This window comes from Trichosurus vulpecula, chromosome 2 (assembly GCF_011100635.1).
Source record: "Trichosurus vulpecula isolate mTriVul1 chromosome 2, mTriVul1.pri, whole genome shotgun sequence".
Lineage (NCBI taxonomy): Eukaryota > Metazoa > Chordata > Mammalia > Diprotodontia > Phalangeridae > Trichosurus > Trichosurus vulpecula.
In genome coordinates, this window is record NC_050574.1 from 96833649 (window position 1) to 97093671 (window position 260023).

General features: G+C 40.1%; 2 protein-coding genes across 2 annotated transcripts; both read left to right on the top strand.

Annotated features, from left to right (window-relative positions):
• The first annotated feature begins 70318 nt into the window (after positions 1-70318).
• On the top strand, positions 70319-93574 carry C2H13orf42 (chromosome 2 C13orf42 homolog). The gene is made up of 4 exons (XM_036743906.1): positions 70319-70735; positions 89711-89858; positions 92028-92268; positions 93400-93574. The coding sequence occupies exons 1-4, from the start codon at positions 70319-70321 to the stop codon at positions 93572-93574; spliced, it is 981 nt and encodes a 326-aa protein (XP_036599801.1).
• Positions 93575-111138: 17564 nt separating this feature from the next.
• Positions 111139-220643, top strand: LOC118836689 (guanylate cyclase soluble subunit beta-2-like). The gene is made up of 17 exons (XM_036743907.1): positions 111139-111239; positions 111492-111507; positions 116752-116825; positions 131277-131371; positions 154585-154745; positions 160931-161030; positions 163591-163787; positions 166833-166944; positions 170583-170686; positions 177098-177314; positions 181569-181889; positions 187627-187775; positions 191583-191729; positions 194662-194816; positions 195441-195589; positions 198526-198627; positions 220498-220643. Exons 1-17 carry the CDS (start codon positions 111139-111141, stop codon positions 220641-220643), a joined length of 2346 nt encoding a protein of 781 aa, XP_036599802.1.
• The last annotated feature ends 39380 nt before the right edge of the window (positions 220644-260023 follow it).

Consider the following 260023-nt stretch of genomic DNA (forward strand, 5'->3'; position numbering starts at 1 on the left):
CTAGCTTCCACTTACTACAATCTCATTTTTAAGGTAGTATTTTCTTCAATGGTCTTTTGGACCTCCTTTTCCATTTGGCTAATTCTGCCTTTCAAGGCATTCTTCTCCTCATTGGCTTTTTGGAGCTCTTTTGCCATTTCAGTTAGTCTATTTTTTAAAGTGTTGTTTTCTTCAATACTTTTTTCAGTATTATTTTGGGTCTCCTTTAGCAAGTCATTGACTTGTTTTTCATGGTTTTCTTGCATCATTCTCATTTCTCGTCCCAATTTTTCCTCTACTTCTCCAACTTGCTTTTCCAACTCCTTTTCGAGCTCTTCCATGGCCTGAGACCAGTTCATGTTTTTCTTGGAGGCTTTTGGTGTAGGCTCTTGCACTTTGTTGACTTCTTCAGGCTGTATGTTTTGGTCTTCTTTGTCAGCAAAGAAAGATTCCAAAGTCTGAGACTGAATCTGGGTGCATTTTCGCTGCCTGGCCATGTTCCCAGCCAACTTACTTGACCCTTGAGTTTTTCCTCGGGGTATGACTGCTTGTAGAGCAAATAGTACTTTGTTCCAAGATTGAGGGGATGTGCTGTTGATTTCAAAGCTATTTCTATATAGCCAGCTCTGCCACCCCAGCACTCCTCCTTCCTCAAGAACCACCAACCCAGACCTGATGCAAATCTTCAGCAGGCTCTGCACTCCTGCTCTGATCTGCCACTTAATTCCTCCCACCACGTGGGCCTGGGGCTGGAAGTAACTGCAGCTGTAGTTCTGTAGCTGCACCTCCCCCGATGCCCCTGGGGCGGTGGTCAAACTGCGAACTCTGTCCCCCGCAGCTTTTCCCACTAACCTTCTCTGTTGTCTTTGGTGTTTGTGGGTTGAGAAGTCTGGTAACTGCCACAGCTCACTGATTCAGGGTGCTAGGGCCTGTTCTGCCTGGCTCCTGGTCTGGCTGGTCCTGCTGCCTCCCACACTGACCTCCACTCCGTGCATGATAGACCTCATCCAGCGACCATCCAGGGTGTCCTGGCCTGGATCCCTGCTTCCCTCTGCTATTTTGTGGGTTCTGCAGCTCTAGAATTTTTTCAGAGCCATTTTTTATAGGTTTTTGGAGGGACGTGGTGGGGAGCTCATGCAAGACCTTGCTTTCCAGCCGCCATCTTCAGATCTTTTTGTTGTTAATGTCTTTTCTTAATTCTCATCCTTCTTGACCCTTTCATGATGTTTGACATGGTTGACCATCCTCTTCTCCTGAATATGCCCCCTCTCCTTTCTGGGAGCTAGGTTTGGAACTTACTTGTTGAAAATATAAAAATGTAACAACTTCTGATTAGTTTGTAAGAACAATCGATTGATATTAGAGAAGATGAAAATTTACTAGCCAAATTTCAGCAAAAATCTTTACACGACTGGTGGATGGGATTGAAGAATGAATACTACAATTTAGTAAGTGTAACCAAAGGTACACTTCTGCCATTTGAATCTATGTATCTTTGTGGAGTTTTTCTTTCAGCCATGACAACCAGAACACCATTAAAACTAAATTTTGAAATAAAATAGTTAGAATCAGACCTTTGAGTCACTGTATCACAACATCTTAGATCAAGACTTTTAAAAATAATGAACTATATTCAATCAAATCATTCTCATTAAAGATATTTGTAATTTTAGTGAGTTTATGGCATTGTTATTTTATATAAGCATTTATTATTGTATTATATATTACATTATATTTATATAATTAATACATATTTACAAATATTATTCAATCTTTATTTCATCCTTTTAAAATGTTTATCTTAGAGTAAATTTTATAATGTACACAATTTTTATCACAGCAACCAAGTAAACAATAGTCAATCAGTAAATACATACTAAGTACCTAAATATTTGTTGTGTGCCAGGCACTATGCTAAGTTCTAGGGATACAAATAAAGGCAAAAGCCGCTGTTGCCCTCTAAGGAGCTCACACTCTAATAGAAGGGAAAACATGCAAACAATGCATGTATGTGTGTGTATGCGTGTTTGTGTGTGTGTGTGTGTGTGTGTGTGTGTGTGTGTGTGAATAACTTGGAGATAATCTCAGAGAGAAGATGCTAGCATTAAAGGGGATCAGGGAGGAATTCTTGCAGAAGGTAGGATGTTAGAGAAAACATGAAGGAAGGCAGGGAAGCCCAGAGGTGGAGATGAGGAGGGAGAACATTGCAGGCACGGGGTTACAGCCAATTCATAGAGTCGGGAGATTAAAGTCCTGTGTGAAGAACTGCAAAGAGGCCACCGTGTCATCGGATCATACAGTATGCTGAAAGGGCTAAGATTTAAGCAGACTGGAGAAGTATGAAAGGACCGGGTTATGAAGGGATTTAAAAGCCAAATGAAGGATATCATCTGTGATCTGGGAGGCAATAGGTAGCAATGGGAAGTTATTAAATGGAAGAGTGGTATGGTCAGCTTTGTGCTTTAGGAAAATCATTTTGGTAGCAGAGTGGACAAAGGACTAGAGTAAGGAGAAATGAGGTAGAGAGAGCAATCGGAAGGCTGTTGCAATAATCCCGGTGTGAGGTGAGGAGCATATTAAGGGATTCAGAGTGATGAAAGTAGAACAAAAAATAACAGTAGACAAACTGATTGCAGTTATGTGAATAGCAACAGTAGTAATAAAATATTCAGAATGTATAGAAATCAGGAAAGTAGAGTGTAAACCAAGAGAACAAGTCTGATTAAGTTCATTTACATGTTTTTGTTAAACTATGGATGATGGAAGTTTATAATTTCATGACCTAATGTTTTGAAGTCATGGGAACAAAACTTTATTTAATGTATTTTTTCCTGTTTAATAGAAAACACATGAATCTCTGAAATCAAATACAATCATCCTAAATAGCATTTTGGGAAGCAGGGAAGGGCTGGAGCCCCAAGAATGAAGCATGAAGGAGGTTGGGAGTCAGCAGCTACTGTGGTGGGGAGGCGACCCAGAGACTTCCATAATAGTCATGCCGTCCCACTCATGAGGCTCCCTGGTGAGATGCTCCTATTGTGTTTTCACAATCTAAGAAGCAAACATAAACTCAGTGTAGCCTGTGGAGTGGATGCAGTTCAACTTGAAAACATGAAGCAGTCACCCTTGCCTGGGGGTCCAGGGCCATGATGCAAGTTGACTTTATCGTGCTTACAATGAGACACCCTCCAGCTCGATGTGTCATCTATTCTTAATAAGGCAAGATTGCTGTTCATCTGTTTCTTGGCCACAGTGAGGAGGCTTACTGAATAGAGCAGTAAGAAAACTCTACAGAGGAAATCTGTGCTTCAGGGAGCATGATGTTGGCGGTCTGGGACACCATATTGCTCAAGGCCAGCCAAATATTTGGGCAGAGAACATAGTGGGGCAAACTGCCACTGGGAGCAGTGTCTCAATGTCTAAATTGTTTCTACCATTTTCTTAACCTTCATTTGTAGCTTTGTTTTTGTTCTGGGGTTGTTTTGTTTTGTTTTTTGACTTAAAATTTTTATTGCATTTTTTAATTAATGAGAATTTATTTTTCCCTCCTCCAATTAAAAAAAAAAGAAAAGAAAAACAAAACACTTGTAATAATACACAGTCAGGCAAAACAAATTTCAACATTATCTGTGTCCAAAAATGTATGTCTCACTCTTTATCTTGAATCCATCACCTCTGTGAGGAGGTGGGTAAAATGCTTTATCTCCATTCTTCTGGAATCATGGTTGGTCATTGCACTGACCAGAACTCTTATGTCTTTCACAGTTGTTTGTTTTGACAGTGTTGTTGCTATTGTCTACACCTTTGTTTTCTATGATTTATTTCTGCCATTTTGAGGGGGTATTTTTCTAACAAAAGCTAATGGCTATCAGTGAGTTGTCCCTGTTGCAATTGTGGCCCCTTATTGGTTCTTAGGGAGCTGGGCCCATCTCTTGCCTTGTTTTTAGCATGTAACAAAGAAAGACAATATAGAGAAATTACCAGCGTAGTAACACCAACAATTCCTATTTATGGAGACTTTACGGCTTGAAAAATACTTATAAAGAGGAACCAATCAAGTGATAAAAAATACATACCTTGTGCAGAAAAGTTATGTCATACAGTGTTGAATATGCATCCCTTTAAGTGGGGGCAGTGAATGTGGCCTAGTGGAGAGAGAGCTGGCCTCAAAGTCAGGAAGAAATGTATTCAATTCCTTTCATTAACACACACTGACTGTGTGATCCTGGGCAAGTCACTCAATCTCCTCGGTGACCCAGGTGGCTCTTTAAGACAATAAGCCACAGCAAGGTTCTCACTCTGGAGTTCCCTATGCCAGTGAAAGAACAGGTCCCTATCTCTGCCCTTTAACTGGGATCCTTTATTTAAGCCTTATACATACGTTTATCCTCCACTAAAATTCTGATTCAGTGCCTTGGTGATGATATTAAAGTGACCCTGGTTAGTGGAAGGCTCTTCTAGCAGACAGTAAATTCTGGAAGGTCCCTCCAAGCTGAAGAGTGCTCTAGCATAGACCCAGAGATGATCCGAGGATGAATAGGAATTTGAGAATCAGCTTACCTTGTTTAGGATTGGGTCACCATGGGCAATATTGTTTTTTGTTTTCACACTACAGTGCCTGATGAAGATGGTTTACAAAAATCTGGAGAGGTTGGAGGAGGTAGAGCCTCCGCTGGTGATACCGTGGCTTTCCTGAAAACATGCAGCCCTGAATAAAAAGCACTGAGGCAGAATGCATGATGTAACACAGTGGATATGACTGTGGATCACTCATTGCATGGGAAAATCCCATTTGAAATCACAGTAACCCTGAGATGCTCGCAAAATGATTTGACAGCCATGACAGTATTAGCAGCAAGGGGGGAGAGAGAGGGAGACAGAGGGACAGAGAGAGAGAGAGAGAGAGAGATAGACAGAGACAGAGAGAGACAGAGCAACAGAGATAGAGACAGAGAGAGAGACAGAGAAAGAGAGGGAGACAGAGAGACAGAGACAGAGAGAGAGAGACAGAGAGCAACAGAGATAGACAGAGACAGACAGAGACCCATAGACAGAGATAGACAAAGAGACAGATTGAGAGAGAGGTACAGAGAAATTGAGAGAGACAAAGAGAGATTGAGAGAGATTATGAGAGAGACAAAGAGATTGAGAGAAAGAGACAGAGAGATTGAGAGAGAAACAGAGAATGAGAGGGAGACAGAGAGAAATTGAGAAAGAGAGCAATATGCTGGTTTCTGATTTCTGACAGCCAGTCACATCCTTGCAATCTATTTCCCAGATGAGGGTCATCTCAGTTTCACACTGCCACTATCAAAGGCCTGGGGGAGTTGAGCAAATAGAAGAATTCTGGAGTTCGCTCTGATGCATCTTTCCTTCCAGCCATCACTTAGTCACCCCTCCCTCTCACCCCACTCCTTTCTAGCCTTCCTTTTGATATCTATTTTATCAATGACTGTCAGTAAACACAAGCATGCTGGAAAGCTAATTCAGGGGAAGAAACCAGAGATCTTAGGAGAGCACATTAGCTTCCCAAGGGCTAACAGACAACTTGGACTTGACTGAAATTCTGTAGATCCATTAAAGACTAGAAATCAGCTTTTAATTTTCTTTAGAGGATGGCACAACTTTTCACATTAGAAAGGGGGGGGGGAATCTGAAAGTCAGTATCTGAAAACAGTGTTGAAGAGAAAGTGAAAGAGGAGCCCTCATGTAATCTGCAGAGCCATAGGAAAGTGAGTGTTGTGGGTTCATCAGTTTGCTTTTGCTCCTGTAAAAAACATTTTTTATCTATCCCTTTCCAAACATAGAGGAGCATTTAGGGATTTAGAAGGAAGTAGTCACCGTCTTAGGAATGAAAAAGGCACCCGAATATCCTTTTTTTTTTTTTTTTGCAAAAAGACTTGTTCCTTCTCCTGGAGGTGCTCTCACATTGTGTCCACATGATACCAAACCAACTAGATGATGTAGTTAATCCAGTGGAATAGCCATCAATTCAGTGAAACAACCAACAGAGAGGGGAAAAAATCAATAAAACCAGCTGTTTCATGGAGCTGACCGATTGTTTCAGGTCAATTTAGGCCACTTTGGTTGTCCTATTATTGCTCAAGAAATACAATCCCGCAAGACACAGAGAAAGTACACTGTGTAAGACAATCAATCAATCCATGTCCAATAAGAAGGTGAGATAGGTTGACCTCTAAGAGCCTTCCACGCCTACTGTGTACAAGACAATGACAAGGCAAGACAAAAGACAGCTTGCCAGTGATCAAAGATGGGTGCTTTAAGGCTAGGGAAAGGCCTTAGTATCATAGATTTAAAATTAGAAGGGACCTTAGAAATCATCTAGTTTTACAGATTAAAAAATTGAGACCTTGAAGAGTAAACTGGTCTGCCTAAGCATTCTGATTCTGGACTTCAACACCTCTTTCTCGACTTGGTCTCCCTGCCTCATATCTCTACCCACTTTAATCCATTCTCTACACAATTGTCAAAAAGATTTTCCTGAAGCATAGCTCTGACCATGTCACTCCCAACTCCCTCCACTCAATAAACTCTAATAACAACCTATATCATCAGAATCAAATATAAACTCTTCCGTTTGGCATTTAAAACCCTTTACAAGCTAGTCCCTCTTTATGTGCAATAGAGGCTGTCTAATGAAGGTCCAGATCTGAGAGCATGAACAGGGCTCTCTGCTTGAGTCTAATTCATGCAGAGGCTTGGGGAACTCACTTCTGGAAGCCTGGGGGAGACCAGATTTTCCACTCCATAGTATGCGCAGATAGTCTGTGACTGTTTCCCGTCCTCTGATGAATGAAGAAAAGCTTTTTGACTGGCCGTTGAACTGAAACTTATTATATATACAAAAGACAGTAGCCAGCCAAATCGATTTCTCTCTTTTTGGTGGTGATAAAAACAAGGATTGCTGTAAGCCTCTGGATAGGGAGAAAGAGTGAGCACCAGCGGCCTATTCTGCGTACCTGGGCTGAAGTGAAGCTACAAGCACATGTGACTATTTTTCTCTCTCTTTGGTCTCATTCTTTCATGCTTTTTGGTGAATGTGTGTTGGAAAGGGAATAGATTAAGCTATGACCCTGGGAGCACCAAAGAGTTGGAAGAAATCACCAGAGGTCCAGAAACTAGAGTTTGTAATAAAGTTTGCCAGCACCACAGCCCAGTGGGGAGCACAGCTCCAAGGAAGCCCCTGTGAAACCCAGCCTGGCCTCTGATTGGATCAGGTAGTTAAAACTCCAGGCTCTGGAAGCAGAGGAATGACTGATCCAACTGTATTTACTGTATTTAGAATACTGTAAAAATACTGTACTTACAAGTGAACTTGGTGGGGCTGAATTCTTTTAAAAAATGCTTTAAGTTTGATTTTTAAAATTTTTATCTTCTAAGATTTCTCACACATGATTTCCCTCTATGCACTCTACGTTCTTCACACACACCATTCCATCACCCATCTCCACACCTTCACACTGGCTGTCCCCAAGGCCTGGAATGCTCTTCCTCCTCAGCTCAGCTTCCCAGAATCCCTGGCTTTCCTCCAGACTCAACTGAAATATCACCTTCTGCAGGAGACCTTCCTCAATTCACTCAGCTACTAGAACTTTATTCTCTAAGGTTATCGTGTACATACCTTGTATTTATCTATTTACATATGTGTTGGTCACCCCAAGAGAATATAAATCCCCTGAGGATTTCTTTGTTTTTCTTTATATGTCCACTCTCTAGGGACTGAGGTGGTAGAGAGGAGAGTGTACTGTGGTTCAGGGAGATGTTTTTGTACTTTGATCCTTACTATAGCTTTTCAGTAAATACCCCTTTGTAAAAGCTAATAAATATTAATTGGCTATCTATATTAAGGTGATATCAATAGGTTAAATTGATAGCAGGCCACTAATTACTGGCATTGACATTGGCAAATGACATTGGAAAGAAAGTACAAGAATTAGGGAACTGTGTGACCCAGAGGCAAGATAAAATCTCTTCTTGACCAAGGAGAGAGTTATCTAGTCTGAGGAGTTCACTCTTAGTGGTCTATGGGGAATCAAGAGACATGTTGGAATGCCGGTGCCTTGTCACATGACTACAGTTCCAATCCAAATTCCATATCTTCTCTCCTTTTCCACCTCTCTCTCTCATCTGCTTTTCTCTCCCATAAATCTCTAAGACCTTTAGGATTCACATCTCCACATAGCCAGCATCATAAGACCATCCTTCAGTGGACTGCCTACCAGGGGTGGGGAACCTGAGGCCTCCACGATACCTGGAGGCCTCAGGTTCCCCATCCTTGGATCCCTTCTGGGCAGGAGTGCTACAGACTTTTTAAGGTTTCTCATACATTGTTTCCCTCTATGCACTCCTGCATTGGTAACTAAGGTGGGACTTTCTTACTGTTTTAGAATGATAAATTAATTGTCTCTTTGATTGAGTCTTAATAGGTGCTAAACCCCAGGCCCATACCCTTTTACTAGTAGGTGCAAAGCCCCAGGAACAAACCCCTATCTACTAGGTGCTAAGCCTATGTGGGCATGAAGCCCTCAGGGCCCTAAGATGAGTTGCTAAGACCAGAACCAATAGTAGGCGCCTAAGTTCTGGTCACTCAGATGATGTTTGATGACATCCAAAAACTGTATAAAAAGAGAGAACAGAGCTATTTGCTTGGGGCTCTCATCCTTGGAGGAGTGTTGATGTGGAGACTCTGGGTAGCTATAGTTAAGGGCCCTCTGGCCTGTGAACCCAGATGTTGATGCCTTCTTGGTAACTATGAATTGTATTTGGGCGGTTTATGATGTATCTTTGTAATTTGTTTGTATTTGCTCTGAAGTTCAGGGTGCTGGCTTTTTACCCTGAACTAAAGTGAATGATATTTGTATATGTTGGATTAAAGTAAGATTGTTAACCCCTTAATGTTACTTTCCTTAGTAAACCAGATCAAAGAACCTGTGTTGGCAGTGTTCTTGCTGTTGGGCTTGTGTTGGTCTTTCACCCCCACAACAGCTGCTAGCCAAATTGTTGAAACAACTCCATGGCCTCAATATATTGGCTTGCTTACTGTTCTTCACACCCACCATTCTGTCACCCATCTCCACACCTTCACATTGGCTATCCCCAAGGCCTGGAATGCACTCCCTCCTCAGCTCAGCGTGCTGGAATCCCTGGCTTCCTTCCAGACTCAGCTGAAATATCATCTCCTGTAGGAGAGCTTCTGCAATTCACTCAGCCACTACTACTTTCTCTAACCTAATAGCCTTCTGCCAAGTCTGGATGTATATGCCTATTTTCGTTATGTGCTGTCACCCCAAGAGAACGTAAACTTGCTGAGTAAGGGATTCTCTTGGTCTTGATTTGAGTCCCCAACAGGTAGCACAGTGTCTACCACAGAGTAAGGGCTTAATTAATATTTGTTAATTGATTGACTGGTTGAATGTGTAGCTAGTTAGTGACAGAGGTGGTACAAGAACCCCTATCTCTTGACTGAGATCACTTCTCTTCCCACTATGCTTTACTGCTATCCCCTGGCTTAAACACATTTAAAATTTAGCAAGGGCCACTGGATTGTGGATCAGGCAGCTGGAAGCCTGGAGTCTCTTCCTGACTTTATGCCAATTACTTATGATGCAGCTTTGGAGAAAACCCTTGGCTACTATATTAGGATGGCTGTGGTACTGACCCACGGCATGTAAGGTTTGAACAACTCAAACTACAGGTGAATTATCCTGTTCAAAAAACTGCTTTTAGGACTCATAAAACCTTGAGTGTTTTTGCCCTGAAATTTGTCTGATGCAACCAAGAGCAAAACCCCAACCTGGGAGATTTGTGCCCTATCCCTTTTTCTCTAAAAGTCAAAGAAATATGTGTGTATCATTAGGTGAAATACATCTTTAAAGATTTCACTTGCTTGGTGGTATTCTTGATGTATTCCTGAAAGGGCCTTGTCCTGGATAAAATAAAAAGTCTTGCCAAGGCCATGCAGGTCTAGGCTGTGTGCCAAGGGACAATCCCATAAACAAGGCCATGATTAATCAGAAGGCCAAAGCACTTTCAAGTGAAGGTTAAAAATATGGGAAGTAGAAACCACCCCAGTTCCCCACCAATTAAAATCCAGAAAAGCCCAAAACAGAAATCAAAAAACAGAAGGTCGGAGAGAACATTCCAGAAGGAAACATAAGAAAACAGAGATGGATAGTTCGATTGCATTAACTCTGTCCACGAAGAAAATGCTACCATATATCACTGCCTCACTGTTAGTATCTAATACAAAATTTATTAAATGTCTGCTTTATGTTAGGCACTATGCTAGGCCTCAGAAAAAAAAAACAGACAAAAATGAAATTTTACTTGCTTTCAAGGAGGATTTCTTTCTTCCAGAGGCTATAATACGTACATAGATTAGTAAATATAGAATATATACATAGCAACAGAAAGTAATCACAAGCTCTAGGAAGCACTAACAATTAGGGAATAATCAAGGAAGGCCCTCTGGAGGAGGCACACAAAGTACAGGTGATGAGCAGGGTGAACTGGAGTTCCTAATGCAAGAAGGCAAATTTGACCTCCCAGATGTCATTGAGACATGGTGGGATGAGCCCCATGGCTGGAATATGGCTTGGGAAGAGTATACCTGATTTGGAAGAGATAGGAGAGGTTGGTGGGGGTGGGGGGAGTGGTCAGCGGGGGAGATAGCTTGGAGGCAAAGGATGAGAAGGATGTATATTAAGAAGATTTACACTCAAGTGAGGGAATCCATAGTGGGTGAAAATGGTGGAGAATATTTGTATGAAGATTAACTGAGGCAGAAATGGACTCCAGCTATGGAACACATGTCCTTGCAGGTATCACTGAATCAAAGTTGAATGAAGCACCTGTGTATACAAGCATGATATTAATTCCAGGCTAAGAGGAACACAGTGCCTGTCTTCCTACTAAATAGATTTATAAGATGAGAGAGATTAATCAGCCTAATCATTTTGGAAGAGTAGGATATATTGATTGCCTGTTTCTCATTTTATCTTTTATCATCCTGAAAAAGCAAATTGTGCCTCAATTTCTTTTCAAAGACCAGATTTCTTTTTTTAATGTGGTCGTGCAAAACACATTTCCGTATCAGCCATGTTGTAAAAAAGAAGCTAGAAAAATTTTAAAAAGTGAAAAAAATGCTTTAATTTGCATCCAGAGTTCATCAATTTTCTTTCTGGATGTGAATAGCATTTTCATCATGAGTCCTTTAGAATTAGGACCAGAGATTCTTAATTTGCTGTCCACAGACTTGTTTTACTTTTTAAAAAATTGATAACTGTATATCAATATAATCATTCCATTTGTAATCCTATGCATTTTATTCTATGCATTTGAAAATATTATTCTGAGATAAGATCTGTAGGCTTCACTGGAATACCAAAGAGATCCATGACAGAAAGTTTAAGAATGCTTGCCCTAAATGGAGAATACAGCAGACGGATGATGGTACCTACCAGATAGAAAGCAATATTTTTGGTTTTTTTTTAAATCTTTCAGGTGAAAAATCAACAGTGCAATAAATATAAAGAATTCTCTTTGATTATGACAAAGCTTGGCACCATGATGGGCTGGGTTCTACAAACAAAATTAGATAATAAGAAAACCCTGCATTGGAAACCAGCTAGCTGCAGTATATACTCTAGTGGAAGAGATCCAGATTCTGTTATGAAACAAAGGAGACCCCAGCTTGGTAACCATGGCAGAATGACATGCCCCTCAAACTGTGAATGAGCCACAGAATAAATGAGATATTTGGCAGCCTCTTTCTCGCCATCAGTTAAAACGGCCACACACAAACTGTAGCCACACTTGTGGGAGAGGTCAATCACTGAAAAATGGTGCTGTTGGAAAAATCGTCAGGGGAGAACATTCCAGATTGCTTCCCTTCACCGACAACCTCCTCTCCTTCCTGGAGTGAGAGACACTAAGGAGTTCTCTGTGTAGCCTATACAGTTCAGAGGGTGGGCAAGATGCAGCTATTCTGAAGTCCTATGCAGAGAAGCCAGGGATGCCGAGTTTCAATAAATATGGATCTGCATTTACCTGAGCTTTCAGTTGTTTTCAGTCATGTCTGACTCTTCCTAACCCCATCTGGGGTTTTCTTGACAAAGATAGTGGAATGGTTTGCCATTTCCTTCTCCAGCTCATTTTACAGATGAGGAAACTGAGGTAAACAGCATTAAGTGACTTGCCCAGGGTTATACAGCTAGTAAGCATCTGAGGTCAGAATTGAACTCAGGAAAACAAATCTTCCTAACTCCTGGCCTGGCACTTTACCCACTGCGCCACCTAGCTACCCTGACTCATTTTTACTGCTGTCAGAAGAAAAAGATTAGAATTCATTGCTTTGAAGATTTGGCTCTTCAAGCAAATTGTAATAGGATTGAGATGCATCAATCTAGAGAGGAGTTAGTGTGATTAAAATTTTGTATTAGAATTCATATTATATAAGATACTGTTTGATGATCTTTAGTGACAAGGTTCAAGTGAATTAATCACTTAGGTAAAACTCACTTAGAGGGCTTCTGCTTTACCAGAAAGGATGTCTTTGCAAATGCTAAAAGGGGATGCGGACAGAAAGAGCACAGTTTTGAATGTTAAGAATCAGGGAACAAGAATCTTGTTCCTAACATAGGTATTGACTTTGTTGGATGAGTCATTAAACCTTGCTTTTATCTAGCTTTAGAAAGCTGAATATTTACAACCTGCCTGAAACAGATTTGGAAGCCATAGTGATATATTGGAGCCAACTGTCCACCTTCCAACCTCATCTTCACTTTCATCTCTGAACCCCACCCTCATTCTCACTGTGACATATAAAAGCTTCAAGAGACATCATTGCTGGGTAATGAATCATTATACTAATCGTGCTAACAGATAATTAATAAAAGGGGTGAGTGGCACTCCTGAATGCCAAAGACCCTTCATGGAACCCACCCGAAGCTTATATGCCCTTGAAAGAGTGGGTGCTCCTGAGGGTGGCAATCAACTCTGATTGGTTTAACAAAATTGATGAGAAGAATGAATCTTATGAGAGGTGGACTCATTCTAATGAGGGGCTAGAGGATGTGACTTTGATCACTCTCACTCCCAGACCACCCCCAGCCTTGAGCAATCTAGACAAGGCCCCACCCCCACCCAAACCTGGATAGAACACCATGGACCAGCATTCACCTTAGATTAAATTCTTGCTAAGGTTTTCTAGTTAGGTGGGGTGACAATTCCAAGATTTTGTCTCATCATCCACCTTGTCCTTCAGAGAATTGAGCTTTGGCCTAATTTCCAAATGAGGAAGGGAAAAATCCCAGATCTCCCCAATAGTAACAAATGGTTACTCAATAATCAGTCTTCTCATCTCCCTATCACCCTCACCTTCACTCTTACCACTCTCTCACCCTCTCTTTCAACCTGTTCTTTACACACACACACACACACACACACACACACACACACACACAGATGGGCAGAGCCAAAACTCTGCCAGGACAACTGGGTACTTGCCTCCAGTGTGCTGCAGTGAATAGGACACCAAAAGTAATATCCCAGGGTGAGTTTCTCCTTCCCCTCTTCATTTGCTGCAACCCAGCTGAATGCCTCTCTCCCTACCCTGGGCACAAAAATCTTTAGTTTTAGTTCTGAGATGGAGAAGGGAAGACAGTGTAGGAGAATGTGTGTGCCTGGAATGGAGAAAAAGCTAAATAGAGTAAGCTTGGGAAAGGTTAATAAGAGGAGCTGAAACCTTCCTGCTCCTGCCTTACATACAAAAATGAAACTGCTAGAAGAATGGCCTTTCTGCAACCCACGTTTTGAAAGACAGAAGAGGGGAGGAGAGGCAGCTAGGTGGCATAGTGGATAGAGTGCCAGACCTAGAATCAGGAAGACTCCTCTTCCTGTGTTCAAATCTGGCCCCTGACGCTTACCTCTCTGTGTGACCCAGAACAGGTTACTTAACCCTGTTTGCCTCAGCTTCCTCATCTGTAAAATGAGCTGGAGAAGGAAATAGCAAACCACTCCAATACCTTTGCCAAGAAAACCCCAAATGGGGCCACGGAGAGTCAGACACGACTGAAAAAATTCCTCAATGGCGGAGATGAATAATAATAATTACAAATAAGTACCTGTGATTTATTGGTTGATTGATGTGACTCATGGCTGTCTACACAGCTCACAACCAATGCTCAAAGGAGCTGGAGAACACTCTGCTCTAGACATTGGCTGGCTCTTTTGGTGTACTTTCTGACCACTATACATCAGGTAGGGAGGCGACAATATCTTGTGCATTATCTAGAGCCACATGTGGCCCATAAATTCTAGGGAAATGCCCTTATGATGCTAGAAATAAGCCTATAGGCTACGTCTACACGAAACCAAAGCAATGACTGGTTTTTAGAATGATGATGATGCAGTATGTGTAGGTGCCATTTAAAGAACCAATTTCTGTGCAGATGCGGGCTAAGCTGTTTTCCTCCTTCTGCTTTAGTTATAACTCTGTGCCAAATCAGTGAAATGACTCGGGTGGGGTTGGGGGGAGGGTGTAATGCTGTATAGAACTTGCAATTATATAGACATAACCTCAATAGAGGGGAAATGTTTTTGGCCCGTTGCTGAAATTTTACGTAATTTATTCAGATGTTTGTGTCACATCTGGGATGGTATATCTTTGTCAAGCTACTGCACAAGGGAAGCAGGCTGAGTGTTGGAATTGTACTTATAGAACCATATTCCTCAAGGGTGAAATGGTCCTAAAACCAATTTCATTTCCCACAGGGATATTTTAAATCCATACTGAAAGACAAAGGAGCCTTGTGTGGTAACATGTACCTGTAGTCCCTGATGTTGGGGGAGGCTGAGACGGATTGATTTTGTGCATTTGGGAGATTCGAGCCACAGTGTTTCAGTGCTGTCCGGCACTAATATGGTGGAGATCCCTTCAAAATGAAGGGCACCCAGGAGCAGAGGACTACCAAGTTGTCTAAGGAGGAGTGAACTGGTCCAGGTTGAAAATAGAATAGTTGTAGCTTTTATGCCAATCAATGGTGAGAGTTGTCCAATGGCAGATGGGTGAGATAGGAAGGCTCAGTCTCACAAAAAAAAGGAAGAAAGAAAGAAGGAAGAAAGAAAGAGGAGAGAGACAGAGAGACAGACAGACAAGGGAGAACAATGCCCATCCTTATCCCCTGTTCCATTGCTTCTTCTGGGATGGAGAATCATTTTTGTGTTACTGTCAACTCTGCAAACAGTGGAGCATGAAGAATAAAACTTTTCAGATAGCCTGTGGGAAAGAACACTGTTTTATGGAAATATAACTGGTCCCCATAAATAGGCTTTATGATAAATGAAAAATTGAAGAGTAATAGCCTTTCTGGTATGAGGACTAAAAACTGACCTATTAGATGTACTGTTAGAAGCAAAAGATATGAAACCTGGGTTTGAATCCCCTGCTTGCCATCTTCCCCACCCACACCACCCCAACCTACTATCTATGTGACCATATCGAGACTGTTCTACCATCTATAAAATGGAGACAATCACCTGTACCACCTATCTAGCAGGGCTGTTAATGGTCTTTGTTAACCTGAAAGCTCTCTATAAAATGTGAGTTATTACTGTTTGTAGCTTTTGTGAGGGCTGGCTATTTCTTCAGAACTGGAGAGAGGCATTCCAAGACTTCACACTGGACCCATAGGAATATGTGTGAGAATTGTTTTTTATATATTCAAAATCCCAAACTTACATGGTGTTATTTGTCTTTTTGTGTAGTGCCCTGTTTCAACAACTAGATTATAACCTCTTTGAGAGGGACCTAGGCATCTTTGTATTGCTAAGACTTACCATAGTGCCACTCCCCATCCCTATGCCCCACAATAATATTAGTTGTGGGTAGTAGCATTGAAAAAAGGTCTGATTGTTACCATGGCTCACCATAACCAAAGAATTCATAACCTATTGGCTTACCTGATGGTGATAAGCAGCTCCACTTATTGAGGCTTGTCCTTGGACAGCAGACATAGCTTGTCACTGGGACCATACTTGAAGTCTTTCTACTTTGATAGAATCTGCAGCATTGGTACTTTGTTGAAAGAGCTTTTGACAACTCATGGTTCCCTCCACACCATGGTAAACAGACTATGGCTTTGGGAGAGGTTCTCATGATCACCATACGTGTATCTCATTTAAATCTCTGATTTAATCAGCGTAGAGAACTCTTGGTGAGCAAACTCCTACCAATGCAGATTATCAAGTATTCTGCAACTTATAGTCACATAAGGTTGTCTGAGGCACTGTTAGGTTAATCGACTTGCGCAGAATAATTCACCCAGCCAGTATATGTCAGGGTGTCTGAGGTGTGTTTCTTTCAAACTCCAAGGGCTACTTTATATTCTTTCTTCCTTTCTTCCTTCCTTCCTTCCTTTCTTTCTTCCTTCCTTCCTTCCTTCCTTCCTTTCTTTCTTTCTTTCTTTCTTTCTTTCTTTCTTTCTTTCTTTCTTTCTTTCTTTCTTTCTTTACTTCATTCTTTCCTAATTTCTCCCTTCATTCTTTCTTTCTTTCTTTCTTCCTTCCTTTCTTTCTTCCTTTCTTTCTTTCTTCCTTTCTTCCTCTCTCTCTCTCTCTCTCTCTCTCCCTCCTTGCTATCTTGTGAACAAAATATTTATTATTTACTTACTAGTATTGTTGAACTTAGCTTTATGGGGCTACAAAACTGTCGAACCCCAAAGCTTATGTAGAGGTCTGGCTGGCCTCAAAGACACTCCAGGGAAGCATGATGGGTGTAACGAATGCTTAGATCCCACCCAGTGTTTGTTTTGAGTCTGCTCAGGTTTTGTTTTGGGTCCACTCAAAATTTTGGGTCTACCCCCAAATTAGATTGACTTACTTTCCCAATGTATCTCAAGCTGCCCTTCTCTTGGAGATGACTGCTTAAATAAGGCCAGTCAGGTAAATGTCCTTGTGCTCTTGTCTGAAATCTATATAATCTATATATAAATCTATATAATATTATATATCTATCTATATAATATATATATTATATAACCTCACAAAGATTCATGGAGGGAGCCAAACCATCTTTCCTTTCCTGTTCTCTCCATAGCAAACAACCTAATAAATTTCAGATTTTGGTGTTAATTCTTGTGACCAACAGTCTCTATCCTTTCTACGTGTGCATATGTGTATTATATGTCTATATGGCCATTGATTTGCATTGGTTAATCTTCTGTATAAAATCTCTATAATAGGTGCCAATGTTATTTCTCTTAAAGCCAAATTAAAGGATTCCCAGTAGTTAGTGAGATTCTCCAGATGTTCCTGTTTATGAATGGCATTGTACTGATTGCATCAACCCCTCAAGCACTGCAGAACTTCCTGGAAGAAATCTGCAATCATTCAAAAGAACTTGGCCAGACCATCCACACAAGAAAGATCAAATGGATGAAAAAATGCCAATTTCCCAGATTATGACATTTAATTGGATAGGCTTCTTATAGAGCCTTCCTACCAGTATCTGAGACAGATGTAATAAATGGACCCTGAGTTGGGCACTAAATTAAGCAGGAAAAAGACAGATTGGATTGCTTCTCTAAAACAGGAAAATTCCTCTAATGAACCCAAACCTCTCCTATATACAGAAGTCCATCTTGTTTTTTGAATACATTTTTATTGATATCTTTTGTTTTAAAATTATTCTTCTCTCCTTTACAGGAAATTAACCTTTATAACAGAAAAGAAAAAAATTTTAAACAGTTCAGCAAAACTAACCACATCCAGAAAGTCTGACATTCCATGCAGTGTTCTATGCTCTTAAAATGGAACCTACCACAAAGAGGAGGAAGGCTTTTTTTCAAATCTCTTCTTTGGAGTCAAGCTTGATTATTATTATTTCACAACATTCAGTTTTCTATTGTTTTTGTTATTGGTGGCCCTTCTTTTTACATTGTTGTAGTCATGTATATTGCTCTATAGGTTCTCCTTACTTTCCTTTGCATTACGCCATATTTCTTCCCATGCTTCTTTGTATTCATCATAATCATAATTTCTTACAGCTTAGTAGGAAGGAAGGAAATAAACATTTATTGAGCACATGCCGTGTGCCAAGCACTGTGCTATGTGATTTACAAGTGTTACCCCATTTGATCCTCACAACAACCCTGAGAAGTAGGAGGCGAAATTGTCTCCATTTAACACATGAAGAAACTGAGGTAGACAAAGGTTGTGACTTGCCCATGATCACACAAAAAGTCAGAGTCAGTGGCTAGATTTGAACTCAGGTCTTTCTACCTCCAGGCCCAATGCTCTATCCATTGTGGCACCTAACTGACTTATCGGAATATTCCATTCCATTCATTGTTTATGATTCCCCAGTCAATGAGCTTCTACTTTATTTTTAGTTCTTTTCTACTACAAAAAGTGCTCCTACAAGTATGTTTATGTATATGACTTCTTTCTTTTTATCATTTACCTCCTTGAGGATATACATCTAGAAATGAGATCTCTGGGTTAATGGTTACAGACATTCTTGTCACTTTCTTTGCAAAATTTCAAATTGCTTTCTTGAATAGTTGGATCAAGTCACGATTCCACCAACAATGCATTAGTGTGCTTATCTTTTCAACCCTCCTCCCACATTGAATATTCCCATTTCTTATCATCTTTGCCAATTTATGGTGTGTGATGTCAAACCTCAGAGTCTCTTTGATTCATAGTTCTCTTATTATTAATGATTTGGGGCATTCTTTCGTGTAGTTATTAATGGTTTGAAATTTGTCTTTTGAGAATTACCTATTCCTACCTTCTAATCATTTACCTATTGAGCATTAGAAAAGTGCATATCTTTAATACCAATATTTTACTGATGTTATTTGGCTATAAGACATCAGACACATCTGTCTCTATGGAATTGAAAATGAGTATCACCCAGCAATGGAGGGGCATATGGTGGCTGTGAGCAGGCTGTAACATATAACCAATGAAGAACCAAAAAAAATTGAGTAAAAGATTCCATTATGGAAATGTTTGATAGGAAGGACTTGTCCCATGGCAAAGGTGAGAGATGACAGGTGGACAGCCAAAGTGATTTACTGTATGCTCACAATATCAGACTATTAGGTTTTCAGTTGGATGGAATACCTTCTAAAAATTAAGGGGAAGACATGAACAAAAATGCTACTCAGAGTGGGCAGGCGTGGTACACAGTAGGAGCTTAATAAATGTTTATTGATCTGTCTTTTGAGCTGTATCACTGGAGAGAACATTCAACTTCATGAGCTCACAAATGAACTTTATTTTTTGAGTTCATGAGTGTGTGTGCATATATGCTTATAAGTATATGTAACAGTATTACATATGTATAAACATGCATAATATAATACGTGTCCATTTATATATGTGTGTTTAAGTACCAGATTAAAATGCTAGCTTATGAAAGGCAGGCTTGCCCTTTTTTTTCTCAGTTGCTTAATCAAATTTAAACTCCAAGTCTTTGAAATTCTGCTCCCTGTTTCACCTTGTTTTATGTCTGGAGGATATGTTTAACTAATTGGAGCCAGGTTGTCATTGGTCAAACAAAATGAAAATACAGACAATTATTAGAAAATTCAATAGTAACATTGGTTGTTATTTTCTCCTTAGTTGGAATTATTCAGAGAAGTGCCTCTGACCTCCCTTTTCAGGTGACAAAGTTTCCACCCAAAAAGAAAGTTCACTTAAGGCCTTTCTTCAAAGTGTGTCGATGGGAATGATTTTCTAGCTCCCTTCATTTGTATTTGCAGTTCAGATTTGCTGGCTTCCTGTGCAAACACATTCCTTCACTTTGCTAGATCTGCTGGTTAAAAAAGACCCACATACCAAAGGAACCTAATTTCTCAGGCCTCTTTTTTTTCTTGTCTTTGCATATCCAATCAATGGCCCATGCAATATTTTACTGATCTCGCTCAGACCTGTGGGCAATAACTCCTGTTGACAGTGTTTCTACATTCATCTTTAAAAAAATTCTCTGCAAAACCTTCATAGTCCAATTAAATCCCTGGAAATGATGAGCCCCAAACTTGAGAGAGCAAGAACCCCATCTAGTGGGAGAAAACAAAGTGGCTGCTTCAGCTCCTTGAAGCAACATCACTTTTAGTAACCTTTAGGAGGAAAGAAAGAGAAAAGAAACATCGTCCAACAAGCCCAGGACCAGAAGGAAACCTCGAGAGGCCTCGGTTCTTAATCCATGTGACAGAAAGGGTTGGCAAGGAATCAATCAATCTTTTCATGTCACCCTACCAGGAAGAAAAAAAGAGAAATCTAGAGCCTAAGCTTATCAAGCTCTCAGTAGGAAGGAAAACTGAATTTTGTGAGTGTGTGTGTGTATAAGGAGAAAGATATCTGATCTCTGACAAATAGACTTACGTGTTGTTTTTATAGCCAGAAGGGACCTTGAAGGTTGCCCAGATCAACCCGCTCCGTTTCACAGATGAGGACACTGAGGTCCAGCGGATGGAGGGGCAAAAGAAAAAAGGGACTTACTTGCCCAAGCTGGGACAGCCTGACCTAGAACGAACAGCAGGTAGTTCACAGAAAGATGCCATTTCATAAGAGTCTTCCACGTGAGAAAGCCTTGGGGAAATGTGCCCTGACCTTCTCTGGTGGCCCTTTGGTGTCATATCTGCACTGCCATTAATATTGCAAGAAGAGCTTAAGCTGGAGCCCTGGGCTGGGTGACATCTGCAAAACATATTTCTCTGAGGCTCACAAAGCTTTTGTGGATGAACAAACATAGAAGGGAAATGGGGATAAATTGGCAAGCTTCTCCCACCTCCAAGCCTTTGTAAAATGAGGGAGTTTGGAGCTGATGATCTCTGAGCCCCTTTCCCCCACAAGCAACCTATGAGTCTCTGCAGCCAAGTGCTCATGAACCAGCAGGCTTCTCCTCCCTGTGTGATGGAGTGACTTCATGTTAATGAGGACATGTTCGCAGGGATTGGGGCTTCTCTTCCCTGCACAGGACACTGAGATGGTGTGGAGGTAGGGAGGCAGCATTAATGAGCATGGGGATAGGCAGTGTGTGTATACCCACTAGTGTATGAGGCACAATTGTTTCTCACACCTGTTCACACTGTGGCCTTTTGTGTGGCCCTATAAAGGCTTGAGGTGGCACCAAGCACGACCAGTCAGCTTCGGTCCAATTGTTGTACGTGGACAAAGAGGTGAAATGGTGTGGTGCAAGACTGGGGAGTTTGGAGGCAAAAGGCTTGAGTACTGGTTCTAATTCTGTCGCTCACTAGCTGGGTGACCTTGGGGAAAATCCAGTTACTTCTTTGGGCTCAAGTCAGGAATTTGTAAAGTGAGAGGGTTTGACTAGAACTAGATGATTCTGAGACCCGCTTTTCTTACCTCACAGGATTTGTTGTGAGGCGCAGATGGAAGAAAGTATGGTACAAGTGGAATGTCTTAAGTGTACTTTAATTCCCTCATGTGATGTTCCGGTTGCTATAAATGCACTTTCATTTCCATTTTCCTCTAGGGAACATTATGTGACTCAAGGTGGGAGTAAGGGTGAGGGCAAAGAGGGTGAGTGAAGGCCAGAGAATCCACTGAGTCCAGAAATACCATGGGCTCCATCATACTCATGGAACATTAAAGCTTCAAGAAACCCTAGAAATCTGCTAGCTCAGGATGCTTATTTTACAGGATTGAAGTTCAGAGAGTTTAGATCACATAGATATATAGTAGCAGAGTCAGGATTAGAACCCAGGTGTCCTGATTTGTGGCGTAGTGTTCTTTCTATGCTTATATATGCTGGAGGATTACTGTGGTGTGGAAATATCTCTGGAGAGTTGGAAAGTATGTAAGGCAGGGTCCAGATTCTCTCCACAGAACTGAGCACACCAAATACTCTTTTGAAAAATTACAGATACTGGGGGGAAGCACCAAAATATTAGAGGCAGGCAAATGTTGTCCTGATTTTTCAAAAATGTAGAGTCTATAAAATATTTGTAGCTATTCTCTTTCTTATAGAAAAAGAAAGCCAAAGGGTGACCATTAATTGATGAATGGTTGAACAAACATGTTATATTAATGTAATAGAATATTTTTGCTCTGTAAAAAAATAGAGAAAGATGGTTTCAGAGAAACCTGGGAAGACTTGTATGAAATGATGCTGAGTGAAGTGAGCAGATCCAGAGGAACAATTTACATAATAACAACTTCATATTGTAAAGACAAGCAACCTGAAAAGACTAAAGAATTTTGATCAATGGAATAACTAACCCTGATTCCAGAGGACTAAAGATGAGGATTTTTTGTCACAATACGCATATTTTTTAATATGGCCAATGAAAGAACTTATTTTGTTTGGCTACATATGTTATGAAAGTTTTGTCTTTCTTTTGTGTGTATGTAGGCTGTCGTGAGGGGAGGTGACAGGAGAGAAAACGAAGCTAGAGTTAGGGCTACCAAAAAAAAGGAAATAAAGAATAAAAAGGAAAAAAAAGGTCATTGAAATGCACAGAAGAGAAGGGTTTATTATCTCCAGTGTGACAAAGGTCAAAAAAATAATAAATTGTCCTAGGACCCAAAAAGCAGTGATAAACTTTGGTTGGGGTACTTTATTTCCCCCCCGCCCCTTTTTGAATTTATTAAGTTTTTTCCCCAGTTACACAAAAAAGCAATTTTTAACATTTGTTTTTAAAACTTTGAGTTCCAAATTCTCTACTTTCCTCTCTCCCTCCCTCATGGAGAAGGCAAGCAATTCAATATAGGTTATACATGTGTAGTCATGCAAAACATTTCCATATTAGTCATGTTGTGAAAGAAAACATAGACCAAAAAAAATTTTAAAAACCTCAGGAAAATAAAGCAAAAAAAAAGTATGTTTCAATCTGTATTCAGATGCCATCAGATCTCTCTCTGGGGATAGATAGTATTTTTCATCCTAAGTCCTTCAGAGTTGTCTTGGATCATTGTAATGCTTAGATGGGGTACTTTAAACCGTGAAATTAGGGTAGGAAGGAAAGAGGCCTGTTGGGGCCTGTGCAGCCAGCACAGGCAATGGGACAGAATAGGGTGCTGGGCCTGGAGTCAGGAAGACTCAAGTTCAAATGTGGCCTCAGATATTCGTTAGCTGTGTGACCCTGGACAAAGTCACTTGCTTCTGTTTGCCTCAGTTTCCTCACCTGTAAAAGGGAGTGATAATTGCACCTCCCTCTCAAGGTTGTTGTGAGGATTACATGAGATATTTGTGCTTAGCACAGTGCCTGGCACATAGTAAGTGCTATATAAGTGTTTGCTATTAATATTCTCAGCTAAGCATCTGTACTTGATAAGCTTTAGTGGCCAAGGAGGATTTCAGCATCCTTGACGTGAAATGACTTAGTCTGATTTGAGGCGATGCTCGAGGCTCGTTTTGCAGCAAATGGAACAGAACCCATTGATGCTGAAATGAGATGAAGAGCCCCCTTGATACACAAATCCATTCCTAGTACTATGTCAGGTGAAGGCTATGTATGGTTCATAACCTTTTTAATTCTGAAGACCATTCCTAGAAGGTAAAGAGCCACCCACCCACACCACTTATTCCTATGCAATTCAGCCTTTATTAAAGACTATTTTATGCAAGGTATACTTCTAGCCAGGGAAACTAGAGACTCTGAAGAATTACTTCCCTTCTTTTCCTACTCATTATCCACCCTTTTCATACCATACTAACTCTGATATGCCCCTGAACTGACTAAGAGCTTCCATGGGGATAAAAGGCTGGCAAGACAACAGGCACATGGCAGAGCCAAGATGGTGGCTGGAAAGCAGGGACTTGCTTAAGCTCTCCCACAAATCCCTCCAAACACCTGTAAAAATGGCTCTGAACAAATTCTAGAACTGTAGAACCCACGAAATAGCAGAGGGATACAGGTCTCCAGCCCAGGAGAGCCTGGATGGTCTCCAGGAAGGGTCTAGCTCATGGTGCTGGGAGTGGAGTGCAGCCCAGCATGGGCCGTGCCGAGACAGACCAGACCTGAAGTCAGCCAGTTGAAACAGGCCATAGGGCCATGAATCAGTGAACTGTGGCAGTTACGAGACTTCTCAACCCACAAACGCCAAAAAGCAGGTTAGTAGGAAACTGCAGGATCAAGTTCAGAGTGGTCTGGCCACCAGCCCTAGGGGTGGCAGAGGTGGTGCAGCAGTGGCGGTGGCAGCAGGAGGAAGCTCCTTAGGCTGCTTCCAGAGCTCCAGCATCAGCTGCTTCCTGAGTCCCTGGCTCACACAGTGGGAGTAATCTAGCAGTGGATCAGAGCAGAAGTGCAAGGAGCTCTTTGTGGGCATAAAGGAAGGTTCTCTTGCTGTGCCCTGCTTGGATATGGACTGCAGTCCTATTTGGTGGTTCTTGGGAGAGGAGGAGTGCTGCTCTGACAGAGCCTGGGGTGATGGTGGAGTAGAAGTAACTCTGAAAACAGCAGTGTTTGGACCCTAAAGCTTGGGACAAAGTACTCTCTACTCTACAAGCAGTCATATGCTGACTTCACTGACAGGCAGTGAAAATGAACTCAGACTCAAACTCAAACTCTAGATTCCTTTTTTTGGTGACAAAGGACATCAAAACATATAGCCAGAAGAAGTCAACAAAGTCAAAGAGCCTACATCAAAAGCCTCCAAGAAAAACATGAATTGGTCTGAGGCCATGGAAGAGCTCAAAAAGGATTTGGAAAAGCAAGTAAGAGAAGTAGAGGAAAAATTGGGAAGAGAAATGAGGGAGATGCAGGAAAACCATGAAAAACAAGTCAATGACTTGCTAAAAGAGACCCAGAAAAATACTGAAGAAAATAACACCTTAAAAAATAGACTAACCCAAATGTCAAAAGAGCTCCAAAAAGTCAATGAGGAGAAGAATGCCTTGAAAGGCAGAATTAGCCAAATGGAAAAGGAGGTCCAAAAGACCACTGAAGAAAATACCACCTTAAAAATCAGATTGGAGCAAGGGGAAGCTAGTTACTTTATGAGAAATCAAGATATTATAAAACAACCAAAGGGAAGAAAAAATGGAAGACAATGTGAAATATCTCATTGGAAAAACTACCAACCTGGAGAAGAGATCCAGGAGAGATAATTTAAAAATTATGGGACTACCTGAAAGCCATGATCAAACAAAAGAGCCTAGATATCATCTTTCAAGAAATTATTAGGGAAAACTGCTCTGATATTCTAGAACCAGAGGGTAAGATAGAAATTGAAAGAATCCACCTATCACCTCCTGAAAAAGATCCCAAAAAGAAAACTCCTAGGAATATTGTTGCCAAATTCCAGAGCTCCTAGATCAAGGAGAAAATACTGCAAGCAGCCAGAAAGAAATGATTTGAATATTGTGGAAACACAATCAGGACAATACAAGATCTAGCAGCTTCTACATTAAGGGACTGAAGGGCTTGGAATATGATGTTCTGGAGGTCAAAGGAACTAGGATTAAAACCAAGAATCACCTACCCAGCAAAATTGAGTATAATGCTGTAAGGCAAAATATGGATTTTCAATAAAATAGAGGACTTTCAAGCATTCTCAATGAAAAGACCAGAGCTGAATAGAAAATTTGACTTTCAAATATAAGAATCAAGAGAATCATCAAAAGATAAACAAGAAAGATCATTCATAAGGAACTTACTAAAGTTGAACTGTTTTGTTTACATTCCTACATGGAAAGATGATGTCTGTAATTCATGAGACCTTTCTCAATATTAGGGGAGTTGAAGGGAATATACATACATACATACATACATATATATATCTATGAACAGAGGGCACAGGGTGAGTTGAATATGAAAGGATGCTATCTTTAAAAATGAAATAAATTTAAGGTGTGAAAGAGGAATATACTGAGAGAGGGAGAAAGGGAGAGATAGAATGGGGTAAATTATCTCACATAAAAGTGGCAAGAAAAAGAAGTTCTCTAGGAAGGGAAGAGGGGGCAGGTGAGGGGGAATGAGTGAATCTTGCTCTCGTCAGATTCAACTTGAGGAGGGAATAATATACACACTCAATTGGGTATCTTACTCCACAGGAAAGTAAGGGGAAGGGGATAAAAAGGGGGGGGATGATAGAAGGGAGGGCAGATAGGGAGAGGAGGTAAGCAAAAGCAAACACTTTTGAAAAGGGACAGGGTCAAGGGAGAAAATTGAATAAAGGGGGACAGGATAGGATGGATGGAAATATAGTTAGCTTTTCACAACATGAGTATTGTGGAAGTGTTTTGTATAATGATACATGTGTGACCTATGTTGAATTGCTTGCCTTCTTAGGGAGGGTGGGTGGTAAGGGAAGAGGGGAGAGAATTTGGAATCCAAAGTTTTAAAAGCAGATGCTCAAAAAAATGTTGTTTTTGCATGCAGCTGGGAAACAGGATATATAGGGAATGGGGCATAGAAATCTATCCTGCCCTACAAGAAAGTAAGGGGAAAGGGGATGGGGGGAGTAGGGTGACAGAAAGGGTGGCTGACTGGGGAATGAAGCAATCAGGATATATGTCATCTTGGAATGGGTGGAGGGTAGAAATGGGGAGAAAATTTGTAACTCAAAATCTTGTAAAAATCAATGTTGAAAACTAAAATATTAAATAAAAATTTTAAAAAAGACCTTCAACTGTTCCCATTGCAAAAAAAAAAAGACAACAGGCACATGAGAAGGGAGCTGAGAGGGGGCAACAGGCACATGAGAGGGGAGCTAAAAGAGTGTGGTGTTAATGTGATTAAAGATCTTCCCTGCTCATTCAATAGGGCCTTTGTGAGAAGCTTCAGGCCCACACACTTTCTCTAACTAGGTATGAGGCCCCGGGCCCATACCCTTTTCTAATTAGGTCATGAGAGTTGTGAAGCCTTCAGGGTCCTAAGGAGAGGTGCTAAGACCAGTGCCAATTTTATGTGCACTGAATTCTAGCCAATCAGATGTGCATGAATTCAGCCAATCAGAGACCTGAGTTCTAGCCAATCAGATGCCAGCTAGAACTGTATATAAGGAGAGCCCAGAGTATGAGCGCAGCAGAATTGAGAAGCAGACATTAAGAAGATATTGAGGCAGCTGACATCAAGAAGGCACTGAAGAGCAGACATTGAGAGAGCCAGAATTGAGAGAGACTGCAGAGAGGAGAATGCAGACCAGAGAGTTGTGGAGATCAAAGAACTGAGAATCTACAGCATTGAGAGATTGGAGAACTGAGAATCCAGAGAACCCAGGAGACTGCAAAGACTCTGAAAACTGCAAGGGCTTTTAGAACTGTGGGAGAGGACACAGACAAGCAGACAGGATTCGTGAGTGATTGTTTACGGGAAGGCACTAGCCAGGGGCAAGATTACAGGATGGCTTGGTTCCTTGCTATAATACTGTGTTATAATTTCTTTGTTGCTACATTGAGGTGGGCTTGCTGGTTTTGGAATATAATTACGGCTATATCGAATTGGAGTTATTGGTCTTGGGATTTGATACTCTGGTATCTAAATAAATGTTATACTTCCTCTGCCTTCTACCTAGAGAGTTTTTCATACTTTTTGATTCTGAACCATACAGGCATGTTCATGGTCATCTTCAAGGTCATGAATCTTGCCTTACTGATACAAAGTGGGCAACAGGCACATGAAAGGGGAGCTAAGAGAGGGAAGGGAGCAGCAGTAGGAAGGGAAGAAGAGAATTTGGGAATGGGAGAGGGAGAAAGTAAATGGACCTTCCTTTAAAGGGACCTTTGGATTTATCCTTAGATATTCCTGAGTATAAAGAAGTTGTCTGGTCCCAGAGAAAAGAGGCCATCTCTGCATAGCCTGAAGTAGACTGGGCCTGACTGGAGTTTGCTCCCAAGGTGAGACTGATGCCCACAGCCTGAGAACATGAAGCTTCAAGGTCCTAGGGCTTTTGAGTGATCAGACCACAGTGATGGCACAAAAAGATGTGTATATAGGCCCCCAAACCACAAACGATATAGACACATACACACTAGGACTCTAACCTCCAATGTTTCTACCCTCCACCCACTGTAGTTACTCTTCCCAAATTCTCTGTTCATTGACAAATGTAAAGAAGGGTGATTTGCTGTGATTTTGTTTTTTCTTTCTTTCTGGGATGTTTGGTGAGAGGAGGGGAGAAATAGGAGAGGAGATAAGGATTTGGAAAGGTTTTCAAAAATAAGTTCTAGGAGGAAAATGAAAGCAACCAAGACAATAATAAGGATGAGAAAGCTTGAGAGGAAGATCCTTCAGTGCCTTGCTTTATTTCGTCAGAGCTCCCCAACCTTGAAAGGAATCTTCCTTTTGCTCCCTCTCTCCTTGACAGGAGCAGCAGCAGGAGTGGCATTTGGCTCCTAATTTCTCATGATTGGGATGGCAACCCAGTAGGAATTGTGAACTCTCAGTGTCTATAAGAAAATGATGACCCAAGCATTGGGTCACAACCTTTTTTTTTGCATCTATCTGTGGCTAATCTAATACCCTATCCTTGTTAGCTGCTTGGAGCTGAGGGGCAGATGCTGGGTTGGAACTGGGGTGGGGTGGTACATTGGGAAGATGATATAATTTCATGCCACTTGTGTTTGATGCATTCTATTCTAGCTATCTGCCTAGTGGATATTACCTTCCTTTTCCTAATCTTGTAGAATTGTTTTTCATTTGGTCCTGACATGAAATAAAAGTAATAACTGGATTTCAGAAAAAAGAATTGCCCAAGAATGAGTATAAAATGGACAAAGGAGATAACAAGGAACAAGGGTAACAGTGTTAGGGAGATCAAAATCTCAACGATTATGTTAGAAGTATAATACCTTCTCCTGAATACTTAATATAACTCATGGGTTCAGTCCCCAGAGGGTGGATGTTACTTTGGGTTCCAGTGGTAACCGTGTAGATATAGCTTATGGGCCATTAGCTGTTAGCAAAGGCTTTTAGTAGGAAGGCATAGTGAAAATATTAGCTACAAAACACTCCCCTCCCAAGTTGCCTGGAAGCATATACTCCTACAAATATATACTGCATGCATGGGAAATGAGGTACATATGTAGGGAATACACATGGCCAAGGCAACTCACAACTCCTGGGGCTGTTGGGCCGGGAAGTTCTGATTCTCTTCCTAGGGTCTTTATGCAGCTCCCTTTAGGTACAATATTTCTTTTGTCCAGGTTGCTTGTTCCCAAGGTCTGCTCTTCTACTTAGATGGCTCTCTTCTCTGCTGCCAGGGATCCTAGTCCTCAAAGCTGTAAAGTTACTCTTGGGTAACTATTTTTTCATATCCATGTGTGTTTGGGTGTGAGTCTCTGCTCCTTAAGGGTCACAGGTAGTCTTCTACAAGGAGACTAACTCTACTTCAAAATGTCCGATGAAAGAGAAGAAAGAAAAGCCCCTTCCTCCCCTTCAAGAGTGATTATCAGAGAAGATAGAATCACTCAGGGAAGTGGAAGAGAAACAAGCATTTATTAAGCTTCTACTAAGTGCCGGGCACTGTACTAAGTGCCTTACAAATATTATCTCATTTATTGATAACAGCTAACATTTATGTAGGGCTTAATATGGTCCGGGCACTGCGCCCAGCATTTTACAATTATCTCATTTGATCCTTACAACAACTCCGGGAGGTGGGTGCTATCATTAGTCCTATTTTACAGGTGAGGAAACTGAGGCAAACAGAAGTGAACCAAGTTGCCCAGGGTCACATAGCTAATAAGTGTCTGAGGCCTGTGCTCCATCCATTGTACCACCCAGTTGCCTACTTCATTGTGTTTTGAACTTAAACTAATGAACTCTTAAATCATTTAAATAGTATGCCCTGCTACGTACCGTGGCTGATGGAGGCAGGGGGAAATAAATCCCCTCTTCTCCCTTCCCCCTACATGTGTTTTTTCCATAAAACTTTTTCAAGTCTGCTCCCCTTAAAATTATCCATAGTTGAACCGTTTAAAGCTTCCAGAGGGGTTGGTTCATTTGTTTACTCAATTGTGAGGCTCCCTTCTGAGTCACTCAAGGAACCGGCTCATAGCTCCTCATAAAGGTATGACCTCAATTTTAGAATCGCATACCTTGTTACCACCTTGACTAAACTCTGCGAGATAGCAGCAGAGCTGGGGGCAGGAATCGCATTCCCTCCAACCTCACCCAAGTAGAAGACCGTTTCCACATGTACTTGCCCCTTTCCTACCCTCTGACACTCTGTATTCCAGCAGAAATGCCCATGCCCCATTAGTTTAACTTACCTTGGCTGTTCCCTGCAGGAGTGGGGCTACATATCCAAGAGAAGCCTCTCCCACACACTGTACACTGTACCAACTGTACCTCCTTCAGTCTCCCAACTCACAGCATCCTTTTCTTCTTCCTGTACTGACCACAAACAGCACATATGGACCTTCCACCCAGGTATCAGCTGGATATTCTCATTGCCCACTTCACCAGGTGGTATCAGGGAACTTCTAAGTTTTGAGGTATTACTTATCCATCTACTGTCACTATTAACATATTAGTCTGCTGTCTTTCTGTTGCTATCCAGGGTCTGAAATGATACAGGGTGAAGTAGGGTACCATCTCACATTTTTCTTCAGAACCTAAAGCACATTTTTCTCTTTTAAATCTTTAAGCTGCCATTGAAATCTAATCACATGGCCAAATTACTGAAGTTACACTCAAGTCTTAGCAAAAACCTCACCTCCTACAGGAAACCTTTCCCAATCACACTTAATTCTGGTGCCTCCCCTCTGTTGATTATGTCTAGTTTATCCTCTATATATCTTGTTTGTTCGTATCTGTTTCCATATTTTCTCCCCCATTAGACTCAGCAAGGACTGTCTTTTGCCTTTGTGACATATAGTAGGTGCTTAAAAAATATTTGGGGCAGCTAGATGGTGCAGTGGATGGAGTGCCAGACATGGAGTCAGGAAGACTCTTCTTCCTGAGTTCAAATCCAGCCACAGATTTTGCTAGCTGTGTGACCCTGGGTAAATCATCTAACCCTGTTTGCTTCAGTTTCCTCATCTGTAAAATGAGCTGGAGAAGGAAATGGCAAACCACTCCAGTTTCTCTGCCAAGCAAACCCCAAACAGGGTCACAGAAAGTTGGACCCAACTGAAAACAACTGAACAACAAATAAATATTTATTGAAAAATGCACCTATAGATAAATCAATCAATTTGTATTACAGAATCAGACTTTTGAGCCAGAAAAGATCTTAGAGATGGCCTGATAACCTCTTCCCCTTATTGTACAGATGAAGAAACAGATTCAGAGACTTGCTCAAGATCCTACATCAAATTAGTGATCAGAGCTATAACCCAGATCTGATTCTCATGTCAGAACTCTCCAAGGTACAGATAAGCACACTTTTCCTAGTGTATTGATGTATCCTGAAGGCCTGTCCTATTCTAGCCTTGCCTCTTGAGCAGGGCAGCAACCAGAATGTCCCTTAGGGAGCTGGACACATCATATTCTCTTCACTCTCCTCCAAGTGTCCTTTTTACCACACTAGGCTGCCTCCTTATTTTTCCAGTATAAATTAGACACAACCCACTTCACTGCCTCTTCTCCTTCAATGCATGAACTGGCCTTAAAACATTTATCTGCAGTCATCAGTCAGTCAGCAAGCATTTATGAAGCATTCACTGTATTTGATCTGCAGATATTCTCACTCATTATAAGTGACGCTTCTGCAGGGCAGGGACTATGCCTATATGGTTTTCTTTGTCCAAAGCTAAGCATGGTACTGGGTGCACAGTTGAGAACCTAAGAGATGCTTTTTTTTTTTTGCAGATGTGGGTGACAATTTCAGATTAAAGGGATTTTTTGAGGAAGTAGGAAAAATGAAAAAGTTTATTTTAATAGCTGAAAAGATCTTTATTACTTTTATTTCAGTCATCTTTGAGTATAGGAAAGTTCAAAGCATGAGGAAGGCGGAGGTGTGGGTACACCGACATGCTTGGGTAACCATTTACTTGCCAAGGGCCCAGCTTTAGAACAGCCAATGGGAGTAACTGCATCGAGGAAAAGTAATTCCAAGGAAAGCTTTTTTTCTCTTCTCAAAGCTACCACTATAATTTAATCACATGGTCCATTAGCTACAATCTGTTTCCTGTTTTTAGGATCATTGATTCTCTCACGCAGAGCTCCCATGATGTTAAGATCACCTTTATGAGAGGCCAGTCTATCCGAAGGGCCTATATTATTTAGCCACCAATTAATTGTTGTCCCATTCCACTGTATGGTGCACAGTGAAATGAAGCTGGCAATGTTTGGGGCAAAACGACGAAACACTGGGGCAGTTAGGTGGCCCTTATAAGTGGGCTTGAAATCAAGAAGACTCATCTGCAGATCTGGCCTTACACACCTACTAGCTGTGTGACCCTGGGCAAATCACATAACCCTGTTTGCCTCAGCTTTCTAATCTGTAAAAGGCGCTAGAGAAGGAAATGGCAAACCATTCCAGTATCTTTGCCAAGAAAACCTCATATGGGGTCACGAAGAGTTGGATGCGAATAAAAAAAACAGAACAACACAAAAATGAAGCACCATTATGGGAGGCTTCTCAGATCCTAGGGCATAGGATGCAAAGAATCAGGACACCTGGGATGGAGATTCACATCTGCCACTTACTAGCTATTTGACCTTGGCCTTGGCCTAACCTCTCTGAGTTAGTTTCAGTTTACTTACTATAAAATGAGACTGCGTGGAAGAGTAGATGGGAAACTAACCTCAAAGCCAAGAAGGGCTGGGGACAAATCCTGCCTCTGACATATACTGTCTGTGTGACCCTATACAAGTTACTTAACCTCTCATTCGAGTGCCTCAGGTAGTTCTGTAAGATTCAGAGAAGGTACTGACCTAGATTGGTATAAGGAGTTCCATCACCCAGGATTTCCTGATACCAGTACAGTCCTTATCCCCTATCATCATTATAATAACAATGGTTCTCAGGAGTTAACCTATAAGAGTTTGGGGGATTTGTACCCTAATGTAATATCAATTAGGTTGGGACTTTTTTGCTGTTTTAGAATGATAAATTAATTAAATCTCTTTGATTGAGTCTTACTAGGTGCTAAACCCCAGGCCCAAACCCCTAATTACTAGGTGCTAAGCCTATGTGGGCATGAGGCCCCCAGGGCACTAAGGGGAGTTGCTGAGACCACAGCTCATAGTATGCACCTAAGTTCTGGCCCCTCAGATGATGTTTGATGACATTCAAAGACTATATAAAAAGAGAGAACAGGGCTATGTGCTTGAGGCTCTCACTCCTAAAGGAGTGTTGGGGTGGGACTCTGGGCAGCCACTCTAAGAGCCTCCTGGCTCATCAGCCCAGATGTTGATGGTTTCTTGGTAACTATGAATTGTATTTGGTCTGTTTATAATGTATGTTTGTAATTTGTTTGTATTTGCTCTGAAGTTCAGGGTGCTGGCTTTTTACCCTGAACTAAGCAAATAATATTTGTATGTTGGATTGAAGTAAGATAGTTAACCCCCTAATGTTACTTTCCTTAGTAAAGCAGATCAAAAGAACCTGTGCTGGAAGCATTCTTGTTGTTGGGCTTGTGCTGGTTTTTCACCCCCACAGCAGCTGCTAGCCGAATTGTTGAAACACCTAATCACCCTCCGGAAGCCATTGAATTGACTCAAGATATGCCTGCACTCACAGAGGTAATTCTTACCCATCTGGACAACCCTTATCATCTTTGGGGCCTATGTTTATTGAACCTAACCTAGGGATATCTGAAGCAAATTCAGACTCAATAAAGTGAACCTTCCCTCTGACCTTTATGCAGAATCCTCAGTGTCTCTGGTTTCTGGGCAAAGAAAGCAAGTGGTTGAGGAAGAATGATGGCATTTCAAGTGTTGGAAGTTGTTAAAATAAGACGTGAAATACCAGACTTTCCAAAATTCTCCTGCAAACAATGCAAAATATTGCCTCAAAGTGAACTTTAAGGGGCAGAAATAATTGAAAGTTGGGGTAAAACAGTTGACCTCCTAAGACAACTTGAGAGGAACTTAGGAAATTCTTGATCTGGGGGTAGAGGAGTGGGTAATGGCAGGGTGGGGAGGTAGGGGGGGAGGTTTGGGCCTATTAAAGTGCAAACACCTCGAGGCAGATTCCACTGAATCAATAAAAAATAAGCCCTGGAGGCAGTCTCAGTTTCAGGAACTTTCACCTCAGGACAGTGTGAGGGTCAGACAGCTGAGCCCAGGAAGACTGAGAGACCTCATCTTGGGATACCAGGCCTAGTTGTGCTGAGCACAGTCCTGGGCTGTGTCTGTGGGTGAGGAGGAGCCAGTATACAGCCAGTAAGTGTGGTAGCAAAAAGACAAGGACCAGCTGGCTGTGAGTACTTGCAGGAGAGCAGAGTCCTTGGTTTCAGTTCCAGGGCAAAGGGTGGAGCTTAAGTTTGTACCCATGGGAGGAACTACGGGGAGTAAGAGCATTTGTGTGACAGTGTGGCTGGGGGCCTTAGCCATGGCTCAAGGGGGAGAGGAGTACCTGAGGTCGGGCCCCCAGACAGAGCTCAGAAAACAAAAGTACAAAAAACCTGAAACTTAAGGCATCATCCCCCACACCTTGGGACTGGAACCTGACTATAGTAATAAGGTATTAAAAATAAAAAGAAATAATGAGTAAGCAAAGGAGAAAGAACCTGACCATAGGTGGCTACTATGGGGACAGAGAAAATCTGGGTTCATCCTCAGAAGAAGACAGTACAGTTGTTTTTTAAGCCACTCTTACTTCAAAGAAAAATGTCAAATTGTTACAAACCCAAAAAGAGTTTTTGGAAAAGCTTAAAAATGATTTTACAAATCAAATAAGAGAGGTTGAGGAAAAATTAGGAAAAAATAAGGGCAATCCAAGAAAATCAAGGAAATTATGAAAAGAAAGTCAATCAATTGAAAAAAGAGATCCAAAAACTTAAGGAAGAAAATAACTCCTTAAAAACTAGAATTGGGCAAGGGGAAGATAAAAACATTATGAGACATCAAGAAATAACAAAACAAAGTCAAAAGAATGAAAAAAGAAGAGAATGTGAAATATCTTATTAGAAGAACAGGTGATCTAGAGAACAGATCAAGGAAAAACAATATAAAAATTATTGGACTACCTGAAAATTATGATTTTTGAGAGTCTAGATATGAGATTATAAGAAATCATTAAGGAAAATTGCCCTGAAGTGCTAGAATGAAAGATAAAATAGAAATTGAGAAAATCCATTGATCACCACCTGAAAGAGATCCCAAGATGAAAACTCACAGGAACATCATAGCCAAGTTTGGAATCTTTCAGGTTAGGGAGAAGATACAATAAGCAACAGGAAAGGAAAAAAAATTAAATACAGCAGAGCTACAGTCAGGATAACACAAGATCTAGTAGCTTCTACATTAAAAGACAAAAGGGCTTAGAACATTATATTCTGAAGAACAAAGGAATTGGGTTTGCACTCAAGAATAACTTATCCAGCAAAACTGAGTATAATCCTGAGTGGAAAAAAACTAGACATTTGATCAATTGAAAGATTTTCAGGTATTTGTGACAAAAACCTCAGAACTCAATGGGAAATTTGACAGATAAGATGCAGGAGAAACATAAGGGAAATACTAAAGACCAATTGTAAGGGACTAAATAAGGTCAAATTGTTTACTTCTTATACAGGAAAGTGCCATTTGTACTTTTTTTTAATTTTTGGAGGGGGGAAGGCAGGGCAATGGGGGTTAAATGACTGGCCCAAGGTCACACAGCTGGTGAATGTGTCAGGTGTCTGAGGCCTGATTTGAACTCAGGTCCTCCTGACTTCAGGGCCAGTGCTCTACTCACTGTGCCACCTAACTGCCCCCTATTTGTACTCTTAAACATGTTGTCATAACTTGAGTAGTTTGAAAGAGCACATATAGAAATAGATAGAAGGCTTGGGGTTGAGTTGAGTATGATGGGATGATTCCAGAAAATGAAATTGAGTAGGGAGAGGTAAAATGGAGCAATTATTTCATACAAAGGAGGCATGAATGGAAGAATTGCTACAGTGGAAGCAGGTGTGGGTAGAGGACTGTTAGTGCCGAAACCTTATTCTCACCAAAACTGGAATAAAGAAGGAATAACACATATTTAGAATGGTATAAAAGTCTTCTAAATTTACATAGAAACAGGAAGGCAAGGGGTTAGGATTAGAGAGGGACTTTTTGAAGGGTAGGTTAGATAAAGAAGTAGGAGGGTGAGAGGAGAGGATAAGGGGAAGATTCCTAGAAGGGTTGGTAGATTAAGGAATAGGAGGGTAAGGGGAGAGGATCAGAGAGGGATTCTTTAAAAGGGTGTGGATTAGAGTGGTTAGAAGTAAAACTGAGGAGGGATACAGTAAAAAGATAGTGTGAGAAGGATAATAAGGAGGAAAAATAGGATGGAGTGAAATATACAGTTAGTAATTATAACTTTGAATGTGAATGGGATGAATGCACCCATAAATTGGAAATGGAAAGCATATTGGATTAAAAATCAGACTCTGACAATATGTTGTTTACAAGAAACACATTTTAAAATGAGAGACACGCAGAGTTAAAATAAAGGGCTGGAGTAGAATTTATTATACTTCAGCTGGGGCAAAAAAAGCAGGCGTAGCAATCATCATCTCAGACAAAGTTAAAGCTAAAATAGATTTAATTAAAAGAGATAAATAGAGAAATCAAATTATGATAAAAAGGTACCATAGAAAATGAAGCTATATCAATACTAAACCTATAAGCTCCAAATGATATAGCATCTAAATTTTTAAATGAAATGTTAAATGTATTACAGATGGAAATAGATAGTAATACTACAAAAGTGAAGGACTTTAAGTTTCCTCTCTCAAAATTAGATAAATCTAAATAAGAAAGAAATCCAGGAGATGAATAGAATCTTAGATAAGCTAGATATGATGGATAAATGGAAAGAATTGAACAGGGATAGAAAAGAATGCACCTTTTTTTTCCCTCAGCAGTACATGATACCTTTACAAAAATTGACTATATATTAAGGCATAAAAACTTTATGGTTAAATGCAAAAAAGCAGAAATAATAAATGCGTCCTCTTTAGATTACAATGCAATAAAAATTTTATTCAATAACACCATGGAAACACAGATTAAAAACTAGTTGGAGACTAACCAATCTAATCTTAAAGAATGAGTAGGTTAAAGAATAAATCATTGAAATAATCATTTCAACAAAGAGTTATAATAATTAAATAACATATTAAAACCAATGAGGTGCAGTACAAGCAATAATCAGAAGAAAATTTATATTCTAAATGCTTTTAACAATAAAATAGAGAAAGAACACACTAATGAATTGGATATGCAATTAAAAATGCTAGAAAAAGAACAAATTTAAATCCCCAATTAAGCACCAAATTGTAAATTTTAAAAATTAAAGGTGAGATTAATAAAATTGAGTGTAAGAAAACTATTGAATTAATAAATAAAATCAGTAGTTGGTTTTATGAAAAAAAACAATAAAATAGATAAACTGTTGGTTAATATGATTTTTAAAAAGAGAAGAAAAACAAATCACTAGCATTAAAAGTGAAAAAGGTGAATATGCTACTAATGAAGATGAAATCAAAGCAATTATAATGAGTTATTTTACCCAACTACATGCCAATAAATTTAGTAATTTAAGTGAAATGGAAGAATATCTACAAAAATATAAACTGCCTAGATTAACAAAAGAGGAAAGAGAATATCTAAATAAGCCTATTTTAGAAAAAGAAGTTGGAAGGCCATAAATGAGCTTCCTAAGAAAAAAGCATCAGGACTAGATGTATTTACAAGTGAATTCTACCAAACATTTAAAAATCAGCTAATTCCAATATTAAATAAATTATTTGGAGTAATAGGCAAAGAAAGAGTCCTACCAACCTCCTTTGATGAAACAACTATAATTCTGATACCTAAACCAGGAAAAGTAAAAACAGAGAAAGAAAATTATAAATTAATTTAATTAATGAACATGGATGCAAAGATCCTAAATAAAATACTATCTAGGAGACTACAACAATATATTACAAAGACTATATATTATGACCAATTGGGATTTATACCAGGAATTTAGGGATGGCTTAACATAAGGAAAACTATTAACATAATTGTTTATATAAAAAACAAATGTAACAAAAATCATATGATCATATCAAGTTGTGGTATATGATTGTGATAGAATACTATTGTGCTATAAGAAATGATGAGCTCAATGATTTTAGAAAAACATGGAAAGACTTGCACGAAATGATGAAGAGTGAAATGAGCAGAACCAAGAGAACATTGTATACAGGAATAGCAATATTGTTTTAAGAATGACTGAGTGAATAAGCTATTTGGACTATTATAAATACCCAAATTAACTATAAAGGACATATAAAGAAAGAGGCTATTTACATCCAGAGAAAGAACTGATAAATAGATGTATAGAATAATTTTACATATATGTGTATAAATATAGTCATATGAAAAAATGCTCTGAATCACTATTGATAAGAGAAGTTAAAAATAAAACAACTGTGAGTTATCATCTTACAGCTATAAGATTGGCTAAAATGATAAAAGAGGAAAGAGAAAAATGTTGGAAGGGATGTGAAAAAATTTGGATACTAATCCACTGTTTGTAGAATTGTGGACTAATCCACTCATTTTGGAGAGCAATCTGGAATTACAGCCAAAAAGTTACAAAATTTTGCATATCCTTTAACCCAGCAATACCACCATTAGGTCTGTTTCCCAAGGTGGTTAGGGAAAAAGGATAAAAACTTACATGTTCTAAAATATTTATAGCAGCTTTCTCTGTGGTGTCAAAGAACTGGAAATTGAGGGGATGCCCATCAATTGGGGGAATGACTAAACAAGTTGTGGTATATGATTGTGATGGTGTACTATTGTGCTATAAGAAACGATGAGCTGGTTGACTTTAAAAAAAACATGGAAAGACTTGCATGAAATAATGAAGAGTGAAATTGAGCAGAACCAAGAAAACGTTGTACACAGTAACAGCAATATTGTTCTAAGAATTACTTTGAATGACTAAGACATTTTAAGTATTCTTAAATTAATTACAAAGGACCTATGAAGAAAGATGCTATCCACCTCCAGATAAGGAATTGATAAACAGAAGTATATATAGCATGGTTTTATGTGTGTACATCTATATGGTATATCCTATATATACATATGTGGTATATATATGGTACATATGACATATATGTATATGTGCATATGTATATGTATACACACATATAGTCTAATGGTAGCCTTCTCTAGGGTTGGATGGGGAGGGAGGGAGAGAAAACAAAATAAAAATTGCACAACAGCTTTGACAATGATGTGTAGGGAGCCAAGATGGCAGCTGGAAAGCAGGGACTTGTCTAAAGTTCTCCCCCAAGACCCTCCAAACACCTATAAAAATGGCTCTGAACAAATTCTGGAACTTCAGAACCCACGAAATAGCAGAGGGAAGCAGGGCTGCAGCCCAGGACAGCCTGGATGGTCACTGGGTAAGGTCTATCACACCGCGCTGCAAACAGAGCAGAGCCCAGTGTGGGCCATGCCTGGAGCAACCAGACTAGGAGCTGGGTGGAACAGGCCCTAGCCCCCTGAATCAGTGAGCTGTGGCAGTTACCAGACTTCTCAACCCACAAACACCAAAGGCAACAGAGAAGGTTAGTGGGAAAAACTGCGGGGACAGAGTGAAAGAAGTTCGCAGTTCGGCCACCACCCCAGGGGCAGCAGAGGTGGTGCAGCTCTGAGGCTGCTTATAGAGATACAGCTGCAGTTGCTTCCAGGCCCAGGCCCACCTGATGTGAGGAATTAAGCGGCAGATCAGAGTGGGAGTACAAAGCCTGCTTGGATCTGAGTCGCGATCTGGGTTGGCGGTTCTTGGGGGAGGAGCAGTGCTGGTGTGGCAGAGCTTGCTGTGTAGAAATAGCTCTGAAAACAACAGCACAGCCCCTCAAGCTTGGAACAAAGTACTCTCTACTCTACAAGCAGTCATACCCCAACAAAAAGCACAAGGGTCAAGTAGTTGACTAGGAACGTGGTCAGGCAGCGAAAATGGACTCAGATTCAGAATCAGACTATAGAATCTTTTTTTGGTGACAAAGAAGACCAAAACATATAGCCAGAAGAAGTCAACAAAGTCAAAGAGCCTACATCAAAAGCCTCCAAGAAAAACATGTACTGGTCTCAGGCTGTGGAAGAGCTCAAAAAGGCTTTGGAAAAGCAAGTTAGAGAAATAGAGGAAAAATTGGGAAGAGAAATAAGAAGGATGTGAGAAAACCATGAAAAACAAGTCAACGACTTGCTAAAGGAGACCCCAAGAAATACTGAAGAAAATAACACCTTAAAAAATAGACTAACTCAAATGGCAAAAGAGCTCCAAAAAGCCAATGAAGAGAAGAATGCCTTGAAACGGAGAATTAGCCAAATGGAAAAGGAAGTCCAAAAGACCACTGAAGAAAATACTACCTTAAAAATGAGATTGGAGGAAGTGGAAGCTAGTGACTTGATGAGAAATCAAGATATTATAAAACAGAACCAAAGGAAAGAAAAAATGGAAGACAATGTGAACTATCTCATTGGAAAAACCACTGACCTGGAAAATAGTTCCAGGAGAGATAATTTAAAAATTATTGGACTACCTGAAAGCCATGATCAAAAAAAGAACCTAGATATCATCTTTCAAGAAATTATCAAGGAGAACTGCCCTGATATTCTAGAGCCACAGCGCAAAACAGAAATTGAAAGAATCCACCAATTGCCTCCTGAAAAAGATCCCCAAAAGAAAACTCCTAGGAATATTGTCACCAAATTCCAGAGCTCCCAGATCAAGGAGAAAATATTGTAAGCAGCCAGAAAGAAACAATTTGAGTATTGTGGAAACACAATCAGAATAACATAAGATCTAGCACCTTCTACATTAAGGGATCAAAGGGCTTGGAATATCATATTCTGGAGGTCAATGGAGCTAGGATTAAAACCAAGAATCACCTACCCACCAAAACTGAGTAAAATGCTGTAAGGCAAAATATGGATTTTCAATAAAATAGAGGACTTTCAAGCTTTCTCAGTGAAAAGACCAGAGCTGAATAGAAAATTTGACTTTCAAACACAAGAATCAAGAGAAGCATGAAAAGGTAAACAAGAAAGAGAAATCATAAGGGACTTACTAAAGTTGAAATGTTTTGTTTACATTCCTACATGGAAAGTTGATATGTATAATTCATGAGAATATTAGGGTAGCTGAAGGGAATACACACACACACACACACATATATATACACATATATATATATACATACATATACATATACATATATACACAGAGGGCACAGGTGAGTTGAATATGAAGGGATGATATCTAAAAAAAAATAAAATCAAATTAAGGGATGAGAGAGGAGTATATTGAGAGAGGGAGAAAAGAAGAGATAGAATGGGGTAAATTATCTCGCATAAAAGTGGCAAGAAAAAGCAGTTCTCTTGGAAGGGAAGAGGGGGCAGGTGAGGGGGAATAAGTGACTCTTGCTCTCATCAGAATTGATCTGAGGAGGGAATAACATACATACCCAATTGGGTATCTTACCCCACAGTAAAGAAGGAGGAAGGAGATAAAAAGCAGGGAAGACAGAAGGGAGGGCAGATGGGGGAGGAGGTAATCAAAAGCAGACACTTTCAAAAGGGACAGGGTCAAGGGAGAAAATTGAATAAAGGGGGATAGGATAGGAAGGAGCAAAATATAGTAAGTATTTCACAACATGAGTATTGTGGAAGGGTTTTGCATAATGATACACATGTGGCCTATGTTGAATCGCTTGCCTTCTCATGGAGGGTGGGTGGGGAGGGAAGAGGGGAGAAAATTTGGAACTCAAAGTTTTAAAAGCAAATGTTCAAAAAAAAGTTTTTGCACGCAACTAGGAAATAAGATATACAGGCAATGGGGCATAGAAATCTATCTTGCCCTACAAGAAAGTAAGGGAAAAGGTGATGGAGGGGAGTGGGTGACAGAAGGGAGGTTTGGCTTGGGAACAGGGCAATCAGAATATATACCGGTAGAAATGGGGAGAAAATTTGTAATTCAAACTCTTGTGGAAACCAATGCTGAAAACTAAAAATATGAAATAAATAAATAATAATTTTTTTAAAATGATGTGTAATGTTTATTATATAGTTTTTCCAAAAAGTAAATGGTGTGAAATGGAAATTCATGGTTTTATTGTGGATCCTCTTTTTATGTTGTGTCGTGTACCTGGAAATGTTCTTTTATTTTTGTGTTTTTGTTTTTAAGTTCAAAATGAATAAAAAAAAATTTAATTAAAAAATGGTGGAGTCTAAATTCTCCATAAGAGCATACCAGGGTAGAAGTTTGGGGATGGATTGGAATGAGAGTTATCCTGTTCTCCATTAACACTCATTCTTAGTCTGTGTGAGTGAAGGTTCTGAGGTGCTCACAACCTACCACAGTACATCTCCCCCACCCCCTTGCTGTCTGTATTCTTCCTCTCACAGGATTGTGAAAATGTTAGAATAGGGAGGGTCTCTGAGATCATCTAGTCCAACCCTCTTATTTTACAGATAAGGAAAGTGAATCCCACAGAACTTAAGTAATGCACCCAAGGTTACCTAACTAGGTAGTAGCAAAGACAAGGCTGAGGGGAGATTTCCTGACTCCTGATATAGTGAACTGCACTCCCAATGATTCCTATCTCTCCTCTTCCCCCAAATGAGATTTCCCATGCTTTCTGCTGCAATCTTTCCCTTCCTTTTCTCATCCTTTTAAAATTCTTCTGGTACTTGAGTCTACAGACCTGTCACTGCAGGAAAATGATAGGGGCTGCCCTTCATCCATCCCAGGGGACAAACATCCATCCCAGGGATATGATCTAAGGCTTAGGAACCTCACTACAGCTGACAGATGGCCATCAGGTACTGCTACTATGGTGTGTGTGTGTGTGTGTGTGTGTGTGTGTGTGTTTGGAGGGTGAGAGAACGGAGCTTTCAAAGAAGGGAAATTCAGTGTTTACCCTCTCAGTCATTATTGATTTTAAACAGTTAAAAAAAATTCTTAGAAGAGAGATGGACTAATCTTCCTGTCTCTGGACTTTGTTCACTCCTACCTTCATCCCTTGCCCCCTTAAATCTTGGATTCTAATTACATAGACTCATATAGAATCTCAGACTTAGAAAGGACCTCAGAGGGCATCCAGTTCAACTAGAACCTGACCTTGAAACCTCATCACAACATTCTTGACAAGTGCCTATCCAAATTCCACCTGAAGACTTTTAATGACAGGGTCCTCAATGCCTCCAGAGGTGGCCATCATTGGTCTCTCTTCCTTACCCCCTTTATCTCTGGAGATCGAAGCAACTATACCTTGTTAGAACAATTAGATCATTTCCTAACCAAAGGGCAACTTAATGATCCCCTTAGGTCGACACGGTTCCCTTCTCAACTGCTATATGGAGTTTCTATTAGACAAATAATACGAGTACAATCAATAGGTCAGAGCCCCCAGGTAGGAGAGGTTTGGCTTTCTGCCTAATTTAAGTTTATGTTTCCTTCTTAGCTTTGGTGCAAAATTCAGGTTACAGGAAATGCTTTACCAGAAATTAGTGCACAAACTATATTACAATGTCAGTTATTGGGCAGGCATGGGGAGGGGAAGCTGAGAAAAGAGTGTATAAACACACATACGTGTGTGTACACACACCCACATACATATGTATGTATATACATATTATATTTATGTGTATGTGTGTGTATATGTACACACACACACACATAATTTCCCTCAACCTTTGAAGAGGTGACTACAACTCGTAGCTTCATCCTGCTCCAAGATGCCTAGAGTGGGCCACTGGCCCTTCTTGATCTTTCATTTCTTTACCACAGTTAATGCCACTTTTGCTTTCTCCTTTCAGCCTCTGCTCTTGCCCCTAGGCTGCCTATCCTTTTCAGCTCATCTCATTAATTCCTTGGATGGCATCTGACCACCATTACTGCTAGAGTAAGTATATCAATCTCTGTCACAGGCTGTGCTTGTCCCTTTAAAAAATTCCGAGGAGTGATTTCAAGTCCTCCTTCTGGCTCAAAGATTCAATAGTCACCAGTCAATTTCTGGGCTGAGAGAGAATGTTTGTGTCTCTGAATTACAAATCCCAGTTAATTCTCAAATGTCTCTTACTCCTACAAGAGAAGTATATGACATGGTCCATCTATCCTATATTGTGCTACGTAGATAAGATCAGAAGAATACCAGGCAGAACATAATTAAGTCCCAGAGTATATGGTACAGAAGAGAAGTTATGTCATTCCCTAAATCAAAAACCAATGACAGTTGCCCATTACTTATGGGATAAAGTCCATATTCCTTTGCCTAAGAACCAAAACTTGAATATCTATCCCAAATTTCCTTTAAAAGTGTGCTTTTAACATCTACATCATGTAAAGATTGTATTCAAATATACTTAAAATAGAAGCCTACATATATAAAGGGGATCTATAACACAAATTAGATTTTAAACACTTTTATTTTCTCCCTTTAATGAGAAAGAATAGTTTGTAATTACCACATTCTTTTATGCAAATAATCCTAATGGTTCTTAAAGTGCTTAAAAATAGGAAGTCAAAAGAATGGAACCACCATGAAGGCAGGGACTGTTTCACTTTAATAATACCATTAGAATACAAGACTATCTTAATCAGAAACTATTCTTACTTGCTTATTAAGTTGAGGGGGGGGAATAAACGAATTATTGAAGAATGTTTATCTAGGCTTAAAAGAGAACTACTTTTCTTTAAAGGTAGTCTATAACTTAGACTTTTTACTGCTTTTGACAGAATTTTCTTCCTTCTTTTCTCTCTTCTGCTTTTATTCCATTGTAAGAGTTTTCCTATGCAGCCCTGAATGTCCAGCTGCCATCTAACTGGTGCTGAAAAACAAATTTGGAATTGATTGCATTAAGTTGGGGGCCCTCTGGTGGAGTTGTGGAGCCTTGCACTAAGCCAAATCAAATGAAAAAAAAACCAACTCTAAAACAGGTTTTACATTTTTCCAGCTTCACCACCCAATACCTTTTCCACAGAGCCCTGACTTTTATTTTGGTATCTGGGGCAATTGTTTCTCAAGGTAAGTGGCATTAAGTTGGGTAAGCAGCATGAAATTTGATTTCAAATCAACTTTGTAATTCATTATGTGAGAGTAATGCAGAAATTAGGACACATTCAGTTGAATGAAAAAGTTAGTTACTATAATGGCTGAGGGGGTAGAATATTTGAGGAGGAATGGACCTTTAAGGTCATCTAGTCCAACCATTGTGATTTAGGGGCTTACATTTTTTCCTTTTCCACCAGAGAGGTCTTGGGGAGCCTCCCTCCTACACCATATGCAATCAGGAAAGTAACATGGAGATTATTAATAGTCCTCCCTTGAAGGAAGTCTTGGCTGCTAGTGGGGGTAAGGTGGGGAGCACAGGAAAACAGGTGGGGAAGCCCTGGGAGTGGAGAAGAGAGGTTATATGGAGGATTTCTCTGTGGAAAACTGGAAGAAATTGAATAGGGAGCAGTCTACTGCCCTCACAGTTGGTGGAAACCCAAATCTCCAGCCCTTTTTTCCTCAGGTTACAACTGGTATTCCCTCCCTTCATAGTTTTCTATTCTGTTGAAAGAATAGCGTGCAAAACTTTTTTGATTTCGAAATTTCCCTCACTCTAAATTCCCTTACCCTGGGCCAAAGTCTTTGTGGCCTCAGACTAGCCATGACTCAGCTTTTCCATATCAATCAATCAACAAGCATTTATTATATGCCTGCTATGAGAGAGGGAGAGGGAAAGAGGGAGAAAGGGAGAGAGGGAGAGAGGGAAAGGGAGAGGGAAGGAAGGGAAGAGAGAGAGAGAGACAGAGACAGAGACAGAGACAGAGACAAAGACAGACAGAGACAGAGACAGATACAGGTAGACAGAGAGACAGAGACAGACAGAGACAGAAGGAGGAGGAGAAGGAGAGGAGAGGAGAGGAGGAAGAGGAAGAAGGAGGAGGAGGGGAAGGAAGGAAGAAAGGAAGGTAGGTAGAAAGGGTCCCTGATGTCAAGGAGTCTACATTCTACTGAGAGATAACACATATAGAATGAGAACAGGAACTGGACCTATGAATTTACAGGTGTAGGGAACTCCCTCTAGTAATCTGTCTCCTCACCTGCTCTGAAAGTTGTAGTTTTACTGAGCTTAAGTACCTTGCCCAGAGTCACTTAGACCTTATGTGTTCGGGGTGGAACTTGAACTCAGGTCTTTCTGCTTTGACTCCTGCTCCCCATCCATCAGACCACACTTTCTTTGTATATAAGCACATGCAAAAGAGAAACAAAGTTGTTTTTTTTAAAGAGTCGGGGGTGGGGAGGCGGGGGAGAAGAGCACCAATATCTGGAAATACAATCCTTTATGGTCATTGAGCTCAATTCTATGACTCACAGATCAGGCTGGAAGCAGGACTGAAGGAGAGAATCCTTCCACAGATTTAGAATTGAGTTGCCTTCTGAAAGGAACAGATGATGGAAAGTTTTCTCCCTTCTGAAGCTTCTGAAGGTTTAAGGTGTCCTGCGCAGATGGAATGGGAGCATCAGGGTTAAGCATCAGTAAGTGGTAGGATTGCTTCTGAGTGGTCAGAAAGGGATAGGTGTCATATATCCCAGGGGAACTCAAGACTTTAGAGGTTAACTAGGACAGTAGAGCCTGACAGAAGAAGGCTTTAGCAGCCAAACATGGGGGAGGGGAGAGCAAAGAATGGTGGAGGGAGGCAGGAAAGCAGTAGTAGACCAGCAAACAAGGACTGGTGGACAACTTCAATCTTTTCATCAGGGTACCATTTTGTACTGGGGAGAGGAGCAGGTTACCAGATGTTGGAAGAGCCAGACTGAATAAGGTCCTTGAGTCCATTTCCTTCACTTGCCAATCTATTTCATTCTATATTCATTCTTGTTCCACTTAGGCAGGAAACAGATAACCCTTTCAGTGCTGCACCTCAGCAGGCCAACTATGTCATCTCATTCTTCCCTCCTAGCACCATCTAGTAGTGATGGCTATCCTAAGTGACAATAGGAAAAAAATGATTATGGGGTGGGGGTGGGGGAGAAGTGGCCATTTCTTTTGGAAACTGGCATTTCAACCTACTAGAGCCAAGAGCCAAAGTCTAAGGAGAGATCCCTGGTCAGCAGTTCAGAAACTAGTGGGAAGCCAGTCGAACTGAATATGTTGGCATGTGAGGGTGGACAGAGGTCATTGACACTGAAAATGTCTCTGCCCACGCAGTGACATTTTAAGAGACCCTGAGCAGCGTTTGAAGCTTTGTGGCCCTGTCAGGCATAGCTCTGATGTCTTACTGATATGTCATTTGCTCTTACTCCTGTTTTCTGTATTTTCAGGTATTTTTACACAATCATTCCTGACATTACTAAAACTGTGAATTTAGTAATAATGCCTTTCAACTACTGCAAGCTGCTGTCATTAATACCATTCTTTGGAAGTTCTACAAGGTTACAAAAGGAAAGCAAAGGTGGGCATCTTTCCATGTTCTCAAATGAAGTTTGAACTACTACTACTACAGTCATTAATTACTATTCCAATGGCATCTCAACTCTGCCTTTCAGAATCCTTTCCCTCTTTTGAGTTATAGATCATGTTGTCTTCTACACAAGACTCATGGAGAACTCCTTGATTTTGTATCTGCCTTGTATCTATTTAATATCTCTTTGTATCCCCAGTGCTTAGCACAGTCTTCAACATAATAGGAATGTAATGTTTGTTGACTGAAGACAGTGTCAGTACTATAATACTTTGCATTGCAGTGATGTATATATTTGTTTTCTTTCTCCAATAAAATTTGTAAGATCTTTGGGGGGGGCAAGGACCGTTCTTTCCCTGGCCTTTCTTCTTCCACGTGCCTTCTAAAAGTAGGCACTCTTCAAGGCTGTCCACAGCCCTGTATTCCTCTCTTTCTGTGTTGTTTCCATTAGTGATCTCTTTGGCTCTCATTTGGCTACAATTAGCACCCTTATGTAGCTGATTTCCAAATGTCCTTCTCTAGCGCCAATGCCTTTCCTGCACTCCCATCCTATATTGCTGCTTGTCTGCTGGTCAGTTACACTTTGAAGTACTACTGTGTCCTCCAACTCAATCCCCCTAAAATCAAATTCATTATTCTGTGCCCTAAACCAGGTCCTTTACTAGACTTACTTATTTTTGTCAGTCATAGGACTAGAACCTCAGAATCATCTTTTGACTTTTCTCTCTCCATTGTCTGTCAAATTCAATCAATAATCAAATTCTGCCTGTCCTTCCTTCTTTCTCATCTTTTCCTTAGTTTTCTTCCTCAGGGTAACTGTCCCATTTCAACTTACTCCTTCACTCCTGGATCATTGTTTACTTTCAGATGAGTGTACCTGTGTCACCTTATGTACCACTGCCAGATTAATGATCCTAAAACAACACTTTGATCGTGTCCCCTGATCAACTCCCCTGTTCAAAACCTTCACTAAGTCCATTGCCTATCAGATACGTCCAAATTCAACATTCAAGGTCCTCTACAATCTTTCCCAACCTTCCTTTTACAGCCTTATCTTTCACTACTCCCCTCCCAGGACTCTCTACTCCAGGCAGATCTGCTTATTCACTGTCCCCTTAAAAATAGATTTGTGCATTTCCACTAGTTTCCCTTTGTGCGTGCTATCATTCTCATTTGGAAAGTCCTCTTCCTCCACCTATGTGAATCCTCCGAGACTCACCTCTCATCATGTCTTCTGGATCTGTGTTAACTCACAGTAATCTTTGAACTCCTAGAGTACTTTTCATCTCTATTATTAATTTAAGCACTTAGCATATCCTGCTTTGTATTGTTATTGCACACACAGATTTCATTGTATATACATATACATATATATGTGCATGTATAAATATATACACATACATGTTTTATTTTTACTGGCAGTTAAAATATTCTAAATTCTACATAGATTTTGATGGTTTTCTATTTTCAGCTGAATTCAAATGTTAAAGTAATATCCATGGGATAATGTAATATTGCTCCAGGGCACTTACTGAATCTCTGTGACATTGTAAAAACCAGGACAAACTAAGACTGATAATCAAACACCATATAATATAAAAATAACCTTTTGCTTACAATTTACAAAATGTATTATTAAAATAATTAGTCTCTGCTAACCTGTTGGCTGAGTAGATCTACTAACTTAAAAAAAACCCTAAAAACTATTTTCCAAGATATAATAGCAAATAATTTACAAATAAGGTAAACAAAGATTTAGACCAGGAAAGGATTCCTTCCATATTTTGTTAATTGCAGCTTTGTAGAATTATATGTCTACTTGCCCTGTAGATTGCTAGGTGACACAGCGAAGAGAGCACTGGATTGGAAGTTAGGAAGACCTGAGTTCAAATCCTGCCTAAGATATGTGCTAGCTGGGTGAGTCTCTTAACTTCTGTCTGCCTCAGATTCCTTATACATAAATGGGAATAATAATAACAGTTACCTCTCAGGGTAATTGTGAGGATAAAAAGATATTGGTAAAGCATTTTGCAAACCTTAAAGAGCTATATAAATGCTAGCTCTCATATGTGTGTGTATATGTGTGTGTGTGTGTGTGTGTGTATAAAATATTCATAGACCCAGGCAGACACGCATATATTTGTTCAGTCATTTCTTTGTGACTCATATTTGGAGATTTCTTAGCAAAGATACTGGAGCTTTTCCAGTTCATTTTACAGATGAGGAAACTGAGGCAAATTGAGTCAAGTAACTTGCCCTCAGGGTCACATAGCCGGTACGTGTTTGAGGCCAGATTTGAACTCAGGAAGGATGAGTCTTGCAGATGCATGTCTCTGTCTGTCTCTGTTACTCTGTCTGTCTCTCTGTCTCTGTCTGTCTGTCTGTCTGTCTGTCTGTCTGTCTGTCTGTCTCTCTCTCTCTTTCTCTCTCTCTCTCTCTCTCTCCCTCTCTCTCTCACACACACATACACACACACACACACACACACACACACCAATTTCCCAACCATACTATAAGTTCTTTGAAGGTAGAGGGGATGCTTAATATGTCTTTGCATCCTTTACAGTGCCTAGCACAGTTGCTGGAACCAAGCAGCTCTTCGATAGATAGTTACTAATTGATTGATTATGCAGAATAACCCTGCCCCTGACTCCATGGGTTTATTATAGACATTAGCTGCCCAGTGATGAGTGATGCTGGATGACGTGAACAATCCTGCGCCGAACCGCTGGGATGATCTAGGCTTTTTCCACTAGCTACTTTTTCCTATTGTCACTTAGGATAGCCATCACTACTAGACAGGTGTGAGGAGGGAAAATGAGATGACGCAGTTGACCTGCTGAGGTACAGCACTGAAAGGGTCATCTGTTTCCTACTTAAGGTAGCAGAAGAGTTTGGAGGCATGATATAGCTTGACAAGTGGAGGAAATGCTGCTAAAACTCAGATTCTTCAAGGTATTAACATTTCGTGTACAGTGGTGGCCTAACTCTGTATCATTTCAAGGTTTCCAAAGAAAAGGGAATCACATGTAAAGAGCAAGATGGAGAACAGATTTGTGTTAGAGAAAAGCAATTCAATTAGAGTTCAGAATGTACAGGTCTTTGGTTTATTCCAGCCTTCTCGGAAATTGAATTCATATGAAAAACTTACCACTTCTGGCTAAATCTACTAGTAATTTACTTGTCACAAATAAACTCAGTACCTTTGCCCATAAAAGATATTATCAGTGCATTGATTAGGGAACGAGCCTGGCAGGACCTTTTAAAAGTCCATAAAAATTCTTTAGGCATCTTTAGTACTCAACAGTTGAGATGGAACATAGCATGTTTGAGCTTTTTCCTACAAAAATGACAGCTTCTCCTTATTCTTTGAGTCCATAAACCAAAAAGTAATGACTGTTTCTTCCCCTTTCCTCCAGAGTTTTAATAAGAAGGAGGTAAAGAGCAAGACCCAAACTCCTAAATCCCTGCATTTGCCTCCTCACTGTGCAAGCCATGCTCAATAAACATACATTGGGTACCTAATAGATGCATAATACTGTAAAGATATAAATATAGGACAAGAGCTCTGATTTCCAGTAACTTATAATCTAGTTACCAGGGCAAGAGAAGATGCAGACACAGATCACTGGATCATAGACTTGGAGCTAGAAGAGAACTGCGGGGCCATCTTGTTCAACCTTATTTTATATATGAAAAACTAAAGCCAAGAGAAGTTTGAAAAACTGACATTCACTTTTTATAATTTTGAGTTCCAAAGTTTCTCCCTTCTTCCAGCCCCTTCCCCCACCCAATGAGGAAGCAATACAATACCCATTTTACATGTAAAACCATGCAAAACATATTTCCATATTAGCCATGTTGAAAAAAAATAAAGAAAAATAAAGTGAAAGATTATGCTTCAATCTGTGTTTAGGGTTCATCAGTTCTCTCTCTGGAGGTGGACAGCATTTTTTTTAATCATGAGTTCTTTGGAATTGTCATGGATCATTGCACCGATTAGTGGCTAAGTCGATCATCATACAATGTTGCTGTTAGTATGTACAATGTTCTCCTCTGCTCACTTCACTTTGCCTCCTATAAGTCTTCTCGGATGGTTCTTAAACCATCCACTTTGTCATTTCTTACAGTATAATAGTATTCCATCCCAATCATGTACCCCAACTTGTTCAGCCATTCCCCAATTGATGGGCATCCCCTCAAATTCCAGTTGTTTGCCAGCACAAAAAAGCCACTACAAATTTTTTTTGCACTTGGGTCCTTTTCGTTTTTCTTTGTTCTCTTTGGAATTCAGACCTAATTTGGTATTGCTCGATCAGTATGCATGATTTGATAGCCCTTTGGGTATAGTTCCAACTTGTTCATCAGAATGGTTGAATCAATTCACAGCTCTACCAACAGTAGTGCATTAACATTTGTTCTTTTTCTTTTTCTATCATGTTAGCCAATGTGATAGGTGTGAGGCCATACCTCAAAATTGTTTTAATTTACATTTGTCTAATTATAAGCGATTTAGAACATTTTTTCATAAATACATTGATGGCTTTGATTTCTTCTGAAAACTGCCTTCTCATATCTTTTGACCACTTATCAATTGGGGAATGTCTCTTGTTTTTATAAATTTGGCTCAGTTCCCTATATATGCCAAGGGAGATCGAGTGACTTGTCCACAATCACATAAGTAGTAGAGGGAGGAATTTAAACCCAAGACCTTTGATAGATAACTAGACCATGAAGTCATATGTAATAAGTAGTTCAGAAAATGAGTGTCATCATGGTTCAGAAAAGGACAGGACTGTTTCTCAATTGCCCAATATGCTCACCATTTGCCAGTGGCAATGCTTTGGTTGCAGGGCTAGAGAAAATGGATTTTCTGGAAGGAGAAGTAGGATGTATTTACAGCTCACGCTACATTGGCAGTCCTTTTCTCTTATCCTTGCATTCTGTTGGGGATAGAAAGGCAAAATTAAGCAACCCCTGCCCCCAAGGAATTGATATTTTACTAATGGGACACAGCATGTACACAGATATGTAAATACCAAATATTCAAAATAATTTTGCCCTGTGTGTAGGGGACACGAACAACTGGGAAGACCTGAAAAGGTTTCTTATAGGAGATAGTACCTGAGCTATACTTTGAAGGAAGTAAGGGATTATATTAGGCAGATGTGAGAAAGTAAAACATTCCAAGCATGGGGGGGCATAGGATGTCAGCCAAAGGCAGGGAAGTGGAAGCTGTATGTAGAATAGCAAGTAAGCCAATTTGGAACAGAGAATGTGTGGAGGGGAAAATTCTGAAATTATTCTGGAAAGATAGGTTAGAGCAAGGTATTGAAGGGCTTCAAATATCAAAGAGAGGAGTTTGTATTTTATCCTGGAGAAGCCACTGAAATTTCTTGAGCTTCAGTGAGGAGTGACACGGTCAGACTTGTACTTTAGGAATATAAATTTGGCATACGTGTGGAGGGCACATTGGAGAGAGAAGAGACCGGATATAGGGAAATCATTAGGAGAATATTACAGTAATCTAGGTAAGAGGCTATGAGGCCTGAAATATGGTGACAGATGAGTCTATATAGAGAAGGGAGTGGATAGGAATGATGTTGTTCCAATAGAATTGGCAAGCCTGGCAACTGATTAGCTATGGAGTGAGGTGAGGGAGAGTGAAAAGTTGACTACGACTTAGAAGTTTCAAATCTGGGTTACTGGTAGAATGATAGTATCCTGAAAAAAAACCAAAAGTTAAGAAAATGGGTGTATTTTAGGGGGATGATAATGAATTCTATGAAATATATATGGGGCATGCAGTTGACAATGTAGGACTGGAGTTCAGGAGATGAAGACTGGATTTATCTAGATTTGGGAGTTATCTGCAGAGAGATGGTAATTGAATTAATGGGAAATAATGACGTCATTAAAGAGACAATAGAGAGATGAAAAGGGATCCCAAAACAGAGCCCCAGGGTGCCTCCATGCAGATGGAGCAGGGCATGATTGGTAATCCAGCAAAGAGATCCAGAAGAGATTAGTGTCATGGAAATTTATAGAGGAGAGAGCATCCAAGAGAAGGAGGTGGCTAGCAGTGTCCAAAGGTTCAAGAAAGTTGAGGACTGGGGAAAGGCCACTAGATTTCAGGGTTAAGAGGTTATTGAAAACCTGGAGAAAAAAAATTTGGATTGATTGATAATGTAAGAAATCAGACTGTAGGGAGTTGAGAATTGAGTGAGATGAAAAAAGTGGAGACGATGAAAGTACAATTCCTTAGGAGTTTGAAATGACAGGAAGGAGAGATAGAGGTCTAGCGGATAGAGGGCTAGGGAGGATCAGGAAGGCCTGGGTTCAAATTTTGCTTCTTATGGGTTGTGTCTATGGAAGAATCACTAATTTCTGTGAACCTCAGTTTTATCATCTGCAAAATGAGGAAAATAACACTTGTTGAATCTACCTCACAGGACCACATCAGATGTCTGTGGAGTCCTTTGCCAACTTTAAAGTGCTATATAAAAGTCCCTTAGAGATAAGCTGCTCAGACTGTGGCTAATTCCCAGTTCAGAGAGGGAACCACTCACTCAAACAACCCCATCAGGTTCTGCCACCATTTCTCCAGAGCATCTTATGGAAATTGGTGGGAAGGTGGTTTAGTGAGAGTGGATTGAGAAGAAATAGAAGGAGTAGAGATTATTGCCCTTCACCTTCCCCTGGAAATTTTCTAGGGTAGCTTGTACTGAATTTATGTGGAAATCTCTTTTTTTCCAGCAGTCAGAGCTCAGCAAAATATTTCCATAGGAGCATAGTTTAAGATGGGCGAAAAAAGAACTCCAGAGTTTCTCTTATCCCCCTCCCTACTGTTATTTCCATCCCCAATAACTATAATGACACTTGAGCCATTCTCTAAATCCCTTATCCTGGAGAAGGGAAGAGAGAGAAAAGAAATGAGGAGATGAAAAGAAAAAGAGGAGGCCAGAGATAGATAATAGACAAACTGGAAAGAAGGCTAAGGAGAAGTTGGAAGGGGCAGGAGAAGTGGTAAGGGGCAACTCTCTAAGACTATAAATCACAGACAAGGTGCCATCCTACATTGAGAGGGGGCATTTCCTCACCTGAGAGATCCATATATCAACAAAATCACAGATCTAGTTCCTTTCTCTATGTGAAACGAATTGTAGGCATATCTCCCCTGCTCAGGAACTTGGAAGAGGCTCTCCATTACATCAGATCCAAACTCCATGGCCCAACCTTCAAGACCCTCTCTCAGTCACTTGCCTCTCCTTTCTCTCTTTCTCCTCCCCAAATCTCTAAGACACTTTCAGTTACTCTTCAAGATGACAACTTCCCCTAGTCAAGACAAGCCACAGATGTTCATCCTTTTCCCATACTTATTTCTGCCTCCATTTTATTTAGTAATCCCCAAATTGCAGGAACTAGGAGTAGGCAATAATATAGTGAGGGATATATATCATTCCCAACCATCTGAACCCATGGATCATAGGATCACAGAGCTAGAAGAGACTTTAGAGATCATTGAGTCTAAACACCTTAATTTGATAGATGAGGAAACTGAAGTCCAAAGAGGTTTTAGGATTTAGGTCCTAACACCTTCTTATTCCTCTCAATTTCCAAGGGTGAGAGGCTTGGGCTGATATTGATGTCTGTTTGCGGCCACATTTGTAACTATCTTTCCCAGAAGTTAAAGTAAGAAGAGATTGAAAGATCATAAATAATTCCCTTTCAGCTCTCTGTGGGTAGAAAAGAAGAGCACAGGTGGTTTTACAGAGTTGCTGAGGATTCCAGGAGGGTTTGCTCTTCAAAGAGTTGAGCTGGCATTGACTAGTGAACCCCCACCGGCACAGCTGGTCTGTAGGGAAAAAACCCACCAGGAAGAAATGAACCAAGGCTGAGAGGATCACTGCCCCAAGCCAGAGAAGCATGTGTTCAGAGGAAACCTCTTTTCCCTACAGTTCATAGAATAACCCTAAAGTAAAATGTTCCAACACACTTGTCCAAATGAACCAAGATGACATGGGATACATGTTGTCAATATCTGTAATCTCACACCCCTTTAAATATTTACAATGGACTATTTGATCTCTTCCTCTACTCAGGCTCCCTCGCTTCTTCCCCTTTCCTCCCTCTACTCTCCCCCTGCCCTTGGCCCTTTTTATGTTCTTTCTTTGGCAGCTCCATGTTCACAATTCACTAGTATCCAGGAAATCTGCTCCTTCCTCCTAGTCGATAAAATGTTAAACATACTCACATTCAGATGTGTGTATTTATAAAAATGTACAGGCAGTAAGTGATAGAACTACAGACTAAGATTTTCTGATTTTTGTTTGACATTGAATGGAGGGGATATAATTTTATCCCCATGAGATTAGAAAGATTCAACTCACTCCTCTAAGAGGCAAGTATTCCAGGTTCCCCAGATTAGTTAAATTGTACAAAAACTAAAATGTCAAATGAAACCTAAAATTATTACCCAAGATTATGACATCTTGGGCAAGAAATTGAAGACCATGGGGACATGGGCTCCATTTTCCTCCCTGCTGCTCATTGAAGGGAAGATTGCACAAGAGAAAAATTAATATGGGAAGCAAACAGCTGACTAAGGACGTGGTGACAGCGAATGAGAGTCGGGTTTTTTGAATGTGGCTTAAAATATGAGTGACAGATTCCTGGTAAGGGATAGAGCACATTTAAGAAGAATATATTTGGCTGATGTCTTGCAAATCTAATCAAAAAGGTTTTTAAAATAAAAAGGATAGGTGAGAGGGAAAATTGCTTATGTTTAGCCACCAAACTAGATACTATAAAGAGAGGCTATAATGGAGGAAGAATAAAATTTGTGATACTGAGAAGTTCACATGAGATAGAAGCCCAGAAAGGAGACAGTAGTAAAACCCTTGACCTGAATATCTATACACAAATGCCCAATGTTTAGGTAATGAGCAGAAAGAATTAGATTTCTAACATAGGAAAGAAAATTAAACCTCAAAAATATCACTGAGATTTACTGATATAAAAGCTACAATTAGAATATGATTCTGGTTGGATATAGCTTATTCAAAAGAAACAGAACAGGTAAAAGTTGAGGAGAAGGACAGCAGTTATATATTAATAATCTATCATATGAAAAAATGAACGAAGCATTTTTAAAACTCTTACTATGCACAAAACACTATATTAAATATTGAGGATACAAATAGAAAAGTTAGACCCTATTCTCAAGGAGCTCACATCCTTATGGGAATGCAGGAACCAGAATGAGAAAATGTGGTAAAGAGCATTGGGGTAAAGAGGCAAAGCAAAGGGAACAAGCATTTATTAAGCTCTTATTATGTTCCAGGTACTGTTTCAAGCACTTTACAAATACTATCTCAGTTTTTTCTTTTAAAATTTTTATTAATGTCTTTTGGTTTTTTACCACTTATTTTAGTCAATTTATCCTTCCCCACCCACTCCCAGAGAACTATACCTTATAATAAAGAACAAGACACACACACACACACACATACACACACACACACAGAGAGAGAGAGAGAGAGAGAGAGAGAGAGAGAGAGAGAGAGAGAGAGAGAGAGAGAAAGTTCAGCAAAATGAAATAACATATTAAAATGTCTAATATTAGATGCTATGTAGCCCATGGCCCCAACTTTTCAAAGAAGCGGGGGGATATGTCTTTTCACATCTCATCTTTGTTCTTTTAAAAAATAAAATTTTTAATTGTCTATATTTTATTTTTCAATTACATGCAAAAACAATTTTTAGCATTTGCTTTTTAAAATTTTGAGTTCCAAATTCTGTCCCTCCCTACCTCTCTCCCCTCTTGCCTCTCTGAGACAGCAAGCAGTTTTATAGCATTTATACATGTGCAATCATGCAAAATATATTTCCATATTAGTCATGTTATGAAAGAAAACAGACAAAAATGAGAAAAAAGCAGAAAAAATAGTATGCTCAATTTGCATTCAGACTCCACAAGTTCTTTCTTTGGAGGTGGATAGTATTTTTCATCATAAGTCCTTTGGAATTGTCTTGGAGCATTGCTTAGCTGAGAATGGTTAAGTCATTCATGGTTGATTATCATACAATATTGCCATTACTCTGTATGTTCTCCTGGTTCTACTCTTTTCACTTTGCATCAGTTCATGTAAATCTTTCCAAGATTTTCTGAATGTGTCCTGCTTGTCATTTCTTATAGCACAATAGCATTCTAGCAAAATCATACAACACAACTTGTTTTAGCCGTTCCCCAATTGATGGGCATCCCCTCAATTTCCAAGTCTTTCCCACTACAAGAGTTGCTATAAATATTTTTGTACATATAGATCCTTTTCCTTTTATATCCTTTTGGGATACAGACCTAGTAGTGGTATTGTTGGATCAAAGGGTATGCACAGTTTTATAGCCTTTTGGGTGTAGTGCCAAATTGCTCTCCAGAATGACTGAATCAGTTCACAACACCAGCAGTGCATTAGTATCCCAAGTTTCCCACATTCCCTCCAACATTTGTAATTTCCTTTTTCTGTCATATTAACCACTCTGACAGTATGAGGTGGTACCTCAGAGTTGTATTAATTTGCATTTCTCTACTCAATAGTGATTTAGGACACTTTTTTCATATGACTATAGATAGCTTTGATTACTTCACCTGAAAACTGCCTGTTCCTATCTTTTGGCCATTTATTAATTGGGTAATAACTGTATTCTTATAAATTTGACTCAGTTCTCTATATATTTCAGAAATGAAGCCTTTATCAGAGATCCTCACTATAAATCTTTTCCCCACTTTTCTGCCTTCCTACCCCAGGCCTTGGGGGCCTCCTGGGATTACAGGCAGGACAAATGGGACCTCATGAACAATTCTTCTTCCCTTTTCCAGTGGGCCACCTTCTAAGCAGTTCTGGAATGGAGGCTCAAACCCTAACACCAGGCTTCAGGCTCTAGATGGAAATGCTTTTATGGGGAGTGTGAGGACCTCCACCACCCTTTCATTGGTGTGTCCCCTTTTCCCAGATCTAAGATTAATTTCCTAATACCACTAAGTGCTTGGTTCCAGGCCTTTCCCCCTAGTCCTCAAGGGCTTCTCTCACTAGCTCTTCAGGGGAGGGGTCTCCAGGTTCCCCTCCGCAAGTACCCAGGACCCTGTAGGCTCCAAGGGCTTTCTGTCTTACTAGTGAATGGCTGGGTTTTGTTCTTTCAACTCATCATCAATGAGCTCTTGTTGTCATTACACAGTGGGACTGACTTGCCATTAATTACAAAGGGCTTGGGTTTTTTGGTTGTTGTTGTTTCCCCCCACTTTTGACTTTTTGGGTCTCCTTCAACTAAGCAGACCTCTCTAGCCTTTTTGAATTACAGATTCATTTGGAATTATGTGACTATGGCTATTGACTTTGGCAAGTTGTGCTAGATATCCATTGTTCTTCTTAACACGGGCTACCCTCTCCAGTTGTTCCTCTTAACACCTGAATTTCCATGGCTTGCCTGATTGAGAAGCTTGTAGGATATTGATAAGAATGTGGGCTAACTTAAAAAAACAAAAACAATAACAAAAAAACCTTGGCAACATTTGTTTTGTTTGTTCAAAACCTTTTTAATTTAATGAAATCTAAATTATCCAATCTACATCCTATAATGCTCTTTAGCTCTTGTTTAGTCATAAGTTTTTCCCTTCTCCAGAGATCCGATAGGTGAACTATTCTGTGCTCCCCTAATTTGCTAATGGTATCACCTTTTATTTCAAAATCTAAGCCCATTTTGACCTCATCTTGGTATATGGTGTGAGTTGTTGGTCTATACCTAGTTTCTGCCAAACTGCTTTCCATTTTTCCCAGCAGTTTTTGTCAAATAGTGAGTTCTTGTCCCAAAAGCCAAGATCTTTGCATTTATGAAACACTAAGTTACCATGGTCATGACCTGGTGCACTGTGAATCAAATCTATCCCACTGATCCACAACTTTACCTCTTAGCCAGTACTAGATTGTTTTGATTATTACTGCTTTATAATACAGTTTAAGATTTGGTATGGCTAGGCCACCTAACTTCACTTTTTTCATTAATTCCCATGATATTCTTTACCTTTTGGTCTTCCAAAAGAATTTTGTTATTATTTTTTCCTAGCTCTAGAAAACAATTTTTGGTAGTTTGGTATGACACTGAATAAGTAAATTAATATAGGTAGAATTGTCATTTTTATTATATTGGCTCAGCCTACTCATGACCAATTAATATTTTTTCCAACTGTTCAGATCTGAATTTATTGATGTGAAAAAGTTCTTAATAATTGTGTCCACATAGTTCCTGGGTTTGTCTTGGCAGGTAGACTCCCAAGTATTTTATGTTGTCTACAGTTATTTTAAATGGAATTTCTCTATCTCTTGCTCCTGGACTTTGTTGGTAATTTATAGAAATGCTGATGACTTATGTGGGTTTGTTTTATATCCTGAACCTTTACTAAAGTTGTTCACTATTTCTTTTTAGTTGATTCTCTAGGATTCTCTAAGTATACCATCATACCATCTGCAAAGAGTGAGTTTTGTTTCCTCATTGCCTATTCTAATTCCTTGAATTTCTTTTTCTTCTCTTATAGCTAATATTTCTAGTACAATATTGAATATTAATGGTGATAATGATATCCTTGTTTCATCTGAAGTTATTGGGAAGGCTTCTAGCTTAATGCCATTACAGACACTGCTTGCTGATGGTTTTCGGGAAATATTACTTACCATTTTAAGGTAAGCTCCATTTATTCCTATGCTTTCTATTGCTTTTAATAGGAATGGGTGTTGTATTTTGTCAAAAAGGTTTTTCTGCATCTACTGAGATAATCATATGATTTCTGTTGGTTTTGTTATTGCTATGGTTGATAATGCTGCTAGTTTTCCTAATATTGAACCCATCCTTCATTCCTGGTGTAAATCTCACCTGGTCATAGTCTATGATCCTTGTGATATATTGCTATAATCTTCTTGCAAGTATCTTATTTAAAATTTTTGCATCAATATTCACTAGGGAAATGGGTCTGTAGTTTTCTTTCTCTATTTTTGCTCTTCCAGGTTTAGGGATCAACATCATATTTGTATTGTAAAAGGAATTTTTTTGGACCCCTTCTTTGCCTATTTTCCCAAAAAGGTTACATAGTATTGGAATCAATTGTTCTTTAAATGTTTGGTAGAATTCATTTGTAAATCCATCTGGCCCCAGGGATTTTTTTTCTTAAGGAGCTCAATGATGATGGCTTGTTTAATTTCTTTTTCTAAGATGGGGTTAGGCTCTATTTCCTTTTCTGTTAATCTGGGCAGTTTATATTTTTATAAATATTCATTTATTTCACTTAGATTGTCAGATTAATGGACATATAATTAGGCAAAATAGTTCCTAATAATTGCTTTAATTTCCTCTTCATTGGTGATTAAATCACTCTTTTCATTTTTGATACTGGTAATTTGATTTTCTTCTTTCCTTTTTAAAAATCAAATTAACCAATGGTTTATCTTTTTATTGTTTTTTTCCCATTAAAGCAGCTCATAGTTTTATTTATTAGTTCAATAGTTTTCTTACTTTCAATTTTATTAACCATGCCTTTGATTTTCAGGATTTCCAATTTGGTGTTTAACTGAGGATTTGAAATTTTTTTTAGTTGCATGCCCAATTCATTGATAAGCTCTTTCTTTATTTTACTGATATAAGCATTTCAAGACATGAAATTTCCCCTAAGTAATGCTGCATCCCTGAAATTTTGGTATGTTGTGTCATTGTTGTTCTCTTTAATGAAATTATTGATTGTTTTTATGATTTGTTCTTTGACCCACTCATTCTTTAGGATTAGATTATTTAGTTTCCAAATAATTTTTAATTTATCTTTCCATAGCCTTTCATTAAATGTGATTTTTATTGCATCGTGATCCAAAAAGGGATAAATGTTTTTGCTTTTCTGCATTTGATTGTAAAGTTTTTGTGCCCTGATGCATGATCAGTTTTTTCTGTAGGTGCCATGTAGCACCGAGAAAAAAGGTATATTCCTTTCTACTCCCATTTAATTTTCTTCAGTGGTCTTTCATATCTAACTTCTCAAATTCTATTCATCACTTTAACGTCTTTCTTATTTATTTTTTGGTTAGATTTATCTAGTTCTGAGAGGGGAAGTTTAAGGTCCCCTACTAGTATAATTTTGCTTTCTTTTTCTTCTTGTAACTCATTTAACTTTTCCTTTAAGAATGTGTATGCTGTAACATTTGGTACATATATATTTAGTATTAGCAAGATGTAGTTTCCTTGATTATCCCTTTTAATTAGATCTATTTTTGCTTTTGCTTTATCTGACATCATGATTCCTACCTTGCCTTTTTTTTTACTTCGGCTGAAGCATAACAAATTCAGTTCTAGCCCCTTAACTTTACTCTGTGTGTGTCTCTGCTTCAAGCCTGTAGTTTGTGAACAACTTTTGTAGGATTCTGGTTTTTAACCCACTCTACTATCTGTTTCTGTTTTATGGGTGAGTTTATCCCATTCAGATTCACAATTATGATTATTAACTCGGTATTTCCTTCCATCCTATTTTTCCCATGTTTCTCTCTGTCTCTCTCTCTCTCTCCTTTTGCTCTGTCCCTCCTCAAAACTATTTTTACTTCTGTCCACTGCCTCTCCCAATCTGCCCTCCCTTCTATCAGGCACTTCTTTTCTCTTTTCTTCCTCTCTTCCTACTTTCCTGTAGGGTAAGATAGATTTCTATACCCAGCTGAGTGTGCATGTTATTTCCTCTTTCAGCCAATTCCAATGAGAGTAAGATTCAAGCATTGCCTGTCATCTTCCACTCCACTATAAAAGCTCTTTTATGCCTCTTTTATGTGAGGTAATTTATCCTATTCTAACCCTCCTTTCCCCTCTTCCAGTGAATTCCTCTTTCTTACCCCTTAATTTTTTTTTGTACATCATCCCATCATAATCTACTCACACCCATGCCTTCTATGCATACTCTTTCTGATTGCAGTAAAAATGATAAAGTTTTTAGAAGTTACAAGTATCATTGTCTCATGTAGCAGTATAAACAGTTTAACCTTCTTGAATCCTTTACAATTTCTCTTTCCTGTTTACCTTTTTATGCTTCTCTTGAGTCTTGTATTTGAAAATCAAATTTTCTGTTCAGCTCTGTTTTTTTAATCAGGAATGCTTGAAAGTCCTCTATTTCATTGAATTTCCAGTTTTTCCCCCTAATGGATTATACCCAATTTTTCTGGGTAGGTGATTCTTCATTATAATCCTAGCACCTTTGCTCTCCAGAATATCATGTTCCAAATATTCTGATCTTTTAATGTAGAAGCTGTTAAATCTTGTGTTATTCTGACTGTGGCTCCATGATATTTGAATTGTTTCTTTCTGGCTGCTTGAACCATTTTCTTCTTGACCTGGGAGATCTGGAATTTGACAATAATATGCCTAAGAGATTTTATTTTGGGATAGCTTTCAGGTGATTGATAGATTCTTTCAATTTCTACTTTACCCTGTGGTTCAGGGATATCAGGGCAGTTTTCTTTAACAATTTCTTGAAATATGATGTCTAGGCTCTTTTTTATTTATTTATTTTTCTTTTTTTTCTTTTCTTTTTTTCTTTTTTAAATTTTATTTATTTAATATATTTAGTTTTCAGCATTGATTCTCACAAGAGTTTGAATTACAAATTTTCTCCCCATTTCTACCCTCCTGCCCACTCCAAGATGGCATATATTCTGGTTGCCACCGTTCCCCAGTCAGCCCTCCCTTCTGTCACCCACTCCCCTCCCATCCCCTTTTCCCTTCTTCTCTTATAGGGCAAGATAAATTTCTACACCCCATTGCCTGTGTATCTTATTTCCTAGTTGCATTCAAAAACATTTTTTTTTGTTTTTGAACGTCTGTTTTTAAAACTTTGAGTTCCAAATTCTCTCCCCTCTTCCCTCCCCCCACCCCAACCCTCCCCAAGAGGGCAAACAATTCAAACTAGGCCACATGCGTATCATTATGTAAAATACTTCCACAAAACTCGTTGCAAAAGACTAACTATGTTTTGCTCCTTCCTATCCTATCGCCCTTTATTGAATTTTCTCCCTTGACCCTGTCCCTTTTTGAAAGTGTTAGTTTTTGCTTACCTCCTCCCCCTATCTGCCTTCCGTTCTAACATCCCCCCCTTTTTTATCTTCTTCCTCCTTCTTTCCTGTGGGGTAAGATACCCAGTTGAGTGTGTATGGTATTCCCTCCTCAGGTCAAATCCGATGAGAGCAAGATTTACTCATTCCCCCTCACCTGCCCCCTCTTCCCTTCCTACAGAACTGCTTTTTCTTGCCACTTTTATGTGAAATAATTTACCCCATTCTATCTCTCCCTTTCTCCCTCTCTCAATACATTCCTCACTCATCCCTTAATTTGTTTTTTTAGATATCATCCCTTCATATTCAACTCACCCTGTGCCCTCTGTCTATATACATATATATATATATATATATATATATATATATATACACATCTACATATATACATACATACACACACATATACATGTGTATGTGTATATATATATACACACACACACATATATATATATATATATATGCATGTTCCTTTCAGCTACTCTAATACTGATGTCCCATGAATCATACACATCATCTTTCCATGTAGGAATGTAAACAAAACAGTTCAACTTTAGTAAGTCCCTTGTGATTTCTCTTTCTTGTGTACCTTTTCATGCTTCTCTTGATTCTTGTGTTTGAAAGTCAAATTTTCTATTCAGCTCTGGTCTTTTCACTGAGGAAGCTTGAAAGTCCTCTATTTTATTGAAAATCCATATTTTGCCTTGGAGCATGATACTCAGTCTTGCTGGGTAGGTGATTCTTGGTTTTAATCCTACCTCCATTGATCTCCAAAATATCATATTATAAGCCCTTCAATCCCTTAATGTAGAAGCTGCTAGATCTTGTGTTATCCTGATTGTTTTTCCACAATACTCAAATTGTTTCTTTCTGGCTGCTTGCAGTATTTTCTCCTTGATCTGGGAGCTCTGGAATTTGGTGACAATATTGCTAGGAGTTTTCTTTTTGGGATCTTTTTGAGGAGGCGGTCTGTGGATTCTTTCAATTTCTGTTTTACCCTCTGGTTCTAGAATATCAGGGCAGTTTTCTTTGATAATTTCTTGAAGGATGATATTTGGGCTCTTTTTTTGATCATGGCTTTCAGGTAGTCTAAAAATTTTTTAATTATCTCTCCCGGATCTACTCTCCAGGGCAGTGATTTTTCCAATGAGACAGTTCACATTTTCTTCCATTTTTTTCTTTACTTTGTTTTTTTATATAACATCTTGATTTCTCATAAAGTAACTAGCTTCCCCTTGCTCCAATCTAATTTATAAGGTGGACCTCCTTTTCCATTTGGCTAATTCTGCATTTCAAGGCATTCTTCTCCTCATTGGCTTTTTGGAACTCTTTTGCCATTTGGGCTAGTCTATTGTTTCAAGTGTTATTTTCTTCAGTATTTTTTGGGTCTCCTTTAGCAAGTCATTGACTTGTGTTTCATGATTTTCTTGTATCACTCTCATTTCTCTTCCCAATTTTTCCTCTACTTATCTTACTTGCTTTTCCAAATCATTTTTGAGCCATTCCATGGCCTGAGACCAATTCATATTTTTCTTGGAGGCTTTCGATGTAGACTCTTTGACTTTGTTGACTTCTTCTGGCTGTATGTTTTGATCTTCACTGTCACCACAAAAGATTCTGTAGTCTGAGTCTGAGTCCTTTTTCATTGCCTGGTCATGTTCCCAGATAACTACTTGATCCTTAAGCTTTTTGTTAGGGTATGACTGCTTGTAGAGTAGAGAGTACTTTGTCCCAAGCTTTAGAGGCACTGTGCTGCTGTTTTCAGAGCTACTTTTACTCCACCATCACCGCAAGCTCTGCCATACCAGCGCTCCTCCTCCCCCAAGAACTGCCAGCCAGGACTGTGACCCAGATCCAAGCAGGGCAAAGCAAGAGAACCCTGCCTCTGTGCCAGCAAAGTGCTCCCTGCACTCCTGCTCTGATCTGCAGCTTGATTCCTCCCACTGGATGGGCCCAGTGCCCGGAAGTAACCACAGCTGGAGCTCTGGAAGCAGCTGCAGGAGCTTCCTGCTGTTGCCGCTGCACCACCTCTGCCACCCCCAGGGCTGGGGCCAGATCACTCTCACCCCAATCAAGTAGTTTTCTCACTAACCTGCTTTGTTGTCTTTGGCATTTATGGGTTGAGAGGTCTTGTAACTGCTACAACTCAGTGATTCATGGCCCTAAGGCCTGCTCCACCCACCTGACTCCTGGTCTGGTTGGTTCTGGCTTGGCCCACGATGGGCTGTGCTCTTCTCCCAGCACCATGTGATAGACCCTTCCCAGCAACCATTCAGGCTGTCCTGGGATGGAGACCTGCTTCCTTCTGCTAGTTCATGGGTTCTGCAACTCTAGAATTTGTTCGGAGCCATTTTTTACAGGTGTTTGGAGGGATTTGGGGGAGAGCTCAAGTGAGTCCCTGCTTTCCAGTCACCATCTTGGCCCTGCCCCCCCCCAGTAATTTTTTAAAAATTTTTTTATCATTTTTATTTAATATTTTAGTTTTCAACATTGGTTTCTACAAGATTTTGAGTTACAAATTTTCTCCCCATTTCTACCTTCACCCCAATTGCGAGATGGCATATATTCTGATTGCCTTGTTCCCCAGTCAGCCCTCCCTTCTGTCACCCCACTCACCCCCCTCCATCCCCTTTCCCCTTACTTTCCTATAGGGCAGGATAGATTTCTATGCCCCATTCCCTATATATCTTGTTTCCCAGATGCATGCAAAAAACAACATTTTTTTTAGTATCTGCTTTTAAAACTTTGAGTTCCAAATTCTCTCCCCTCTTCCCTTCCCACCCATCCTCCCTAGGAAGGCAAGCAACTCAACACAGATCACACATGTTTCATTATGTAAAACACTTCCACAATGCTCATGTTGTAAAAGGCTAACTATATTTCCTTCCATCCTATCCTGTACCCCTTTATTCAATTTTTTCCCTTGACCCTGTCCCTTTTCAAAAGTGTTTGCTTTTGATTACCTTGTCCCCCTATCTGCCCTCCCTTCTATCATGCCCCCTTTTTATCCTCTTCCCCTTACTTTCCTGTGGAGTAAGTAACCAATTCTTAACCACAGAGGAGCAGGAAGTGGGAATTTATGAGCCAAGTGACAAAAAGATTGTTGATTGGGGGAATCTTGTAGGAGAAATCAGTCCCAGGTTTTCATTAAAATAGTACTTTAACCATCCTCCCTTACAGACATAGGATACTATGAATGTTGAACATAATATACAAGGTCACAGGATTGATATTTTCATTGATTTTCTGGACTATTTTTTCCCTCTTTCTTTTTTTCCTCTTTCAACCAGTCAACAAACTGGAATGTATTCAGTACTTACTATGTGTCAGGCAGATGCTAGGTTTTGGAGATACAAAGACGAAAATGCCATGGTTCTTGTCCTGAAGAAGCTAGCACTCTAATGACAGTGAATAACATGAACATAAACAATTTTATGAAATACATAATTATATAAAGAATAAACACTAAATAAACAAGATGTGGTTTTGAGAGGAAAGGCATTAGCACTTTGGGAGATCAGCAAAGGCTTCACATAGAAGGTAGAAATTGAGCTGAATTCTGAAAGAAGTAAAGGTTTGTACCAGGCAGAGGGGAGAAGGGAGCACATTCAAGGTATGGAGAACTGCCTGTGCAAAGATGTGGAGATGGGAAATATAATGCCATGTATGAGAAATAACAAGAAAGCTAGTTTGGCTCAACTGTAGAGTGCAAGAAGAGGAGTAATGTATAGAGAGCTGAAAAAAGTAGGTAGGGGCCAGATTATTAAAAGATTTAGCAGTCAAAGATGGGAATTATACTTGATCCTGGAAGTAATAATGATCCACTGGAACTGACTGCATAGGATTATGTCTCAATTAGACCACACTGAGGAAAAGTCACATTGGTACCTATGTGAAGTATGGATTGGAGAGGAAAGAGACTGGAGGCAGAGAGACCAATTAGGAGGCTCTTGCAATAATTTAGACAAGATGTGATGAGGGTCCCAACTCTCACACAAGTAGCTGTGTGAGCATTGAGAAGAGGATGGAGTCAAGAGACATCATGCTAGTAAAAATTACAAGACTAGGTAGCTAATTGAATGTGTGGGTTGAGGGAGTATAAGAAGTTGAGAATAACACTGAGGTTACTAACATGGGAGACCAGAAAGATTGTGGTGCCCTCAAGAAAAATTCGGAACTTTGGGATAAGGTGAATTCTGGGAAAATATAATAAATGAGTTCTGTTTTAGACATGTTGAGTTTTAGATGCCTCCAGGATATCCTGTTCAAAAGATCCAATAATCATTTGGTGAGGTAAGACTGAAACTCAAGAGAGAGACTAGGGTTGAATGTGTAGATCTGGGAGTCATCTTTATAGAGAAAATAATTAAATCTATGGGAAATGATGGGATCACCAAGTGAGAAAATAAAGATGGAAAAAGGAGCATAGGATAGAAGCTTAGGGAACTACTGCAGTTAAGGGGCATGATAAGGATGGTGAACCAGCTAAGGAGGCTGAGGAATGATCAGAAATGTAGAAGGTGAACTAGGAGAGAATAGTATCATGAAAACCTGGAGATGACAAAGTATCCAGGAAGAGAGAGTGGTCGACAATGTTGAATGGTTCAGACAAGTCAGGAACGATGAGAACTGAGAAATGGCCATCAGGTTTGGCAATTCTAGATCACTGGTAACTTTGTAGGAAAGCAGTGTCATTTGAATGATAAGGTTGGAAACCAAATGGCAAAGGATTTAGAAGTGAATTAGAGGAGAAGAAGCAGAAGCAAAAAGATAGCCCACTGGGAGTAGTGGAGGGAGAAGATACATATTCAAAAATGAATGTGATCAAAAATCAAAAGGAATCAGTGGAAATAAATGAAAATGATTCTGTAAATTTTCATCTGCTGATGATGTCTGATAGGTAGATTTCTTTGTTGATTATAACAGGAGGAGCGATGGCCAAGGCTAAGTGTAATGGAAGCTGAAGGGTATTTAGGATAATGAGGTGTTTACAATTTTCACCTTCATGTGGAGTTCCTTCCACCATCCTTTCTAAATGGTTTAGACTTTCCCATTTCAAGAGGCTGGGGAATGGATGGGACTGTTTAAGGTCCTAATGCTGTAGATTTTATGTCATCATCGCATCAGATTTTAAATTTCTCCATGAGAAGACATGAATTGATGCAGAGTGAAATAAGCTGAACCAGGAAAACAATATATACATTTATTATAACAATGTAAAGGAATGAATAGCAGCAGCATCAAATCCCTGAAATTGAATGCTGCATGATTATAATGATCAAGCTTGAACTTGAAGGGGAAAAGAGAAAATGCACCTGTCTCCCCTCTTTGCAAAGTGGCTGTAGAACATTACATATATGCTTAGACTTGATTGATATGGTGACTAGCTTTGCTGAACTGTTTTTTCTTTTTTTCTTTGCTAGGTAGGGGATGCAAAAGCTAATTGGAAACTAAGGTGATAAAGGAAAAATATACCAATAATATTTAACATTTAAAAACTTTTAAATTTCTCTAGGGATAGTCTTTGGTTCATATAGTGTCCAGCATGATTCCATGGACACTGTGTAAGTGTAGTAAATATAGATAATATTATTAACAGCTCTATTAGGTAGAGTAGTTCTGGCCACTGCCTTGGAAATTAATAGGCTTAAATTCATAGGCTTATATCTGAAAGAGAAATAAGACATAGGAAATATATGGCTATCATTCATTACATAGACTATCTTTTTAAACCATTTATTTGAGAAATACTAGTGGAAAACAACTTTAAAACTCTAGTTGATTTATAAAATAGCTAAGAAAAATCATTTATTTTGGTTTTGAATTCACTCATCATCATACAAAGTAATACTTCTGTACAACACATTTTGCCACCTCTCTGGCTGATTGAAACTTTTGTGAAGAAAGTAACGGATCTAGATATCTGAATCCACCTAGTCCTTAACAATAGGGTAGTATCAGATAACTGCTACCATCTCTTGGTTACCGTAGCACATGACCAAGTCTCTTCTAATGACAGTCCAATGCTTGCTCAGAGTGGGGGACTTATCAACAGCAGCTAAGAGCTGCATATGCCAATCCTCACAATCCTAGCTTAGTGAGTGGCTTACACACCAAATAGATACTCCTTATGATCTGTCTTAGTGCTGTCTTTAATCCCTATGCAACTGGATTTCATTTTGGACCCAAGAATTATTTCTTCAGGACCATGGTCAGCACAGAATACGCAGCTCTGTAAAGCTGAAATAAAATCGATCCAGGCAACGTACTCAAATATATTACAGTGACTGAAATGAAAGGGAACAGTGGAGCGGAAATGAAGTCTCTGGCTTCAATTATCTGACTGGGGGCCCTTTTGATGGAAGATAACTAGAAGATATTTACACTAATAACTCCGAAGCCTCAAAAAATGCTTAGGTCTTCTTTGACACTCATTGGGCACTACTTTATGCTTTTAGATTATTTATGCTGTCATTAGTTATTAAACAGAAATGTTTCATATCTGACACATGCTCAAGACAACTACCTGACAGAGTTTTCATACTCTGAGACTCATGAGGCTTCCCACCTTCTAGTAAAAGGCAAGGGGTATGGAAGCAGCCCACCTTGCCCCAGTTTAGATCAAGTGGCTGAAGGGGAGACATTTAGGAGTCACCAAGAGAGGGAAGCAGCACACCATGTTTAGAAAGATTCATTCCATCTTTCAGTCCAATACCCAGAGAAAGTCCCTGACTGATGAAAGCTCTTACTATGATGGAACCAACCCAACTGTAAGGCTGATCCGCAGTAGCTCTGTGTACATTGTAGGAGGCAATGGGGAGAAATTCAGTGAGTCCTTAAAAAAATACAAAAGCACTACCAGCATCGACACCAGCATGTACTACCAGCAGAATGAAGAGGATCAAGCATGGACCTACTCCCGGACTCAGGACTGCTTGCAGTATTTACAGGACCTGTTAGCCTTGAGGAAAAAATATCTCAATAGCCTCAATGAATTGAAGGCCAGTCGCACCCATGGGATTTCTTCAACTTCTTCCAAATCTTCCAAGGGAGAAAAAAAACCTTTTGGCCCATTACCTCTTAAGGAACATAAGGTAAGCACATCTATATCATGGTAGGTAGATAAGATTCTTTCTGATTGCCTGGCATAATTTTTTCTAAGTATTGTCTATTTTCTCGCTTTCACTGTCCAGGTTATTTACTTAATTTCTAAATACTTGCCAATTATTCCTCAGAGCACTCTCTTTCCTCTTCCCCAACATGAGGAACGAGGGCTAGAATCATCTTTACTTTTTAATACAAGAGAAGCAGAGGCAGATAACTATATCTACACAATATCTGACATTCAGATAAAAAGAAAAAATTCAGATAAAATCAGATATTTCCAGGGATCCAAATTTATATGATATAAACCAAGCCAGAGAGTTAACTTCAGGCCTCCTCTTTAATCCAGGTGTTTTGAGGGTATTTCCACGGACACAAAGACAGTCAGTGACTCACATAGAAACCAAGTCAGTATACATGGAGGAGAGAGAACTCAAATTCAGGAGATACCTACGATTGTTGGAATGCCTTGAATTTATCCAATATTCTATATTTTTAAAGATGGCCTTCATAAACCTTGTTTCACTTGGCCCTTACAAAAGGCCTGGTAGGTACAGCAGGTGTTATTATCTCTATTTTATGAAGATGTGGAGACTAAAAGAGAGGGTAGATCACACACCTTCTATTGCATCCCTTCTTTCATCAGTTTTATGTTCAGCATTGTAGTCCTGAAACTGGTCATGTTCATGGGTTTGAATCTCTGTTATTGTGCGTTCTTTTGTATTTTCATTTCTCTTTACCCCGGTGATTAGTCGATAAACCACTCTGGGGCAGGTCTTGTATTTTCTACTTTGTCTATAATTCTCAACCGTGTTGTGCACACACAGTGCACACTCAATGAATGTTGAATGACTGATTGACTGCCTGCCAAATCTCGGGTGTCGTGGGTCAGTCTAATTTAAACCATCTGTATTTAGCTCCAAAGATGAGCAGTTCAAAGAATGATTTGAACACCCTGAAAATAGGCCAGTAGGTCCCTTGGCACTTGTACAAGAAGAGGAAGAATGACTTACAGTATCCTCCTGGGGTGCTCTGCTTGCTATACCATTCTAGATGTACCATGCTACAACGGAAAGAACCCTCTTTGGAGTCAGAGGATCTAGGTTTAAATCATACCTCTGATGCTAACTTTGTGACCTTGGGGAATTCACTCAATTTCATTGACAGTAGTTTCCTTCTCTGTAAAGGGAGGAGGTTGGACTATGTGGACTCTGAGGCCAATCATGGCTCTTGGGCTATGATACATTGATCTCCCTTCCAGAAAGAATTTATTGGTATCATCACTGATGATAAATATCAATATGTTGTGAAGAGTGAATCCCCTTCCTTTTCCTTTTTCTCTCACTCCTTTAACCCTCTGAATGGAAACAGGTAGATTAGGAGTAGGGGCCATGGTATGGGTATAGAATAGAGTTTACAGAAACATCTGGGGAATGGAGTAAAGATTATATAAAAACTTTGGAAATCCTTCAGAAATTATCCCCCTACCCTCCATGTCAGTCATCTGTTGGGAAGCAGTTGTTAGGGGCCAAAGACTGCAGAGAAGAGAGTTTGTGCTTCATGATCTTCCTTGCAGTTCCTTTTTAGATTATGAGCACCCTGAGGTCAGGAAAGATGCCATTTTTTATTTTTGTGTCCCCAGTCTGCATGTAGTAGTGGGTGTTTAATAAACGTTTGTTGAATTGGATTATGTTAATGGCTTAGATGTAGCTGCTTGTCTCATTGTCTTTTCTAGATCGTAAGCTCTTTGGTGTAGGGACCCTATCTTACTCATCATTATGTCATACATCACACCAAGCTTAGAGCTTTGCAAATAGTAGGGGGCCAATAAATATTGAATTGAGATTAACTCAGTTGACTGCATTATTTTATCACTGAAAAAGCTCCTCCCTGAGAGTCATGTGGGAAGTGTCCATCCTCCATGTTCTTTTCGAGATTCATTGGCAGCCTCTGGTCATTGGGGTTCTGTGGAGAAACTGTCAATGGCCTGAGGTCTGGGTCTATAAGCACTTTAGAAAGGACTCCAGAGTGGGAAAGTCAAGTCACAGATTCTGAGAAGGAATTTCCCTGTGGGTCTCAGATTCAACAACTATTTAAATAAAATATTTATTAAGAGTAAACTGGGTTTAGAACACTGGATGAGATAAAAAGCTCAATTAAGATGTAATCCTTTCCCTCTCTGAGCTTACAACCAACATACACAAATAATTACAATACAAAATGGTACATGATAAGCATATTGTAGAGGATACAGGAGTATGCTAATGGTTCTCTTGAAGAAACATTTGACACTGGCATCCCTCAGTGTTGCAGGGAAAATGATAACATGTAGTGGTTCTAGAAAATAAGGGCCTGCATATTTTATAAAAGGGCTGGTAATTTGTAACCAAATGGACAAGAACTACTTTGTGAACGATTCACGTCAAATGGCATGTCAGCTACTGTTGTTTTAGTTTTCTGCACCTGGTTGAAGATAAGGGACTTGTAGGGGTTCAATTTTATTCAATTCAACAAATATTTATCAAGTACTTACTATGTGCCAAGCACCAGACTAGGCAATAGAGATTAAACAGGCAAAAAATGAAATGTTTCTTGCCCTCAAAAAACTTATAGTTTACTGAGGGTATGTGACTTGCACACATAAAGGTTATCTTAAGATTCAAGCTGAGTCTGGAAGGAAGACAAGCATTCTGAATAAAGGAGATGAGAGAATGCTTTCTAGGCATAGGTAATTACGATTTTTGAGAATGTACAGATGCCAGGGATGGAGAAGAAGCTTTAGAGCTTGAGGAAGAACTGTTTTTAAGTGTAAAGTCACTTGTAAAAATATTGACATCATCTGGAAGTAATAATTCATTATTAATGAACTTCTAAAAGCTTAGCTCCAATTAATTTATCAAGCTTTCAAGGTTCCTGAGAGAATGGACCTCAGGATCAATACGGAATGAATTAGGACAGTTCTAAAACAAGAAGGAAGAAAGGAAGGGAGGGAGGGAGGGATAAGAAAGGGAGGAAGGGAGGAAGGGAAGAAGGGGAAGGAAGGAAACTGGGAGAGAGGGAGGAAGAAAGTGACAGAGGAAAGAAGGAAGGAAGGAAAGAGGAAGGGACAGAGGAAGGAAGGAAGGAAGGGAAGGAGGCAGGGAGGGAGAAAGGGAGAGAGGGAGGAAGGGACAGAAAGAGGAAAGAAGGGGGAGGGAGGAGGAGAGAGGAAAGGAGGGGAGGGGAGGAGGAAAGAAGGAAGGAAGGAGGAAGGGAAGGAGGAAGGTAAGAAATAAGTATTTGTTAGGCATCAACTATGTGCCAGGCACTTTGCTAAGAGCTGTACAAATATATCATTTGATCCTCACAACAACCCTGGGAGATAGGCACTATTATTATCTCTATTTTACAGTTGAAGAAACTGAGGCAAACAGGTAAAGTGACTCACTTAGGATCACAGAGCTAGTAAGTGTCTAAGGTGGGTTTAAACTTGGGACTTTCTAACTCCATGCCCTGTGCTCTATCCATTGTTCCACCTAGTCGCACTTGTCTAGAAGGGGACATTATTAAGATATCTGAGGGTCATGAGGTCATTGATCCCTTGAAAACACGGAGGTGGGGATTACCACAAAGGAGCTAAATTTTAAAGGGGGAGGGGGAGGAGCTAAATGAGAACTTGAGACAAAATTAATTTTACAATTTTCTTTAGATCTAGTACTTTAAATGATATAGACTAAGTGACCATCTGCCCTGGGTCATACCATATTGCGTATGCGAAATGAGGAAGAAAACGGCTTCATCCAGATTATTGTTGGATTAGAGTATTGATCCTTTTTGCTTTATATTATGGTAATTTCTAAACATTCCTCTCACCAAACTCCCACCAACAAACCAAAGAAAAATAAATTAAGGAAAACTAATCACCACAGTAACTCAGCTGACATCATATACAGTATGCCCACACCCTTCTTCAAGGAAAGAGAGAGATGCTCTTTCCCATCTCTTCTCTGGGAACAAGATGGACCATCATAATTACACACAGGGCTCATCTTTATTTTATTTCTCTTTACCTTTATATTATTGTTGTCATTGGGTATATTATTTTCTGGGTTCTGTTAACTTCATTCTGCATCAGTTCATACAGGTCTTCCCATATCTCATAGAATTTCTTATATTTGTCATCCCTTCTGGTGCAATAATAATCCAATACATTTATGTATCCCAAATTTTTTAGCCATTCACACAATCAATGGGTACCCACTTTATTACTATTTCTTTACTATCACAGGAAGTGCTGCCATGAATGTTTTGCTCCAGACTCTTTAAACTTGAATTGGTCAGCCAGTATCATCCCATTCTTTGCCTTTCTCTCATGTGATTGAGTTAGTCAATGAGCATTTTTTCTCTCTCAAAGTCTATTATTCCATACAAATCATAGAGATGGACATTGCGAGGTTTGTAGGGAGGCAACTCCACTTACCCATGGAATACACAACAGAATCATTAGCATTTACCTTGTGGTCGCTCCAACAGTCACTCCATTGTGCTGCTTCCTTCTCTTTATTTTTGCTTTTAGGGAGCCAGATTACAGCATTGGTGGCTGGCATCATCTCTCCTTTCTCTAGGAAAAAAATCTGGTTGAATTGGTGAGGGGGTAAAAGGAGGTTTTTTTCTCCTTCCTGTGCCCTGGGAGGTATGTGACAAGCAGCCTTCTCTCCACCAATTCATTACATCTTTCAAAACTCATCTTTTCCAGAAAGTTTTCCTTGATTATTTCTACCCCATTTTGATTAATTCTCCACTCTGACTCTTCACAGTCCTTATGTTTAAATTTATAATATCTGGTATTTGTTGATTTGGTGATTGGAAAATGTTTTAAAGTTACAATGGATTCCCAACTAGATCATTCAAAACCACCTGGTCACCACTCTGATGGGGAATATATGTACACAGGGTGTCCCAAAAGCCTTAGTGTAGTTTTAAGCTATTAAAGGTTTCAACTGCACTAAGACTTTTGGGACACCCTATATATGCTTCAATATCTAACAAATTCTTGATTTTATCATTGTGAGTTTTCCTTCTAGCCATAAAGATTATGATATCTCCTGGATTAAGCCTGCTAATTTTCCCCCTTCAAATTTCATAAATATATGTATGTATATATACACATGTATGTATATACATACATACATTTAGAGTATATATGGATATGCACACATGTTATAGATGTATATGCCATGTAGTTGAGTATATAGTATACATATATCCACACACTATACACACATATAATCTGTAGTATATATGTATATGCCACGTAGTCTACTATATCATAATATAGATACATATACATATATTATACACTCGTAGTTTATAAGTATATACATGTCTACTATGATATACTTTCAATATTTTACAATATACTGCCATAGATAGTATATGCCACCATTTTTGTTCAGTCATTTGAGTTGTGTTTAGTGACCTCATTTGGGGTTTTCTTGGCAAAGATACTAGACTTGTTTACCATTTCCTTCTCTAGCTCATTTTACAGATGAGGAAACTGAGGCAAACAGGATGAAGTGATTTACCCAGGGTCACCCAGCTAGTGAGTGTCTGAGGCCAGATTTGAACTGAGGAAGATGAGTCCCAGCACTCTATCTTCTGTACCATCTAGTTGCCCCTTATATACCATATATGATATATGCCATATCTAGTATGCTAAATGGTATATATGTGGATAGTAGATATACACACACATCCACATACATATATGTATATATATATGTATGTGTATATATGTACATATATGTACATATCTATTTATCTATGCGTGTGTGTGTGTGTTTGTTTTTGGTCCACATCTATGAGTTCATTGGAATAGAGAATTCTCGGTGTGGAAGTTCCCTCCCCTGATGCAACTCATCAATTTATCAATAACTCATTTTCTTAAAAGATCCCTTGGGAAGGTATTTAAGGGTTAATTGATTTGTCCAGACTATGACAAAGAGAAAAGCAGGACTTGAACCCAGATCTTTCTAATTTGACTCAGTGATTTTCTATGAAAGACAATTTGTAAATGATGAGAAAAACATGAAAATAAAGAGCATGAGGGGCAGCTGGGTGGCTCAGTGGATAGAGCCCTGACCCTGGAGTTAGGAGGACCTGAGTTCAAATCTGGCCTTAGACATTTGACACTTACTAGCTGTATGACCCTGGGCAAGTCACTTAACCCCAATTGCCTAAAAAAAAAAGAAATAGTATATATACATATATATGTATATATACATACATACACACATATATGTACACACAGAGAATATATACATATATAGGTACATATATACACATAGATATAGATATAGATACAGATATAGACTTACCAGGTAAAGAAGGAGGTAGGTAGTCTCAGAAGAACAGAACATACAGAACCACAATGAGCCTTTTGCAAGCCTCAGTGCAGTGCACAGTGTGGTAGCAGACAGTGCTCAAGACTAGAATTAGAGGCCTGAGTTGAATTTGGTCTCTGCCACTTATTAGCCATGTGAGCAGGTCACTCTCCCTCTGGGCCTCAGTTTTCTCATCTGTAAAATGGGGTAGTTGCTTTGCACTGGATTGCCTCTACAGTCTCTTGCAGCTCCATGTCTCTGATCCTGGAGGTTCAGAGTTCTGAGAGTGAAAGGGTGAAAAGGAGGGAAGTTGAAGAGTGAAACCAGGGATGTTATGCTGCAAAGAGCAAGCTTAGGAAGAGGATCCACAGTCCTCGAGAAATTAGAAATTTGGACAAGAAACCCGGTGGGCTTTGGAAAGCTGTGTGAAAGAAGTCAATTTGAAATGCAGACCTGGGGAAGGGGGTGAAAGCTTGAAAAGGGCAATTCTGAAAACCACCGAAGGCTAAGTGTGGACAGCAGATTAGACAAGGGCCTGTAATGTGATATGGCAGAAGAAAAGACCCATTCTATTTAGAGCTGCCTGTAGGGTTGCACAAAGGAGCCATTGCGTCATGGAACACTGTCCCTTTGCTCCGTGTGACACTAACAAACCCGAGGATGGAATGCAGGCTTCTGGGTTTAGTGAAGAGATAAACCCGTGGCAGCAGTCCAGAGAAGAGGGGAAAATGCCCTAGAGAACAGGCAAGATTGATTGAGAAGCAACGTTTTGGATAGACACTGGAAACTCCCCATATCAGTATTGGTTCTAACGATGAACTCAATATAGCCAAAGCCTGCCTTGGACCTCATCCACCTAAAGGAATTTAGTTACTCAAGTACCTTGACAACCTCTGGAGAAGAGAGATACTATTATACAGTGAAAGGCGTCCTGAGGGAGGCATTGGGAGACCGAGGTTTTCATCATAGCCCTTATGGGCTATTTGATCTTAGGTTGGGCAAGGCTCTTTCTGTGCCTCAGTTTCTTTGTCTGTATGTAATCTGTATGTAATATGTTAAGCTCTAGGTTTATGTGGTTCAATCCCCTGGCTGTTACTGGACATTTGATCTCAGGCAAGTTTTCCCTTTCTGCGTCTCAGTTTCTTTATTTGTATACAACCTATTTACTGGAACACTAAAGCTCTGGGCTCATATGTTCAATCTTAGGGGAGAACCCATTAAATCATACCTTTCTTTGTCCAACACTAGTTGGATACAACTCATGTCTAGGTTCCCAGAGATACAGATATAAAAATTCCCCAGATCTCATACAAACATTCAAAGTAAAAAATATATATTCATCAAGTATGGGACAATCTTTATTCCACCTTATAGAAAATGCCAAACACACACACACACACACACACACACACACACACACACACTCACAGTATCTGAAGCTGAATTTGAACCCAAGTCTTCTTGACTCTGGGCCCAGTGCTCTCTTATCCACTGCACTACCTAATTGTTTCAATTAAGCATGTTGTAACCACTAAGGGATAGTGTGGCAAAGTGGATAGATACAAAGTTTAAATGAGTTTAAATCCCACCTCTGACACTTGCTAACCGTGTGACCATGGGAAAGTCTCCTGCTCATTAAAAAAAATTTAAGCTTTAGTTTCTTTATCTATAAAGCAAGAAGGTTGAACTAAAAGTCTTCGGATCTTGACTGAGGGCCTGCTCCTTGGCATCCTCTTTCCTTTTTTGCCCTGAGGCAATTGGGGTTAAGTGACTTGCCCAGGGTCACACAGACTGGGTTTGAACTCAGGTCCTCCTGACTCCAGGCCCAGTGCTCTATCAACTGCACCACCTAGCTGCCCCTCCATTTTTATTTTTGCAGCCAAGGACCTTGACTCTAGTAGTTTCCTAGGCTACATACAGCCTGTCCCCAAAAGTCTTAGTGCAGTTTTAATAGCTTAAAACTGCACTAAAATAAATTAATAGATGAAAAATAGATAGATGAAAATAGATGAAATATAGATAATAGATGAAATAATAATGAAGTAATAGATGAAAAAGTTTTAGTTTTATTAGTGTTAATTTAAAACTAATCGTTTAAAGCTAGTAAAACTGCACTAAGACCTTTGGGACACCCCATAGTATAAACATTGCATTAGGACAAGTCAACAAGCATCTACTCTGAGGCCCCTTCACTCCATTCCCATCTCTCTGTTACCTTATCCTTCACCATCACTTCACTCTATCTTCTCCTTCCCCTACAAACATTCTCCTTTGTCCCAGTAAGAAAACAGACAAAAAGCATTCCTTTCTATCCACTTTTCTTGGCAGTATGTGGACTCTGCTACATTTTCCTTTGATGGGGGTCTGATGTAAGTTAGGAGGAATCCTGAGATCAATGGGTGTAGAGGTACAGAGCAGGGGGCTGGGAGAAGGGATAGGTGTGCGGTGAAAAAGTTTAACAGTCACTGATCTAGGACATATCACAAGGAAGAGACTATTCATTCCATCCTTTGAGGTCAGCCAACTTTGGAAGCAAATGTCCCCATATAGACAGTGAATAGCCAAGGTTCAGCTTTTTTCCCTTTTAAATAGTTTTTATTATGAATTAGAAATTTACCAACAAACATGAACATTTCCATACCCAAAGAAGTCTAGAAAATAGCAATAATACAAGAAAACACAAATCTACAACAAATAGCTTGTTCCTTTTAATATATATTAAATGTTGCATGGTACTTCCAACATTGCTCTGCCTCTATGTGCCACACCTCCCCCAAATCCCTCTCTGGTCTCCTGTGTATTTTTAAAATGTGTCATTTATCTATTTTCTATAGTGCTCCCTTATCTGCACCATGATCATGACTCTTTTATTATCCCTGCATTTGCCATCCCTACATATGAAGCCTTTCCTTATAACAAAGAAGTATAGTCAAGTAAAATCTATTTGGGTTGTCGTGGTCATGACTGGAAGAGTTCAGCTTTGAAACTTAGATGACTCTCTCTGTCTCTCTCTGTCCTCTCTCTGTTTCTCTCTCTCGCTCTCTCTCTGTTTCTCTCTGTCTCTCTCTCTGTCTCTCTCTCTCTCTCTCTCCATATATATATATATATATATACACACACACATATATATATACACATATATATATATATGTATTTGGCAATCAAAGGGCCTAGAATGAGTCTTGGGTTTGCTGTTTATTAGCTTTGTACACACACACACACACGTGTATGTAGATATACATATACATTTTTGCTGTTGTTGTTGTTGAGTTTTTCAGTTATGTCTGATTCTTTGTGACCCCATTTGGGATTTTCTTTGCAAGGATACTAGAGTGGTTTGCCATGTCCTTCTCTAGTTTGTTTTACAAATGGGGAAACTGAGGCAAACAGGGTTAAGAGACTTGCCCAGGGCCACACAGCTAGTGTCTGAGGTTGGATTTGAACTTAGGTCCTCCTGATTCCAGGGCCCACATTCTGTCCACTGGGCCACTAAGCTGCCCCAAGATTATGCATGGGAAGTGCTTTTTAAAATCTTAAAGCTATTATAATTATAGGATTTATAACTAGAAGGATCCTTAGAGAACAAAGAACATCTAATCCAATGCCCTTACTTTACAAAGGTAATAAATAGCAGACCCGAGATTCATTCTAGGCCCTCTGATTTCCAAATCCCATGTTCTTCTTTCTGAGCTGCAGCTACCTTGTTATCATAATGACAACCAGCATTTACACAGGGCTTTAAACTTTGTGGAATGTTTTCCATACATTATCTCATTTCAACCTCCTGATCAATCTGAGAAGCTATTGTGACAGGCAAGATTATTCCCACTTTGGAGGTGGGGAAACAGGTTTCAAGAAGGTAAAGTGAATTGGACAGGGTCACATGTCTAGTAAGTGTCTAAAGCAAGATTCCAACTCAAGCCTTTTTGTATCCACGTCCAGTCGTGTCCAAAATGCCACCCAGTGCCTCTAGTGCTGGGGGGATGGAGGGAGAGATCCTGCTACAGATGCTATACTTTCAATGACTAATAAATTGGTTAGACTCAACGTGTCTGGCCAAGGAGGGTAGGCAAGATGACCAGTTTATAAGGGACCTTTCCGTGGGAAGGATTGATCTCTGAATAATGGAGACTTGGTCCCTCAGTGTACAGATTGGTCAGGCATAAACAATGTTCAGTTAATGATGTATGATTGCCCGTTTTTCACTTTTCAGTCACAATCAGGATTCAAATGTTCTTCCAACAGAAATCAGCTTTATTATGATAAAGGGATGAATAGCCCACTGGAGGCTTCTGAAGTGGACCCAGAAGAGCAGTCTGTTCTAGGTCAGCTCATGCGTTCACTTGTCTAAGTTTCAGGTGTGGCTGGAACAGTACCAGGTACACAGTTCGAGGGAAGGAGAAGCCTGAAGCTTCTCCTGAGATCTCCTGAAGCCTCTAGGTTTAGAGCCAATGAGTTTGGAAACCAGTAAAATGTCCCTATGTTTGGAGTAAGAGGCTGGGCTGCAGCTTAGAGACCTGGCCAGCCAACTTTTGAGAGCACAAAGGATGCTGGCAATACAGGCTGTAAGCCCCAGCTGAGATGTGAAGATAGGACAATGGCCCGACAGTGATTTATTTAGTTAAAAGTTTACATGCGAAGATATCCCCCACCCCCCACCCCAGGGACAGTTCCACATGATATAAGAGGTTCACAAGACTCCAGAGAAACAGTAGCAGTGTCTCCTAAAGGTGGTTTCTGCCCAACAGTGTGAATAGTGAACAAGGCCAAGCTCTTTTTCCTATTGGTTTCTTTTGTTAAATCTTGGAAAGGTAAGAGATCAATACTAAATCAATTCTTTAAGCGTCCAAATGCCCTTGTTGAAACAAGACCATTTGTTCAGACTGGTTTGAGTCTAGTTCCAATGTCGGCTTTCTAGTCATTTAGAAATGAATAGACCAGGTCAAGGGAAGGGTTAATTGGCAAACCACCTGAATGAAGGAAGCAGGGATTCTGTGAAACTCTGGCTCTGGAATCAGGAGACCTGGGTTCCAACCCAGACTCATAGGTTTCCTGTTTGTGTGACCTTGGGTAAGTCCCCTGAATTCCCTAGGTCTCACTTTCCTCATCTCTGAAATGAGGGGTTGGATTAGATCACTTTTGGAGTCTCTTCTATCTCTACAACTACAGTAATAAATGCTACAATTTACATAGTGCTTTAGGGCTGGCCAAGTGCTTTGTAAGCTCTTCGTAACAATCTTCCGAGGGTTTGTTGTTCAGTCATTCTGGAGTTGTGTCCAACTCTTATGACTCCCTTTGGGGTTTTCTTGGCAAAGATGCTGGAGTGATTTACCATTTTCTTCTCCAGCTCATTTTATAGACGAGGAAACTGAGGCAAACAGGGTTAAGCCCAGGATCACGCAGCTCGTAAAGTGTCTGAGGCAGGATTTGAATTCAGAAAGACAAGTCTTCCAGATTCCAAGCTCCATCCACTGCCCCACCAAGCTGCCCTACCCTCGGAGGGAGGGAAGTGCTCCTATCATCTCTATCTTATACATAAAGAAACTAAAAGTGAAGCCGATCATCCAGTGTCCTCCAGATGGTAAATGTCTGAGGCAGGATGCGTTTCCATATATTATCTCATTTAATCATTACAACAAACCTGGGAAGTAGGGGCTGTTGTTATCCCCATTTCACAACCTAGGAAACAAAGACAGTGTTTAAATGACTTGGCCAAGGTCACGTAGCCAGTAAGCGTCTGAGGCAAAATTTGAACTCAGGGCTTCCTGACTCCGGATTCAACACAATACCCTTTGTGCCTTCTCTCTGTCTTGACTGAGATATCTTTTTGATTTTTATTTTTTTGAGGGGGAAGGCAGGGCAATTGGGGTTAAGTGACTTGCCCAAGGTCACATAGCTAGCAAGCCTGCCAAGTGTCCGAGGCCAGACTTAAACTCAAGTCCTCCTGACTCTGTGCATTGCTCCACCTAGCTGCCCGGAGATATCTTTTTTAAACAAAACGTGTTAAGGGTTGTCCTTTATCAGAGATTTCCCGGAATTGCAAGAAACTAGAGACTTACAGTTCTTTTCCCTGTGGGGTCAGCCTAAGTAGTTCAGATGGTGTTTCCCTCTGTTTGCTTTAGCCTCCGCAGACTTTTCTGTCTCTTAACTGCAGCTGTGACATTTCAATGCAATTAAAGGAACTTTTATTTTTTTAAGTAGGAAGAAATGCGTGGAGCAAAACATAACGGATGAACAGAGACAGAAAGTCAGAAGACTTGGGTTCAGGGGTGTGCTGGCAAATGTTTAACAATTGGCTGGGGGTGGGGCGATGTAGGCATGACACATTTTAAAGTTTAATCTACGTTATTCACACTTTTTTTCCTTTCTCTTTCTCAAGTCTGCTCTAGGCAATGAATACAATAATAAATCAAGCTCTGGTTTGAATTTTTTGCTGATTTCTGAAGTGTAAATGTTCACAGTGAAAATTTAACAGCCAGCTCTCACTGGCAGGTTTGAGCTGTCTCCAGTACATCTTGCCTAAGGCCTAATCTTGGCTCTGTCTCTTATTAGATATATGACCTTGGCCAAGTCACTACTTTTTTTTTAAGGCCTCATCTTGAGGTCCCCTCTGCATTGGTAACTAAGGTGGGGCTCCAGGTGGGGCCAATGAAGGGAGGTCTGATTATATCTTCGATCCCAAGTAGGCCCAAAACCCCTAGCTACTAGGTGCTAAACCGATGTGGGAGCGAAGCCCCCGGGGTCCCAAGGGGAGTTGCTAAGACCAGAGCCAATAGTAAGAGCTTAAGTTCTGGTTGCTCAGATGACATTTGATGATGGCTAATGAGTGCATAAAAAGAGAAGACAGAGCTATTTGCTTAGGGCTCTCACTCTTGAAGGTGTGCTGATGTGGAGGCTCTGGGCAGCTTGTAAACCCGGATGTTGGGACTTTGTTAAACTTTGGTAACTATGAATGAGATTTGAATCAGATGTGGATGTTTGTAATTTGTTTGTGTTAGCTCTGAAGCTCAGGGTGCTGCCTTTTCCCCCTGAGCGGAGTGAGTGATATTTGCGTGTTTGATTAAATTGAGATTGTTAACCCCTTAAGGTTGCTTTCCTTCGTAAAGCAGATCAAAAGAACCTGGGCTTGCAGCATTCCCGTTATTGGGCTTGTGTTCGTTTTTCACGCCCACAGCAGCTGCTAGCCGGATTGTTGAAACACCCTCCTGGCTCTCAAGTTCCGTAATCTGTGATGTAAGTTCAGAAACACGGTTATAATGGAATACCAGATATGGCAAATGAGAACTAGTGGATATGAACAGGCTTACTACTTAAAGCCACTCTTGGCTTTTAAAACTTGGAGTGTTTAAATGGCTTCACTCCCCCCCTCCCCTTTTCCAATAAAAATGTCTCCAAAGACTGTTATTCCTGTTTCATGATTCAATGAAACATGCTTAGGAAATGACCTTGTTGAAGAGGGAATCTGTCCAAATTACTCCTTTTGTGTGGAATTGTGGGTAGACGTTTACAGCAAGTTTCAGCTTACCTAAAGAGCTTTAGATGCCTGCCAAGATGCTTCAACGATGTTTTCTTTATTTTCTCATGACAAAGAGAAGCAATTAGTCGTGGTTCAAATCTAAAAGCACACTCTATAAACATAAAAGAAAAAAGTCAACTTATTTAAAATAGTTTCATAGAAATATGAATTTCATGTATTTGGATACATGTGCGAAGGGCAGCATGTCAGAGCACTTGGAGAGTCAACCTTGGAGCCAGGAATTTGTTGTTAAGATAAGGGAGTCATTTGCCATTTGTTTCTCCAGCTCATTTTACAGATGAGGAAACTGAGGCAAAGAGAGACTAAGTGATTTGCCCAGGGTCACACAGCTACTAAGTGTCTGAGGCCATATTTGAACTCTGATCATCCTGACTCCAGGCCCAGAGTTCTATTTACTGAGCCACCTAGCTGGGTTCAGATCTGGCCTTTGACATATACTGATTGTATGGTCCTGGGCATAACTTCTAGGATCTGTAGGCCAGAAGTATCCAACATGGGGCTGAGAGCTTACACGAGGCCAACATTACCCAGTGGTGCACAAACCAAATTAAAAATGCAATTGGAAATTTTAAAAAACAATAATAAAAATACAATAAAACATAGATAATGCTAATTTGTGATTTTCTAAGTCAATATGGTCCTGTTCTATTTGATTTTGATAGCACTGCTCCAGTCAGCTCCTTAAGAGTAGAAATTTCAGAGAAGATGCCAACATGCTTTGGTAGAAAGTTTCCTTACCTGAGAGTTTTCTGTACCAAAGAAATCACAAGGCCAGATGTGTGTTTAAATACATGCACATGCACACACACAGAAATAGCATCATGTTTCCCATCGTGCCAAGCTATATGTTTTACTCCTATTCAGCTTTAAAACTACATTTCCCAAATGAAATAAAAAATTACATCTATAATTGCTTCTGTCAACCTGAATTCATAAATATTTCTAGTCAACCTCCCATTTTCTCTTTTTTTAGACTTAACTATTTATATTACATCCTCAGTCCCATGATTTAGTCTCTTTACATGCTGATTCTGTCTTATTATCTATCCGTCTATCTACCTATCCACCCATTCATTTATTTCCTTATTTAGTTGGCTAGGGAGCACGGTGATTTGAGAGATAGGAATTTGAGAGTCAGGAAGACCTGAGTTCAAATTCAGCTTCAGATACTAGCTGTGCGACCTTGAGCAAGTCACTTAGTTTCTGTCTGCCTCAGTTTCCTCACCTGTAAAATGAGGATAATACTAGCACCTGCCTCCCAGGGTTGTTGTGAAGATCAAAAGAGATAATAATTGTAAAGAGCTTAGCACAGTGCCTGCCGCATAGTAAGCACTATATAAATCTTAGCTGCTAATATTATTATTATTATTAATTACTGTTATTCCTGTCTTCGATTGGATTACAGCTTATCTATTAGATATGTGCTATAACTCCCATGACATTGAGGGGTTATGAGACATAATGAAGACCGCATTAGAATCTTGGATCTACCACCACTTGCTGGGCAACTTTGACCAGGTCATTTAACTCCTGGTACAATAAAGATAATACCACCTACGTCAGAGGGTTGATGTAAGATAAGTTCTTTGCCAACTCTAAAGCAATATATAACGGGGAACTATCATTGGTGAAGCACCTGGTGTCCCCTGAAGGCTGCCCCAGGTCCAAGGCCCTTTTGGGAGAGGGTAAATAATCATTCATGAGCCCACGATCAGTGAGCCCACACACATTTCTTTCATTAGCAAACCAGAGGACACATTACCTCAAACCAAAAGTTATTTTATTAAATAGCATAGTAGGATGTTACAAGAAAGATTCCCTCCCGTTCCCCTTACCAAAGAGGGTATATTCTCCCACAGGTGATCACACAACCAATGGGAGAAGAACCATGTGCCAGGGAAATACGTCCAGGGCAACTCACACTTCAGAGGCTTCTGCTCCCCCGACCAGAAAGCCACCAGTGATCTCTAATGGTCTCTGCTGAATTTGGTTCCTCTGCTTTTCTGTTCTTTCTTCCACACTCTTTTTGCTGGATGTCTCTAATGTTTTCTATGGCCAGCTGCTGCTTGAACTTTTCCCCCATTAAGGGAGAAGTCTAATAGTTTTTGTATTGCATAGCAACAAGGGCTATTTAGTTCTTTTGTGATTTCAGGCCCTAGCCAACTGTATCCAGCCAGCTGGCTAGAGAAACTTTAAGACATTTAAGTTTGTTTTTCGAACTCCTTTCCCTCTCCCGCTGTTACTCCAACTCTCTCAGTCTAATTTCTTATTTTTAAGTCAAGGCTAAACATTCATTTTAAATCCTGTCTTACCTCTGGGTCACTAGGCTGGTTCTATTCCAGTCATCCCAGGGACTCCGCTTAATGAAACTTCAAGGGAGCTGGGGTAAGGAGATTCTTTTCAAGGCTTCTAATGCCTCTGGTTACCAAGAAAAACAATTCTAGGCTAAAAAGGACTGGGAGGAGCTGGTGAAACTGGTGGCTTTTGCCCTTAGCAACTGAAATTGCTTTGCTGCCCCCATGGTGGGATTCTAATCTGTATATTCCTTTCCTGAAAAGTCATTAAAACCCTCCTCTCTTTTTCTTTCTTTTGTTACCCCAACCCATTCGATAATAAGAACTCAAATTTATAGAGTATTTGTCAGAATCAATGTCTGAGGAGAAACTTAATTGAATCTGCAGAGGCTGGTCGCTAGGAGGCTGCCTATGAGATAATGACTTTTTCAGGCACAGCAGCTTATGGTATCCATAATAATAACTGAAACTCATACAACCCTTAAAGTCTGCATATATTGGTATATGTTATCTGTATATATTATGTCATTTGAACTTCACAACAAGCCCAAAGGCAGATGAGAAAACTGAGGCTTATTGAAGTTAAATGACTTGTTGATGGCCACACAATTGGCAAGTGTCATAGGCAAGATTTGTATTCAGATCTTCTTGACCCCCAATCCAGCATACCATTTAGTGTATAACACTACATTGTCGTTCAGGAATTTTTTAGTCATTATCAGACTCTTCGTGACCCCTTTCGGAATTTTCTTGGCAAAGATACTGGAAGGGTTTGCCATTTCCTTCTCCAGCTCATTTACAGATGAGGAAACTGAGGCAAACAGGGTTAAGTGACTTGCCCAGGGTTACACAGCTAGTAGTCTGAGGCTGGATTTGAACTCACCAAGATGAGTCTTCCTGACTCCAGGCCCAGCACTCTGTGCACTATGGCACCACCTAGCTGCCCAACACTACATTATACCATCTCTACTAAGGTATGGATACCAATCTTCACTAGTGAAGGGCTTGCTCATGCCAGTGAAGTCACAGATCAACTGAAATAGGTTGAAATGTCATCACATACAAAGCACTTTTCATATATTATTTTACTTGATCTTCACAACATATTATCTAGATAGCCAAGTATTACGCCTATTTCATAGATGTAGGAATTGAGGCTCAGAGAGTTGACCAAGGGGTTACATAGCTAATAAGCTGCAGAACTGACTCAGAACTTTAGACTCCAAAGCTAGCTCCAATATCGCATGACTTCAATACTTCAGCTTTGCAATATTCTTTCTCCTAGCTACTTTTTTGCAAAGTGACTCCTTTTCTTCTATCAATGACAATGGTAACCTGCACAGAAATGTAACAGATGCAAGGAGGCCGAGAGGCCATTTAATATACTGAGGAAAATTTTCAGTGTCCTAGTTCATAGTTTTCTGAAAGGGAAAAGGCCCAAGAGAAGTTATAGGCAGTAGCCTAGGGGGGCATGTATCAAGGACTGCCTAAAACAGTATACCTTAAAGAAATGGCATAAACTTTAAAGGCATGAACTATCACTTTGTTGGGGAGGGAATATGCCAACTGCCCCAGGGCAACTAAGGTTTAAATAACTTTAAATCATGGACGGAGAAAGATCAGTGAAAACTCAGGTGTGAAAACCTAAGTAAAGCACATGGCAAATCTTAAAATCCTACAGGCATAACTCAGAGATATTGCAGGTTCAGTTCTAGACCACTGCAATAAAGCGAGTCACGTGAATTTTTTGGTTTCCCAGTGCACATACAAGTTATATTTACACTATATTGTAGTCTATTAAGTATGCAATAGTATTATATCTAGAAATGTATGTATCTTAATAAAAATACTTTATTAATCAAAAACGTTAGCCATTGTCTGTGCCTTTGGCGAGTGGTAATCTTCTGCTGGTAGAGGGTCTTGCCTTGATGTTGATGGCTGCTGTGGTTGCTGAAGGTTGGGGTGGCTGTGGCAGTTTCTTAAAATAAGACAGCAATGAAGTTTGTCACATCAGTTGACTCCTTCTTTCCCTTGAACACTTAGAAGCCATTGTAGGGTTATTAATTGGCCTAATTTCAATATTATTGTGTCTCAGGAAATGCGGAGGCCTGAGGAGCAGGAAAGAGACTGGGATGACAGGTTGGTGGAACAGTCAGAACACACAAGAGAACACACAAATTTATCTATTAAATTCATTGTCTTATATGGGCGCAGTCCATGATTTCCCAAAAGAATTACACTAGTAATGTCAAAGATCGCTGTTCACAGATCACCACAACAGATGTAATCATAATGAAAAAGTTTGAAATATTGTGAGAATTACCAAAATGCAACACAGAGACACAATGTGAGCACATTCTATTGGAAAAATGGTATCGTTAGACTTGCTTAAGGCAAGGTTGCCACAAACCTTCAATTTCTTTCAAAAAAAACCCCAATATATGTAAAGCACAATAAATCCAAGAGTGATAAAATGAGGTATGCCTGTAAATAGATGCCAGTTATTATTTTTACTGTGTGTCTTTCTGAGAGACAGGTGTTCTTCGGTTGGTCAAATTGTGGTTCTGTGATACCTGACTTTACTCCAGCAAATGTTCACTGAAACACACCCTTTAAATCCCATTAATTTGCAAATGGAAGACTCACTATTTATTTCAGTTTGAGACTGTTATTGCTCAGTTGAGTAACAATTCAATTCAGCAAGCACTTGTTTCTTAACTTCTTGGATGACAGTGGATCAGTACCTTCTCACCTCTTACTGTTGTATTACAGAAAATAGCACCAAAGAAAGCCCCACGATTGAATGCCGATGTAATGGAAGCCATCGCTTTCTTCGATTCCATCATTGCTGAATTGGAGACAGAGAAATGTCCCCGAGCTCCTTTGGCAGAGCCCCCAAATGAAGATGTCGACTTTGATGGTAACTTCACCAGACACGTGAAGTGGGTGGTGAAATGGAGCTTGGTTAAGGCCATAGGCTGATGTTGCCATCTTCCCTCTGGGGACCCCAACAGTGCCTCCTGGAGAGCCCCACCCACATCAAGTCTCTCAAATGCCATTCCAACTCTTCTGTATCCTTTATTCCAATGCCATTCAATTCGACATTTATTAAGCACCTACTATGTGCATGGTTTGAGGTGCTGTGAATACAAAGGAAAAAATAAACCAGGCACTGTTTTAAAGGAAGTTTGGGGGGGGGCTGCTTCTGCTGGTGCTATATTGTGCCCTGTATCTTTACCACTGTTCCTGGTACACAGTCAGTGCTTAATAAATGCTTGTTTATTAAATGACTGACTGTCGCCCTCATTTCCACAGCCTCATATCGTTCATCCATTTGAATAGGAAGTAGACCATGGATTTGAAGAATATTTGAGATTTGAGAATTTCACTTCAAATCCCAGCTCTATTATTTACTGCCTGTGTGACCTTGGACAAGTCATGGCCTCTCTGGGCCTCAGTTTCCTCATTTTTTAAATGAGAATATTAGACTAGATGACCTCTGACAACGCTTAACCCATGAACCTATAGTATACACAGAAAGGAGGAAGGAAATAAGCATTTGTTAAGCACCTACTATATACCAGGCATGGTGATAATAAGCACTTTACAAATATCTCATTTGGTCCTCCCTACAACTCTGGGAGGAAGGTATTATTATTCTCTTTTTACAGTTGAGGGAACCAAGGCAAATGGAGGTTAAGTGACTTGCCCAAGGTATATAGCTATCAAGTATCTAAGGTCATATTTGAACTCAGGTCTTCCTGTCTCCAGGCCCAACAGTATCTGCTGCCGCCATTAGAAACATAGTCCTTCCATAGACAAAGTTCAGGACAATCTCTGGTGCACTTGGATTTAAGAAGGATTACTGCCCCACCCTTCTCCCCCTACCACCCACTCTCAGAAAAGATTGAGGGAATACTTTCTTTCTCAGAAGGGTGTATTATTAGCCTTTTCCTGAAAGAAGTGGGTGGGTAAATTGAGCCTCACTTTAAAATTACTATTTACCTTCTAACAACTTTGAAATATGATTTATTAACACTGGTCTAATTAAATGGTGTTTTCTTTCCTGTCTTTATTCAATCTGGACCAATTTAGGGATATGGTAGCATTTGGCATGATTATCCCACAATTCTTGTGAAGTATAGCCAATGCCCAAAGTGAATTAAGCTCTTTTGTTGATGCTGTCCTTGGTCTGGCCTTCATGGCAATGTGGAGGATATTTTGATCATCACTGGATTCTGTAAAACGTTCCTAAACAGTGCCCCTCCCCTGGATTTCCTTAGGCTGAGATCTGAGATCTGTTATTTGTTAGAGTTTAGTGGAGATGTTTCTGAGAGAGTTATACCTTTGTTTTGACTCTCAAAAGCTGGAAATAATGTTCTTTTAAAAAATCTTTTTTGTTATGAACTTAACGATAATTAACAAACATTCCAAATACAACAAAAGAGAATTGTATATGAAACCATGAACTTCTGTTAACATAGTTTATCTATTAAAAGCATACATTAAGTTTAATAAAGTTTTAACAGCCAGCAAGGTGGCTCAGTGGATAGAGCTCTGGGCCTGGAGTCAGGAAGACCTGAGCTCAAATACGGCCTCACAGACACTGACTAGCTGTGTGGCCCTGGGCAAGTCACTTAACCTGGGTTTGCCTTAATCCATGGGAAAAGGAAATGCCAAACCACTCCAATATCTTTTCGGAGAAAAATCCCACGGACAGCATTAGTGTGCTATATTATAGCCCATGGAGTCAAGAAGAGTCAGTTGTGACTGAACAACAACAAAATCACCCTGTTTTTGTCCCCTTCTAAATTTGTGTGTGTTCTGTGTATTTTTTTAATATTTAATTGACATCCTTTATCCTTTTTTGACACCTTTGCCACCTTTGCACTCCCTCCCTCCCTCTCTCCCATAGAAGCGCTCCCTCCTAACAAATAAATGATATCCATTTTTGTCCCCAAACAGGAAATATCTTAAACTTTTCAGCTACTTTCTTTACTGTCTTTGTATTTTCTTTTTGTTCCTGCATTGTGATTCACCTTTGTCCGGTCAGAGAGCCATCTTGTAGACAATCCCTCCTTTCTTGCAGTGGCCACCAGCTCCCAGGAGCACAGCTTGCACTCCAACTGGATCCTTCGGGCCCCTCGAAGACACTCGGAAGACATCACGTCTCATACCATTCGCATAGTGGAAAATCATCTTCGGAAAAACGTTGAGAGGAGGACCATCAGCACTCAGAGGAGGCTGGAGAGGCATCCCATTTACCTGCCCAAGGCAGTGGAGGGTGCCTTCAATACCCTAAAATTTAAGCCCAAAGCCAGCGAAAAAGAGTAAGTACTTAAGAAAAGGACTTGTTCAGACAGTCCTGTCCAACCCTTTGTGACCCCATTTGGGATTTTCTTGGCAAAGATACTGGAGTGATTTGTCATTCCCTTCTCTAGTTCATTTTACAGATGAGGAAACTGAGGCAAGCAGGGTTAAGTGACTCGCCCAGGGTCACATAGCTAGGAGGTGTTTGAGGCTGGATTTGAACTCAGGTCTTCCTGACTCCAGGCCCAGAGCTCTATCCACTGTGCCACTTAGCGGCCCTAAGATAATAACTAAGAATAGTTTGTGTTTCTATTGTTTTATGGGGTTTTTTCTGAGTATTTTCTTCCAAACAAGCTTGAGAGGTGAGGAACGGGAGTTTGTTTTTTAATTCTAGACTTGTGATTTCAACAGTATTGGGAACTCCCCAGTGTGGAAATTGCATCCATTGATGCATATCAACAACTTTTCTATAAGTTATAATTTTAGAAAAATATAAATCCTCTCCATCAGAAGTTTCCTATGTGTGAGTAAAACCACAGATTCCATCTCTATCTCTAGTCTCAGTGAGCTTTCTCCAGCACTAAGAGGTTAAATACCACTCTCATGGTCACACAACTAGCAACTGTCAGAGACAAGACTTGAACCCTGGTCTTCCTGCCTCCAAGGCTAGCTCTTTAGCCACTCTGGGCAAGTATTATCCTATTTTACAAATGGAGAAACTAAGACACAGGGAAGTTAAATTCTTGCCCACTGAAACATAGCTTGAGCTGAAATTTTAACTCTTCTTTTGACTCTTGAGTCTAGTGATCTTTTCATTGGAGAGCATTTCTATTTTAAGTCATCTTTCCATTGGAGAGCATGCTGTCTCTATAAACAGGAGCATCTCTACACTGCCCTTCCTTCCTTTTAAAGTGACAGCCTCACCGGAAGGACCAGCTAGAATGCTCTAAGTAAGCCTCTCCTTCCCCCATGGCTATAACTCCCCTCTCTCCATGCCAACAATATATCATCAGCAGGAAAGTTCAACATTTGGCAAACGACCACTGCATTCCCAGGAAATAATGAAAGTCAAAGGTTTCTTGGGATCTGTGGTGCTGGAGGGCAGTCCCTGATCAGGCTTAACTGCCTTCTCTGTGCCTTCTTCCTTCCAGCCTGGGGACCTCCAAGCAGATTCTCTTCAGCCTAACACATGAAGAACCTGAGTGGGATACGGACTTCTTCTCTCTGGAGTCAATGACAGCACCCAGAGGAGAAAGCTACGAGACCAACGTCCCCTCTAGACAGTGGTTCCTTTCAGAGAGTCCTTGGCAACAGGCTATGTACTGAGAAAAGTTTTTGCCCTAGGTCCCTTGCCCCTTAGTTGGCCTGGCCCCTCAGCTGTGTTCTAGGGAGAAGCGATTTGATGCTCAACTCATCGCACTATGTGTGGCACAGTTTAAGAATAAAATACTTAGGCTTCTTTTTAAAAAATAGCTACCAAAAAAATGGCCTGGGATGGAGTCACACACCGAGCAGTCTGCCCTCTCTTCCCAAAGCTTTGTGCCCTCTCGTTGCCAAATAGACCTGCTTAGAACCCCCGAAAGTTTTTGATGGTTTATATAATGAAGGCGTGGCTTTTGTGGAAGACCACCTCTAGCTCCTGGTTTCCCTGGGGGCAGTCTGGGCTGCTTCCTAGACCAGAGACCTCTCTAGTCACAATCTTCAAGAGTCACTTTTCCCATTCATCGGTTGCTAGACTAGATCATTTTTCTCTTGTTCTGCCTAATGATCTAAGCCACATCATGTGTCCAAGTGGATATTAACACCAGTGCCTTGGGCTAGGACAAAGTGTAGAGAAATAAACCTTCCGCTGATCTAGTGAAAAGATTTAAATTCTTGTCCTCCAAGCAAATTTGCTAAGACCCTCCCTTCCCACTGTCTCCTTCCAGAAAGACCCTCACCATGTGCCCTGAGGGGTCTCCTTCTTTCTAAAGGCCCCTCAGATCAGAGGAGAAAAATTTAGGATGTCATCAGCTCCCAGACTCTGATCTTCTTCCACATTTCCTCCTTCATTCTAGATAGAATTTAAGGGAACACGGACCCCTTCCTTCTGCTTGGTTGCTCCAAGAGAGGAGCCTGGGCAAACTTATTCAAAGTTAGAATAACTATGAGTCTATTTTGTACAGGAAGGTTGTCTTTTCATTACACAACTGCTGTTCACCCTCCAGCCCTCCCTGATCCACTTCATCGATACTTGGGGGAGGAGAACCAGTGGGGAGAGAGATTAATTCTCTTTTTCCCATCTCCTCCAACTCAATAAATCCGTGGAAGATGTATGCAGCTGCCTAAAGAGTCCCATCAGCCACAGGGAAGAGAAGGAATTCAGCGTTTTAATTGCCTTTACCTCAGAGAGGACTAGAGAATATACTAAGTCCACTCTTTCCCCCCTCCTTTGTTTCTGCACTGGGCACTGGGCACTGGGGTCAGGGGCAGGGCAGAAGGCCTCCTTTTGATTTTCCTGGGGCCAAGCGCTCCTTGGGGTGTTCTGACCACAGAAGTAGATTCCTCAGGACTCTCACAGGGTCCTAGAGATGATGTTGACTTAGGCAGGGCTTGGTTTTGTTTTTTAAAGTTTTCATTTTTGTGAATTTGAATGTATGATCCTAAACACCTTTGACTCTTTTAAGCACAAATCTACATTTTGATTCTGTTGCCTTCTTTGGCTTTTTATACAGTTTCCATTTGCAAGGAGAAAATTCCTGGAACTGTTTCTAATCTTGTCTCAATTATTTTTGAGTGCCAATTTCAAAGATGGGTTTTTGTTGGTTTGGTTTGTTTTTTTTAATGCTTATGCTAACACAGCATTGCTTTTACTAACATATTCCTGAAGAAACCAGACATTTTGTTTCCTTCTGATAAATAAATGTTTGGAAGACTTGGAGGCATTAGTCAGCAATGTCATCCATAGCACATAAACTGGCATAGTAGATAGAGCAATATACCTGGAATCAGGAGAACTTGAATTCTGATCCTGCCTTGGATACATATTAGCTGTATGAACCTGGGCAAGTCACTTAACCTCTGTTTGCCTCAGTTTCCTCGTCTGCAGCACCTAACTCACAGGGTTGTTGCAAGGATCAAATGAGATGAAATGTGTAAAGTGCTTTGCAAACTTTAATATGCAAATAAATGCTAGTATTGTCTTACAATGGCAACTAAGAAATGACTGTGGGTCTCAGTTTTGTCCCTACCAAAGCAAAAGTAACACCAAAAGCAGGAAGCTTCCTTAGAGTTCATTTATTCCAACCCCCTCATTTTTACAGATTAGGAAACTGAGTCCTGGAGGGGGTGAAGTGACTTGTCCCCAGGTCACACAGATAGCAAATGGTAGGACTGAGGATTTGAACAAAGTTCCTCTGACACTAGATCACTAGATCTGCTCCCTTTCTACAAAAAGGATCCTTTAACTCAAAACCTATTCCACCCACAATCTAGCCCAAACTGACCGGGACTTCATGTGGAGAAGATGCATTGTATATATTTTGCTTTTATAAATAAAGCAAAAAATAATAAAGAGCAGGAAGGGAGGGATTTTGTGGGCTCCTGGTTGTCTTTTTTTCATCTACTCTTCACGGGAAATTAAGCTTTGTTTTTCCCCTTTCTTCTAAAGTTTTGTATATTTGCCTGCTCTAAGAATGTATACAGATAGTCCCGAATGAAAATCCCGTGATTCAGAAATGGAAGACTCGTGCCCTGAGATGATCTTTGTGTCTTGATTTCGAGGGGATGGGACCAATGACAAATTTTACTCTTAGGTGGGAGCATTATCATTGAATAGATAAGATTTAATTCCCCAAGATAGCTGGTTTGACTCTTTCTCTCCCCTACCCCTCTCCCCCCACCCCCAGCAATTCCCATAATCCTCCAGTTACTTGACTGATTAGTTGGGTAGCCTTAAGCTTCCCCATTTTGTCCCAAATTTCAGGACAATATCAGAGGGTTTTTTTTTTAAAAAAACTTTTTTTTAAAGTAACAAACATCTATCTTCTCTTCCTCTCATCCACTCAACTCCCTGTACCCCCCCAAAAAACAATTTAAACCCTTGTAACAAATACGTATGCTCACATGAAGCAAATGATTGTATTGGACATGTCAAAAAGTGAATGTCTTGTCCTTCATCTTGAGTCTCTGACCTCTCTGTCAGTAAGCGGGGAGCACGCTTCATGCTCAACCTCTGGAATCTTTCCTGGTCCCTGAATTGATCTGAGTTCTTAACTTCAAAGTTATTCATCTCTAGAATGTTATTTTATTGTGTACCAAACTCATTTGCCAAAAGCAATCCTAAAGGAAGCCTTTCCTTGGGCAAAAGTTGAATGGAGAAGAGGAAAATTCCTAGAATATTCTCTTCATCTCCAAACCTCCTTCCCCCCGCCCCACCAGCTACTACCACTTAGTCTCTGCGCTGCTCTCAAATGCACTGGTGGTTCTCAGGGGTCTCTGGCTCAAATGGCCTGTTCCTGGTCCTTTATTGGACTCCTGTGCACTGGGGGCAGGACCAAGACTCCCTGACAGAGGACCTGGCAGGCTTGAACTTGACTCCAGATGCATAAACTGGTCACAGGTGCTCTATCCTAAGACCAGATTCACATTAACCATATTGTGGATGGCATTATGACAGCCTAACCTACATCCTCAAATTAACACATTTTGGGACTGAAATGACTCTACTTTTCTCAACCTTATTATTTATTTAATTATCCTTCTTAGGGGAATTTAGTGCCCACATAAACTCCCTAAACAGGCAACGTCTCATTCTGAATTGATCTAACATGAGGGTTTATTTGCAGCATATAGGGCCCCCTCCCATGCAGCTCTCTGTAAGTCAGCAGCCTCTCAGAACCACAGCTCCCAGGCCCCAGTGATGTGTTTATTTTTACGAGCCAACTGGATGTCACAGTGATCCATAACAGAAGACATTTAATCGAGTAGCCTGCCAAATAAAGTGACGGGAAAAGATAACCTCCTTCACACGTGGAGTGTGCGCTACCACAGATGGCCACACTACCAGCTGCGGAGGGCATTTATGCAGAGAATATGGCTTAGTTGAGGCAAACAAGTAGGGGCTACATACGTGGTCAGGGGGGGTGTATGTCCAGAGTGGTTCACGTTCCCAGCTGCCGATGTCCTCTAGTGATTTTGTGGCACAGCTCTCCACTGTACATCTCATCTCTTCTGGTTATCACATCACTAGTCTCTGGCACACTCATCCCTGCTGGTCTCATAGCCCCAAGTGATTCTCACCTACTATCTGGGAGGCAGCTAGGTGGCTTATGGACAGAGCTCTGAAACAGGAACCAAGAAGACCTGAATTCGAATCCAGCCTCAGCTTACTAGCTGTATGACCCTGGGCAAGGCATTTAACCTCTGGCTGCCTCATCAGTTTCCTCACCTGTCAAATGGCGATAATCATAGCACCTATCTCCCAGGGTTGCTGTGAGGATCAAATGCTCACTTAGGACAGTGCCTGGCACTTAGCGGGTGCCTAATAAATGCCTGTTTCCTTCCCTTCCACTATTCAGTCTCTTCAAGGCTATCTAATGCTTTGTATTACCACTTAAAGTAGGTAAAAAGTTGCCTTAGTAGGGAGAACTATGTATTTGTAGTGCAAAGTAGAGGACCAGGAGTCACCATGCTCAGTAAGGCTGCCAGCAAGAACCAGAAGAAGCCCCTCAAGCTAGGATGAAGCTTGCTACTTTGCTCCCTTTAGCCTTGAGGTCCTCAGTCCCATGAAAAATTCCATTTGACTTGGAATTAGAAAATTCCTTCAAGCTCCTGTAAATCTCTGATTTTGAGTCTTCATCCTCAACTCTGCCCATGCACCCCACAGGAACTTTGTGGGAGCAGGAATTTCTAGACTCTTCACCCACAAGCTCTTCCCTGGTTGGCAAAGCAAGTGCAGCTAGGGGTGAGAAGGAAGACCAAGGGGAGCCAACAGGGACATCATCCTCTGCCCCTTCTTCCCATCCCTGCCTTTATTAGGTGGTCCTGCAAATGATTTTGTGCTGCATTTGGGCCTGAATAAACCTCGCCACTCTCCCCACAGAAATTGCATAGCCATAACTCAGTCAAAAAGCAGAAGACAGAGGCATGACATCTTTGGACTACATCACCGCCTTTTTATGTGGCCCCAGTCACCAAGGAAAATGAAGCTGCCTATTGGAAGGCTCCCCTAAGGTCATTTCTGTCCATACATTAACAGCCCGAATACTGGCTGGCCTATAGATTCTAGGGACTCTGTGGTTTTATCTTGAAAAGGAAGGAATGAAGGAAGGAGGAAAGGAAGAAAGGAAAGAAGGGATAGAGGAAGAAGATAAGAAAGAAAGAAGGAAGGAAGGAGAGGGAAGCAAGAAGGAAAGGGAGGGAGGAAGATAAGAAGGAAGGAAGCAGAGGGAGGGAGGAAGATAAGAAGGAAGGAAGCAGAGGGAGGGAGGAAGAAGGAAAGAAGGAGAGGGAGGAAAGAAGGAAGATAAGGAAGGAAGGAGAGGGAGGGAGGAAGATAAGAAGGAAGGAAGGAGAGGGAAGGAGGAAGATAAGAAGGAAGGAAGGAGAGGGAGGGAGGAAGATAAGAAGGAGGGAGGGAAGAAAGAAGATAAGGAAGGAAAGAGAGGAAGGAAGGAAGACAAGAAGGAAGGAAGGAGAGGGAGGAAAGAAGGAAGATAAGGAAGGAAGGAGAGGAAGGGAGAAAGATAAGAAGGAAGGAAGGAGAGGGAAGGAGGAAGATAAGAAGGAAAGAAGGAGAGCAAAGGAGGAAGATAAGGAAAGAAGGAGAGGGAGGGAGGAAGATAAGAAGGAAGGAAGCAGAGGGAGGGAGGAAGATAAGAAGGAAGGAAGCAGAGGGAGGGAGGAAGATAAGAAGGAAGGAAGGAGAGGGAGGGAGGAAGAAGGAAAGAAGGAGAGGGAGGAAAGAAGGAAGATAAGGAAGGAAGGAGTAGGAGGGAGGAAGATAAGAAGGAAGGAAGGAGAGGGAAGGAGGAAGATAAGGAAAGAGGAGAGGGAGGGAGGAAGATAAGAAGGAAAGAAGGAGAGGGAAGAAAGAAGGAAAGAAGGAGAGGGGAGGAGGAAGATAAGAAGGAAGGAAGGAGAGGGAGGGAGGAAGAAAAGAAGGAGGGAGGGAAGAAAGAAGATAAGGAAGGAAAGAGAGGAAGGGAGGAAAACAAGAAGGAAGGAAGGAGAGGGAGGGAGGAAGAAGGAAAGAAGGAGAGGGAGGAAAGAAGGAAGATAAGGAAGGAAGGAGAGGGAGGGAGAAAGATAAGAAGGAAGGAAGGAGAGGGAAGGAGGAAGATAACGAAAGAAGGAGAGCAAAGGAGGAAGATAAGGAAAGAAGGAGAGGGGAGGAGGAAGATAAGAAGGAAGGAAGGAGAGGGAGGGAGGAAGATAAGGAAAGGAGGGGGAGGGAGGAAGATAAGAAGGAAGGAAGCAGAGGGAGGAAGATAAGAAGAAGGAGGGGAGGAAGAGAGGGAGAAAGGAAGGAAAATAAGGAAGATAAGAAGGAAGAAAACAAATATTTACTAAGCTCTTACTGTGTGTCAGGCACAGGGCTAAGTGCTTTACCACTATTATCTCATCTGATCCTAACAAAAACTCTCGGAGGTCGGTGTTATTCTTACCTTCCTTTTTTTCAGTTGAAGAAACTGAGGTACACAGAGGTGAAGTGACTTACCCAGGGACACACAGCTAGCACACATCAGAGATCTGAACTCAGGTCTTCATGACTACAGGCCCAGAGCTCTTTTTACCGAACCCGCTAGGGAGCTGGAGCTGCTTACAGATGCACCAGTGCCCAGTAGGTCCGGTGAGGCTAAATGCAGAGCTTGGTAGAATTCCTTTGTAAGAAGACCCTGCATCATCAGCCACTCAAGGTGTATCCATCTCCACATCCTCCACTCCGCTCTGGGTGAGGGGGCTTGCTCCAATCCACCTATGTTACAATCCCAACTGTTTTTTTTATAATTAAGATTTTTTATTTTTAGTTTACAACACTCAGTTCCACATGCCTTTGAGTTCCAGATTTTCTTTCCCCCCCTTTCCCCCTTCCCAAGACAGCATGGAATCTGATATATCTTCTACATATAACTTCACATTGAACTTATTTACACAATAGTCAAGTTGTAAAGAAGAATTATGACCAATGGAGTGAATCATGAGAAAGAAGAAACAAAACAAAACAAAAATAAAGACATAAACAAAAGAGGAAAAAAAGGCAAGCATAAAGTGTGCCTCAATCTGCATTCAGACTCCATAGTCCTTTCTCTAGATGTAGACAGTATTCTCCATCGTGAGTCCTTTGGAGTTGTCTTTGCACCTTGCGTTGCTGAGAAGAGTCTGTCAGGGTTAGTCATCACAGAATCCATATATCTGTGACAACCCCAACTGTTAATCTGCAGAACCAAATAGTAAGAAGCTAGGGTTAGATGGTGCCTTATATCATCTCATTTACTACTTCTAACAATGGTTAAAGGTGGTATCGTGCAAAACTTGGAGGTTTATCGTCTTATCTACTGGCACAACCCAACCCAGTTTCAGAAGTGGGATTTGAACTTGGCTCTACTCATTCCAAATCCAACCTTCTTTCCATTATACTACACTGGAATTTGAACCCAAGCCTCTCTTGACTCCATATACAGCATTCTTTCAATTGTCCCATGCTGCTTCTCACAATTGGTTAATCTCCAGTCTCAGCAAACAGGTTGATGAACTAACTCCTTCTAAAGGAAAAACAAAATGCCTTTCAGGCACACTGAGTAGAAAACCAAAATGGCAGTACATGCAAGAGCCTACCTGACCTTGCTGACTCTCAAAAGACATTAACCAATGCATGATAGTGATAGCTGATGTTTATGTAGCACTTACTATGTGCCATGTGCTAAGCACTTTACAATTGTTACATCATTTGACCTTCACAACAAACAGTAAAAAGTAGGTGATGTTATTGTCCCCGGTCTGCAGATGAGAAAACTGAGTCAAACAGAGGTTAAGTGACTTGCCCAGGCGCACACAGCTAGTAAGTGTCTGAGATTTTAACTCAGGTCTTTCTGACTCAAGAGCCGGTACTTTATTCACTGCACCACCTAGCTATCCCAGATGAACATTAGCTGCGTTATGAGTCTTGATAGAATTCTGTACTTCCATGACCCTGTGATATATGAGTTCTGACTACAAAATGATAACATTAATGTTTTTAACACACATACTGAGACTGACACATCCAAATGAGTGTTCCTTGACAAGAGTTCACTTGGGAAGCTACACACTTATTCCTACAATGTCACCACTGCTTGAAACATTTTGGAAACTGTTCTTTGGGACCTGCTTCTAGGACGTGTTCATAAGTCACACAAGAGTCTGTCTCATAACTTTATCTTCCCACTTCATTAACTCCAGATCACTTGCCCAATTTTTTTTCCACCAGATTTGTTTCCTTGACTGTTTCGAAAAATCAAACTCAGCCTCAAAGGTGGATCATTTGCCACTGTAAAGATGTGTTCTCTAAAATGTGCCACGGTCTCTGATGGTCATTTTAAAATGGTGAGCACAGAGGTCACATCCACAAAGTCTGTATGGGCCCTCCCAAGGGGACTGCTTTGAAGAATATAACACTTACTTGAATGTGTCTATTCAGATGTGTTTAATATCCCATCAGTCTCATTACTTTAAAGTTACACCTGATGTATAGACTTTACAGGTCTCTCAGCCTGCCTTCCTGGATCTGTTCCAATGTAACAGGACATTGTAGAAAAGACTTTATTTCAGGGTTCTACTGATAGGATCATAGATTTAGAGTTGAGAAAGATCTCAATGGCCATGTAGTTCAGTATTCTCTTTTTTTAATCGATGAGAAAACTGAGGCCAGGGCAGTTAAGTGATTGGAATCTGTCTTCTGACTCAAGAGCCACTGTACCATGATACTTCCTTAAATTCTGTGTTTGCATTGGCCACTAACCCACATTTAATAATTATGCCCGTTTACATAGCTCTTTATAATTTGAAAAGTACTTTCCTCTAAGAAATCCTATGAGTTTAGTCACAGTGCGTGCACTGAAGCCTGAAACTTTTAACAGTTTGGCATTTTGGTTCTAACCTGCCAGAACCTATATTAATCATATCCAGTCCTGTTCACCCAACAGTAGAATCATTTCATTTTTTGTTGTTGTATACCCAGGACTTAGCACAGCATCCGGCACTTACTGGGTGTTTGATAAATGCTTGATATACGAATGAATGAAGTCAATGTGGTACAGTGGGAAAACCTGCTGACTCTAGAGTTCTGGGATCTGGATTTGAATCCAGGCCCTGCTACTTAGTATCTGTGTGACCTTGGCCAAAAATCCCAAGACCTCTCCGGGCCTCAGTTCCTCATATGTAATAACTGGGATTTGGGGTGGGAAGGAGAGAGACTAGATGGTTTCTACGTTCCCTTCCAGTTTCAGATCTATGATCCTATGAATCATTTGCCCCACTCTACAGTTAGGAAAATGGGATCTCAGTTAAGTGGTTTGTCTGTGATGACTGTATGATTCAGGGAATAATCCCAGAACCGGGGTTGGGACTGTTGGAGCTTTGTTCAGGAAACCACATTGCTTCCTTTGGGCCTTAAGGAAATACGCCTGTCAAGGTTTTAAGGCTTAAGAAGCCAGGTGCAGTGACGCCTGTGGTCTAATGGAGCAGGGCTGCTCTCTCAGCCCCTTCGCTGGTATAACTGTCCATCGGCCACATGGTGGAGCTTGATCCCTAAGAAATCTGTGCTCTCTTTTTGCTGATCCCTGAAGAATTTGAAGTTGTAGCAGAAGGCAGGATGACTAAGTTCTCTTCACTTAATTATGTGCCTTAATAATAGGAGTTGCTGTGGATGGGTTGCAGGCATCCACGTGTTGCTTGCTGGAGGTGAATTGAGTTCATTGACAGATTGCTGATGCTTTCTGAGGCTGCCTCAGTTCCTTTTGTGAGATTCCTCAATTCTAAGGAAATGGTTCACTTTTGAAAAAACTGACTCAAACCCGTCTAGTGTCAAACTCAGAGACTGGGGGTCATATGGCTAGTTTACCTTTGTCGATCTTTATATAAAAACGGTGGGATTTAAAGTCAAAAAATGGCTTTGCAGATTGAAAATTCTTTTCAGGTTTCATATCAAACACACACACATGCACGCACACACACACACACACACAAACACAAAAGGGCAGGTGAGTTCTGATTTTGCTAGGAAGAAGATATTTTTTCAGAAGGCTCAATGATGTTAGAAAAACATGGATAGATTTGCATGGAATAATGAAGGGCGAAATGAGCAGAACCAAGAGAACATATTGTTCTAAGAACAACTTTGAGCAAATAAGTCATTTTGACTACTACAAATACCCAAATTAACTACAAAGGACATATGAAGGGAGACACTATCTGCATCCAGAGAAAGAGATGTATAGGTGTATAGAATGATTTTACATATATTTATATATATGTGTGTGTGTATACACATATACATACATATCTGTGTCTAATGGTAGCCATCTCTAGGGTGGGAGGGGAGAAAAAAGAAAAAAAGAAATTTACATGATAATTTTATTATATAAATATTTAGTGCTAAAAGGAATAGCAAGTCGTATATAATAGATTTGCAATTTCACATGCAATCATCTTTTTTTAATTGTACAATTAATTATTTAATGTTATGGAACTGATTGTTTTATTCCATAAATTAAAAACAAAATAAATTTTTTTGAAATGGCATTATCTTTCTTTAGGACAGGCCTAACTGATATTTTTATATTGCTTTATATTTGCAAAGCATATCAGTAACAAGGGCTATCCCATGGAGCATGCTCAGAGTTGCCTTCCCTGGTTCCAGAGCTTTGGAGTCTGTTTCTGGCTTTGTGTGACTCAAAGATGAAAGCAAGCAGGCATGTCCTCTGGAGTCAGCTTGAACTGTGTGAGCATGCACTTCCCGGAAATTAGCAAACACTACAAATTAGAGCCTGATTTATTGTTTTGTTGATTATCTAGACTTTTAAAAGTGATGGAGAAAATGTTAATGCTACAGATTAAACTTGTATTTTATTCTTTGAGAGCTAGTTGTTAAACATTTACTGGTTCACCACTGGCTGAAAGGCTTGAACGTTGAGATGTTGAGTCCTCCTGTTGGCTACTGAGCAAGAAGAGCTAAGGATTCGGTGACTATTTTATAGAAAGTGCTCCCATTCTCAGGGTGACTCTTTCTGGCTGAGAGTCATGTCAGGACTGATTCCATCTACTTCTCCAAAAGGAGGTGGGAGAATGGGGTGGGAGGCTTGCCCTATCCCATAACCCAGACTCATATAGCATCTAAAGCGTATATCCTGTTTAAGCAAGCCTGAGCCAGAGTTTGGCCCACCATTTTTGTGTTTGTTTTTTTCTTGATCTTATATTGATGTCTCTATCCCAAGAATGATATGTCTAGGATTGGAGCCAAACCTGTAAGTCTGAGAGATCTGGAGGTCTTGGGTCAGATCAGGTTGGAAATGTCTGGTGGCTAGGGGAAGAGTCTCTGGAAACTTTTCCAATGTTCTTAAAGAAGACAACCAACAATAAGAAGATTGGCCCAACCCTGTCCCTTTGTTTTTGCTCTTAGACATAGACACTGTTTTCAACGGTGCAGAGCCAAGGTGAAATATAAAACACCCAATTAGCATTCCTTCATACTGTTTTGTATTGTGATGAAGTTTGAAAATCAGTTCATCGGAGCGAGCACAATAGTAGTTTTAAATTAAATACCTAAATTCTGTTTTGAGTTTTCTGTCAGTGTGTACTATGAATCTTTTGGGTCCATTAACACTTCGTTTTTAAATTAATTTATTTGTTTTTAGTTTTCAACATTCATTTCCACAAGATTTTGAGTTCCAAATTTTCTCCCCATCTCTCTCCTACCCCACACCCCAAGATGGCATTAACGTTTCTTTTGGATCAGGATCTAAATACCAGAGCATTGGGTCTGGAGTCAGAGAGGTCAAATCTAGCCTCAAACATTTACTAACTGTGTGACCCTGGGCAAGACATCTAACCTCTATTTGCCTCAGTTTTTTTCATCTGTAAAAATTGAAGCTAATTATAGCATCTCCCCAGGGCTGTTTTAAGGACCAAATGAGGAAATAATTGTAAAATACTTAGCCTGTGCCTGGCATATAGTCTGTGCTATAAAAAATGTTAGCTACTAGTATTATTATCTACATTTTATATTGGGTTTTTTTACTCCTGTTTCCCTCTGGGGAGATCTGGAACGAGTCACAACCTAGTTTTTAGATAATTTGTCCCTGAGGTACTAGAGTGAAATATTAATAAGCAAAAGAGTGTGAGAAAAAGGGACTTAGACCCACTCCCATTAGAGACCAGGCTCTGCCATGATCAAACCTGGTCTGGACTACATGTGTGGATATAGAGCAGATGGGCCCTTTAAGTGGAGGGAGTTGGTGGGCAGTCCCCAGCTCCTCAGGCTCAGAGAATATCAGACTGAATCTCCTCTCAACCCCTCACACACACCTCTTCAAAGAACCAAAGGGAGCTGATTGTATTTCTTCTTTGAGGTCAAGCTTCTGCTTTCCTCCTCTTAATTCCTCTCCCTACAGAAAAGCATGCTGGCCCTTGTCATGAAAGTTCAAAAGATAAACAACCCTTCTAGAAACTCAAAAAGTGAACTTCTCAAGACTTCTGACTGACAGTCTGTGTTCTTCAGGCTTAAAATCCTCAAATATTAAAACATTCCATTAATACTATAATCATAAATGTTAAAACCTGCTTATATGTTTCACAGGCATATCCACAGCCAACTGATTACCTAGTTTTGCCTAAGTGTAATTCTCTTGAAGGTGACCCTGTGATGGAGGTGAACGATAACAGCTCACATGTATTTAGGGATTTACTTTGAACTTAATGCTCTAGTAAGATAGGGAGTACAAGTATTATCACTCTCCTTTTACAAACCGGGAAACTGAAGCTCAGAATGATTACATGACCCAAAGTCACATAGGTTATAAGGTATAGAGCAGGGGTAGGGAACCTGTGGCCTTATGAACTCTGTAAAATTTGAATTCAGTCAAAAGGCCACAGTTAAAGACCTAGAAAGCCGCAGGTTCCCCACCCCTGGCATGGAGCCAAGACTCCAGCCCAGGGCTTCTCACTTCAGGTTCTGGCCTCTTTTGGCTACACCACCAAGGCAGAGGTGAAGTTCATTCTGAGTAATCCTTCCTTTTCATTGCCCAGGGCTAGAAATGAGAAGTTGACAAATAATTTGATTTAGAATGGAACTTAGCAAAGTGACACTAGATAATAGTTACATTGATTAAAAAGTCTCTAGAAATACAAAGAAGAAGAAAAGATTGGGGCATCATTTTATCTGAGCAGCTCATTCTAGGATATATATATTTCTTACATTTTCTCATTTCGGCTTTTTCTGTCAAACCCAGGGGACAGTTATCTTGGCAATCTCACTTTGATATCTCACCCTTTTAGACTCTGATAGACAGAGCATTTATAAAGCCCTTACTATGTGCCAAGCGCTGTGCTAAGTATTGAGGGTATAAATAAAAGCAAGCAAGACAGTTACTGCCCTCGAGTAGCTTACAATCTAGTAGGGAAAGATAATACTTATTGGGGACCTGGAAAGGAGGTGGAGTTAATGGTTGGCGTTGTCTGTGAAGAAGTTCTGTGGAGGCCTGAAACCAAGCAACATTAGACCAAACCTCGTATTTCAAAGCCCAAGAAGTTTCCAGGGGCAGAGTCTGATTATCTGGTGGGAAGGTGGTATAGAAGATGGCCCCCATGGAGTTGAGTAGAGACAGCATGCATGGCTGGACATGTCCAGGAGGGACTTCTTGCCTCCTTATTCTACAGAAAAGTAAAAAAAATAAAAATAAAGATTTCTACTCAAATAAGACATCTTCCATGGGAGAAAGGATGCGTATTTTACTGCATTTGATGCATACCATGTTGAAGAAACATCATGATACAGTGGAAAAAACTCAGCCTCCAGATTCAGAGGACCTGCATTCAAACCCTACCTCTGATACATCATTTGGGTGAAGTCACATTCCTTCCATGGGCCTCAGTTTTCTTCCCTGTAAAATGAGTGTAGTAGACTACATGGTCTGACAGATCCCTTTTATAGCATGGTACTAAGTATGGTGTATTTGAATCAGAAGAAACATAGGTGCATATATGTGTGTGTGTGTGTGTATATATATATATATATATATATACATAGTTTAAGGAAAGAAATTCAAACAATAAATTTCACTTTCTGTGAAGAGGTTAGGTCAAAAGGAGGCTATGAAAAAATATTCTTTGAAAGAATGAGAGCAGGAATATTTGCTTATATCTATAGAAAGCACTCCCCCAAAGATAGCATCTACAGAATTCAAACACATAGTCTACAGAGGGCTAAGTTCGATCAGTTGTCAATGTCTCTTCAAATCCAGATGAGGATATGAAAAATGTTCATAAGGCAGTTGTGAGAAGTAGTTTATGGGGTCCACAGCTGAAGTCCCACTCCTTTCTTTCACCATGATGTGGGGGTGAACCTGAGATGTCTCAGGCTATACCAGCAGAGAAAAAGCTATGACAAGTTTTATCAAACCGCAAAAGCTTCCAGAAGAGTCCTGATGACAGAGTGAGGACCAGTCTCGCTAAGTCCAAAGACGATCATCTCAGAAGATAGTCTATTGTGTGAATTTTAAAATTTTTTTATTTTTTTGGCCACAGCAACTCATGAAACCATAGGATTCTGCAGAGGTAGCAATCAAGTTTGGTGGAGAGATTATTTACATAAAGGAAAACAGTCTGCTGAAGTGAGTTGGTTGTATAACAGATGTAATTAGCAAACTGGCAGGGTAGATGGACTCACTCAGTAGACAAGAGATGTTTACTAGATTACCATATGCAATATTATTAACAAATGATATTCAATAAAGAATCCAACTGGTTGTTAAAAATTCAAATCGAGTGTTCTGTGGGACATCTTCCCGGCCATTTTGCCCTGGGTATGGAGCACTTTCACAGAGCTGCTGGGTTCTAAGAGTGATAAGCCATCTGGTACTTAACATTAGAATCAAAATTAGCTCGGGCTTTTTTGTGTGTGTGATGCTTAAATTTATTAGAAAATCCAAAAGCTTAATTTCCACTGAGTTGCTGAGACCTGCCATCTGCTGCATGGGAAAGAAAATGGGGATTTTTAGCATCCATTTATTGTGCAATGTGAGTGTGAGTGTGTGTGTGAGTGAGTGTATGTGTGTGTGTGTTCAAGGAGAGAGAGCGAGCGCTTGGCAGCAAAAGACATAATGTCAGTTGAGTGACTGCAAAGGGCTGGGAAGCATAATTATGGAAATCACCTATTCCAGTTTCTTTTTTCTTTCCCTGACCACATGTTCCTCCTACGGAGTAACAAATAGCACACTCTGCCCGATGTCTGAGAATGAGCAAGCTCTCCACTTTGGAGAAACAACAACTCAATTCATCAAAAAAGGACAGGGCCCAACCACCACGGTAGTGTTGGGGAGTCAGCTCGCTCCCTCCCTCACGGATCAGCCTTGAGGATCCAGACAGAATGGGCCGGTAACAAACAGGTACTACGAGTTCCAAGACTGGCTTCTGGGAAATGGAGTGGGGAAGAGATCTGACCTGATCTGCAGAAAGAGAACTGGGAAGAAACAGGTGGAAGAGGGAGTCGGAAGAGAAGAGAAAAGAAATAATAGGAAAATAATATACCATAGGAAATACCTGACTCGCATCCACCCCTAAAATGGGTGAATGAAAGGCATTACGGACAAGAGAGGCCTCTTGATAAGACTAGAAAGTAGGATTCGTTATGAGACAAGATCCTTCTTGGGTCCCCTGCAGGGGAGTTTAACTCCTGAAGTATGAGAAATATTATAGAATGAGTACTCCGGACTTTGTTTCGTTTTTGCATTCTCTCTACAATGGGGATCTCTGTACTCATTATATAGAAATCTTAATTAAGGCATCTCTACATTACAGACATCAAGTACCTTTACCACTAGTAAGTAATTGAACTAAGACCCTTCATCCACAAGACTGCATTTCCCACAGTGCCTCGAACAGAGTGAGCGCTCAACACGAGTTGCTGAATGAACTCTCAGGTTTAAGTCCTCTAGCCTCAGATTTAAGTGGATAATGGATAATTAATAATTGCCTTGGGGAACCTGGACTTGAGGGACCTGGATTCAGGAAGACTCGTCTTCCTGAGTTCAAATCCCAGTCTCAGATACTTACTGGCTGCGTGACCCTGGGCAAGTCACTTAACCCTGTTTGCCTCAGTTTCTTCATCTGTAAAATGAGCTGGAGAAGGAAATGGCAAACCACCACAGCATCTTTGCCAAGAAACCCCCAAATAGGGACTCAACTGAAAATAACTAAACAGCAACACATGTGGAATCTTGGATGAATGACCTCATCTTTTGGGGCCTCTGATAAATGAGGGGGGTAGAACCCCAAGAGCCCTTCTGGCGTTAGCATTCTATGATTACAGAATGACTATTATCCTCACCTGACACCATTCCTTCTTCCTCTTTTATTGAGTCATTTCAGTCATGTCTGATTCTCCACAACCCCAATTGGGGTTTTCTTGGCAAAGATACTAGAATGGTTAGCTATTTCCTTTTCCAGCTCATTTTAGAGATGAGGAAACTGAGGCAAACAGGGTTGAGTGACTTGCCCAGCTAGTAAGGGTCTGAGGCTGGATTTGAACTCAAGTCCTTCTGTCTCCAGGGCTATCACTCTAACCACTGAACCACCTAACTGCCCACCCCCCTTCTTCTTCTACCCTCCTGCTAGTGAATACATTTAATTGTTTCTGGAAGAGAACAAAATGCATTTCACAAGCCCGAAGGTGAATTGACTAGTGCTGTAAAAATTGGCAATACGATAGAATGTTAGATTTTGAATCAGGAAGAACTGAGTTCAAATCCTACCTCTGACACAAGCTTGTCTGACTTTGGACAAAGCTAGTTAACCTCTATGTGCCTCACACAACTCTCTCGGATTTTTATACTAAGTCACACACAAGCTGAATGGCAGTTGACGTAGGGAGTTCTCAGCCAGGACATACCCAAGTAAATCCCAGAGTCCTTCACGTGTAGAGAAATTGAAAGGAGGGTTTCTAAATCTTGAAAGGACAGGGGCTACATCTATTTAACTGGCTTTATTGAGTGGCCAGTGCATCATGCACATAGGGTTGCCTTAATAAGGGAGGTGCTGTGATTTACAGGAAGGAGCCCTGGATCGAGTCCTGAGTTCTAATCCATGCTTTCTGCCGCCTTGGGAAAGGAAAACGGGCTTTTGTTTCCTTATTTGTAAAATGAAGCGATTGGACTAGAAGACCTTTAATTTCCCTTCCTCCTCATGATAACTACAGGCTCCCCCCACAATCACAAAGCATACTTGTCCCTCTTTTCATGAGTATGAGCCTTGCTTCCAATTTGTTTTCAGCCAGAGTTGTTGGAGGGAGAGTCTGTGGGGGGAGAATGAAGCATATTAGAAGCTTTGCCAGCTGGGTTTATCCCAAGGAGTGATTCTTCAGGTTTCAACCTGAAACTCTCATGAGTCTAAGCTACCAAGAAAGCAGTCCCTTTGGGCTAATTATGCAGTAAGTCCCATTCATTTTTATCTCTTATAAGCAAAGCCCTTTTGACCCCCCCCCCCCAGTGTTTCTCTGGGTGGTTGAGAAGAGCTGAGTTAGGCCTCTGTGTGGAGAGGGGTCTTGTACGACAAAGTGACCTGTTTCTAATTTCCCTATGGACCGTGGCCATTTTCCCTTGATAGGCATTAGGCATCTTGAGTTGAGGTATTGGAAAGGATTCTCATGGGTGTAATGCTAAATGTTGGAGCAAGAGGAGGAAAATCTATCATTTCGTGCCCAAGTAGTGAGCAGTGAGAACTGGCATCGGTATCGGCAGAAGCAGGAGCAGCAGCCACCATGGTAATCAGCTCTTCTGCTCTGGTCTTTCCCTCAGTCTTCTTCCTCAGATGGGGTGTGACTGAGTTCTATCTAGACTGCAGGATCCTTAGCCTGGGGGCCTTGAACATATGTATGCATATATAGATATGTATGTGCACAAATGTATATATTGTATGTGTACATTCATATGTGTATAGACACACATATGTGTGTATATGTATATGCACACATATTTCTTTTTTGATATGATATTTCTTTTCTTCATGTTTCTAGGAATTTTCTAATAAATGTAAATATTACTTTGCTCTTTGTTCTAAGCCCTTCCTGGTATTACTATTTCAATATAATCAGTTTCCTTAATTGTAAGGGATTTTATTTTATACATTCTTACATTATTTTTAGTATATTTATTTATTATTACATTTATTATTAGTTATAATATATTTATTATTATTAATATTATTATTTGATCCATTCTTATTCCAGGAAGAAGTCCACAGGCTTCACCAGACTACTGGTGGGGGGTGATGGCAGGGTGGGGTGAGAAATGACACGCAAAAATGGTTAAGAATCTCTGAATTCTAGAGACATTTTCCAGTAGGAAGATGAAGTGTGGAATTTATTAGAATTTGTGGTATTGGCAGGGGACCTTAAGGGAAAGCGAGTTTGGGATAGAGGGAAAATGCCTTTAGTTTAGGTTTCACCCAAACACTGAAATTTCTTATTTATTATGCTTTATATATTTTATATATTATGTATTTATAAACTATATTTTATGTTTTATATATATGTATGTATAATACACAATTATCTTATACACAGTTCAGTACCATGCCTAGAAGATAGTAGAGGCCACCCAGCTCTTAGCAAGGTGCCTGGCACATAGTTGGTGCTTAATAAATTCTTGTTGACTTGATTTTACTTTGAAAAATTGAAGTGTCTTGTGGGCAACTTTCTGGTTTCCAGAGGGAAAAGAAAGTTTAAAGTCAAGAAAAAGCTATTACCCAGGAAACATATGCAAAGTTTAGGGCCCGAGAGAGGGATGATTCTCCTACTCCTTACCATTCCTCTTTTGGCCCCTTTCAAAGACGTGGCTTAGAGCAGTGGAGAGAGCGTAGGCTTTGGAACTGGGTCCAGGACTGGTGGTCAGGTATCTGACCCATACTATTTTCTGATCCTGGACAAAGAAGCCTGGGAATGGTACAGCTGACAGAGGGCTAAATTCAAAATTCTGGGTTCAAATTCTGCCTCCAAAACTTACTAGCTATGTGGCTCTTTCTTCGCCTTTCAGGTCCCTTCTTACAATTCATTGATCCTAAATCACTTAAGCATTCAGTGTCACCGCCAACTTTCTGAGGCTGTAAGTTGCAAATAAATCTCTTTTCCCCCTCCCCACCATGTTCCAATGCCTTTTCAGCCAAAAACTCCAAATGTCCTGAAAGTCCTATTTTCAGGATAGTAGCTACTCAGTTTGGAGGTCACTCAGTTGAAAAATGTCAGGCATCCTCAACTCCTCCCTCCCCCTTCCATCAAGCCTTTTCAGAGTCAGTGGGTAGAATGCTGGATCTGGTGTCAGGAAGAGCTGGGTTCATGGCCCACCTCTGATGTTCAATTCCCTATTTAATATAGTCCAATGGTCCCCTACTACCTCTAGGATAAGTCTGGCCTTTAAAGCCCCTTCCTGCCTTTCCAGTCTTCTTATACCTTACTCCTCTCTATACACCCTATATTGTTCAGTCTTTTTCAGTCGGGTCTGATTCTCCATGACCCCATTTGGAGTTTTCTTGGCAGAGATATTGGAGAAGTTTGCCATTTGCTTCTCCAGCTTATTTTACAGATGAGAAAACTGAGACAAACAGGATTAAGTGACTTGCCCAGGGTCACACAATTAGTAAGTGTCTGAGATCAGATTTGAATTCACAAAGATGAGTCTTCCAGACTCCAGGCCCAGAACTCTATCCACTGTCCCACCTAGTTCCCATATCCCTATGATCCAATGATTTCAGCTTCTTTATGTTAACAGGAAAACAATCCACCAACTCCCAGCTCCATGAGTTTTCAGTGGTTGTCCTTCATGCTTGCAATGCTCCCCTTTCTCCATCTCTACTTCCTGATTTCCTTCAATTCTTGGCTAAAATCCCACCTGCTGCAAGAACCATTTCTGGATCCTCCTTAATATTAGTCCCTTCCCTCTGCAATTATCTCCAATTTATCTCGCATGCATCTTACTCATATATGGTTGTTTGCATGTTCTCTCCCCTCATTAGACTATGAGCTCCTTGAGGGCAGGACTGGTTTTGCCTTTTTTTGTATCCCAGATCAGCACAGTGCTTGGCACATAGGTGCTTAATAAATTCTTGCTGACTTGACTCACCAGCTGTGTGACAATGGGTAAATCTCTGTGAACCTCAGTTTCCTCATCTTTAAAATGGGGATAGAACTATCTGTGGTCCTTGCCTCAGAGCTGAATACCACAAATGGAAAAAAAATTATGTAGAACACATATTATTAGTTATATAGTTATTCTTATGTTGTTGTTATTCAGCCCCCAAATCCATCACCAAATCTTGTTCATTCTACATCTGCAATATCTATGAATCATTTCCTTTCCCACAACTACCTCCCTAGACCGGGCCCACTTCCCCTTCCCTCTGAACATAGAATTAGCACCAAACCATCCTCCATCAGTCTATTCTTTCTCCTTCCCACCCACTCCCCTCAATCCATCCAGCACCGCTACCAGATTAATTTTCCAAACAGATGAATCTGACCACAACATCCCACTTTTCAAACCCTTTCAACAGTTCTCCATTGCTCACAGAACAAGGCCTTCCATGACAGCCCCAATTTGCCTTCCCAGTTTTATCTTATGTTATTCCCATATCCAAAACACTCTATGGTGTGTAGTCCAACACTAGTCACTCCCAGAACATAACCTGCCTTGGGGCTTTTACTTACACCATTCCTTCCCCCTGAGACTCTCTCTTCTAAGCTCCTTATTCACAACCCATTTTCAATGATTAATACTCCAATCATTCTTCGAAACTCAGCCACTTCCTCCTGGAAGCTTTTCCTGATTTCTACTTCCTAGAGAGGATGTCTCTCTCTCTCTCTCTCTGAACTCCCATAATACTTTGTACCTCTCTCATTCATTGAGGCACATACAGAGTAATATAACCTCTCTGTATTATGGTTTTCTGCATGTTTCCTTGAAGGCAAAGGCAACGTTTTTTTTTCATCTTTGTGTTCCTTCCAAAGCTTGATATATATTTGGGGGGCAAAAAGGGGTGGGATTTGGACTTATGATTCCATTCCCACCTGTGGAGAAATCTAGTATGGAAGCTCTCCTTCTTCCCCAGCTGTTGGAGCATAGACATTTATCTGTAAATTATAGCCTTGGAGGATTGTCTGGGGTAGTGAGGGGTTGGTTTAATGATGAGCCCATGGTCCTATGGCCAGTTTTGTGTCAGAGAGATGGGACTTAGACCAAGGCTTTTTTGAGCCTGAAGCCATTCTCAGACTACTATGGAAAACTATGGCATGGCCATAACTGTGTGGAAGCTGAAAAGGTGTTACTGAATGCAAGCAGTCATTTGTCCCCATGGGGATGAAGAGAAGGAAGTGTGGGATTTGTCTCTAGGGTGAGCCATGATTGAGCCAGCAGAGAGAATGGAAACTGACTGGGCCAAGGTGAAGATCCACACTACTGGTTCTTTTTGCTGAGGCACTGGGTGCTAGTGTGGCTCCTCAAAAGGAGTGACCTCAATTCTGGGGATGGTGGTGACAATGCCCAAGCAGGTGTGAAGTACCTGAGCCCTTGCATTCTTCACAAGTGGAAAGGGAGGGGAGGGAGGAGAAACTCCAGAGCCAAGCCATGAGGGAGATGAAGAGGAATAGGTACATGTCAACATCTCTCATATTTCAAGAAAGTATATGTTTAATGAAGCCTTTTTTTCTTTTCTCTTTTCTTTTTTGGAGGCAATCAGGGTTTAGCGACTTGCCCAGGGGTCATGCTGCTAGTCAGTCATGCTGACCTTTGAAATTAGGTCTTCCTTACTCCAGGGCCAGTGCTCTATCCACGGTTCCATCTAGCTGCCCCTTAGTGAGGCTTTTCAAAGGGAATATCTTTTGTCAAATCCTGTGTCCAAATTTTTTTTTTTGAGGCAATTGGGTTTAAGTGACTTGCCCAGGGTCACACAGCTAGTAAGTGTCTAAGGTCAGATTTGAACTCAGGCCCTCCTGACTCCAGTACCAGTACTCTACCCAGTGCACCACTAAGTTGCCCCTGTGTCCGATTTTTGACAGTGGAAAAAACATTTGTTGTATCTTTGCTCCTTACAGAGTTGCTGGGCCTATGCAACCAGGAATACTAAGTACTATGGAATGAAGGAGGGGGACATGGGAGAGCATGTTTAATTCAGGGTCCTCTTTTCTCTTCCTTGAATACAAGTGTGTCCCCCTTACTGAAATCTCCCTATAGAAAAATTCAACCTTACAAAATGGATAAATTACAAGGCATTTTTTACATTACAAAAATATTCTCCACTTGTTGAAAGTATTCACTTGTGGGGAAGGGAAGAGGCAAGGAAAGGGAAAAGTGTTTGAAATACCAAGCACTATAGAGTCGTGGCTAGAAAGGGTGAGAGGGAGAGTTAGGAAGATGTGGATTCATATCCCACCTCTGTCACTTACTGGTTGTGTGACCCTGGAAAAGTCACTTAGCTTTCTTAGACCTAACTTTCCTTTTTTGTGAAATGAATGAGGTTGGACTCCTGTCCTCGAAGATCTCTTCTACCCTAAACCTTGAATCCTGTGATAAGTTCCCAATGCTTATGTAAAATACTGTAGAGTTTGATTTACCCAAATTCTATTTCTGCACATTTAGGAATGCCTAGGAAAAGTGAGACACATCTGCCAAATGTTTATAGCATCTGACTATGCTGCCTTTATTTGTGCCCCCGATGCAGCAGCAGAAGCATTAAAATGGAAGATTATTAAAGGTGATCAGGATTCAACGGCAAACCTGCAAACGAGACCCCTCTTTGAACCAGCCCTGGTGGACTCCTTTGTTCTTCTTTCTCTCCCCAAACTATCATTCAATTTTTAAAAGGGCAAAGTTTTGCACTCCTGCTTTCTAAATCATCTAAACACAAATGCATGTGCCTGCCTCACCCTCTCCTCCAGCTAGTTTGGACTTAGTGTTTAAACCAGGCCAATACTACCACTTTCAAGAGGAATTTAATGAACACAGAGTGCCTCTTCCTACCCTTCTCTAATTATAATTTGGTTTCAAATTTAGTTAATCTAAATTCTCTATGGAAACAAAACTACTCATGGGCCAAGGTCTGCACGAAGCTGGGTCCCAGTATAACTGTTAAACAAGTAAACTCACTGGAAACAAGGAAAAGGTATAATTAGTTTCCCAAAGTGGATGTCATTTCATTTTCCCTAAAAGAAACCATTAAGTTGTCTGTAAATGGGTTTTCATGCCTCATTATACATCCCTTTCTCCTTTTCTTGGTTTCTCTTCTAGTATGGGTTTATCAACACCTGCCTGCAGTCTCTCGTGATTGAGAAATTTGGTGAAGAGATGTGGGAGAAGGTCAAGTAAGTATTTTAACAGAAGAAGGTGCAAAATTGTTGGTGAGGCAGCTATTTTCAAGGGTGAGTGTGTGTGTGTGTGTGTGTGTGTGTGTGTGTGTGTGGTTGTTCACTAAACTTGTGGAGGCAAGAAGCTATAGAAAGTAATAGTAGCTTATATCTTTATAGCCTTTCCTGGTTACTAAGTATTTGAGGTAAGTTGTCTTTGCTTCTCAAAAGCATCTTGGGAGGTGAGTGGTATAAATCTCATTGTCCCCATTTATGACGGAACTGGAATTTGAACCCAGATTATCAGGCTCTAGGACCAGTGATCTTTTAAAAAAAGTTTCTTCAACTCAGAGGCAGTATGGCATAATGCATAAAGAACTAACTAACCTTGGATCTAGGAAGGCCTGTATTTAAGTCCTGCCTTTGACCCACACTTGCTACACACTTACTTGGTGAACCTATTCCCTCCTATGGATTTAAATATACTTCTCTATACAGATGATTCCTACACATACACACTCTCTCTCTCTCTCTCTCTCTCTCTCTCTCCTGAGCTCTAATCCTGTACTGTTAACTGCCTTACCTATTTAATATTTCAAATTGTATATACCATAGACAACTCAAAGTTAACATATCAGCGATAGAACTCATTATCACCCTCTCTCCCCTCAACACATTCATTGTCCAAGTTTCTCTCTTTCTCTCAAGGGCATCACCATCCTCCTAGACTCCCAGGTTCAAATTCTCTTCATTATTTTCAACTCCTCCATAGTAGTTTCTAAATCTTTCCACTTCAATCTCCACAATGCCAGTTGCTACTTGTACAGTTGCCACCTTATTTCATCATCCTCACCTGTACTACTATGAAGGCCTTCCGTTTGGCCTCCTAGACTCAAATCTCTCCGCATTCTAATCCATCTCCTCACAGATGCCGAAGTGATCTCCCTTAAATGCAGACCTACCTGACCACATCACTCCCGTAGTCAATAAACTATAGTGGCTCCCTATTGCCTCTAGGACAAACTATGCAGGGTGTTCCTAAAGTCAGGACACACAGCCAAAAATGCATATTTTCAAGAAATGAAATGAATGAAATTTTCAACAACATTTTATTTACTTGGAATATTAACAGATAACATCTTCAATGTGATTTCCATCATTTGTGATGCAAAGGTTGATGCACTTTGCCAGATTCACGTGAACTCGATGCAGTAACTCCACATTGCTGTCAGTTTTAGCAATTCACTCTTTATGCATTCAATCAAGTGTAACCATCTGTGATTTTCATTGAGTACACTTTCTCCTTTAGCATACCCCAGAAAAAGAAGTCAAGGTGACTAAGTTCTCTTAATGTTCCAAATATTTCAAAATATGCATTTTTGCCTATGTGTCCAGACTTTAGGGACACCATGTACACTATAAATTCCTCAGCATGATTTCTAATGCTCCTTACATTTTGGTTCTAGCCTACCTTCTCTGCCTCATTCTACGTGATTCTCCTTTGCATATGCTACTTTCTAGCCAACCTGTCCTTGTTGGTCCTCACATAGGAGACTCCATCTTTCCATTATCATGTGACAGCACCAGCTGTCCTCCACTCCTGTAATGTACTTCCTTCCTCCTTATCTCCACCTCGTAGGATTCCTTATTGCCTTCGTGACTTAGCTCTAGAGCCAGTGTCTACATTAAGCCTTTCCTGATCTCCCCAATAGCTAGATTTTCATTCCCTCAAATAATTTGTCTTTGTAGTTGTTGTTTGGTCATTTCAGACATGTCTGACTCTTCATGACACCATTTTGGAGTTTTCTTGGCAAAGACACTGGAGTGATTTGCCAGTTTTTTCTCCAGCTCGTTTTACAGATGAGGAACTAGAGTAAACAGGGTTAAGTGACTTGGCCCAGGGTCACACAGCTAGAAAATGTTTGAGGCCAGATTTGAACTCATTAAGATGAGTCTTCCTGATTCTCAGCCCAGCACTCTATCCATTCTACCACCTAGCTGCCCGTTTATTTTGTACTTATTCTCTAAATACTCACATATGTACTTGTCACTCTTCACCTATTAGAAGGCAAGCTCCTTGAGGGCAGGAATTATCTAATTTTTGTCTTTGCATCTCCAGCTCCTAGCACACAATAGACACCTAAATAAATGTTTATTGATTTGGCCCATCCCAGCCACGACACCAACTAAAGCGGTTGTTCTCTGCTTGGCTCTCTACAAGTTGGTTGAGATCATCCAAGAATACTTTGTTTAAGCTCTCCTTTTCAGTAGATGGTGCAGGTGTTTCACTGCCAGGGTAGGGAAAAGATGCACCAAGAAAGGATTTCTCGTAGCATTTTTAGCTGAGTGAACAAACAGGATATCCTGAAAACTATAGGAACTTTAAAAAGTTTGCAAAAAAGGAGATTTCACTACAGCTTGGAAGAGGGATAATACAATTTGGAGAAATAAATACATGGACTGAACCCAACTGGGTGATAGCTGCTGTCTAGCTCTCCCACTTTTTTATCCTGGTGATCTTAATGTGCCAAATCCCTTCTGAATTGAGCCTGAAAGGGAATATTAAATCACAGGACATTAGAAACCTGCAAAATTTCAATGAAACTGCATCTTTAAGCCACAAACAAAACCAGATTTAAAGGTCAGTCAGCTATTAAATTTGCATTTTATTAGATCCCTGCTTTGGAAAAAACCCAGATATTCCAAAATATGAAACACAACAAGGACATTATTTGCATTACAAAAGTATTCCTTTCAGTGGTTCATTTAAATAAAAAGCTCTGCATTGTATTGAAAATGAGATTTGAAATTGAACTCAGAATTAATATACACATGACTTTTAAGGGCACATCTTTTGAGTAGAGTGAGGCACATTCATGTGCTTTATACTTCCAATTTTATTTGGTATAAAACAAACAATCAGATAGCATCACCTCTTAACCCTCCATTATTCACCATGTTCATCCCACATCTGTTATATTTGTAGGTTACTAATTGCACTCCTGAAATTCAATTGAATTCCATTAATTCTTCTTTTCTTTTTTATTCTAAATCGAACAAAAACCAATAAAAAAGAACATTTCCATTTACTAAGTAGAATCAAAAACCAAGGAATATACGTAGTAGCAGCAGTCTTTTATGTAGAGAATGCTTTTTTAAAAGGACAGAGTAAATTCAACATGCTATTTTTAAAACTGTCCTGTTTCCTTCTGAACTTCCTTCCATCCTAAAATGGGTGGAAGAGAAACAGTCAGTGACCCTCTTTTCCTTCTTTTCTTCTTTTTTTGGGGCAACCCTATTGCTAGTTTCCCTCTACCTTCAAATTAAAAAGGAGAAACAAAGTATTGAAGAAGGTTTTATCCCTCTGCAAAACTATAAGTTCTCTGAGGGCATGAATTATATAATTTTTCATCTTTGTCTCCCTGGTATTGATTGCAATGCCATGCATAGTAGGCATTTTATAAATGTTTGTTGAATCGAATTAAATTAAAGATAAAAGGAAACACAGTGTGATGGGAATAGTACCAAGGAGGTGTGAAGACACCTCAGCCTTTTCAGTCATGTGACCTCTGGCAAACCGCTCCATCTCACTTCCCTCATTTTTAAAAGAGAAATACCCTAGTTCCTTTAGAGAGCTGATAAGAGGAAAGCATTTTTCAGCTCTAAAATGATACATAAAAGTGAGCTGTAATTATCAAATTGGCTGTTACTGAAAATCTTCAGAAAGCCAAGTCATTCTAAAGATTTTGGCTGATAACCTGGATTGTACATCTCCATCTCCCACTAGTAAAATCCTTTCAATCTGTCCAAGTACAGCTCAGGTGGCCCCTCCCCAATGAAGAATTCAGGTCTCCTTCGTCCTGCTTCAAAAACCTAGTCAAGCCAATTAAGTAAAGATTTATTCGAGACGGGTATGTGCCGCCTCCATTCGAGGCTGCTGTTGGTGGTTATTAGAGCTCTGGGTCTGGAGTCAGGAAGACCTGATTTCAAATTCAGCCCCAGATACTAGCTGTGTGACTTTGGGCAAGTCACTTAACCTCTGTTTTCCCCAACTCCAAAACAGGGATAATAACAGCATCCACCCCACAAAGTTGTTGCGAGGATCGAATGAGATAATATTTGTAAAAAGCCCTAAGGACAGTGCTTGGCGCATAGTAGTCACAATACATACATTTATTTCCTTCCTCAGACTGCTGCCTGACTATGAGATCAGAGAACCTGGATTTGGTCACTTGCCTGTATGACCATGGGCAATTCAATGAACTTCACTGGGTCTCAACTTCTTCATCTGTAAAATGAGGGGGTCAAGATATAGCAAAGGAGGCTGAGAAGTACAGGTAGGATGACAGGAAGAAAGGTAGACAGGAAGGATGAAGGTAAAACATGCCACTTACCTCCAGACAGAGAGGTAATGAATGTGACATGAAGGAAGAGACATAACATTCTCAGACGTGGCTAAGGAGAGAATTTATTTCACCAGACTATGTAAATATGTAGATAGAGATTTTTTTTAAACAATTGCTCGATGGGGAAGGGGGTTAGTAAAAGGGACAGATCAATGAAAAATACTTATTTTTAGAAAAAGAAAAATGAGAAAACTAAAGAAAACCCAACGGGATTGGCCTTAATGGCCCCTGAGGTCCCTTGGCTCTACTTCAGTGATCCTCTGCTTTCTTACTTTGTTCTAGTTAACATTTCTCTGTCTTTTCATGTCCCTCCTCTTTTCCCTATCACTGCTTTGAGATCACTGATTACCCCAGGAAATGTTGATTATGTCCCTGGCTGAGCATATCCCTTCACAGAAGCAATCTGAGTGATTGTATAGATGGGTGGGAGATACCTTAATGAGAAATATTATATCCAAGAACGTTGCAGTCAATAAATGAGAACAGAAAATCTTCATGCAATCAGTCATAACAGTTTGGGTATGTCTGGCATTCCAGCAACTTAAGATGGATGGATAAACAAGCCCAAGTAAATATTTGAAGCAAAGTTCAGCTTACAGAAAAGAGAGGGTGACCGTACTTCAACACAGAAAAGAGAGGGTGGCCATACTTCAACGCGGAAGAGAGAGGGTGACGATACTTCAACACAGAAAAGAGAGGGTGGCCATACTTCGACACAGAAAAGAGAGGGTGGCCCATATTTCAACACAGAAATGAATGAGAGACCCATGAATGGAACCAACAATGGCTACAAATGGCCATGGTTTGTTTCTGTTCTATTCTCAGAGTCACTGAAGGCAAAGCATTCTGGACAGCAACCCTGGGACCAAATTTTAACAGGTCAAGTTTTAATTAAGAACTTTCCCTGCAGTGTTTCCATTCTGCTAATGAAGAAGGAGACAGCTAGGTGGAGAAGGCCACCTTCCCTTTCGGGCAGCCCATGGAGACAGTGGGGTGATAAAACAGGATTGAGTTCCAGATCCAACAGAAAAGGGTTTCTGCCCAATCTTATGAGTGGAAAGCTAGATTTGAAGCCAAACAGTCTGGGTTCAAATCCTAGCTTTGATACTTATTAATTGGCTGAATTTGGGCAAAATTCTTAACTTTTCTGAGTCTCCGTTTCCCTCTCTGTAAAATGAGGGAGTTGACCTGGATGAACTCAAAGGTCCCTTACATCTCCAAATCTATGATCTGTGAGCTTGGATTTGCCCAGTCATCCCATCTAGCTCTTCTGTAGCGTTTCAGCCTCCTTGTCAGTGATTACAAGGCAGTGATGGGGAAAAGGCCGGTCATGAAAAGACAGAGAAACAACAACTACAACAAAGCAAGAAAGCAGAGGGTGACAGAAATAGAGTAATAGGGGACCTCAGAGGCCATTGAAAACAACTCCCTCTTTTTTAGCTTATTATTTTTATTTTTCCAAAACCAAGTGTTTTTTTTATTAATCTGCCCTTCCACTAACCCCCTTCCCCACGGAACAAATGTTTTAAAAATGTAAGTAAGCAACTTAGAGATTTGCTTAAAACACATAAAAGTTGAGGGACTTGTGCAGGGTCAAAAGCTAGAAATAACAGTAATGACATTTATTCAGCACTTTCAGGTTTACAGAGAGTTCTCCATAGATTTTCTCACTTGGTCCTCACAACCCCGCGATGTAGATGTCATTAATGCTCCCATTTTCGAGACAAGGAAACTGAGAGGCTGAGAAAGGTGAAATGATTTGAGTTGGGTCTCACAAATACTAAGTGTCTGAGGCAAGATTAGAACTCAGGTCTTCTTGACTCCAAGTCCAGCCCTCTATCCACTCTGTGATATTATTAGTATAGTATTATTCTGAATTCGTAGAGTGCTTCTAATTTTTTCAGAGCCCTTTCACTTCAATTTAATTCAATAAATATTTATTAAATGACTACTATGTGCCAGGCACTGTGCCAAGTGCTGAGGATGCAAAAAGAGGCAAAGGACAATTACCACATTTCATCCTCAACACTGGTCCTGCAGCCTAGGCAGGGCAGGTATTACTTTTATATCAATGATGAAACTGAGGTTATGGGTTGGTGAACCTAAGAAAGAGAAGATTTAATGGGAGAAATAAGAGTTCTTCATATAACTGAAGAACTGCTATGTTAAAATAGGGAGTAGAGTTAACCTATCATTCAGAGGATGAAACTAGAATCATAGGGCAGAGGTTCAAGGGAATTGGATTTCTGTTCAAATAAGGGAAGAACTTTTTCAACAGCATGCAGAATGACTGGGTAGTAGCATATCTTCCAACACCAGGGATGCTGGGTGGTGGGAAGACCTCACCAACCTTGGGAGCACCTCCTGCCTTCCTCCTTTGCTGGCTCCCCTGATAGGGACTGCCCAGAATCCATCTGGGCTGCTTAACTGCTCTCATGGTTTGGATAAGAGGATGGTCAACTCTGTTCCTTTCAGTGAGATCAAGGACCACCAGGCCTTAGCATGTTCCTTGCTGCTACCTCCTAAAGTCCTCCAGGCCTTGCTATCCTCCCCACCTCTATGTTTTGCAGAGATCTGATGCTGACATCTGATGTAGTGATATATCTAAGGTTGCCCAGGCCTTGCCATTTACCACCCCCCTCCCCCATCCTCCAGACTTTTGGGCCTTTCTGTCCATCCTGGAGCTGAACTTTTTCTCACGTATTATCTTTTTTCCATTAGAATATGAGCTCCTTCAGAATAGGGGCTATCTTGGTCTTTTTTTCCTCTATTTGTATCTCCAGTATTTAACACAGTGCTTATTCATGGTACTTAATAATGCTTTTTCATTTGTATAATTCATATGCATAATTTCATATGTATAATAAATGCATACATGATTAATTCATTAATACACTTATAAGTGTGAGAGGTATATTGACTCAATCAACAAATTATTTAAACAAGTCACCCTACTTAAAGTAAATGATGAGAGGCTATGCCCTTATATGTTAATCAGATGAGAATAATCAATTAGAGGTGAGAACTGGTGTGAAGAAGACCTTCCTTTTGGTAATGTACTTGGTACTGTGTGGTGCATCAGGTTACACTCCAGGGACTTCACACTGAAAGATGCTGTTGTTAGTTCCTAAACTACTGAGAAGGCTTCATTATAGTTAGAGGCCATGTTCTACAGCACTACTGTGTATTGACAACACGGTGCTATGGAAAGACTACTGGCTTTGGAGTCAGACCTAGGTTCAAATCCCAGCTCTGTTATTTATTGCCTATGTGACTTTGGGGAGGTCACTCGGTCCCCCTAGGTCTCATTTTCATAATATGTAAAATGAAGGGGTTGGGCTAGATGACCTCTCAGATTATTTTCAGCTGTAATCCAATATCCAATGTAAACTTTAATACTTTTATGATGGATCTATGACTTCATTACAAATGATCTTTCCACGGGTACAAACAGCAATCCCTCTATAAATTTTTATCCTGTATGATTCTTATGCACGCCTTTCTATATGTTGCCCAAAGACTGTCCATTGAATAAGTAAAACTTCTGGTTCTTTTAATATTTTGTGTATACCGGTCCAAATGTCAAGCTGGCTATCACTAACCTTCACTCTCATTACATGATTGGCGCACTCCCTTCTTTGGTCATACATATCCTTAATAATGTCTTTTATACCATTTCTTGTATGTAAGTCATCTTTGGTAATATTCCTCCATCATAGGCATCTGCTTTCCCTTTTTTGGAAAAAAAAATATTGCTCCTACAGTAAAGTGCCCAGAGATACTATGCCTCCAGGTTGCTTAAACATAGCTCTACCGTTAATCAGGTGATCGGCTCTGTCCAAACTGCATTCAAAAGGCCTACTTTCAGTCACGATGGATGTTTCTGTTTTATGTCATCAACATTTTTTATCATTAACACAATCTCTTCTGAGATCACGGGTTTTCATGGCAAAGCTATACGACATAGCTTGGATATGTGTCGTTAAAGAGATGAATATTTGAAGAAAAGCATTAAATTGTTCATATACTTTGACCAAGTGTTTCCACTACTGGGACTAGATATACTCTTTTTTTTTGTTTGTTTGTTTTTGAACATCTGTTTTTAAAACTTTGAGTTCCAAATTCTCTCCCCTCTTCCCTTCCCACCCACCCTCCCTAAGAAGTCAAGCAATGCAACATAGGCCACATTCATATCATTATGTATAACCCTTCCACAACACTCATGTTGTGAAAGACTAACTATATTTTGCTCCTTCCCAACCCATCCCGCTTTATTGAATTTTCTCCCTTGACCCTGTCCCCTTTCCAAAGTGTTTGTTTTTGATTACCTCCACCCCCATCTGCCCTCCCCTCCATCATCCCCCCTTTTATTTTATTTTTTTATCTTCCTCCCTCTTCTTTCCTGTGGGGTAAGATACCCAATTGAGTATGCAGGCCTCCTCAGGCCAAATCTGATGAGAGCAAGGTTCACTCATTCCCTCCTCATCTGCCCTCTTCCCTCCTCCCACAGAACTGCTTCCTCTTGCCACCTCTATGTGAGATAATCCACCCCATTCTATCTCTCCTTATCTCCCTCTCTCAGTATGTTGCTCTCTCATCCCTTAATTTGATTTTATTTCTTTTAGATATCTTCCCTTCATCTTCAACTCACCCTGTGTCTGCTCTCTCTCTTTTATATATATATATATATATACACACACATATATACATATATATACATACACACACATATATATACATACGTATATATATATACATACACACACATAGATATATACATACATACATATTCACCTATATATACATAAACATGTATATATATATATATATATATGCATATTCCCTTCAACTACCCTCATACTGAGGTCTCATGAATCATACACATCATCTTTCCACGTAGAAATGTAAACAAAACAGTTCAACTTTAGTAAGTCCCTTGCAATTTCTGTTTCTTGATTACCTTTTCATGCTTCTCTTGATTCTTGTGTTTGAAAGTCAAATTTTCTATTCAGTTCTGGTCTTTTCACTGAGAAAGCTTGAAAGTCCTCTATTTTATTGAAAATCCATATTTTGCCTTGGAGCATGATACTCAGTTTTTCTGGGTAGGTGATTTAGGTTTTAATCCTAGCTCCATTGACCTCCGGAATATCATATTCCAAGCCCTTCAATCTCTTAATGTAGAAGCTGCCAGATCTTGGGTTATTCTGATTGTGTTTCCACAATACTCAAATTGTTTCTTTCTGGCTGCTTGCAGTATTTTCTCCTTGATCTGGGAGCTCTGGAATTTGGCGACAATATTCCTTGGAGATTTCTTTTTGGGATCTATTTGAGGAGGCGATCGATGGATTCTTTCAATTTCTATTTTGCCCTGTGGCTCTAGAATATCAGGGCAGTTCTCCTTGATAATTTCTTGAAAGATGATATCTAGGCTCTTTTTTTGATCATGGCTTTCAGGTAGTCCAATAATTTTTAAATTATCTCTCCTGGATCTATTTTCCAGGTCAGTGGTTTTTCCAATGAGATATTTGACATTGTCTTCCATTTTTTCATTCCTTTGGTTCTGTTTTATAATATCTTGATTTCTCATAAAGTCACTAGCTTCCACTTGCTCCAATCTAATTCTTAAAGTCGTATTTTCTTCAGCGCTCTTTTGGATCTCCTTTTCCATTTGGCTAATTCTGCCTTTCAAGGCATTCTTCTCCTCATTGGCTTTTTGGAGCTCTTTTGCCATTTGAGTTAATCTATTTTTTAAGGTGTTGTTTTCTTCAGTGTATTTTTCGGTATTTTTTTGGGTCTCCTTTAGCAAGTCATTGACTTGTTTTTCATGGTTTTCTTGTTCCTTCTCATTTCTCTTCCCAATTTTTCCTCTACTTCTCTAACTTGCTTTTCCAAATCCTTTTTGAGCTCTTCCATGGCCTGGGAGCAGTTCATGTTTTTCTTGGAGGCTTTTGTTGTAGGCTCTATGACTTTGTGGTCTTCTTTAGGCTGTATGTTTTGGTCTTCTTTGTCACCAAAGAAAGAATCCAAAGTCTGAGACTGAATCTGGGTGTGCTTTCGCTGCCTGGTCATATTCCCAACCAACTAACTTGACCCTTGAGTTTTTCAGTGGGGTATGACTGCTTGTAGACTAACAAGTTCTATGTTCCACGTTTGGGGGGGAGGTGCCAGTTCTGTCACACCCGCACTACTCCTTCCCCAAGAACTCCCAGTCCGGACTGGGCTTAGATCTTCAGCAGGCTGTTGCACTCCTGCTCTGATCTGCCACTTAATTCCTCCCACCAGGTGGGCTTGGGGCCAGAAGCAGCAGCAACTGTAGCTGCCCCACCTCCGCTGCCCCCAGGGCTGGAAGCCGAACCACGAACTCCTTCCACTCCCACAGCTTTTCCCATTAACCTTCTCCGCAGTCTTTGGTGTTTGTGGGTTGAGAAGATCGGCAACTGCCACAGCTCACCGACACAGGGCACCAGGGCCCACTCTGCCCGGCTCCTGGTCTGGTTGATCCACGCCGCTCAGGCTGGGCTCTGCTCCACTCCGTTCCCAGCTCCCAGCTCCCAGCTCCGTGTGGGATAGACCTCACCCAGAGACCATCCAGGCTGTCCTGGGCTGGAGCACTGCTTCCCTCTGCTGTTCTGTGGGTTCCGCCGCCCTAGAATTGGTTCAGAGCCATTTTCTATAGGTTTTTGGAGGGACTCGGCAGGGAGCTCAAGCTGGTCCCTGCTTTCCAGCCGCCATCTTGGCTCCGCCCCCCTTGGGACTAGATATACTCTAAGGAATTTACTGACAGTGAGAAAAGACCACGTGTAAAAAAATATTCATAGCAGCATTGTAACAACAACTACAACAAAACTCTGGAACAATATGTGCTCAACCATTGAGCAACGGTTTCATAAACTCTGGTTTGAATATCTGGGTAATGTAGTACATAGTGCTGGGCCTGGAGTCAAGAAAGCTTGAGTTCAAATCCAACCTCGGACACTAACTATGTGACCCTAGGCAAGTCACTTACTCCCTGTTTGCTTCAGTCTCCTCACCTGGGGATCACAGTACCTACCTCCCCGTGTTGTTGTGAAAACTGAATGAAATAATAATTACAAAGCACTTGGCACAGTGCCTGGCACATGGTAAGCCCTATATAAATGATAGCTGTTATCATTATTATTATTATTATTAGGATATACTAGAATATTGCTGGTATGTAAGGAATGAAGATGACAATGAATTCAGAGAAACATGCAAAGACTTGTATCAAGTGATGAAGAATGAGGAAATCAGGGCCAAAAGAACAATAGATACAACGGCTACAACATAAAAAAACCCATGTGAAGGAGCAACCAAAGTCCAATCAAAGATGATGGCCATTTTTAGAGTAAAATGGCCATCTCCTCCAGAGCCAGGCCTGCTACAGCAATCCCTTGGGATTCCAGCGTACTTTGAAGGATTTGTGGGTAGCTATCCTCTGCTGCCCTTGGCTTGAGTACCCACAAACTGTATTCTCTCCATGTGTTAAGGACCAGTAACTAGAAAACCAGTCCTATTTAACTGCTTAACGTTGATAACGTTAATCAGCTTCTGCAAAAGGATATTCCTTCAAAGATATAGTGAGAACGAAGTACAAATATCCCTCCAAAAACTTGAGGGCATACTCCCTTTCTATATCACTTCAGGGGCAGAGTGACAAAATAGGCCCAACTTAATTCAGTTCTTACGTAGCACTGGTCTCACCAAGTTCAAGTCCAAAGATGACATCTTTACCAGATGAGCCTTCTTTTTAGATTTTGCTGGCATGGGTTTAGAAGGTTGCTTCAGAAGATCACTCCTTGTTCCCTGTGGTGTAGATGTTGGACTGATTGCAATACCTGAGATCGTGGGCTCCTATTCTTGAATTCCTGCTCTCTGGACCTTTCAAAGCTCCCAAGGTTGGAGACCCCAATCCCTTTACTTAGACACCATAAGAGAAGGATTGACTGAGCTCCCCCAGAAGGAAATGACGCAAAAAGACTGTAGCTGAACCTTGCAGGCCATTTTTGATTACTCTGAATCAAAGAGTCTCCTCTTTACCATGGGGTTAACCAACTGGAACCAGTTATAGAATTGCCATAAATGTTCCAGTCTTTCTGAGGCAAGTCCTTTACATGTCATAATTACTATCCTGGAAACAGCCTCCCAGCAATGGAGAGATGCTATCCCAGGTGCTCTATGAAGGTACCAGACCCTCCATTACATTAAAACCACACAGCAAAAGTTACAGGACATAATCCTGCTTTCTTTTAACAATTGAACTGTTTTTGGTTTTGTTTTGGGGGCTGGAGAAGGAGTGAGGAATATAAGGGAATTTGTTCAGATACTTGCTAGAAAGTGTCTCTGTTATGTCAAAACAAAATGTATCAATAAATTTAAAAAGAAATAAAGAGTTTCTGTAGAAATAAGTAGCAACTACAAAAATAAATTACTAAAGCACTGTGCATTTCCCCTAATACAATATATGTGTATGTGCATGTATATGTTTATATGCACATACATATGTACACATATATGCATATACACACTCACTAATAGACTAACTGAATAGGCACCTGTCCCACTGCACATTGTAATTTTCTATCCACTTTGTTTTTCTGGTGTGGATTGTTAGGCCAATCTCTTTCAAATGAATGCAAATTTCATTGAGGAGTCTATGCCATCTGCAAATAGAAGCACTTGGAGGACATCAATATGGATAGGAAATCCTTCTTTTATTTTATTTCTGGATAGAATGTGTTCTATGACATAGGTCAACACCTTAAGATGAATATATATATGTACATAAATATATATATGTATATATATATATATATATACATATATATAAAATATATACATACACACACACACATATACCTCCCTATTTTGTACTTCACTTGATGTTGCTTCTCAATAGATGATGTTAGTAAAAAACAAAAACCAACAAAAACCGAAGTTATCTCCAAGGTCATCTCTACTGTGGAATATTAAATGGTTAACATGTGTGTGAAAGACACCTTGTGGAGGAGACCTCTCAAGACAGCATTTTATTTTTAAAGATAGGCTCTATATTTCCCCCTGCCCATTCTTTGGGCAGTTGGCCAGGTCAGGGAGATCTCACAAAGAAAATTTCCAGCAGATACTTTATAACTTCACATAATTCTTTGAGTACATCAGAACGTGTCATTATGGATTGCCAAATGGGACATATCCAATTTATTTCAATAACTTTAGACTCAATTCCAACCTCGATGCCTCATTTGTCATAATTGGCCTTCCAAAAGACAGAGGGAGAATAGGAAACTTTCTTTTTCATCTAATGAATGTAATTATGTCTTTTAAAAAATTTCTCTTTGCCTGAATTTAGATCTGGATCTAAACAACCTCTTTGTACGTATTCATCTGACAGATGAATCATCCTGAGATGGTTCTTTCTCACTGGGGCCATCCAAGAGTTCCATTCTTTCCTTGTTGACTGTTCTATGGAAAGACGACTTTGTCACATGCACTTGGGCAATTTGATACTGCATTCAGCACAGGGAAAGAGGTGTATGTGCTTGCACCTCCTCCTCTCTTGGCTGTATTCTCTATTGCTAAATTGTTCACATAGGCCTCATTCGTGGGAGAGAAATTACACAGCCAGGTGGGAAAGAAGATAGAATTCTAGGTCTGGAGTGAGGAAGACCTAAGTTTAAATCTGGCCTTTACTAGCTGTATGACTCTGGGTAAATAACTCAACCTCCGTCTGCCTCATCTGTAAAATTAGAATAATGCTAATGATAATAATAATGATAGCGCCTACCTCTCAGGTAGTTGTGAGGACTAAATGAAATATTTGTTGGGTGCTTTGCAAGAAAAGTAATATATAAATGTCAACTACAATTATTATCTAGCACATTTTCTGATTTCTACGCCCATGGTAAATTTTTCTATATTCTAAAGGGTCAAAGATTCTATGAATTTGGGGCTAAAGCTCAGTTGAGCTCCGCTATATTCCAAAGGGTCAATTCAGGGCCCAAACCCGGGTGAATCTGAAAGTATCAGATGATTCTTTCTATTTCAGATCATGTACAGAAATCCAAGATGCCTTCATGACATATACTGTATATGATGATGTCATCACAATCAAACTGATCCAAGAAGCCTGCAGACTTCTGGGTAAGTACGAATAAAGGAGGGGGGCTCAGAGCTCAGATATTTTTTTCCTTGGGCAAAAATGGTAGCCCTTGATCTAAGGGTTGGGGCATGGAGACAGCATGCAGAGAAGAGTCTTCTGCTATAATGATCCTGGAAGAAGCTATAGTCTGATCTAGGGGAAGACAAACCTGGAAGAGGGGCACCATGGCCATGGGATTCTTTGGGGTGGGGTGGGCCGGTCATACCTGGTCATACCATGTGGTGATGTGAGATGAGGAAGGATCATGAAAGCCAGGGAGGAAGGGCACCTCCTTGGATGTTGACTTGCTGAGGCAAAGCCCCATATGCTTCATGCTAGTTATGGTGCTAGACTGGCCATTTCAACTCTAATAAAACTGAGTAGTTTTAGTAGAATAGTACCATAATGAAAACCAATATCACCACAATTTTATTTTCACCATGGTCTTTAAAATCCTTGAGGTAGACTCCATGATTGATACTGCAACCAAGGATACTCCAATGGATAAAGGATTTCATTTGTGTGGTCACTCTCCCCAATCCCTCCTAGGCAATTCTTAGGCATGTCCTCCCATAAGCTTGCTAGCATACTGGGGACCTTCCTCAAGTACTCTTGATGTTTTGAGATCAGTGGACAACACACGCTGTCCATTGGCTCTGCCTCCCTTGTCCCATATAATCAGTTCTTCTTCTTCTTCTTCTTCTTCTTCTTCTTCTTCTTCTTCTTCTTCTTCTTCTTCTTCTTCTTCTTCTTCTTCTTCTTCTTCTTCTTCTTCTTCTTCTTCTTCTTCTTCTTCTTCTTCTTCTTCTTCTTCTTCTTCTCCTCCTCCTCCTCTTCCTCCTCCTCCTCCTCCTTCTACTCCTCCTCTCTCTCTATGTATATATGTACATGTATGTATAGGTATATCTAGACACACACTATATACACACATACATACATGTGCATATATGTGTGTGTCCTTTTTAGATGACATCCTTATCCCTTTCCTTCAGAAGGATTCTTGTTGGAAATGTGCTGAGATCTGATCCCATTCACCATGCACCTCTCCGTTTTGTTTTGTGTGATCTTCAACTTTGATTTTTTAGAGACTCTCAAATATACTACATCACTCAAAGAGTATTGAAGTTAAAAAAGATGTACCTTTTGTTGTTCAAAATAAATTTTAGCCATGCTTTTTATTGTCCACATCATAGTCATGAGGCAGCTAGGTGGTGCAGGGAACAGAGTGCTTGGCCTGGAATCAGGAAGACCTGAGTTCCAATCTGGCCTTAGAAGCTTACTAACTGTATGGCCCTGGGCGGGTCACTTAACCTCTGTTTGCCTCAATTTCCTCACCTGTAAAATGGGGATAATAATGCATCTGTCACCCAGGATGGTTGGAAGGATCAAATGAGATATTTGCTCTAGTACGTAGTGCTTGGTACACAGCAGGCACTTGATAAATGCTTATTTCCTTCCTTTCTTTTTTGGAAAAATCTCAACATATATTTTCCATTTTCAACTCCCTTCCTCTTTCAGTCTTAAATGATCTTGGGATGACTTTGCCTGTATAAGCTATAAATGTCTATGCTGTCTAAATATAAACACAGTTCAGGTTACATGTAGCATGGATATGCTGATATGGGATCTGGTCCACCTTTCTCCAAGGCAGACTGATTTCTGCTTTTGTGGAGAATGGAAATAGGGGTCATCGTTAGATATTTGTTCCTTTCTCTCCCATATTTCAAGGTTATTGGGCTAGAATTACAAGGGGCTCAGGAAAAAAAGCACTATCTCTGATCATTCTCAAGAGGAGGTTGGAGCTTAATAATTATCACCAGTCTAACTGCCTCTCCCCAAACACAGGTTACACGAAAGACTCTCACAAATAGTGAATAGCAAACTCATATATCCAAGCAAAATGGTAAATGGAAGTTGTAGAAGATACACAGATTAGAATAGACCAAAGAACGTACAATAGTGAAGGGACTCCAGCTGAGAGCAAGATAAAACACTTCAGCTCCATCAAGGAGAAACAGAATAACCTTACCAAGGGAAGTCTGCTCTCAGCAGTCTCTAGGGTTGCAAGAACTATAAGTCAAGGATCATGTTGGGGGGCCAGCTTCCCTTACATGTCAGTGGCTCTAAGAGTCACAATGGCCCTTCAAAAGTTCCACTCTCATCTCTAAAAACCACCGCTCTCAATGTTCTACTCTATAATGTATGCCTTCCACAGTGATGTAGCTCAGAGAGGTCTCTGAGCTAATCAGAAATCAAGTCTCACTCGGTGTACACAGCAAAACGGTGTTATAGAGATATATTTCCTGGAAAACTGCCATATCCTAGTGGATGAAGGTGTTAGACTTAGGTTGAATATCTTGCCAAGATTTCTTTAAGCTTGTTTTTTCTTTTGCTGCTTCTCTCTATCTTTTGAGGTGAAACTACTTGTAATCTTTCACTATGCTTCTTCATAAGATTTTACAAATGACTTTATGTTATCAACTGGTGCTGCCATTGGCTATCATAGCTCTCCACTTGGCAAGGAGACCAAGTGTCTGCTTGATGAGGTGATTTCTAGGTTAGTTTGGTCTTCTTGTTATGGCAGTTGGTTTACATCAATTATTCTTATGATATTATTGATATTTGACCATTGATTCTAATCATTTCCCTTTAAGTCAGATTGCTGATTTAATTGTATCCCTCATATTTGTCACATGTGGGGTCAGTCCTGTACTATTCTCTTTGCCACTCAAACACACACACACACACACACACACACACACACACACACACACACAGAAGTTCCCTTAGATAAGCTACTCAAGGTTCAAGATATTTTGTGGATGCAGCCTCATCCAGTCAAAAATGATAGATCACAAACTCTCACTAATGTGTTTACTTTTTTTTAGTCAGGGAGATAACATGATTAGTTTAAAGCAAAAACATTTCTCCCATAAACTTGGGGCATAATCTCCTAAAATTACATAAACCATCAGTGAGGAAAAGCGGACATATAAAGAGAACATGAATGGAGGGGCACAGATCTAGGAAACATGTGTGAACAGAGCACATACACAACAAACACACGTGGCCATGGTACAAATGTTGTGGAATCTACCTGATGGAACCCAAAAGGTGGGGCACATGTATAGAGCAGAAACACATACCTCCCTTGTTCCTAGGCTGTCAATGTCACTATTCTGAAATGCTGATGGTACCCGTAGGCGAGTGAAGGGGATTTGGGTTCAAAGAGACCTGGGCCACTATCAAACAAAAGTCCAGTAAGTAGGCCATCCATCATTGTGCATGAATATTGTTCTTTCCAACACATGCTCCTGATAGAGCATGAGATCATATAGAGAGAGCAGGAAGAGACCACTTAGTCCAACCCATCATTTAATTGAGGCCCAGAAAATTTAAGTGACCTGTCCAGGTCACACAAGTGGGAAGTGGTAGAACGAGGATATGTCCAATGACTCCAGAATAAAACCAGTGCTCTTTCCACACAATATCCAATTTTTGGTAGAGGATTGGGAGGAGAGGAAGAAGATGAGACTACAAGAAAATGGGTGAGGTAGCATAGGATGGAATTGAAACAGGAGTAAAGAAAAGGGAGGGGAGGAAACTTCACACGATGGATGTCCCAATAAAGAGGACTACAGTGGGAGGAAGACATATTCTTTAATTGGAGTTGAAGACCTTGGAATGGATCTAATCTATTGAGAGTTGGTGCATAGGAGAACTACTCCTCTGAGACAGTGCTGTATGTCTATGGACAACACTTTACCCCAGGAGAAGGGAAATCATCTATCTCCTAGCCTCCTATTCCTATTGATAAATTTTAGGGTAGCATAAGATCAACAGTAGATAACCATGGTAAAAATGGCAGAGGGTGGTAGAAGATGGGAGGAAGACTTAGGTTCACTGGATATAATAAGAGGAGGAGGCAGGACAGAGGCAATCGCTAAAGACAAAATTTACCTTCTCAATAGTTTGACCTAGAACTGTCTCCGGGTACAATTTCCTTTTATTCCACATTTGTTCTTGGTGGTGTTGTTGAGTCATTTCCAGTCACATCTGTCTCTTTGTGACCCCATTTGGGATTTTCTTGACAAAATATTAGATTGGTTTGCCATTTCCTTATCCAGTTCATTTTAAAGATGAGGAAACTGAGGAAAAGAGCGTTAAGTGACTTGCCATGGGTTACATAACTAGTAAGTGTCTCAGGCCAGATTTGATCGAAGAAGATGAGTCCTTCTGACTCAAGGCTTTGTATGCTATCCATTGAGCCATCTGTAGCTGGAGTTGTTTATAAGTTAAATAACCTATTCACATCTCTTTTTTTTGGAGAGAAAGGAGGAATGCTTAAAATTTTTGTCTTTGATTGGATGTACGTCTTATTCCTTGATGATTAGGCTCAGTTGTGAAGGGCATGCTATTTTGGATTCCGTCTTGAGCTCCTTTGTTTTTTAGAAAATATCGTTGCATTCCCTTCTGTGATTTCTGGTGGGTACAGAATAGTCTTGTGTCATTTGAATTTTTTCCTTTATATTAGAAGATCTTTCTCCTAGTCATTTGCAAATTGTTTTCTTTGTATTTAGAATTGATAAATTGAACCCAACTGTATATCTTGGAGTTTGAAACATAGGGCTTTTTATTTTTCTTGAGGTGATCTGTGGATTCTTCCAATTGGTGCTTTGTTTTCTATATTTAGAAGTTATAAACAATTTTCCCATGTAATTTCATGCATTCTGGTGTTCAGGTTTTTTGTTTTGTCATGTTCTCTTGGGGGGAGGGTCTATGATCCTTAAATTGTCTTTTTGTATCCTGTCTTTGAAATCAATATACTTTATTTGTAAGGAGATCATATGTTCTTTTTAATTATTGCTTTTAGTTTCTCTTCTTCCAGATTGTTCTTCACTTCAGTATTTTCTTCAGTGATCCCAGTATAACCCAGTATAACTACGATATTCTCAATTAGCTGTACTCTTTTTCATCTATTGCAGAAACTTACCACTAATTCAAGTCTTTCTATTCTATTAATTATTTCTGCTGTGCAAGCTACAAATTTTGCTATTTATTCTCTTCCAACTTTTATTAAGATTCTGATATCTCTCTTGAACCACTCTGGAATATCCTGCTGCATTTCTATGTTCTCTTAGGAATTCTGTATTTCATCGGGTGATGGTTCAATTTCCATTTTCTTTCAATATTTATTTAGAGAGATTTATAATCTCTTAGATGTTTTGGTATTTATCTTCCCTTCAAATTTTGGTATCTTTTCTGTTGCTGTAACTACATGTAATCTAGGTTTTAAACTAAGATTTATTTTTTTTCCTGAGATCTTTGATGGTTTCAGTTTTTCTCTTTGATTTCCTTTGTCACTAACTTTCTGACTCCTCCCCTTTTGATGATGGGCTTACCTCCAGGGCTCGACCTCAAAACTATCTCAATCTTTCCCTATGTTGGGGAAATTTACTTTTCACCAGCCTCAGTCTATGCCACAAGTAGCTTCTGAAGGGAACAAGACTGGTCTTAGCTGGATTTAAGTCTCCTATTCTGTACGTCCAGTACATGTCCACATAATGATGCTTGACCCAGTTCCCCCCATTCTTTAGTTCTCTGGCTTGGCTGAATCAGTGGCTACCACTTTTTTTCTTTTTCAAAAAATTTAATTTATGGAATAAAACAAGTATTTCCATAACATAATACAATAAAAAGATGATTGTACGTGAAACTTCAAGTCTACTATGTACAACTAGCTATTCCTTTCAAACATATAAAATTATCATGTAAATTTCTTTTTTTCCTCCCCCCAGATGACTATCATTAGACACAAATAGGTATATACATATATATATATATATGTAAAATTATTCTATACATCTTTTATCAGTTCTTTCTCTGGATATATACAGTGTTTCTTCATATGTCCTTTATAGTTAATTTGGATATTTACAATAAACAAAATAATTTATTCACTCAAAGTCATTCTTAAGACAAATTGCTGCTACTGTATACAGCATTCTCTTGGTTCTGCTCGTTTCATTCTTCACTATTTCATGCAAGTCTTTCCGAAATTTTTGAGCTCATCATTTCTTATAGCACAGTAGAGCTTAGGGTGGATACAGATGAATTCCAGGCTTAGGGTGGAGACAGGTATATCAGGCAAAGCCTCTACAGGCTTTGAGGTTTCCTAACCTTTGGGTTGCCCCAGGAAGAAGGGAAACATCGTGTCACACTGGTATGCCCGCGCCGCACCCCCCACCCGCCTCCTCCACACTTGACTGAGCAGAGATGACATCTATGACTGATTGCAACAGGATGCTGGAGAAAGCAACTGTAACAACAGGAGAATCTATGACTGGGTCCCAAAGCACAAGACTATGGGTTGATTTGTAGACCCTGTCTAACCATGGCTGCTGGTGGGGAAGAAGTGCTGAACAAATGTGTTAAGGATTCTTTGCTCTTAATCTCAAGGTTATTACCTTGTTGGATTTCTTGCTTTCTTAGTCTGTGGAAATAGCCATAATTGTTCTATCTTTGGCCCCTAATTCTTTTTGGTTGTTTGTTTATTGTTGTCATTTGAGAGTTACTGAGGACTGAAGAAAACACTTCTCCATCTTGTTGGCTATATAACTTTACATAGCTAAACTTGCAGGGATGACGGCATTTGAGGAACCATGAGGCCACGAAAAGGCCTATAGAGGGCAAAGAAAACAAGGCGATGCATGTGACCAATACTAGCGTCCTCTGTAGGAGAGCAGGAAGTGTCAGAAGCCTCAGGCACTATCCTCCTGGTAAACCTAGGTATTTGTTAGTGAAGGTTCTAAGAAGAAGGGAGCAGAGAGCACTTTTTTTTTCTAACACCTGCAGTGGTTGGTTTGATGTCATGCCTCTGGGAAGCCAACAGATTCCCTAAGTTTTTAAATTTTCCTCTTGGATGAGCTGTAGGCTATTTACCCATTTATTAAACAAGCATTTATTAGGCATCTACTAGGTGCAATAGACTGTGCTAGGCACTGGAGATAACAAAACAAAAAATGAGACCATCTCTGACCGCAAGATGTTTATATCTTATAGAGGCAAAACAGCATGTAAACAGATAAGTAAATACAAAAATACATACAAAGGAGCTACGCAGCAATTTTTGAATGATGGTACTAACAACTGAGATTCATAAAGGCTTTGTGTAGGATGTAGCGCTTGAACTGAGTCTTGAAGTCAGCCCTAGGAAGGATAATCATTAATCAGGCATGAGTTCCTGCTAACACATTTGGTCAGCCAGCTATACTGAGTCTCGTAGAGACAGGTGGCTTTCCCAGAAGGCAGTACTCACCCTTGATGCTTGGGGAAGGCACTGAACATATTTCAGCTTCATCTGAATTTTTTAAGCCCACTGATCTTTTTGGTGTTTTGTTAAAGCAATAAATAACTTTAACTCAGTGCTTCTGCATCTAGTAGGTTTCTTTTTCATCTATTCTATAAGCTACTTCCATGTATCTCTCTCTGTTAGTTTCCTGGACTTCCATGGATAAAGAAAATCTGTATAAGAGAGAGGCCAAATGACTTCTTGAAACTTAGATGGGGTGGGGATGAAGTAATTGAATCTTTCAAAACCAAAGCATGTGCCATTAATGGTCTGCCACCATTGTCAACACCAGCTTTAGTTCAACCTGTTGCCACCATCAGTGTGTTAATTAAGGAGCTCTTGTCTGGCTGTGTTAGGCGCTCCGAATGGAGTGGAGTTGGGCAGAGCTGTGCAATGCCATCCTAAATGAAGGCTGACAGAAGGAAAGAGACTTCCGACTGGGAGAAATCCAGGGGACAGAACAGTCATGGAAAATCATTTCCATCCAGAAATGTGTTCACCCTTGTTCATTTGGCACCAGAACCCTGACAATTTGAAAGTGAGTTGTGGCTGAGATGGGAGTCGTGGCTCAGAGAACAAAGCATGCATGTGGGATGTTTACTTCAGCTACTGGGAATCATAGGAGTCTCCAAGAGAAGTGAAGCTCTCTCATCTTCTAAAGAAGGGGACACTTCTTTGAAGGGACAGTGATACTCAGGAAATTAGTCATTTTTATCTCTATTATAGGAGTTCTTAAACTGGGATCCTCTAGTTCAGTGGACTTCAGTTTCTACAATGATTTCAGTGGTTCTATTCAGTGGTTCTGTTCAGTGGCTCACCCCAATCTGTTTGGGAAAAATTACATCATTTTCACTGACTTCTAACTGAAATTTAGCCTTTCTTGTCGTTATTTTTTTAAAAAAAACCAATAACAACAGTATTTTGGCTAGCTATGACACAAAAAGGTTAAGAATATGTGCTATAGAAAATACTTTGTGAACCTTAGCATTGTCTAAATGAGAGCGATGATTCTTATGTAGAGCGGAGATTCTTAGGTAGATGTGTGTTCTTGAGTGGTGAAGGTGGGGAGCAGGGCTGGAGATGGCAAGGAGAAATTTTAGGGAGAAGAAAGAGAAAGAGCTTGGAGGATTGTCCCTGTTTTCTCCGTCCTTTTTCTTTGCACCTCTTTCAGAGATGCACTAGATAGACTGTGGTTCTTACCACAAGTGCTGATGGATGGTTTATTTGAAAAAGGGAGGATTGTTTAAGGATCAGAATGTTAAGAAATATTTTTAAAATGATGTGAAGTGACAGTTTTCCCCATAGAGCATGTTTAGGTGCTCCCTGCCTGCTTCTGACATGCTCAAAAGCCGAGTTATATATGGGGTTGTCTGGAAGCTGGGCCAGTGCCCGCTTTGTGTGTGGAAGTGGGGATGGGGGAGGAATGCTTCTCACCATCACTAACACACAACGATAACTCACATTTCTATAGTGCTTCGAAACACTTTCCTCATCACCACCCTGCGAGACGTAGCACAGATATAACTAGTCTTATTTGTTGTGGTTTTTCAGTCATTTTTCGGTTGTGGCCAATTCTTCTTGACCCCATTTGGGGTTTTCTTGGCAAAGATACTGGAATGGTTTATTATTTTCTTCTCCAGCTCATTTTATAGATGAGGAAACTGAGACAAACAGGGTCACATAGCTAATAAATGTCTGAGGCCAGATTCGAACTCATGAAGAGGAGTCTTCCTGACTGCAGGCCTGGGACTCTGATCACTACACCACCTAGCTCTGCTGTGCCATCTAGCTGTCCAGAAGAAGACATGAACTGGTAACAGAACAAGTTGTTTTTTTTTAAGAATTAAGTGAGGGGCAGCTAGGTGGTGCAGTGAGTAGAGCACTGGCCCTGGAATCAGGAGGACCTGAGTTCAAATGTGACCTCAGACACTTGACACACTTATTAGCTGTGTGACCTTGGGCTAGTCACTTAACCCCAATTGCCCTGCCTTCCCCCACCAAAAAAAAACCAAGGAGAAAAAAAAGGGAAAATTAAAAAAAAAAAGAATTAACTGGGAAAGTTCATCCTGGTGGTGGTTGTTGTTTGTCCTTCATTCTCAAAGAGGACCATAACATCAGGGAGGTAAAACCATGACATGCAAGTGAATTGGATTTAAGTGAGGCAGGGCTGTGCAGAGTCACTAGCCTCACTTTCTCCTCCCAAAGAAGGGAAGACCTTTCCTTCTTTTTAAATTGATGCCTTTTGTCTTTAAAGCAGATTCATTTCTGATTATGTTGTTTCTTTCTTCTCCCTTCAACATTTCCCTTGTAACAAAGTTTAAAAAAGAAAAACACATCAAAAGCATTAATGAGAAGAATGGATACAAACACAAGTCAAGGATGTGCTTGTGGAGATCATGTGTGGCCAAGGCACACATGTAGAGGGACAAATATAAGGAAGATGTGTAGCCAGGGTTCACACATGTAGGGAAGTATGTGTAAGAGCATGCATACAAGGGACAGGTGCGGTCAGGGCACATGCATGAAATGCAACTTGTGTTTCCACTGCTACGAGGCCACTGATGTCTTCTAGGGAGGTCATCATGCTGCTCTTGCTGGTTCTTCAATTCACTGGTCTCTTCCAAAAAGCATGTCCTCTTCTGGAGGCTTCCAAGCACAATCCCACTGGGTACAAGGACATGGAGCTTTTCTCTGCTCTTTCAGTCTCTGTCTTCAATTGAAATTCTTGCCTGTAATACTGTAGCTTCCTCATAAGAAGAGTGACCTCTGCCATGCTCTTTTCATTCAAAAGCTCTTTTAGAAAAGCAGTTGCCGTTCTTTCAGCTTTAGGACAAGCAACAATTCAAACTGTGGACGTGGGAGAGGTAATCTATTTTTATTTTGTTTTTTCTTTACTAGAGCAGCCTTTTTCTTCCTTGACAGCATCTTGGCTAGAGTACTTTTCTGTCCCCCCGATAGAAGATCTTTGTCCTAGGGACCAAGCTTATCTGATCACAAAAGAAGAGTTCTCTCAGCTAGCTAATGCTTTCAGGCTTAATCTTTTCTTTGGACTGAGCTTGCTGGTCATTGGGTTTAGGTTTCCAAGGGTGATCTCAGCCTAGTTTATGGTGAGCATTCTGTATACTTCAGATTTTAATCTCTGAAGACTAGACTACACCTGGTCTTTACCCTTGTAAGTATTATTTATCTAATAACTACCAATGAACTCTGGGGTTCAGAGTCCCCCTTCCCTGCAGTTTTTTCAACTAAAAACCTCTTCTGTTCTTCCATGTAGATGAATAATTAAAGGAAAGGTAGGTAGACAGTGCAACCCAGGTGGGAAGATCTCTTCTACCTGCCTAGATTAAGGTGTGTTGATGCCTTGGCATCAACAAAAATTGCTTGTTAACTATATGTAAGTCACAGATACATGTAAGTTACAGCACCGGGTGCTGACAATATAAATTTTTTTTAAAATCTACATTGTCCCAGTCATTAGACATTAGAAGGAAGGAGGGATAGGACATGTGCACAAAGAATTATAATACAAGATAGAATAATTAAATGCATGGAAGAATTAAAAGTAGCTTGAGAGATTTGAGGTAAAAGGGATCATTCCCAGGCAGGGAGCTGGTGGTAATAGTAGGAAAGTTCCAAATGTCTAAGTTTTTTTTTAAAAAAAATTCTGTAGTTAGTGCTAAAGATGTGACTTTTTTCTTATCTAGAATAAAAGTTCATATCCTGAAATAAAGATTTCATGTCTAGGATAAAAATCATTAGGTGTGAAATAGGGATTTGGGAGATAACCACACTTGAACATGGATCAGGAAAAAAGGGATTTTAATAGTGCTTGGAGAATAAAAATCAGGGCTCAACCTGAGTGGTGACATCTTTGAGACTACTTTTACTAGAGAGGATTATTGAAGCAGGACGCTTTAGGGGGGCAGATCGTTAAACTAGGAGAAGATCTGGCTTCTGTTCCCAGATGTCTACCAAGAGACACCACTGCTATTTTACTGTTTTGTCTGTCTAGTGTTGATTTCTGTAGAACTTAAGAGAACTCTTGCTTTACACTGATCTTAAAGCAACCAGGATTAAGGAAATTCATAATACAGTATAGTGGAAAGACTGCTAGAGCTGGAGTCTGTCAAGTTCTGTGTTCAAATTTCACCTTTCACACTTAAATAGCCCATGTGACCACTAGCACATCTCATTATTTCTCTGGGGCTCGATTTCCTCATTTACAAAAGGAGGAGTAATAGATGGAGTATAAGGCTTGGGGTCAGAAAGGTCTAGGTTCTAATCCTTCTTCTGACTCTCATTAACTATAGCAAATTTCTTAACCTCTATGTGCTTCTGGTGCCTTCTTAGGATTCATTACTAAGACAGAGATGGGTTATGAGTTTCATTCCACTGATCTCATAGGGTTGTCACAAATGATATATGTAAAGCAGTATCTATGTGTCTTTTTTTTCCCAAAAGATTTGAACCCCACAAAGAGGATCAAGGAATATCAAATAGATCTGATTTCTGGGGTTTTCAAACCCATTTACAATGCAGTTAACTATAAAAAGGATTAAGATCAACAGAGAGAGCTGCTATAAGGATCATTATTATTACAATTAAGTTGCATTGTCTTTTCTGCTGGAACAAGAAAGCTCTGGGACCTAAATCTACTACTTTTAAGCAGCTGTTGAGGTTTTTCAAGGCCACTGCAACAGGATGCTTTCTGATTAGCATAGTTCAAGACGGGACCAGATGGCACTTTGAGCATTTCATAAGTAATTATTCTGTATATGAATAAATGCCTACTTAGCACATAAGTAGGTTATTAGTGAACTGAAGTGGTAAAATACACACAACACACATACACAATACACACACACACAGAGTAATTTGCCATAACTATGGCAACCCATGCTATAACTGCTAAGAATCTAACAGTCAAATGCTTTTGAGCAATAAGCCTGACCATTTCTGTGTGGGAAATGACAACTGTCAGAGTGAACAAATAGCAAGTCATTCTTTCATTGGAACACTGGAGAAATGATAGCATGAACATATCTTAAAAGAAAACAGAGCTGGACTATTTGGATTCAATTTCCATGGGAATTTGTTTTTGTGGATGAATACAGCATGCTTGGCTGGCAGTAGACATGCTCACTGATATGAGTGCCCAGTAAGATAGGTAGGAGGAGAGAGGAAGAAGAATAGGGTCAAGGAAGTTGTTGTCAAGAAGATGACCTCTGGTTCTTGAGGTTTCTGTCTTAACTGTAACATAACATTAGTAACCCGGTATGGTGGCTAATTCCTGTAAACCCTGCTACCAGGTTAACTGAGGCTGATAGATCTCTAGAGATTTGGACTTTTTAGCTCCAGTAGGGCTACTGCTTATCAAGTGAGTCCAGCACCAACATGGTGAGCCTATGGGAGCCAAGGAGCCGGCAGGCTGCCTAATGAGGGGCAAACTGGCCCCCGGTCAGAAATAGAGCAAGTCAAAATGTTTGTGGAGACTCGAGGTGGGATCAGTCCTATGAGGGAGGTACTGCCCTTCCAGTCTCAAGGACAACAAAATAAAATCAAAGATAACATTAGCAAGTCTAAGGAAGCTTTCCTATGTATGCATAGATGAATAAAATTAGGAAAGACTTGGTGATATCATTTATGACACTTGGTACTTTGTATATAAACTATGTGACAACCGGGACACTGCATTAGTGTCAGCAGCCCCTAATGGCCCATATGCTGACTTCCTTAAACCTAAAGAAAGGCTTTCTTTAAGTCTAAAGTAGGCCACTGTTAATTATCCAGTGGGGGAATAGAATATCTCAGTTCTTCACCAGGTGGAGCTCTACTCAAGCCACTAACCCAGAGGACTCATTGGAGTCTCTCTGGTGCATGCACAAGGTGGCCTCTATCATACTTCATGGTTCTGAGCCCTGGCACAGAGTAATTTAAAATCTACACTGGTCAGATTCTGAATTTATGTAGAGAATGATATGAAAAGTTGCTGTGTGTGTGTATATGTATATTTAAAAACAGGGAATCAATAGTTCCTCCCCACTTCTCTCTGGAATTTTCTTCCACTATTAAATAATCCACTCCATGCCTACCCCAAGACTCACAGTATATAGGTAATCAATATAAAGTGGTCATGTAAAGCAACTTGAATTCAGAGACTGTTATCTATTTGTTTTTGAATCCCTATAACATAATAGATAATAAGCACTTAATAGATACTTGTTGGTTGACTGAACCGAGCAAAAATGAAAGGAAAATATTAAGCATTTCCATATGGAACACTTTGCCTAAACTCTTTCCTGAAACTCCTGCCAGTTACCTTCCTTGTTCTTTGGATACAACTGGGAGATTTCTGAACTGCACTCACTTAGAGACTGTAGATAGGAAATAAGGAAGAAAGGTGTGTATGTCTGGGATTTGAGCTGCATGCAACGAAGGGAACATAGGGAACGCCAAGGAGTGGTGCTTAGTCTCTCCACATGGGGCTCACCAATCCACCAGACTTTGCCAGTAGAGGACTGATCATTTCCATCACCTGGGATCTCTTCAAGTTCTGGTTGCTCTGTCTTCTCCCAGGTTACTATCACCTTCACAGTACTGGTCTAGACTCATGGGTCTCAGTCACCATAGATGCAGCTTTTGGCTATGACAGCCTGTACTGCCTGGCAACCCCAAATCCCAAAGTCTTAGCCAAATTGCAGCATCTCCTTGATCCCTGTCACTCACATGGCAATCCAGGAATCCAATTTTCAAAATGAACTGCTGCTTGTCCAAAGGATAGGCAGAAAGCTTCAGGCACTACTTTATGCTCCTTCCACCCCACATGACAGACAGGAAGTTTCTCTCAAGGGGAAAGGACAAAGACGTAGCGAACCTGTTGCCTGTGTGACCATGTATGGGTTTTTGTTACTTTCAATGTCTCACAATTTTCTTTCTGCCTTTGAGAATTTCCAAGTGCCCCTCAGTTCTCCAAAGAGATAAAACATGTTGCAGAAACACTTGTTGTATGTTCCCAAGGATGACATGTTTTTATCAAAATTTGCCCAACATACTAACAATCAAAATGAAAACTTTCATTCTGTCATTTCCAAAAGACACTACCAAACTTCCTCCAGCCAGTGACTTCATCTCTCTAAGTCACCACAACCATGGCTTCCTACTCAGATCTTATGTGAGTTTTGTTTTTTTTTTTTTTAACCTTAAAGTTGCCTGTAACTCAAAGAGTTAAGTGACTTGCCTATGGTCACACATCTAAGTACTAGAGGTGAGATTTGAACCTAGATCTGTCTGATTCCAAGTCCAACACTGTGGCATAGTTCGTAGAGTTGAAATTTGAAGTCAATGAATCTTGGGTTCAAATCCAGACTCTGGCAAATCCTATCTGTTTGACTGTGTGCAAGTCACCTCTTTCTGACTACAGCAACTCTCCAATTAATGAACAAGTATTTAAGTGCCTACTATGTGCTAAGCACTGCTCTAGGTGCTGAGGGATATTTTTTAAAATAATCACTATTCACAATGAGTTTAAGACCTACTGGCTATAGATAAATTGATTCTAGATGATTGATTTTACATGAATTAAAGGGGAAAACAGGTTGTTATTCCAAACTCATGAAATCACAGATCGTTTGAAGTGTTGAAATAATTTCACAGTGTAAATATCAACTTCTGATTTTCCTCCATTCCCCAGAGTATCGTGTCTATGAAAGGCAGGGTTCATCTTCTTGGCCAAGAAGACTAAGGTCCCTTACCTCTTATCTTCCATGTCTCAGAACCTCCCCATGCCATCTCTCATCCTTTCCTTCTTGGCTTTATGATGGCCCAATTCCTTGCCAAGGTTAACTTCTCCACTTGTGTCCTTGACATTGTCTACACCACTCCCTACCCCATTTCCTCTATTATTTTGCAACATTGATAATTCAGTATTTGATACTTGACAACCCCCTTTTTGATATTCTTTCCTCCTTTGCCCTCCATGTTTTTTTTTTCTCATGTGGTTTTTCTTCTACCTGTCCGGCTGATCCTTTTCAACCTTCTTTACTGTTTTATTGTCTACCTCCTAAATTTGGATATTCTCATAGTCTCTGTCTGGTTCCTCCTTTTCATTTTTTTCATAATTTTTAAAAATTTATTTTATTTTTAACATATTGAATAAAACAAGTATTTCCATAACAGTGTAATTTTTAAAAGATGATTGTATATGAAACTGCAAAGCTATTATATATAACTCTCTATTCCTTTTAAATAAAGTTATCATATAAATTTCTTTTTTCCCCTTTTTTCTTCCCTCCCCACTTCCTGCCCTAGAGAAGGCTACGATTAGACACACATACACAAAGATATATGCAAAAGCTTTCTATTCATACTTGTGTTCATCAGTTCTTCCTCTGGATGTCAGTTCTTTCCACTTTCTAAACTCTTTCCCGTGGGGATCTTTCATTCTCATACTTTCAATCACTGTCTCTATGCAGATCACTTCCGTATCAGTCCCGTATCTTCCAAGCCTGTACCTCTAACTACCTGCTAGTTATCTCTACTTACCATCTAGTCTGATGGCATGTCAAACTCATCATGTCCAAAAAATTTCCCTATTTTTCCATTGATAATATTTTTGTTTTCCCAGTCATTCAAGCTTGAAATATCAGCCCCATCCCATCTCTCATCTACCCTATCCATTTAGTTTCCATTTCCTGTTGGTTCTAGCACATCAGTACCCCCCTTGTCAATATCCTTCCCTTCTCCCTGTTTTCACATTCATAATACTAATTCAGGCCTTCAACACTTAACCCCTAGGTTTTTATAATAACCTTCTAAATGGTCTCGCTATTGCCAGTTTCTCCACTCCCTAATCCATCCTTCTTCCACGCAGCTGCTAAGATAATCTTCCTAATGTGAAGGTTTAACTGTATCATTCCCCTATGTAGAGAGCAAAAGCCTTCACTGTCTCCCTTTTACCTGTAGAAAAAATACAAAGTCCAAAGCCTATCAAAATACCTTTAACATTCTGATTCTAGCCTGTCTTTCTAGTATTATTTTCTGCTACCCCAATTCACAGAATCTAAATTTCAATGAAATCTGACTTTTTACCATTCTCTGATGTTCTGGATTCTCCCATTCTGGGAATATACTTCCTCCTCATTTCTAACTTTTGAAATCCTTTTCCTTTAAGGTTAAACTTACAAAGTCTTTTCTAATCCTTCAGTTGAAACAACTCCTTCCATCCTCAAAGTCCCTTTTTCCCTCCTAAATCCCCCTAAAGTCTTTTTTTCCCTCTGACAGACCTTCAGCTTGGAAGGCTTCAAGTCTGGTTCCAGTGATAGACTGTATGGCAGTCATCTGAGGACCACATAGGCTACACTGAGAGAAGCTCATGAGCACATTGGCTACAGAATGTTAATTTCTTTTGTTTGGTCATGGACAATCTTGAAGAGCATCCATTAAATTGTAGAGGAGTTGTGATTTGCCATGGGAAGTCCGAGGGCAGAGTGGAGTCCTCTTCATTGACAAAGAGGTACAGGAGACAGCACTTGGTAACTGATTGGGTTTTAGAGATATGGGAGAAGAGTCAAAACAAAGGTTTTGAAGATGGCAGATTAGCTAAATGGTGGTATCACTGCCAGAAATAGTGGAGTCAAAAAGAAGCCTCAGTTTCTTCATCTGTAAAATGAGCTGCAGAAGGAAATGGCAAACCACTCCAGCATCTTTGCCAAGAAAATCCCAAATGGGGTCACGAAGAGTCAGACATGACTGAAATAACTGAACAACAACAAATAGATTTTTTAGGTGGAAAAAACAAGCAAAAAGTTCTGTATTCACAGACTGGCTTTGTTGCTTTAAACTAGCTTGGCTTCCAGTCAGCAAACACCTCATGAGACAGGTCCTAGGGAGCAGAGGAGGCCTCCCTCTTTATATATGCTTTCCTTGGCAGGTAATGAGGTGCACCTGTTCAGAGCAGCACAGTCCAGCAGGAAGCACAGCTGTTTTCTCTCAGCCTGGACAAGCTGGGGACAGAGGGAAGGAGGGAGAGTAGGGGAAAGGGAGGAAGGAAGGAACAAACCACTTCTCAAGAGTTCCCCCATCCAGGGACTCATAAGCACTGGCTGGGATTTGGATAGGAATTTAATATAAGCCCATTCAATTCTCCTAGGAGTGTCGTCAGGTAGCATAGGAGAACTACTAGATTCCTGTCTGCATCTGGCTGAGCCTAGCCCAGTTAAATAGGAACTGAGGCAATTGCTTTCGCTTCCTATCTTCCCTACATTTACTGGTTTTGTTTGTAGTAGTTGACTAATATTTTTGGGAAAATGTAACTCACCTCTGACAAAAACAGATTGATTATTCAGATGCCTCCCTTTTAGAACTAAGATGGGACCCCCCCCAGTTGATTGATATTATAAGAAATGGGAGCCCAATACATGATCATGAACTTCTGCTGGATGGAACATGGTACCAGTAGGGGGCACCATGGCTAAAGTTATTGAGTAAGGAGGTGCAGGCTTGACTATGCTGTGACCCTCACCAACTAGCTAAGGAGGTTAAGCCTCTTGAGGGTCCAGGTTTGGGATTTTCCCTGGTGAGGACCATGTAAAGGTTTTCCTTCTGATCTGTGTTAGCTCCGCATCCTCCAAAAGAGAAATCTAGGTGACTTCTTTGGTAAGGGGAAAACTTCTGTAGTACACCTGACTCCAACCTAAAGTATCTTGGAAGCCAAGGTGTGGTGAGCCCACCCAGCTAGCCTCAGTCAAGAGTGGAGTCCCTCTAATAGGCTCTTAGTTTCCACTCCTCTCACTGCCCAAGTCAATTGATCTAAGGGTATCCTTGGGATTCCCAGAGTTGCCTTTGGGTTATCAGATATGGACAAGGGACCAGATTATTTATGGTATGGTACCATCAAAATCATACTGTCCAAATAGATTACAGTTTATCTTACATTCGTTACCTTTTAACTGGTATCTCTTTGATGGGTTTTTAGGAATCACTCCAGAGCTATCATTTACGAACCATCTTTTAAGGTATTTCCCACCTGAGAAAGTTTCCTCATGTGTCTAAAAACAGATATATATATGTATATGTATATATATATATATATACACACACACATATATATATGTATGTGTGTATGTGTATATATGTATGTGTATATGTTTACATGTACATGTACACATACACTCATACATATATGTATAGATACACTTATCTTATGTCCACATCTATATCTATACCTATAGACTCTTATTAACTTTCACTTCTAAAAGTGACATTTAATAAATTAGTCCCTAAAATCTGGAAAGTGTATCTTTTTTGAATCGTATTACTAACTCTGGCAATGATCTAAAAGGAGTACCAGGTTAAGTAATGATCAAGAAATTCAAGAGAAACATCAGTAAAATCCAGCCTTTGGGTTAGGACTTTACAAAAAGATAGCCTGAAGCCAGCAGAGCTCAGGTCAACAGGTTAGATGTTTATAGCAGCACCATGATCAGTAAGCCCTGGGGTGGCCAGAAGCCTGTAGTGGTGCCCTGAATGGGGATGTCCTGGGGGTGGAGCGGGGCAGGGTTATTAGTACTGGATCTCAAACTATACTCAAAAGCAGTAATCATCAAAATTGTTGGGTGTTGATCAAACAATAGAAAAACTAATAAGTGGGACAGGTGATGGAAAAATGAACATAATAAGCATAGTGTTTAGTTAAAGACCCTAACCACTCAATTCAATCTGCTGGAAAAACTGACAAATAGTTTAGAAGAAAGTAGTACATATGGTACAATAAGACCCAAAGTGATATATGACCTTGATATAAAAGATCATGAAATAAACAAATTAAAAGAGCAAGAAATGAGGTATCATTCACAGCTAATGGTAGAGGAAGAGTTTATGACCGTACAAAGGATAAAGAGGATCACAGGAGACAAAATGCACAATTTTGATTACATAATATTGAAAAGCTTTTGCATATACACACAAAAAAAAACTTAATGTAACTAAAATTAAATGGGGGAAAAATTGACCAAGAAAAATCTTTGTTGTTTCTCTAATAAATTCTTTGATAATTCTCTAAATTTCTTTAATAAATAAATTTCTCTAATAAATTTCTGATATCTAAGATTCAGGTACTGAGCCATAACACCAAAGAGTGTATTTTCACCATCCTCTTTGGTATTATGGCTCAGTTCCTGAATTCTAATTCAGAGCAATGCCACCATACAACAATAAATTATATCGAAATAAATGTTGTGTATCATAGCATAAATATTCATTTCTGTTTTTTCTTTTTAAAATTTCTTTGCCCCTTTCACCATCCTCCCCTCTCTTCAATATATAGATGCATAGTTGAGCAAAACAAATGTCCACATTGGTCATATTTGAAAATATGTCTCTTTCTACATCTTAAATTCATCACTTATCTGTCAGGTGAGTGGCATGTTTCAATCGTCATTCTCTTGAACTTGTGGTTGTCATTTCATTGATCAGAATTCTGAAGTCTTCCCAGATTATTTTTCTCTCCAGTGTTGTTATGATTGCATAAAATGTTCTCCCAGTTCTGTTCACTTAGCTCTGTACCAGTTCATAGTGGTTTTCCTAGTTTCCTCTGAAACTGACCATTTATTAGTTCTTATAGCAAAATAATATTTCATTATATTCATATACCACCATTTGGTTAGCCATTACCCAATAAATGGAAGACTATCACAAAACACTCAGCTATACCATTACTAGGACTATACCCCCAAAGAAATCAAAGAAAAAGGGAAAGGATTTATATGTGTAAAAGTATTTATAGTAATTTTTATCATGGTAGTTAGTCAAGCAGTCAATAAACATTTATTAAGTGCCCACTATATGCCACTGCACTAAGTGCTGGGAATACAAAGAAAGGCAAAAGACTGTCTTTGACTTCAACAACCTCACAGTCTAACACAGGGAGATGGTAAACAACTATTTACCAAAAAAACTATATACAAGATAAATAAGAAATAATTGACAAAGGGGAGATACTAGAATGAAGAGGGATTGGTGGGATTTCAGCTGGGATTTGAAGGAAGCAAAGGGAGCCAAGAGACAGAGGTAGATGAGAGAGCATTCCTCCCATAAGGGGTAGCCAGTGAACATGCCTGGGGTAGGAAAATGGAACATCTTATTCAAGGAACAGCAAGGAGGGCGGTGTCACCGGAACAAAGAGTAGGTAGGGGGTGTAAGATATAAGAAAATGGAAAAGGTAGGAGGGGCCTAGTTTATGAGAGGCTTTGAATGCCAAACAGAATTCTATATTTAATCCTGGAGGTGATAAGGAGCTGTTGAATTTTAGCCCCCCAACCCTCCCCCTGCCTTCTCTTTGTATGATGTGATTAGATGGAAAATCGCTTTGGCAACTAAGTGGAGGATGTATTAGAGGGTCCAGTTTTCCCAGCAAATGTTTCATCAAATAGTGAGTTTTTCCTCTAATATTTAGGGTCTTTGGGCTTATCAAATCTTATACTACTGTGTTTGTTTATTTCTGTATATTATATACTTAATCTATTCAACTAATTAACTTAGTAATTAGGTAAACTAGTTTCTGATAATTTCCTTTATTTCATCTTGAATTGGTAGAAGTTTTCATTTTTATTTTTAACATAGACAACTTGGTTTTTCTCCCTCTCTTTTAAAAATCAGATTAGGTATTTATCTATTTTATTAGGTTTTTTTAAACAGTTCCTAGCTTCATTGATCAAATTAATGGTCTTTTTTACTTTCAATTTTATTAATATTCATTCTTTAAGGGGCTTTTATTGAATACAATTTTTCATTCTCTTGCAATTGATGTATTCAATATTTCTGCTTTTCTGCATTTTTGGTTAGGTCTTTGTGCCCTAATACATGGTAAGTTTTTGTAAGGAAGGTACATAAATTTATTTCTTTGCCCATTCAATAATTGCCAGATATCTATCATCTCTTGTTTTTCTATAGCTCTATCAAGGGCCCTAACTTCTTTCTTGTTGATATTTTGGCTAGATTTGTCTAGGTCTGAAAGAGGCTACATTAAAGTCTTCCATTATTGGAAGTTTTTACTATTTCTTCCTCCAATTTGATTAACTTTTTCTCTAAGTATTTAGATGCTGTGTTATTAGGCATACACAGAGAGTAGTGATATTGATTTGTTATCTATAACCTTTAAACATAATACAATTTCTCTGCTTATCTCATCTTATTTTGTTTATATTTATCATAGCCTTATCTGAAATCACAATTGTGTGTGTGTGTGTGTGTGTGTGTGTGTGTGTGTGTGTGTAGAGGCATAATTGTATTCAATCTTCCTTTATCTTGTGCAGATGAAAGTGAGCTTCATGGTATGCCTGTTCCTTCCGCCCCTTGGGACTATAATCTTATCATTTTATTTATGTGATAGTGATTTTCCTCCCCTTCTTCTTCCTTTCTTCCCCAGTATAGGCCCCTGTCCCTCACCCTTTTGGTTCTTCCTAAGACCATTAAAATGGAACAAAACTACCTATAGACCTTCTATCATTCTGACTTTTTTCTATGACCCTCAGAGATATTATGGTTCTGAGAAGATATTTATTTTCAGCCATTCTGGGAAGCAATTCAGAACTATGGCCCAAAACCTCACTAAACTGATATATTTTTAAATTATAATTTTTTCAATTAACAGGCATTTATTTTCTCTGCCTTCCACTTCACCCATCAACAAACAACAAAAGAAAAAGAAAATCTTTGTAACAAATGTACATAGTCAAGTAAAGAAACTCTTGCATTGTCCATCTTGAAAAATATATCTCATTCTGCATCTTAAGTCCATAATTTCTTTGTGTGAAGCATTCTTTAGCATCAGTCCTCTGGAGTCATGATTGGTTATTTCATTGCATAGACTTCTTAAGTCTTTTAAAGTTTTTTTTTTTTACGTTGTAGTCATTGTAAAAAATCGTCTTCCTAGTTCTGTTCACTTAACTTTGAAATCAGTTCATACAAGTCTTTCTAAGTTTCCTGGAATCCAACCCTTTCATAATTTCTTATATTACAATAGTATTCCATTCCATTCATTCAAGATAAACTTGTTCAACCATTCCCAAATTTGGGACACCTCTTTAGCTACTAATTCTTCGTTACGATAAAAAGTGTTTCTATAAATATTTTTGCATATATGGCTCTTTTCCTTCTCTGTTTGCTCTCTGAGTATATGCCCAAATAATTGCATGGCTAGGTCAATGCAATGGCTAACACTGACTCCAGAGGACCACCGAGGAAACACGTTTCCTACAAATTGACAAAGAGATGGATGATGGAGTGGAGGTGCAAAATGGTAATTTTGAACATGCTCACTATCTAGAATTGTTGTTAGAAGGGAGAGGATTTTAGGGGGAGGAGGACTATAGTGGTAGTGATGCAGAGCAAAAAAAAAAGAGAAGAAAAGAAGGGAGTATTTTTAAATGTAGAGAAGAGAATAGGAGATTTAGTGGGAAGCTCAGACAAGTAGGGCAGTTTAAGAACTAATGTGCTGAATTTAGTATGTACTTTAAAAAATCAATCTGTGTGTAGTGAAGATGTAATGATTCCATAAACAATCCCCTTTTTCTGTTCTTTGCATATGGAAATGTTTGTGTTGGTTGTTGTTTATCAAGCTCAGAATGACCAAAAAATAAATTTTTTTTTTGGAAAAAATAAGATTGTGCTTGCAACATTTCTGATAGAATAATGAATTACAAAACAGAACCCATAAAAACATCTCCCTTCCCCAAGGACACAAACATTCTCCCCAGGAAAGTCAAATATAGGTTTTAAGTAGTGTATCAGGCCCTCACTGAAAATGGACCAGCCCAATAATGTCCACAGGATTCAGAGATAACTTTGTCTGTGCTTTTGCCCATGCAGGTATCTCCATGGAAGCTATTCTGAAGATGTTTGGAGAATACTTTTTTAAGTTCTGTAAGATGTCTGGCTATGACAGGATGTTACGTACCCTGGGAGGAAATTTGATGGAATTTGTTGAAAACTTAGATGCCCTCCACAGTTTCCTTGCTCTCTCTTATCAGGTATAGTTTTGGGTTTGAGGGTCTTGACAACCACCTCTTTGATGGCTGGTCAGAAAATATCTGCAGAGGGTAAGCTTACCCAGCCCTCCTCCTGTTGTCACCTTGTCAATAAATCATGTCAATAATTTATCAGTCTTTATATTAGGTTGGTAAAGAATAGAAAATAATTATGGTCTTTTTATAGCTGGACATCAAAATTCAAAAGGGAAAACTGGAGGAAGGCAGATTTCTGGTGAGGGAAAAATCTCTCCCCCTAGAACTGGTTTGGATTTGCAATTAAACCTTGAGAGAGTCTACAGAGGGAACAGAGACAAGAGTGTAGTCAGGTTTGAAAGGGACTTTGGATTCTCTCTTTAGGGATGCTGTCCTGGAAGAGGATGATAAGTGGGTTGAGTAGCCAGACAAAAGGCAAGAAAAACTAACAGTACCAAAAGCCAGTGTAGGAAACCATCCAACTCTGATTAGCTAACAGGGTTACTGGCCAAGCTGTTAAGAAACTAATTTCCCTGTTGGGACCTTTCCTTTTGGCGTTCATTTATGCTTTTAAAGATCACTGGGTATGCAGTTGCCTAGTATCCTCATGTTTTGAAGAAAAAAGAACTATATTTCAAAAAGTAAAATGGAGGGGACTATTCTCTATGCAACCAAAACTTTCCTTCAGGTGAGGCTTCATTTCAATTCATTTTTCTCATAGCAAACCTCTTTTCTGTGAGTCCCCAAACAGAAAATATACATAACTAAGCTGCTTATTTGAATGAAGTCGGGAAAGAGTATTACATTCTTCATTTCCTGAGAGAATGGTGATATGTTGGCGTTTACACCCAGTGTTGTCCATGTCATAGGCATTCTATGGAAGGCAAGCTTCCAAAGTCAGTGAGGTGGCAAAGTGGATAGAGCACTGGACCTGAAATGATAAAGAATTAAGATCAAATCAAGCCTCAGTCAGTTACTAATGGCATGGGCCTGGGCAAGTCACTTAATCTCTGTCTCTGTCTCAATTTCCTCAACTTTAAATGGGGATGATAATAGCACTTACCTCACAGGGTTGTTGTAAATCTTGAATAATAAACTACTTGTAAAGTGCTTAGAACAGTGCCTGGCACCTCTTGTTGCTGTTGTTCAGTCATTAAGTCCTGTCTCTTTCTGACCTTATGGCCCATACCACACCAGGCTTTTCTGTCCTCCAGTGTCTCCCAGAGTCTGTCCAAGCTCACGTTCATTGCTTCCATGACCCTAGATATCCATCTTATCCTCTGCCATTCCCTTCCCCTTTTGCTTTTAATCTTTTCCAAAATCGGGGTCTTCTCCAGTGACTCCTGTCTTCTCATTGTGTAGCCAAAGCATATAAGCTTCAGCTTCACTATTTGTCCTTCCAATTAATAATCTGAATTAATTTAAGTATCGACTGATTTGATCTCCTTGGGACTCCAAGGTACTCTCAAAAGTCTTCTCCAGCACCACAATTTGAAAGCATTGATTCCGTGGCACTCAGCTTTCCTTATAGACCAACTGTCACAGCAGTACATTACTACTGGAAAAACCATAGCTTTGGTTACACGGAACTTTGTTGGCAAGGTGATGTCTCTGCTTTTTAGTACATTGTCCACATTTTCCTTAGCTTTCCTTCCAAGGAACAAGTGTTTTTTAATATCATGGCTGTAGTTGCCATTTTCAGTCATCTCTGAGCCCAAAAATATAAAATCTGATGCTGCTTCCATTTCTTCTCCCTCTATTTGCCAGGAAGTGATGGGACCAGTTGCCATAATCTTAGTTTTGTTTTGTTTTATTGTTAAGCTCCTAGCCAGCTTTTACACTCTCCTCTTTCACCCTCATCAAAAAGCTTCTTAATTCTTCTTCACTTTTTGTCAACAGAGTATTATCAGCTGCATATCTGAGATTGTTGATATTTCTCCCATCAATCTTAATTCCAGATTTTGATTCATCCAGCCTGGCATTTCATGTGATATACTCCTCATATAAGTTAAATAAATAAGGTGACAATATACAGCTTTGTCATACTTCTTTCCCAGTCTTAAATCAATCAGCCATTTCATGTTTAGCTCTAACTGTTGCTTCTTGGTCCTCATACAGGTTCCTCAGGAGACAAGTAAGATGATCACCTGCTACTCCTGTCTCTTTGAGGACTTGCCATATTTTGTTGTGATCCACACAGTCAAAGGCCTTAATGTAGTCAATGAAGCAGAAGGAGATTTTCTCTGGAACTCCCTTGTTTTCTCCACAATCTAGTGAATGTTGGCAATTTGGTCTCTAGTTCCTCTGACTCTTTGAAAACCAGCTTGCACTTCTGATAATTTTAGATTCACATATTGGGGGAACCTAACTTGAACAATCTTAAGTATAACCTTGCTGGCATGTGAAACAAGAGCAAGTGTTCAGTAATTTGAACATTCTTTGACATTGCCCTTCTTTAGGATTGCGACATAAACTGAACTTTTCCAATCCAGTAGCCACTGTTGAGTTTTCCAAATTTGCTGGCATATTGAGTGTAACAGCATCATCTTTTTGGATTTTAAATAGCTCAGATGGAATTCTGTCACCTCCACTAGCCTTATTATTAGGAATGCTTCCTAAAGCTCACTTGACTTCATTCTCAAGGGGGTCTGGTTCTTGATCAGTAATCATACCATCCTGGTTAATGGTGATGTTAAGATCTTTCTTGCATAGTTCTTTTGTGTATTCTTGCCACCTCTTCTTAATTTCTTCTGCTTCTGTTAAGTCTCTACCATTTTTGTCTCTTATCATGCCCATTTTTGCATGAAACATTGCCTTGATACCTCTAATTTTCTTAAAGAGATCTCTTGCCTTTCTCATTCTATCATTTTCTTCTCTTTCTTTTCATTGTCCATTTAAAATAGAAAATCTTTCATCTTTTTAATGTTGTTCATGGGGTTTTCCTGGCAAAGATACTGGAATGGTTTGCCATTCCCTTCTCCAGCAGATCACCTTTTGTCTGAACTCTCCATTATGACCTGTCCATCTTAGGTAACCTTGCATGGCATTGCTCATAGTTTCATTGAGCTACACAGGCCCCTCTACTGTGACAAGGCAGTGATCCAAGAGGGGGCCTGACACATAGTGATGATTAATAAATGCTTCTTTCCCTCCTCCAAAATGTAAAACTGCTTGAGGGCAGGGGTGATGTCATTTTGTGTTTATACCCTAGAAACCTAGTACAGTGTTTATGACATATCAGAAACTTAACAAATGCTTGTTAATTTCAGTAGAACTGGAGAAATATGCATGAACTAATTCATAAAGTGGGTGACTAGTCCAAAGTATTTGACCTAGTCAAGCCTAGGAAGGTCAATTTGACAGATTAGTGAAGGATAGATTGGAGAGACTTGAGGAAAGGAGACCAACTTAAGGGCCGTTGCAATAGCTTAGGTATCAGGCGATGAGGCCCTGTACCAGGTGGTGGCAGTATCAGAAGAGAGAATCAAAGGTAGAAATGACAGGACTTGGCAAAAGATTGGACAGAGGGTGATAGATAGGGAAGAATAGAGGCTGACACCTGGGTTGCAAGTCTAGGTAACTGAGAATATGGTGGTACCTCACTCAATAATAGGGAAGTGTGAAAGAGGGGAAGTTGCTGGACAAAAGGTGATGAGTCCAGATTTGGATATGATGAGGGAGCTAGGTGGCACAGTGGATAGAGTCAGATGTGACTAAAAAAAAAGCGAGTGAACAAAAATAATGAGTTTAAGATGCTCACGATAATCTAGTTAGAGATGCCCAATGGGAGGATGAAAATATAAGACTGGAGACTGATCAAGTTGTGATACATAAATATGACAGGCTATCACTATGCCATAAGAAATGATGAATATGAAGAATATAGAAAACCTTAGGAGGACTTACATGGACTGAGACCAAGTGAGTTAAGGAGAATGAGGAACACAATCAACAGGATGGCAGTTAGCCAGTCAACAGACATTTACTAAATGCTTAGGATGTGCCAAACACTGGGCTAAGTGATGAGGGTATAAAGACAGGCAAAACAGACAAACAAAGCTAAAAACAGTTCTCACCTTCTAGGTGTACACATTATAATGGAGAAGACAATGTATGAATAACTCGATATATAGAAGCTATATACAGAGTAGATGAAGATAATCTTAAGAGGGTAGGTATTAGCTATTGGGGAAGACCAAGAAAGGTCTCTTGGGAAAGGAGAAATTTGGCCTGAGTCTCAAAGTAGCAGGCCCAACCAGAAGTCTATTGCACTAGTCTAGGTGAGAGGTGATAAGAGTCTCCAGCATGGTGGTCATTGTGTGAATGAAGTAAAGGGTAGGAGATGTATTATGAAGGTAGAAGTGTCAAGGTTTGGGAACAGATAATACATACAAGATAAGCTATTAAATTTATGTTCTTGAAGTGCAATTCTGACAATATCCCCCCAATTAATAAATCAGGGGTACCTAGCAGGCACAGTGGATAGAGTGCTGGGCCTGGAGTCAGAAAGACTCCTCTTTCTGAGTTCAAATCTGGCCTGTGACATTTAACTAGCTGTGTGACCCTGGACAAGTCACTTAACCCTGTTTGCCTCAGTTTCTTCATTTGTACAATGAACTGAAGAAGGAAAATAGCAAACCTTTCCAGTATCTTTGCCAAGAAAACCCCAAATGGGTCACAAAGAATCAGAAGTGATCGAACAGCAAAATTAATAAATTCCAGTGGTTCCCTATTGCCTCCAGAATCAAATATCAAATCCTGTATTTGGTTTTTAAAGCCCTTAATAACCTAGTTCTTCCTACATTCCTAGTCTTCCTATACCTTAACTCCCCTCCACATACTCTGCAGTCCAGTGACACTGGCTTCCTTGCTATTCTCTGTACAACACACTCCATTTCCTGATGCCTGTTCTCCAAACAATGTGCCTGGAATTCTCTCCTTCCTCATCTCCATCTCCTGGTTTCCTTGATTTCCTTCAGCTCCTGAATAAAATCCTGCCTTCTGCAAAAAGAATTTTCCCTGTCAACCTTCGTGCTAGTGCATTCCCTCTAAGATTATCTCAAATTTATCCTGTCTATATCTTGTCTGCACACAGTTGTTTGCCTGTTATCTCCTCCATTCGATTATGAGCTCCTTGAGAGTAGGAACTGTCTTTACCTTACTCTGTATCCCTAACACTTAGCATAGTGCCTGGCACATAGTAGGTGCTTAATTGTTTATTGACTTAATTTGAGTGAGAGTAAAGAGTCAAGGATGACAGTAAGATTGTGAGCCAGGGTGCCTGGGAAGATCATGGTTCCTTCTGCAGTAATAAGGAGGTTCAGAAGGGGGTTAATTATTGGTTAGGATGGAGCAGAAAATTAGTTCTGCCCAACTGTTCTATCAACATGTCTGTTTTGGATATGTTAGGATGTCCAAGAGGCAGTTGTAGATGTTTGAGTATAGCTTAGCAAAACTGCTAGTGATGGGCATATAAATCTGCTAATCATCTTCACAGAGGGTGGACCTTTCCTGCTACCCTTGTCCTCCTTACTGCATATACCTCTGGATCAAAGGATAAGGACATTTTATGGGCTAGATGTGTTTAAATGTCTTTTCTAGTTCCATGATTTTCAACAAAGACTCAACAGCTTCCCTTGGAAACTCTTACATTCAAGGTATTTTTCCTTTTGTCTTGTAACAATTTGTCCTATTGCTAGACATTTTATAACCCAAGTCCCTAACTTTCTCCAGGAAGAAGACAGAATCCTTTGAAACATATCTAAGTGTTAATTCATCCAGATTGTCCTCTTTCCAACAGACTCAACTTGTCCTCATTATTCTTGCTTGCCAACACTGCTGTAGCCCTGAATTTTCCATGTGAGAAGGGAGCTGCCACAGAATGAGCTCTCCTTTGGGATGCTCCTTCTTCCAGCCTTATTCTCATTCTCAGTCCAGAACAAGACTACAGTCCAAGTTTAGGGACTATTACAGCTTAGTGTACCCAAGAACACTGAGAGACTGAGTTAAGGGTTCCTGATGCCCCATTGACCTGAAATCATCCAGGCACAGGAGTGTTATCAGAAATGACAATGCTCCAAAGTAGTAGGGCTTTGAGGAGTATTCTACTATGTGATATAATCAGGAAGTCTAAATGATTCACAAGGGTCTCAAAAGGGTGATTTGGACAAATTAGGCTGATGGAGGAAAATGTATTTTTTTTTTTTACTTAGGCAATGAACGCACCGTCATTCCGAATGGAGAAAAGGACAGATGGGACAATGCTTCTTCACTACTACTCTGACAGAAGAGGTCTGTGCCACATTGTTCCAGGTAAGGGATTGGATTGACTATTCCTTGAGGACTGAATCCTTGGTAGGCAGGGGAGGGGAAAAATTTAGGTAACTTTACTACATATTTAAAAGGAATAGCAAGATACACATAATAGATTTGCAGTTACACAGACAATCATCTTTTTATTATACTATGTTAGGGAAATGTTTGTTTTATTCCATAAATTAAAAATTAAATAAATAAATTTTTAAAAGAGAATCCTTGAGTGCCTCTAAAACTAGGAACTGCTCTTCACCATAATCTCTTGTCAATCTAACTTCATTATCTCCCAAAGCCTTGTTAAACCATATTCCTTGGGAGATCGCCATCTATCTTCATCCTTATATTTTTCTCCCTTTGCTCAGATGGTGCTTGTGTCTGAAATGCTTCCTCCTATCTCTGTTTGGTGGTATCCCCAGATTTTTCTAAAGTATGGCTCAGGTGCCAGCTCTTACCTGCCCTCATCTCTCCCATAAATAAATGTGCCTTTAATTAAAGTTTCCCTACTGTCAAAAGGCGGAATAACTTTTAAAGCAGACATTTTCATTATTTTGTCCTTGGATTTTGTGTCTCTGGTTCTCGTTTGATAGGACAAATATCTTATCTTAAAATTTTAAAAATTTTGAAATAGGATGTCAAGTGACAAGACCATCCTAAGCTCCCCAACATATGATTAAGGGTCCTTTCTGCATCAGAGCCAACTTTGGAGTACATTACTTCAAGCGCAAGATTCAGCCTGAATATGAATATTAGGTACGATTCACAGCTTCAAGTTTGAAAGAAATTAGTCCCCTGGAGAGTAAGAATTTTGATAAAAGTGTACCTTGGCCTGCAGGGGTGAGGAAATTGTCGTCTCAAGGCCACATCCTTGAGGCTGTGGGTTCCCAACCTCTGGTAGGGCATCATTATTATTTTACTGAGAAAAAATTCTAAGGGATGGTAAAAAAAAGTTATATGAATTTTAGGAGCTTCTTTGTAAGATTGATTTAAACTCGAGGCATTAACAAAGAATTACCCAGTAATGGAGAGCCACAAAGTCTAAGACAAAAACCACACGATCCAACGAACCTTTGGAAACATGGTGTCAGGTCAAGACCTGAAACTAATGACAAAGCAGATCGGAGAGGGTTTGTTTCTGTTTCTGTTTCTGTTTTCCTGGCAATCCCTTGAGCATGAGTATTTGTCTTCTTACTCTGATGAGTCTCTTGAGGAAACAGGGCAAATCCTGTTTTTATCTGTCATATCACAGTGCTCTGAACATAGGATGAAGTCAATACATGGCTGTCAACTGACTAGTTACTCCCTCTGACTGGTCAGTGAGGCTTGTTTGAGTGCTGGGTCTGTATTATGAAATCTGGAGATCCTCTGGAGAGCTGGGACTTTTGTGATTGATTTGGGGGTCAGACCTTTATCACTTCTAACTTAGACTATTGCAGTGGTCTCTTAATGAGTCTCTCTGCCCAAAAAAAGTCTTTCATCTCAAATCCAGCCTCCATAGAGTTGTGAAATTTATATTCCTAAAATATAGATCTGACCATGTTATACCTTCTTCTTCCTCTCCTTCCAAAGTTTTCAGCGGTTCTCAAATTGTTTCTAGGATAAAAAAAAATCATCAACCTGGCATTTGAAGACCTCTTTAATCTGATTCCCTCCTATCTTTCCAGTGTTATTTGACATAATTTCCTTTAGGCACTGAGGTTGCACAGTGGAGAGAGTGCCAGGCCTAGAGTTAGAAAGATGAGTTTAAATCCAGCCTTACTAGCTGGGTAACCTTGGGCAAGTCACTTAACCTCTACTTCAGTTTCTTCAACTGTAAAATGAGGATCATAATAGCACCTACTTCCCAGGGTTGTTGTAAGAATCAAATGAGATAATATTTATAAAGCTCTATATTCTATTCTATTCTATATCTTATTATATCATATCATATATCATATCATATCATATTATGTCATATTGTGTTTGTTATATTGTGTTGTGTCATGTTATTTTATTATAGCATATTATATCTCTCTATATTATTATTATTTTTGTAATCTCAGGAAGTACAGTTTAGTCACCATCTTCTATAAGCAATATTAACTGATTCCCCTCTTCCCTAGCTGGTAGCACCCTCTTCTCCTTGAAATTACTTTGTATGTTTTTGCCGTCTGACATAGTGGTTAGAGAGTCATCCTCCAAGGTAGGAAGACCTGTGTTCAAGCGTTGACTCTGCTATTTACCAGCTATGTGACCCTGAGCACCCTTGATTCTAGGCAATCATCTAAGACTAAGTTGAAGAGTAGATGCAAGCCTACGCTGGTAGAGGGAGTTGGCACATCTGGGATTTCCCTCCTTCAGCGAAATCATAACTCCAGTTGCTGTGCCTGTCCCTTTCATTTACTTGTGTGCACACAGAGTCCCCTTGTAGTAAGTTCCATGTAAGGGAAGGACTGCTTCCTTCTTGTCTCTGTATCCCAACACCTCATACAGTGCCTTGTATATAGTAGGTGCTTAATAAATTTTGAATTGAATTGCCATCAGCAATAATAGCTCATGATTGTATTTTCTCCTGGCCCAGGCATCATAGAAGCAGTTGCTAAAGACTTCTTTGACATGGATATGACGATGGAGATTCTCAATAAGAGTGAGGAAGAGGAGAGGACTGGAAAGAAAGAACACACCATATTCCTCATTGTGCAGAAGCGTTGTGGGAAGGAGAAAAAGACAAGGTCAAAGATGTCCCAAAGAGGCAAAAACTCCCAGCAAGACCAAGAGGTATTGAGTGGGTTCTTTAGGCAATAGTGCCTTCTTATCTATGAAGAAAGTCTCCTCAGAGCCAGGCTTCCAATTGGGCCTCCCTGATTCAGTATGGTGTCTAGTAGTCTTGGTTAAGATGGACAGGATACATTCCATCAGCTGGCTGGAATGGACCTTTGGCCTGTTCACTTCTCAGTCCAGTAAATGGCATGGTAACCTACTCTGGACCTGAAATTTATGCCTGGTGTGTGCTCCCCACACACAAGTTGGTGCATGACACTTTGGCATAACCCTGTCTCTCAGGTCTCTACTCTCTGCTCTTCCTGTCAGTTTAAGAGACTTCAGGGTCAAGCCAGAGATCTGGAACCACTTCCAAAATGACATGACTGACCACTTGAACTTTGCACTTCCTGGTCACAAATCAAATTTTGATAATAATAACATTCCATATTTATATAGTGAGAAGCAATACAGTATAGTGGATGGGGAGGCAGGAAAGGAAGGGAGTAAGCATTTATTAAATGCCTACTATGTGCCAGGTACTGTGCTAAGCATTTTTATAAATATTACATAATTTGATGGACAGTCAGGAGAGCCTAAGTTAAATTGTCTCCCCTAAAAGACACTGGTTGTGTGACCTTGGGCAAGTCATTTAATTCCTTAGTGCCCCAGGTAAGACTATAAGTTACAGAGCTGGTTCTGACCTGCCTTGATAGTGGAAGTTTCCTCACCTGGGAATCACAGGTCCATTTCTCAACCCTATTTATGTACAGCCTTAAGGTTTACAAAACACTTTTCCAACACCACTCCTGTGATGTAGGTAGTGCAAGTAAGCTCTCAGGAGTCTAGATTTAGAATGCGCCTTAATGATCATCCAGTCCAACTCCTTGATTTTACAAACCAGGAAAACTAGGCCCAGAAAAGTCGTGTCTTGTTTAGGTTACAAAATAATAGTAAAATCATAGTATTAATAATATAATAATAAAAATGTTAATATCAATATAATAACATATAATCATCACTATCATCTTAGTAATGAATGGCAGTCGGGATTTAAACCCTAGTCCTGTGACTCCACATATTGTAGTCTTTCATCTATAACACACTGTCCCCAATACATATCATTACCCCCATTTTACAGATAAAGAAATAATCTCAAAGTGGTGGTAGGATTTGCCTATTGTGATAGAGCTAGTGTCAGAGTCAGAATTTGAACCCAATTCTCTCCATTCCAAAACTAGCTATCATCGTTATCACCATCATCGATGATGATGATGATGGTGATGATGATGATGACGGTGATGGTGATGATGGTCTGGAGCATAGTTACAAAGTCACACATCTCCCATATGTCACGTTACCTCTCGCACTGTGTGGTGTAAGACATTATCAGTTTATAAGTCATTCTCTATGAGGTTGACATCTGTAGGTGTCTCTGTTGTATGAGCTCCAAGATGAACATAATTTCCTCCACACAAGTTTTCTATCTTGAGGAATACAAGACCCATTTCAGTTAGTCTGTACGGAGGATTTTCAAACAGATATTGTGGTTGGTCACATGTGCTTTTCACCCAATTAGTAATGATTTTCCCCTTTGAACCTTACATAGCACTTTGAGAGTTAGTCCTTCAGTAATCATTTATTAACTAATGAACTAGGCATGGTATTATGGGCTGGGGTTTAAAAGGCAATAGTGCAACCGCCCCTGCCCTCAAGGAGTTTACGGACTATGGAGGGAGACAACTTGTAAATATATAGGTGGCATGCCATAATATATGTTAGCCTAGGACAGGGGTGGGGAACCTGCAGCCTTGAGGTAACATGTGGCCCTTGAGGTCCTCAAGTGTGGTCTTGAGGTGGTCTTGAGGACCTAGAGGGCCACATGTGGCCTTGAGGCTGCAGGTTCCCTACCCCTGACTTAGAGTAAAGAAGACCTAGTTTCAGATCCTGCCTCTCATTTCTATTAGTTGTGTGACAGTGGGCACATTGCTTAGTTTCTTGACTCTCAGCTTCTTCATCTGTAAAGTGGGGATGTGTGCAATGCTTACCATACAGCATTGGTGTAAGGCACAACTTTGATCATGTGCATATAAAGTGCTTTATAGATTCCTGTAACCCATTAAATCTCATGGAATGCTATATATTTCAATGGTGTGTGTTTGAGGGTTATTCCCCTACTAGACTATGAAATCGATGAGAGATCAAAGTTTATCTAAACTTCAATTATTACCTATCACAGCAGTGTTCCCCAAGCAGCACTTCACTAATATTGGTTGAAAGAATAACTTGAATGAATGGAGTACCATCCCAACCTAAGCATGCCTCCGTGAAAGTCTTTACATGAAAAATTCCCCTTGGATTTCACTTTTTCATAAGTGATGTAGTTTAAAAAATCTGCTGGAGGGAGAGCCAGAAGATGTAGGTTCACTTTTCAGTTCTACCACTCACAACCTGTGTGATCTTGGACCTGTCACTCTCCTCCCCCATATTAGAATGTGACCATCTCAAAAGTAGGGGCCATTTTGGTTTCTTATATCACATTCCCAATGCTTAGCAAGGTGTCTGGCACATAGTGTTTTATAAATTCTCTCTCGGTCTCTCTTTGTCTCTATCCCTTTGTTTCTCCCTGTCTCTGTGTCTCTCTGTTATTATCTCTGTCTTTCTCTGTCTCTTGTTCTCTTTTCGCTTATGAAATCAGGTGGTTGGGCCAGAAGAACTCTAAGTTTCTTGCAGATTTAAATTCCGTGAACTATGATGGCTGCTCAACCAAGGGCATCAGGTTAGAGATGCAGGTGGGGTTAGACTTGACTGCTTTTGCCTCATGATCAGAGGCTCCATGTAAGGGCTCTGGTGCCCCTCCTCTTTGGTTTCCTTACACTATCTCTAAGTAGGGCCAGCGTCCCACGTTCCCTCTACTAATCAGATAGCTTGAGATTGAATGAGATTCTGTCTCTAAAGTCCTCTAAATGTATTCAACAAAGGAGCAGTGGGAATACGAAGTATCACCACATCTGAAATTACTGGATCAAATACGTGTGCTTCTCCTCTCTTTCCTGCCTGCAGGAGATTGAGCGGGCTTTTCAGAGAATGAAGGAGAAATATTTGAGTCTTCCTGTCTGCCCAGTGAAGAAATCCCACTGGGATATTGTGAGAAGTGTTGTCATATTTGGAAAAGGTGAGTGGTCTATTTACTAACCCCAGCCACATATATCCGAGCAAGAGCTGGCATTCAGCTGGGCATTGAAATGGCTCTTATCGCAGCAGGTGACAGCCCAGGGCAGGAAATCAGGCTGCAAAGCTCTCCCTGATTATGATATCCCTGATTGACTTAGTAAGATAGAGATATAGTTACATGTGTATGTATCTATATATATATTCTTTTCCTTTTCATATATATGCACATATAACTTGTTGATTGAATATATATACTTATAACTTATATTATCTATATAGATAACTTATCTAGATACATAGATAGATAGATAGATAGATAGAGTGAACCCATTGGGGGGTGATACTGGAATGGTTTGCCATTTCTTTCTCCAGATCATTTTACAGGTGAGGAAACTGAGGCAAACAGGGTTCAGGGATTTGCCCAGGGTCACACAGCTATTAAGTGACTGAGGCTGGACTTGAACTCAGGAAGATGTTTGACCATCTTCCTGAGTTTAAAGCTGGCTCAGAGATTATGTATGTATATATGCATGTATGCACATATATTTGTGTGTATGCATTATATATATGTTATCACAGTGGATATATACATATCTATACAGTGTGATATATACATATCACAGTGGATAGAGTGCTGGGCCTGGAGTATATATTACATGGATATGGATATTATATATACACAAATATGAAATATATATATATATATATATAATATACACATCTATACCTATGTATAGACCCATATTTGTGTGTGTGAGCACGCGCGTGCATGCGTGTGTGTAAAAGCAGCCCGTATTTCTGATGGGGCTTTGAAGAGTCATGCTCAGTGTTAAGATGTGGTTTTTCAGGGTTCTGATGAAAAGAAACAAGCACTGAGTCCTCATGGTGCCTCGTGTCTCTCTAGCAATAAATGCCTTGCCTGGTACTATGTCCCTTGCTTTTGCATCCCCAAGGGCCTCTTCACCACTGATGGATTTCTGGGAAGCAGTTCTAGAAGGAAAATTGTAAAATGTGTGGAAATAAAGTCTCATCATAGTGAGACAGGGTAGTGTGGAGAAAAGGATGCAGAAATGGGACTAAGGAGGCCTGGGTTTTAGTCCTGTCTCTTCCCAGGGGGGCACCGTGAATAGCAGATAGAGAGCTGAACTTGGAGTCAGGAAGACCTGGATTCAAATCTTGCCTCAGATCATTTCTAGGTGTGACCTTTGTCAATTAACCTCTCAGGGCCTCACTTTCCTCATCTGTAAAGTGAAGGGATTGAACCAGATGACCTTTAAGGTCCCTCCCAGTTCTGAATCTATAAACTAACTAGCTGTGTGACCTGGAACAATTCATCCAACCTGCCTGGACCTCCATTTCCCTCTCTGCCAAACAGTCGATCATTTCTAGATTAACTCAAGTCCAGCTCCCCGATTCTATGATCCTCTGATCCTCCTGGTCAGGCAGTAGGAATCAATCAACAAGCATTTTAAAGTACCTACTATGTGCCAGGCACTAGGTGGGCATACAAAGACAAGAATAAAACATGCAAGTTTAACATCCCTAAAAGGGGAGAGCATTTCCTACCACTCCATGGAGTGCATTGATGGGACATGATTATATACATTTGAGAGCAGGTTTGCACAGTCCAAATGGCTATGTTTTGAGGCTTTCAATTTGTGGCAGCCTATTCAAATGTGCAACTGACAATCCTTTGTCTAGAAGATTTTCATATCAAAAAGCCTCCATTTTGGATTGCTACCCCCTGCCAAAGTAGGCTGTTGGTTAAAATTTCGTGTGCTACCCAATGCTGTCAGTCTAGAAAAAAAAAAAAGAAAAAGAAAACTCATGGCAAATGTCACCAAAGCTGGACTAGGCACCACAGAGACAGCTTTGAATACAGGAGCAGTCCTGTGTGTGATCATTATCTACTCTGTCAGCGTTTTCAATGCTAACTCTGTTTTCATTGAGATATTCAATTAGCCAAAAAAAAAAAACCAACAACAAAACCTCAAACCTCTTCTCTGGGCAGAAACTTGGCATGGGGCAGGAGGGCTTCTCAATCCTGCAGCAAAATTTCTTTTGTTTGTTTGTTTGTTTTAATTGGGAAAAAGACTTGCCCTGGCCATCTGGAGACTCTGAAAGAGCTTAAGCTAAGAAGGGAATATAAGAGAACTTAAACATAGATATAAGAGCGGAATTTTGTATCCAGTGATGGGCCTCCCCTTTAAGGAACTGTGTGCTCACATTCCTCAGGTGGAGGATAAGGAGGTAACCGGAAGCCTTGTCCTATGTGGAGTGGTCAAAGGGCGCTATACATGCTTAGCCTGAAGAAAAGATTTAGTAGGGACGTTGGACAGGATCAGTGTTCCCAAGTAGCAGAGAGGCTGCTATATGGAAGAACAATTAGACTTGTTTTGCCATGGGGCAAAAATAGAAACGATGGGTGGAAGAAGAAGGAGGAGGAGGGGGAAGAGGAGGAAGAGGAGGAAGAGGAAGAAGAGGAGAAGGAGAATGAGGAGAGGAAGAAGAAGAAGACAAAGAGGAGGAGAAGAGGAAAAAGAAAGAGGAGGAGGAGAAAAAGGAGGAGGAAGAGGAGGAGGAGGAGAAGGAGGAGGAGGAGGAGGAGAAGAAGAAAAAGAAGAAGAAGAAGAAGAAGAAGAAGAAGAAGAAGAAGAAGAAGAAGAAGAAGAAGAAGAAGAAGAAGAAGAAGAAAGAAAGAAGAAAGAAGAAAGAAAGAAAGAAAGAAAGAAAGAAAGAAAGAAAGAAAGAAAGAAAGAAAGAAAGAAAGAAAGAAAGGGAGAAGAAGAAAGAAAAGGAGAAGAGGAGGAGGAGGAGGAAGAAGAAGAAGAAGAAGAACAACAACAACAACAAGAAGCATATATTAGGGGCAGCTAGGGGACACAGTAGATAGAGCCCTGGGCTTGAAGTGAGGAAGACATGCGTTCAAATCCAGCCTCAGATACTTACTAGCTGTATGACCTTAGGCAAGTCAACCTCTGTCTGCCTCAGTTTCTTCAACTGCAAAATGGGGACAGAACCTACATCCTAGGGATGTTGAGAGGATCAAATGAGATAATATTTGTGGAGCACTTAGTTCAGTGCCTGGCATGTAATAAGCAGTATATAAATGCCAGCTATTATATTACTGAGTATTTATTATGTACCAGGCACTGGGCTAAACATCTTACAATTATTATCTCAATTGATCCTCATAAGAACCCAGGAAGTCGGTGCTATTATTACCCTCATTTTACAAATGAGGAGACTGAGGCAGGTAGGGATTAAGTGACTCACCCAGGGTCACACAGCTGGTCATGGTCTGAGGTCACATTTGAACTCAGAACTTCCAGGCAGTACACCACCCACCTTCCTGTGCTGAGAGACAGATTTCAGCTCAACATAAGGAAAACAATCCATAAGGATTAGAGTCTGTCCAAAAGAGGACTGGGCTGCCTTGGATGCTATAGAAGCAGTCAGGATTTGCTTAGGGGTTGGACTAGGTGACCTCCAAGATCCTTTCCCAAATGAGATTCTACAATTCTCCTGAAACCCCCCAAAATAACATTTCAATCTTTACTTTGTTTTTTGTTTTTTTTTAAAAAGGAGGTAGCAGAGATTTAACAGGGAAACCTGGGACTTGTTTTCCTTTTCCTACAGGGAACCTACAGAATCATTTTGAACCAGTGTATCCAGACAGGCTTTGGATTGAAGAGAAAACTTTCTGTAACGCTTTTCCTTTCCACATTGTCTTTGATGCTACAGTAAGAGAACCCCCTTTTTAAAAACTTTCCTCTGGGTTGTAACTGGTGATGTGACGGAGAAAACGCTAGCTTTATGAAAAGTGGCACTTTTAATAATTTAATGATAATTATTAACTATCAAAATTAAGCAATTTGATAATAATTAAGTGGCACTTTTCACAAAGTGAAATCACATATCACTAACTCTTAGTGAGGAGTTTTAGCTTAGCTAAAACTTGCATGACTTGTATGTTCAGCCTTACCTAAATTAGGTAATACTGCAGTGCATCAGTTTTTCCATATTTAGGAAGGACAGGGAAGGATGGAGGGGGAGAGAGAGGGAGGGAGGGAGGGGGAAGAAAGGAGGGAGGGAGAGAGGGAAGGAGAGAGAGAGAGAGAGAGAGAGAGAGAGAGAGAGAGAGAGAGGTGCAGTCGCTTGACAGCTAGTCTTAGAAGTCAGAAAGATATAGGTTCAAGTCTCTGAAACACCCTGGCTCATGTGGTCCTGGGAAAATTATTTACTCTTTCAATATCTCAGGCAATGCTCCAGAAAGCCAGCAGGGTCTATAAAATTCCCAAGTGAGATCAGGAACCAGATTAAAATGTAATTGGGAAATGTTTAACAAATAAAAATACAATACAACATAGATAATGTTAACTTGTGGTTTTCTAAGTCGATATTTATTTCTGTTTGAGTTTGACACCCTTGCCTAAGATAAATTACAGCATGAGTGTGGATCTGCCCTGAGAGAGGAAGTTTCTTCGATATGAATCAGTACCCACAAAATCATAGGTCTCATTCAAGACAAATTTTTTTTTGTCCAATACAATTTGAAATTCCTCTTCTTTTCCTTGTAAGATACTCCCTTTCTACTGGAGCTGCTCCTTGCACTTGGCTTTTCCAATGGTAGGACTTGGTGATGCTTGTGCTCTGGGGCTAATGAACAAGAAGGAATCACAAAGGATTCTCTAGTCTTCCTCACAGAAGAGCTTCTCCTTTTCCCCATGCTGATCACAGGTGGTCAGACCCACAATGGTCGGCAGTTAATGAGGTCTGAACATTTTGGCAGAGATGGACAGATTCTGCAGGTTCCTGGTGGCCACCAGAACACCGCTGTATTTGATGACTCCTCTGCACCTTGGGCAGGTTAATGTTTCATGAGTTCCCTTCCTGCACAGTGCAAAAACTATGGCCAGGATTGACAGTCACTAGGTCAGTGAAGTAGCCCAGGCAGATGGAGCAAGTGAGATCTGTCTTCAGTTTTTCAGTTAAATCCTTGGCATCCATGTCCCTAGGCTTTTGATCCATTCCCTCTCGGATACTCCTCTCAGGAGAGATAATGAGGGCCCTTTTGCTAGAGGTCTGGCTGTGAAAGATATTAGGTCAGAGTTGCTGGGGTCTTTTTTTTGTCTTCCTTTGGTTAGTCCTTCCCTTTACTCCACCCACAAAAAGTCAAGACTCCTGGGCTTAGACAGTCGGTCTATTCTCTGCTCTAGGCTGACTTGCCACCTTTGTCCTACTTGCATAGTAATGGGCTACAATTCACAATGCTGTTCACCCCTAGGCCCTTCAGGCCAGAGTTGTATGGCCCCTAAAATCCAAGCAGAATCAAGCTCTGATTTCCCCCTTCTCTATTCCTCTCAGGATAGATAATAGTAGCTCTTTTCTCTTGAATTATGGCAGCAAATACACATAAGCAGGTAACAATTTAAGTGATTTTGGAAAGTACTGTTCCTTTTTTTTTAATTACCATCCATTACTTTATTGGCCTGATTGACGTGGGTTGTAATGAGTAGAAATGCATATCAGGTGATGTTTTGAGTTGCTTGAAATGGAAGGTGTATCATAGTCATTATGATTATTTGGCAGTCACCCACTGGTTACTCCTGGGCCAGATAATGAGAGATCCAGGAGTATTTTCTTCATTGGGAAGGCAAAGAGAGAAGCAAGGATTAAGAGGTCCTTGAAAATCTTTAGGAGACTGCAGATCAGAAATGTCCATGGCATTGTAAAATGCTACATGCCCCCTTTCATAACCCAAGAAAATGCACACTTTGAGTACAGGTGGACTTACATGAGAGACATCCTGTGAATTCCAGAGAAAGAAATAATTTCCACATGTGCAGCCTGCTAGGGTCCTAACATCCTCAGGTAATATGGAGCATTTCTCCTTTCTGCTGACTGAATTTTTTTTTAATTGACTTAATTTTAAATTTATGGAATAAAACAAGCATTTCCAAAACACAGCACAACAAAAAAGATGATTGTACATGAACCTGCAAGTCTACTATGCCCAACTTGCTGTTCCTTTCAAATATACAGAAAAATTATCATGTAAATTTCTTTTTTCCCTTTTTTTCTTCTCCACCTCCCACCCTACAGATGGCTACCATTAGACACAAAGAGGTATATGTGTGTATGTATACATGTAAAATTATTCTACAAATAATTCTATTCTTTCTCAGGATGCAGATAGCATCTTTCTTTGTATGTCCTTGTTAATTTGGGTATTTATAATAGTCAAAATAACTTATTGACTCAAGGTCACTCTTAAAGCAATAGTGCCATTACTGTATACAGTGTTCTATTGGTTCTGCTCATTTCACTCCTCATTATTTCATGCAAATCTTTCCATGTTTTTCCAAGATCATTGAGGTCATCATTTTTTGGTATTTTTTATTACATGTAATTTTTATTGCATCTTGGTCTGAATTTTCACAAGAGTTTGAATTACAAATTTTTTTCCCATTTCTACCCTCCCCCCACTCCAAGATGGCATATATTCTGATTGACCCGTTCCCCAGTCAGTCCTCCCTTCTGTCACCCCACTCCCCCCCATCCCCTTTTCCCTTACTTTCTTGTAGGGCAAGAAGAAGTTCATCATTTCTTATAGCACAGTAGTATTCCATCACATTAATATACCATAACCTACTCAGTCATTCCCCAATTGATGGGCATCCCTGCAATTTCCAGTTCTTTGCCACCACAAAGAGAGCTGATATAAACATTTTAAAACATATAAGTTCTGTTCTTTTTTCCCTAATCATCTTTGGAAATAGACCTAGCAGTGGTACGTGTTGCTGGGTCAAAGGGTATATAAGAAGTTTAATAATTCTTTGGGCATAATTCCAGATCGCCCTCCAAAATGGTTGGATCAGTTCACAATTCCACTGACAATGAATTAGCACCCCAATTTTTCTACATCCCTCCAACATTTGTCACTTTCCCCTCCTATCATTTTAGCCAATCTGGTAGGTGTAAGGTGATATCTCAAGGTTGTTTTAATTTGCATTTCTCTAATCAATAATTACTTAGGGCATTTTATATGACTACAAATTGTTTTGATTTCTTCATTGGAAAACTACCTGTTCATATCCTTCAACCATTTATCAATTTGTGAATGACTTGTATTTTTTATATATTTGACAAAATTCTTTATATACTTTTGATGAGACCTTTATCTGATAAACTGTCTATAAAATTCACCCCCCCCCATTTTAAGTTTTCCTTCTGATCTTGGTTACATTTATTTCATTTGTACAAAGCCTTTTTAATTTAATGTGATCAAAATTATCCATTTTATAGCTAACTTTGCTTTCTATCTCTTCTTTATTTATAAATTATTTGCCTATCTGATAAGTAATATGTTCCATGTCCTAATTTTCTTGTAACATCTCTTGTTATATCTAGGTCATATAACCATTTTGGCCTTATCTTGTTAAATGGTGTAAGATATTGGTCTAGGCCCAGTTTCTGCCAAACTGCTTTCCAGTTTTCCCAACAATTTTGACCAAATAATGAATTCTTATCCCAAAATCTTAAGTCTTTACACTTGTCAAATACAAGGTCATTATGTTTATTTGCTGCTATAAATTGTATGTCTACTCTATTCCATCAATCCACCTTTCTATTTCTTAGCTAGTATTGCTTTTCATAATTACTGCCTTATAATATAGTTTAAGATGTGGTCCTGTGGAACCTCCTTCCTTTCCATTTTTTTCATCATTTTCTTTGATATGCTTGACTTTTTGTTCCTTCTTGTGAATTTGATTTTTTTCTAATTCAGTAAAATAATTTTTGGGAATTAGGTAAAATTCTCATTTTTATTATATTGGCCCTACCTACCCATAAACAATTAATATTTCTCCAATTATTTAAATCTGATTTTATTTGTACAGAAAGTTTTTTATAATTTTATATAATTTATATAATTTTTTATAATTTTTATAATTTTCTTTATGTAGCTTCTGGGTTTGTCTTGGCAGGTGTACTCCCAGGTGTTTTTACTATCTAGAGCAGGGGTGGGGAACCTATGGCCTCCAGGCCACATGTGGCCTTCTAGTTCTTCAGGTGCAGCCTTTTGACTGAGTCCAAGTTTTACATAACAAATCCTTTTATTCAGGGGATTTGGTCTGTGAAGTTTGGATTCAGTCTAAGGGCCACATGAGAACCTAGAGGGCCACATGTTGCCTCAAGGCCGCAAGTTCCCCACCCCTGGTCTAGAGAGTTATTTGAAATGGGGTATCTTTTACTATCTCTTCTTGAAGAGTTTTGTTAGTAATATATAGAAATGCTATAATTTATGTGGATTTACTTTATGTCCTGCTGCTTTGCTAAAATTATTGTTTTGACTAACTCTTCAATTGAGTCTTTGGGATTTTCCAAGTATATCGTTATATCATCTGCGAAAAGAGATAGTTTTATTACCTCATTCCCTATTCTGATTCCTTTTATTTATTTTTCTTCTTTTGCTATTGCTAGGATTTCCGATACAGTATTGAATAATATTGGTAACAGTGGGCAACCTTGTTTCATACCTGATCTTACTAGGGAGGCTTCTAGTTTTTCCCCGTTACAAATAATTACAGAATTTCTTTTTACACAAAAAAAGCCAAATGCCAATGTCTCAGAACTGGGCCGGAAGCACTAGAATTTTGCGAGGATTCTGAAGGTTCATCTCTGTTAGATTCCTTGAATGAAATACATGAACATGGAATGACATTTGCTTAAGAAGAGATACATTCACCTACCTCTCAGGGTTGTTATAAGGACAAAATGAGATAATATCTGTAAACCTTCAAGTGCTATATAAATGCTAGCTCTCATTAAATACCCAGAGATCAGTTACAAAGTCACATATATCTACTTATTTTCTACTAAAGCTTCAATCTGACCAAGTCCCTACCCCATTCAAAAATCCTCAATGGCTCACAATTACCCTAGGATAAAATGCAAGTTCCTCACTCTGGCAATTAAAGCCCCCAACAATCTGGCTCTTACATACTGCTGCAATCTTATTTCACCCTTCTGTCCTTCATATGTTCTAACTGTTAGCCAGGTGACTTCTAGCTATTTCCTACACTTGACATTCCATCTACTACCTCCAAGTATTTTCATAAGCCATCACTCCATGCCTGGAAAGCTCTTCTTCCTCATCTCTACTTGTCATAATCTTCATCTTCCTTCAGAGTTAAACTCTATCTCCTCCATAAAGTTTTTCCTGTTCTACCAAGTTGCTACAGTTCTATCCCTCCGTAAATTATCTTGCATGCCTGGGCATGTGATATCTACTCAGTAAAATGAGTGAAAGGAAAAAAAACACATTTATTTAGCACTTACTGTGTGGCGAGGACTGGGCTGTGCTGAAAATACAAAATACAAAATTATATATATATATATGTACAAGATAAAATACAAAAAATACAAATGTGAAAGCAAAGACAGTCTCAGCCTTCAAGGAGCTTGCATTCTAATGAGAGAAACATGTAAGCACCCTGCATGTGAATGTCCTTAATGAATCCTTAGCTGGACTTTGCTTTTGCATGGAGAAATTACTGTCCAGTCTTGCTCTGTTGCAAACCCAGTGAATGAACCATGGAATTTATGCAGGAGTAACAGAACTTCTCTGCCTGAAAGAACAGGGAGACAAGTGCAGTTCAAGAGAAAGAATACCCACTCGAGCAGCTGTGTTCAGATCTTTTTATTCTCTCTGTGTCCCTGGGCAACATATTAAACCTTCCTCAGACTCAGTTTCCTTAGCTGAAGGTAGGGGCTAGACGAGATGGCCTCTAACGTCCCATTCAGCTTTATGTCAATAAGATCATAATCTTATTTTGGACCTCTGGAAGGGATGCTGTGTGTGCCTAGCACAGTTGGATAGGGACAATTGGGCTAAATAGTTATTTTATCCTAACTTACTGACATCTGCCCCTCCTCCATTTCTTTTTCTTTCTTTCAAAGTTTTTATTGTTTTGCAGACTAAAAAATGTCTTTATTGCTTTTGTAAAGATTCTTTTTTTATTTGTTGCTTTTTATCCTTAGGAAACTAAGTGAGTTATAAAGCCTAATCAAAATGTTATTTCTAAGAGAGAGTTCCTACTGCAAATTAACTTTCTGACTCATTAGCCTTTCCATTTGTCCTTTGTGAGTAGCTAAGGGTCAAGCAAGCTGGAGTAAACATTCAAAAGTACGTCCCAGGACTCCAAACCCAGGACATTCAGGTTGATGACTACTTCACCATCATCCATCCCCCAATCACCTTCAACATTCTCAGCATCTGCAAATTTATCAATAGTCAATTTATCTTGAAAACTCGAAGAGAAATGATGCCTGAAGTATGGAAAAACCAGCCTGCACTCAAACTCAGAGGTACTGAGTTACTACTATTCCTTTCTGTATATCTGTCTGAGGAGTAAAAGGACTGACCAAAGAGGAAATGACAGAATTTTCTAATAATATGTTGGATAAAAGTGGGGTATGGACTCACACTGAAAGTGATTTTCTCTGAATCACCCAATTGAACCTGCCTGTTAAACACAAACTTCTCTCTTTGCTTAGACCATTCCTATTCTGCATGTAAAGTCAATGGATTCTAAAATTCTGCACTCTAATGCACAGAGAATATTGTTTTGATTATTACTGGTCTTCAGAATGAACACTCCACAACTGGTATAAACCAGATACTTCAACTATTCTGCAGTTCAAAGACCATGAACTCTGAATTTGTTTTTCTAATGGTGGTAGAAGTTTGGACTGCTTCAGTCACACTGTTTTTCTATTGTCCCCTATGACCAGTGGTACATATTGGTGAGGGTTGAATTAAGGATTCAGTCCATGACAATGGAGCAGGGGTAGACCAATTAGTTCCATTTTACTCCATGGCCACAGACTGATCTGCTCATGGTCAAATGTACTGCAAATGCAGACCATTGGTCACATGTGAGATGAGGTGAAACATAATGAATGAATAAACGTAAGTCTATCAATCTACAGTTATTGATTGTAACAAGTATGGAAAAATTCAAAAATGGCACAGGACTTTGAGATAGAAGTCTTGTTTCTTCTAGCTATGTGACCATGATGAAGTCATTTAAACCTTTCTATGACTTAGTTTCCACACCTATAAAAAGGGGGTAACAATATTTCTACTATCAAACACTCAAGGTTGGCGTGATGAATATATTTGGCACATTGGAAAGTACTGCATAAACATGAACTATTATAATTCATTACTGAGCACTTTTTCTCTCATCCTCATCTACTTCAAACCCACCCCCACAATGTCCCACTCAATATCTGCCTACTTCTTCCACTGTGTCCTCTGGAACTCATTCTATATTTTATTAATTGACATCCTTTAATTTGGGACCTATTCCTCTCATGATCCCCACATCTTCTGGACCTCACCAAGACCTGGCTTCTCAGTGATGACACTGAATCCTAGGACATCCCTTATAGTACCATCAACCAGTCAGTCAATTAATCTTTATTAAGCATTTACTGTGTGCCAGGCATCATGTGAAATGTTTCAGATACAAAGAGCAGCATATGACTAGGAGCAAAGGAGGCAGATGGTGGGGCTAGTTCAAACTACAATTAGCAATAGAGCAAGGGAATTGAGTTTAGAGAGTAGCGTAGAATTGACCTGATTAACCCCCTGTGAGGTAAATTCCCCAAAGTAGGGAAGAGAGTATAGCCCACACAGCAGTGATAATCTGGGAAAGAAATTAGGAGTAGAGGGTGAAGAGATTAGAACCCATAATGTGGATGAAGAACTAGAATAGAGGTTTTAAGACTTAAAGAAAGATAAACATGATAAAAGACTATGATCAGATAAAGGACTATACCCTTGGCTTCCAAATAATCTTCCAAGAGGATCCCAGTGAATAGGGGTCAAGTTCTATATTTTCTGGAGGTTTTTAGGAGGTCTGTAAATTTAGTCTTAAAGAATTTGGGTATGTGGAGATGGGTGTGATAGAAAGAACACCATAAAGAGTGCCACAGGCAAGCTAAAAGACTCCATAGAGATCATTTAGTCCAACCCCTTCATTTTAAGGATAACAAAACTAAGGACTAGAGAGGGAAAGTGACTTGCCCAAGAACTGGCAAATAGTAAGTGAAACCAGGATTCAAACTCAAATCTTCTGATTCCAAATTCAGTGCTCTTTCCACATCATACTGCCTCTCTCTTCCAAGTAAGAATGATCATAACATTTCAATAATATGGTGGAACATTGAATAGAGGAAGAGTGGAGATAAGATGGGAAAGGAGGTGGGAGTGAGGATAAAACATAAAGGTCCTTGAAAACTAGGAAAAGGAATTTTAGATTTAATAAAAACAGACAATAGAGAGCTTAGTAGGCTCCCAATTAAATTGTGAACTCTTTTGCCTCTTTTTGTATCTCTAGCATTTAGTCTAGTGCTAAGCTATAGTGCTTCATAGTAGGTGCTTGCTGACTGACTCATTGGGTTGATCAGGTCCAGTTGGTAACTGGAGACAAGAATGAAGTAAAATATCCATAGTCCATCTAATAATCAACAAAAGTAGATTTACTTAGCAGGGAGAAAGACATTCAGAACAGGTAAAGGATACTCAACTGAGGATACCATATTGATTCAGTAAAACACAATTCCCTTTGTATTACCCAAAGTGGCCTGCTGGTCAGCCCTCAGGTTGCTGCTGGAGGTCTTCATGGCTTTTCATATTTAGGTGAACAGGAAGCCACATGGACAACTTTAACCTTAATCCCCTGTGTCAACAAAGACTCAGGAACAGTTTGAGTAAAAAAATTAGCCCATTCAACATGGTAGGGGATGCTGATAGATATTTCCACTTTGAGCAAAGCAGAGAAATGTCTTACTGAAAGCGATATTTAAGTAAGATTAGTTGAAAAGCCAAATGTATTATTTGCAGCAGGAAGTACTGGGGTCAGAGAGGCTGGCTTTAGTGTTGTTGTAGAAATTCATGTGAGAGATAATGCAGGTCTGGACCAGCCAGTGGAAAGGCCAAAAATAAAAAAAGAAAGAGAGAGAGACAGTTATGAGAGATGTTTTGAAGGAAGAAGGTACACTTGGTGATTGACTGGATATCAGAGGTGAAGGAGAAGATAAGTCAAAAATTATTCCAAAGTATTAAGCCTGGGTGAGTAGATTTATCCTGTCTTACCAGAGAAAATAGAGTATGGAGGGGAAGGATGATGTTTTATTTGGATGTATTGAGTATGATATTTGGCAGAACATCTAAGTAGAAATACCTAGTAGATAGAAATATGGGACTGGAGTTCAGGTGACAGTGAAGAAGAAAACCAAAATACAAAATAAAATATAAATAAAATGTAACCATTTATCATGGAAACAAATAGACCTACAAATAGAACTACCTTTATCATTCCCAAAGGATTCATTAAATTACAAAAACAGGGTGGTACAACGGAAGTAGCATTAGACTTGGGGTCAAAGGACTTGAGTTCACATCTCAACTCTGATATTTGTTCCCTCTGTGATTTTAGGTCAGTCACTGAACTGCTTTGGGCCTGTTTTCTCACCTGTCTAATGAAGAGATTGGACTTATGTAATGTTAATGGGATAATAAGATCTTCCCCATCCATTAATAGGCCTCACTTGGAGCCCATTGGGGGAGGGACTTGCATAAGGAGGTGCTAGCTTAGGGGGAGGCTTGATGCCTTCTGGCTCTTAGCCCATTAGCCAGTGTATATATACTCTGATGCGGGGTTTTGCTTTGGGGGTTTGCAGATGAGAAGGACCTTTTGATTTCCTGGTCAAGACTGAGTATCTGTTTTGTTCAGACCACCCCACCCCTCCCCACCCCCCCCACTGCTCAGACGTAAAGGCTCTCTCGATCCAGTGATGTATGTAAAGCGTCTAGCAATATTGCTTTGATCAGGCAATCAGAGCTCTGTCTGTTGGTCTTTATGCTAATTTCTCTGCTTCTATTTTCTCTGTTTGTATTTTCTCTGCTTGTATTTTCCCTGTTTATATTTTCTCTGCTTGTATTTTCTCTGATGTTTAGGATGCTGACTTTTCCCCTGAACTAGTGAATATAATTAAAGTAAATTGTTAACCCCTTTTTGAGCAGTCTTTCCTAGAAAAGCAGATCAAAGGGTGCTTGCTGCTACAACTTCATGGCCCCTTGTTCCCTTTAGGCTTTAAATTTATTATTCTGTGGTGTTCATTTGTAGGATTTAGAGGTAGACGGAATCTTATAGATTTCCTGGTCCAACATTTCTACTCTTACAGATGAAGAAATGGAGGGCTAGAAAAGTGAATTGAATTGCCTGAGATCTCATTCCTATAAGAGTGGAAATCAGAACCCTGGTCCTATTACTCCCAATATACTTTTTCTTCTATGTCATGCTCACTCTCATCTCTTCATAACCTTGTCATTAAGGAAAGTTTAAATTGTGCTCAAAAGCCTTCATCTAATAAATCAGGGAAGTAAATATTATATTTCATAATTATTTCTATAAAATGATTATTAGAAAAGATTTTAGCACTTAAAAGGGTCAGTTGCCTGGAAAACTCACCTCTGTGGTACTCCTCATCTCCCAACAGTGGTTAGAGAGCATTTGGTACATCATTGCTTCTTTCTGTTTGTTTTCAAAGGGCAGATGATCTGGATGGAGTCCCTGCAATGCATGATATATCTCTGCTCCCCCAAACTCCGAAGCCTCCAGGAGCTGGAGGAACGGAACATGCACATCTCTGATATTGCCAGACATGATACCACCAGGGATCTCATACTCCTGAACCAGCAAAGATTGGCCGAAATCGAATTGTCCAACCAGTTGGAGAGAAAGAAGGAAGAGCTCCGAATGCTCTCCAAACATTTAGCTATAGAAAAGAAGAAAACAGAAACATTGTTGTATGCAATGCTTCCTGAGCATATAGCAAACCAGCTGAAAGAAGGCAAAAAAGTGGCAGCAGGTACTGATTTTGATTCAACTCTTGTAGGAACTTAGGCTTAGAGTTGGAGTGTTACTCTATCATTGACTGGGCATGAGTGGCACCATATTGATGTTTCCTTCTTTGTTGAATAGAAAATGACATAATTGCTCCAAATTTAACTCAGGGAGAATCTTTCTGGGTGAACAAGCTACTCCTGGATGGTAAATGCCTTTGGTATTTTCATAATCTTATATTTAAGTTTCTACTTTTAACCCTCAAGTGTTTATTTCCCCTTGGGAATAACTACAATGAGGGTACTACCACCAACTAAGCATAGTACCTAATTTATGGTCTCATGGCTCAAGCATTTAGATTTCAACATGAGTAAATGAGAGAAAGGAATTAGGATGATTGTCTAGTTAATTCATTTCTCTCTCTCTCTCTCTCTCTCTCTCTCTCTCTCTCTCTCTCTCTGTCTCTCTCTCTACCCAAATATGGACCTCCTTATTAAAACAGTTGAATAAGATTAATATTGTGATAGGGTTTTAAGCTGAACTGGATTTTAAAGATCATCTAGTTGAATCTTTCCATTTTACAAATGGGGAAACCATTTGTACCTGAGTTCATGGAGGTAGGAAGGATTGTACTCAGAATTTAAACCCAGATCCTTTTGTCTCCAAATTCCCTGTGCTTCCCATTATACCACATTGCCTCTCACATCACTAAACTACAAACACAAAGTATTAAAAATGATATTTAGAATACGTTTTGACGAAGTAAGTGACGAAGTAGAGTCCTTTTTCACTAATCTTTCACTCTGATCAAGGTAATGCTTCCTAGCGGAAACAACATTGAATTTGGATCTAGAGAACTTGGATTTGAATCCTAGCTGTACCACTTACTATCTCATGACTGTGGGTAGGTCACTTAACTTCTGCGGGCCTCAGTTTTCTCAACTGTAAATAGAAGAGGTCAGATCAGATGAACTCTAGGGTTTCTTCCAACTCTATAACTACGATTCTTAATCTTTTGTGGTTTTAATGAAAGAAATTTTTTCCTCTTTTTTTTTTCTTCTCACCTACTTAATTTAATGTCAAAACCCTATGTAGTTACTCTGGTTGTACTCCAATCAACAAATTAATTAAATATTTGTTGAGTATAAACCATCTATTCATTCATTTAACAAACATCTATTAAATCTCCAGCATGTACAAGGATGTGTGAAGGTAAGACACAATCCCTGCCCTCCCGGATTGTATGTTGCCTTTATAATGTAAATATAATGTAATGTAATTATGCCCCATCTTTATCATATTTATAATGTATTCGCAAAAACTATACAAGATAAGGAAACATTCAGACTTGATCCCTGACCTCAAGGAGTCTATAATCTCATTTACAATCACTAGGAGTTAAAGCGTCCATATCTATAGTTACCTTCCAAGAGGCAGCAGATATTAGCCCTTTGCTCCTTAAGGCAGTAGAGATCTCCAAGGGAGAAAGCAAAACATGAACTCTCTTCTTGGCATTTCTGTTAGAGCTTCCTTTTATTTCCATGTGGTAGGCAGACAGTCAAGCAACAAACATTTATTAAGCATTTACTATGCACCAGGCACAGTGCTAAGTAGAGAAGGATGGGCTAAGAGAGAAGATATAAATACAAAACTAAAGAAAAACAGTTCCTATCCTTAAAAAAATACACTCTAATAGGGGAAGACAACACAAAAGGGAGCTGAAAATTGGAGGTGAGGCAGGGAGTGGAGAGAAGGCATCTTCAGGACATGGTGGTGACATGTGAAGAATCAGCAGGCAGAAGAATGAAGCATTGCTGGCCTGGCCTGGTCCACAAAATGGAGACCCCGGAAGGAAGCTACCACTAGGAGAAACAAGATGGCGTAGTGAAAGGATAGTCTAGAGTGAAAAGGCCTCAGGAACTGAGGAAATGTCTACTAGGTGGAGAAGGCAGCTCAGTCCTCACGGCAAAATTCATAAATTGAGAAGTACATCCTGGAAGCCAGAAGCAGAAGCAGAAGAAGGGAGAATCTCCCCATCACTGTGTGGCCATGGTCTATGGCTGAAAGGTGCTCCCTCCTCATCTTTGCCATTCAGATGAGGCTTCCTTCAATACTCTTCAGTCAGGTTCACCCTCTTCCATGAAGCTTCCCCTGATTCACCAGTTGTTCTTGCTCTCTCTCCTCAATTCCCCTTGTATTTAACTAATGAATGTATAATGTTCGGCCCTAAATCTGTGGTCCTGTGTTGTATCCCCTCATCAGACTGTGAGTTTTCTGAGAGGAGGGATGGATTATTTGAGGGGGGGGACACACAGAAAAAGATGAAAACAAATAATCCTTGCCTTCCGGGAGCTTACAGTCTAATGGATAGGGTCATCAATTTAAAGTTGGGCATCATAAAAATAAATATGAGGAAATTTAATAATAATGATAATATAATACAAGGTATTTAACATGTTTGCTGAATTGAACTGAATCACAAGTTTCCATGGTTGTGTAACACAAGTCCTGAAGCTCATTGGTGTGAGACTCTTTCCACATTCATAGAGATCAATACCCCATGCCTGCATGAGAGGTAGGGTAGAGTTGGTGAGAAGAGAGAGAAGAATCTCTTCAGTCTTGGCTGTTTCTTCAAGTCTCAACCTTTTCAGGTTCTACCATCCCTTGGATTACTTCTGGCTTCCAGCTTTGAGAGAGAAGATAAACGATGTCAATCCTACTTCAGGTTGCAGAAAGGAGAATAAGACTCTGGGAAGAATCTAACATGAGAGGAGCTGGCAGTCTCCATCATGTCTGTATCCCCAGGTTGCTTCACTAGAGACTTCAGGATAATTCCCTTTGGATAGAGCACTGGCCCTGGAATCAGAAGGACCTGAGTTCAAATCTGGCCTCAAATGCTTGACATTTACTACCTGTGTGACCCTGGGCAAGTCACTTAACCCCAATTGTCTCCTAAAAATTCACTTCTTAAAGAGGCATACTCTCTGAATGGGCATTACCTCACTCACAATGAGAACCTGAAAAGACCTTAGCCCGAAAGGGCCAGGGTCTCCCAATGCATCCTAGGCCATCTCCAGTCATCCTGGTGAATATCAGGTTACTGGACCCAGATGGATTTGGAGGAGAAAGTGAGGCTGGTGCCCTGGCACAGCCCTCCCTCACGCAAATCAAACTCAACTGCAAGTCATGTCATCACTTCCCTGATGTCATGGTCCTCTTTGAGAATGAAGGACAAACACACGTATACACACACACAAGATCTAGAATTCTCCCTCTTGGTTGAACTAAGTTATCCTACACCAAAATCTCCTTCATTTTGTATTGTCTGGTGTATAATCTCCAATTCATATTTTCTCTGATTTTTGTCTTGCTAAATAGGTTTCTTTGCTAGTTGCTATGTGTATTCATTATGGAAGTGGCATTTGGTGGAAAGGAAGTCAAACCTTGGATATAAAGCTTGAGGTCCTTCTTTCTTCTTTAATGAATAGTGATCAGAAGTTTATCTTGAACCTGAAAACTATATCCTCCAGTCTAGATTAACAATATTTTTATAAATTAATTTATTTTTTAGTTTTCAACATTGACTTCCATAAGTTTTAAATTTTCTCCACCTCCCCCCTCCCCAAGACAGCACGCAATCTGATATAGGCTGCACATATACATTCTTATTAAACATATTGTAATATTCAGACTGACAATATTTAAGGAATCAGATAGATGTATTTGTAGACCCCCTGACTCTGAGGAGAGAAGAGTGGTCAGCTTCTGGCCCCAACTTCCTGCTTCCCTCCTGGCAGGAACTAAAGTCTGCCTTGGAGAAGGGTGGAAAGAGAAGAGGCTAGAGATGTCTATTTTGCCTCTCTTAGAAAAACACACAGCAACATTACCATGCTACATGCAGGGGCATTACAGCAGTCTATTTGGAGAGAGATCTGAAATGACCCCTCATCTCCATTTCTATTTGAAATTCCTTAGCCAGGTCTCATGTGAACTGAAACTGGTGTCCAATCAAGACTTAGTAACTCAGAGGCAGTAGAGTGGGCTGGAAAGAGCATGACTCTGGAATCAGAAGTTCTGGATTCTAATCTCACCTCTGTTTCTTACTACCTATGTCAACTCAGGCCAGTCACTTAACTTTTCTGGGCCTTGGCCTCTTTTTCTGTAAAAAGAAGGGTAGATGGCCTCAAAGGTTCCTTCCTGCTCTAGATTTATAACTCTGTTAACTCTTATGCCTCTCACAGTTATTAAAAATCTCAAATTAGAAAAGAAATACTTCTAAAAGGCTACTAGCTTTTCTAAAACAAACCATTTTAAAAACCAACATTTAAACAGAAAACTGAGCAGTATTTAAGGTGGTTCTCTCAGAGGCTCGTTAGCTCTTTCAGGCCCTGGGTGACATTGAGTTGAGTCCTTTGGAGAGATGTGAGAGGTAATGGATGGAGAGCCATTCCCAGGGCCAGGAAGACCAGCATCCAAGCGAGGCTTCATATATGGGCTATGGAACCCTGGGCAAGTCCATTAAATTCTCTGTCCTCTAGGGTCTAGACCACTCTCTAATACTATGAGTTACATTGGTAGAGATAATTGCCTTCTCTAGTTCCCTATATCAATGAAATCATAGGTCTGCCTCCCACTACATCTCCAAAGGGAAGCATTAATAGAAATCTAATAAACAAATATATATAGAATTAACAAAAGTACTCAGACATCAAGCAGTTCCTTCCCAACTTGAAAGTGTCAGAGATAATGTTATATACGTTAGAGTTTGTTCATCTCAGCTCAGTCAAGAAAAACTTTTGGGAACAAAGGTATTGACAAGTAAAATATACAGTAATGTTACTGCAGCTGCTGATGTGTTCCAAGTTAGCTGTTAGAAACTTTCTTGTTAGAGGTACTTATAACATAAGGGGCACAGGGATATATTAATACTTAGAGATTCTTTTCTCATGCTTTTGAAAGTACTTCCTTTCTTCCTGCCCTTTGGCCAAAGCAGGCAGAAGCTACACCACCCTCCAACCTGTTTGGGGAGCCATCCCGTGTTTCTTAGCACGGTCCTCTGTCTCAAAATATGGCTTGTACTACACTACCCTTGTTCCCAGGTGACTGGAGTATGTGCCCTCTGGAGAGCAGCCCTCCCTTCAGCCAGGCCTGAGCACTGTCCCCCACACCTAAGTCATCCCAAGTGATGCCATTTCTTCTTCATTTACTTCTTCCTTCTCCCTCCCTTCCCCATGCTGTTGTACTTTCAGCTCCCTTTTCCTTCATAGGCATCTATGTGGTACAGCCCTGGAATTAAAAAGACCTGAGTTCAAATCTAACCTCAGACACTTATTAGCTATTAGTCACATTAGCTATGTGGCTCTGGGCAACTCACTTAACCTGTTTGCCTCAGTTTTCTCAACTGTACAATGGGGATTATGATAGCACCTATCTCCTGTGGTTGAGGACCTGAGATAATATTTGTAAAGTGCTTAACACAGTGCCTGGTACACAGTAGGTGCTTAATAAATGCTTGTTTTTCCTCTTCATCATTTTCTTCTACTTCGTTCTCTTCCTATTCTCCTCTGCCTTCACGAAACCATTAAAGCTTGATCAAGCACTGAAGAAAACAGGACTCTTCCACCCAGTTATCTTTACAAGTAGATTTTGTTAAAAAAAAAAAGAATTGTATTCCCAGAAAATTTAACTAATTCCTCAACATTGGAATATTTAACCAACCAAGTGGTCAGACATTGATACCTGATATCCAATTTCTGTTGCAGGAGAATTTAAAACATGCACCATTCTTTTCAGCGATGTGGTTACATTTACCAACATATGTGCTGCCTGTGAGCCTATCCAAATAGTGAACATGTTGAACTCAATGTACTCAAAATTTGATCGGTTAACCAGTGTCCACGACATCTATAAAGTAAGAGTTTGTGTACCAGATAGCGGATTTAAAAATTCAGTAAAATTCATGTTCATTGTATAATGTATAGTTTACTATGAGTTTCCCTTAGATGGGCCTTATTTTTTCTTTTTCATTCTTTTCTCTTCTCTTTCCTTCTCTTTGTAAAGAGGTGGGTTGAATATTTCACTCTATCAACAGAATCATAACTAGGACAGGGGAACCAGGGCTTTGCCTAAGTGTGCCAAAATTTAGAGGACACAAAGAATTAACCCTTGTGCTTCTTTAGAATTATTTAGCTGCTAACTAGGAGCCTAGCACCTAGTTAGCAAAAATAATTTGTTAAAGTAAGAACCTACCAATCACCAGCATTTTTCATAATACCTATCTATGAATCACTATAACACCCAATTCCCCTTTTTTGTTTTTTATTTAATATATTTAGTTTTCAGCATTGATTTTCACAAGAGTTTGAATTACAAATTTTCTCCCCATTTCTACCCTCCCCCACTCCAAGATGGCATATATTCTGGTTGCCCTGTTCCCCAGTCAGCCCTCCCTTCTGTCACCCCACTCCCCTCCCATCCCCTTTTCCCTTCCTTTCTTATAGGGCAAGATAAATTTCTATGCCCCATTGCCTGTGTATCTTATTTTCTAGTTGCATGCAAAAACTTTTTTTTTTGTTTTTGAACATCTGTTTTTAAACCTTTGAGTACCAAATCCTCTCCCCTCTTCCCTTCCCACCTACCCTCCCTAAGAAGTCAAGCAATTCAACATAGGCCACATGCATTATGTATAACCCTTCCACAATACTCATGTTGTGAATGACTCACTGTATTTTGCTCCTTCCTAACCTATCCCCCTTTATTGAATTTTCTCCCTTGACCCTGTCCCCTTTCAAAAGTGTCTGTTTTTTATTACTTCCACCCCCATCTGCCCTCCCTTCTATCATCCCCCCCCTTTTTTAATCTTCTTTCTCCTTTTTTTCCTGTGTGGTAAGATACCCAATTGAGTATGCATGGTATTCCCTCCTCAGGTCAAAACTGATGAGAGCAAGATTCACTCATTCCCCCTCACCTGCCTTCTCTTCTTTTCCTACAGAACTGCTTTTTCTTGCCACTTGTATGCGAGATAATTTACCCCATTCTATCTCTCCCTATCTCCCTCTCTCAATATATTCCTCTCTCATCCCTTAATTTTATTTTATTTCTTTTAGATATCTTCCCTTCATCTTCAATTCACCCTGTGCCCTCTCTCTCTCTCTCTCTCTCTCTCTCTCTCTATATATATATATATATATATATATATATATATATATACACATACACATACATATATACATGCATACACACTCACATATACATATACATACATAAACATATATATATATATATATGCATATTCCCTTCACCTACCCTAATACTGAGGTCTCATGAATCATACACATCATCTTTCCATGTAGGAATGTAAACAAAACAGTTCAACTTTAGTAAGTCCCTTGCAATTTCTTTTTCTTGATTACCTTTTCATGCTTCTCTTGATTCTTGTGTTTGAAAGTCAAATTTTCTATTCAGTTCTGGTCTTTTCACTGAGAAAGCTTGAAAGTCCTCTATTTTATTGAAAATCCATATTTTGCCTTGGAGCATGATACTCAGTTTTGCTGGGTAGGTCATTCTTGGTTTTAATCCTAGCTCCACTGACCTCTGGAATATCGTATTCCAAGCCCTTCGATCCTTAATGTAGAAGCTGCCAGATCTTGGGTTATTCTGATTGGGTTTCCACAATACTCAACTTGTTTCTTTCTGGCTGCTTTCAGTATTTTCTCCTTGATCTGGGAGCTCTGGAATTTGGCGACAATATTCCTAGGAGATTTCTTTTTGGGATCTGTTTGAGGAGGTGATCGGTAGATTCTTTCAATTTCTATTTTGCCCTGTGGCTCTAGAATATCAGGGCAGTTCTCCTTGATAATTTCTTGAAAGATGATATCTAGGCTCTTTTTTTGATCATGGCTTTCAGGTAGTCCAATAATTTTTAAATTGTCTCTCCTGGATCTATTTTCCAGGTCAGTGGTTTTTCCAATGAGATATTTTACATTGTCTTCCATTTTTTCATTCCTTTGGTTCTGTTTTATAGTATCTTGATTTCTCATCAAGTCACTAGCTTCCACTTGCTCCAATCTAATTTTTAAAGTAGTATTTTCTTCAGTGGTCTTTTGGACCTCCTTTTCCATTTGGCTAATTCTGCCTTTCAAGGCATTCTTCTCCTCATTGGCTTTTTGGAGCTCTTTTGCCATTTGAGTTAATCTATTTTTTAAGGTGTTGTTTTCTTCAATGTATTTTTCAGTATTTCTTGGGGTCTCCTTTAGCAAGTCACTGACTTGTTTTTCATGGTTTTGTCGCATCCCTCTCATTTCTCTTCCCAATTTTTCCTCTACTTCTCTAACTTGCTTTTCCAGATCCTTTTTGAGCTCTTCCATGGCCTGAGACCAGTTCATGTTTTTCTTGGAGGCTTTTGTTGTGGCTCTTTGACTTTGTTGACTTCTTCTGGCTGTATGTTTTGGTCTTCTTTGTCACCAAAGAAAGATTCCAGAGTCTGAGACTGAATCTGGGTGTGTTTTTGCTGCCTGGCCATATTCCCAGCCAACTAACTTGACCCTTGAGTTTTTCAGCGGAGTATCACTGCTTGTAGAGTTAAGAGAACTATGTTCCAAGCTTGGGGGGATGTGCCAGCTCTGCCACACCAGCACTCCTCCCTCCCCAAGAATCCCCGCCTGGACTGGACTTAGATCTTCAGCAGGCTGTGCACTCCTGCTCTGATCCGCCACTTAATTCCTCCCACCAGGTGGGCCTGGGGCCTGAAGCAACTGCAGCTGTAGTTCTGTAGCTGCCCCACCTCCGCTACCCCCAGGGTGGTAGCCAAACCCCAAATTCCTTCCACTCCCTCAGCTTTTCCCACTAACCTTCTCTTTTGTCTTTGGTGTCTGTGGGTTGAGAAGTCTGGCAACTGCCGCAGCTCACTGATTCAGGGTGCTAGGGCACTCTCCACCCGGCTCTTGGTCTGGTCGGTCCGCGCCACCCACGCTGGGCTCTGCTCCGTTCCCCTCCGCTCCCAGCTCCGTGCGGGATAGACCTCACCCAGAGACCATCCAGGCTGTCCTGGGCTGGAGCCCTGCTTCCCTCTGCTATTTTGTGGGTTCTGCAGTTCTAGAATTGATTCAGAGCCATTTTTATAGGTTTTTGGAGGGACTCGGCGGGGAGCTCATGCTAGTCCCTGGTTTCCAGCCACCATCTTGGCTCCCCCCCCACTCCCCCTTTTTAAGAGCAACTGAATTGATCTTAAATATTTCATGTGTTGTTTCTACATCATGAATTCTAAATTTGATTTGAAGGTCTATTTACTATTGTTTGCACTGGGCACTAAGGTGATTAGTTATGACTCTGTCGGTTAGCATACTGTTTTGGAGACCTAAGAAAAGCACATTACTCAAATGGAACTCTTGTGCCTTGGAAGAGTTAAACAGCCTCCTGTAGGAGAGCTCTTTAATCTCCACGAGTGGTTCTCTTAGTCTTCCAGTTCAGCAGAAGGTCCATTCCCAATAATTTGCTATTCAATGTAGAGTACCATATGGCCACACCAGGAAATTCATTTTCTCCAAGATTTGTTCCCAGAATGGCCTTTTTGGCTCTCCATATCCTTTGCACCTCCCCTTCAGCAAAGAGTCACAAATTGTCACTTGGTCCTTGGTACCAATACAAGGGGGAATGATAAAATTTGTGAGCTGTCTTTTGTGAAAAACAGAAGCTGACCAGGCTCCCTTTTCCCTCACAGGTGGAAACAATTGGTGATGCATACATGGTGGTTGGTGGGGTGCCAGTGCCTGTGGAAAACCACGCTCAGAGAGTCGCTAATTTTGCCCTGGGGATGAGAATTTCTGCAAGAGAAGTGACGAATCCTGTCACTGGAGAGCCCATCCAGGTACCATCCAGCAGATGAGCTCCCAGCATGATGGCAAGCATTCCATGACAGCATTGCCTTTCCTTCATTGGTACACAGGCATGTCTTGAAACAGTGTGATTTGTTCAGACTACCCCTCTCTTTGGAGCACGCTCCCAAATAACAGAGAAATTAGCAGGTTGCTGGCCCAAATTCTCCACAACTTAAATTAGGTTCTTGGAAGTGACTGGAGAATATTTGGATCCATGTGTAACTTCACTGCAAGAATCCTATTTCCTGTAAACAAGGGCAGAACTGAATAGTTCCGTTCTTTTTTCTTATTTGGAGATATGCAGGGCTTATCTCCTATAGGATCATAGATTTAGAACTAGAAAGGACCTTAGGGGTCATTTAGTCTAATTCTTTCATTTTACAGATGAGGAAACTGAGACCCAGAGCGGTAAAATCGTTTGTCTATGTAACTTTACATAGCTAGTATCAAGAAGCCAAGCCTTCCACCACACCATAAGCTATGTCCTTTCTAGTTCATGTTTTTAGAATATAAGTTTATTTTATTCATGAATTGATCATATTTACTAAAAAAAAATAAAATAAATCAATATTTCCCATTTGTGGAGGATATGCATTGTGCAGGAAGCAACACGGCCCAACAGAGAGAACACCAAACTTGGAGTTGCAGGACCTGAGTCCGATCTGCAGCTCTGCTACTTACTATACATGTGACATTCGACAAGTTTCTTCACCATTCTGGGCCTCAGTTTCCACACCTGTAAAATGATGGAGTTGGAATAAATGATTGCTGAAGTCTTTTCCAGATCAAGATCTATAACCTTCGGTTCTGGCCTGATGTAGGAAGCTGGTGGCATCAGCCAAAAGGGTCAGAGATAGTAAGAAAATAAGAAAGTCAGATGACCTTGCTGCTACCACTTGGTCACTAATGGAAACATCTGCTCGGCTTTCTCATAGTGCTAGACGGAAAGGTTATGGAAATGATGTCATCAACACAACAACACAATAGATTCTGAAGGTTTTCAGGGACTGAGCACCAATATAGAACTCAATCATTGTGTTTCTCGTCCTAAATGGAAGGGTATTAGAATCTCTCTCTCAGGCTTACTATTTGTATGGCTCTGAGTAAATCACTTACCTCCTCTGGGACCCAGTTTCCTCATCTGTAATTGGAAGGGGCTAGACTCATTGACCTCTAAGGTTCATTTCAGCTCTAAGTCCCCAAATCTTTCAGGGTTTGGGTTCTAGGGGCACAACTTCCAAGAATGCAGAATCACCTATACACTAGAATGTACTTGAGGGAGGAATGTTTGTGGCTGTAGAAATAAGACATAGAGGTCAGGGGCAATTTGAGGGAGAGACAACTAAAATCATCTGATTTCAGCTCCATTTGTCTATCCTTTACCTATTTTGTAGCTACTCTCTATGACATTTAGATTTGTGGATAGAGAGGCAGTTTCTTCACTCTTCCTCTTTCTTCTCAGTTTAAAGTATTTTTATTAGCTTTGCAAGACCCCACACAAAGACATTCTTACCAGGCCTTGTGAGGCCATACATTTCTGGCCAGGAGTCTGCCATTCCAGTATTTTAAGCTATGAACCAAAAATCCAAATTTCATTTCAGGTACCATTTTCTTAACTAGCTGCTCATTTCCTAAACCTGCAATTCTCTTTGAAGTCTTTGACTTCAAGCATCAGTATCAAAGAAAGGAAGGAACAAAGGGAGGGAGGAATCAAGAGAGGAAAGAAGAAAATTCAGATGGTCTCAATTTAATACATCACTGGTTGTTGTCCTTCGTTCTCAAAGAGGACCAAAATGACATTACTATGCTAAAGTCAAGTTTCAAAGTGTCCAACTGTGGCTGACCAGACCAATATGAGTTTGGAATGTTCTACCACAGGTCGGGCACAAGTATTCCATGTGAACATTTGGGGTAGATTCTCTAAATTTGGGCATCTTGCATTTCTTTTGAGCAATTTCAATTTTGCTTTGCTCATAGAGCACAGCACCTTCTCTGATGTGGGCACACCATGCTGAGTGGTCCTATGACAATGTCTCCCATATCACACAATCAATTCCAAAGTTCTTAAGAGAGACCTTGAGAATGTTCCTATATAGCTTCTTCTGACCTCCATGTGAACGCTTGCCCTGCATGAGTTCTCCATAAAATAGTTTTTTTGGCAAGTGTACATTTTGCATTCGAACAACATGGCCAGCCTGTTGGAGTTGAGCTCTCTGAAGTAGAGTCTGAATGCTCTGCAGTTCAGCCTCAGAAAGAACCTCATCGTCTGGAAGCTTATCCTACCAGGTGATCTTCAGAATCTTCCTAAGACAATTCAAATGGAAGTGATTCAGTTTCCTGGCATGGCACTGGTCCAGGTTTCATAGGCATACAACAATAAGGTCAGCACCACAGCTCTGTAGACCTTCAGTTCAGTAGTCAGCCTAATACCTCCTCTCCCACACTTTCCTTTAGAGCCTCCCAGACACTAAGCTAACTTTGACAATGCATGCATCAACCTCATTATTAATGTGTACATTAAGTATTTATGAAGCACCTGCTATGTTCTGTTTACTATACTACATGCTGAGAATACAAATACAAAGAAAAACAGTCCCTGCCCTGCTTATATTCTACATATAGATGTCAGGTCTTGCGGAAGAAGGCAAGATGCTAACTTCTCCACTATAGAGAATTCCTGATTTTTTTAGTGGTTATTCAATCAGTCAATAAACATTTCTAAGCATCTACTTTGTGCCTTTACTGGAAGCCTTTGATGTGTCAGTCATTGGGCAAAGTGTTGTGGTAGTTATAAAGATATATAAAACAAATTATTTGTCCTTGATAAGTTTATAATCTCATGGTAGGGACAAAAACCAATTCATAAAATGTAAGTGCCTAACACTAGGTAATTTTTAATTAAGTAGATTCTTCTCTTTCTAGATCAGGGTAGGGATTCACACAGGACCAGTTTTGGCTGGAGTTGTGGGTGACAAGATGCCCCGATACTGTTTGTTTGGAGATACAGTGAACACAGCTTCCAGGATGGAGAGTCATGGGCTTCCTGACAAGGTGCATCTCAGCCCCAATGCATACAGGTAGCCATTCATTCCTTTATTTATTCTTCCAATAAACTTGAGTAAAGCAAAGTCCCTGCCCTCAAGGAGTTTATAGAAATATAAAGAAGATAACATACTCTGTTCTTGTCCTATAACTACATCTTTCTTTGTACCAACAATATTATAATTGATGTGTTTCATTCTCTACTTCAAACTCAGGTAAGGCAGAGGGATGGGGTGAAGAGAGATAGCATCACGCAAGTTCTGATGTCAGTATAACCATATGTAGTAATGTTATGATCAGACATGATTTCACACCCTCATGTGTTGCATTGGTGATTTCTGCTTCAGTAGAGGGAGAATTGTTTAAAAGAAGGATCCAGCTTTGAGGGAGAAGGTGGGCAGGAAGATAGGACTAGTAGGAAGTCACCTGTAGAGCCCTCCTCCATCCCTATGTGCTGTGACCAGGGTTGTTCCCAAGGAGGAAGTTCCTGTCCTTTCTCCACCTCTCTGTTGGGCCTTTCAGTAGCAGAGATGTGTAATTTGACAGATGTCATGGACTCCAAGCCATCTCCTGCCTGACAGTCCTTTACACTTGTACCATTTGCCCAATCGGTATATCCGGTGACTTTCATGTGTGATGAACTTCTTAATTTTTCGCAGTGCTCTGCAAAATCATGGGTTTGAGATCGTCGAGAGGGGTGAAATTGAAGTGAAAGGAAAAGGGAAGATGACCACCTATTTCCTGATTCAGAATTTGCAGGTCACAGAAAATGAGATCATGGGGAGAACCAAAAACCTTGAAAATAGAGGTAAGAAACATACGTAAGCAGCACTATCCGTTAGCAGGCGAAAGCTAATCTCTTGTCAATGAACAGTTCCAATGGTGTTTACTCTGTGTACACGTGTTTATATAGACTACACATTTCGACTTGTTTGATTCAGTCTTGGGTGGGCCAGTAGAAAGAGCACTGATTTTGGAGTGGCTAGATGGTACCATAGTGCCCAGAGTACTAGCCCTGGAGTGAAGAAGACCTGAGTTTAAATTTGCTATGAAGTAATAGAATGTAATACATAATACAATGCAATAAAATATAATATAAAACACTATCCCATTGACCTCAGAGTTAAGCCTTTCTGAACCTGTGCAGCTAACCAGAGGGAGAAACTGACTACCTCAGACAAGACTAAATCTTCAGCCAGTGGAGGAGCCTGATAAAAAACTATCTCTCTGTCTGAAGGTTCCTTATTTAAATCATTAATATATTCAGGTTCTGGCAGCTTTTCCCCTGAAATACTCTGGGGTTTAACCCACACATTAGCAAAATGAGCAGAACTTCTAATATTTGTCATTTTTAAAGGGAGGCCACTATACACAAGGGAAAGATGAAGTGCCATTTTATACTTCCAGAGGTCTTTCTTTTAAATGTGCCACCATCCTCCTGCTTCCCTAAGTTCCCCTTGGCATCTTCCTTAGCTTTTCCCCCTCCCATAACACCTATAACCAATCAGTTGTCAGCAAAGTTCGAATGAGGCAGCCCAGGGCGTGCCCATGCCAAACCCAACACTCCAGAATCTCGGTCACATTGACCTTTTTCAGTGGGAGGTTGTAGTTGTTTGTCCTTTGCTCTCAAAAAGGACCAATGACATCATGAGGGTGATATCTTGACTTGCAAGTCAATTGGATTTAAGTGAGGCAGAGCTGCGCAAAGTTATCAGCCTCCCTCTCTCATCCAGGGTCATTTGAGTCCAGTGGCAAGACATCGGTCAGGACGACTGGAGATGACCCCAGATGCAGTGAGGTATTGAGGTACAAGGGAAAATGCGCTGGCTCTGGCTACAGAACCCACTTCTCATGTTTGTTCCTTGTGAGAGCTCAAGCAAATCACCAGACCTTCAGCTTCTTCATCTGCAAAATGATCAAGGCAACAGATTAGATGAGCTCTGGGGTCCCTTCCAGCTCTAGACCTGCATGACCCTGTGATCTAAACAAGCCAGAGAGACTCAAGTCATGGGACTGAGAGCTGGAAGAGCCATTAGACATGATCTCATCCAGAGGTTCTTAATCTGGGGTCTGTGAACCTGGGTTTTCTTCTTCTTTTATTCCTTTAAATTTTGATAAATGTGTTTCTGGAAACCAGTTTGTAATCCTATTAAGCATCTGAGACCAAATTTGAACAAAGGTCTCCCTAACTCCAGGCCCAGCACTGTTTCCAGAGTGTCACTTAGCTGCCTCATAAAAAGTTCAACATGTTTTTAGTTCAGAGTTGGAAACACACACAGAATCGTACCTCTGAATATATATTCAGCTAGGGTGCTTTCCTGAAAGTCCTTAACTTGAAACTAGATAGAGATAGCAGATGAGAAAAAAAGAGTAGTAGAGACGGTGGTCTTATATTAGGATTCATTTGGGCTGGTGCCATAATATTCCCAGGGACTTGGAACTGACCTTTTTCCCAGGGAGAAGATCCCTTTCAGATTTTCCCCAATTTTTTTCTTACCAAAATTGTGGTGGTGGATCCTAGTTCATGGCTTGGGCCTAGTTGCTGAGCCCTGACCGAAAAACAATGTCTGTCTTCCATAGGTTTGTACCTCATGGACACTTCTTCTACTCCAAAGAAAAATTGATGCAAAGAAATAGAAAGTACCTAATGACTACAGATGAAAAGCCTATGTCCTAAAGAAGACAGTTTAAGCAAAAAGAAATCACTAGGAAGGCTATTATTATATAATATATAATACCTTTTATATCCTTCCTCCCCCCTAGTTTTAAGAGACCCTGCCTTGCTAAGTGAAAATCATCAATGGCCATTAACTTTTATCTGTTTCTAGTGTTTCTCTCCCCTCATCCCTTCCCCAAGCCTTTGGATAATGTGGTGGGTGGTAGAACAGCCCTCCACCTCCCCTCCCCAGGTGTGTTACTCACATCTATTAACTGCTCCTGAAGCTGTTTCTATGGGATCCCGAGCTCCCCGGAGAGCTCATTACAACCCTGGCCCCCTTTCCTCCCTTTTCTCCCTGACGGAGATCTCAGCTCTGCTTCCCCCAAGGAAGAAGTGGATATGACCCATGCCCTTAGTAGTATCAGCTTTCCTTAGTCTGCTACCAAGCTGAGGAAGAGAGAAAATTCCAGCATTCCCTCTCCATTCCTTTTCTCCCATGGACATGGACGTGGCCAGTGGGTTGTGCCTAAAAAGTGAATGGAGAAGAAGGAGAAACAGAGTCAAGGCATACACACACTAGGGCTCAAGCTTTATTATCCATATCATCCCCTCTTCATCCTCTCAAGCAGGTGCATTTAAACATCTCCTGTCTTGGAATTTGGGGTATTTTAAAATTAAGGATCTTTATCCAGCCCTAAAAGTAACCACCTCTACCCAGGCAGCCAGGAGTGGAGAACCTGTGGCCTTCTAGGTCCTTGGGTGTGACCCTTGGAATGAGTCCAAGTTTTATAGGACAAATCCTTTTATTAAGGGGATTTGTTCTGTGAAGTTTGGATTCAGTCAAAGGGCTGCACTTGAGGACTTAGAAGGTCACAGGTGTCCTCAAGGCCACAGGTTCTCCATCCCTGAAGGATTATAAAAAACTGAACTGAAGGATGGTACCAAAGAGAAAGAGTTCTTATGTTCACAGTTAGCCAAAGAAAAACTTTCCACCTCAACTTTTCAAGCAACTATTTCAGAATCCCTTGCTACAGACAGAAAGGTTGTATACATTGTCACTCGTTTCTTTCCATTTGCTTTTTTAGGAGAAAAAGCAAATGCTCTGGGAATTCAAGACAGTCAGACTGTTGCTGTTGGGAGGTATGAAGACAGTCAGCATCTGCTCCCCAACACGGATGTAGCATATGGTGAGTACACCAAGGATTTCTCTCAAAATACCCCTGGTACTTTATTTCACTTAAGGAAGACCAGCTGATTCAGATTTACAGATCCTGGGGGAGGGAGAAGAGAGAGAATTGGAACTCGTCAGCTGAGACACATAGCCCTTAGCAAGAGCTGGGGCTACTGGGATCTCATTCACTCTTTTCCATGATTGCTTTTCTGCTTCTCCTGGTGTGAGGTCTGTCACCTTTCCTGAAATGGCAAAGGTGAGGATGCTGTGTTAAATGTAGATCCATGGGAGCCTCTGACTCTTATTCTGAAAGGATTCTTTGTCGTTCAGTCACGTCTGACTCTTCGTCACCCCATATGGGGTTTTCTTGGCAAAGGTACTGGAATGGTTTGCCATTTCCTCCTCCAGAATGGACCCTTGGACCCCTCCAAATCCATCCTTATAAAATTGTATTCACTCACCACCTACTCACAAAATGAAATTCACCTGATTCAATGAACCTACATGATTCTCCTTGACAAATATCACCCCAGCTGTAAAGTGAATATAAGCTCTCCTCACTTTTGTATTCCCACCTGCGTCTTCTGCTGTCTTACAGAACTTAACAATAACATCGCAATGTCCCTTGCCCCAGCCGGGAGCTGGATGGTCCCAATTCTCCCCCTTGCTCAGGGGAGGTTGAATTGTTCTCTCATATTTCCTGAATTCTCCTCTTAATCATTGTCTCTGCTTGGGAAAGTGAGGGGAGTGGAGAGAAGAGGGGGAGATCACCAGGCTTTTGGTGATCTTCCATCTCTTGGAATTAGTATAATTAATTCCTGAAGATGGTATAGCAACAATCTGCTAGCAGCTGCTGTAGGGGTGTAAGACCCACCAACAACCAGCACACAGAAAGCTGCCAACACAGGTTCTTTGATCTGCTTTTCTAAGGAAAGCAACTTTAAGGGGTTAACAATCTCAGTTTAATCAAACATACAAATATCGTTCACAGTTCAGGGGGAAAAGATCAGCCCCCTGAACTTCAAGGCAAATACAAACAGAAATTACAAACATCAACAGATAGACCTTGTCTGATTCAAATCACAATACATAGTTACCAGAGAAGAACCACATGTGGGTTGCAAAGATGGGGGGCAGTTACAGCTTGCCCAGAGTCTCAACACTCCCTCCATGAGTGTGCCCCCAAAGTCAAACACCAAGTTCCCCATCCTTAGTAGCACTTCATGTACAATTCAATGACTCTCTGATTGTCTTTTTAAGTTAAAATACATTTATTCAAAAGAGAAAAATAGAGAAACCACAGTTTGTGCCAGCAATATTCTTCAATACTGATTTAGGCCATTTAAAATAACTAAGCAATATAAAATACCTGAGTGTATACCTGCCAAAACAGACACAAGAACTATATGAACATAAACATAAAATGTTTTTTATACAAACTCAGAACTAAATAATTGAAGTAGTATTTATTATTCAGGAGTGAAGTCAATATAATTTTTAAATGACAATTTTATCTAACTAATGTACTTATTCAATGCCATCCTAATTAAATTACTAAAAAAATTCTTTTACTGAGCTAAAAGAAATAATAACAAAGTTCATTCTGAAAAACCAAAGGTCAAGAACTTCAAAGAAACCAGGGGAAAATGTAGATTCAGCAGTATCAGACCTTAAACTGTGTTACAAGAGAATTGTTGAAGTGTAAAAAGGATAATTTTGATTATTTTAAATTAAAGTTTTCTTCTATAAATAAAACCTATGTAGCCATATAGAATAGAAGAAATGCAGAAAATTGGGAGTGGAAGGAACTTTCATAGACAATCTATCAGATAGGATGTGGTTGGATCAGAATGTTGTTCTAGTGTAGGAAATGATGAGCTGGTTGATTTAGGAAAACAGGGAAAGACTTGGACTTATGAAGGAAGATGCTGTCCACTTTCAGAGAAACAGATGATAGGTGGAAAGAAGCATGGTACAGTTTTACATATATATATATATATAAGTGTCTATATATGTGTATATTTATAGGTATCTATGTGTGTATATGTATGTATATATATGCATATATGTGTATGTACATATATGCATATATATATACACACATAATTAATTGTAGCTTTCTTTAGGGGGATAGGGGGAGGAATGGGAGAAAATAAAGTAATACATGCAAAAGAAAACCAACAAAGATGCAAAGAAAAGCTGGGCAGCTTTTAAAACAATGCAAAGTATTTGTTATATGGGGTTTCTTGAAATGGAAATCGACTGTTTTATATTCAGTCCTCTTTTATGATCTACTGTGTACATGGCAATTTGTTTTCTTTTCTCATTTTGTATTTGTTTTTTTTTCTTTTTCTTTTTTTTTTTTTTCGACCAACATGGATCTTTATTTTTTTGGGGGGGGGTTTAAATCTTTTTTTTTTTTTAATGCAATTTATTTATTTAACATATTTGGTTTTCAGCATTGATTTTCACAACAGTTTGGATTACAAATTTTCTCCCCATTTCTGCCCTCCCCCCCCACTCCAAGATGGCGTATATTCTGGTTGCCCTGTTCCCCAGTCAGCCCTCCCCTCTATCACCCCCCTCCCCTCTCATCCCCTTTTCCCTTCCTTTCTTGTAGGGCAAGATAAATTTCTACGCCCCATTGCCTGTGTATCTTATTTTTTAGTTGCATACAAAAAGTTTTTTTGTTTTTGAACATCTGATTTTAAAACTTTGAGTTCCAAATTCCCTTCCCTCTTCCCTTCCCACCCACCCTCCCTAAGAAGTTGAGCAATTCAACCTAGGTCACACATGTATTATTATGTATAACCCTTCCACAATATTCATGTTGTGAAAGGCTAACTACATTTTGCTCCTTACCAACCCATCCCGCTTTATTGAATTTTCTTCCTTGACCCTGTCCCCTTTCCAAAGTGTTTGTTTTGATTACTTCCACCCCCATCTGCCCTCCACTCCATCATCCCCCTGCCTTTTATTTTTTTTTTTTTTATCTTCCTCCCTCTTCTTTCCTGTGGGGTAAGATACCCAACTGAGTATGTATGGTATTCCCCCTCAGGCCAAATCTGATGAGAGCAAGGTTCACTCATTCCCCCCTCACCTGCCCACTCCCCTCCTCTCCTAGAACTGCTTCCTCTTGCCACCTTTATGGGAGATAATCCACCCCATTCTATCTCTCCCTATCTCCCTCTCTCAGTAAGTTACTCTCTCATCCCTTAATTTCATTTTATTTCTTTTAGCTATCTTCCCTTCATCCTCAACTCACCCTGTGTCTGCTCTCTCTCTTTTACATATATATATATATACACATACATACACATACATACATATACACATAGATACATGCATACATACACATTCACTTATATATATACATAAACATATATATATGCATATATATATATGCATATTCCCTTCAACTACCCTAATACTGAGGTCTCATGAATCATACTCATCATCTTTCCATGTAGGAATGTAAACAAAACAGTTCAACTTTAGTAAGTCCCTTGCAGTTTCCGTTTCTTGATTACCTTTTCATGCTTCTCTTGATTCTTGTGTTTGAAAGTCAAATTTTCTATTCAGTTCTGGTCTTTTCACTGAGAAAGCTTGAAAGTCCTCCATTTTATTGAAAGTCCATATTTTGCCTTGGAACATGATACTTAGTTTTGCTGGGTAGGTGATTCTAGGTTTTAATCCTAGCTCCATTGACCTCCGGAATATCGCATTCCAAGCCCTTCGATCTCTTAATGTAGAAGCTGCCAGATCTTGGGTTATTCTGATTGGGTTTCCACAATATTCAAATTGTTTCTTTCTGGCTGCTTGCAGTATTTTCTCCTTGATCTGGGAGCTCTGGAATTTGGCAACAATATTCCTAGGAGATTTCTTTTTGGGATCTATTTGCGGAGGCGATCGATGGATTCTTTCAATTTCTATTTTGCCCTGTGGCTCTAGAATGTCAGGGCAGTTCTCCTTGATAATTTCCTGAAAGATGGTATCTAGGCTCTTTTTTTGATCATGGCTTTCAGGTAGTCCAATAATTTTTAAATTATCTCTCCTGGATCTATTTTCCAGGTCAGTGGTTTTTCCAAGGAGATATTTCACATTGTCTTCCATTTTTTCATTCCTCTGGTTCTGTTTTATAATATCCTGATTTCTCATAAAGTCACTAGCTTCCACTTGCTCCAATCTAATTTTTAAAGTAGTATTTTCTTCAGTGGTCTTTTGGACCTCCTTTTCCATTTGGCTAATTCTGCCTTTCAAGGCATTCTTCTCCTCATTGGCTTTTTGGAGCTCTTTTGCCATTTGAGTTAGTCTATTTTGTAAGGTGTTGTTTTCTTCAGTGTATTTTTCAGTATTTTTTTGGGTCTCCTTTAGCAAGTCATTGACTTGTTTTTCATGGTTTTCTCGCATCCTTCTTATTTCTCTTCCCAATTTTTCCTCTACTTCTCTAATTTGCTTTTCCAAATCCTTTTTGAGTTCTTCTATGGTCTGGGGCCAGTTCATGTTTTTCTTGGAGGCTTTGGTTGTAGGCTCTATGACTTTGCTGTCTTCTTTAGGCTGTATGTTTTGGTCTTCTTTGTCACCAAAGAAAGAATCCAAAGTCTGAGACTGAATCTGGGCGCGTTTTCGCGTCCTGGCCATATTCCCAACCAACTAACTTGACCCTTGAGTTTTTCAGTGGGGTATGACTGCTTGTAGATTACAGAGTTCTATGTTCTACGTTTGGGGGGGAGGTGCCAGCTCTGTCAGAGCCGCACTCCTCCTTCCCCAAGGACCCCCAGTCCAGACTGGGCTCAGATCTTCGGCAGGCTGTGCACCCCTGCTGTGATCCGCCACTTAATTCCCCCCACCAGGTGGGCCTGGAGCCGGAAGTAACAACAGCTGTAGCTGCCCCACCTCCGCTGCCCCCGGGGCTGGAAGCCGAACCGCGAACTCCTTCCACTCCCGCAGCTTTTCCCACTAACCTTCTCCGCAGTCTTTGGTGTTTGTGGGTCGAGGGGTCTGGTAACTGCCGCAGCTCACATATTCAGGGCGCTAGGGCCCCGTCCGCCTGGCTTCTGGAGTGGATCGTCCACGCCGCTCAGGCTGGGCTCTGCTCCACTCCGTTCCCAGCTCCCAGCTCCCAGCTCCCAGCTCTGTGTGGAATAGAGCTCACCCAGAGACTATCCGGGCTGTCCTGGGCTGGAGCCCTGCTTCCCTCTGCTGTTCTGTGGGTTCTGCCGTTCTAGAATTGGTTCAGAGCCATTTTTATAGGTTTTTGGAGGGACTCGGGTACGGAGCTCACTCTAGTCCATGCTTACCAGCCGCCATCTTGGCTCCGCCCCCCCTGTTTTTTTTTTCTTAATAGTATTTTATTTATTTTTCAATTACAGGTAAAGACAGTTTTCAACATTCATTTTTGTAAGATTTGGAGTTACAATTTTTCCCCCTCACTCCCTTTCCTCCTCCCTCCCCAAGAGAACAAGCAATCTGATATACGTTATACATGTACAATCATGATAAACCAATTTCTACGTTAGTCGTGTTATGAGAGAAGAATCAAAACAGGGAAAAGGGGAAAACCGAAAGAAAGAAAATCAAAGTGAAAATAGTTTTCTTTGATCTGCATTCAGACCCCTTTTTTTCTTTCTCTGGATGGAGTTAGCATTTTCCATCATGAGTCCCCTGGTGTCTTAGATCATTGTATTGCTGAGGAGAGCTAAGTCTATCATAGTTGATCATCGAACAGTGTTGCTATTCCTGTGTACAATGTTCTCCTGGTTCTGCTCACTTCACTGAGCATCAGTTCATGGAAGTCTTTTCAGGATTTTCTGAAATCTGCCTGCTCATCATTTCTTATAGCACAATAGTATTCCATTACAATCATATACCAAAACTTGTTCAGCCATTTCCCAATTGACGAGCATCCCTACTATTTCCAAGTCTCGGCCACCACAAAAAGAGCTGCTATAAATATTTTTGTATATGTGGGTCCTTTCCCCTTTTTATGATCTCTTTGGGATACAGACCTAGTAGTGGAATCAAAGGGTATGCACAATTTTATAGCCCTTTGGGCATAGTTCCAAATTGTTCTCCAGAATAGCTAGATCATTTCACTACTCCATCAACAATGCCATACTGTTCTAATTTTCCCACATCTTCTCCAATATTTATCATTTCCCTTTTATGTCATATAAGTCAGTCTGATGTGTGTGAAGTGGCACCTCAGAGTTGTTACAATTTGCATTTCTCTAATCAATAGTGATTTGGAGCATTTTTTCACATGACTATGGGTAGCTTTGATTTCTTCAGCAGAAAACTGCCTGTTCATATCCTTTGACCATTTATCAATTAGGAAATGAATTGTATTCTTATGAATTTGATTCAGTTCTCAATATATTTTAGAAGTAAGGTCTTTATCAGAAACAGTGGCTGTCAAAATTGTTTGCCAGCTTTCTGCTTTCCTTCTAATCTTGTTTGAAATTGGTTTGTTTGTGTAAACCCTTTTTGATTTAATGTAATCAAAATTATCCATTTTGCATCTCAAAATGCTCTCTCTCTCTCTCTCTCTCTCTCTCTCTCTCTCTCTCTCTCTCTTGTTTGGTCATAGATTCTTCCTTTCTCCACAGATCTGACAGGTAACCTCTTCCTTGCTCTCCTAATTTGCTTATGATATCATCCTTTATGTCTAAATCATGTGCCCATTTCGACCTTATCTCAGTATAGAGCATGCAATATTGGTCTATGCCTAATTTCTACCATACCACTTTCTAGTTTTCCCAGCAGTTTTTATCAAACAGTGGGTTCTTATCCCAGAAGCTGGAGTCTTTGGGTTTATCAAACAGATTTCTATATTCATTTCCTATTGTGTCATGAAAACCTCACAATCCAATGTAGAAAGGCAGAAATATCAAATGCTTCCTTTTCAGCTCATGATGCAATTAAGTGTAATAAAGGGAAAGGGAAATGTAGACTCAAAATTAATTAGAAACTAAATAATTGAATCCTAAAGAATGCATGGGTCAAACAACAAAGCATAGAAACGATCCACAATTTCATTAAAGAGAATGACAATAATGAGACAACATACCAACACTTATGGGATGTAGCCAAAGCAGTTCTTAGGGAAATCTTATATCTCTAAATGCTTACATGAATAAAATATAGAAAGAGGAGATCAAGGAATTCAGTATGCAACTAAAAAAGCTACAAAAAGAACAAATTCAAAATCCCCAATTGAGTACCAAATTAGAAGTATGGAAAATCAAATTTTTTTCTGTTTTTTTTCATATTTCTCTTGAATAACTCTCATCAATTTTCCCAATTTTTCTTCTACCTCTCTTACTTGATTTTTAAAATCCTTTTTGAGCTCTTCCAAGAGGAATTTTTGGGCCTGAAACCAATTCCTATTCCCCTTTGAGGCTTCGCATATTGGTATTTTGACAATGTTGTACTCTTTGAAGTTTCTGTTTTGATGTTCTGTCACCATAGAGCGTTCTATGGTCAGGGCACTTTTCTGCTTCTTACACAGTTTTCAGCCTATTTTGTCACTTTTAAAGTTGATTTCTGCTCCTGGGGCACAGGGGCCATTGTCCCAAAAGTCTGTGCCAGGCTGTGCTCTCCTTTTACCCATGTGAGACAGACCTTTCCTGAAGTCCTTCTAAGGACATTTCACTCCATCTTTTTGTGTGTCTTGTTACTCTGGAATCCATTTAGAGGCTTGATTTAATGTCGTTCCAAGTTTTACTGGGTAGAGCCCAAGCAACTTCCTGGCTTCTCTCTGCCATCTTTTATATTTAAGTTTAAAATTTAAAAAAATACAAGGAATACACTCATGAATTATATGAATCCAACTCTAAGATTTTTTTTAAAAGAACTGAAGGCCCTTCTCATGCCTGGAATGATCTCTGTCCTCATCTCCAACTCCTAGCTTCCTTCAAAAAGCTCTCTGATTGTCTTAATGCTGAGAAACACCCCAAGGCAAAATTCGGCTTTATCCGCCTCATTCAAACAAAGGCCAGAACCCTTCAAGGCACTTAGGAGAAGAACAGCAAAAAAATCCCCCCTTAATTACTATTACAGACAGTGAGGTCTAATAGTGATTGGTCCATGTGGGTGTGGGGCTGGCATGAAGTGAAGAAGAAAGTCTGGATTGTTAAAGGAGCCAAGGAACTGAGAGGTCAAACTGTCCGCCACCAGTACGAATATTGGAGTCCCTGAGGATGGTGGAAGAGAAGGAAGTAGAGAGAAAACTTGTGATATGTGTTTGTGGTGAGTCCCTGAATGTGGTGTGTGATCTTGAGCAGTCACTTATTAAATGCCTACTGTGAGCCAGGCACTAGGAATAATTATAAAAATAAATCTCTATTATCAAGGAGTGACAAAAGAGTGACTTCTTTGGCCTCAGTTTCCGCATCTGTAAAATGAGAGTGTTGGGCCAGGTGATCTCTGACATCCCTTCTAGCATGAGAGCTTTGATATTTGAAGGGAAATATGATAGGCCAGTTGCCTCAGTGGGGGTAAGGTGGGTAGTGTCATTCCGTGAGCAGATCTGCATAGAACCAAAGGATGTTTGTTAAGAAATCAAAGGCAGAGAAGAAAAAGATGGGGAACCTGAAGAATCTACTATGGTTCATTAAAAGTGGAGGGGTTAGAGAGAGTCTTTAGAGAGCATTGGCCAAAACCTGGCCGGAGGAGATGAAGAGAAGACAGAATTGCTCGGACCAGAGAAGGGTGGCACCAGCCAAGCTGTTGGATGAAATATCTATATTCATAGTAATTTTGGTCAGAAGTCAAAAATATATGCAAAGCCCCCAAAAGAAGAGCTTTCTCATTTGCATGATACAGTGGGAAGAATACCAGGCTTAGAACTGGAGGACTTGGGTTGAAGTCCAGACTCAGATCATGTGACCTGAAGTGGAAGTGGGGATGATAAGCAAATAGAAAAGAAGACTTAGGGGAGTGGGACAGGATAACTGTCTTCAAATGGGAAGGAATGAAAGGAGGAAGGAAGGAAGGAAGGAAAGAAGGAAGGAAGGGAGGGAGGAAAGGAGGGAGGAAAGAAGGGAGGAAGGGAGGAAGGAAGGGAGGGAGGAAGGGAGGAAGGGAGGGAGGAAGGGAGGAAGGAAGCATTTATTAGGCAGCTAGGTGGCACAGTGGAGTAGAAAGAGCTCTGTACCTGGAGTCAGGAAGACCTGAGTTCAAATGCAGTCCCAGACACTAGCTGTGTGGCCCTGGGCAAGTCACTTCACATCTGTCTGCTTCAGTTTCCTCAACTGTAAAATGAGGATAATAATAGCCCCTACTGCCTAGGGTTGTTGTGAGGATCAAATGAGACAATATGTGTGAAGCATTTAGCATGGTACCTGGCATGCAGTAAGCACTATATAAATGCTGGCTATTACATTATTGAGCACCTACTATGTGCCAGGCACTGCGCTAAGCACTTTACAAATATTATCTCATTTGATCCTCACAACAACCACTTTAAATTTGAGGAAACCGAGACAGAGGAGGCTATCACACAGAAGAAGGATAAGGCAGGTAGGTGACATAGTAGATAGAGTGCTGGACATGGAGTCGGAAAGACCTGAATTCAAATCCTGCCTCAGATATTTACTAATCACATGATCCTGGGCAAGTCATTTAACTTTTCTCAGCCTCAGTTTCCTTATCTGTTAAATTGGGATAATAGTAACTTCTATCTCAAAGGGTTGCTATGGGAATTTAATAAAAAGAGAGCGAGAGAGATGGAGACAGAGAGAGACAGAGTGATAAAGTGCTTTGCAAACCTTAAAGCACCACCTAAATGTAGATATTGTATATTTGTTATGCTTGACCCCAGAGGGCAGAAACAGGGGCAATGGGTGAGCATGACAGAGTAGCAGATTTAAATTTAATACAAGAATATTAAATATATAAATTAATATATCACTAATATAATATAATATAAATATTTCTGACAGTGAGAGTTACCCATAAGTGAGATGGGCTGCCCCAAGAGGGAGTGGGTTTCCCTGCACTGGAAGTTTCAAAGGAAAGGCCGGATAACCTCATACTGAGCAACCTCTCAGGTCCCTTCTGACACTTAGATTCTATAATCCTGTGACAGCAGAATTTGAACTTGTATTTGTCCATCCTCCTAGGGCCTCAGGTGATTTGGAGCTCCTCTTCTGAGCTGTGTGTTTATAAACATTTGTAAATAGCTTGTCTGGCGCCATTTTGTTTGGAAATACCAATAACAAAGTCCCTTTTCTGATGCTAAACAGAAGTAGCAACAGCAGTTCCTCACAGTGGTTATGCTGACACATTTTACACATTAAATAAAGTAATCTTAACTCCAAGACCATAAGACAAAGTCTATATTGCAATTGTGTTGGAAACTCACTAGAGGCTTTGGTATCCCCTCACGTATATGTCTATGGTAGCAGGGATCATCCCTTGGAGTAGTAGAAAAGACACTAGGATGAAAGTCTCACACTTGGAGGATCCCAGGTTCTCTACCCTGTTTCCTTCTTTTTCCACAAGTAGCAGGCAGTTAAGTGGTGCACCAGTTAGAATGCTGGGCCTGGAGTCAGGAAGACCTGAATTCAAATCCAGCCTCAGACACTTCCTACCTGTGTGACCCTGGGCAAGTCACTGAACCTCTTTTGTTTCAGTTTTCTCATCTGCGAAATGAGCCAGAGAAAGAAATAGCAAACCACTCCAGTATCTCTGCCAAGAAAACTCCAAATGGGGTCACAAAGAATGGGACGTTGCTGACCAATGACTGAACAACTAAAAAAGTGGGAATAATGATAGCCTCTATCTCCCAGGGTTGTTGCGGGGATTAAGTGAAGTCATATTTGTGAAATCAGTCAGCACAGTGTCAGGTATATAATATAAGCTTAATAAGTGATAATTCCCTCCTCCCTAGTAGTCAACCTGCCATAGGACCAGCTACCTTAAAACCCAAAGCAGTTCTGAATGTTGGTGGCAATCTGCTTGCATGTGTGAATGTGCCCATCGCACTGGACATCGCTCTGTATAGCTCCCCACCATCTTCCCATAATCACCTTGCCTCCTGGTCCAGGGAAGATTTCATCCTTTCAGTTTCAGACTCTCCCGCTCGGTCCCCTGAGGTCCTAATTGGTGAGTGTGGCAGCCTATATCAGGCCAGCTGCTCTAGCCATGCTTCACTCCTCTCCCCCATCTTCTCTCTAGTCATCTTGTTCCTATGCTTGTATCCCCCCTCCACTTTCTCTAATACACTTAGCACGTATGCTGTGCATGATAGCTTTTCATGTTTGTGTCTAACCCCCTACTTGATTATAAGCTCCATGATAGTTAGCCGTGTTTTATCCAAAGTTGGGGTGTCCCCCAGCACTTAGCACATCTGTAGATGTAGATCTGGGGAGGGCACCCCAAAGGCCAATTCTCCACAAACTCCTCTCCGTTATTTACGAATCAAGGTGTGGAACAGAAGCTTTTATGGGAAGTATGATAGGGAATCTCTTAAATCTGTATTCTTAGTCCTTCTATTCCACAAGGGTTGAAATATATTCGCTCAACTCAGGTCATTTTCTGTATCCTAAGTACCTTTTTGTTTTTCATTCTCCGGAGTCAGGAAACCCAAGTTCAAATCTAGCCTCAGACACTTACTAGCTGTGGGACCCTGGATAAGTTACTTAACTTCTGTTTGCCTCAGTTTCCTCAATTATAAAATAAGATTAATAATAGTGCTTACCTCCCTGAGTGGTTGTGAGGATCAAATGAGATAGTATTTGTAAAAAAAGCAGCTAGCACAATGCCTAGCACATAGTAGGAGCTTAATAAACCCCACCGCCCCTCATTGAAAAACCACAGCTATCCATAGACTGTTTCCCCCCTACACTTCTATTTTGCTTCTGGAAATTGAGTTCAATTCAATTTAATAAGCATTTATTAAGCATCATTTATGTGCCAGATGTGGTTCTAGATTACAAGGATGCAGAAACAAAGAATTAGAAACAATTCCTACTTTCCAGGAGCCTACGTTCTAGTGGGACACTGAGAATGGCTGAATCAGAGATGCTAAGATCCTGGCATTTCCATTAAACTCAGCCTTCAGTAGACAAATGTGGCTGGCGATGGAATCTCGCCTTGCCTTTGGTCCGAGTGTTTCATTAGCTCAGGCTCTCTGCCCTCTCCTGAGAAGTACGGTGGACCTCCGCAAAGTGTCTACTGTGAACTTTTCATTCCCCGCCATTGTTATCGTATACTGCTCAGGACGGAATTGGTAAAATTCTCTAGTTCAGAGCATGGGAGTCACCCCCTGGTGGGGGGTGCGGGTTTATTTGTAGTTTTCTTACCTTGACTCTCATTGCAGAGTGCCTCATTCTTGACAAGATAAGCAAATAAAAAATAAATAAAAAGCCAAAAAATAAGTGTATTGAAGATGGGAGCTCAAACTGATTTTATTGTTATTGAGTCATTTCAGTCATGGCCAACTCTTTGTGATCCCATTTGGGGTTTTCTTAGCAAAGATACTAGAATGGTTTGCCATTTCCTTCTCCAGCCAATTTTAGAGATGAGAAACTAAGGCAAACAAGGTTAAGTGACTTGCCCAAGGTCACATAGCTAGTAAGTGTCTGAGGCCAGATTTGAACTCATGAAGATAAGTCTTCCAAATTCCAAGTCCACTGTTCTATCTACTGTGCCACCTAGCTGCCCCATGGAGTTGGGGTGGGGCAAGCTGATAAGGACTACTAAGATTAGGCTGTGGATCTTGCTACCATCAGAGATCTGCCGCCAGCCCTATCTCAAGGCCATTGGGGAATGAGTCAAGACTCACATCATTAATCAAACCTGCTAGCAACCTTAGCAGCAGAGCCATAACTTGCAATTTTTGCTTCCTGGGCAGCAAAAGCCACTCAAGGAAATAGATACATCATATGCCCATGAATCAACTTTCCAAGTCAGGATATTGGGTAGAAGGTCACCTGAGAAACAATGTCAGCCAGGGGAAAGCCACAGGCCATCTGGTTTAATTACTTTATCTTAATAACTAATAAGTTATTCTAATTATTTCTAATAAGAAATGTTATTTCTATACTGCAAGTACTTTTGGCACCCTCAAGGGTGTAATGGATAGAGTGTGGATAGAGTGCTAGGCCCCGGAGTCGGGAAGACTTACCTTTCTGCACTCGAATCCAGCCTCAGACACTTACTAGCTGTGTGACCCTAGGCAAGTCACTTAACTCATTTGCCTCAGTTTCCCCATTTGTAAAATGATCTGGAGAAGGAAATGGCAAACCACTTCAGTATCTTTGCCAAGAAAACCCCAAATGGGGTCATGAAGAGTTAGACATGACCGGAAACGACTGAACAAATTTGCACCCCAGGGCAAAACCCTGATCACCTTGTCTTAGTTATAGCTCTGATTAGTCAGTTGTTACCTGGAAGCCAAGATTATCATAATCCCTTAGTTCTTTCCTTCTCTGTCTGTAGGTCCTCAAGAGAGTCGAGATAGAGTTTTCCACCCTCTCTGTATCACGCTGAGCATTATCATTCCTAACAAATGCCTTCGTACTTTGGGGGCACCCAAGGCTCTAAACTGGTACAGAGAGGCATTGGTTGCTTCTTTCTATGCCAGCTGAAGGTACGCTGCCACCCCCTTCCCTTATTCACTTACAATGGAAACAAAAGCGCCATCTGAGCTCCCATGAGATCCCGCTTAGGTAAACTATAGGTAAACTGTACAAACACATACATGGACTGAGCAAATGCTGCCCCATCTGTACTTCAGACACGTGCCCTTTTGTTCAATGTATTAAGAATCTGGTCCTTGGACGTGTCACTTCATGAGGTTACCCTGTAAAATTAAACAGGAGTATTGGGTGGTAGATAAGTCAGCATGCTGACTCAGAGATTCAAGCCGCCACCTTTCAGTATTGACTGAAAAATCAGTCCTCCAGCTGTCTATGTTGGCAGGCTTTTTTGGCAGATCATCAGGCTCCATGTTAATGTATTTTTAAAAACTTCAACTTGTCTACTTAACTTATTCTCTGAGCTATTATAATAATGGGTTCCAGTCTGACTTGGGAAGAGAGCTGTAGAAAGGCCTCTGTGGACTCCCTTCTGGATAAAATTTGCTCTTTATAAATCATAGGCACTGCCGTCCTCTATCTGAGTTTATGGTGGGTTAACTTTGCTTGTGAAATTTCTTAAACTTAATCCTAATTGTTCTTATGACATATTTTTTGAGTTGCAATCTTCCTCTTAATTGATGCTCATGTTTCAGGGTATATCTGTCTGTCTCTGTCTCTTTTTTCCTGTCAGTTTGGGGTTTCTTGGCTACATGATGTTTTCCTGAACTGTTCTTCTCAAATCCGCACCCCCCCCTTGGACAGCCCCCCTCCTATGATGATCTTTTTCTACAACACACATACCTCCTGTCCCCCCATGGATCCTCACTGGGCTTGATGATCACTTACTATCTAAGGTTCCTGCTACTGGCCTCTTGAGCTGACCGATAGAGTGGCCCCTTCCCTGACTTGTCCAATTAGCCAGAGTTGAATGGTTTTGGAGCCAGATTACTAGTGGAATGCTGGGGCATTGGTCCCAGTTCAAAGGCCTCTCATCAGTCTTCTTGGTGCCTCTATAAGAGTTCCCATCAAGTTTTTCTAATCTTGCTACCCTAGCTGAAAAATCTTAGGGTTTCCACGAATGGCGCAAGGTTTAACCCCTGGTTTTCCTGAAGTGGGCTTATTCATTTGGAAAGAAGAAAAATACTGGAATGGATGAAGGATTTCTTCATATATGATGAATCAGCCTCAGTGAAGGAAAAAATCCTTAGTCCATTAACGTTAGCATCAAAGGTTAGTCATGTATGACCATTATTAAAATAAACTAGAACAGATCTTGTTCTGTTGATAACCGTGGCCTGATTATTAGCTTGCTTTATTCCTGGCTGATCTTTAATTCAACAAGCATTTCCTGAGAACCTCTTATGGACATAGCACTGTGTTACATAATAGGGAAATAATAAAAGAATCTTTTGTCTTTGAGGAGCTTACCCTCTAATGGGGCCCATAAGTGGAATGAAAGGATAGAAGTAAGTGTAGGAATGTCATCTTCTCTTGGTGCTCTCTGCCCTCTTTCCCATCATGCCTCCATAATCACCAGAGAAACAGAGGGACATCCACAAAGTCCTGTCCAGATCTATATCTAAAATTCTATGATCTTACACAAGGATTATATGGAATACTATAGCTTAAGATCTATAGTCCAGAAGTTCTCAACCTGGAGTCCGTGAACTCATTTTTAATAAACACTTTGAGTATACTTTTGTTATCCTTGGTAATTCTATGTATTTTATTTTGTGCTTTAAAAAAACATTATTCCGAGAACGGGTTTGGAGTCTTTACCAGACTGCGAAAGGCGTCCACGACACAAAAAAGGTTAAGAACTCCTGATCTAGACAAGATTCCTTTTTATAAAAGAGGGAACTGAGGCTCAGAGAAATGAAAATGGCTTGTCCAAGGTCCTACAGCTGGTAAGTAACAGAGTTGCTCAACTAGCAATTGGAGTGTCTCCATCTACTATTCCCTTGCTCCGTATAATTCTACAATCTTATCTGATTTTTTTCCCAACACTCTAGCTAGCCAAGATTGTCTCTTCTTCCCATATATGTTTTTGCTCATTCCCAACTCTATACCTTTATTCCAGGGAGCTCCTTCTTGTCTGAAACACCAGTGTATTTTTATGTTTCATAGGTCTTCATGGCCAAGTAACTTAGCACTTAATAGAAGATAAGGGGAGCTTTGTCTCACCTAATATAGAAAAGTAAGGAACCTTTCCCAGTCTTGGTGAGGATGATCTCAAGACAGCAGACAGAGGACCTGTTGAGTCTGTTGCTAAAGTCATACTCAAAGCTCTTCCAGAAGAGGAAATCTTGCACTGCACTCTCTGGCAAACCTTCAAGAACCAAGGGTGACCTCCATTCCAGCATAAGACAGAGAAGTAGAACTTTTGTGGAAAAGGATATTTCTGAAAGAAGTTATGCACCCCCAGTCAGTAGAGTCTTACTTGGCTAACGTGACTTTCAGTGGTCCTCTTGTAAACCTTATATTCTTATAGAAGTCCCCCTTGTATTCTCCAAAGAACTCACCCTTCGAATTTATGGCTCCTTCCCCCATTTCTCTATTTTCCGTATCCTCCCTCACCTTTCCCTGTAGTGCAGGTGGTGGCAATGGAAAATTATCCCAGAGAAGTGATGGAGGAAAAAGTACCTTCATAAGCAAAGTCATGGAAGTAGAACTGGTAACTGTTTTTCTTTGGAACCCTGAGGGTCTTCCCCTCCCAGCTTGATTTTTTTCCCTTTTTCTAATTAAAGGAGCCATCCCTCGACTCAGTTCTTACAGAGGCCTATTCACTGAATGGGCGCTACCTCACTCTAAGTGAGTACATGACAAGGCCTTAGCCTAAAAGGGTCAGTCTCCCATTGCATCCTGGGCCATCTCCAGTCATCCTGATGAATATCTGGTCACTGGATCCAGATGGCTCTGGAGGAGAAAGTGACCTGGTGACCTTGCACAGCCCTCCCTCACTCAAATCAAAGTCAACGGCAAGTCATGTCATCATTTCCCTGATGCCGTGGTCGTCTTCGAAAAGGAAGGACAAACACGTGGAAGTAGGGATCTGTAGCAAATTTGTTTGGGATAGTCTTGGATGGAACAAATGGGCCATGGTGAGAAACAACTTATATGGGGTAAGGCAACAGTTGATAGAGAGACTCTAATAGTGAGTTGAGGAAGTCTGCTATTTATTAGCTGTATGACCTTAAGAAAGTCATTTTTATTTTCTGAGTTTCAATGTCATTATCAACAAAAAAGGTGTGAGGCTACCTGATCTCCTCTAAATCTCTTCTTGAAGGGACTACGCGGTCCCTTCTAGCCCTAACATTCCAGGAGTCTACATGAACCCTGACATAAAATTCTTACTACATTTGACTGGTCAATACTGTTAGTGCCTACTAAGGTTGTCTTGAAACCAAGACATGGAAACAAGGACATTTTCTTTCTTATTTACCTGAGAGATTGCCAACAAATGGGATTACAAACAATTATTTGTAATTGAAGTAACATTATAAAGGAGATTATTTATTAAATTTATAGAATAATTTATGATTTCAATGTAAGCATTATAAACCTGATTATTTATAATAGATACTTAAATCGGTTGAATCCCCAGATAAAAAAAGTGGTCATTACTGGATCAATGTATTCAATTATGAGCTTTATATTTTTGGATATATCAGATAATGCCTGGAAGATGGAAACTAAAATGATGAAGGACCATTACATTTAAAAGAATCAATACACTTTAGTTTGGAAAACAGAAGATGCTAGGGGAACATGGCGGCTACCTCAAAATATTTTAAAGGTTATGATACGGAAGGGGATTAGACTTATTCTAATAAGTCTAAATACCTTTCCAATATCTCTCAAATCCACTCCCTTCTCTCCTCAAATGCTGCTACCACCCTAGTGGCCCTCATCACCTCATGCCTAAACCATTGTAACAGCCTGCTGGTTGGTCCCCATTCTAGTCCACCCTCCATTCATTTGCCAAAAAGATTTTCCTACAGTGCTAATCTGACCATGTCACACACACACCCCTACTCTGAGTAAACTCCATTGGCTCCCTATCACAGGAACAGCTTATAGTATTTACAGGATGTCTCTGACTTTGCATAGGCTGCTGTTCTTCCTGCCTGCGATGTTCTTCCTCCTCACTCCCACCACTGGGAACCTCAGGCTTCATTCAAGGCTCATCTCAGGTTCTACCTTCTCATATCTACTCACTCCATGAACTAACTTTGGGTTTCTCCTTTTACATATTCCATATTTACTTCTCTGGGAATGTGTTGCATCTTCTCAAAGCTCCTCGGGGGCAAAAGTCTCACTTTTATCTCTGCATCTCCTTGGACATAGCAGGCACTTGTATACTTGATGAATTCATCACTAGTGCTTTGGGGTCTGAACAATGAGTGTATGGAAGCTAAGCAAACTGGATGAGCATTGCTCCCAAGAGAATAGCAAAACTCCTCTGCCATTTTGGAAAGTGAGACTGAGAACCTTGATGGCCTCTGCATACAATTATGTCTAGAAATCTGGAGAGGATCTTGTTTTTCATCATCGTCATTATAACCAAGTTCTATTTGTCTTGTCCTTTGGCATTGATGAAATGGAGAAGCAATGAGGTATAATGGAAAGAATGCTGGACCTGCGGTCCAGAGAGACCAGGGCTCACGTTCTAACTCATACACTCATTCCTGTGTGACTTTGGACATGTAACTTTACCTCTCAACGCCTTAGTTTCCTCGCCTATGAATAATGATAACAAAATTTGCAACGCTCATCTCCCAGGGTCGTTGTGAGGAAAGCACATTGTAGACCTTGAGATGTGTTATTATTACGGATGAATTTTTCTGGTCGGCTTAGCTTTCTATCCTGTCATCAGGGCGAGATTCTTGCCCCCCCCTTCTCCCCCCGCCATTTCAAATCCTGTGTAGCTCAGTTTTTTCCCTCTTCTAGTTAGTGGATTTCCTGAGGAAGGGAACTGGGAAAGAGGAAAATAATTTTAGTGGAAATGCAAAGACTGCAGGAAAAAAAATACGCAGGAATGAAGGCAATATTAAAGGTATCAACAAAGTGCTAACAAGTGTCCTAGTTAGCAAAGAATGCCCTATAGAGACCAGAGGCACGAATTAGTGACTCCAAGCAAAGTCTGAGAACATGAGAAGCCAGGTGGAGGAAAAAGATGAAGGAAAAGCTCTGGATTAAGGAGAGACCAAAAGATCTGTGAAACTGCATTTAATAATGTTGAGTTTCGAGCACTTAATAAATGCTTGTTAACTGACCTACTAAAGACTTTTTAACACATTTCACCAGGAACAATGATTGTTACTATTGGGTATACAGGAATCACTGTGTTTTTGGGTAGCAGGACTTGTGAGTAAAAGAGTAAATCTCTTGGTTTGTTAGCAAAATGATTTCTTTTCCTTCCTTAGCTGGAGTTCAGCACTCAAAGTCCTTATTATCTCTTAATTTATTTGTTTGCTCATCTGTTTTAGCATCCCCTGTGGTTTGGGGGCGGGGAATCAAAGAGAGAAAATAAAGGGCAGCTAAGTTCCTTGTCCTCATGAATATTTTGTGGTACAATTATCCTATATGTTCTCACCTTTACTCCTTCGATATTCCTGTGAGGTAGAGAGAACACAGAGTAAGCATTCATTACCCCACTTTTACATCTGCAAAATAAAAATCAAAAGGCTGAAGCAGAGAGATGTTAAGTGAAATGAGGAAAACCAAATCACTTTGTCTGGCTCTGAGTCACTGAAGAGCGAGGGGAAGATGAGGCCCGTCTTCTCAATAGAAAAAATTGCCACTACCCCCCCACCCCGATGTAGTTTACAGTGTTTTATTTGTTGTGATAAAAAAAAATCTACACACTCCTTGCCATCTCTTTTAAATGGCATAAAATTCTGCTGAATAATAGAATGATGGTGCTAATGCTGTCAGCATACTGGTTATAGCTACAACTGTAAAAGGACCTTCTCAGTGTAGGCTTGAGGCGCCTGGTTGTCCCTCTCTGCTTAGCTCTGCCCCTTCATAAGGTACACTCTATGTCTACCCTCCAACTTCTTTATGTCCATAGATGATGTCACCATTCCTCCAGTCAGACTCAGAACATGGGACTCCTCTCTGACCCTTCCCTCCCTTACCACACCCAATTACACTTCCATTTCCCAAGTTCTGCCGTTTTTATCTTCCTAAAATCTCTGGAAATTGTATCCTTTCTTCTCTCTATGCAGCTTCCTTATTTGGGGCCATCAAGACTTCTCATTTGTGCTTTAAGGTTTGCAAAGGGCTTCATATATGTTAATTCTTGCAATCCTCACAACAACACCGGGAGGTGGATGCATTATCACCTCGATTTTACAGCTGAGAAACTGAGGATCACAGAGGTGAAATGACTTGGGTCACACAGCTAGTAAGTGTCTCTGAGGTAGAATCAGAACTCAGGCCTTCCTTACTCTAAGTAAGGAAGTTCTTCTCGGGGGCCATCTCCAGTCGTCCTGATCTATATCTTGCCACTGGACCCAGATAGCTCTGGAGGAGAAAGTGAGGCTGGTGACTTTGCACACCTCCCTCATTTAAATCCAATTCACTAGCAAATCATGGAGTCACCTTCCTGAAGTCATGGTCTTCTTCAAGAATGAAGGACAAACAACAAGGAAGGTCTTACTATAATCTCTAGACGCTGCACCCTTCAGCTGCCTCTAGATTTCTAAGCTGATCTCCTGGCTTTCATTCTATCCCTGCTTCAATCCGTCTTTCTAATTCTCTTCTCAAAAACATCCAATGGCTACCCTTTGCCTACTAAATAAAGTATAAACTGTTAATTTTGGCATTCAGGTCTCTGTTCAATCTGGCTCCAGCTTTATCTCCAACTACACCACTTCACATAATTTGTGTTGCAACCAAATTGAACCACTGTCTTTTGCCCTGTTGTTAGTCTGCCTTCTCCCTTTTCCTGGTGTTTTGCTCAGACTATGCCTGGTGAGTGGGATCCAGGTGAGGGGAAATAGCATTTTCACCTGTTGAAGTTCCTCCTCACTTCAGAGCTCATGTCATGTGCTACCTTCTCCTTGACACACACACCACACCCAGCTCAAAGTCAGCTCTTTCCCCAAATTTCTCAGAGCATTATGCTTATATCTCTTCTTTGCAGTAACATGTTCTCTTGTGTGTTGTTCAGTTGTTTCAGTTGTGTCTGACTCTTTGTGGCCCCATTTGGGGTTTTCTTGGCAAAGATACTGAAGTGTTTTGCCATTTCCTTCTCCAGCTCATTTTGCAGATGAGGAAACTGAGGGAAATTGGGTTAAGTGACTTGCCCATGGTCATACAGCTAGTAAGTGTCTAAGGTCAGATTTGAACTCATGAAGATGAGTCAGACTCATCTTCCTGACTTCAGACCCCTCACTCTCTCCACTGTGCCACCTATCTGCCTTTGTGTATCATACCTATTAGGGTGTGTGCATGTGTGTACACATGTCTATTTTTTAAGTTACGAACTTTCTCTAAACTTCTGAAATAAGATAGCCTCTGAGTTCATAGTATCAACTGTGTAGCAATAAATAGAAAAGTCATAAAGTTAAAATTCCACAAATTAGCCTTTCTAATGGAAACTGTAAAAGAAAACCCACACAGGAACCCCGGATTAGATCAAAGCTTCTTAACCTTTTGAGGGGAATGGACTCTTTTGGCAATCTGGTGAGGCCTATAGACTCCTGCTTAGAATAATGTTTTTAAATGTATAAATTAAAGCACTTAAGGATTTGAAAGGAAACCAATTATATGGAAATAAAGTTTTCAAACTAGTAAACAAAACAAAACAAAAATACAAGTTCACAGATTCCAGGTTAAGAACTTTTCCCTGATTTCTTGGGTCCTTCCCTTCAGTCTGATTCCCTACCTCCTCCGTCAAGGTCTCAACCCCAGCTCCAGGGTCATTCCAGCTTCTTCCTCATCCCACATGATCCCTACCCTTCCTTACAGACAGGTTAGCTGGCTGGCCTGTTTATATCTTGAAATGTGGTGCTTTTCATTAAATTGAGAGTTGACAAATGAGATGAGGGAGACCTTGCCAAGAGAAACATATTGCATTAACAAGCTATCAAAACCATCCAATAGAATTACCATAGATGGGCCCATCAACCTTGGCTTATGAAAAAGTTCTCTCCCCCAGGATAATACGAAATCCTAGGAAAGATGATCAATAGTTTTGGCATCAGGCTCCCTGTGGAATAGCTATGCTCACTGAGAGTGAGCATTTGAGAGTCAGACTTATTGTTTTTTTTCTCACCTCTTCTTTGTTTCAGCCTTCGACAGATCATCAATCGAGGGGAGCCCTGTCAAGGGAGAGGACACAAAGGAGAACAGTGAGGAACAGCAGTCTCCTGATCAAACAAAGACAAATCGCTTTGCCCATGACAATATGCACTCAAGTTTCTGTGTTTTGTTGTAATAGGACAATGATCTATGACCTAGCATCACCCCCACCCCCCACTTCCAACTTGTTGCTTTTTAGTTTCAAGTACTTTAGCGGCAAAGAAAACTAATTCCTTTTAAGTCTTCCACTCAACAAGTCTTATATCTCGTCTCTTATTCTTTGGGAGCAAAAGTTAAGCAATGAAACCCAAGTCTTGCGAGCTTAGGAAAATTCACTTCTAAATTTTAAATTCAAAACTGGAACTCCAAGCTTTTAGTCTCCAAGTACTTATCTGATCTCCCAAATTATGTTTTGAGATGTTATGGCTCATTTCCCTCTCCACTCCTAGAAAGAAAGAAAGGCATTGTTTTCTCATGGTCATCTATAGAGTTTGCATAGAAGCTTTCTCCTGAAGCATTTATTCTTAAGAAAACGCACTGATACTGAAGACACAGTGTTTGCAATTTCTTTTGGATTAATGGTTGAAATGGGCTGCTGCATGAGAAAGACCCAGGCCCAGCAGTCAGTTTGTAAACCAGCTAATAGTAAACACGTGATGTAAACCGAGCCCAGCCAGAATCTGGAGAGTAAATAAAGATCTTTCCCAGTCCTGGTTTGGAAAAAGTGAGGCAATGGAAAAAAACAATGCCCGAGAGATGCTCTGAAAATAAAATAGAAGGAAAGAAGCAGAAATCGCTTTGCCGAGTTAGCAAAGATTTAGGAAACCAAGTATCATGTGGCTCGGGGGAGGCGGGCTGCCTGTTTTACAAAGACCCATCCATGTGTCTCCTCCAAGCACTTTTCCCCCTGGGACTAACAGCTAAACTGTCCCTCACATCACGATGTGAGAATAAAACAAGACTGAAACGGGGCAAGCAGCTGAGCAGGTGGGGGCATTTGTAGCTACAGTGATTTCTAGATGCTGACAGATATTAAATTTTTACACCCTCTAAGTATCAGTGACCTGGGAAATCAGTCATTTGATAAGCATTTTTTAAGCACTTTTCCATGTACCAGGCATTGTTCTAAGTGCTGGGGATTCGAATAAAGGCACCATGCAGACACTGCCCCAAAGGAGATCACAGTTTAATGGGAGAGACAACATGCAAACAACTGCATAGAAACAAGCTATATAGGGAATAAATTGGAGATTATCCACGGAGGGAAGGCATTAGCATTAAGAGGGACTGGGAAAGGCTTCTTGTAGATTTTAGCTGTGACTTGAAGGAAACCAGGGAAACCAGGAGACAGAGAGTGAGGAGAGTATTCCTGGCATGGGGGTGTGGGTGGGGACAGCCAATGAGAATATATGAAGTTAGGAGATGTAGAGCCTTTTTTGAGGAACAGAATGGAAGTCACTGTTAGTGTATTACATAGGAGTGAAAAGCTGGAAAGATAGAGGAAGGGGCCAAATGATTCAGGGCTTTGAATGACAAAGAATCTCCTTTTTTATCTTAGAGGTGATAGGAAGTTTATTGAATAGGAAGTGGGCCATATGGTTGGATTGGTACTTCAGGAAGATCATTTTGAAAGTTGAATGAAGAATGGATTTAAATAAAGGAAAAACTTGAGAAAAGAAGACCAACCCGTAGATCACCGTGTGACGTGGGAGAAACACTGGCACGGGATAGCCTAGCATGGCATGCCCTCCTCAGAAAAGATACTGTGTTCTATGAGCAAAGAGAATTGAATTAGCTCAAAAGAAACTCAAGATGTGAGAATTGAGAGAATCCACCCCAAATGTTCACGTGGACTATTTGTGCCCGACCTGTGGTAGAGCATTCCGAGCTCGTATTGGTCTGATCAGCCACAGTAGAGTAATTTGACTCTAACATAGTGATATCATTTTGATCCTCTTCAGGAACAAAAGACAACAGCCAACCACAGTTACTCTCAATAGTAATAGGGAAGTTTAGGAGAGGGAAGGTCTTTGGGGGAAAGATAATGAGTGATTTTGACACGTTGAGTTTAAGATGTCTGTGGGACAACTTAATTCAAGATGTGCAATAGGCAGTTGAAGATGTGAGACTAAGTCAAGAGAGAGGTTAGGGCTAGATAAGCAGATCTGAGAATCATCTGCGTAGAGATGATATTTTAATCTGTGGGAGCTTATGAGATCACCAAGTGAAATAGTTTGCAGGGAGAAGAGAAGAGGGCCCAGGGCAGAGCTCTGGGGAACATCCCCCACTATTGGCAGTAGTAATCTGGAAGAGGATCCAGCAAAGGAGACGGAGAAGGAGTGGTCAGATTGGTAGGAGAACCAGGAGAGAGTAGTGGCATCAAAACTTAAAGACAACAGAGTGTCAAACAGGAGAGAGCGATCAACAGTGCCAAAGGCTGCAGACGTCAAGAAGGATGAGGACTGAGAAAACCGCCATTTTGAAAACAAAAAAAGCCTTGTTATAGTTCTGTCAGATTCCCAGGAAATCGTGACCAAAAAGGGACTCATGGATCCCCTTCATTCCCACCAAGGACTGGCTTTTTAAACTGAAAGAATCATCAATCAAAGGAGATCTGTTAGCATTCACTTTGAGGAAAGATTAGCACATGAGAGATGCATTTGTACCTTTGTGGTCTTCCATAAAGCAGCAACACAAACATCCACCAATCTGTCTGTCTTCCTTATGCTGAAGGTTCTACTTTTACTTCTGGCAGAAACTCTTTGCCACCTTCATTAGCAGATTTTGTTTGTGAACAGTGAGCCCACTGCCCAGAAGCCCGACTGGGGTTCAGAAACTGACTTTGGAGCTTTTGTCAAAGTTATCCCTCCCCATCTTGGAGCTGTGCTCTGTTCAATTTTCTCAGCAATGATAAATTGCCATCACTTCTCTATGCCTCGGGCCATCATCCCTGCTGCCTTGGAGATACAGTTCCAAACAGATGGCTGGTCAAATATCTCTCACTGCCATGCCCTGCCCCCTCCAATGTGGTATAGCAGCCCACAGATTATTACAAATACCCCCAGTCTATCTGGAAACATGGGCATAATGGTTTTTAAGCAAACACCTTTCAGTACCCTTACACAGGGAAATGAATTGCTGGAGGCATAGCCCCACTACTCCCAATGCCCTCTCTCCTGCCTTTGCTCTAAGTCAGGTTTTCCCATGGTATTAAATCAAGAATGCCAAGGTTAACCAAAAAGTTGGCATTTTCCATGTACTTTCTCCTCTCCCTCCCCTTCCCTTCCTTCTGTCACTGCTTTATCCTTTCTGGACATCAGAACTCATTTCAGCCTTGCTCAGTCTTGGCTTGGGTCTGTAGTCTCCCTCCATGGTTGGAGTAAAAGTTTTCATTCTTTTCAATAGCCCCCTCCCCCTCCCATCTCTCTCACTCTCCGTTTTCCAAATTTCCTTCAGTTCAAGTTGTACACGAGAGAGAGGGAAGAAGAAACATGCGCTGGGCTGGGGAATGAGATCATTTCTCTCCTCTGTTAGCAGGCTTGCAACTTGCTAGTCAGGGTTACTGGAATAAAGCAGGAGAAAGCTCTCTTTCCACAGTGAGCCATCTGGCCCCCGTAGACTCATGCTGATGCTAATCTGCTCAATTCTTTTTCTTTCTCCTTTTCTTCTTTTTCTTTTTCTTATTATTTTTTTCTCTCCCGAGGAACACTTCATCTGCAGCCATAAATTCAGACTTTTCCCTTCTGAAGGCAAAGCTTCATTTTGTACACATATTTATTACTGAATTATTCACTACCACCCCTCCCTTTCCTTCTAGGTGTCAGGAAATCATTGTGATCATTGGTGGGTCTATGTCGTTTTAATGTCAGGGCAGTACTTTCAAATGGAAATTAGGCAATTAGGCTTCACATGGAGAAATCTGACAGATGTAGAGAGGTTTTACACCACTGGCCATGCCACAGTGACAAAGGCGGCCCATAGCTCTCCAGGGATTTTTAAATAAATAGAACATGTTTCAAGAGCATGGAAAAATCCAGAAGTAATTAACTGTGTGATGAGAGTTCATAGATCCTGTAGCTGTTTAACTTCAAAATGTGATAATGACATGTCAACGAGATCACTTAACTCATCCTTGTAACAGAGGCATCAGAAAACCTATTAAAATGTGCATTCGAACATAGGCGAATGCTTCATAAGGCATCTGGATTTTGTTTTGTTACCCCTCCCTACCCCCCATTTACAAACTTAAAGCTTCAAAGTATTTTAATACGTATTTCTTTTCTCCTTTATAATATACATATATGGAGGATATGCATTCACACAACACACATATATGTATATGGTTGTAGTGAGGTCACTTGTTTCAGTTGTGCCCAACTCTTCATGACCCCATTTGGGGTTTTCTTGGCAAAGATACTGAAGTGGTTTGCCATTTCCTTCTCCAACTCATTTTACAGATGAGGAAACCGAGGCAAACAGGGTTAAGTGATTTGCTCAGGGTCACGCAGCTACCAAGTGTCTGAGCCAAAATTTGAACTCAAGTTTTTCTGATTCCAAGTGCCAGCTAGCTGCCATATGTATATGTTTGTGTGTGTGTGTGTGTATACATAGATATATACACACACATACATATACATATATACCTTTTGCATATATACATTTCACAGGGGTCTCAAGGACCCTGAAGAAATTGTAGATCTAATGGCACCTGATTGAACAACTGTATTTTAAATTCAGATCTCCAAAGGCTCTCCAGCTTGTCTTTGTATCTCCAGTACCTATCACAGTGTCCAGCACATAGTAAGCTCTTAGCAAATGCTTATTGATTAATTGCTTTGAGTGATATGTTTGTTATTAAAGAAATATATATATTGTATTATATATATAATTCACAATATATAAACATATATTATATAAAAATATATTTGCACACATACAGCCACACACATATAAATTCACTATATAAATATATATTTGTACACATATATAAACATATGTATAGATATAAATATATATTCACACACATATATAAAAAATTCACACAGTTTCATTTAATTGATGTGGATTGGGGGAGTACCAATATAGCCTCATGGACTTAGAAGAGACCATAGAGCCTGGTCAGTCCATTTATAGATGAGGAAATTGAAGCCAAGAAGCAAAAGTGATTGGTCACAGAGCTAGCCACTTCTGAGCAATCCTGATACTTGACCCTTACTGATTCCTTATCTCATTCTCTGAAGTATATGGTACAAAATTCCAACCATCCATGCTATCTCTTAAATATCGGTTGGTAGCCTTCCTGATCCTCCAGTCAGTAATGATCTTCCCCACTAGGGAATCTCATTTTGCTTGCTCCCCTCATAGACTCCACATGTATATTTGTAGGGTTACCCTTATGTGCATCTAAACTGTAAGGTTCATGAGGTCAGGAACCACATCTGAGCTAAACTTTCTAGAATTCTGTGTTGAGTACAGTACTTTATACACAATTGTTTTTGTTCAGTTATATTAGTTGTGTCTGACTCTTTGTGACCCCATTTTGGGTTTTCTTGACAAAGATACTGGAGTGGTTTCCTATTTCCTTCTCCAGCTCATTTAACAGATTAGAAATTGAGGCAAACAGGGTTAAGTGACTTGCCCAGGGTCACACAGCTAGTATGTGTCTGAGGCCAGATTTGAACACATGAAGATGGGTCTTTCTGATTCCAAGCCCAGTGCTCTACCCACTGTGCCATCTAGCTGCCATATACTGAGTAGCCACTCAGTAAATATTTGAATTAAGCCTTAAGAGTCTCATTTAGAAACTATACCTCTAGAAAAAAAAGTCACCTGAAATAGACTGTCCTCTTCTGTTGTGCCTATGAAGACCTGGCTTGGGTGAGAATTGCTGTAATTCTTCCTCCCTATCAGCAGCCTCAGAGGAAACACCCACTAAGAGTCAATGAGTGCTGAAGAGAAAGACATTATTTCTTAATGTCCAAATGCCCTCCCCATTTACATATTCTACACTGGTAAAAACCAAAATTTTCATTACATTGCTCCACCAATAATTCTTAATTAAAAAGGGTTCATGATCCCAGAGACAGAAGCAAAAAGAAAGTATACACACAAATCACTTGAGAATGGATTAATCAGTAGGAAGGGAAGGCAGCCAGAACATGGTGTTACAAGCCAACCACCTTAGTGAGCTCGCTGGGAGGATTGCCGACTGCTCTTTATTGAGTAGTTTTCCATTATATCAAGACACAGCCTCTCCAAATTCAGACTTCTGCCGTGAGAAGAAAATAAAAATAAAAGGGGAAGGGAAATAAAACAGGAGCAACCGAGGCTGATGTTTATATGATCGAAACCCCCCAATACACGATTATCTAATGACTATCAACTGATTGATAAACAATTAATATTTTTATCTTTCTTAAAAATGTTTCTCAACTTAGCATACTCATTCAATGTTATCAGAGTTCTCAACACATCAGAAGAATAATGTTTAAAAAAAGCCTTAAATACAAAATGACAGATATAAACACAGTTTATTAATTTGCCAGACTCAACAAACACCATTATGACATGTTTATATGCGATGAACCTCTTATTCAGCTGAGCAAACATTCAAGCACTTACTCTAACAATAATAAAATAAGTTAGCATTTATATAGGACTTTGAGGTTTGCAAAGCACTAGCAAATATCATCTCATTTGATCCTCATAACAGCCCAGACAGGTAGGTCTTACTATTATCCCGATTTTACAGATGAAGAAAACCGAGGCAGAGATTAGTTGATTTGCTCAGGGTTACTCAGCTAGTGAATGTCTGAAAGAAAATTTGAACTCAGGTCTTCCTAACTGCAGGTTCAGTACTGTATCTACTGTGCTACCTAACTGCCTCTAAGAAAAATGGACTATGTGTGAGGATGGAAATCAAACCCAGGCCTACCACATGGCAGGTTAGAACTCTACACCACCCATGCAAGGATCTATGGTTGGCAGGATTGTTTAAATAAACATTTAGGAGAAACTCGAAGTGTCAACACAGGAAAAATTTACTAATTTTCTGGGCACTGATAATATATTAAAGTCACACTTTCAAAAATATACAAAATCTACTGTCCCTACTTTAAGGCAAAGAATTATTTAAATCCATTCAAAACAGCCCATTCTGTTTTAAATAGACAGACTATTCTGATTTTGGAAGAAGAAATAGACCCTTGCCAAAGTAGGGAGAAAGTTTCTTGTTCTAACTACCTTGTGTGTGACAACCAGCTAATGTCTAAAGTTAGCCAGATGTGTTATCCCATGTCCAATATAAACCAAAACACCCTAAAACATCTACTGCCAGCATGAATACACCTTTGGTTATCTCTTCTGAAAGATTGGCTACATCAAACTATTCATACCTGATAAACCAAAGAGAAGTTTCTCATGGTTTAGATTAACTATGCATTAGCTAGCCCAGCAAAGCAGGTAAATGTGAGATACTTTATTTTGTCAGTCACTCCAGCGGAGTAGGGCCAGTATTTCTTTAACACTTCATCCTGGAGGAAATGCATTGAAATATTTATTTCCAAAGAGTGTCTTACCCAAAAAAGAGAAGGTCATAAATGATGATTACATGATCAAAGTCACATAAATCCTGTGCAGAATCAGGGGAGGGTCCAGCCAAGTAGTGTTCAAGTCGAAAGGTTAAAGGTATTCCAGGGAAATATTTTGGCGACAAATAGAAGCTTTGGTTCTGTGGCCTCCAAGATTTTGCAGAGGGAGTGGTTGAATCCTGTTGAACATGATTCTTCCAGGCAGATAATCTTCTACGTCTGACAATTTCCACATGTTATATTGTGTATCAAGTAATGGTTTTGTAAAGAGAAAACTCCTTTCCACAAACTCCGCCAGAGTTCCACTAGCCAAGGGAGGCAGATAACTAAAGGAGACTGTTTGTTGTAGATATTACCAGTGACTATAACACGCAGCCAAATCGCCTCTTTCTGATTGATTTCATTATTCTGGCCATACTGTGTGAGCTCATGGAGTAGTCAGGGGGATTGTGAAATGGAATACCACCAAGTTTCCTTCCAGAAGACCTCATGGGAAACCATGGTTGTAACTACCCTGTCCCCCATGTGTCTTCCTGGTGAAAAGTGAACTGAGTCTGGAGGGGATGATAATGTGAGGATTTCCTGAATCTACATAGGTTCCATTTTGAATTCTACCTATGACTTTCCTGGGTGTTTTCAGTTTCAGATTTCTTTTAGGAGGTGATCAGAGGATGCTTTATAATTTCAGTTTGCCCTCTGGTTCTAACAGATACAGGTAGTATGATTTCTCGAAATATGGCACCTACTTCTTCTGTTTGCAGAGGCAGCTAGCTACGTAGATAAAGCACTGGATATGGAGTCAGAAAGGCTTGAGTTCAAATTCTGCTTCAGACATTTGTTAGGTATGGCCCAGGGTAGGTCATTTAACCTCTACCTGACTCCCATCTGTGAAATAAGGACATTGATAGCACTTATATCCAGGGTTGTTATGAGGATAAAGTGAGATAATATTTGTAAAGCACTTTGCAAACCTTAAATCACCCTATAAATGCTCATTATGGTTGCTGTTGTTTGGGCAAGGTTTATAGGGAGTCTGATGGTTTGCAAATGATTTCTTCACCTGTTTTCTAGGTCAGTTGTTTTGGGTAGAAGATGCCAGCTATATTCCCAATTTTCAGTCTCAATTTAGCTGTAAAATTTCTTGCATCATAAAGTCATTAAATTCTACTTGTTCCATCCTATTTTTTAAATATTCCACTGCTTCCACAAGGTTTTCCATCTTCTGTTCTAAGATATTTATTCTTTCAATTTTTTCTCAAAAACTCTTATTTTGAATTTTATCTCTTGCCATATTTTTTCCAGGCACACTTGGAGTCATTGTCATCTTTTTCTCCAAATTTCTATATCCAGAGGTGGGGAACCTGAAGCCTCGAGGCCACATGTGGTCTTTGACTGAATATAAGTGTGGCCCTTTGACTGAATCCAAACTTCACAGAACAAAAGGATTCAGTCAAAGGGCTGCACTTGAGGACCTAGAGGGCCACATATGGTTTCAAGGCCACAGGTTCTCCTCTCCTGATATAGACTTATTGTGGACTTAATCTTTTCTTCTAGTCTAACTTTTTGAGCTTCTCTTAACCCATGGAATTTCACTGGTACTTAGAATGTTCTTTTTACTCAGATCTCCAATCTCAGTTCTTGGATTGGGACTTTGCTCCAAGGCCAGGCTCTACATCCTCCTTTGGTCTGGGAAGGGGTGGGCCTGTCCCCCTGTTTGGTGCTGTCCATTCTGTAGTCTTTGTCATTGAATCTGCAGCTCTAAATGAGGTGGCTGAGAGTTGGAGCCAAGATGGCGGCTGGTAAGCAGGGAATAGTGTGAGCTCTGTACGGAGTCCCTCCAAAAACCTATAAGAAATGGCTCTGAACCAATTCTAGAATGGCAGAACCCACAAAACAGCAGAGGGAAGCAGGGCTCCAGCCCAGGACAGCCTGGATGGTCTCTGGGTGAGGTCTATCCCACACGGAGCTGGGAGCTGAGAACGAAGTGGAGCAGAACCCAGCCTGAGCGGCATGGACCAACAAGACCAGCAACCGGGCAGAGCATGCCCTAGCGCCCTGATTCAGTAAGCTGCGGCAGTTACGAGACTTCTCAACCCACAAACACCAAAGACTGAGGAGGAGGTTAGTGGGAAAAGCTGCGGGAGTGGAAGGAGTTCGCAGTTTGGCTTCCAGCCCCGGGGGCAGCGGAGGTGGGGCAGCTACAGCTGCTGTTGCTGCTTCCGGCTCCAGGCCCACCTGGTGGGAGGAATTAAGTGGCGGATCAGAGCAGGGGTGCACAGCCTGCCGAAGATCTAAGCCCAGTTCGGGTTGGGGGTTCTTGGGGAAGGAGCAGTGCTGGTGTGGCAGAGCTGGCACCTCCCCCCCCAAACGTGGAACATAGAACTCTGTAGTCTACAAGCAGTCATACCCCACTGAAAAACTCAAAGGTCAAGTTAGTTGGCTGGGAATATGGCCAGGCAGCGAAAACGCACCAAGATTCATTCTCAGACTTTGGATTCTTTCTTTGCTGACAAAGAAGACCAAAACATACAGACAGAAGAAATTAATAAAGTCAAAGAGCCTACAACAGAAACCTCCAAGAAAAACATGAACTGGTCCCAGGCCATGGAAGAGCTCAAAAAGGAGTTGGAAAAGCAAGTTAGAGAAGTAGAGGAAAAATTGGGAAGAGAAATGAGAAGGATGCGAGAAAACCATGAAAAACAAGTCAATGACTTGCTAAAGGAGACCCAAAAAAATACTGAAAAATACACTGAAGAAAACAACACCTTAAAAAACAGACTAACTCAAATGGCAAAAGAGCTCCAAAAAGCCAATGAGGAGAAGAATGCCTTGAAAGGCAGAATTAGCCAAATGGAAAAGGAGGTCCAAAAGACCACTGAAGAAAATACTACTTTAAAAATTAGATTGAAGCAAGTGGAAGCTAGTGACTTTATGAGAAATCAAGATATTATAAAACAGAACCAAAGGAATGAAAAAATGGAAGACAATGTCAAATATCTCACTGGAAAAACCACTGACCTGGAAAATAGATCCAGGAGAGATAATTTAAAAATTATTGGACTACCTGAAAGCCATGATCAAAAAAAGAGCCTAGATGTCATCTTTCAAGAAATTATCAAGGAGAACTGCCCTGATATTCTAGAGCCACAGGGCAAAATAGAAATTGAAAGAATCCATCGATCGCCTCCTCAAATAGATCCCCAAAAGAAATCTCCTAGGAATATTGTCGCCAAATTCCAGAGCTCCCAGATCAAGGAGAAAATACTGCAAGCAGCCAGAAAGAAACAATTTGAGTATTGTGGAAACCCAATCAGAATAACCTAAGATCTGGCAGCCTCTACATTAAGAGATCGAAGGGCTTGGAATACGATATTCCGGAGGTCAATGGAGCTAGGATTAAAACCAAGAATCACCTACCCAGCAAAACTGAGTATCATGCTCCAAGGCAAAATATGGATTTTCAATAAAATAGAGGACTTCCAAGCTTTCTCAGTGAAAAGACCAGAACTGAATAGAAAATTTGACTTTCAAACACAAGAATCAAGAGAAGCATGAAAAGGTAATCAAGAAAAAGAAATTGCAAGGGACTTACTAAAGTTGAACTGTTTTGTTGACATTCCTACATGGAAAGATGATGTGTTTGATTCATGAGACCTCAGTATTAGGGTAGTTGAAGGGAATATGCATACATATATGTTTATGTATATATATGGGTGAATGTGTATGTATGTATATATCTATGTGTGTGTATGTGTATATATATATATATATATATATATAAATATACATATATTTATATATATATATATATATATATATATAGGGAGAGAGAGAGAGAGAGAGAGAGAAAGCGGACACAGGGTGAGTTGAAGATGAAGGGAAGATGTATGAAAGAAATAAAATCAAATTAAGGGATGAGAGAGGAACATACTGAGAGAGGGAGATAAGGAGAGATAGAATGGGGTGGATTATCTCGCATAAAGGAGGCAAGAGCAAGCAGTTCTGTGGGAGGAGGGGAGAGGGCAGATGAGGGGGGAAATGAGTGAATCTTGCTCTCATCAGATTTGACCTGAGGAAGGAATACCATACATACTCAATTGGGTATCTTACCCCACAGGAAAGAAGGGAGAAGATAAAAAAAGGGGGGGAATGATAGAAGGGAAGGCAGATGGGGGTGGATGTAGTCAAAAACAAACACTTTTGAAAGGGGACAGGGTCAAGGGAGAAAATTCAATAAAGGGTGATGGGTTGGGAAGGAGCGAAATATAGTTAGTCTTTCACAACATGAGTATTGTGGAAGGGTTATACATAATGATACATATGTGGCCTATGTTGAATTGCTTGACTTCTTAGGGAGGGTGGGTGGGAAGGGAAGAGGGGAGAGAATTTGCAACTCAAAGTTTTAAAAACAGATGTTCAAAAACAACAAAAATGTTTTTGCATGCAACCAGAAAATAAGATACACAGACAATGGGGTGTAGAAATTTATCTTGCCCTACAAGAAAGGAAGGGAAAAGGGGATGGGAGGGGAGTGGGGTTACAGAGGGGAGCGCTGACTGGGGAACAGGGCAACCAGAATATACACCATCTTGGAGTGGGTGGGAGGGTAGAAATGGGGAGAAAATTTGTAATTCAAACTATTGTGAAAATCAATGCTGAAAACTAAATATGTTAAATAAATTTAAAAAAAAAGAAAAAAAATGGTCTAGTTGGCTAGTTCTTAATAAACTGAACTTTTTCAGATTTTTTTTTCCAAAAAAAAAAAAAATGAGGTGGCTGAGCACAGGCCTTACCCTTTATTAGAATCTCTGTCTTCCACTGTCACTTTCTTATGGCCTAGTAGGAGTGCCATCTTTCCTCTACTGCTTTCTAGAAGGGCCTTCCTTGTGTCTACCTCTGGGGCACTGGCACTAGCCGGGTATGAGCTACCACATACATACACACACACACACACTCTGCATGATCTCTCTCTGAGTGCTCACACACTTCTGTCAGTCTTCATGTGCATTCCAGAACTGGAAGAAGGGATTTGCCGATTCTTTTCTTTATCCTTAATCATCACTGCTTCATCTGCTGTCCTTTTAAACCTTGGCTGATGTGTTTGTTGGGAAAGTAAGGCTCCCTGGGCCCCTTCATATTACCATCTTAACAAGAAGAAACAACAGGCTTCCTACATTCTTTGTTTTACTGCGTGAAGAGTTTGGCCACAACCTTTGAATATGTGTGTATCTCATCTACGAGGCTCTAAAACATTCCTATATGACAAATGAGGTAATGACTCAATATATCCCAAACTGAACTCAGCCCCAGAGCTCATTGTCTTCCTCCTGAAACCCAGCTCTCTTCCAAACTTTCCTATTTCTGTCCTGGGCGCACATCTTCATCTGTCCAGTCATCCAGGTTTGCAACCTCCAATTAACCCCTGTACTTCACTCTCTAGTCCCCCATATCCAATCAGCCATCATTAGTTACCATCACAGATGTTCTCACATCTGTCCTCCTTTCTCCAATCATGCGGCCATCACCTTCTTTTTCTAAATTAAAATTTGTTTTCAGATCTGTACTCTCTCTCCCATTTCCCTCACCCCAAACCGAGATTGGAACACCAGAAAAACAATATAGCCTTCTAACGGGTATTTCTGCTTTCAGTCCTTCCACTCTCTAGTGAATCCCCCACATAGCTTTCGAACTGATTTTCCTCAAGCATGGGTTGAATCATGCCATTCCCCTGGTCAAGAATTTTCAATAGCTTCCTATTGCCTTTAGGATGAAATACTTGGCATTTAAAACCCTTCACAATCTGGATCTATCTTGTCTTTCCAGACTGAGTTTATATCATACCCCTTTGTGTATTCTGTGTATAGCCCAAACTGGCCAACTTACCTATTCTCTGTATGTGATATTCTATATCTCCTGGCTCCATGACTTCAAACATGCCTTCCCCCACCTCTGCCTCTTAGAATCCCTGGCTCCCTTCAAGATTCTGCTTATGTATCTAACCCCCTCGCCCATAGTGACTTAATTATTTTGCATATTTTTTGTATTTACTCATCTATGGACCTACTCTATCTCTTTCCTCCCACCCTCACTCACCTCATTGCTCCTTGAAGACAGAGAATGTCCTTGTATTCCCAGTACCTAACATAGCGCCTTGCATATTGTAGGCCCTTAATAAATGCTTATTGGGTTCTAAGACAACTCCAAAAGACTCATGATGGAAAATGCTATCCACATCCAGAGAAAGAATTACAGAGTCTGGATGCAGATTGAAGCAAACTATTTGCTCTCTCTTTTCTGTTTTGTTTCTTCTTTCTCATGGTTTGTTCTATTGATTATATTTCTTCTTTGCAACATGACTAATGTGAAAATATGTTTAATGTGAATGTATATGTAGAGCCTACATCGTATTGCGTGCCATCTTGGGGAGGGGAGGAGGAGGGAGGAGAGGAAGGGGAAAAATTGGGAACTCAAAAGCTTGTGGAGCTGAATGTTGTAAACTAAAAATTAATTAATTTAAAAGAAAAAATAAATGCTTATTGAATGTAACTGAATTATTCTTTCAGTATTTTAACTTCTTAGAGAGATACCACGGTATGATAGGTAGAATACTAGACTTGGATAAAGAAGACTTGGCTTCAGATCCTGCCTCTAGTACTTATTAGTCATGGGCAAATTAATTAACTTCTTAGCCTCAGTTTCCTCAAAAGTACAATGGAGTTAATAATAGCTGTAGTCCCTACTTTGTAGAGTTTTTTTGGAAATTTAAATGAAGGCAAAATATTTTTAAAACATTAAAGTGTTTCAAAAACAGCATTAGTATCATCACAACTTGGCTGCCTACTGGCACAGACTGAGTCTTTAGAGGGGCCAGCCAGGTGTGATCCTCTAATAATTCAGAACATAATTAGAATGTGTAGCTTATTGTTGTTCAGTCATTTTCAGCTATGTCCAACTCCCCATGACCCTACTATTTGGTGTTTTCTTGGCAAAGATACTGGAGTAGTTTGCCATTTCCTTCTCCAGCTCATTTTACAGGTGAAGAAACTGAGGCATACAGGGTTAAGTGACTTGCTCAGGGTCATACAGCAAGTCAGTGTCTATGGCCAGATTTGAACTCATGAAGATGAGTCTTCTTGATTCTAGTCTCCATATACTGCGCCACCTAGCTGCCCCAGAACATGCAGGTCTACACCCCTAAAAGCACCCACAGAACTGTGGGATCTTCTTACTTCTTCCTATGGTTGAGCAATAATCTATTCAAAACCACAGCCTGATTCCCCACCAGCGCATCTCTATGATAGATAATACAAAAGACTCCTGCACCCTAAAACAAAAGCATTTAATAAAGGCAAAATGATGTAAAATTTAATCAGGAAATAAATGTTCTCTGTACCCTTACATAAGATGGCTTCCATCTCCCATGCCTCCAGGGTCTTAGTATTCAAACTCTCCTTTAACCTCCTCATTTCCTCCACCCCATTGGGAGGACCCAGTCAGTTCACACACATGGCATCAGTAATAAAGCTAGGGGTCAAGTCATATGCCTTTTGGATTTCTTTCCTTCCTGTCTCAGCAGGGAAGGTTAGAGAGCATTCGTGTATCATGGGCAGCTAATGATCACTGAAGCCTCTCACTATGTCTCTGGAATCATTATGTCATGTCCAGGCCTCCTCATAAAGTCTCCTCATATATTTTCTGCAGATTTTCAGCCCCGTTACTAGGTATTTTCGTTGACTAGTACCTGAGACCCTCATAGCTGCTCACCTCTTTTTCCAGGTTTGTATCCTGCTTTCTAATCACCTGATCTAATTCACAGGGTGGATTCATGCTAGTCCTAAAGATTTAAAAATAAAACAAAACAAAACAAAAAACTTTGCCTATTTCACCTAATTTCTAATATCCACCCAGGAAATTACAGGATCATAGATTTAGAGCTGAGAGAGACCTTTGTTGTTCATCTTCAGTTGTGTCTAACTCTTTGTGACCCCATTTGGGGTTTTCTTGGCAGAGATACTGGAGTCGCTTTGCCATTTCCTTCTCCATCTCATTTTACAGATGAGGAAACTTGGGCAAACAGGGTTAAGTGACTTGCCAAGGGTCACACAGCTGGTAAGCGTCTGAGGCCAAATTTGATCTGAGGTCTTCCTGACTCTAGGCCCAGCCCTCTAGCCACTTTGAAACCTCATTCAATACTTTATTTAAGATGAAAAAAACATGTTCAAAGAGGGTGACTTGCCCAAGGCTATAATGGAAAAGTGATAAAAGCCAGAAATAACACCCAGGGCTTTGAATTACAGAGCCAGTGGGTTTTTTTTTCTTTCTATTGCTCTGCCCTATCTATAGGCACCGCCCCCCATTCACAGACCAGAGGAGATTTTAAAGTTGATGATATAATTGTACTCCTCGTTGCCAAATGGTAAGCCGACATTCCAGTGTTAATAATAATGGCTGACATCTTTATAGCAGTTTGTATACCTTATTTCATTTGATCCTCACAACAACCCTGTGAAGTAGCTATTATAGGTATCATTATCACCATTTTATAGATGAGGAAACTTAGGCAAAGAGTGATTTGCCCGTGGTCACACAGCTAGTAAGCGTCAGAGACAGGATTCCAATCCAGGTTTCTTCAGACTCCAAGTCAAAATTGTATTCAGATCGGGGTGACATATTTGTTAAGAAGATGCAGAGTAAGGGGCAGCTAAGTGGCACAGTGGATAGAGCTGGACAGAGTGGGAGAAGGAGAAGGAGGAGGAGAAGGAGAAGGAGAAGGAGAAGGAGAAGGAGAAGGAGAAGGAGAAGGAGAAGGAGAAGGAGAAGGAGAAGGAGAAGGAGAAGGAGAAGGAGAAGGAGAAGGAGGAGAAGGAGAAGGAGAAGGAGAAGGAGAAGGAGGAGGAAGAGAAGGCGGAGGAGGAGGAGAAGGAGGAGGAAGAGAAGGAGGAGGAGGCAATGAGACACTTTTAGGTCATTCAGCAGTTAACAAAAGAAGATTTACCCAGAAGAAGAAAACTATTCAACAAAGAAATGTATTGAGGCCATTACTGCAAGTTGATTTAGTTGAACAAAGAGCCCCCTGCTTCTGAGTTGCCCATCATGGTCTACATGTCAAGCCTCAGAGAAAGGCTGGAGCTTCTTGAGGTTGTGTTACATTCAGATGACCAGAAGTGATGTACCCTCTTAGATAACCAAATCTCAAGTACAGCTTCAATATCTTTTGAGGAAAAATTAATCTAAGTTGCAAGGAGATGGAGTGGGGACAGAGTTAGTATATCATTTCCAATACAGCTGTCTTCAAGTATTTGAAGGGCTATTACATGCAAGAGGAGCTAGACTCGATCTACTTAGCCCTGGAAGGCAGGACTAGGGTCAATGGGTGGAAACTGAAAAAGAGATATCCATGTAAAGGCGTGTTTCCTAATCATTAGAGTTGTCCTCAAGGGTAATGAGTGAGCTTCAAAGTAGTGAGTTCTCTCTCACAATTGGTATTCCCACCAAGATAGTATGACAACTAATCAAGTGTGTTGTAGAGAGGATTCCTGTTCAGGTATGGGGTGTACTAGAGAATCTCTAATGTCTTTTCAAGCTCAGAAATTCTACAACTCCATGAAACATGATTCTCTGAGTCATCTGGTCTAGAAACATGATTGGGCCATACATAATTTTGGCATTAATTTGAACTTCCCAGGATAAAGTTCCCAGGGATGCAGGGAACATACTGTGAAGTGTTTACAGTTATCTTTGGTCTTTCCTTTCCACAAGGACCCCCTCTCTGTGTCCCTTTCCCTTCTTCTTTGAATCCCTTTCTACTCCCTCCCTGAGCAATGAAAACAAACAAATAAACAAAAACTACAGGCACTGAATTCTCAGTGGGAAAAAACCCCAAAACAACATGATTCACACAGAGTTTTTAATAACAAGGACATAGGATCACGTGTTATATTTCCTAGAAGTGTCTGACTTTTTTTAAAAAATGGATACCTTTTGTTTTTATATTGCTTTTATTTTTTAATATATCCCTCCCGGATCTCCTACCCAGAGAGTTATAGCTTTTAACAAAGAATCAAAAAGAGGAAAAAAATATTTCCGGAAAACCAACACATCAGCCAAGTACAAGAGCATATACAATGTTCCATGACCTTAGTCTCCTACCCACCACCCAACCCCCATGTCTCTGCAAAGAAAGAAGAGAGGTAACTTCTTCACTCGGCAAAGTTTGGTTATTAGAATTACACAGTGTTTGATTTCATTTTTTTTGGTTCTTTTTACTTACATGGTTATAGCCACTGAATATTTTGTTTCCTCCCTCCTTAACTTCACTTTGCATCATTTCATAGATAGCTAGGTGGTACAATAAATAGAGTGCTAAAGTTGGAATCAGGAAGACCTGAATTCAGATCCTGCCTAAGACAGGTACTAGTTCTGAAACCCTGGGCAAATTACATAATAACCTCTCTTAGCTTCAGTTTCCTCATTAATAAAAATGAAGAAACACAAGGCTGTTAGGAAGATCAATTGAGATAGAATACATAAAGTGCTTTGCAAATTTTAAATCACTTATAAATGCTAGCTGGCAAGCAATAGTAGTCATATGTAACTCTTTCCATTTTATGAATTATATTATATTTATATACAATATATTACATAGTTTATTAATAATAAAATTAATTAAATAATATACTGTTATATGAAATATAATATATTATTTTATATTTATCTTTTTTCAGCATAGTTATACACAATTTGTTTGTGTATACATTACATATATTATGTTGTATATGCACAGTTCTTTACTACCACACATGCCCAAATGCTACTCTGAATATTTTGGTGTATATGGGACCTTTTATTCTGTCTTTGATCTCTTTGAAATATACACCTAGCAGTGTAATCTACCCATCAAAAGGTTTGATCATTTTGGTCATTTTTCAAGTACAATTTCAAGTTGCTTTTCATAATGGTTGTACCAATTTATAGCTCCTCTAAAAATGTCTTAGTGTGTCTGCCTGTCTTCAGCCTCTGAAAAATGGATGATTTTCCATCTTTTCTCATCATTGTCAATTTGTTCAATGTGAGCTGAAATCAAAGGGTTACTTCGACTTGTATTTCTCTTATTATTAGCTATTTGGAGCAATCCTTCATATGGTTGTTAATAGTTTATGTCTTCTTTTAAGAGCTGTCTGATCATATCCTTTGACTATTTACCCAGTAATGAATGGTTCTTGGTTTTACACATTCACATTTGTTTCTTATATATCTTAGGCATAACAAACTGTCAAGGTATTTGACAAAAATATTTTATTTTTCCCCAAATGATGGTTCCCTCCTAATTGCATTGATTTTGTTTGTGCAAATGCTTTTCAAGTTCATATTTGACATTATCTATTTTACCTTTTATTTTATGATTGAATTTATCTCTTTACTGGTTAAGAACTTTCTTCCTATCCTAGCTGGGAAGGGCACCTAATTAATTCTCTTCTGATAATTTTTTTGTGGTGTGATCTTTGATATTCAGGTTATATATCCATGTTGAGCTTATTGCGGTATACGATATCGAAATGTCTGGTTTTTAGATGACTGGGTGGATAGGGCAATAATCAAATTAAGGAATAAATTTCTAGTGATGGAATTGTAGGCATTGTGGTACCTGGGTCAGGGAGTTATTGTACTTTTAGGAAGGGGAGTCTTTATGGGAACTCACCACATGACAACTACCCATTATAACCACGAAAAAACCAAGTCTTGTAAGAATGGAGGTATCTTCTATTTCCCCCATTTTGTTAACCCCAAACTTGAACTTTGGGGGAAAAATGGATAAATCTGGCTCACATCTTGAGTATGTTAACTATTATTTTTATTGCTGTGATTATTTTGTTGTCATTCATGATGAATATTAATGTCACAGGTGGAAAGAAAGAAAAAAGCAAAACAAAAAACAAGAGAATGCATGAATGCTTTGTCCAATGGTATTTGTAAACCAGGCCACTCCATTTGGTTATCTTAACAGCTGATGCCAATCAGTACCTGTCAATCACAGAGATAACCCCAGCTGTGCTCCTCTCCCTCTTCTACAGTCGACTAAAGCCTGTTCAGGGTAGCTGCATTCAGCTTTCCTGGCCCACTCAACTGGTGCTTATACTGTGAAGAAGGTAACTGTTCAGTGTAAAACCGTAAGGAAATCTGTTATCATGTGAGAAAAGCAGCCATTTATTAAATAGACATGCTGTACCTTTTGTGATCACCGATGGGAACTTTACCCCAACCATTAAAAAAAAAAGTAGAGTAGTTGTTTTGTTAAAAAACAAAGAGTATCAGAAATAATAACCTATATTCACTTTATGCTTTAATATTCCATCATTTGTTCATTTAGCAAACATTTATTAATATGTGCATATCACACTGGGCTACATGCTAGGGAGATAAAAATTTTAGATAAGCCATCCATGTATTCCTGTAGCTTACAGTCTCATAGGGGATGAAGATACTAACATGAAATGATAATTTTAGAAATATTATATAATTGGAGAGATTCTGAGCAAGGTGCTCTGTGAGGTCCCAAGTAGAAGCTTTTAGGGGTAGGGGGAATCAGGGAAAATTGACAAAACACTCTCCTCTCGACAGCCATGTGAATTTGGCAGTGCAAATATTATCCTTGTTTTACAGAGAGCCCTTAAGTGACACAGTTGGCAAACCATGGAGGTTGGTCGGAAACCTAGGTCCTCCAGGGCCATATTCAGTTTTCTGCTACATCAGTCTTGGTCTCAGGGGAGCAACTTAACTATACTTTTCCTGTGGTCCCTCATATACTCACAGATGATATATACACAGAATACTTTTCTCTACAATTATAACCAGGGTTGTAAAGCTGTAAAGTAAAAAAAAAAAAAAGGTGTTTGCTCAAGATGAAAAAACTTTCCCCTTCCAGCCCTGCTGATCTCTTCTCTTCCTCCCAGCTCCTCCTTTTTCCTCTCCTCTCCTCTCCTTTCTCTCCTCTCCTCCCTCTCCTCTTCTCTCCTCTCCTCTCCTCCTCCTCTCTCCTCCCCTCCCCTCCCTTCCCCTCCTCTCTTCTCCCCTACCCTCCTCTCCTGTCCTTTCTTCTCTTCCCTTTCCTTTCTTCTTCCTTCTTTCCTTTTCTTTTCTTTCCTTTCTTTTCCTTTTTTTTCCCGAGGGTCGGTCTCCCCATCTCACCCAGCCTGGAAATGGCAATGGCCACCCAGAGACTACACCCCATTGCTGACCACCAGGAAGCTTTGATCCTCTCTGTTCCTCATCTGGACTGGCTCTTTAAGGAGCTTGGTGGCTCACCATTTTGGTGCCAAACGTAGTGCAGACCGCTGATTGACTTTATCCCTACTTTAGCTCAAATTTCCCAATCTCAAGCAATCCACTAGCCACAAAATCCCCAGGAGCGGGGACTACAAGCATGTACCACCACACCCTGCAAGAAATACTTTTTCCATTGGTACACTCTCTTTGCCTTTTAAACCCGTCAACAGAGTAAAACTGGGGCCAAGTTCCTGAAGCTGTAAACCCATTTCTCCCTTTTGCAGTTCTTCATTCTCTACTAATGGAAAAGTTGCTGTTGAGTAACTTAAAGTGAGAAGCTGAATAAGGAGCAGAAAGGTTAATTCAAAATCCAGAGATGAGTGCCCCCTTGCCATCTTGTTAAGGCTGGGAAACAGACTTGGCCAACCCGGAAAACTGACACCTTTGCTTCACACCTCGTTCACTGGTGTTTACAAAAGGAAAATGGAGGAAATTAAGTCTCCTGACAGCATCTTTCTCCTTGCCAGCAATAAGCAGGCCTGGAGCAATCAAAATGATTGCTTCTCTAACATGTCCCATAGGTCTCGTTTAGAATGGGAGTTCTAATGATTTTACAAAGATTTCCATGAGCATACTCGGGGCATAAACACCAGATACTCAAAAGAAAAGACAGAATTAGCCATGTCTAAAGATTTAGGCAAATTCATGCAGAATTATTATTGTTCCTAAGACAAAGAGCTGGTATGGGCCTAAGCCCAAGGCAATCTGGTACAAGAGGGCCAGCCAAGTGGACATAGCAACAGAATGTAGAATTGGAGTAGGCCGGGCCTGACTGGGGCCAGTCTGATAGTTCAGGTTCAAGACTGGAAAGAAATTAATGTAAGCTCATTGTGAGTATAAATTGTTTCTTTTTGTTTGTGATTATATACCCATTTTCTTGCACAGTGCCTAACACAGAGTAGGTGCTTAATAAATACTTTTTTATTTTTTTAAAAAAGAAATTGAGATGAAATGAGACAGTTGTGGTCCACCTGACAGTTATCAGAAAGAGGTTTACTTAACTCTAGCAGGGAAAGAATACTCAGCCAGGATATCGCCCCAGACCAGCTAGGCAAAACAGCTCTGTCTTCACATTGCCATGTTTGTGCACTGGAGCTAATGAATGACTTTGTGCCCTGGGCTTTTTGTTCCTAGACCACCAGGAAGCTCCTTCAGGTGCCCAAGCCTTAGTCAATTGAGTCTTAAGGGCAGTTTCAGTCCCTTTTAAGGAAATGCTAGCCCAGCCTCTATGGGATAGCGACTGAGGGACAAGGGCAAAGCGACACATCTTTGGTGTCGCAAACCTTCACTAGTATTTTTGGAAGCTCCAGAGTAAATGGAATGGCCTTGGAGTTAACCTAGGGGCATGATCATGGTTCAAGGAATTTATTCCCTTCAACCTAATTAGTAGGGGCAATCAGAAGACCTCCTGCTGAGAGGGAAGGAGTTGGGTTGAGGGGGAGAAAAGATCCCAAGATAGTCTTTTAGTGTCAGACAGGAGTGGATGTGGTTCAACAGAAACAAACAACTAAAAATGTGCTGATTTTGGCATCTGTGTGTCTCTCTCTCCTCCTTTCTCCCCCTTCTTTCTGTCTCCCCTCCCTCTCTTCTCTCTCACCTCTCTGTCTCTCTCTTCCCCACCACCATCTCCTCCCCTCTCTCTAAGCCCCTTCTGTCCCTCCTCTGTCTCTCTCCTTTCTGCCCCTTCCTCCCTCCCTCTCTCTCTCTTTCTCTCTCTCTCTCTCACACACACACACACACTCTTTCTCTCTCTCTCTCCTCTCTTTCTCTGTCTCTTTTTTTTTCTCTGTTTCACACACACACACATACCCACACACACCCACACACACCCACACAGACACACACAAATAGACCCTTTGAGCAAAAAGAAGCCTCAGCAGCAGACGACCACTCTGGCAACAGAGGGGTAACAGCTCAGCAGAGAAGCCCAGCAGTAGCCAGCTGCAGCCATTCTGTTAGAAGAGCAGCAAATGGGAACTAGATTAAGTTGATGTAAAAGTACTAATTAAATCAGGAGTTAAGAATGAACTTAAGAGACAGAAGAAAAATTTGGAGTAAATGTTTGCTGTCTCTGGCAGTAGGAAGGGGAAAGACAAGCCAGTCACTTCACTGCCTGATACCTACTCTCCTGAATGGAAAGTCCAGCAGCACTGGTAGCCCACATACTCTCTTCCTAGGTGCCTTGGCCTATTCTGTTCAGGCCCCTGAAAGCAGAGGTGGCAGCAGCTCTCACAACATCCACACTCAGCCTCCCCGTCTTTAGATTTGCATCCCAAACCACCTGCTAAAGCCCCTCAATCTCTCTCATCATGCATTCAGCATTTTCCCCTAACCTTGTGTGCCTATGCACTCTTTCATGAGAGTCTTTCAGTCTTTCCCAGAATAGAAGGAAACGTGGCTGTTTATTTAGCACAACATTCTCCCCTCCCCCTTCACCTCCCTCATCACTTGTGCTCCTTAGAATCCTCAGCTTCCTTCAAGACTCAACACAGATGCTTCTTCCCGCTAGCAGTAACCTTTTCTTATCCACCTAGTTTTTATTTCTCTCTTCTTCCTCAAAGTGTCTTGTTAATTGTATATCTGTTTAAATGTTGTATTCCCTACTAGACTGTAACTTACCTGAGGGCAGGAAAAATTTTTCATTTTGTCTTTTTCTTAATGCTTTGCATATAGTAGGTGCTTAATAGATGCTTGTTGGATGGAGTCTTGTTTCAACACAGGAAGAACTAGAAAGCCTCGTGGGATTCCTTCTAGCTCTATAGTTCGTGAGTCTAAGATTATTTGAGTTTTTAGTTGGCCACAATGCACAGAGGATAAGGAGGAGAAAGAGGAAGAAAAGGAGGAGAAAGCAAAGTAAGAGAAGGAACTTAGTATACAGATAGCCTAAACTGACCAGCTCTCAGATTCTCCCCCTCCCCTGACCAAAGCAGGATATAGAGAATAACAAACTTGAAACACCCCCCTTTTATCACCCAGAAGAAATGATTCCTGCTCGCAGATGGTTGTGGGCTTCGGAAATTAAAGCATTAGTCACAACTTTAAATAAAAGCATGTATTAAGGTACCATCAATCATCCTTGCATGAATATGTGTGTATTTATGTTTCCTATTTGACCGTATTTCCAAAATGCCCAGGTAGGTTTACAAGCAGGAAGGCCACATTCTATCCAAAACATTATGTTTTCTGTCTCGCTGCTCCACATTAAGGCATCAGCCTCATGTATAGCCCAGGCTGACCAAGAATATTTCCTGGTTTATTTAAACCCATTTTAAAATTTCTCTTGCCAACTCATTATTTGTGCTTTCTGGCTTGTGGTTTCAAAGAGGATTAAGATTTTTTAAAATTTGTCCTAAACAGAATCTTTCATATGGATTTAAAACTCATCACATATTTATTATTGTTTTATGTATGTAGTAGAACACATACCCACATCTATACCTAATTTGTATTTTGTACACACAAACAGCCAAGTACATTCTCCCTGGTGAAATATGTCTGCATGTTGCGGCCTGCATTGCTGATGTTCACCGAAGAATTAGTAAGCAAGTAAAGCCTCTTCTCTAGAGGGAGTTTTCCTAATAGAACACCTCATTTTTCTAGGGGGAATGAGGATTTACATGTGAGTGAATTTTTCTGATAATTAAGTTTACCCTTTAAAGATAAACTTTATTTTTCTATTTCCTCTTTTAACCATTTTAATTGAAATCCCTCTACTGTCAAAACTGAATATACTGAACATACATAGATTTGGAGAGAATTCAGTCCACCCCTGTGTGGTGTACATGTAACCTGTGTATCAGTCTCCTTTCTGGTACAAAGGGCCCTCTTTAACTTTAGTGACCTTTCCACCTCTCTGCTTTGGCCTGTCTACCTCTCTTTAGATAGATAGATAGATAGATAGATAGATAGATAGATAGATAGATAGATAGATAGATAGATAGATGGATAGATAGATATATGGATGGATGGATAGATAGATGGAGAGATAGGTAGATAGAGACAGAGATAGATAGATGGATAGATAGATAGATAAGATAGATGGAGAGATAGATAAATGATAGATGCAAAGATAAATAGATAAAGAGATGGATAGATAGAGAGAGACAGACAGACAGATAGATAGATAGATAGATAGATAGATAGATAGATAGAGATAGATGGGTGGATGGATGGATGGATGGATGGAGAGGAGAGATGGAGAGATAGATGGACAGACAGATAAATAGACAGATAGATGGATGGATGGATGGATAGATGGATGGATGGATGGATGGATGGATGGATGGATGGATGCAGAGACAGATAAATAGATATAGATAGATGGACAGAGAGGATTCCTATAGATGAGAGACAGAGACAGAGGATTCCTATAGATTCCTGATACATACGAATGAGAGATTAATTGATTTACCTACATGGACAAACATGAACAAAACCACTATGATCCTATATTTCTCCATTCCAAGGCTAGAGGAGGCTACAAATGCTGCTTCCACTGTCTGGTTACCCACACACTTCTCAGCCCCTTATAGTCTGGCTAGTAAACCTGCCACGCCACTCAACTGAAATTGCTCTCTCCAAGATTACCAGTCATCTCTTTAATCTCACAGCTGCTAAATGTGGGGGCCTCTTCTCCGTCCTCATCCTTCTTAACTTCTGGAGCTTTCCCTTCTCCTCCCCGCTGAATACTCTCTCTTCCCTCGGCTTCTGTGTCACTGCTCTCTCCTGGCTCTATGAGTCTAATGGCATCTTCTTAGCTAAGTTTACTAGTTCATCATTCATTTGGGAATCATAGGAATGACGAGCATTGCCAAAAGGCAGTTAATTGTACTCATTTCCAAAAGCAATGATAGTGGTGATCAATTGATTTTTGATAAATTTTATTGATTCCTTTTGTTTTTGCATCCACAAAATTTCTCCCAAAGAGATACTCTGTGTAACAACATTTGGGGGTGGGGGTGGGAGAGCAAGAGGAAAAAATCAGCAAAAGCAATGGAAACAACAAAAATGTCTGAAAATATGTGCCATGTTCCATACTGGTGCCCCCACCCTGTTAAAAAGTGGAGTGGGAGTGTCTCCTCATATTTCTCTTTGGAGCTATGCTTATTCTTTGCAATTTTGCAACATTTACTTTTCATTGTTTTGTGGTGGTTGCTCTTTCCATTTACACTGTGGTAGTCATTGTACATACAGTTTTCTTGGCTCTGTTTACTTCACTTGGTATCAGTTCATGTAAAGTCTTTCTTCTCTATATTCATCATCTTCATAGTTTCTTATAGCACAGTAATATTTCATTACATTCATTTCTGTAGTGTGTTTAACCATTCCCCAACAGATAGATGTCTACTTTGTTTCTAGTTCTTTGAAACTACAATGAATGCTGCTACAAATATTTTGGTGGATATAGGAGCTATTTTGGTGACCTCCATGGGGGGCATATGTTAGTAACAGAATCTCTGCATCAAAAGGCATGGATATTTTAGTTAGTTTATTTGCATAATTCCAAAGTAGTTTCCAAAATGGTGGTACTAATTCACAGCTCTACCAACAATGCACTAATCTATTTATCTTCCCCAAGCCGTTCAAGCATTGACTCTTCGCACTTTTTGTCATTTTGCTAGTTTGTTGAGAGTGAGGTGAATCTTGAAAGTGGTTTTAATGGGCACTTCTCTTATTGGTCATTTGAAGCATTTTTTTCCACATGGTTGTTTAATAGTTTGCAATTCTTCTTTTGAGAACTGTTTGTTCATATCCTTTCACCACTTATTGGGTAATGGCTTTTGGTGTTTTATACCTATATATGTATATATATATATAGCTATATACATATATACATGTGTGTGTATGCATGTATTGATAATATATATGTATTTGTATATAGGATGACCAACAGATTATGTATGTGTATATTTATAGATATAGGTATAGATAGAGATAGTGGTATTGTTTATACATTTTGGATACAAAATCCTCATCTGAGAAATTTGATACAAAGATTTCCCCACTCAACCATTTCCTTTTTTAAACCAGATTCATTAACTTTTTTTTATTCAGAAGCTTTTCAATTTTATCTAATTATCTATTTTATCTTTTGTAATGGCCTCTATATCTTGTTTGGTTAATGATACATCTCATATCCATAGCTGTGAAAGATATATGACCTGCTTCTATTCAAAAATTTTTATGGTATGATCTTTAATATTAAGATCACATTTCTATTTTTAATTTATTGTGGCATATGACATAAGATGTTGGTCTAAACTTAATTTCTGCCAGACGGCTTTCCAGTTTTCCCAGCAGTTTTTGTTAAGTGGGGGTTCTTTCTAAAGTAATTTATGTTTTGGGGTTTACAAACAGTGGGTTATTGAATGCTATTATTTCTTTTTCTCCCTTGTCTAGTATGTTTCATTGATCTACTTCTCTATTTTTTTTAACCAATACCAAATGGCTTGGATGACTGCAACTTTATATTATAATTTGCAGCCTGGAAGACCTTATCACCCTTCATTCCTATCTTTTTTCCCATTATTTTCTCTTAGTACTCTAGATCTATTATTTCTCCAAGTAATTTTTTTTATCATTTTATCAAATTCTCTAAAGTATCCTTTGGATAGTTTGTTAAAGAATTAAAACTATAAATTAACTTGTGTAGTGTTTTCATTTTTGTCATACTGTCACGGCCCATCTGTGAACACTGAATATTATTCCACTTTATTTAAGTTGTTCTTTATGTAAGGAGTTCTTCGTAATTGAAACTATACAAATGTTTTGTGTGTTTTGTTGTTCAGTCATTTTTAGTTGTGTCTGACTCTTCATGACCCCATTTGGAGTTTTCTTGGCAAGGATACTAGAGTGGTTTGCCATGTTCTTCTCCAGCTCATTTTACAGATGAGGAATTGAGGCAAACAGAGTTAAATGACTTGCCCAGGGTCCTGACTCCAGGCCCAACAATCTATCCACTGTGCCATCTATCTGTCCCTGTGTTTTGGTATATTAATCCCCAAATATTTTATATACTTTGTAGTTATTTTTGACAGGATTTCCCTATTATCATTTCTTGGATTTTGTTATTATATAGCAATGAGGTTGATTTTTGTGGGTTTATTTTGTGGTCTGCAATTTTCCTGGACCTATTAATTTACTCAATTAGTATCTGTAAGGATACAAAATTTGTAGGTAGGTCAGACTATCCTGCCAGCTACACCAATTGTAAGGCCAAATGTAAGGGGACTGATCTGTTCTGTGCTGATATGCCAACTGCAGGCATGGAGACCCTCTGAGGCAATACTGAGATACTGAAGAAAGAGGGGCCCATGTCGGCTTGGTTATGTGCATGTGTATATGTATCTCTGTGTGAATATATGTATACATGTATGTATATATGTGTGTATGTGTGTATATATATACATACATATATACATGTATATGTATGTATATACACATACACACAATTTTATTAGGGTTAATTGGGTTGCTTAAGGGGGTTTACTCATGAGACCAGTAGTCCTGGGTGGCAGCAGGACAAAATGGTGTAATAGATCCCCATACCAGCCCTAGGCCAAGTCCAAACAAAGGCATGTAAACATGGGGTCACATGTGATTTTCCCATGGGATAGTTGGAGCTTCTTTTGCTGTTTACATTTACTCAAGGTAGTTTACATTCTTCTGTGAAATTCAAGGTCATGGTCCTAGGTACTAGCTACCACCACATAGTATCTTTGTTAATTTCATAGGGTTTTCTAACTAAACTATCATATAATCAGCAATAGGGATATTTTATCTCATATATTTATGCCTTTTGTTTTATTGCAAGTTTATAGCTTTTCCAGAATTATATCAAGTAACAGTCCGGAGTGGACATCCTTGCTTTACCCTTTATCTTTCCTGGGAAAGTTTCTAGTGTATCTCTACTGCATTTGATGCTTGCTTTTGTTTTAGATTTATTTTTTAATGATTTTAAAAAATGGCCCTTCTATGTCTATATTTTATAGGGATTTTTTTGCATAAGTAAGTATTATATTCTGTCAAAGGCTTCTCCCACACTTGCTGAGAGAATTATATGATTTAGGATACTTTTGCTTTTAATGGGATTATGTTGATTGTTTTCCTAATGTTGAACCAACCACCCATGATTCTTTGGTATAAATCCAACTTGTTTATAGTGAATGATTTCTTGGAATAATTACTGTATTCTGATTGACATTATTTTATTTGAAATTTATGAATTAATATTCGTTAATGATATTGATCCATAGTTCTTTATTTTTGTTTTATATCTCACTAGTTTAAGTATTAGGATGATATTAGTCTTATAAAAAAAAGTGTGGCAGAGTGCTTCTTTTTTCAACTTCTGAGAATAATTTGTGCAGTAATTGTAGTGACTATATTTTAAAAGTTTCATAGAATTCTCTTGTGAGTTCATTAGGACAAGAATTATTTTCCTTGACAGTTCCTTTATAATTAGTTCAATTTCTATTTTGACATTGGATTATTTAAATTTAGTTTTCTGTTATCTGGGGTATTTTATATCTTTTTAAGGCCATCCTCTACTTCTTTTGTATTTTCAGTTTTGTTAGCATACAATGATGTATGGTAGCTTCTGATTCTATTTCTTCTGGTTTTGTTGTGATTTTAATTTGTTTGTAATTTTGTTTATTTAATTTTTCTGCCCCATTTTAAAAAATCAGGTTGGCTATTTCTTTTTCAATTTTGTTAGTCTTTTAAAAGTGGCTTTTAATTTTGTTGATCATTTCCATAGTCTTCCTGTTTTCCAATTTATCTATTTCTCCTCTAATTTTCTTCTCCTTTGTGCTTGTTTTGCATCTGTTTATTTGTTGGGTTTCTAATTTTAAAAATGCATCTTCAGTTGGTTAATCCTCTTTTTTATTTGATTGATGTTAGGGACATAATTTTCCCTGAGAATTGCTTTACCTGCTCTCAGAAATTTTGGTATGTTGTTTCATCATTATTATTTTCTTTCACACAATTCTAAATTATTTGTGTGATTTAGTCTTTGTCCCACTCATTATTTAGGATTCTATTGTTAAGTCTCCTTTTGGGTCTAGGTTTTTTGTTTGTGCTCCCTAAATTGATTATTTTCATTGCATTATGATCCTCAAAGGATGTGTTTATATTTCTCCATTTTTATATTTTTGCAATATACATGTGCCCTAATAAATGGTTAATTTTTGTAAAAGTTCCATGTGATACTGAGAGAGATGTGTATTCATTCAGTATTCCCATTTTGAAGATGCCATAAATCTTTTAGCTCTAATTTTCACTGCAGTTGGCCCAATCCCACATTTTACCTTTTGTTTAACTTCCTATTGTTATTGCTGTTCAGTCATGTCTAACTCTTGGTAGCCCTGTGGCTGACAGTGCACAGATATTGTGCATAAGGTTTTCTTGGCAAAGATACTGGAGTGGTTTGCCATTTCCTTCTCCAGTGGATTAAGGCAAATAGGTTTAAGTAACTTGCCAAGAGTCACACAGCTAGTAAGTGTCTGAGGCCACATTTGAAATCAGGTCTTCCTGACTCCAGGCCTAGCACTCTATCCAGTGACTCATCGACCCTTCCTGTATCTATCTTCCTGTTAGATTTCTCTAAAACTGGAAGAAGGAAATTAAAGTCTCCTACTATTATTATATTAATGTATATATCTTCTTATAATGCATTAATTTTTGCTTTATGAATTTAGATGCTAAGCCATTTCGAGTATATATGTTTAATACTGATATTGGTTTGCTGTTCAAGGTTCCTTTCAGCATAATGTAGTTTCCTTGTTTATCTCTTTTTATGTTTAATTTTGGTCTAACCGCATCATTGCAATTTGTGCCTTTTTTTTAAAATTCCTCTGATAAATGGCAAACTTTGTTCCAGGCCCTCATTTTTATTGCATGTATGTCTTTGCTTTTTAGGTGTGTTTCTTAAAACAATCCCCTATGAGGTTTGTTTTGTCATACAACTTGTCACTCTCATTTTATTCAACTGTTTAATCCATTCACACTTAAAGTTATGAGAATTATATTTATATTTTTCCATTTGTTTCTTTTTTTCTGAATTAGAATTTTTTTTCTGTTCCTCTTTCTCTTTAAAGATAGCACTTTATCTCTTTGGTTACTCTTGCCTAAATCTACATTATTCTACCTTATATCCCCAGGCTCCATTCCCCTCACCCTCAAGCCCTGTCTTCTCTGTTTGTTACCCTTTTCTATAGTTTTGGAGTTTTAATTTATTATTTTCCCCTTTCTTCCTGTTGTTGAGTTTCCTAATTCTTCCTCTTTTCTTCTCTCAGTTATGTAAAAGCTCCCTTTGTCTCCTACCTTTGCTATTTTTATTAGCTTTTTCAAATTTTCTACTTTTTTTCTAAAAGTGATGACTTTCTCTTATTGTCTTCATCAATTCTCCCTCTCTTCTGTCTATTCTAAACCTTTACTTTTTAATTCATTGTCCTTACCACTTATTTCTTCTTTAATCTTTTCTCTGCTCCTCATGCAATTGAAGCTTTCAGAAAACCTATTTTATTTCTGCTTCTAAACAATTTCTTTGTTATTTTCTTAAAGATCTTATTTCTCCTGTGTGTGTGTATGTGTGTCTGTGTGTGTGTGCATGTGTGCGAGTCTTAGAAATATCAATTCATATGGGAGATAGAAGTGATTTACATATTACTTCATGGTAGAATTTTCCTTGAGGTGCCGGAGAAATATCACATATAGACACACAAGTAAGAGAGATGTATAACTGTTTATAGCTATTGATGGAATTAATTTTATTTGATTATGCATATTTGTTACAAAAATTATTTTTCTTTTTTAATGGGGTAGGAGAGATAAAATTGATTTTTATTATTTTATTATTTCTATTATTTTGTCAAATAGAGAGGTGAGAGAGATGTGTAACATTGCATGTACTTTCATTTGAGATCACTGTACCATTAGTTTTACTTAACTTTTTGTTACAAGAGACTTCTCACAATATTAGAATAATCTGCAAATATTTGCAAAATCATAAGAACACTTTTAAAAAGAGAGATAAAGGAGCAGAGACATCTATCATTTATAGATCACAAATATTAAACACACTCTTCTCTTATCACCTTCTATTTAGTCGTTAAGTGGGTGAATGGCGTAAAGGGAAGAAAAAGTACAAGAGGAGAGGGTGAGGGGAAATACATAATTAGTGGAAATCCATCCATGACTTCTCAGAGTCATTCAACTGACCCAACAGAGTAATAACTAAATTTCCAGTGTCCCCTAAAAAGGGACACCCCCACCCCAAGATTGCTTCCACAGCATCCCTGTTGGAGTCACAGAGTTTGTGAATTGGAAGCAACCTTAGCAGCCATCTTGTCAAAAACATACCTAAAAGGAATTTCCATTATATCTAATACCTAGTGAGTCAGCTTTTACTTAAAAGTCTCCAGAGAGAGAGAATCTACCAGCTCCTGAGACAGTTTATTTCACTTTTGGACAGTTCTAATTCTTAGGAAGTTTTCTTCCTGATATTTGGCTTCTTGGCAGCTTCAACCCAATTCTGCTTCTGCCTTCTGAGAGAGCCAAAGAGAAGGCTAGTCTCTCTTGAACATGAGAAGTCTTCAAGTACTTAAAGACAGTTGTTATGTCCCTCCTCTTTTCTTCTTCAGGCCAATCATGTCTCTATCTCCTCCCCACCCCCGTCCAACCTGTATACCCAGCCCCAACTGATCCTCTGAGCTCCAGCCCTACATTTCCTAGTTCCTTCAAGAGTCATCCTGCTCTTGTTACATGTCAAGTGGCTGCTAACCAAAACATCATGACATTTGTGCATGACTACCCGCTCCCCTTCAGATGTATTCCCAATACACTGAAATTCCAAGCCAATTATTCCTTGGCTCCATCTCCGCCCACTGTTCCCCACCTCCCTCCTCCTCAACGAAAATACACATACCGGACAAATCTCTTAAAAATGAAGCCATGTTTATAGCTCTTAGAGACTATAAAATGCACATGTTTGGGTATCTTTATAAATTTGAAACAGCCAAATTGATATGGGGCAGAGAAGGGTCAAATTTTTTTTGGTTGATTTTTCTGGTTTGGGGGTGCGTTGGAGGTTTTGGGTTTTTTTTTTTAAACTGTGAGTTGAAACTCAGTTCACCACAGCTTTTAGCCCGGAATCAAATGCTTAGAGATGCACTGTACGTACCTGGAAACGGGCATATATCATGAAGAGGTTGACATAACCCCAGGGAAAACAATGCAAAATGGGCTATTACAGGAAGGTATTTAAACAACCCAAATTTTACAATGAGCTTTTTCCCAGGCTGACATTTTGAACTTGGAGGTAATGAGCTGTGCAACGTGGAGTTTTTTGGGTTTTGTTTTTAAGAAGACAAAAGGAAAGTCTGGAAATCCAACCTTTCTACTTTCCCTTTTGATTACAGTACCTGTGCCTCTGTGATGAGCTGTGTTTGCACATGAAGGGATAACAGGCAGCTGACCCTCCTGAAATGCTTTTAAGATTTGTGGGAGAATTATGTTAGCAAAGCCTGTTAACTTTAGGGAAAACAGTCATGCGGTAGGATTGACTCTTCTATAAAGAAACATCCAAAAAGGACTAAAAGTGCTGAATACAGTATAAAATCACATTCCAGAATGAAGTCTCTGATAAGTTTGTTAGTTTTAAAATATGCAGCCCACCTCTCCTCCCTCTTCCCACCCTCAATCTGCTGATTTTATAGAAGATGTAGAAGAAAAAGTTGTGGCTGAAGTAGCAAAGAACGTAGCCAGGCTTCCTACTGAGTCCTTTGCTTATGCCTCTGTCTTCTTGGTGCTGCCATCTAGAGAAAAAGGGGAAACATGAGTTGTGTCCTTCTAAAACACTAGTTTCCTTTGACATCCAAGAGCACGGTCCTGATTCTGAATCTTAGCTTCCTTTTCAGTAAAGCCATTTCCCCCAGGGATGTGCAGTTGAGTTTACTCCCTCCTAGATATGTGGATCTGAAAGGAAGGCTAGTGCTTCTATATATTTTAACACCTGTGACGCTACTATCTAGTTATAAGCAGTGAGGTGGTGCAGTGGGCAGAGAGTTCAGATTCTGACTCTTATTTGCTATATGACTCTGTCTGAGTCACCTTTTTTTTTCAGCCTCGGTTTCCTCACCTGTAAAGTGGGTATTATAATAGCACCTACCTCCATTAGATTCTGAACTCAAGAGCAGAGAATAAGTTTGTTCTTTCTCTCTTTCTTTCTCCTTTCTTTTTACAGAAACCTCTAGCGCAGTGTGGGACACACAGGTGTTTAAAAAATGCTTGTTGACTTCACAGGGCTGTTTTGAGGATCAAATAAAATAACACACGTAAAGCACTTTGTAAACTCTGAAGTCTTATATAAATGCTAGATAGATATTAATTCAGCACTTCTTAAACTGTGGGTCATGACCCCATATGGGGTTTAAGAACTGCTGAAGGGATCACAAGTGGAAAAAGTTTAAGAAGCCCTGATATTATAACCCCTAGAGTATTGAAGAGTTACTCAGATGGAAGGAAGGAAGGAAGGAAAGAAGGAAGGAATGGAGAGAGAGAAAGAGAGAGAGAGAGAGAGAGAGAAAGAGATAGAGAAAGGATGGAAGGAAGAAAGTCAGGAAGGATGGAAGGAAGGATGGAAGGAAAGAAGGAAGGAAGGAAGGAAACAAACAAGCATTAATTGCCTACTACTATGTGCCAGGCACTGTGCAAAGCATTTAATAAATATTATCTTATTTGATATCTACCACCCATTCAAAATCCTGGTAGCTGTTGTCTACACACCCCCAGGTTACTCTCCTTTCTTCTTCATCAGTTTGACTCATGGCTCACAATTTTTCTCTCCTTCCAAGTCCTGCCCTCATACTAGGTACTTCAACATACATATTGATTCTCTCTCAAATACCCTAACCACTCAATTCCTCAACCTATTCACTTCCCACTAGCCTTAGCCACACACAAAGATGTTCCTACCTTTGATCTTGCCTTTATCCACAAAAGTACCACCTCCAGATTTAAGAATTCTGAAACCACCTCTCCCTCTGCCTTCCCTTACAAAACCCTACTCTTCGTACAAGACCTCCAATCCCCTGACCCCTCAATTCTCTCCCAGGCCATCTGCCTTGCACTAGCCACTCTCTCCTCTTGTCCCTATCTTGACTCCTTGGTAAACCAATTCAATTCTACACTGTCTTATTCTCTTGAATCCCTAGCCCCCTCATCATAACACCAATTATGTCCAGTCATGCCTCAGCCTTGGAACATTCCCACTATCCCACCTGAAGCATTCACTCCTACACATGCAGTGCTGAACGAAGATAGAAAAATCATCCAGTTGTTCTGAATGGGTCTACTACAGATTTAAGTGACACAACCTCAATTGGGCCCTCACTTTTGCTAGGCAACCCTACTATACCTCCCTTATCAAGTCACTACCCCACTCTCCTCCAAATCTTTTCACCCCTCTTCAAACCTCCTATGGCTCCCCAATCCTCTCTCCCAGCTGAGAACCTTGCCTCATATTTCATAGAAAAAACTGAGGCCATTTATGTGAATTCCCTCTTCTTCTCTCTTCCTCATCCCCTGTTACTCAGGTGTCTTCTGCCACTACCTCCTTCTTCACCCCATTTCACATGACCTCTCTCCTTACCAAGGCTAGCCCCTCTACTTGTTCACATGACCCCATTCCATCCTATCTCCTCCAATAGATGTCCCCTCTGTCATACACTTCCTTTCACTCATTTTCAATCTCTCCCCACCTACTGGTTCACTTCCCACTGCCTACAAACATTCCCATGTTTTCCCCATCCTGAAAAAAACTCTCATTTGATCCTTCCGTCCCTATCACCCTTCAAAGCTAATCTCCTTAAAGAAGGCCATCTATGATGGGTGCCTTCACTTTCTCTCCTCTTACTCTATCATTAACCCTTTTCAGCCTGGCTTCTGACCTCATCATTCCACCAAAACTGCTCTCTCCAAAGTCACTAATGATCTCTCACTTGCCAAATCCAATGGCATCGTCTCAATCCTCATTCTTCTTGGCCTGTCTGCAGCCTTTAACACTGTTGATCACTCTCTTCTCCTTGATGCTGTCTTCTCATTAGGTTTTAGGTCTTTAAGTCTCTCTTCTCTCTGGGTGTCTGAGGACCTCCAGGTCCTCAAGTGTGGCCATTTGACTGAATCCAAACTTCACAGAACAAATCCCCTTCATAAAAGGATTTGTTCTGTAAAACTTGGACTCAGTCTAAAGGCCACACCCAAGGACCTAGAAGGCCACATCTTCCCCACCCTTGTTCCAGATCATGCCCTTTATCCATAGGTGTCCTTCAGGGCTTTGTCCTGGGCACTCTTCTCTTTTCCCTCTGTGTCACTTCACTTGGTGATCTCATCCACTCCCATGGATTTCATGACCATCTCTATGTTAATGATGCTCAAATCTACCTTTCCTGCCCCAATCTCTCTGCTGACCTCCAATCTTGCATCTCCAATTGCCTTTTGGACATCTTGGACTGGATGTCCAGTAGACATCTTAAATTCAGTATGTCCAAAAGAGAACTCATTATCCTTTCCCTTGAACCCTCCCCACTGCCCATCTTCCCTATTACTGTAGAGGGCAACACCATCATCCCAGTCCCCCAGGTTCCCAACCCAGGAGTGACCCTGGACTCCTTACTATCTCTCACCCGCCATATTGAATCTGTTGCCAAGTCCTGTTGATTTCACCCCTGAATATACCTACTTCTCTCTTCTGATATTGTCAGCCCTCTAGCACAGGCCTTCATAACCTTGCATTTTGAATACTGCAATAGCCTTCTAATCCATTCTAATCCATTCTCCACTCAGGCACAGGTCTGATCCTGTTACCCCCTACTCAGTAAACTCCAGCGGCTTCCTCCGGGCTCCAGGAGCAAACACAAAATGCTCTGTTTGGCATTCAAAACCCCTTCCTACCTTTCCAGTCTTCTTATACCTTATTCCCCAACACGTGCTCTTCAATCTGCTGATATTTGTTCCACTCTGGACCCTTTCTCTGGCTGTTCTCCACGCCTGGAATTGTCTCCCTTCTTCACTCCTACTACTGACGGCCTTGGCTTCAAGTCCCAACTAAAATCCCACCTTCTCCAAAAAGGCTTCCCCCATCCCTCTTAACTCCAGTGCCTTCCCTCTTTAATTATTTCTGGTTTTTCCTGCATATAGCTTGATCTGTATACATGTGTTTGCATGATGGGTCCCCCAGTCAGACTGAAAGCTCCTTGAGCAAAGGGACTGTCTCTTGCCTCTTTGGGTCTCCCCAGCACGAAGCACAATACCTGGCACATAGCAGGTGTTTATAATAAATGTTTATTGGTGTATGGATGCTCACGGCAAACCTGGGAATTAGATGTTATTATTATACCCATCTTACAGCTGACGGAACTGAGGCAAATAACTTTCTTGGAGTCACACAGCTAGTAAATATCTGAGGATGGATTTGAACCCTGGTCTTCCTGACTCCAGGTCCAGCACTCTATCCACTGCACCACCCGGCTGCCTCATCAGGTTAATTTTCATCCAGTAAGAAAAGGGAAACAAGAACAAAATTACTGTTTATTCATATTTAGGGAAAGCATTGACCATTTGGGAAAATATTAAATTAGAGAAATAAATAGAATTAAATTACTAGATTGCAATTGACCTCTTATTCAGCATAAAGTTAACATAATGAGAATATTTTCATTATTATTTTGAAACTCCCAGCTGGTAAAAACCAAACACACCTTACGAGTTGGGAATAGAGATTTTTCACTTTGATCGAAACACTGTATGCTAGTTTCAAAGGCTTCTGCAAGCAATGGATTTGTGGATTTTTAGTTACCAAACAGATTATTTACACAAATATTTTCATTGTAATATTTGTTGCATTTCTGCATAGACCTATGATTCCTTTGTAAACCTACTGTTTGTTCTTCCTTTTTTCAAGGAAGTACATACTACATATGCACCTCACCTAACATTCATTCTCAGTTCTGTGAAAATCTGACATTGGTTGTGAGGGACAAGGCCTCTCCTAGAAACATTACCAGTCTTATAAGTGGTCAAGCGGAGCAGCTTCCCTCTGGACAGTGAATGGAGTAGAGAATTTAGTCTTATGTCCCTCATGCCCTTGACTTCCTTTTGTTGTGTCCTGTTATTTACCAACTAATACTAAAGGGAATTACGAAAATCTACCACAAATGTATTCAATCTAACCTCAACTGGGTTCTCCTTGTGGCTTTGAATTCTTTCATCCCTCTTTTACTGGCTTCCCAAAGTAGTTGTCCACATCTTTCATCCTTTCCTCAAGTCCCTAACTCCAACTATCCCCATCATCATCTCACTCAATAAATCAATCAGTAAACATTTATTAATAAGTGCCTACTGTGTTCTAGTTGTTGTTGGTTAGTCATTTTCAGTTGTGTCCGACTCTCCATGACCCCATTTGGGGTTTTCTTGGCAAAGATACTGAAATGGTTCACTATTTCCTTCTCCATCTCATTTTACTGATGAGAAAACCTTAGTTACAGGGTTAAGTGACTTGTTCAGGGTCACACAGCTACTAAGTGTCTGGGGCCAGATTTGAACTAGCATTCTATCCACTGTGCCACCCAGCTGCCCTTATACTTATGCCTTCAATCATTTCCTCTTTGCCTTTCTTGGCCTAAGAAGAAAAAATAAAAAAGTGCAGGACTCCCTCCTCCTCATCTTCCCTGGACCCTGGTGCCCCCTAAAAATGCCATCTTGTAAGTCTTTTTCTTTTGCAAGCTTAAAAGGAAAAGCTTTGTCCCTCTGCTTCTAGTACCTCACCACCCACTCGCTCTTCAACTCCCTACAAATCTGGCTTCTATCTCTATTCACCACTCCAAGGACCAAGGTCACCGCTGACCTCCTAAGTGCCAAATCCAGTGGCTTTCTCTCATCTTCATTTCCATGAACATTTCTGCTACACTTCACACTGTTTGGTTCTTGATTCTCCCCCTGGCTTGCATCATGCCAGTCTCTCCTGGTTCTCCTCATTTCTCAGGACATCCATTATTGTTGTGCCATCTAGGCAGTGAGGTGGCATGATGGATAGAGCACTGGGCCTGTAGTTAGGAAGACCTGAGTTAAAATCTAGTTGTGTGACCAAGGGTAAGTCATTTAACCTGTCAGCACTGGTTTCCTCAACTGTAGGATCCAGATAATAGACAGGATTATAGTGAGGATCAATTGAGATGCTATTGGAAAAGTGCTTAGCATAATGCCTGGCACATAGTAGGTGCTTAATAAATATTTGTTCCCTTCCCTTATGTTTTTTTTTTAATTATTGGCATTCCCTAAGTCTCTGCCCTGAGCCTTCTACTCTTGCTAAACTTTCTCCCTTAGCAAACTCATCTAGCAAAGATTTGATTATCTTCTCTAAGCAGATGATCTTCCAGATCTCTATCTCCAGCTCAGACTGGTCCCTTTAAGCTCCCATCCTCCACTCACAAATGGACACTACAAATTACTGGATATAGTGTCAGCATCTGGAATCTCAATCTCTCTCTCTCTCTCTTCTCTTTCTCTCTCTCTCTCCCTCCTCTCCTCTCTCTTCCTCTTCTCTTTC

Bases quoted from the DNA above. Each gene is read 5' to 3' on its own strand.
- C2H13orf42 (XM_036743906.1), top strand. From the start codon at position 70,319: ATGTTTAGAAAGATTCATTCCATCTTTCAGTCCAATACCCAGAGAAAG. The intron at 89,859-92,027 runs GTAACTTCACCA...CCTTTCTTGCAG, and splicing joins TGAAGATGTCGACTTTGATG to TGGCCACCAGCTCCCAGGAG. The intron at 92,269-93,399 runs GTAAGTACTTAA...TCTTCCTTCCAG, and splicing joins CCCAAAGCCAGCGAAAAAGA to CCTGGGGACCTCCAAGCAGA.
- LOC118836689 (XM_036743907.1), top strand. From the start codon at position 111,139: ATGTTGGAGCAAGAGGAGGAAAATCTATCATTTCGTGCCCAAGTAGTG. The intron at 177,315-181,568 runs GTACTGAGTTAC...TTGTTTTCAAAG, and splicing joins GCCTGCACTCAAACTCAGAG to GGCAGATGATCTGGATGGAG. The intron at 198,628-220,497 runs GTGAGTACACCA...TCTTTGTTTCAG, and splicing joins CAACACGGATGTAGCATATG to CCTTCGACAGATCATCAATC.